General features: G+C 40.6%; 3 protein-coding genes, 2 long non-coding RNA genes and 1 other non-coding gene across 8 annotated transcripts; 4 read left to right on the forward strand and 2 right to left on the reverse strand.

Moving 5' to 3' along the window:
- Positions 1-22,288: 22,288 nt before the first annotated feature.
- On the forward strand, positions 22,289-58,182 carry LOC124601532 (phosphatidylglycerophosphatase and protein-tyrosine phosphatase 1). Its single transcript, XM_047136253.1, has 4 exons — positions 22,289-22,743; positions 22,829-22,909; positions 22,995-23,186; positions 57,920-58,182. The coding sequence occupies exons 1-4, from the start codon at positions 22,606-22,608 to the stop codon at positions 58,040-58,042; spliced, it is 534 nt and encodes a 177-aa protein (XP_046992209.1). The 5' UTR covers positions 22,289-22,605; the 3' UTR covers positions 58,043-58,182.
- On the reverse strand, positions 33,657-86,381 carry LOC124601548. Its single transcript, XR_006978578.1, has 2 exons — positions 86,254-86,381; positions 33,657-33,752 (listed from the first exon to the last, which is right to left on the reverse strand). It is a non-coding gene; the product is annotated as an uncharacterized LOC124601548 (long non-coding RNA).
- Positions 46,546-46,618, forward strand: Trnaa-cgc. The gene has a single exon. It is a non-coding gene; the product is annotated as a tRNA-Ala (tRNA).
- Positions 86,382-86,818: 437 nt separating the features above from the next.
- On the forward strand, positions 86,819-110,900 carry LOC124601516 (39S ribosomal protein L11, mitochondrial). Its single transcript, XM_047136252.1, has 3 exons — positions 86,819-87,038; positions 102,602-102,791; positions 110,559-110,900. The coding sequence occupies exons 1-3, from the start codon at positions 86,904-86,906 to the stop codon at positions 110,822-110,824; spliced, it is 591 nt and encodes a 196-aa protein (XP_046992208.1). The 5' UTR covers positions 86,819-86,903; the 3' UTR covers positions 110,825-110,900.
- A 12,373-nt stretch (positions 110,901-123,273) lies between these two features.
- Positions 123,274-131,428, forward strand: LOC124601559. Its single transcript, XR_006978579.1, has 3 exons — positions 123,274-125,583; positions 127,250-127,439; positions 131,184-131,428. It is a non-coding gene; the product is annotated as an uncharacterized LOC124601559 (long non-coding RNA).
- Positions 131,429-174,405: 42,977 nt separating this feature from the next.
- Positions 174,406-249,522, reverse strand: LOC124601570 (ribosomal RNA processing protein 36 homolog). Of its 3 annotated transcripts, XM_047136254.1 has the most exons (8): positions 249,263-249,522; positions 225,462-225,540; positions 216,036-216,181; positions 215,631-215,739; positions 212,197-212,325; positions 196,572-196,689; positions 196,080-196,251; positions 174,406-176,581 (listed from the first exon to the last, which is right to left on the reverse strand). In XM_047136254.1, the coding sequence occupies exons 1-7, from the start codon at positions 249,358-249,360 to the stop codon at positions 196,106-196,108; spliced, it is 825 nt and encodes a 274-aa protein (XP_046992210.1). In that variant the 5' UTR covers positions 249,361-249,522; the 3' UTR covers positions 174,406-176,581; positions 196,080-196,105. The 3 variants fall into 3 exon arrangements, with proteins under 3 accessions (XP_046992210.1, XP_046992211.1, XP_046992212.1); XM_047136255.1 differs by lacking the exon at positions 225,462-225,540 and having other exon boundaries at positions 249,263-249,513; XM_047136256.1 differs by lacking the exons at positions 225,462-225,540; positions 249,263-249,522 and adding an exon at positions 224,299-224,604.
- Positions 249,523-288,358: the final 38,836 nt, after the last annotated feature.

Below are 288,358 nucleotides of genomic sequence, written 5' to 3' on the forward strand. Positions count from 1 at the left end.
GTATACTTGTTTTTGTTCTTGTTTCATAACATTTAGATCTGGTGTGATGGTGTTCATATTGTGTGTCAAATTATCAATTTTGGTATTCATATTTTGTTTCACAACACTGAAATTGGCGTTAATTGTGTTTCATATCACTGAGATTCGTGTTCATATTGTCAAATATCATTTTTATTTTAGATAGTAACTTCCATAGTAGTGCTTCAGTTGTACTACTATGATTGCCGTCAGCTGTACTTTCTAAGTTAATATTTGTGTTGTGAACAAGTGGTGTTCATAACTTGTTGTCAAAATTTGTATTGAAATCGTTCATTCATGAGTGGTATGTCACTCTGGGAGATGCATGATATTGTCTCATCAATTGTAAACATTGTATTGTCAAGGTTATTCTGCTGTGGAGCGTCACTATCATTTGTCACACCTGTGACACTCATCTCTGATGTACCGGTACTTAAACTTTCTGGAGTAGACATGCATGGCATCTGAACTTCAATTGTTCAATCACGCACTTCTACGCCATCTTGGCTGATTGCATTTTTGATATCGCTATCAACAATGGCCATATATTTTCCGGCCATGAATATGTGAAAAATAAAATTTTCACAAAAATGTTAAAATTTCATAGGCTAATTATTACACTTGATAAATGTAATTTGTGTAATGTCAAAGCCCTTTTTATGTCTATTATGATGTGCAAACTATTGTATTGCTATTCTTTATGTTTCTTTCTGATAATATGTCTCACACTGAAAAATTCCTGTAAACTTCTCACGAATAAAATTCAAGGGAGGGAATAATGAGGAAAAGGTTTCTACCTACATCAAAAGAGGCACTACCAAGCATAACCATGAAAGCAACTTGCGTAGCCATCCTACCTATGCTGCGACGTACAAAACAGCTTATGAGACCTGGGTCCAATTCTTATTCCTTTCAAAAATTTTCTCCTCAATTTGGCCTTTTTGCATTACTTGCTCCCTGTTGTGAGTCATGCAAACAGAAAATACAATTAGTTTTATGACCAATATCAATGTCTTAGAAATTTCTTACTATAACAATAACTAACTAACCTTACTCACAACCGGTACCCTGAAGTCCTGGCACACAGGTTGCCAGTTGTGTTGTAATAATGAAAAAGAATAAATAAATAAATATTACTAAATATTATTGAATATTCATGTGAAAAAAAAATTTTAAATTGATATAACATGATTGTGTTATTAAAAATGTTCTGTACGATATCGGGCTTCGTCTCTTACTTCTTCAATTGTAGCTGCAGGTGGCAGACTCCAATTACACCGACACTTGTCATAATTAAGAAAATCCTCCTTATTTGGCTTAAATTCACTTTAATAAGAAATACTTAATACTGGTATCAATTTTTTTTCTTTTTTCAAATGTGTGAGATACCAAATACTCGTAGTCCATCATCCACCGCACAGCACTACTTAACAGAGCTTCTACATACAAGAGAGTGTGTATAAAACAAAACCATATAGAAAAATTTGAATGAATATTTTTTCATTTGTCTGCACCTTACCGCACATTCATAATTAATGCCTTTGCGAATGCTTATGATTGACTGTGTTCCAGTTTTTTGTTTTTTTAATAAAACTTAATTTTATGATATCCTGGGGGTCTTTCACCACGTACTTACACAGAGAGAAACTGATCTAAGGCGATATCGGATGAAGAGTTGGCAACATACTTTTTCATGTGAGTTTTGGATATTTGCACTCGGTGTTCTCCCTCACTGTTAGTTTGGATGGAACGATGGGGTGAGGACATGACAGATACTACAGTAATCACAAAATACCACAACCTCTTGTGGTGAAAATTGTGGAGCATTATCGGACACTTTAACATCATGGGCAAGCCTTTGAATGAAAAAAATTTAGACAAAGTTGCAACAGTGTCAGTTGTGAATGTGGAAACACAATGAACGATATACAGAAAATGAGAATATTCGTCAGTGACCCACAGCTAAAAAACATTGAGAAAGGGGCCAGTAAAATCCATATGTATATGATGCCATGCATGTGGTGGCATTGGCCTGGGAGACAACAATGCCCAGGGAGCTGATGCATCTCATACTGTGGGCAGAAGGCAACCAGGCAGGTAATGCCCCATCGAGAATGGGCCAAAACATGTGTCGATGGCCCAACACTTTTGTGCGTGATACACCCCAATGATCTGTGTGAAACAAATGGAGAACCTCCAAATGAAGCACTGAGGGGATCTCTACCCAAGGGGCCTTGTGATCCATGTCTAAAAGCAGAACGCCATCTACAACAGAGAATCATTATTGAAAGAAGTAATAATTATGGAGGGGGTCAGATGCATGAGTAGGTGGTGAATAGGGCCAACCATGTTGTACAATTGCTATGACCTTCCGCAAAATGGGATCTGAAGCTACAGCCTTTGCAATCCATGTGGTAGTTACAGGAAAACAGCAACTGCCTGCTGTTTGGTGACGTCAATGTAGAAACAAAAGAATTCCTCTTGATCAATTCTTGGTCCGGGCTGGCTAGCAGATAGGACAAAACATTGGCATTTGTGTGTTGATTTGTAGGATGGAAATGGGTCCCATAGTTGTAATGCAAAAGGAAAGAAGCCCAATGGTAAATGTGATTTGAATGGTTTGTGATTAGTGACCAGGTAGAATTTGGTACCTTAGGGAAAAAACTTGGAATTTCTTCACAGCATGTACAGTGACCAAAGCTTTCTTTTCTACCTGAAAGTAAATAGTGTGAGCATGAGTTACCATTTTTGAGGCATAAGCAATAGGCTGCCTGGAGCCATTGGGATCTCTGTGAGCCGGTACCATCCCCAACCCATAATGTGAAGCGTCCATTGCAAGGACCAAGTGGAAACTTGTTGATATGTCACTAAGCAGAGTGCAGACTACATCATGGTCTGAAGGGTGGAAAACATAGTTTCACAAGCTGGTGACCAGTGAAACTGAGTTCTTTTGCAAAGCAGTGCATGTAACAGCTGTGCGATTGTCACTGCCCCAGGCAAAAATTTATGGTAGCAGGTGACTTAGCCTAGAAAAACGTGAAGTTCTTTGACTGACGTAGGGCGTGGAAGCTACACAGTAGCAGAAACATATTGATACAGTGGTCTGAGACCTTCACGAGAAACTCAAACCCAAGATAAATGATAGAAGGTTGACATTTTTCTAAATTACACTTCAACCTGGCTGCTTGGAGGGCAGAAAAAATCGAGTATGGATATTTTGTAAATGTTCCTCAGTGGAGGTACTAGAAACAGCAACATCATCCAAATAGCTTGCACAACCCAGCGCAGATGCTGTAAGTTGTTCAAAAAAATTTTGACCAATAGCAGGAGCAGTGGGGATTGCAAAAGGCAGCTGCAAGTATTGGTGCAATCCAAAAGGGGTATTGACAATTAACATACGTTGTGACTCTGTATCTAAAGGGAGTTGTAAATAGGCATCAGACAGGTCAGTTTTTGACAAATATTGCCAACCTAGTAACTTCACCAAGAGTTCATCTAGGTGTGGTACCAGGTATGTATCCATTATAGATTTTGTGTTCACAGAAACTTTAAAATTGTCGCAGATGTGTAACCGGCCTGACAGTTTCTTTACTAGTACTAAGAGAGTAGACTATTCAATTAATGCAGTAGGCTGAACAATGCGGGATTCTGCGAGGCAATCTAATTCATCTTTTACTTGTTCCCTGAGTGCCACCGGAACTGGACAGGCCCAGAAAAAATGAGGGCAAACAAAATGTTTTATGGTAATGTGCACTTGAAAATTGTTTGCAGTGCCCAATCCAGGAGAGAGCAAAGAGGAAAACTCAGAACATAATGCTTCTAACTGTGTGGACAGCTCTTGTTCAGACACTAAATTCACTTCACCTGAAGTAGTAAAACCAAACAACTTAAATGCATCTAATCCAGAGAGATCCTCCATATGTGCATTACCTACAGCAAGAAATGTTAGTGACTGGACTATTGACTTGTAAGTCACTAGGGCAGAGAGTTGGTGGAGAATATAAATATTCTGTTTATTGTTATTTACTAACTTTTGTGACGGGGAGAAACAGAGTGAAGCCCTAGTCCATATAAGTTTGTGGGTTTAACAAGGTTACGGCAGTCGACATAAAAGTTTTCTGGGTTTGGTACCGCGTCATAATGTAAAAGCTATTAGACCCAGAAGAAGGCCGCTGCAATCATGGCCGAAACGTTGGCTTTTCCGTAGTAGCTGTAATTTTTACATTATGACGCGGTACCAAACCCAGAAAACTTTTATGTCGACTGACTCTGGCCGCGGAAACCTACGCAATTATATAAGGCTACGGCAGTTGCTGTACCCACTTTCATGTGCAGAACTTTAGAAAAAACCGTAACACCAATGAAAAGCTTGTTTGATGTAACAGAAACAACCAATAAATGTTAACATCCATATCCACATAAGGATCATTGTGCTGAATTTTTGTATTACAAACAGAAGCAGTGTGACCTTTTTGTTGCAATTATGACAGGTGGCCCTGCCTTTGAACAGTCTGGGCACTCATGGTTAATGAAACAATAAGGGCAGGACAGGAGTGTGGAACACATATGTTGCTATTTACTGGCCAGTTTACTTTGCTGGTGCGGCTGCTGCTGAGAGTAAGGCTGGCCACCTTGACACTGTGACCAAGTGCAGACCACCGTCAGCATGTCTTCCCCAGTGAAGTATCTGAAGTTTGGTATGGAGGAGACTGTTGAGTTGCTGATACCTCACACCATGACTCAGCTCGCAACACCTTGAACAACTGTGCAATAGCTAAAACCTCAATGAGGGATGGTTTTCACACTGCAGGGCACAATCTCGCACCTCATGATCTGGAGCTAAATAAATTATAGCATCTTAATTATCTGATCAGCATACGGCTCATTATGCGTGCTGAACACAAAATGACAATCATGACTTCATCCATGGAGTTCAGCTGCCCATGCTTGATAGGATTGATGTGGTTGCTTCCTACAACAGTAAAACTCAACCCAGGATGCGATAACGATGGTGTGCTTACAATAGTATTTTGGAAGAAGTTCATACATTTGGTCAAGTGTTAAAGAAGACGGATCCTGAAAAGGTGCGAGTTGACACAGTACTTTATACATTCCATCAAAGGAACAAGGCACAACATAAAATAGCATCAGTAATTTCAAAAGCTGAAAAGGGTAATCACAGATGTTTCTTGTACGCATCCCATTCCTCGATAGACTCATTATATGTAGAAAAGGTAAGCAGATAAACCTTGAGGTCCACGGAGGACAAAACAGCAGTCGACACAAACTGAGGAGCATGCCGACTAGGCAAAACAGAAGCCAATTATTGAAGTACCTGAGTTTGATTGCCCAGTGCCTGTGATTGGTGGTGCAATGCTGTTTGACCAACCAATATAAAATGACCTCTGTAACACTATCGGCCGTTGTGAGAATAAATGGAGGACCAACCAGAGTAGAAAGTCACAAGTCTGCCAAGTGATGTATTTGTTTAGGGCACCCCTTGCAGTAGGACAAGAATACAGGCAGTAACATTCAAATTTGCAAACAGTACAGGTGGTTGGCAAGTTTTTCCTTACATTAAGGGTATAATGGGGCCTAGTCCTTTCAAGACACAGTGGCAGTGAAGTAGGCAGGATTCTTGAATGGCATAGGCCATCTGCAAAACTGTTATGGTTTGCGCAGAGATTTTAGATAAAATATGTGTGATAATTTTGGAAGGCATAAGGTTGGGGCTAAGTATATGTTGGAGCTCTAACTGAATAGTGGTATGTAGCATATGCACGTGCAGCTACATGACATGGTTATTGTGAAGGAGAACCTGTAGGACTTTGGTCATTTTTAACACAACTGCAGTGCTGAATAAGTTGTTATCCATCTTTAATAAGGCTCAATCCGTGACATTCTGAGGCTTTTCATCTTGTTGGACTAATCCAGTGGCAACTACCTGAATCTGCAGAGTGTTTGTGAGTATGCTGTTATCTAGGCAGATCAGCTAATTTTCTGGTGGGTAAGAGTGTCATGGGCATTTACAAGCATGTTGCAGGTTGGATGGGTTTTCCACCAGACAGCATGCAAATGATTGAGAGCTCTGAGCACTGCTTTAAGTACTTTTCCTGTAGTATTACACCACACTCACTTCACTCAACATTGTGGAGTGGTATCAGAAATGCTAATAGGTGTTAATGAATATTGGCAATCACGTGGACTAGATTTCATAAGGATCAGTGGGCTTCATTTTGTCCAGAATGCCTTAAAGCATACTCACAGTCTAGCAGTTGTTTGTCTAAGGGCTGCATGTTGAATTATTCTTCCTGGGAAAATGTCAGCCTGCTCTCAGCAAAGGTCACAGCATAGTGGGGTATAGACAGCAGGTTACTTTATCATTTAAATAAAATTCTGGATTTGGGTGGCTGCATATGCAATGGTGGTGTTCCAATGACAGTGGTTAGTAAAGCAAACAATGTACAGTATTCCTTTTTGACATGCAAGACATTAATATCTCACAATGCAATTAGTATTACAGCAGCGAAGGCAACTGGGATGGTATGTACATCAACAGGCAGAGCAGTGACACAACTACAAGGTTTTGAAGTAATGGCAGTAAACTGTTGAGGGGGGGAATAATCCATACACTCTATTGTGACCATGAGAAGAATCATAAGTTGTTACTTGGACAAACTGGTAGGTTCGGTGATGGCTGGCTGACAATGACAGACAGAAGACAGCTTGGAATTGTTGACAAGTGCCAGTTTATTCATTTATCTGTTGGCTGTTATAAGACACTGTATTTTTGCTAACCTTCAGTAGACATGAATAGTGTGTCAGCATTAAAACCTGATTTTCATGAGAACCCACAATCAGTGTAGTAACCTGGAAAGCTTACAGTGTAGGGCCCAATTTTCTGCACCGTAGGCTGGAATGGAAGGAAAAGGGATGCAAAATCAGCATCTGCAGTGTAGCTTGGCTAAAAGTTAATGCTGAAATTTTCATGTTAGGCTTGGGGCAAGGAAGAATTGGGATCAAAATCAACATGTGGGGCATTTTGGCTTGAAAGGTGTTCTGGGGAGAATTGAAAAGTGTGTCCCAGTCAATCCAACACATTTCACACCACATAAGACTGCCTGCTTTTCACTTGTTACAGACAGCCATAAACAGCGGGGTTACGTAGGAGTATGGATTCACGTTATATTAGACGTGCCTGAGTTCAGCAGGAGCGACATGACTTTCAGAAGTGTGGGTGCCCCTTGTGGTGTGCAATGACTCACATGAACAAATATCTTTTAATAATTGTACAGGGACAATTGGTGATGGATGATGTGTACCAAATATTTATGGAATCAACTGAGGGGGCGCCATGGCCGACAGCTTAGCAAAATACTCTTCTTTCCAGACATTATGTGTCAGATTGCAACAAGTTGTGACTTGGTGCAGTAAACTGCTGCAGGCCACATTGGTTCCCCTACTAAGTAAAAATAGGCTTACCATAAGCTCACAGAAAGAGAGCACAATGGATTGTTACCAAACTGCCAACGAGAGTTGGAGCACAGAGTAACTAATCTTCCACTGGTAAACTGGTAACATTAACGCTGTATCAATCGGGCACACCAGAAGAAAGATCTCTCTAAATTGGAGTAATTTTGATAGAGACTAGTTGACCGTGATAAGAAGGTTGCACACTGCTTTAGTAATCTTGGCTGGGAAAGGCAAAATAGTAAGACAGTACTGCCGGGAAGTTTCATTAAAAATTACCTGGCTTGGCAAAAGAAGAATTGAAGAATAGCTCTGGTGGCATTGTGAGAGAGTAAGAATCAGACAGGGTAGAGCAAAAATGAACTGGAGAGCTGCCAACAGCTATCAACCACTAATGTAATTCACATCACAGATCATCAGAACAGATGATTGTGGTTTGGCCTCCTCAGCAGCTTGAAGAAACTGTGCCACCAAAAACACATCTGAACTAGTCTCTATCTGTTGAGAGTGTGATTCAGTCTCCCACAATACCTAATCAATAAGCAGATAATACCAAAGGCCTACTGATAGATCCTATAGCTCTCTATGGTGGGATTTCAGTAACTGGCTAGCATTCGCATTTGCAAGAAGCATGACCATAGTGCTAGAAACTGTGTGAGTTAGGTATGCGTGACATCTAGGCCACTCGGTGGCAGACATCCTGTGCCTCCCTGATTATAACAATAAATCAGAAAGTAGATGTGAGGTGTAATTCCCATATTATACCCACTTAAGTGTCTGTAACACCAACAGTGCAAAATGCAAAAATCGGTCTGCTGACCCCCTAGGTTTTGGTGTGCATAGTCTTCTGCTCTAGCAAGCATATGTAGTAAGATAAGGAGGGAATTCCTGCATTGAGCTGTTGCTTAATCCTTTCTTTGAGATATCAGTGGCCACAGACAATGATCATGTGTATATGTGAATTATGCCTGCTTGAATGTGTATGTTTTCTGCTTTGGAAGGAGGGTTTTTGGCTGGAAGCTTAAATGTACAGCAGTCTTTTTGTTGTACCTCTTATGACTCAACATCTTCACTGTGTGGTGAGATTCAGTCTACCCTTTTCATAATATTGCCAATGTCTGTTCCTTCATAGATGCATCCCTAACTGAAGGAACAGACATTGTAATAAAAAGTGGAATAATTATTACAGGCTAAATGAGCAAAATGGTGATAATACTAACTCTGAAAACTTTAGTCTTATTAACATTGTTGCAGGAATCCAGATAAGATGCAAGCAATGGGGGTGTACACACAGTGACATTTAGAAGTTTCGATTGGTCGTGGAAGCATGCACAGATAGCCAAGATGGTTAAGGTGACCATTTGTGATTAAGCGGGAAATCCAGGTACAAGGCACTGTCTGGCACCAATTTTCCTATGTCTCTATTTTCAACCAGTAGCTCAATGTGTAGTATCAATACTAGGAATAAGAACAATTTACATAAGATGTAAAATCACTTACCTTGGTCCAAAAAAGGGGTGAGACTCAAACCATTTTGCAGGACTACTAACTTACTTAAGAATATGCTGTGATTCACATAGTCAAAGGCTTTTGACAAGTCACAGAATATACTTGTAGCATCTAATTTGTTATCTAATGAATTAAGAACATTCTTATTGTATGATTTAATAGCCTTCTTTATATTGGGACCCTTAAGAAACCCAAACTGTGACTTTTAAAATACATTATTTGCAGTCAGATGCTTAAGAAGATGCTTCCACACAATGTTCGAAAATATTTTTGAAAAAGCCAGTAATAGTGAAATTGGTTGATAGTTTGATGGTGTCTCGCTATCCCCCTTCTTGTAAAGATGACTTCAGCATATTTTAGCCACTCTGGAAATGTTTCACTGACAAGAGATTGATTACACAAATGACTTAAGATAGAATTCAACTCACACGAACACTCTTTGATTAGCTGTTGATATATTTTTCGGGATGTGAGGTCGTGGTCCAAGAACTTTTCTGCTCCTTACGTTTCATCCAGGCTGTGCTGGACTTCCTCAGAGGCGCTGCTCCGCTGAGTCTTGCCGACTGCAGAGCAGCGCCTCTGAGGAAGTCCAGCGCAGCCCGGACGAAACGTAAAGAGCAGAAAAGTCCTTGGACCACAACCTCACATTCCGAAAAGTATATCAACAGCTATGTCATCCGGTCGTGAAAGCCTTCATTCTACACTCTTTGATTAACTTCATTTGTATGTTATCACAACCTCTAGTATACTCTGATTCTAAGGATCCTGGTTCTAGGCGCTACAGTCTGGAGCCGAGCGACCGCTATGGTCGCAGGTTCGAATCCTGCCTCGGGCATGGATGTGTGTGATGTCCTTAGATTAGTTAGGTTTAATTAGTTCTAAGTTCTAGGCGACTGATGACCTCAGAAGTTAAGTCGCATAGTGCTCAGAGCCATTTTCTAAGGATCCCTTGTAGGCTGACTGTGTTTTCCCACTATCCTACCAATAAATTGAAGTCTATCACTTTCCTAACCTCCATCTGAGACTATGTTATCATTCCATTTCATGTCCCTTCACATTGGTATATCCATGTACTTGCCTGAGTTAACTGATTTCGGTTGTGAGTCATTGATGTTATAGGATTCTACTTTTCTGTGTTTTGCAAAGCACACAGTGTCATATTTCTGAGCGTTTAAAAAATGAGTTGCCAATCTTTGTACCTCTTTGTAATCTTATCAAGATGTATCTTGATATTCACACAGAATTTTTGGGATAGTACTCCATTATTGTGTCAGTCAGTATCATTTGAATGATTTTTGTTGAAATTAAGTAGAATGAGTCAGTTTGCAGGATATGTATACATGATTAGTTTTAAAACTGGTGAACATATACAAAATTCAGTACTTCTGCACTTAAAAAATGATTTTTTAATTCTTTTATTTTTCTTTTTTAGGGTACCAAGATTTGAACAGATGAAGTGATTTTAGGTTACATTTAAAACTTGATTCACTATAATATAAACTAAGGTATTCTATCAAAAAGAAATAACTAGTTCTTTTTCACCATGCATTCTTTCAGTCACAGCTGCAATATGGTGTTCTGCCACAGATCTATTCAAATGGCAGAAAAAAACAATTAGATATATTTAAGGATTGGGTCTTACAGAATCCTGAAAAAAAGTTTCTGTAACTCAATACAATGGCATCCTAAAGTCTTTGTGTATATAACTGCTTAATATGTATCAAAGAAAATATACAATCAATGGAAAATCCAGGATGGAATAACTACAGTGCAGAAATGCCAGAGTTGGGGGTCATGTGTGCACGAGCATATTATCTTGTGTGAATGAATGGAGTGTGTTTCTCTTTTTCTGATGAAGTGTGTAGCCAAAAACTTTGTGTAAGTGTCTTATAATCATGCCTGTCTGTAGCTTAACGTGTCACCTTTATGGTAAGTAGCAGTCTGTCTTTTCCTACATTGTTAACAAGGTAGAAAGGATAGATTGCATAGACAAGGCATTGAGTCGTGGACAGGCGCAATGAAAAAGAATCCTAGAAATATTAATTGGATAGGTAAATAAATTTACTCACACATAAAGGCTGTTGTGATTGGCAAGCTTTTGGAGTCAGCGGCTCCTTCTTTAGGCAGAAGGGTTGAAGGGGAAGGAAAAAGGGTACAGAAAAAGGACTGGAGAAGTCTAGGAAAACGGGTAGATTTTGGGAAAGTCACTCTGAACCACGGGTCAGGGGAGACATAACATACAGGATGAGAAGGAAAGTCTGATTGTTTGGGACTGCACTGGACGATATTTGAAAACTCATACACATTCACACTAGCACAAATCACACACAAACATGGCCACAGTCATCTCTGGGGACTAAGGCCTGACTGTAACTGCATCTGATATGAGCAAGTTTAGTTGGGAGAACAGTGTTGCATATATGGGCTATATATAAAAAAGAAATTGTTATTGCAATACATAGATTAAGAAATTTACAGTTTGTGACACTGTCTTCATGATCTGAGATTCAAATATTTACAGTTTGTGACTCATTCTAAGATCTGTGATTCATATATTTTTAGAAAGAGGGTCTTCCATCATACGAGTGTGCTAAATCTAGAAACTCATCTATTGAATACACAGGAATGTTTAGGAGGCATAATTTTAATTTATTTTTTAGTTCTGTAATGGGCAATTTGGAGATTTTATGATGGAAGCAATTCAGTAGTTTTATGCCTGCATAGTGAGGGCTTTTCTCATAAAGTGTTGTTATATGAGAGATATTGCAGGGTCTCTCTCTGTTGTTATGATCATGTATTTCTTTATTAAGCATTTTGTTACTGTTAATTGCCATAATGGTTATCTTAAGTACATACAGGCTATGAACAGCTAGTATTTTAAATTCTTTAGACAAATTTCTGCAGGATTTCCAGGCACATCTCTTACCCATATTTCTAAGTGCCTTCTTCTGTAGGAAAAGTACACTTTTCCTATTACCTGCCAGCCGGTGTGGCCAACCGGTTCTATGCACTTCAGTCAGGAACCGTGTGACCGATATGCTCACAGGTTTGAATCTGGCCTCGGACATGGATGTGTGTGACGTCCTTAGGTTAGTTAGGTTTAAGTAGTTCTAAGTTCTAGGGGCTGATGACCTCAGATGTTAAGTCCCATAGTGTTCAGAGCCATTTTAACCAATCCTATTACCTTTACTGCTGGATCCCCATACCACTAACACATAGCTTAGATGGAATTCAAATAGTGCAAAATACATCTGCTTCAGAGAGGTAATGTTACAAAAAAGTGTCAGTTTTCTTAGGGCACATATGGTAGTAGATAGCTTTTTCCAAATATCATTTACATGATCAGACCAGTTTGACTCTGCATCAAGTGTCAGGCCAAGAAATTTGGTCAATTATTCTTTTTTAATGTATTCATCATCCATTAAAATTTGGGTTTCATGAGTTTTATGCCTCCCAAGATCAAATTCAATATAGGCTGATTTATTTGTTTGTAATTTCAGTTTGTTTTCATTAAAATACTGCTGAGTGATGTCTCCTGCAGTATTGAATTCCACTTCAAGTTGTGAATAGCTTCTATTATATTAACATGGTATCAACTGCATATAAGATAGCTGTAGCATGGTTTGTTATAGAGTGAATATCACTAACATAAATAATAAAAAGAAGTGATCCTGATATTGACCCCCTGTGGAATACCAAAATTAATGTCAGTGATGTTTGATTTGTATGCTCCCTCTGTAGTGCTAATAGACACAAACTGCTTCCTATTTGTCAAGTAGCATCTAATCAGATTATGGGATGTGCCTCAAATACCATAGCTCCACAGTTTTTCCAGCACTATGGTCATATCCACAGAGTTAAAAGTTTTTGTAAGTCTATAAAGAGGTCAGATACATGTTCTTTATTGTCTATTGTTTGAGTGACATCTTCGATTAAGTTGGATGCTGCTGTAATGGTGGATTACCCTTGACAAACCCATACTGCCCCTTAGAAATCACTTTTCTTTGGTTAACAGGAAATTCCAGATTATTATGTATATCACTTTTCTCAAAGATTTTGGATATTCTTGGAAGAACGCAGATGGGTCAAAAGTTTCTACTAGATTTCTGCTTCCTTTTTTAAAAATAGACACAGCTCGAACAGTTTTCAACTGATCTGGAAATATACCATCTTCCATATGAAAGTTGATAATTGTGATAAAAGTGACATAATTTTATGAATACATTTCTTAAGAGTGTCCAGAATAACACCATCTTATCCAACTGCTTCAAGCTCCTCACTATTTTAATTTTTTCTTCTCCACTTGTTGGTGTCAAAAATATACTTTGCATTTGTGATTTTTAAGATGATGGAGCCAACAGAGACAAAGTAATTGCTAAATAGATCTTCTATCTTATTATGATCAGTTTCTTTTGTGTCATTTATCAGCAACTGATTTTCAGTTTGTGGCGACTACCGCACACGTCGATCGCAGCCGACGCGTAAAATTCGTGCCAACCACAGAGATTATTCTCCACAGTTCGCACGGGAGTCACAGAGAAGAGAGCCATCGACTGTGATTCTCATACCTACCTTTTTACTCTTTGTTGTTGATTTGCTTTTATGTATTCTAATACTTGGCAACCTGCTATATGTGATGAAATAAAAAAGAAACTTGAGTTCAGACTCCGTTAGTTTCCAATTTCTAACTGTGTTTGCATGGGTACACACCTACTTACGCAACAAGTTGTATGTTTCACAGATTTACCTATGGGCATCAGCCTTACACCTCTTACCAAAAAAAGGTGGAGCCTGGCGTCCATGTGGCGACTACAGAGCATTGAACGCCAGAACTATTCCGGATCGTTATCCTGTACCTTTGTTAAGTGACTACAATCACGCGCTTCACCGCGCCACAGTCTTTAGTGTGCTAGATTGCACAAAGGCCTATACACAAATTCCTGTAGCGCCAGAAGACGTACCAAAGACCGCCATAATAACACCCTTTGGATTGTTTGAAAGTAATTTCATGACGTTTGGTCTATGAAATACCGCACAGACATGGCAACGTTTTCTGGATTCTGTATTACGAGGATTGCCCTTCTGTTTAGCTTAACTGGATGACGTTCTCATATATTCTGCAAACAATGAACAGCACAAGCAGCATTTAAAAGAAGTGCTCCAACACTTAGAGAAGTTTGGAATTGTGTTAAATACAGTGAAATGCCTGTTTGGCCAACCTGAAGTGGAATTTCTAGGTCATCGCATATCCGCTACAGGTTCAGCACCCTTACCCGGAAAAGTTGAGGCTATTCTACACATGCCCAAGCCTACTACAGTCAAGGAATTAAGAAGATACCTAGGCATGTTAAATTTTTACAGAAGGCATCTACCACGGACAGCTGAACAGCAGGCACCGTTAAACGCATTATTAGCCGGCCCAAAGGTTCGCAGCAATGCAACCATACAATGGAATGAGGAATCTGATGCAGCATTCGAAGTGACACGTCAGAGTCTGGCTCAGGCCGCACTGCTGGCGCACCCTAAACTAGAAGCACCTTTGGCACTGGTGGTGGACACTAGCCAGTTTGGTGTTGGTGCAGCATGGCAACCTCTGGCATACTATTTGCACAAGTTGTCACCAGCACAACAACACTGGAGTCTTACGATAGAGAACTTTTGGCTATATATTTAGCGATTAAACACTTCAGACCACAAGTCAAAGCTTGTGATTTCGCAATTTTTACTGATCATAAGCCCTTGACTTTTGCATTCAACAAGAACAGTGACAAATGCTCTCAAAGGCAGTATTCTCAATTGGAGTTCATAAGCCAATTCACCACAGACTTACGCCACATCTCAGGTTTAACCAACATGGTAGCTGATTGTTTGTCATGAGTATCTAGTATAACACGGCCTGTAACTATGACAGAACTAGCGCAAGCCCAGCAGGAAGATGATGAGCTAAATACCCTGTTGAGTGACGACAACATGGCGTTGAAGTTACAGCTAGTTGCCGTGCCCGGGGAAGACATACGACTACATTGTGATGTACAACATGGTCGATCACGCCCTTACGTTCCAATCACACATTGCAGAAGAGTGTTTGATTGTCTCCACGGCCTATGTCATCCCGGTGTTCAAGCAACTACCACACTGGTGTCCAAAAGATTTGTATGGCCAGGAATAGACCGCGATTGCCGCCACTCCATATAACAACTGATAGAGGACGACAGTTCGAATCAGAATTGTTCGCTCAGTTAGCAAGATTCTGTGGGTACCGCCATCACCGCACCACAGCCTACCATCTGGCAAGCAACGGGATGGTAGAAAGATGGCATCGTACCTTAAAAGCAGCCCTCATGTGCCACGGTACTAAATGGACGAAAGCATTACCCATTGTACTGTTAGGTCTTAGGACGATCTTTAAATCTGATATGGATGCCTCCCTAGAAGAGCTGGTCAATGGCAAAACAATACGTCTGCCCGGAGAGTTCGCTGACGACTCAGGGGAACCGAATGCAGATGACCAGCCAGAATATTTACAAGGATTGCGAGAAACGATCAAGAAAATCAAACCTGTGAAAGCGTCCAGACATGGAGCCCCGGTAACATTTATGCACAACGATTTAAAAACTTGCACGCATGTATTGTTACGCACAGATGGCGTCAAACCACCACTACAACCGCCATACACTGGACCTCATCGAATGATATGCAGAGATGCACACACCCTCGCAGGTATACTTCGAGACACTCCTGTGATGTCAGCATTGCGCAGCGATCAGCACAAGACAACGATGCAGAACCCCACTCCGCTTCCTCCGCAGTCAATAAAGCAGCAGCCTCGATGCACCATGCGTTCTGGCAGACAAGTGCACTTCCCTGCCCGCTACAGAGAGGAACATCCGAGCTCCGCTCTCACCAAGGGGGCTCATGTGGCGACTACCGCACACGTCGATCACAGCCGATGCGTAAAATTCGTGCCAACCACAGAGATTATTCTCCACAGTTCGCACGGGAGTCACAGAGAAGAGAGCCGTCGACTGTGATTCTCATACCTACCTTTTTATTCTTTGTTGTTGATTTGCTTTTATGTATTCTCTTACTTGGCAACCTGCTATATGTGATGAAATAAAAAAGAAACTTGAGTTCAGACTCCATTAGTTTCCGATTTCTAACTGTGTTTGTGTGGGTACACATCTACTTACGCAACAAGTTGTATGTTTCACAGATTTACCTATTTCTCTATTTGCTTGTGACCATGATGTTTTGGAAATATTATTTGAGTTTTGAATGACACTTTCAAAATGTTTCTGCTTTTCACAAATTAGGAGGTCTGCAAGTGATGGATGTCTACATCTACATCTACATGACTACTTTTCAACTCACATTTAAATGTCGGGCATAGAGTTCATCAAACCACTTTCATATCATTTCTCTACTGTTTCACTATTGAACAGTGTGCAGGAAAAATGAACAGTTAAATCTTTCTGTGTGAGCTCTGAACTGTCATATTTTATTACAAAGATCATTTCTCCTTACAGAGGTGAATGTCAACAAAATATTTTCATATTTGGTGAAGAAAGTTGGAAATTGAAATTTTGTGAAAATATCTCACCGCAACAAAGAAAGCCTTTGTTTTAATGATTGCCACTCTAACTTGTGTGTCATATCCATGACACTCTCTCCCCTATTTCATGGTAAAATGAGCTGCTCTTCTTTGAATCTTTTTGGTGTCCTCCGTCATCTTATCTGATAAGAATCCCTTACTGAATAGCAGCACTCTAGGAGATAACACGCAACTTTGGTGTAGGTAGTCACTTTAGTGGATTTGTTGTGTCTTCTCAGGGTTCTGACAATAAAACACAGTCTTTGGTTTGCCATCCCCACAACATTATCTCTGTGGTCATTCCAGTTTAAGTTGCTCATAATTGTTATCCCCACGTGTATAGTTAAATTGACAGCCTTTAGATTTGTGTGATTTCTCATGTACAGGTGTTTAATGGATTCTTTTCAGCAGTCATGTAGATGCCCCAATATTACAAAGAAATCCTCCATTTGGACTTATCTGTCAAAGTTCTTTTACTATAGCATTCTGAACTTTCTTTTATAATTGAGGGGTTTTCTCTCTCTCTCTCTCTCTCTCTCTCTCTCTCTCTCTCTCTCTCTCTCTCTCGCCCTCTCTGTCTCTCTCTCTTTTTTTTTTCTCTCAATATGCCAATCGATAAAATTTTGATTTTTTTCTGTTGATTTGTACCATATAGTTCTACATTCCGTGAAAAGGAGAGCTTCCACTTATAGGTTGAGCAGGTTTTATAAACAATTGAAATTTTTGCCATACATAAAACCTGTTTTATTACCACATTATCACATAACAAGCTCATAAAAATCAAAACCTAACCTTATTTACCATAATTTTAATTTTGAAAGATGTGTAACAGACTCATTTTTCAAGCATTTTAAATGCTTCCAAAATGTATGTGAAAGGTCCAAAGACTTAGAGGTTTCAGTTTATTCAACTTCTGTGCACTCTTCCTTTGATATAGAGTGATGCCTTCCCATTGAACCAATAGGAACTGGAGCAATTACAATCTTCAAAACATTGTGAACAGGAAATTAGCACAGTAAAAGAACTTTGACAGATATGTCCAAGTGGAGGATACAATTGTAATCATAAGGCAATTATCTTTCAAATAAAAAAAATATCTAGAACTGTCACAGAGATACAGCATTTTAAAAAAATTTCTGAAATTCGCATCTTCAAAGTGGGGTTCACGGTGTCATCTTTGGAGGCCTGTACCTCGGGGCAGGGATTTATTTGGAGAGAACAAAAAAAGTTCATGTTTCTTACTTACTCCTGAATTTTAACATATGCTAAATTCAATAACTTCAGAGACTGTGAAGGTAACCCTGCTGCCTGAAGTGATACAGATTATGCCATACACAGTTTTTCTTCGAGGGATCTACAGTATAGTATGGCAAAAATGGGAGCTAGCTCAACAGCAGGTTCTGTATAGAATTTGACATAGAATCCATTGGGCCCTGGAACCTAGTTTAATTTGACAATTTTATCTGTTTCTCAATGCCACTGAGACCTCTCTGATCATCTGTCAGACAAAGGAAATACTGAATATGTACGATTCACAAAGAAATATGAGACGATGGAAATAAGATGTACAAATGAAAAATGTTTAGAGAATTTGGAGTCCGGACTGGAGTCTGAAACATGGAATGACATATATTGTGCAGATAATGTTGCATACAAATGGAATAACTTTTATAACACTTTCTTTGCCCATTTCAGTGTAACATGTCCAGTTACTTTCAAAAACAAATATACTCAAAACCGTTTAAGACTTCCTTCAGAAGTAAAACAGCTGAAGAAGAAAATGTTTACTACTTGGAAATTATATAAAGAGTTCCCGGACACATCAACTAGAGATAACTACCAAACATGTGGAAAAGCCTATAAAGCACTGAATGTATGCACAAAGGAAATTATACAGCAAAAAATTGCTACCTCAAATAACATACGCAAATCAGTATGGAACTGTGTAAATGAGAGAATCAGCAGAAAACCAAAGCCTAGTGTCAACAATATTCAACTAATGACTGGTAAAGTAAATATTTCAGATCCATATATGACCAGCAATGTCTTTAATACCCACTTTATAAATTCACGTAACATGTGTGTGACCTCTGACACTGATGACTACAAAACTCCTTACCAGGTACAAAAATCAGTGTTTATGTATGAAACAGATACAACTGAAGTAGAGGGAATCATAAATAAAACGCAAAACAAATTCTCTATGGGACGGGATGAAATCTCCTCCATTATATTAAAACAATGCAAACATTCACTCATACTTGTTCTGGTCCACCTCTTCAATGAAAGTTTGAATAAAAGTGTGTTTCCATTTGAATTAAAATATACAATAGCCAAGCCATTGCACAAAAAACAGTTAGTATCGACATGGTCGAAAACTAACGACCCATCAGCTTAATTCCAATCCTAAGCAAAGTATTAGAAAGGATTATTACACTATGGTTAGAAAACTTTCTTGTCAAAGAAAAAGTGCTATGAGAAACCGAACATGGTTTTAGGAAAGGCTATTCAACATCATCTGCCATATGTGATGTAGTAGATATGATACTTATGAAATTAGATGAAAAAGAAAGGGTGGCACGTTTGTGCCTAAATTTATCACGTGCATTCGACACAGTATCTCATGAACTGCTACTTGAGAAACTGGAAACTTATGGTATCAGAGGAATAGCCAAAAGTCTCCTACAGTCATACGTACAAGTACAATTTGACACGTTCCATATCCTTGTGATTGACTCACTAACTGGATCTACGGAACAAGAAATAAATAAATAAAATAAATAAATAAACAGATATCAGGTCACACAAGTCACACAGAAAGTGGGCAACGTTATTACGAAGACCAGCTCCAGTCCAGCTATAGTAAAGTATGGTGTGTCCCAAGGGTCAGTCCTGGGTCCTTTATTGTTCATACTATATGTTAATGATCTGCCCACAGAACACAACAGCAAAATACTTAACTATGCGAATGACACAACCATTGTTAACTGGGGAACCAACAACAATGATTTGGCCCAAAATTGTTCTGGTGTCTTGTTTGGATTGAAGAATTACTTCCAAAACAATCACTTAAGCTTAAACACCAATAAAACAAATATAATGGAATTTCAAATACACCACAGACAAGATGAAATGCAATGGAGTGTTGTTTCTGATGATTGTTCAGAAATAAAATTGAAAGATAAAATTTCCTTCCTTGGTGTAATGTTACATCAGCGTCTCTCTTGGGAGCATCATATCGATTCCTTATGCCAAAAACTAAGAAAATCAACTTATGCAATGTGGACAATGTCACAATTTCTTAAATATTAGCAAATGAGTATAATCTACTATGCTTTAGTGTATCCATACCTCACATATGGAATTGAAGTATGGCGATGTGCTGCTGCCAAGCATGTAAATAGGGTATTCATCCTTCAAAAAAAGGCAGTTAGGATCATGTGTAAGCTTAGATATAATGAGTCCTGCAAAGCAGTTTTCAAAATTAAAAAACTACTAACACTCCCATCACAATATATTTATAAAACTGTTCAGTTGATGCTAAAATACAAGCAGTACAATCATCTAAATAGAGAAGTGCACATGTACAATACTAGGAGGGATAATGATTATCACCTGGAAAGAAATAATACAAAAAGGGCAGACAAGAGCCCCTATTACATGGGGATCAAATTTTATAACAAACTTCCAAAAAAATTAAAAAGCTTAAGTGGAAGCTGCTTTGAAATTGCTTTGAACGAGTTCCTCAGCAATAAGTGTTTTTATAGTATTAAGGAATTCCTCTCAGAGGAGTAGAATACTTTCATTTGTATACATAGTATTTACATGTACCAAAAAAAGCAACATAATTTTTTATCTGTAGGCCTATTGTATATAATTGTTTCCCACAATGTTATAAGGGGAAATGATCAATATGTAAACTAACCAAAACAAATCCTTGTATTTGTCCATGGAGAATAAATAAATAAATATCTGTTTCACTCAACTTTTCAGTGGTGTAAGTATCAAATTAGGGCAATCCCCATGGGTTTCCTTTGTAAAGCAACATTTGAAAATGGAGTTCAGCATTTCTGCTTTTCCTTTGCCACCCTTATTTTCATTTTCTATCTCATCTATGAGGGCTTGCACACTTAATTTGGTGCCACTAATGGGCTTTACATATGACCCAATTTTTTTGGGTTTTGTGAAACATCATTTATAATATTGTCCTATGGTAGTCATTGAAGACTTCATGCATTGCTCTGTTTATAGGAAAACACACTTTATTTGGCATTTCTCTTTGTAGTACCCTATACATTGTTTGGTAAAGGTTACTTATGGAAACAACTTGCATTTTTTAATATGGGACAGATATAAACATTAGGCTTCACTGCTGGTCAGTTTGTCAACACAACCCTTAAATCCGGCTTTCAGGTTTGTTGGCTAAATCAACTGACAACCAGACTGTTACCTTTCAACCTAACCCAGACCTCGAGCTGTGCTACAGATCAGTCCATCATCACAACCAACATTTCAGGGGTTTGGGTCAAGGGAGGGTGGACATCCAGAACCGCACTTTAACCCTTCGTTTTGTACCTATTATAGAGTAGTCTCCATTTCCTTTTATGTTTATTGACAGTGAATGTGTATCATCACGAGTCCCTCCTGTCATTAAATTTTCTACAAGGTATCTTATGTGTAGCGCATGGGTGACTGCTCCCGTAAATTTTGAACACAATTATTCTACATGCTCCTACCCCATGATAAATGTTTTGTTCCCTTTTGGGATATGACATGACTGCCTCCTTATCCATTTTAATGAAGATGCAAATCTTCCTACTCGTTTCAACTGCCCTTCATACTTCAATAATTATTGTTGCTACAACTGTTTCATTGTCACCAATACCAGTTTCAGGATGGGCATCCCAGTGAGGTCAGGTCTATTTGTTGCCATCAGGTCTAACATATTTCGATCATGAGTTGGTTTCTTAACAGCCTGTTCTAGTTTTCAGAGAAGGCACTGAGAAATGTTTGGTAAGCTGTCTTGTTATGCCCACAAGTTATAAAACAGTAATTATCCCAATTGACTGATGGATGATAAGTCTCCTCCAATGATGACAGTATGACTGGTAAACATATATAGTATTGAACTGATGTCTTCTCTAAAGTTTGCTGTTACATCTGGAGTATAGAGTATTACATAATAGCGCTTAATAACTTTACTCTTTCTGTGTATCTGTATTCAATACAGTCACATCTCTAACTGTGGGTTAAAGATACATTTAAAACTATATAATGCTACACCACGTACATTTCTGCTATTGACTTGTAGGTTGATTTGGGGAAGTGGGTCGAGCAGCTTAGTTCATGGGTCCCATCGGATTAGGGAAGGATGGGAAAGGAAATCACCGTGCCCTTTGAAAGGAACCATCCCGGCATTTACCTGAAGCGATTAAGGGAAATCACGGAAAACCTAAATCGGGATATCCTGATGCGTCCTCCCCAACGGGAGTCCAGTGTGCTGCGCCACTTCGCTCGGTAATTTCTTGTATTTGAAACTGTAGTTCCATTAATTGTTTTGATACCGTTAGCTTGTTGCTTTTATTAGTGTTGTAGTTTACAAATTAATCTTGATAATACACAACAGTCTTACGTTAGACTGTGATACATAATAATAAACACCGTTAAGTTTGACTGGATGTCATAGATAGTACTAGAGTAGATGGACAATTACAAACAACAGTGAAGTTATTTTGTTATCCATGGTTATTTGAAGTCTATAAGCAGTACAATCGGAACAACATTATTTACAGAAAAAGAAAGCAGCAACGATGCCAGCTGAAAGACATTGTTTTTAATAATTCTTTGCTGATTTGGCTCGCTCTCTCAGACAAGTACAAGTGCTTTCCATTCCATAGGAACGTACGCCTCTGAATAGCAACGGCTTGTGTGAAAGTGTGACATGTATACGATATGGGAAAGTGGCGCAAGGAAGATTGGGGAGAAAATAAACGTATGCGAAAGAGAAGCCGTTTACAATGTTCGCCAGATTATCGTTTTATCCTACACTTTTATACAATGTTGCCATGGAGAAATGTACGAAACGGAGATGGTATGACAGAATTGACGAAACTGTGATTTTAGGCGCACTGCCGTTTAAGTGGTTGACGACAAAGGTGGGCAGTCCATGTTGAGTTCATTTTATGACACTTACAAATAACTAAACGAACTGTTCAATCAATATTTTAACTTGTTTTGTAGTTGGTCGAAGAAGAAAACGTCAAAGGAGTAGTCTCAATGAATGAGGATTACGAACTAAGGATACTGTCAAATAATAAGAAGGTAAATCTGGAACGTAGATGTCGTCTACCAAAAGAAATTCGAATTTTCTAAACAATTTATTGAACAGTTCCGTCTTACGTTTCAGGACTGGGACAGGCTAGGAATAAGATTTCTTCAATTGTCAACTACTGACATATTTGAAGCACCATGCCAAGGAAAACTCTCACGAGGTGTGGAATTTATTGAGGAAGTGAAACAAAGTGGCGGCAGCGTTTACGTACACTGTAAAGCAGGACGTACCCGTAGTGCCACTCTTGTTGGTTGCTACCTTATGATGGTAAGTAAACTTAGTACATTTCGTACAATGTATGGTAGGTGTGTAATGCAGAAAACTTTCTTTGTAGTTGCTACAGTAGTATTGCAATAGCTTCCATAATACTCGTGCACTAACATTAGGGTACGCAAATGACAACAGAAAACAACCTTAAGATGAACCAAAGTAAATGGTAGATGTGGGGAAACTCATTAGGTACATGATCTGCCAGATAACCTCCTCCTTCTGTAATAGCACCACATGGCAAATTCTTCTGTTCAAAGGTTTCAATGCTTTGACCATTGCCAGTTATTTTTACAGCCCAAATAGCAAAAATCAACTTTTAGTGTCTCATATTTCCGAAACTAAGTCTTCATTTAATTTAACTATATTCCATTGCCCTAGTTTTACTTTTGTATGCTCATTTTATATCATGCTTTCAAGGCACTGTCCATTCCATTCATCTGATCTTCAGATCCTTTGCGATCTCTGACAGAGTCACAATGTCATTGCAAACTTCAGACTTTTTATTTCTGATTCCTGTATTTTAATTTATATTTTTCTTTTGTTTCCTTTACTGTTTGCAGACTGTACAGATTAAATAACATGAGTGAAAGGCTGCAGCTATGTCTCATACCCATCTCAACCACTTCTTGCATTTCATCCCTGTAGCCTCTTATAGCTGCTTTCTGGTTTCTGCACAACTTCTGCTTAACCTGTTACTCTCTGTATTCTTGCATTTCATCCCTGTAGCCTCTTACAGCTGCTTTCTGGTTTCTGCACAATTTCTGCATAACCTGTTACTCTCTGTATCCCCCCCCCCCTCCCCCCATACCTTCAGAAGTTCAAAGATTGTATTTCAGTTAACATTGTGGAAAGCTTACTTTGTCTACAAATGATGTAAATGTAGGTTTGCTTTATTTAACCTACCTACTGAGATAAGTCGTAGCATTACTATTTCCTCATTTTCTTACATTTCTCTGAAACCCAAATTGATCATTGCCAAGGTTGGCTTCCCATTCTTCTTTGAATAATTCATGTCAATATTTTCCAGTCATGACTTATCAAACTGATAGTTCAGTAATAGTCACATCTGTCTGTACCTCTTTTCTTTGGAATTGGAATTATTCCTTTCTTTTTGAAGCATGAGGATACCGTAAAATTGGGTGAATAGGATCAATTCTGACAGGAAAACATTAAAACAATAGACACTACACAGGATTGCAATAAAATATGGAAACCAGTGTGCCAATCAGCATTATTGCTCTTGAGGAACACATTCACGACATTTTGTGTTGCAATAGTGGCTACCCTGGCTTTTAGAGCACTGTAAACATGTGGGCAATGATTCCCATGATTATGTATATTCCGAAAATTTGGTATACAGTGGTGTGTGGTCGGGAGTTGTGTATTATCAAAATCAGTGCTTTTACCAAGAATTGTGTTTCGAATTCAGGTCCTCCTTTGTTTTTGGTGAGTATTAAATATATTTCTTGATTTCATTTTGTTTCACTCAAACGAACGCACTTTTTTTTTTTAAAAATTGGGTGAACAGGATCAGTATAAAATAACACTATTATCGAGCTTACATTTGGTTATGGGATACTACCTGCTTGTGTTTTGAATGTTTCGTTCTATTTAATTTCCAGACTGATTAAAATGCCCAGAAATTACATTCCTGATCCTCATGGGAAATCCTACACAAAGAGAAGCAAGGATGAATTAGCCCAAGCCATTGCTGCTGTTAAAGGAGGGAGCAGCATTAGGCAAGCTGCTAGAAATGTCAGCATTCCATACACAGTTCTCCACTGACATTTGAGGAATAAGGATGTTTGTCCCAAAGAGGGACAAACTGCACTCTCCGCAGATGAAGAGGTGTTGATTGTGGACAGGCTTGCTATTTGTGCCGAGTGGGGCTTGGTTGACTCTGCGATTGTTTGTCAAAGGATTCTTGGGCCGGAAAGGTAAATTAGTTTGAAAAATCAAAAATAATTTGCCTGGTCATGAATTCACTGTTAGGCTTTTGAAGAGGCACAAATAAAAGTTGAGTCGAAGACTTTGCCATAACATAAATAGAGCACATGCTTCTGTGTCGAGAGGTCGTACTACGGGAATATTTTGATAATTTAGAGAAGAAAATTAAAGATGTTCCCCCAAGTAGTATTGTGTATTTCGATGAAACAAACTTAGCAGATAATCCGGGCCGTGCAAAAGTGATTACGGAAAGAGGATCAAAATATCCTGAGAGAGACATGAATACCTCCAAAGCAGCAATGTCAATTATGCTTGCTGCTGCAGCAAATGGAAAACTGCTGCCTTTGTATGTTGTTTATCACTCAAAGCACTTGTGTGCTTCATGAATGGATGGTGCTCCCAAAGACACCAGATTTTATAGAAGTGATATTATAGGAAGCTAGAAGGCCCCAAAATTTTAATTGGCAACAACCTTTCCACTCATCTTTCAGTGGCTTCGGTCAAGGCTTGTGAAGAGAATGGTGTAAGAATGATTTTTCTTCCCAGAAACTCTACACATCTCACTCAGCCTCTTGACGTGGCAATTTTTGCCCATTGAAGACCAGCTGGCAAAGCATTCTCCAAAAATGAAAGTTGGGTTCCTGTCGTGAGGAGACCACCATTCCAAAAGATATGTTCCTCCAATTACTAAACCAGCTTGTAAGGGCTCTGGAAGTAAATGCCAAAAGAAACATCCAGACTGGTTTTGAGAAATGTGGGATACTGCCATTCAATCCCGAGAGAGTAATTACAGAGTTCCACAGGATGTTGATGGAGCCCTCATAGAATTGCTCCAAGAATTTCGGGGGAGCAATGAAAGGCCTGCAAGACAATGGCAAACCAGGGTTCCAGTGCAGGCTGGGAAAAGTGTGTCAGTACATGATTTTCCTGATGATAAAAGAGTGACGCCTCAGACAAAAGTGACGATGTTTCTGGAGAGTGCAATCAGTGGATCAGAAGTCTTTTCACCTTATGAACTTTATCCTGGTCACTTTGTCATTGTTAGATTTGACACAAAAAAAGGGACACAGGAGGTTCATAGGCACAATTGTCACTGTAACTGAGTCAGCCGTGACTGTTAAGTGCCTTTGAAAAAGGGTTTGGAAAAAGAACACTGTCTTTGCTTTCCTGGGTATAGACAATATATGTGAGGTGACCCCAATACAAGTGGAGAGAAAGATGAGTCACTAACATTCAAAGGAGTCAACCCATCTTTTTTGTGGATCCCATGTTTTTAGAATAAGTTGTAGCATTATTTTAAGTTTTCTACATAAAATGTATTTCTTTTTTTCAATAAAATAATTATAATCGTATGTATACTTCTTTTTTCTATTTCGCAATCGTCTTTTACTTTTTTAAAAAAATAAACAGGGGTCCTAATCATCAGTCTCGTATATCTTTCATGCCAGATGGAATAGTTTTGTCGTCACTGGTTCTCACAAGGATATCAGTAATCCTGAGGGAATGCTGTCTACTTCAGGTGCCTTGCTTTGGCATAGGTATTTCACTGCTCTGTCAAATTCTTATCACAGGATCATGCATCTCACTCAACTTCATCTACTTCCTCTTCCCTTTCTGTAATATCACCTTCGAGTTCATTCTCCTTGTATTGCCCTTCTGTATATTTCTTCCACTTTTTCGCATTCTTTTCTTTGCTTAGTACTGGTTTTTCCATCTGAGCTGGTGATATTCATGCAGATACTTCTCTTTTCCGCAAAAGTGTCTTTAGTTTCCTTATAGGTGGTATCCATTTTTCCCCTAGTTGTACATGCTTCTATAGACTTCATTTGTCTTCTAGCCATTTGTGCTGAGCCATTTTGCACTTTTTGTCAGTCTCATTTTTTAGACATTTTTATTCCCTTTCACCTGCTTCATTTTTAAATTTTATTATTTCATCAATTAAATTCAGTACTTTCTGTGATATCCAAGGATTTCTACAGGGCTTTTCTTTTTCTATTTCATCCTCTGTTGTTTTGGCAATTTCATCTTCCAAAGTTACCCATGCTCCTTCTATTGTATTTCTTTCGCCGTTTTCAGTCAGTCAGTACCTAATGCTCCATTTGAAAATCTCAACAACTTTTGGTTCTTTCAGCGTTATCACCTTAATTTCCTACCCCGTCCCCCTCTTATTATTATTATTATTATTATTATTATTTCTTTCTTGTCTCAGATGTTATGTCTGGTTAAAAATGGAAGGTGACGCGGACCTTGATCAAGTGTGACTTCCTTTTAACTGTATGGTATATGTTACATTGCATTTAAGAACTTTCGGGTAATTGAACAAGTGTCAATAATTACAGGTTTCTGTAGTTGTATGTATAAGTTTGGATGATGCTGTATTGCATTGATGTACTGGTGTATATTGTGTGGTATGACTCCTGTAGTTGATAATATAATTGGTATGATGTCAACTTTATCCTGATGCCACATGTCTTTGACTTCCTCAGCCAGTTGGATGTATTTTTCAATTTTTTTTCCTGTTTTCTGTTGTATATTTGTTGTATTGGGTATGGATATTTCGATTAGTTGTATTAATTTCTTCTTTTTATTGGTGAGTATGATGTCAGGTTTGTTATGTGGTGTTGTTTTATCTGTTATAATGGTTCTGTTCCAGTATAATTTGTATTCATCGTTCTCTAGTACATTTTGTGGTGCATACTTGTATGTGGGAACATGTTGTTTTATAAGTTTATGTTGTAAGGCAAGCTGTTGATGTATTATTTTTGCTACATTGTCATGTCTTCTGGGGTATTCTGTATTTGCTAGTATTGTACATCCGCTTGTGATGTGATCTACTGTTTCTATTTGTTGTTTGCAAAGTCTGCATTTATCTGTTGTGGTATTGGGATCTTTAATAATACGCTTCCTGTAACATCTGGTGTTTATTTTTTGATCCTGTATTGCAATCATGAATCCTTCCGTCTCACTGTATATATTGCCTTTTCTTAGCCATGTGTTGGATGTGTCTTGATCGATGTGTGGCTGTGTTAGATGATACGGGTGCTTGCCATGTAGTGTTTTCTTTTTCCAATTTACTTTCTTCGTATCTGTTGATGTTATGTGATCTAAAGGGTTGTAGAAGTGGTTATGAAATTGCAGTGGTGTAGCCGATGTATTTATATGAATGATAGCTTTGTGTATTTTTCTAGTTTCTGCTCGTTCTATAAAGAATTTTCTTAAATTGTCTACCTGTCCATAATGTAGGTTTTTTATGTCGATAAATCCCCTTCCTCCTTCCTTTCTGCTTAATGTGAATCTTTCAGTTGCTGAATGTATGTGATATATTCTATATTTGTGGCATTGTGATCGTGTAAGTGTATTGAGTGCTTCTAGGCCTGTGTTACTCCATTTCACTACTCCAAATGAGTAGGTCAATATTGGTATAGCATAAGTATTTATAGCTTTTGTCTTGTTTCTTGCTGTCAATTCTGTTTTCGGTATTTTTGTTAGTCTTTGTCTATATTTTTCTTTTAGTTCTCCTTTAATATTTGTATTATCTATTCCTATTTTTTGTCTGTATCCTAGATATTTATAGGCATCTGTTTTTTCCATCGCTTCTATGCAGTCGCTTTGGTTGTCCAATATGTAATCTTCTTGTTTAGTGTGTTTTCCCTTGACTATGCTATTTTTCTAACATTTGTCTGTTCAAAAAGCCATATTTATATCATTGCTGAATACTTCTGTTATCTTTAGTAATTGGTTGAGTTGTTGTTTTGTTGCTGCCAGTAGTTTTAGATCGTCCATGTATAGCAGATGTGTGATTTTGTGTGGGTATGTTCCAGTAATATTGTATCCATAAATCTTTATTGGCTGTGATGTGATATTATTTGAATTTGTTTGGATATTAAGTGTGGTTTTCCAATTTTCCATTACTATGTTTAGGAACTGTATCAATTTAGGATCTACTTTGTATATTTCCAATATTTGTAGTAACCATGAGTGGGGTACACTATCAAAAGCTTTTTGGTAATCAATGTATGCATAGTGTAGCGACCTTTGTTTAGTTTTAGCTTGATATGTCACCTCTGCATCTATTATCAGTTGCTCTTTACATCCTCGTGCTTCTTTGCAACAGCCTTTTTGTTCATTTATAATTTTGTTCTGTATTGTATGTGTCATTAACTTCTGTGTAATGACTGAAGTTAATATTTTGTATATTGTTGGTAGGCATGTTATGGGGCGATATTTTGCTGGGTTTGCTGTGTCTGCTTGATCTTTAGGTTTCAGATAAGTTATTCCATGTGTAAGTGTATCAGGGAATGTGTATGGGTCTGCAATGTAACTGTTAAATAATTTAGTTAGATGTGAATGTGTTGAGGTGAATTTCTTTAGCCAGAAATTTGCTATTTTGTCTTTTCCAGGGGCTTTCCAATTGTGAGTAGAATCAATTGCTTGGGTGACTTCATGTTGCAATTATTATTATTATTATTATTATTATTATTTTTTTTTTTTGTGCAAGGTTGGCATCTACCAGTTTCCCCATTCTTTTGTGAACAATTCGTGTCAATATTTTGCATTCATGAATTATTAAACTGATAGTTTGGTAATAGTCACCACTGTCAGTATCTGCTCTCATTGAATTATTCTTTCTTTTTGAAGTTTGGGGGTATTTCACCAGCCTCAGTGGTCTGAGTCCACATCTGCCCCTGGAAATGTATTACAGTTTAAAATCTTATTCCAGAATCTCTGTCTTACTGTTACAGAACCAATCTGAAACCTTACGGTGTCTCTAGGTCTCTTCCAGGTTAACAATCCTCTTTCATCATTCTTAAACCCAGCATTAGTAATGGTTAACTTATGCACTGTGCAAAATTCTATCAGGTGACTTCCTCCCTCATTTCTGTCTCGCAGTCCACATTCGCCTACTATTTTTTCTTCCCTTCCCTTTTCCTATTACCAAATTCCAGTCTCCCCATCGCAGTTAGTTTCCCTCTCCCTTGACTATTTGAATAATTTCTTTTGTCTCATCATACATTTCTTCAATCTCTTTATCATCTGCAGAGCTAGTTGGCTTATTAACTTTTACTATTGTGATGGGTGTTGGCTTCATGTTTATCTTGGCTGCTCCAGTGGGTTTACTGCAGTGTTCGTAGTAGCTTACCCACAGTCCTGTTTTCTTATTCATTAATAGACCTATTTGTTCATTATCCCTATGTGGTTTTGTATTTATAATCCTGCAATCACCTGACCAGAAATCATGTTCATCCTGCCCCCAAACTACACCATTTCCCACAATGACTAACTCCATCCTACCCATTTCCCTTTTTAAATTATCTAACCTCCCTACACTCATTCACTCCAAGCTCTGACCTATAGAATTCGTTTTTTCATAATGGTGACATTCTCCTGAGTAATCCTCACCTGTGTATCAAGATGAGGGACTATTTTACCTTTGAAATATTTTGCTCAAGAGGATACCATCATTTAACTATAGAGTAGAGCTGCATGCCCTCAGGAAAGGTACTCTCACATGGTACACAGCCGTATCGTAGGGACCTTCAGTGGTGCTGGGCCCTTTAGTGGTGCCAGGCGGGAAGCTTTGTGTATCTCGGTGACACTGAGATACTGTGTAGCTACTGGCAGGGTCACCCAAGCCAAACAAGGCTCCGTGGAGGGGCCTGACAAAGTGTGCCCTACACCTAAGGGAGGGGTGGACTGTTTTCCCAGCAATGGCTGGGTGCGGGTACAGCAACCCAGTGTGTCCAGAGCTGGAGCTGGCAGTGCTGCTAGACCTCTTTTACCATAAACTGTGGGCATACTTCAGAAACCATTGTTAGATGCAGCAGTGGAACATTGTGGATTCGGAGAACAAGGGCCCCTGGTTTCACCTCCTGGACCGTTAGGAAGATCTACACCTCAAAAAAAAAAAAAAAAAACTTAACCTCAAAGTGTGCTATGTACTAGTGCAGTAAAACAGTCTCTAGTGGGCAACCTCTGGGGCTCTGTCTGGGTTGACATTTGTTTTCCTAGTGGCTTGTGAAATTTCTATGCAGCATCCTAAATTTCAATCTCCTCCTGACAGAATGGGTGTACTGTAAAGTGGTACCCAACATTGAGAGCTCAGGTGGTCTGTCCTCCCGGGAAGAAGTCTTAGAATTATGGTAAGAGGGCAGTGCTTTGCCATAACACTTCCATTGTTATACAAGATAGCTGAGGGCACCTTTGACAAAGCGTTCGAGGGTTATTGCTGGGGGGGGGGGGTCCTTAAAGTGTTAAACAACTTTGTAATGGAACACCTCGCGTTGAAACTGCCATGTCGAATGAAGTACCTAATCATCTGGGATACTGAGTCTTAGGTGACTCTCCTGTGGTGGCTGAGTTACAGAATGCCCATAACTTCTAAAAAAAATCACGCAAAAAGTCATTCAAAATCCAAGAAAGTGGCAGCTAAACTGTCAGGTTGGTGAGCCCTCTCCCTTTCCGACAGTGATTTTACTTTAGAGGATATTGATATCCACATGGAGACACTACCTAATGTTCCCCTCGATCTCTTGGGTAAATCACGTCTGCCGAGGAAGGACAAGGTAGCCATCACTAATCAATAACTCCCAAAGGGACTTGTGTGTTGCAGCAGAACTTAACCCTCGAGCAGGCACATCTTTTTTCATAACACGAGCAGGCACGTCGCTCTCTTTGTATGTGTATAGAGAATGGCTGTCTTTATGTCACCAAGGTAAATATGTATGAGCAAAATCACAGTTTAATTAATTAACAGTAAAATGTTTTTGTTGTTGTGGTTGTTGTTGTTGTTGTTGTTGTTGTGGTCTTCAGTCCAGAGACTGATCTGATGCAGCTCTCCACGCTACTCCATCCTGTGCAAGCTTCTTCATCTCCGTGTAACTACTGCAACCTACATACTTCTGAATCTGCTTAGTGTATTCATCTGTTGATCTCCCTCTATGATTTTTAGCTCCAATGCTTCCCTCCAGTATTAAATTGGTGATCCCGTGGTGCCTCAGAATGTGTCCTACCAACCGATCCCTTCTTCTAGTCAAGTTGTGCCACAAATGCCTCTTCTCCCTAATTCTGTTCAGTACCTGCTCATCAGTTATGTGATCTACCCACCTAATCGTACCACTTACATAGTATAAGTTAAAACACTGTTTAATTAATTAAACAATAATGAAATAAACTTTCATTATATTACTCTGTTGCCACAGGCAGATGTGACACCACAGTAACAACCCACTCAAAGCATTAAACAGCGCAGTTGCTTCAGATCCTAGTCAACTGGATATTTGATTGTTAATTATCGTGTAGACAATGGCCTCGTTATAGGATTGTGCTGCTGGCTTGTTATCTGGGTTATTTTTGTGCGTGAATTGTAAATTTTTTCTTGCCTATCTCGCTGTTTATTTTATGTTACTGCAACTCACTTGGGTGTATGACAACACAATTTAGAATTGTCAGCTGAAGCAATAATGAAAGTGTCATCTGAAGCAATAATGAAGGAACAGGTATGGGCTTGCATTTTATACATATGCGTGCCCACTCAAATGTTAACTGGCTACTGGTCAAATTTGGAAGAATTACAACTTGTGGCCCATGACAGACTGTTATGCATCTGCTTACAAGAAACTCATTTTAAAGTCACCGATACCTTACCCTAAGCGGCTACCATCCCGGCAGAAAGGACAATGTTACTGGAGACATGGCTAATGTTGGTGTGGCTGTTTTCATCAATGTCAGATGCCACTCCCCTTTAGTCCCTTTTACCACGGTTGTACAAGCAGTTACAGTGCAAGTTCTCTCGCCAGTTAAAATCACAATGTGTTCATATCTCCCTCCTCGTGATCCACTGGATGCAGATGCGCTGGCAGAACTTTCCCAGACACCCCCTCACCCTTTCCTTGTTGTGGGTGACTTCAGGGAATATTTGTCTTTTGTACTCTGGTCAGGTGGTACACTTTTCTGTAGCTGGAGGATCTTCAGCCATTGACCCTTGTGGATTCTGAATAGTGATGTGGAAATGGATTAAAAATTGCTTGAATAATTGGAAAAATTGATTGGAAAAAATAGTTGAAGATTTTGAAGGTAATTCATGAATCTATGCACAATCTTGGGTGAACTTTAACTGATACCAATATCAGCAGACTTTGAATATCATTACATTCAAGATCAATAAACATAGTTTATATTACATACTGTTGCTTTCAGTAGTGTGTGGTACCAAGTAGTCACCGCAACCATTAAAACTGTCGATCTGTCTATAAGTTCTGAAAAACACGAAACGCAATACTTTTAGTACAAGTAAGCCAAGTTCAATAGGTGCATATTAAGTCTTGAGTCATTACTTTCACATGAATTCCATTGTGTTCAGTCTTGAGTGCGACAGTGTCGGTGCAGGAATGCTCCTCCAGATAGGGTGTTAATTATTCTAGTGTGCACTGATGCTCTTGATGTTTTATCTCAGCGGCGAGTGAAGTGACGAACAGATAGGAGTTGAACTTATAACCGTGTGAATAAATATTCCTTTTCTAATAACTTTTTATAATACTTTTAATGAACAGTTAAAATACACATTTTTAACAGTGCTGGTATGACAGGTCCAAGCATACGTCCATAAGCTACCACTTCCTGAAACAAAAGGGTAAAGATACATGAATTAATAAATTGAAGAGCATATTTCTTACTTTGTTTCATACAGATATTTAGCGATGTATCAAAACAATATCCTGGCCACAAAAAACTCGTTAATTTACTTTTGGTGGTGTGTTTGGTTTATAGCTCTTTCAGTTTACATATAGCTTATATATGAGAAAAGAAAAGAAAGAAAAATAATAGGATTCAATACAATTTGGCTGCTGACTCAGGTTGTGGTTGACCAGAGACCATGTAGATGGATGTTTCAAGAGGCAAATTGGTTGCAATGCAGTCGGCAGGCCGTCTTTGAATGTCATTCAGCAGTCAGGTGCGCAGCTTTGGAAAAATTGAGACACTACCTGACTACGGAAAACATTTGTGCCTTCAGATCTGCAAGAATACAAGTGAGACAAGTAATAATGGAATGGAAGAGGGCCTCCTGGAAGAAATTCATGACTTCCATTGATTGGTCCACTTACACTGCATAAGTTTGGATCTCAATAAGGCAGATTTTAGGCGAGGGCAGTAAACCTCCCCTTATGGCCTTGTTGAGAAGCAGGGTCTTGGTGGACATGCTGAAAGATGTGGCCTAGGTTTTCCCTAAACATTTCTTTACCAACACTGCGTCACCGAGACAATCATCTGCTTTCCAGGTGTGCTGTAAGACTGTGGAGATGAGGCTCCACTTCTTCTCATGTAATGAGGAGGTGTACAATCTTCCATTCTCCATGTGGAATTGGAATCAGCTCCATCAGCGTACCTTACCAAATTCATTATGCCATGCTCTGTAATCTGTATCCTGAAGTCAATTGCATGCTCCTGTATTGTTTCAATCAGATCTGGTTTGATGGACAGTATCCCATGACTTGGAAGGAGGCAATGTTAACTCTGCTATGGTAACCAAAGATCACATTGACCCTAACAGTTATCAGAGTCTAGCACTTACCATTTGTATGGGTAAAACTCCTTGAGTGCATTGTCAGCTACTGCCTCACATTGCATCTCGAATCCAGAGGTCACCTGCGCCGCTCCCAGCGCAGTTTCAGACACTACCATTCTGCACTTGACAACTTAGTTCTACTGGAAACAATGATAGAGGGTTTCTTCTAATTTTTTATTACAAAAAAGTGTGTGACACCACAGGGAGGTGCAACATACTTTGTCAGCTTCAGGAATGGGGACTAAATGGACATCTCCCACTTCTTATCCCATCCTTTCTTGAGGGCCGGTGCTTGAAATATCAAGTTGGTGGTGTCTCGTCTGATAGCTGTGTTCAGGAGAATGTGGTCCCCCCAAGGAGTGAACTGTGAACTGAGTATCGCATAGTTTGCAGTCACTATCAGTGAATCTCCTCTGTAGTCAGAAGCCCTATTAAATGCTCTTTGTTTGTGGGTGACATTGCAGTCTTCTGCTCTTACTCAAATCATATAGTGACAATGAGGCAACTACAGCTGGTCATCAGTGGGCTGGAAGCTTGGACCAGTAAAACTGATTTTAGGTTTTTACCAGAGAAGTCTAGATGTGTCAATTTTTAACTGTGCTCGTTGAAGTTTTAACCAACTGGACCTCTCAGTGGATGACTATATTTAATATTCTAAGGACACCGTGCACTATTTGGGCCTGCTATTCAACTGTAAATTAACCTGGTTACTGCACCTGAAAGACTTGCAGACAAAGGGCTTCAGATAATTCAATATTTAAAAATCCCTTAAAGAAAGGTGTTTGGAGCTAGCATGTCCCACCACCTGCTGTTGTATGGGGCGTTCATCAGATCATGGTTATATTGCAGCAGCTGTGTTTGCGGATTGAGCTGTATTTCCTACCTCAAGATGTTAGATGCTGTCCACCATAAGTAATTCGGATATCAACTGAAGCATATCAAATTAGCCCAGTTGGGAGTCTGTGTAATGATGCTGGTGAACCAACACTGCATTTGGCGGCGGCGCCTCCTGGCTCGACAGCCCCTGAAACTGTGTTGCCCCAGTCATAGGCTAATGTGCAGCAGTCCACCCTAACTTTGAGCAGTTGTTCAAGAATCAGCCCCATGCAGCCAGGCCGTACGCTACATGTGCACTGACTGTGTCAAGGATTTGCACATATGAGACCTCTGAATACATTGCCAGGAGTGGAACAGTCTGCCACCTTGACTTCTTTAGAAGCCCGAAGTTATTTTAAGCTTGACACAGTACAAGAAGACTTGTACTCCACATTATGTTTTTATAGCTCTTATTTTCTTCAATTTTAAATACGTACTACATTTTATTGCTCTTTATAGAGATAGATCTGGCAAGTGAATGCTCTCAGTTGTTCAGCTGTTTTCTCTGATAGGGTTTCCAAAGTGCATCTTCCAGAACACTTTACAAACTATGATGCAAAGTTGTATGGCATTATGATGGCACTGGAGTGAATTTACAAGCATCACAACACAAGGTTTCTCATTTGTTCCCATTTACTCAGTGCGCTACATGTATACCATAGACCAATTGATTCAGCTCATCCAGACTCCTTACTGCAGCTCTTACAGCGTGACAAGGAGGTGATCTTTTGCTGGGTACCTGGACACATTGAAATACAGGGAAACAACATAGCTGACAAAGCAGCCAAAGAATTGTGTTGAGATCATGTTGTCGGTCCATGTGCTGTACCTTTGCATGCTGTCATCTTATTATCTGACAGACGAATCATGTGTCAGTGAGAAGCTAAACGGTTTGGGATGGCAGAAAACAAACCGCAGTCATTCAAATTGACCACACAGGCTTGAAAGACTTCATGCCATGGAAGTGCTGCTCACCAGAATGTGCAAGGAACATAGCCCTTTAACACATGGTTCTCTCCTCAAGCAGGAGGATCCACCACTCTGTGAAGTTTGTAGTGTGCAACTTTCAGTTAAGCATTTTTTGGATGTTTGTTTTGTATATTGATATCAGGGCAGCCCTCAGTTTGGCTGCAGATCTGCTCACCGGTACTGACACCAGTGTTAAATGGGTTTTGAAATATTCTGAACTGTTGGGCCTTATCCCTAACGTTTTGGTGAGAGGAGGCATACTCTTAATATGTTATAACCTACCCCACATGCGGCGACAGCCTTTGCTCCCCCCACCACCACCACCACCCTCCCTTGCATGAGAATGACTTGCTGCTTTTATTGGGAAAAGGAACGGGTGTAGTTTCCCCTTGCTTTCAGACTATCACAGTACCAGATCAGCATGGCCATGTTGGCTGATGTTAGAAGGCCAATCAGTCAGTGATCCAAACTGGTGCCCTTAACAACACATTCGTTTGACCTCTCCACTAATCCCCTCCGTTTTCTTGCACTTTCAGTATGATTATCTGTATTGTTGAGCTACACAGGCCTTCCCACATCAGTAAGGCACATTTCATGAGTTGTATTAAAAGTGGTTGGGAATACAATAGAAATCAAACTTTGAATAATGTAAGCAGTAAAAGAAACATGATGTGTAAAACTGTGATCAATCCAGACAAGAGTTTTTATTGATAATTGATGCATCCTGACTCTGCATAAGACTGATTCACGGCAACAGCCTCCTAATGCCTCATTCCTACCATGCCACTGTTGTACCAGGACTAATGTTAGCAGTGCTGTCACTTTCTGCTATCCTACTTCTGCATCTATACTCCACAAAACCTCCTGATTGTGTGTGGCTGAGGGTACTTCTGGTTCGACCATCTGATCTTTCCTTCCCTTTTCCATTCATGAATGTCTCGTGGGGAGAATAAGTGTTGGTAGATCTCCATATTGGCTTCAAACTCTTAAATTTTCTTGTTGTGGTCATTTCGCGAGATACGTAGGAGGAAGTCATACGTTGTCTGAATCTTCACGGAACATACTCAGTTGGAATTTCCATAGTGAACCATCTGCAATGCACAATGTCTGTCTCGTAGCGTCTGTCACTGGCGTGGGTTGGGCAACTCCATAATACTCTTGTGCTGACTCAGCTCCACTCTTCACTGGGTCTCACAAAACAGTAGATATTAAACCTTATGAGCACATGCATTTCAAAATTGCAAATCCCCAAGATCTGGCGTAAAGCCAAAGTAATAGCACTTTTAAAGTCTGAGAAAGAACCAACAGACCCAAAAAGTTTTCGTCCGGTTTCACTCCTTTGTCATTTGTACAAGGTATTGGAAAGGCTGATCCTAAATCGAATATCAGAGTATATTGATAAAATGCTCATAAAAGAGCAGTCCGGCTTCCGACCGGGAAGGTCTTGCTGTGGACAGATCCTTAATTTGACTCAGCATATTGAGGATGGGTGTGAGAGAGGTGAAATAACAGATGTGGCTTCCAAAACCTCTTAGGATTATTAGTCAGATAAGATTGCAAAATTTTACTTTCAAAGTCATTGAACACTTCTCTCAATGCTTCCATTACACTAATTTTTGCATTGTTCAGCTTTTGTTTGTCAGCAAGGTTTTGACTTCTCTTAAAACTGCAATGAAGGTCTCTTTGTTTACATACCTAGTGACTTTCCATCCTGTAAATCCCTGCTTGGAACATAGTTGTCGAAGGCATGCTAAATGATTCTAGTGAATTTTATGCATTTGTGCTCCACATCCTCTCCCTCAGCACCAAATATTTGGTGACTACTAAGATACTCATCAGTTTGTATCCGGCCACATTTGCTGAGCAAAAATATTTTACTACCTTCCTTAGTATAATAATTTAAAAAAATATAAAATAAAATTATAATATAATATAAACAAGCGGACCTCGGGGAAGATCAGTTTGGATTCCGTAGAAATGTTGGAACACGTGAGGCAATACTAACCTTACGACTTATCTTAGAAGAAAGATTAAGAAAAGGCAAACCTACGTTTCTAGGATATGTAGACTTAGAGATAGCTTTTGACAACGTTAACTGGAATACTCTCTTTCAAATTCTGGAGGTGGCAGGGGTAAAATACAGGGAGCGAAAGGCTATTTACAATTTGTACAGAAACCAGATGGCAGTTATAAGAGTCGAGGGGCATGAAAGGGAAGCAGTGGTTGGGAAAGGAGTGAGGCAGGGTTGTAGCCTGTCCCCGATGTTATTTAATCTGTATATTGAGCAAGCAGTAAAGGAAACAAAAGAAAAATTCGGAGTAGGTATTAAAATTCATGGAGAAGAAGTAAAAACTTTGAGGTTCGCCGATGACATTGTAATTCTGTCAGAGACAGCAAAGGACTTGGAAGAGCAGTTGAACGGAATGGACAGTGTCTTGAAGGGAGGATATAAGATGAACATCAACAAAAGCAAAACGAGGATAATGGAATGTAGTCAAATTAAATCGGGTGATGCTGAGGGGATTAGATTAGGAAATGAGACACTTAAAGTAGTAAAGGAGTTTTGCTATTTAGGGAGTAAAATAACTGATGATGGTCGAAGTAGAGAGGATATAGAATGTAGACTGGCAATGGCAAGGAAATCGTTTCTGAAGAAGAGAAATTTGTTAACATTGAGTATAGATTTAAGTGTCAGGAAGTCGTTTCTGAAAGTATTTGTATGGAGTGTAGCCATGTATGGAAGTGAAACATGGACGATAACCAGTTTGGACAAGAAGAGAATAGAAGCTTTCGAAATGTGGTGCTACAGAAGAATGCTGAAGATAAGGTGGGTAGATCATGTAACTAATGAGGAGGTATTGAATAGGATTGGGGAGAAGAGAAGTTTGTGGCACAACTTGACTAGAAGAAGGGATCGGTTGGTAGGACATGTTTTGAGGCATCAAGGGATCACAAATTTAGCATTGGAGGGCAGTGTGGAGGGTAAAAATCGTAGAGGGAGACCAAGAGATCAATACACTAAGCAGATTCAGAAGGATGTAGGTTGCAGTAGGTACTGGGAGATGAAGAAGCTTGCACAGGATAGAGTAGCATGGAGAGCTGCATCAAACCAGTCTCAGGACTGAAGACCACAACAACAACAACAACAACAACAACAACAACATGTTTCTACGTAAGAACGTACATCATGGAATACATGATAGATCAAGTCTTGGATAGTCAATATTGTCATTGTGTCTATAATTAAAAGTATCAACCTGCAACATCCTTCCCATCCTGGTCAACTTTTAGAGGAAAGACTAGTTGGACGGGATGTGAGATTATGAACCCTTCTCCCCCCTGCGGGCCTGGGGGTTAGAATAGGCCCGAGGTATTCCTGCCTGTCATAAGAGGCAACTAAAAGAAGTCTCACACCTTTCGGCCTTTATGTTATAGTCCCTTGTAGGGTTTGACTTGCATTTTTCAAAATTTTCTTAAAGAGCAAGCCAGTTGGGGAAGGGCACCTTACATGGTGTATCGTGTCCATCGTGCATGGAGATCTTTTTCTCATTGAGGCATTGCAGTCCCGCTCATCCTCCATCTCTTGGGCGAGGACACCTTCCTGGTTGCCTTTTCCTCCACCCACAGTGCAGTGTCATTTTCTGCGCCGACGATGACCATGGAATTCTTTGCACCTTATATCCAGCACAGTAGCCAGTCCGTTATGGTGGGGCCACCATGCGCCCTCTTGGTTGTAGCGCTCTGATTACACAAGGATCGCTCTGATGATGCCTGCACCGTTAACTCCCCACTTATGTCAAGGAGTAGATGCCCGTCACCCTGGGGCAACGGGACTCCCAGCAGTGGCCATCCTGCCAGGTGGCCTTTGCTGCTGCTGGGTGGCGCCCGTGGGACGGCCCCAGGTCGGATTGTGTAGCATCGGGGCGGATGACATTCCATGAAGCGTAGTATGTCATGTCTTGCTGGTGGTCCACTGCCAGCAATCTCTAAGCGGGCAAAGTCTAACTTCAGTGCTAAGAAATATGACCCCAAATCGTTCCCCTCCCTGGCCACACCATGGGAGGAACGCCGGGCTAAGGAGGTAGTGAAGCTTATTCGCCACGGTACCTCATATGTATGAGGGTTGATGGGGAATCTTTCATGTCCATGAAGCCTCAGTTTTTTGTGGCGCAGTTGGAGGAAAAGTTTGGGGAGATGGAGGGCTTGTCCAAAAGGCACTCTGGGTCAGTCATGACAACAGCAACATCCTCTGTCCCGTCACGAGCATCACTCGCTCGTGACAAGTTGGAGGATGTTTCTGTTACCATCGCGCCCCATAAGAGCTTAAATATGGACCAGGGTACTGTATTCCACAGGGACCTTCTTTTGCAGTCTGACGACGAGCTGCACGCCAATTTAGAGCGTCCAGGTGTTAATTTTGTCCGGTGCGCCTTTCGGGGTCTGAGGGATAATCAGATTGCCACTGGTCCCTTCATCGTGGTCTTCGAGGGTGACACATTGCTCGAGAAGGTCAAGGTGATGGTCTACCGCTGTGATGTCAAGCCATATATACCTCCCCCGATGTGGTGCTTTAAGTTCTGAAAGTTCGGCCATATGTCTTCCTGCTGTACTTAAAGATTGTGGACATCCGTCATATCCCAATACTCCATGTGCCCCGCCTCCCATCTGTGTCAACTGTGGAGAGCATCATTCATCTTCCTCGCCAGACTGCAGGATTTTACAGAGAGAGAGAGGAAAATCATGGAATATAAGACACTGGTCTGACTGACCATCATGGAGGCTAAGAGGAAATTAGAGCTTTACACCTGCTTCCTGCATTCCCCTCCAGGATACATAGTTCTTGGCAGTGTGGGCCCCTGCCCCCTGTGGCTATAAGGGATATTACGCGAACTGTAGCGACTATAATTGAGTGACAGGTGGAGTTTGCATTTATGTCCTAAACTCAGTCTGTAGTGAACTTGTGCCCTTTCAAACTCCTTTTGAAGCTGTGGCTGTCAGAATAAGGACGACGCAGGAAATAACTGTCTGCAATGTATATCTTCCTCCAGATGTGCACTATCTCTGAATGTATAAACTTCACTGATTGACCAACTCCCTAAAACTTTCCTACTTTTGGGAGATTTTAACGCCCGTAACCCTTTGTGGGGTGGCACTGTGCTTAATGGCAGAGTCAAAGATGTCGAGAATTTACTGTCTCAGTTCAAGCTCTGCCTCTTAAATACTGGGGCCGCCACACATTTCAGTGTGGCTCATGGTAGTTATTTGGCCATTGATTTATCTATTTGCAGCCCAGGACTTCTCCCATGTATCTACTGCAGAGCACATGATGACCTGTGTGGTAGTGACCACTGCCCCGTCTTCCTGTCACTGCCCCGGCATCAGGCCCACAGATGCCTGCCCAGATGGACTTTAAACAAGGCAGACTGGGAAACTTTCACCTCTGCTGTCACCATTGAATCTCCCCCACATGGTAACATCGATGTGATGGTTGAGCAGGTGACTACAACAATCGTTTCTGTGGCAGAAAACAAGGTCCCTCACTCTTTAAGGTGCCCCCGGCAAAAGGCAATCCCTTTTTGGTCACCGGAAGTCGCTGAAGCAATTAAGGAGCATTGGCGAGCTCTACAGCGGCATAAGTGGCACCCTCCCCGGGAGCACTTCATAGCCTTTATGTGGCTTCGTGCCCGCGTTCGCCAACTTATCAAACAACGGGAGCAGGAATGTTGGGAGAGGTATGCCTCGGCCATTGGGTGCCATATGTCACCTTTCCAAGTCTGGGCAAAGATCAAACGTGTTTTCAGGACAACACCCCAACAGGTGTTCCCGGTGTTAACATAAATGCCGTGTTATCTACCAAAGCAAACATGATTGCCAAGCACTTTGCTGAGCACTATGCTCGAGCCTCTGTGTCAGAGAATTACTCCCCTGCCTTCCGCACTCTCAAACAGTGGCTGGAAGGGAAAGTACTCTCATTCACTAGATGCCACAGTGAATCCTGTAACGCCCCATTTACAGAGTGGGAACTCCTCAGTGCCCTTGCACATTCCCTCGACACAGCTTCTGGCCCAGATCAGATCCACAGTCAGATGATTAAACATCTCTCGTCTGACTACAAGCAACATCTCATCATCATCTTCAACCAGATCTGGTGTGATGACATCTTTCCATCGCAATGCCGGGAGAGCACCATCATTCCGGTGCTCAAACCCGGTAAAAGCCCGCTTGATGTGGATAGCTATCGGCCCATCAGCCTCACTAACATTCTTTGTAAGCAGATGGAACATATGGTGTTTCGGTGGCTGGGTTGGGTCCTAGAGTCACTTGGCCTACTGGCTCCATGTCGGGGCGGCTTCAGCCACAGTCGTTCGACCACTGATAGTCTTGTGTCCCTCGAGTCTGCCATCCGAACAGCCTTTTCCAGACGACAACACCTGATTACCATCTTTTTTGATTTACTAAAAGCATATGACACGGCCTGACATCATATCCTTGCCACATTATACGAATGGGGTCTTTGAAGCCCGCTCCTGATTTTTATCCAAAATTTCCTGTCGCTTTATACTCTCCATGTCCAAGTTGGTGCCTCCCATAGTTACCCCCCATATCCAGGAGAATGGCATTCCACAGGGATCTGTATTGAGTGAGTGTATCTCTATTTTTAGTGGCTATTAACAATCTAGCAGCAGCTGTAGGGCCGTCAGCCGCACCTTCTCTGTATGCAGACGACTTCTGCATTTTGTACTGCTCCACCAGTACTGGTGTTGCTGAGCAACGCCTAGAGGGAGGCATCCACAAGACGCAGTCATGGGCTCTAGCCCACGGTTTCCAGCTTTCGGCTGCATAGTCATGTGTTATGCACTTCTGTCGGCATTGTACCGTTCATCCAGAACCAGAACTCTACCTTATTGACGATCCACTCACTGTAGTGGAAACATATCGATTCTTAGGACTGGTTTTCGATGCCCGATTGACTTGGCTTCCTCACCTTCGTCAGCTTAAGCGGAAGTGCTGGCAGCACCTCAATGCCCTCAGTCGCCTGAGCAACACCAACTGGGATGCAGATCACTCTACACTGCTGCAGCTCTACAGAGCCCTTGTTCAATCCTGCCTTGACTATTGGAGCCTGTTTTATTGTTCAGCAGTGCCCTCAGCATTGCACTTACTCGACCCAATGTACCACTGTGGCGGTCACCTAGCGACAGGAGCTTTTAGGATGAGTCCGGTGACCATCATCCTTGTGGAGGAGTCCCTCCATTGCAGGTTAGGTGTGCACAACTGCAGGCCAGTTATGTTACACATGTTTGTAGTTCTCCTGCACTTTCAAATCACCGTCTCCTTTTCCCACCCGTGGTGGTTCATCTCCCGCATTGGCAGCTCAGGTCTGGGCTTCCAATTGCAGTTAGTGTCCGATCCTTTCTTTTCGAACTAGATTCCTTGCCTTTACCACCTATACTCGAGGTCCATTCACGTACGCCTCCATGGTGTACACCTAGGCTGTGGCTTTGCCTGGACCTTTCGTATGGCCCTAAGAACTCAGTTAACCCCGCAGCTCTCTGCTGCCACTTTCTCTCGATTCTTGACATGTACCGAGGCCACGAAATGGTCTACACTGATGGCTCGATGGCTGATGCTCACATCGGCTTCGCGTATGTCCATGGAGGACATACTGAACAGCATTCCCTGCCTGCTGGCTGCAGTGTTTTCACTGACAAACTGGTGGCTATATCTCATGCTCTTGAGCACATCCGTTCATACCCTGCAGAGTCATTTCTTGTGCGTACTGACTCCTTGAGCAGCCTACAAGCCACCATCTTGTGCTACCCTCGTAATCTTTTGGTAGCGACCATCCAGGAGTCCATCTATGCCCTGGAACGGTCCAGTCGTTTGGCCAGGCTGGCCAAACAGGCTAAGCGGAAACTGCTTATGGAGATCGGCTTCCCTGCAACAGCCCTTCGTTCAGTACTATGCCGTAATGTTTTGCAGCTTTGGGAGACAAACTGTGTGCCATTAAGGGGTCTATGAATGTGTGGCTGTTCTCCATGCGAGCTTTTCACAGGGACTCTGTGGTTCTCTGCCAGCTCCGCATTGGTCATGCTGAAGTGACACATGGCTACCTCCTTCGCCAGTGCGGCACCCGGCTGATAGTGGCCCATATCTTGGTGAGCTGTTCTTCAGCTGCCCTGCGACAGACCCTTCAGTTACTGGACTCGTTGCCATCAATTTTAGCTGTCAATGCCTCATCGGCTAATTTAGTGTTACGTTTTATACTTGTTGGTGGGTTTTATCATTCAATATAAGTTTTAATTCATGTCCCTTGTCCCTTTGTGTTCTCCACTCTAACGCTTGTAGAGTGAATGTTTTAATGTGTCGCAGTGTGGCTGGGTTTTCCTTTTTATTCTTGTGGTCGGCCAGCCACGGCCATCTGCCCTCTTGTTTTTACCCTTCTACATGTTTCTTGCTTCTCTCTGTGGTTTTCCTTTCCTGTTTTATCCATAGTTGTGTTGGTTGTCCTTCTGTCATTCTTCTGGTTCTTCCTTTCTCTTGTTTCTTCCTTTCTCCTGTTTCTTCCTTTCTCCTGTTATTACGCTGTACATCTCCTTTCTGTCCTCCCCCCCCCCCCCCCCTCCCCCCCTTGTGTAATTATTTTACTGGGAACAAGGGACTGATGACCTCACAGTTTGGCCCCTTCCACCCTGCCTGCCTCCCCTCCCCCGTTTTAAACCAACCAACCTATGAACCCTTCTGAAGTTCGTAAGGATACAGTTTGTATCTTTCCATCTCTCCCCTCACGAAGATCTTCTGTCCATGTCTTCCTCCACATCTGGTGTTGGCGACCATCCTCCTACAGAAGAAGGACATCACGCAACTGGAGTTTTCCTGAACCTTGTGAGATTATTGGGCTATTATTTTAGATGAGCAAACTAGTTGGTTGCTACCTGTGGTCTTATCAGTAGCAGTATGCAGTGATTGCACAAACACACAATCTACAATAATTCTGGCTTGACTATATCTAAGATCAGTTGTGTATTGCTGTCTTTTGGTCCAAATAACATTTAACACACTGCAGTTGCTGCCCTTAGAAATTACATGCACATTGTGATTTCCCTAACAGTCAGCACTTGAAGGATCTCTGAGCATGGCTTTCCTAATTGTTACTTCACGATGCATTATTTCCTAGCAGTGATGGCACAAAGTCAGTTGTTCGATCTTTTAGTACTTCGGAGACCTGCTAGATGAATGTTACTGCTTTCACAAAGTGCTATGTGATGTGAAAAGCATACTACAGGTGGCATCAGTTCGTGTACATTCACTGGTGCAGTGTCCCTCTTTGGTTGCCTTGTTCACAAAAAGTTTGTCTTAAAATGGGGAACAGTTTGACTGATGAAGAAATTTTGGAGGTGCTTGAAGAACCTGTTTCCAAAATTGACAATGATGGTTTTGAAATTGATGGAAGTATTTCTGAGGCATCTTATAAGCAGGATCCATACAAAGAAGTCAAAAAAAAATTTCAACTTCTGTGTAACTAGCAGTCACTGTGGCCCAAATGGAATGTGTTAAACATTGATGTGGCTTTTCATAATAATTTGTGAAATACTGATAGGATCAAGCATAGGTTTGTCAAAACACATTTAAATTCAGTGTGATAAATAAAAATGAAATAAGGACCATATCTTGAAAGATAGTGATGTAGCCTAATGCACAGGTGTAAAGTTAACTTGTAAATTTCTTAATATTTAAAGAATAAGAAACAAGTCACAAAGATGGCCTTACAATCATGAATGGATTTACTGCAATTATTTAAATAAATTCATTGACGGAGCAGACCAAAGCAAGCAGAGTGACATGTGAAAGTTCCAAAAGCAAACTAATCTCACAGTTCTAATAGTTTGCAATGTTAATAAACGTTCCACAAAAAACTCCTCAATGGATCAAGATAATTCAGTCACCACTATTAGTTCTGCTCTTCCCTTGCATAATACTTTACTGTTCCATGTGGTACCGGGCGAGGTGGCGCAGTGGTTAGCACACTGGACTCGCATTCGGGAGGACGACGGTTCAATCCCGTCTCCGGCCATCCTGATTTAGGTTTTCCGTGATTTCCCTAAATCGCTTTAGGCAAATGCCGGGATGGTTCCTTTGAAAGGGCACGGCCGATTTCCTTCCCCATCCTTCCCTCACCCGAGCTTGCGCTCCGTCTCTAATGACCTCGTTGTCGACGGGACGTTAAACACTAATCTCCTCCTCCTCCTTGTATGTGGTTACATAGAAACTGCACGGATTTACAGAGCAAAGTTATCACAGGTGGCGTGACAAATGCCCAATCTTACTAAGTTTATGGACCAAGACCACCTGTCCAAGGACCACAAGGCGTGCTCTTCTTGCATATTCCAGAACTTGGTCACATGACCAACTACTGCAGTCAAGATCTACTTTTCTAGGGCCACCTTATCAAAAATATACACTTTTACATTGCTCTGTATACATTACACATATTTAATAAACATATTCATAAATGTACATATGTTTACATCTTGTGCCATGTCCAAATATCTATGTTTTGCCCTTTAAAGTGTGTGTGTGTGTGTGTGTGTGTGTGTGTGTTTTTTGAGAGTGAGTCACAGAACCTAGTCAAGTGCATGTCAGTATTCTACCCACCACTATGGCTCTACATGATCCAAACCACATTTCTTAATTCTTACATAACTTAAATTCTTTTTCCATAAGTTGTTACATCATAGTCCCTACTGCAATGTCATTATGTTGAAGCTAATTGGTAGTGTGCATGCTGGAATTGTTTGTTTTTGTGCAACTGAATTAAATGCTATAAATAATTTAACAACTCAGTAGCATGCGTATCACAAACTATGCTTGTTCATTGTGTACTTGAAGTCATGACCTATCTGCTGGTGTGTCTTATGTATTAATATCATGTCTCCAAATATTTATTACTTAGTTATAAATAAATAAACAAACATGTGTGCTCTACTAACTTCTAAACACAATGGTGTACAAATATGGTGCCAATTTTATTGATTTCTAGAGCTTCCGCTGATTTCTGTTATGTATGTATTTTCTCTGTAGCCCAACTATAGGCAGTTTTGGACTTATTTTAGTGAATATTCGAGTATTTCAATCACCAGACCATCATGATGATCATTCCCCTCTCGCATCGGTCCCCTTCTGCCATGCCTGGTAACGTTGGGATTTTCCCAGTGTCGCACACTATTTGCACACTAGCTATCCTTCGGCTGCCTCATTCTTGCTGCAGTGTCATCCAACCTTCCTTACTCATCTTGCCCGGCCACACACACACCGCAACAACCTGGTTCTATGCTGCCATCCCAATACTGCGCTAAGCTGCCTGGCCAAGTCACTCATATTGTCACAACTTGTCCTTGGTGATGAGCAGCATGGAAGTTTTTGAGCAAGGTCAGGTACTCTTTCTTTCACATGTTCTAGAAATTTTCTACCACCTTCTGCTGTTGTTGAAACTCTTTGAACAAATACTTTGTAACTGGTGGTTAGTGCTGTGGGTTGCTCACTTCCCAGGAAACAAGTTGTTGTCTGTGGCTCATATTCCTCTTCAATCCTTGTGTGACTGGTCTAGAAGTTAGTGTTGCTTCTACGCTGATTGGGAGTGGGCTGAGATCTCTTTCGCCCAACAGCAACCATCCAAAAACCTTCCTCAGGCAGAGTTTGACAGATCTTACCATTTGATAGCAAAATCCTTCCCAGCAAGGTGTGTATGGGGCAATGAATTTCCATGTTGTAGGTTGCTGGGCAAGGTACTAGTGCGTTTTGTATGCCATGACAGCTTGCCAGAACTCATTCAGCTTTGTGAGTGCAGAATGGAAGGTATTAGTGCTGTCACTGTGAATTGTGCGTGCTACTCCTTGCCTTCCCACAAACCTGTGTGAAGAGTCTGTCAGTTGATGTATCTGAGTTTAGTTCCAGGTGCAGGATGCATCTACATACACATTTATACTCCGCAAGCCACCCAACGGTGTGTGGCGGAGGGCACCTTACGTACCACTGTCATTACCTCCCTTTCCTGTTCCAGTCGCGTATGGTTCGCGGGAAGAACGACTGTCTGAAAGCCACCGTGCGCGCTCTAATCGCTCTAATTTTACATTCGTGATCTCCTCGGGAGGTATAAGTAGGGGGAAGCAATATATTCGATACCTCATCCAGAAACGCACCCTCTCGAAACCTGGCGATGCAGAGCGCCTCTCTTGCAGAGTCTGCCACTTGAGTTTGTTAAACATCTCCGTAACGCTATCACGGTTACCAAATAACCCTGTGATGAAACGCGCCGCTCTTCTTTGGATCTTCTCTATCTCCTCCGTCAAACCGATCTGGTACGGATCCCACACTGATGAGCAATACTCAAGTATAGGTCGAACGAGTGTTTTGTAAGCCACCTCCTTTGTTGATGGACTACATTTTCTAAGGACTCTCCCAATGAATCTCAACCTGGTACCCACCTTACCAACAATTAATTTTATATGATCATTCCACTTCAAATCGTTCCGCACGGATACTCCCAGATATTTTACAGAAGTAACTGCTACCAGTGTTTGTTCCGCTATCATATAATCATACAATAAAGGATCCTTCTTTCTATGTATTCGCAGCACATTACATTTGTCTATGTTAAGGGTTAGTTGCCACTCCCTGCACCAAGTGCCTATCCGCTGCAGATCTTCCTGCATTTCGCTACAATTTTCTAATGCTGCAACTTCTCTGTATACTACAGCATCATCCGCGAAAAGCCGCATGGAACTTCCGACACTATCTACTAAGTCATTTATATATATTGTGAAAAGCAATGGTCTCATAACACTCCCCTGTGGCACGCCAGAGGTTACTTTAACGTCTGTAGATGTCTCTCCATTGATAACAACATGCTGTGTTCTGTTTGCTAAAAACTCTTCAATCCAGCCACACAGCTGGTCTGATATTCCGTAGGCTCTTACTTTGTTTATCAGGCGACAGTGCGGAACTGTATCGAACGCCTTCTGGAAGTCAAGAAAAATAGCATCTACCTGGGAGCCTGTATCTAATATTTTCTGGATCTCATAAACAAATAAAGCGAGTTGAGTCTCACACGATCGCTGTTTCCGGAATCCACGTTGATTCCTACATAGTAGATTCTAGGTTTCCAAAAACGACATGATACTCAAGCAAAAAACATGTTCTAAAATTCTACAACAGATCGACATCAGAGATATAGGTCTATAGTTTTGCGCATCTTCTCGACGACCCTTCTTGAAGACTGGGACTACCTGTGCTCTTTTCCAATCATTTGGAACCTTCCGTTCCTCTAGAGACTTGCGGTACACGGCTGTTAGAAGGGGGGCAAGTTCTTTCGCGTACTCCGGGTAGAATGGAATTGGTATCCCGTCAGGTCCAGTGGACTTTCCTCTGTTGAGTAATTTCGTTTACTTTACTATTCCTTGGACACTTATTTCGATGTCAGCCATTTTTTTCATTCGTGCGAGGATTTAGAGAAGGAACTGCAGTGCGGTCTTCCTCTGCGAAACAGCTTTGGAAAAAGGTGTTTAGTATTTCAGCTTTACGCATGTCATCCTCTGTTTCAATGCCATCATCATCCCGGAGCGTCTGGATATGCTGTTTCGAGCCACTTACTGATTTAACGTAAGACCAGAACTTCCAAGGATTTTCTGTCAAGTCGGTACATAGAATTTTACTTTCGAATTCACTGAACGCTTCACGCATAGCCCTCCTTACGCTAACTTTGACATTGTTTAGCTTCTGTTTGTCTGAGAGGTTTTGGCTGCGTTTAAACTTGGAGTGAAGCTCTCTTTGCTTTCGCAGTAGTTTCCTAACTTTGTTGTTGTACCACGGTGGGTTTTTCCCGTCCCTCACAGTTTTACTCGGCACGTACCTGTCTAAAAGGCATTTTACGATTGCCTTGAACTTTTTCCATAAACACTCAACATTGTCAGTGTCGGATCAGAAATTTTCGTTTTGATCTGTTAGGTAGTCTGAAATCTGCCTTCTATTACTCTTGCTAAACAGATAAACCTTCCTCCCTTTTTTTATATTCCTATTAACTTCCATATTCAAGGATGCTGCAACGGCCTTATGATCACTGATTCCCTGTTCTGCACATACAGAGTCGAAAAGTTCGGGTCTGTTTGTTATCAGTAGGTCCAAGATGTTATCTCCACGAGTCAGTTCTCTGTTTAATTGCTCGAGGTAATTTTCGGATAGTGCACTCAGTATAATGTCACTCGATGCATATTGTTGCATGTGTGAATAGAGCATGTATGCTTTGTTCTTAATATGTCTTGTCTGGTAGATAACGGGCCAGCAAGGAAATGGTTTCAGTGATGAGACCTGTTCAGCTGGTAATGAAGCCTTGCTTTGTTTGTCGAACAAAGTGAACCTTCACTATCTTGCAAGGTAGACAGCGGTGTAGAACATGTTTTGCCTGTCGAGCTATAGGAATCCATAAATCTATTCTCAGTTCAAGTAATACCATGTGTACACTCAAAGGTGGTGCAGGCAAATGAGGCTGCTGGATTAGCAGATGGGTGAAATGATGCTGTCCATTGAGTGAAATGGGGCTATCCATCAAGAAGATTTCAATGGTGTTGGTCTCTGCATAATTCTGCGAACAGGCAGATTTCTGCGAGACAAATAAAACCATTATCCAAGAACAGGTTGAAATGAGCTATCTTAGAATTTTGTGTCAGAGGCAAGTTGTTGCACAGAATGTGCAGTTTGGCTGTGCAGTACTGTTGTTGAACGATCTGAATCCAGTATGGATTTGCTTTGTGTTGGTCTGATGCTGTCAGTTGTCTCTGTGTCCTCCTTTCTTTTGTTAACTTCTGTTTGAAGCGAAGTATCCATTCTGTGGTTCACAGCGGTTTGTAGTAGTTCCTATGCTGAGTAGCTGTTAAAATAGGGAGTGTTGTTTTTACCATGAGCATGTGGTCTGTTAATTTCTTCTTTTGTGGTAACGAATGGTCTTTTGTCTATATAAATTATGGCCATTGTGTTTGGTTCTTTGTTAACCAGTAGGCCCTTGAAACCATATACCACCATGCTGAAGTTCATCTGCTATAGTATCTCTGGAAAGTATAGCAGCTGAATTTTCCTCACCATGGCAGTGTCTCCACTGTGATGGATTCATTAATCTTTATGATTCCATAGAACTGTTTGACACAGGAACGGTCATGGCCTATACATCCTAAGGCTACAGTTGAATCAGTCCACAGTGTTATACGACTTGCATTGTAGTTTGTGGCATTACAGAAATAATAAAATGGGCTTGAACCAAAATGTATTGCTAGAAGTTCCAGCCATGGAAGAGTTATCCATCTGATCCATTTTTGCTTCAAACTAAATGTACTGTTATCATGTTGGAAGTGATGCATTGTACATAAAGGACTGCTCCATAGGCCTCTTTTGATTTGTCGATTTGTCACTGACTTCTAAGTCAGTGTTTTCAGAAATACCAGCCCATTGAGCTTATGTATGTGCATACATTATAGCAAAATTGATGCCCAGATTTCCCAGCATTTGCCTATATCCAGAGATAAGAGCTTGTCCCATTCACTTCCTCTTGACTAAATTCTCAGGAAAATTATTTTCATTGAGGGATACCAATAACAGATCTAGTGGGTTATAGAATCTGTCAGTGCTTTAACGTACTTCTTGCTTAAGCTTTCCTCACAAGAGACAAAGTATGCCAGATGGGTGTCCATTGTAGTTGCTGCACATCCTGAAATGACCTGCTTCATTTCATGGAACAGGCTCCTCATTGTGATTTGTGGGCAGCTCTCTCCAGTGGCAGTTCTCAGCTGCACATGGTGTGCAAATCGCAGAATTTTTTATGAAAATGTACACATATAAACTAGCTGTGTTAACAATTATAGAAGTCAACAAAGAATAGCAGAGAAAATCATGAAGAATATTCTGGATTCATCTTTGGTTCAACAGTAAATTGCTGGTAGAGAAACACAAAAAAAAACTCTTTACACTGATTTGAGAAACATGCTATACAAGTTATTTGTTAACTCAGTTGAATCTCCCTCTCTCTTTTTTTCTATTGAATACAGCTAAAATGCAGTGTCTAAAATCAGTTTGCATAATATCCATACTGTTGATGTTGTATTGACTGTAATCGCTCTGAAGTAACATACTTTATCACATAGGTTTCAATATTGGAATTTGTTGTGTAATTTCATTTGAATGGAAGAATAGATTTTTTGTAGCTGCTCACCATCACTGAAAAACATATTCATATTTACCAGCAAGATACAAACATGAGACAGTCCATAAAATCGAGACACAGGTATAAATATTTTACACAGAGTTTCATAAGAGGAAAAACTCCTAGGGCTTCACTTGTGTTTTTCTGACATAAACTGGTGGTCATGTCAAGATTTCCAGCTACAAGGAAAACATTCCAGTTGTTTCCTATGCAACAAGAATTGTTACAAATACATTATTTATGATAGATGACATCAGCTGTTGCATATAATATGTCTATTAAATTAATAAGAAAGGCCCATGATCTTTTGTAAAATGAAGAGTGAAACAAAGAAATTGTAAGTAGCTGGACATAAACCTGCTAGTTTTCTCTTTATACGACACTGTCAACTAAGTTATGGCTTCAACACGGCAGCAGTGCCAAGTTACACGGTGTATGCTGTGTAAAGGCTGTTTCTACGAATGGCATTATTTGATGTTTAAGTATGACAGATTATACAAAAAGGGATGCGCTTTTGATAGATCATCATTGTGCTATAGCATTGAAACAGTATACTTCCGTAGTGCACAAATTATAACAGTAAAAGTATCAAATATGGGAAGCCTCTAATGATCAGTATGTAATTTTGTGTTATTTTATTACAACTAGTCGTACTTCAACAACATGGTTTTGGAGATCCTCAAAATGCTGGTGTCCTGAAACGGCTTATGTTCATATCACATATTCTATAATGAAAAAACACCAAATATGAAATTTAGCTCCATACAATATGGCGTCTCCTAAGCTCTGTTTGTGACATAAAACCGATACTGCATCTCATCAGCCATGATCCTCTCCATGAGACAAAAATCTGACATGTCAGCTAATTCATTTCACACATCGCAGTGTAGTGGAAGATGGAATCCATGCTGTGACGTCACCAGCTCCTCATCCATGCATATTTTAATGGCCCATGAGAGGCTGGCTTGAGTGGCAGGATTTTCTGTGATGATATCAATGACATTGCTGTGAACAACACTGAACATGTCAGTTCATTTTAGTTTACTCCGTACCTCTGTATGTGCCTTGTGATGACAGGGTGTTGTGATGTCCTTAGGTTAGCTAGGTTTAAGTAGTTCTAAGTACTAGAGGACTGATGACCGTAGATGTTAAGTCCCATAGTGCTCAGAGCCACCTCTGTATGCATAGTGTTTACATCAACTTCTGATTGCCATATTTCAATAATTTGGCTTGAATTTGTGGCCCACTTAGCTACTGGTAGGCTGATGTGTCTCGTGAGTGCTGTAAGGTTGTAATACAAATTAATCACCACACTGCCATCTGCAGCACTTCCACCTGTTTGTTTCGCTTTGAGAATCACCAATCTTTTGACAAAATTTGATGCAGTATCTTTCCTCAACACATTCAGTCATCATTGGAGAATTGGTAATCCGATGAACACGTTGTGTAGCACCTCACTCACCAACTGACAGGCAGCAACTGACTCGCTGGAAGGCGGGGACAAAATTCACGCATACGCATAAAGGTCCCTTCCTTCACTGTGTACAGTGGTGCCGCACTGTTGTCTCCATTTTGCATGGAAAAATCGAAGGTTGGATACTTTTTAGACAGACCTTGTATATAGGTTGAGGCTTGCATAGAAGATAACAGCATCCATGCTATTTATTTAAATATCGATATTTAAATAAATAAATAGCATGTAAAAATTGGATGGTTGCTGTTATCTTCTAGGTAAGAGTCAACCTATATTTTGTACACAGCCACGGGCTCAAAATGTCAATTTTTGACAAAATAGCATTAAAACAATTTATTTGTTTTCTATCACCTCAAATGTATGGTTTATACTGTATTTACTAAAATTTTCTCATTTTATTTGATACATTATGACTTGTCATTTATTCATACAGTTATAAAACATTCACGAGTTGCATATTTTGTTTGTAAATGGCAAATTAAAACAATACTATTCCATATTAATAAAATGTTCTCCTGTTCAATAGGAGTGATACTATAGATGTATTCATAATCACATCTCAAACTTTATCACATTTGTTGATGAAAAATCTGCTCACCAAGTGGCAGCAGGGGAACACACCTACAAAAGGATTTAACGATTACAAGCTTTCAGAGCCAGTGGCTCCTTTGTCTGGCAGAGGAGTTGAAGGGGGAGGAAGAGGGGCGAAGGAAAAGACTGGAGAGGTTTAGGGAAAGGGGTACAGTTCAGAAAAGTCATCCAGAACCCTGGGTCAGGGGAGACTTACCGGACATGATGAGAAGGATAGACTGATTGTTGGAGACTGCACCGGACAAGATTTGAAAACCTGAGAGCTTAAAGGTGGAAAACAGGGTAATGTGCAAAACAGAGATTACTACTCAAACATCATACATGACTTAACAAGAGAGGAAAGCTAAGTGCATTGTTCATTACAGAGGTGGGAGGGGGACAGTGAAAAATAGATGAGTCAGAAAATAAAAGATGTAAGAAACTGAAATGGAGTGAAGAAAGGAGTAGTTAATGTGAATAAATGCTGAGATGGAAGGAATTAAATGAAGGTCAGGTGGGTGGTGAAAACTAAGGACATGTTGTAGTGCTAGTTCCCACCTGCGGAGTTCTGAGAAACTGGTGTCTGGGGAAGAATCCTGGTGGCACATGTGGTGAAACAGGCATGGAGATCATGAATAATTGGTTATTTTCATTGTTATATTTTTCACATGAGTGGTAGATTTTTAGAGTCTTTAGGAGTTTGTTGTGCAGCTTTACCTTCATGTGGTAGGTTCCTTTTTAACAGTTACTATTGTTTGTAGGTATAATGTGTAAGTTATCTTGCTTTCTTGTGCAGTGATTGTAAATGAATTATTTTGTTCCTATATTCCCCACAAATTTCAGGTTTTCTGAAAAACAGCAATATTTTCAAAATCTACATGCAGGGTAATAGCAGTATGTTTAATATGTTAAACAAAGGCTTGCGTGAATCTCTAATACTCTTTTCAGTAATGATTCAAATAGTTCTAAAGTACTCAGTGTTGCATGAGAATTACTCTAGAATATTATATTTTAGATTTGAATGAAAATATCTATTTGAAACTGTTTAGCCCAATTCCACCATCCCCTCTCACACCCAACTACAAGTTATTATTTTAGACATGTTTCATATGCAGCAGAAAACAATTTAATTATCACAAGTCTCAGTAAAACTATATTTGTATTAAAGCACGTGGGTGCTTGGATTTTGTGTATTTGTGCCAATTTCTTACCACAGCCTGTAATTAGCTGTGAACAAGTACTTTATAGGGCCCAGGGAGATGCCGATGACTTGAGACAGGGCAACAAGACAGTTGTACGAGTGTGCAGTAATTGGCCTAGCTGTGTGTATTAACAAAACTGCAATGTAATTGAGAATCTGATTTAGTAAAATTATGCAGGCATAAACAACTGCTACGGCTCTTCCTGTAGCTGAAAGCTTTGTAGCTAATGGACCACAGAGGTCTAGCTCAGTCTGTTTCTTTTACAAAATCTGAACATGACCTGAGCTGGCCTTGTTTCACATTTTACTTGGTCTTTGAGTCTTACAAGGAAAATTCACAATTGCACCCTCTCAGATTTAGTGGTAAGATCGCACAGTGGATAGCCCGTCAAAAACTAAACACACGTCAAGCATGACAACAGGAAGAAGGTGTACTGAACTGTGAAAAAAAGCAAAATAGAAACTGTGAACAGAAGTGAAATAAACAGCAGCCTGAAATAGCAGCAGTATCGTGGGTAAGTGTCATGGTGTTGGACTACCATGTGGGCAAGCTGGGTTCAAAACTCCTTCGTGCCATGTATACATTTTTGTTTCACAAAACTATGAATGTCTGTCCAGTCATTGAAATGTTTGTTCTCTTTCTGTAGTCTTGTCTATCGTCATACTATACGTTGGTTATAGAGTAGGAGTCATTTGGTAAGAGTATGTTACTGTTGCAAGTAAATCTGATGAATTGTGAGAGCAGGCGAAATACCACGTAGATGTCTCACAGAAATGAAAACAACAAATAAACGGGTACGAACTATGTGACAACAAAGGTCAAGAATCAAGACTTCCATAGTGGAATGCAACTTCAAAAATGTTAAAAATCATATTTTTTTACCGAGCACAAAGAAATTGTACGATTGTGAAACTGTTGCGTTCATTTCTTGCAGCGTACATGACAAACTATTATGTGTTTTCATAATTTCCGTGAGAATGATCGCATTCACATTGATATGAATACCTATATTGGGCAAGGAGGCATGTCTCTTACTCACTTACCGGTCGCACAAAGTAGGTGCATACATAGAAGATTACTATTGTATGAAATGTGTAGTGCCACTAATGCTGGGTATGACTTGCCGTCTTGTCATCAACTTTTGCGGTCCCATTCAAAAGCCACTTCCTTTCGGCTGGTAATAGAGTAATTGTGCAGAATCAACTGTTATTATAGGTCCCTACCGTACACCTCGCTGTTGCAAATGGTTGCTACCATCATGACATAGACACAGATTTGAGTAAAGTGAGCAGTAGGGGAAAAAAAGAGCACTGGGAAGATTTGAACACAGCTTGTCCATTTGGCAGTCCAACACCGTAACCACTTTACCACAATGCCAGTGCACTTTGTGACTGTTCTGTAATGCGCTTCTTGTTCTTAGACCATTCACTGTTTCTATTTTGCTTCCTGTTTTTGTGCTCGATCTGCGTTCAGTTTTTGACTGGCTATCCACTGGGCCCTCTTACCACTAAATCTAAGGGGATGGGATGGGGAGTTTCGCTTATTAAGTTACTTCATTTTAATTTGTTAGAAGCTCTGAAAACCTCTCATGAAGGTTGCTTGCATGATTCATGTACTTTTACATAACTTTAATCACTGTGTTCCATTGTTAGTATTTATGCTTTTGTAGTGTACTTTTAATTGTGAGAAATGTGTTGAAGTAAACAATACGTATCCTCCAGTTTCACACAATTATGTCACCTCTGGGATAATTTTTAAATGTTGTAGCTATATAGATGCAATGTTAAGGCTTAATAATCTGTCAGCTCAAATCAAATATGTGTGCTTATCAATAAGGGAACTTATATGATCTGTAAACTGATCGATGAAATTTCTTGCTTTAAGAAAAATAAATGGACTCCAGAAGATGCTGTGAAACATATGAAGAGGAAAAGGCCTCATATTCTGTTGCACACTAAACAGTGGGATGCTCTCAAGATGTACCATAAAAATAATGTAAAATGTTAACAGATCAATGTACTAGAATTTTATGAAAATCAGTCCACTTTTAAAAGGTGTTCTGATAATGTTATTAGCTGTTGAACTTTGTAAGATGTGTTGAAAGAGATTTTTTAATGAATGACGGAATAAAATGTTTTGCATGTAAATAATGAATTTTCCATGGTGAATTTTATGACCTGTTTTTCTGAGTGTAGACTGCACCTGTCAGCACTTTGCTAATTTTGATATGCAGAGTAGCATTTGTTACTGCACTCTAATCTTTATTTATTTATTTATTTATTTTTTCAAACTGCATTTGACATTTTATTTTAGTGTAATGCTAACAGCAAAAACTCAGCTAAAATTTAAAGATGTCTATACTGCCATTCTACTTCGCCTCCTGGAGAAACAAAGTAGCCTATTCGGTAAATTCTTCTTCCACTTCCTTGTCTGAAAGTGGCCAGTTGTATATGTTGAGGGTTTCCAAAGATACATATCTTTTGGTCCATCTGTCTTTGTGCTATTTTCCTTTTTGACACTGGCATTTTCATACCAGTATTGAATACACAAATCTTCTGCAAGTTTGAGAAAACTTCCAGCAACTGCAAGTGCATGCAGCAGGATGAAAAAATTGTTTCCACTAATTTGCAGAAGCTACTTCTGGAAGTTGACGAAACTTATGGAAGTAGACTTGCTAGTAGTGTTGCCATGTCAAAGAACTTGCAGAAGCAGCTTCTGGAAGTGACTTGTAGAAGTTGACTTGCTAGTGAACATATGCCTTACGATGTCACACATGAGTGTTAAAGAACCGCATTGTGTGTCACCTGTTTCACCTGCAACTTAGCCTACATAATTGTTCCATTTCATATACCTAAAATGCTCAAATGCATTTGAGATTTGGATGTGGAGGAGAATGGAGAGAATAAGCTGGATGGAAAGAGTGAGTAATGAAAGAGTATTGGAAAGGGTTGGTGAGAGAAGATGTCTGCTGAAGGTTGTAAGAGAAAGGAAAAAGAACTGGTTGGGACATTCATTGAGAAGGGAGTGCTTGCTAGTAGATGCTTTGGAAGGATTGGTTTGTGGGAGAAGACTGAGAGGAAGAAGGAGATACAAGATGATAGACGACCTGAAGAGGATGGCAGAAGACCGGACAGCCTGGAGAACTACCAAGTGAAAACCTGCCTTTAGGCAGAACACTGATGATGATGATGATGATGATGATGATCATATACCTACAAGTTGTTACACCCTAGTATTTGTATGAGTTGAGAGATGACATTGTAGACATAGGCTACTATATTTATTTTTATGAAGTACAAGGTTTTCACATTTCTGAACATTAAAAAGTAAGTTGCCATACTTTGCACCACTTTGAAATCTTATTAAGAGATCTAACCAGTGGTGAATACATAAGGGAGGGTGTGCAGGACATGCACCCCCACTTCCCCCCCCCCCCCCTTTTGCGGGGCCACCCGACCCGCATTGCCACCCGCGCCGCTCCCCCAGTCAACTTGCACGCTACTCATTCATTTTTTTGGTCAGTCGACTTGACTGAATTGAGTTATCAAGTAGTTGTACTTTCCTATGTAGCACGCGCATCCGTGTCATCGTATTTTATACGTTTCTGTCTGGCACATAGATAGCTAACATGTACCTACAAGAAAAGTCGCAGCTATTCTAGTGATCTCGGTACATTATTCTGTTTGTCATTTCTTCGAGAAAAGTCGCGAATATTCTATGGTTTTCTTGTACAAACAACCTTCTTCAATACGTAGCATTATAAATACGGACTATTCACCGCATAGGAAGCTAGTTTACATTCAGAAGCAGAAATATTAAGACTGAAGAAGGAATAAGTAAAAAGTCCTAGTTGTAGCAAGTACAACTTTCTTAAACTTTGTATGTGACTTGATTATTTTTTATTACAGTAAAAGTAAAGGTAGCTCAAGATATCTTTAGCGCCCCCTCCTTGAGGTTTTTTTTGCATCCACTGCTGAATCTGACTGAATATTTGTGCAGCCTTTTTCAGACAGCTGCACCACCTGCAAAAATTCTGAGCTAACTGTTAATACGAGGATGATTTGATAAGTCTGGTAGAGAAAAGTGTTTGTTTCATAAAAAAACTCACCTTACTTCTTGACATAGTCTCCTTGAGGGATATATACTTGGTCCAGTGATCTTCCAGCTCTTTCATTTCGTTGGAAAAATAGATTCTGTCAAACTCTCCAAAATACTCATTGACTGCAACTACCATTGCCTTATTTGATGAAAATTTCTTCCCAGAAAAGCCAAAATTTCACATAAGGGAATGGGAAGAAGTCACTTGGGGCGAAGTGTGGTGAATAGGATGAATGAGGAGCCAATTGCAAGCCCAATTCATGCACTGTCACCATTGTTATCACGGGTGTGTGGGATGATGCATTAACTCGGTTAAAGAACACTTTTTTGCATGTCAACCTTCCCCCCCCCCCCCCCCCCCCCCTCTTTTTATTCCCCTCCCCAGCCTACGCAAGTTTCAAATAATCCAACAATGAAGCTTAACAGGGTCCATACTTTGCAATATTCCAAGTAATGTATGAGGATTATTCATTATTTATTGGGAATGGGAATCCAGAAAAAATAGTGGTTATCGCCTTACCAGCTGACAAAATGGTCTTTGCCTTCTTCAACACACTTTCATCAGCCTGTGTCCATTGTTTTGATTGCCATTTTGACACTCGTGTGTAACGATGGATCTAAGTTTCATCAACAGTCACAAATGAGAACAAGAAGTCTTGCACATTGCAATTAAACATCACTGAACATTGTGTTAAAATGTTGTGCCATTTGCGATTTTGGTTGACTGTGAGCAACTGTAGCATCCATCTCGCACACAGTTTCTTTGTAGCCAATTCTCCATGCACGATATTATGCACTTACTCAGTTGAAATACCTATAATGTCAGTGACCTAAAAATTTTGTATTTGGCAGTCTTGCATTACCATATCACGTAGTTTGTCAGTGGTTTCCTTTGTGGTGACCTCAATTGGACACCTGGAGTGCACCTTATTTTATGCTCGCCTTACCTTGTTTAAAATCATTAATCCAAAAGTAAATGGTCTTCTGTGATGGTGCTGCGTCTGCATGAACTTCAGTCCAACCCTTCAAATAAAAATGTTTAATAGCAGCGCGAAACTCTGTTTTCTCCATTTTCAGTTGTTGTCAGCACACTGATAATCTAGACAGCTGTCAACAGTGAGCTGTATGCTGTACATTGTTGGAATTCTTTACACGACTCCTGCAGTGTACATTTATTGCATGAACTGATACGAAATGATGTATCGGTGGATATATCAGTGCAACTGATCTGGATTCCAGAACATTTTTCTAGACATTATTGATGAAGCTCAGTGTTGTCTCCTCCAATGCCCACTTTCAGTATCTGTCCAGTGTTAGAAGCTACTGAGTGTTGGTTAGACCGTCAGTGAGAGAACACCGCAAGTTCCTACTGCTAATAAGGTGAGTATACCATGTGTTTATTATATATTTTTACGAGCTTCAAACAGGAGCAACTTCTTTTCAGTTACCCTTGTAGTTACTAGTATATTTTTCGTAATTTCTTGCGTGTTTGACTGCAAGCAACCTTTCATTTTAAAAACAGTGTAGTGTACAGTACCACCGTTGCTATCGTCTGTTGTATCAACCCTCGTATCGTACAGGCTTTCATTTGTTTTGCTTAGAACAGCTCAGTGTCGGTTAGACCGTCAGTGAGAGAGCACTGGGAGTACCTGCTGCTAATAAGGTGAGTACACCATTTGTTTATTACATACCTTTACGAGTTTGAAACAGGAGCGAGTTCAGAAATGGATAGGCACTGTGATTGCTGTGTAAAGATGCAAGCTGAATTTGTGACCCTTCCCTCACAGCTCCAGGTAGTATTGGCTTCCGTCACACAGCTTGAGGCTGCTGTCAAGGGGCATCACTGTCGGGGGTCGCACATGGGGATGCGAGGGACGTCAAACATGACCCACGTGTCCCCCAATCGATCCACTGCTGTGGCCGTCCCATGTACTGCCTGCACTGTGGTTGACCCCTCACCTGTGGTCGAGTGGGAGATCATTCCAAAGTCTGGCAGGCAGTGAAAGGCTTTCTGTGGGGCCGATCATAGGACCTCCCTGGTTCGTTTGACGAACAGGTTTTGGGCGTTATCTGTGGTTGATGAAGTCTCTGAGCCAGATGCAGTTGTCCACCCTGTTCCAGAGGAAGCTTCTCGGGCCACAAGGTCTGGGCATTCACAGAGGTTTGCTGGTAGTTGGGAGCTCCAACATTAGGTGTGTAATGGGGCCCCTTAGGAACTTGGCTGCCAAAGAGGGGAAGGAAGCCAGTGTGCACTCCGTGTGCATACTGGGGGGAGTCATTCTGGATGTGGAAAGGGTGCTTCCAGACGCCATGAAGAGAACAGGTTGCAGCCAACTGCAGGTGGTAGCCCATGTCGGTACCAATGACGTGTGTCGCTTTGGATCGGAGGAGATTTTCTCTCGTTTTGGGTAGTTAGCGGAATTGGTAAAGACTGCCAGTATTGCTTCCGAGATTAAGTCGGAGAATACCATCTGCAGCATCGTCAATAGAACTGACTGTGGTCCTCTGGTGCAGAGCCAAGTGGAGGGTCTGAATCAGAGGCTCAGGTGGTTCTGTGACCTTGTAGGCTGCAAATTCCTTGACTCGCGCCATCAGGTGGTGGGTTTCTGGTTTCTGCTTAATAGGTCAGGAGTCCACTACACACAGGAAGCAGCTACACGGGTAGCGGGGGCTGTGTGGAAGGGCCTGGGCGGTTTTTTAAGTTAGAGGGTCTCAAGAAGCCACAGAAATGGCGTCTGTCTAAAAGAAGGCAGGTAAAACACAGTAAGGTAGTTGTAGAAACGATCGGTATTATAGTTATAAATTATCGTAGCTGTGTTGGGAAAGAACCAGAGCTCCAAGCCGTAATAGAAAGCACTGAAGCTCAAACAGTTATAGGTAGAGAAATCTGGCTAAGGCCAGAAATAAGTTCAGCCGAAATTTTTTTAAACAATCAAACAATGTTCAGAAAGTATAGATTAAATACAGTTCGTGGTGGAGTATTTATTGCTGTCAGAAGTAGTTTGCCTTGTGGTGAAATTGAAGTAGTTCTTGCGAAATACACTCCTGGAAATTGAAATAAGAACACCGTGAATTCATTGTCGCAGGAAGAGGAAACTTTATTGACACATTCCTGGGGTCAGATACATCACATGATCACACTGACAGAACCACAGGCACATAGACACAGGCAACAGAGCATGCACAATGTCGGCACTAGTACAGTGTATATCCACCTTTCGCAGCAATGCAGGCTGCTATTCTCCCATGGAGACGATCGTAGAGATGCTGGATGTAGTCCTGTGGAACGGCTTGCCATGCCATTTCCACCTGGCGCCTCAGTTGGACCAGCGTTCGTGCTGGACGTGCAGACCGCGTGAGACGACGCTTCATCCAGTCCCAAACATGCTCAATGGGGGACAGATCCGGAGATCTTGCTGCCCAGGGTAGTTGACTTACACCTTCTAGAGCACGTTGGGTGGCACGGGATACATGCGGACGTGCATTGTCCTGTTGGAACAGCAAGTTCCCTTGCCGGTCTAGGAATGGTAGAACGATGGGTTCGATGACGGTTTGGATGTACCGTGCACTATTCAGTGTCCCCTCGATGATCACCAGTGGTGTACGGCCAGTGTAGGAGATCGCTCCCCACACCATGATGCCGGGTGTTGGCCCTGTGTGCCTCGGTCGTATGCAGTCCTGATTGTGGCGCTCACCTGCACGGCGCCAAACACGCATACGACCATCATTGGCACCAAGGCAGAAGCGACTCTCATCGCTGAAGACGACACGTCTCCATTCGTCCCTCCATTCACGCCTGTCGCGACACCACTGGAGGCGGGCTGCACGATGTTGGGGCGTGAGCGGAAGACGGCCTAACGGTGTGCGGGACCGTAGCCCAGCTTCATGGAGACGGTTGCGAATGGTCCTCGCCGATACCCCAGGAGCAACAGTGTCCCTAATTTGCTGGGAAGTGGCGGTGCGGTCCCCTACGGCACTGCGTAGGATCCTACGGTCTTGGCGTGCATCCGTGCGTCGCTGCGGTCCGGTCCCAGGTTGACGGGCACGTGCACCTTCCGCCGACCACTGGCGACAACATCGATGTACTGTGGAGACCTCACGCCCCACGTGTTGAGCAATTCGGCGGTACGTCCACCCCGCCTCCCGCATGCCCACTATACGCCCTCGCTCAAAGTCCGTCAACTGCACATACGGTTCACGTCCACGCTGTCGCGGCATGCTACCAGTGTTAAAGACAGCGATGGAGCTCCGAATGCCACGGCAAACTGGCTGACACTGACGGCGGCGGTGCACAAATGCTGCGCAGCTAGCGCCATTCGACGGCCAACACCGCGGTTCCTGGTGTGTCTGCTGTGCCGTGCGTGTGATCATTGCTTGTACAGCCCTCTCACAGTGTCCGGAGCAAGTATGGTGGGTCTGACACACCGGTGTCAATGTGTTCTTTTTCCCATTTCCAGGAGTGTAGTATGGGTAGAGGTTATACCTGACAATCGGACTAAAGTATTAATTGGATCACTTTACCAACCCCCCCCCCCCTTTCCCCTTCTCGATTCAGAAGATATAGTTGCTGAACAGTTTGAAGCAAACTTGAGTGTCGTTTCAAATAGGTACCCCACTTATAGTCGCTGGTGACTTTAATCTACCTTCGATAAGCTGGAATAATTATACGTTCAAAGCTGGAGGCAGGCATGAAACATCATCCGAAATTGTACTGAATGCTTTCTCAGAAAATTATTTAGAACAATTAGTTCATGAGCCTACATGAATGGTTGTGAACGCATACTTGACCTCTTAGCAACAAATAATCCTGGAGAAATAGGGAGTATCATGACGAATACTGGGATTAGCCACCACAAGGCATGTGCTCAAACTACATTTAAAAAAAAAAAAAATCTGATAAAAATTCTCTTAACGCCTTTTTAAGATAGTATCGACGGCAATTGACAGATATATACCACATAAATTAATAAGTGATGGTACTGATCCCTCATGGTACACAAGACGGGTCAGATCGCTGTTGCAGAAGCAACGAACAGGGTGTATACGCCCCGGGAGATTCGGGAAAAGCCCGGGAATTTTTTCATCCGGGGAAAACCCGGAATTTTTCAGGATTCCGGGAATCTTTCATTGTTTTAGTTTTCAGTTAAATTTTTGAAATTTTGACTGGTTAGAACCGATACTCTAACAGAGGATATTACTGTATCCCGCTGCTGCAGAATAATGGTTCAACAATAAAACATAAACGAGAGAAAAAAACGAAAATAACTTATATTGCAAAGGAAATGCACCATATACAACGACACACAGTGCTCATGCAAGTGTCTACCAACATCAAAATGTGTTAAAGGGTTTAGGAAGACTATGCAAAGCTTCATAACAACAAAGTGCCTCCGATGAGCGTGAAGTCACAACTGTTTACATTAGATTCGTTTTAGAGTTACGAGCGGGCTCGTGCGCATGGGCAATTGAGTCGCGTTTGAGTTGATTCTCCCGCTTCTGGCTACAGGAATGTGGCTGTTGGCTGTCCAAGCACACGCAGCAAGCAGCTAGATGCCACCGGGAAAAGGGGGCGCCAAATTCATATTCTTGAGGAAAAGAACTTGTTTCACAAAGCGCCTAGCGTCCAGCGCACGTTTGTCTATCGATTATTCACATGCGTTTGAAACGCTTCCATGTTGGCTTTTGAACATTTTTAACACATTTTAAGTTGATTTCTGAATGAATCATAAGTTGATTTTTGATTGCATGATGTGTCTATCAGGAGAATCCTCATCGCATCTAGAAATAAACTTTCCGCAGATAAAAGGGGACGGGGCTACACGAGCTGAGCGGAGTAAAGCCGAACGGATGAATGCCAATCACTGTCTGATTATGTCGTTGATTAGGTTTGCGAATGATCAGCGTTGTTATAATTACTAGCGGAATCTATAGATTCAGACTACCAGAATGGAAATAAACCACTGATAGGAATAACAGGTGAGAAAGATTACGTATTATCTTCTCGGTGTATCCAAGAAAGTGAAATTTTGACAGAAAATTATTGGCCAGATCACTGTATTAGTAGGGATCAGTTGTACAGTACCCGGCTAGCAGCCGCTTAAGTTCTATTTTGGAGTAACGCGGTAAACGTGTTGTACGAAAGCATAATAGCGCCTAACCGGAAAATAATCGTGGGATAACTAAACCTGTGATTCTGGCAGGGTTAGTGAAGTTAATCGGCGAACACATTTTGACAATGGCAGGAATAGCTACAGAATTGATTATGTCAAGACTGTTTGTTAGAACGAGGAAGGAGAAGAAATGGGGACATCACACAAATTATGGAAGAATAAGACGATTCCAAATTTATATAAAAATTTCTTAATACTACTTTTCGATCTCATGCTTGAGAAACTGATGCGTATGAATGAAATGTGAAACTATTTCCTAACATAAAGCTTTTTGCTTGTAGTAGGTCTAATAGGCATTTGATATTGGTACTTTGTGAATTATATTCTGTCTTGTTATGAAAATGGCCATTTGTGCCAAAACAGTCTCGTTTATTTGGTGTGTGTTACAAAATTGCTGCAATATTAGAAAGGCCTATTTTGACAAAATAGACATAATCAGATGGAGAAACCACACCAGTCTTGGGTATTATTCGTGTTAACAGCTTTTTCAGTATTAGATGATGACATTTCGACTTTTCATGTATCAAAACGTTTGACGGACTTTGATGAGGCAATAGATTCTTTCTCAGAAAGGAAAGCACGCCATGTAAATTTTTAGCAAGATTAGAGAGAAAAAAAAATGGTGGAACCTAAGGATTGAAGAAATGTGTAATATCTTGCTTATCTCCTGTCTTTATTGGTTTTATGTATCCTATATTTAATTTTATATCACACAAAACAGCAAGTTATAAGCTAAAAGGCAATAAAGAGTGCAAATTTTCTGAAGAATTCTTGTTCTTCCGATCACAAATAATCCCATCCGCTATTGGCTCTGAGCACTATGGGACTCAACTTCTGAGGTTCAAATGGCTCTGAGCACTATGGGACTTAACTACTGAGGTCATCAGTCCCCTAGAACTTAGAACTACTTAAACCTAACTAACCTAAGGAAATCACACACATCCATGCGCGAGACAGGATTCGAACCTGCGACAGTAGCGGTCGCGCGGTTCCAGACTGTAGCGCCTAGAACCGCTCGGCCGGCCCATCCGCTATTAATTGCGAGTTTTTTAAAAGAGGTGCAGGCTGTCAAACTGGCCGCCCGGGAGCAGGAGAGGCACCACAGAACATTTAAATTTCCACTCTCCTGATTATGGTTTGATGGCATCCATTATAAAATATACGTTTCAATTCCACAGAGCGAAATACAGGGTCGTGCGGTAGAAGAATGCTTCATAAAGAGGCGTGGCACTGCACTTTGTCACACTTAAGACCAAATAATACATCTTAACGTTTCCTCTAACAAATGTGTTTTATGTTTCAGAGTTTTCAGAAAGATATGCGCTACAAGATGAACATATTTTTCAAAATTCGATTTTTTAAGTATTGACGCGGTTCGCAAAGGACTGATGCACAGAGCAGTCTGAGTTATAGTGGGTAGCCTCCACGTGACCCGTGTTTACATTTAGTGATTTTGCTGTTTCCCCCTCGATTACTTTCACGTCAAATGAAAACGAAACGGATATCTGTGGCCGTGAGCAATCGAAGTGAATTAAAATGCATTCACATAATTACATAAGGCTAAAATATGTCATTAGTTTCAGGTTTTATTTTATTTCCACTTATCTGACAGTCAAGCATTAATCGTCTTGCGGAACAATGAGGCTATTTTTGTCTGTTTGCTAAAGAAATTTGACTTTTATAAACTTTTTCCGCACAGGCAGTCAATGTATTTGAAACGAAATGTTTAATTCCACAGTACTGGCTAGTTTCAACTTGTTGTTGTTGTTGTTGTTGTTGTTGTTGTGGTGGTGGTGGTGGTGGTGGTGGTGGTGGTGGTGGTGGTGGTCTTCAGTCCTGAGACTGGTTTGATACAGCTCTCCATGCTACTCTATCCTGTGTAAGCCTCTTCATCTCCCAGTACCTACTGCAGCCTGCATCCTTCTGAATCTGCTTAGTGTATTCATCTCTTGGTCTCCCTCTACGATTTTTACCCTCCACGCTGCCCTCCAGTACTAAATTGGTGATCCCTTGATGCCTCAGAACATGTCCTAACAACCGATCCCTTCTTCTACTCAAGTTGTGCCACAAACTCCTCTCCAATTCTGTTCAATACCTCCTCATTAGTTATGTGATCTAACCATCTAATCTTCAGCATTCTTCTGTAGCACCCTATTTCGAAAGCTTCTATTCTCTTCTTGTCTAAACTATTTATCGTCCATGTTTCACTTCCATACATGGCTACACTCCATACAAATACTTTCAGAAACGACTTCCTGACTCTTAAATCAATACTCGATGTTAACAAATTTCTCTTCTTCAGAAACGTTTTCCTTGCCATTGCCAGTCTACATTTTATATCCTCTCTATTTCGACCATCATCAGTTATTTTGCTCCCCAAATAGCAAAACTCCTTTACCACTGTAAGTGTCTCATTTCCTAATCTAATTCCCTCAGCATCACCCAACTTAATTCGACTACATTCCATTATCCTCGTTTTGCTTTTGTTGATGTTCATCTTATATCCTCCCTTCAAGACACTGTCCATTCCTTTCAACTGGTCTTCCAAGTCCTTTGCTGTCCCTGATAGAATTACAGTGTCATCGGTGAACCTCGAAGTTTTTATTCTTCTCCATGGATTTTAATACCTACTCCGAACTTTTCCTTTGTTTCCTTTACTGCTTGCTCAATATACAGATGGAATAGCATCGGGGAGAGGCTACAACCCTGTCTCACTCCCTTCCCAATCACTGCCTCCCTTTCATGTCCCTCGACTCTAATAACTGCCATCTGGTTACTGTACAAATTGTAAATTGTAAATAGCCTTTCGCTCCCTTTTTTTTACCCCTGCCACCTTCAGAATTTGAAAGAGAGTATTCCAGTCAACATTGTCTACAAATGCTAAAACGTAGGTTTGCCTTTCCTTAATCTTTTTTCTAAGATAGGTCGTAGGGTCGGTTTCAACTGTTCCCTACATTTCAAGTGCATGTTTTCATTTTCTAGCACATATGGCATGTGCCATAATAAAGAATCAAACATGATATGATACAGTACTGGTACTCCAAGAAAATTTACATCCCGAAAACCACACTGAAAAGCTTAATATCAGGTCGAGGTCTACTACATTGGGAATCTGGACATGCGAATGTGCACTTTAAGTATGCACTTTAAATGTGCACATTTTAGTATTGTTCACGAAATTCCGACGCTCTTGGAGTACCCTCTGATATCTTGTTTCTTGTATGACATAATGTATGATCTTTTAATATTTTACACGTACGTACATACGGGTTTCCTACGTCATAATAGCTGCGCAAGCGCAGTGTCGCCTGTTACTGCGCTCTGTGGCGACTGCTGAAACGAACCTATTTCTAAACAGGTCGCGGGAAAATATTGCGAATGGTGGTTTGAAAAGCGTTACTTTCAAAGTAAATATCCTTTTACATAAACTGAACTATGTGCGAGAATGTACCATGAATTTATTAAATAACAGAGCGTTTGACTCTCATTAAAAAATCAACTATTTGATGACGAGCCATTTAGAAGAATTTCGAACCCTGAAGATCAGACATTTATGCCATTATTAAAAATTTTACTGGCACATTTGTGTTATACAACTGAAGTGTAACACGCGCAAAACATATCAACATTATATGCAAAACCTTAGCTTCTCTTGCAGCTTATTAACTTTAGAGACCAATATTATATGTGAAAGCTTTGCTTTTATTGTAGCAACGCCATGCATATTAATTTAAGCTATTAGCTTTCCCTGTTTGTGTGTTCGTGCTACTTAACAACGATGTTGCTGTTGGCTGACTACATCACGTGTCCTAGGCTCTCAATATCCGCTGCCATCGGCTGGCGAGATCACGTGGCATGAGCTGTAAATGCGCATCACAATCTCAATTTCAATGATTCGGAAAGTAACATGCGGTGTTTGGTGGAGTTCCAATGTATACTTTCGTAATACGAAAATACGCAGTGTACATGTTGCTGCACATCAAAGATATTTCCAAAACGTGTCTTTTTCCCTGAGTTTCGTTTTCTAAAGTGCCAGGAAATTCTATGCCTGTGTATAGAACTATAACCATTCAAAGGATTGATAAGGGAAAATATACTGTCACTTAACACGGAAAACACGGGAGAAAGTATATTTTTAACCGGAACATCCGGGAATTGTTTTTCCTTGTCCGCGTTTACACCCTGAACGAAAAAGCTTGCCAAATTTAAAAGTGCAAAATCCCGAAGATTGGCAAAGTTTTGCAAAATTCAGAATATAGCACCTGCTTCAATGCGAAATGCTTTTGATAATTTCCACAACGAAACACTGTCTCGGAATCTGGCAGAAAGTCCAGAGAGATTCTGGTCATATATAAAGCACACCAGTGGCAAGACGCAATCAAGAACTTCGCTGCACGATAGCCGGTTAAATCACTGATGACAGTGCCACCAAAGCAGAGTTATTAAACGCGGTTTTCCGAAACTCCTTCACCAAAGAAGGCGAAGTAAATATTCCCGAATTCGAATCAAGTACGGCTGTGTAGATGAGAAACATTGAAGTAGATAACCTCGGTGTAGCAAAGCAGCTTAAATCAATAAAGGCAAGACTTCCGGTCGAGATGGTATACCAGTGAGGTTCCTTTCAGAGTATGCAGATGCTATGGCTCAATATTTAGTAATTATATGCATCCGCTCCCTCACAGAAAGTTCCGTAGCTAGAGACTGGAAAGTTGCTCACGTCACACCAATACCCAAAAAGGGAAATCCGCTGAATTACAGGCCCATATCACGAATGTCGATTTGCAGTAAGGTTTTGGAACATATACTGTATTTGAACATTATGAAGTACCTCGAAGAAATAGATGTACTGACACATAGTCAGCACGGATTCAGAAAATATCGTTCTTGTGGAACACAACTAGCTCTTTATCCTCATGAAGTAATGAGTGCTATCGACAGGGGATGTCAAATTGACTCCATATTTTTAGATATTCAGAAGGCTTTTGACACCGTTCCTCACAAGCATCTTCTAACCAAACTGTGTACCTATGGAATATCACCTTAGTTGCGCAACTGTATTCGTGATTTCCTGTCAGAAAGTTCACAGTTTGTAGTGATAGAAAGTCATCAATTAAAACAGAAGTAATATCCAGCGTTCTCCAAGGAAGTGTTATAGGCCCTATATTGTGCCTGATCTATATTAAGGATATAGGAGGCAATCTGAATAGCCCTCTTAAATTATTTGCAGATGATGGTGTCATTTACCGCCTTGTAAATTCATCAGATGACCAATTGACCCTGAAGGCTGTAAATTCAACCAAATACTTAGGGATTACAATTACAAACAACCTAAATTGTAACAATCACATAGTATTGTGGGTAGAGCAAACCAAAGACTGTGATTCATTGGCAGAACACTTAGAAGGTGCTACAGATCTACTAAAGAAATTGCTTACACTACACTTGTTCGCCCTATTCTGGAGTATTGCTGTGCGGTGTGGGATCCATATCAGGTGGGATGGATGACATCGAAAAAGTACAAAAAACGGCAGCTTTTTGTATTATCGCGAAATAGGTGAGATAGTGCCTCAGACATGATATGTGAGTTGGAGTGACTATCATTAAAAGAAAGGCATTGTTTGTTGCGACGGGATCTTCTCATGAAATTTCTATCACCAGTTTTGTCCTCTGATTGCGAAAACATTCTGTTGGCACCCATCTACATAGGGAGATATGATCATCATGATAAAATAAGAGAAATCAGGGCTCGCACAGAAAAATTTAAGTGCTAGTTTTTCCCGTGCGCCATTCGAAAGTGGAACGGTAGAGAGACAGCTTGAAGGTGGTTCATTGAATCCTCTGCCAGGCACTTAATTGTGAATAGCAGAGTAATCACGTAGATGTAGGTGTACTTGCTGTGATGTGAAGGCAAATGCAGGCAAACTGCTATCCCCCTCCCCGCACTGAACACAGCCATCAACAATGAGTCACCTATAATAAAGAATTTACTTTCTGCCTTATTATAATGCTTCTTTCTGTCTTTTTTGTACGTTACGCTGGACCACTTATATTTGTTTGGTTCATCCGTATCTTCAGTTTCTTTTTCCTTCGTAATGGCGGCTGAATTTTTTCGTGGTTTGTCAGTCGTATCATTCCGTGTATTTGCTGATGTAGGTCCATTTAATACTGGAGTTTTTTCACATACACAGCGTTTTTCATGTTTCAATGGACTAGTTTCCTGCTTTAGCAATGTCAGTTCTGCTTTCAGAGCATCAATGGCACTTTAAAGAACACGAATAATTTCATCTTTAGAATTTAGTGTGGATGTCAATCACGCATTTTTGTCACTTACACAGACGATACAAATCCACTGAATATCGTCATTTATAAATTTCAGATAAGTGTTTGCGCGCTTCTCATGTAACCAAAAGTTGCACTTATTGCACCAAAATCCTTTGACTACATGATTTTTACACTTTCTGTACGAAGAACCATTTAATTTCAAGCGATTGTGGAGCGTCCTATCACCACACAATCCATCCTACCGGCGCCATCCTTCCTCTGTTAGTCACTTGCGTAACATTTGCATCTGCAACAATTTAGGTTTCAATATGAAGTGCAAAACTGATCAAAAAAGTCCCATTTGAGGCATTTTTGTCATAATTTTAGTGCTTAAAATTCATTGTGTGCCCTTAGACTTAACGCTATGCTGCACTACGTTTTCTGGTCATAGTTGCATCTACTTATTTGCCAATTCATACACTAAGCAGAAAAGACTGTAGGAACTGTTGTTACAGTCAGCTTTTCATGAGGAAAAAATTAGTAACTGAATTTTTTTAAATACTTGCAGTTTGCCTTACTAGCTAAAATTTTGACAGTGGATTTCTTTAGCTGTATTTTCTCTATTTGAAAAATTTTGGGGTAGGTTCTGATATGGACTGGACCATTCCTTTGTGAGGATAAAACAATATATTTATGTTAGCTAGATAATATATATGTTTAGAGAGGATCGGACTAGTTGTTCAGTATTTTCACAATTTTCCTTTGCGTGAATAGCGTCTGATCAAATGAAAATTCATGGCCACTTACAAACTTCTCATAATGCTTGTTGCTTGATGTCACAGTCAATTCAGTATAAAATTTCATTCAGAGAACACAGTATTAGCTTGAAGTATGAATATTTCATTTATAAATGTGAAACATATATTGTAGTAACAGATGTGGTAAATGACGATCATTTCAGTCATAAATGTGAAACATATATTGTAGTAACAGATGTGGTAAATGACAAATAAGTGATGTAAAGCCTACAAGAGTTGGAGAGTAAATCTGCACCAACAAAACGCAGAACTCTAGTCATGTCTATCGTAGCATTACAATAATATTTCATCAAGATTTGTGTACTGGCAATCATTGTAAGTGTCGTTTAAAATATCAGAGTACATCAAAACGTAAGTAATATTATAAGCTGTGATTGCCCTATACATAGGCATGTCTCCAAGCTGTCTGAATTCACAACACACAATTTGATTGAGTGAGTGAAGTTATTGTATCACTCACCTTTCTAGTAGGCAAGTTTGTTCTAACATAATGCTAATACTGTTCCGTATCCCATTATGGTGATAAGTGGTTTACTATGCAGAGTTCTTTTCATTTTGAATGTGTGTGTGTTTATGTGTGAGTGTTATGCTGATCGTGTGGACATTTCACTAAATTAAACAATTGGCATGACGCTTAGTATTGTGAAAATGTAAATCAACATGTATCATCCCTTCCCTTATCTCATCCATGGTTTTTAGTAAACAAAGTAAACTCAGCATGGTGCAGAATATCTTTGAGATGTGAAGATAGTAAGAGCTGTCTATTTTATAGAACAGAATGAAGTACAAATAAACAGCAATATGAGCCTGGAAATTGAAAATTTTGAGATAAGAATCTCACAGCTAGGGATCTAGTTCAAATCACACACTTGATGCATAAAGAAGTGCACCTCCAAGAAGGTTGGCATTAAGTTCTATATGAAAATACAAAATTGCTTATACTCATTTGCATTTTGATACCATTCTTTCATAATGACTGACTTTGTTCACAAGTCTTAGTTACATGTTGGTATGGCTTCAGCTGAAGATTATTTCATAACCCAAATAATTTTCTATACTTAGAATAAGCTAGCCCATAAGCATCTCGATGAGGAATCTAAAATCTCAAATGCTCCAATATACAGGGTGATTACAATTCAACTTTCAAATCATTGTAGAAATAACACCACCGGTCAGAATGATGTCAAAGGGCAACGAAATATTATCAGAGAAGGGGGAAAACGTATGACAGAAGAAAAATAAATAGTTACAGAAAATCCGCAGCTTGTGGTCGTGCGGTAGCGTTCTCTCCTCGGTTCGATTCCCGGCGGAGTCAGGGATTTTCTCTGCCTCATGATGGCTGGGTGTTGTGTGATGTACTTAGGTTAGTTAGGTTTAAGTAGTTCTAAGTTCTAGGGGACTGATGACTATAGATGTTAAGTCCCATAGTGCTCAGAGCCATTTGAACCATTAGTTACAGAATGTAGCAGTAGCTGGAAGCATCATAATTTAATAGTGGCCAACTACAAGTGACAAATGAATCGTAGAACAATGACTAAGGTGTACGTTGATATTAAACAAACTGTACTACTCAGTGTACATGGGGTTACAGGTGTGATGCTGTTAGTTACGTAAGCCCATCCACCATGGCAATGTCATATCACACTGGATGGGCAAAATCGGTTTTTAATTGTCCTGAGGACAAAAACTGCATAAAAAGCATCGCTCATATCGGTTGTTAATTGGCCTGATGCCAAAAACTGCGTATAAAGCATCACTTAATTTCCATGTGACTGGCACAAAACATGTTCAATATGCTGTCCACCATTTTCTGCAACAAGTTGAAATCGAGACACAGCATGTTGTGTAAAGTCAGTGGATGGCGGAATACCACTGTGGGAAGGTAGGAAGGATAGTGGGCAGCACAGTTCTCATTTCAGGGCACAATGAGAGGTAGTCAAAACGCAAGTAGAGAATGTAATTCAGTTGCTCGAGTCCTGGGTGGTACTGATTTATGAGGGAATGCTACTCTGTGTCTGGGCTTTGAGATTTTGGGAGGTGGTGGGAGATTGGAAAAATAAAGCACAGGAGATTTGTTTTTGCCCAAGGTTGGGAGAATAATTACGGTCTGTGAAGACTTCAGTGAGACCTTTGATATACTTTGAGAGGGCACACACATTACTGTAGATGTGATGACCATGGGTGGCTAGGCTATGTGGAAGGCACTTCTTGGTATGGAATGGGTGGCAGTTGTTGAAGTGGAGGTATTGCTGTTGGTTAGTAGGTCTGATATGGACAGATATAGTGATGTAGCCATCTTTGAGGTGGAGGTCAACATCTAGAAAGGTTGCTTGTTGATTTGAGTGAGACCAGGTAAGCAAATGGGGAAGAAGCTGTTGAGGTTCTGGAGGAATGTGGGTAGGGTGTCCTCATACTCAATCCAGACCTTAAAGATGTCATCAATGACTCTGCACCATGTATGGCTATTAGGATTCTGGATGTTTAAGGAGGATTCCTCTAGATGGGCCATGAAGAGGCTGGCATAGGATGGTGCCATGCAGGTGCCCATTGCCCTACCCCAGATTTGTTTGTAGGTAATGCCTTCGAAGAAGAAGTAATTGTGTTGAGGATATGGTTGGACATGGTGACTAGGAAGAAGGTTGTTGGTTTGAAATCCGTTGGGTGTTGGGAAAGGTAGTGTTCAACAGCAATAAGACCATGGGCAGCACTACACAGCCCTTATTCGTCCATCGCACCCAGTCTTTTTACTTCTCTCCTTTTTCACGATCCCCCCCTCCCCCACTTCTCCCCTGCACTCTGTCTAACCTCCGGACTACACCTAGCTGACCTACCCTCTCCCCACCTTGTGTCTGTGCACTCCCCAGCAGCACTTCACTGCCCTCCACCCCTCTGCCTCCTCCTCGCTGCAGCCTCCTCCTTACCCCCACCCAGTTGCCACTCCCACAGTGTGTGTGTGTGGGGGGGGGGGGGGGGGGGTCTATTTTCGACAAAGGCCTTGTTGGCTGAAAGCTTAGTTGTGACAGTCGTTTTGTTGTTCCTATCTGTGACTTAGCACCTCCGCTATCTGGTGAGTAGCAACTTTCCTTTATATATTATTGTTACATCCCATCCTGGATTGTCGATTTTATTATTATTGACAGGATCTGCCACTATATAGAAAAGCAGTGTAGTTGCTAGAGTTGGATTCAAATATTATCTGGTTAACATTAGAAATTACATGAAGACTAGTCATGTAATTTGCATATTTGCAATTATGCAACAGCAGGATGGTACGTTTCTCTCTCTAGAACTTTATTAAAATGTCTGGAATCTAACACAAGCCTTAGCCCTCCATTTTGTTTTCATATTGCGAATGGGTTATTATACTGACAGCAACTCCTCCCTGTAAGTCCCCAACTTCCCATCTTTTGTAATCCCTATTCTATTGCTTTCCTTCTTCACATTGTTATTCCGTATGGTTTAATAAAAATGGTTCATGAGGTCTTAGCTTAAATTTACATTGGTAATTCTTTACTCTCCCTGTCCTCTAACTGAAAATATCACATTATCCCCACAAAAATTTCCTCTAACCCTCATTTTGACTCTCATTAAGTTTCTCGTCTTTTTCAAATAAATTACGATGATATTCCAAATCTTCCCTCTCCTTTAAACTATCTTTCTCTTTTTCAATGTATCCTTCATAATCTAAATATTTTACCCCTATGATTTCATTACTGATATTCCCACTTATAGTGATTAATTTGGTTTGAAAAGAAGTACCACCTCTGGTTCTATGAAACTTTTCTCTTTAGTTGTCCAACAAAACCCTGCTTTAGCCTTTACTGTTCATTTCATCCCCAAAACAATTGTGGCATTCAGATCAGGTATCACAAGGCATCCCTGGATAAATGGTATGTTATTAATTCTAAATGCTGTAGTGTTTGCTTATTCACAACTTTACAATATCTCCTTATTGCTCATATAATCTTAATCCCCACCACTGGCAATTCAACAAAATCTGGACTGTGCTTTATTCTCTCTTTTTACTTTTTAGACACACCAAAAATTGGATTTCTAGTAACAGTTAAACAATTACCTTCCCACTCCACCATTTCGAGATGAATATGTGGACTTCGCTGTATCTCACTATCATCTCTATTTTATTCCTCATACATGAGATCCCTCTCAATTTCTTTGAACCCCATTTCCTTTACTTCATCTTTCTGTACATGTTTTCTACTTTTGGTTGCATGGTACTCAGGATGTATTAGTATCTTCTAAGTTATCTGAATTGTTTTTCTTCTCTTTCTACCATTCTGGATGCAAACTTTCACATACTCTTTCCAGTGTATCTTTTATTCTGTCATTTGACTTTCGTGACTATAATGATCTCAAGTTGTTACTTATGGAGTTTCCACAGTCCTCTTCATTCGGACGACAGTTTACTGCTCTACTGTAGTCAACTTTTAAAAATCACTGTCATGTGCCTTTCTATCACAGCTCTGGCCTGTCTGGGTATAGTTATTATTACTTTCCTGTGCTAACTGTTATTAACTTCTACATATAACATACCATTTAATTATCTATATAAATCTCTCTCACATCCTGTTTTTTCCTCCATGCCATCTATAACATCTTCACTGGCCTCATTACTGGTAATTTTTGTCTTCATCCCTAATATCATCACAATCACGTAATACATCTTCTTAACTCACTACTTTACTACTAACATATAAAATAAATTCTTCCCCTCCAGGTACATCATTATAATGTTCAACAGCATTAACATTGGAAACAGGAAAATCTTTGTCTGCATCTGCTATATCATTAGTCATTAACTAATATAAAGCAAACTCATCGCCACTTTTCTTCCCTCCCACTAAAATTTCAATTCTTGATACAATGTAAAGAGTTGCTAGAGATTTGCATGGCCGGCCGCGGTGGTCTCGCGGTTCTAGGCGCGTTGTCCGGAACCGCGCGACTGCTACGGTCACAGGTTCGAATCCTGCCTCGGGCATGGATGTGTGTGTTGTCTTTAGGTTAGTTAGGTTTAAGTAGTTCTAAGTTCTAGGGGACTGATGACCACAGATGTTAAGTCCCATAGTGCTCAGAGCCATTTGAACCATTTAGATTTGCATGTGGTGCTATTTCCACACTATGAGTAAGCTTCTTCTGATCATTTTCGCATATATCTGTACCCATAGCATTCCAAAACTTGCAATTGAAATGTAATCTACTAATTCCATATCTATTCCTGCTTTTGTTTTGTTTCCAGTGTGGTTCAACATTTCTTCTCTCCTCAAAGTTCCCTTCAATGTCCGTGTTATAATTATTATCCTGATATCTGTTTCTACTTGGCCCAAACTGACATACTCCCAATACGACGACCCTTAGTTTAATAGATTATTATCTATATTTTCGCATCTATTGTGTCTAAATGGTCTATTGTCCCTTTCCCAAGCTTTGTTTCTTCTGTCATGTAATATATTATCATTTCTATTTCTATTATTCCACTGTGATTCTCTTCTCTCCCCTGCTTCATGAAAATTACTTTTTCTGAAATTTCCCGCTTAACTCCTCCCATAATTACCAGTGGTGTTATAATTTTGATCCCCCACCCCCCTCGTAGTTATGATTATCACTAAATCCATTTCATTGAAAGTTGTATCTTTCATTTCATTCAAATGCTCTGTCCAAGTTATTTTCCTGGTAATCTCCTCTTTAATGCATTTGTTTGAGTAAGCTCATAACCCAGTTTCTCTAAATGTATTAATTTTCTTTGATGCTTTCCAGATAAATCTTCCATATTGCCCTGTCCGCCTCTACAAGCAGCTCCATTTAAGAAGTCGCTTTTAATCCTAGTTTGTTATGTTTCTGACCAAAATTTATTCAAAAGCTTTCCCAAAATAACTAAAAGTCATAGCTACATTAGAATGCTGATTAGCTCAAGAGAGTGCTTCCCCACCCACAACTTTTTTACAAGCATAGCTCTCAATAAGTTACTCATGCCACTTATGAAGTGTTTGTGTGTTTAATGGTACTCAGCCATATGTCATTATAAAATATGGCTGAGAACTGGATGACCACTGCCCTAAGCTCAATCACACATCAGTCTGAGGAGGAGGATGAAATTGCCAGCTTTTGCAAGAGAACTACGAAGCAAATGAGAAAATTGCCAGAATAGTATAACATCAAATTATTTAAGGAAATGCAGTTCCTAAAGGGCTATAAATGGAATTTTTTATTGGCCAAAAGGTAACAGGAAGTACAGGCCACTCAGGGCAGTTTGTTGCTACTGAGGAAATACTGGGTAGAGTAGGAGTGCTATCAATGTCTTAAGCCCTCACCATGTACTATGACACCACAATGAAGGACTGTAAATGAAATTAAATTGTAATGGTGTTCCTTATTGCATATATTTTTTATCTTAAGTAATAATGATCCATACATAATTAAATGGTGTTATGCTTTACCTACATGTGTTCTGCAAGTCCAGTCCACAGGGTGTCACAAACAGATGGAACAAATTTGGCAATTGTGAATACCGGGACATGATAGAGATACTGGAGAATCAGATATAAATACGCAATTGCAAAGAAATGCAGTGTGATTCCTAATTTCAGTTTTGATTAAAATTATTCGTAGATTACAGTGTCTTTCTTGCTGCATTATTAACTGTATTTGGAAGAAATATGAATTGATCTGGTGAAGCTCTGAAAGGCTTCTAGGGTCTCCTTCAACAACAATTTCTTTCAGCACTGTCGTTCAGAAACCAAACTGACATCTTTTCATTATCGAGTCACCAAGCAAAACACGACTCTTTTTACCTTTTTTATGGTGTCTAAATTTCACACAAACAGCATTAACTCAGACACAAGTCGTGCAGCTGCCAAAACTTTCATTTGCACAATCAAACCATTCACAAAAACACGAAACTCAAGTGGCGTCGAATCTAAAGACATATACAAAACTATTTCACACAATGAGTGGCACAACCCGATGTCAGTACACACTGGCCATCATATCACGACAACATAATTTTTTTTTTTTTTTTTTTTTTTTTTTTTTTTGACTTGCAGTCCGGGGTGATACATCACCGGTCTATTGCGGTCTAACTGTGTTGGTGAGGCAGTAAATTTCCACAGGGCAGTGACTCCGTCACTGCAATTCACTTTGGAGGTGTGGCGGTGGGACTTGTAGTCCCGTACCACCCTCTGACGGTGATAGTACTACATGAGTCAGGCAGAAGAATTTTGCCTAACATGGGCAGGTGAAGGTGTGCCGTACGCCAGGGCAGGGGTGATGATCACGACAACAGTGAGTCATAGTGTATTTATACTGTCCGCTCATCAGTGTGGGATGCGTACCAGGTCGGGTTGGCAGAGAACATCCAAAGAAGAACGGCTTCTTTCGTCACAGGGTTATTTGGTAAGCGTAATAGCACTACAGAGATGTTTAGCAGATTCTCCAAGAGAGGCGCTCTGCATTGCGGTGTAACTTGCTGTCCAGGTTTCTGGATGAGGTATCGAATATATTGCCTCCCCCAACTTATACCTCCCAAGGAGATCACGAATGCAAAATTAGAGAGATTCGAGCGCGCAAGCAGGCTTTCCGGCAGTCGTTCTTCCCGCAAACCATACGCGACTGGAACAGGAAAGGGAGATAATGCAGTGGCACATAATGTGCCCTCCGCCACATCACACGAATTCAATTCTTTTAACCCACTACCGAACAGTGAGAGAGAAGTTGAGTTAGAAAGGCCAGTTCACACTGGCAATTACACTACCGTCACGTCAAGTCTGATCTCAACACGCAAGAATGTTCTGAACACTTTTAAAACTATAACAAATGACAAGAAATAACGAAGACATAGAATAACAACGGTTGTTAACTACGAAAACCACAAACTAACAAAAGCTTGGTGAAATGAAGTTTGGAGGATGAAAGAGTGGCTGTGAATCATAAGGAAATGAACTTCTGGGGTTACATGCTCAACAACAGATGACATCAACCTCCAAAACTTTGTGCTTGACAAACTTTGACAATGCAAGATGGCGGCAATCGACGAAAGTAATTCGTGCCGAAAGTGCAAAACATTATTGAAAACTACCGAAATGATAGTGACTTGTGGACTGTTGTGTCGAAAACAATTTCACATTGATGGTGTCGGCCTAAGTAGCAGCGAAGTGCGCGTTGTGAAAAGTTCAAAGGACAGAATCATGTTCTGTTGTGAAACATGTCAGCTCACACTACAGATCGAAACAACAAAAGAAGTACTGCCTACAACGGATCTAGAAACTACACAGTGGTCAAATGGACATGGCGAAACGAAAATTGCAGAGGTATGTGACGATTCCAAACCAATTTATAAATATGCAAATACATATAAATCGATCGTTCCACAGAAGCTATCCTGCAAACCAGCCAAACGCAAACATTAAGTCCTATCCTTGAGGCAAAAAGACGGAACAGTGTGTAAATTTAATTGAATCAGTGGGAACAATATTAAAACTAGTGAACATACTCATAAAAGACAATCCTGATGTAAAAGAAAAACTCGATAAAATGCAGTATGCTAAAAATCCTGGGTTGGGAAAAGATGAATCAAACTCTGCTTATAACCCAGGAATATCCAGCGAAAATAAACAAAACAAGCAGTCCATGTCTTCAGAAAAGGAACAAATTGCAGAGGGACTCGGTGAACCCGTGACAAATGATGTAATTTGTAGTTTAGAAAAGCACACATTGCTATTAGCCTCTACTGCAATACACAGCCGAAAATTACACAACAAACACTGCCTATGGAAAATGAAGTTACTCGGGAAACACTGAGTGAACCCTAGAAACTCACGGAGCATCAGCGAAATAATGCAAGAAAAAGCAAATAATAAAAACATTGTGGGAAACACAGAGAAGTATCCAGTAAACTAACATTCTTGTGATATCCAGACTGATTGGCAACAAGTTCGTCACAAAAAAGGAAAGAAAGTACTCTGGTACGGTTACATGACCCAAACAATCCACCCATGACAATCTCGAAATACCCATTCTTCATATATCTTCTACACCACCAGCTAGAAATTTCAATGTTAGAAACAGGCAGATAAGCATAATAGGCACTGGCGAAAAACAAGAAGAACTGTACGGAGGAAACAAAGGCTTGGTTTCACCTGAGCAAAGTTAGAAACAGCACAACAACTGAAAATGTAATCAGTTCCTATGCAAAACCTTCCCTGAGTTCAATAAGTTTGAAGTAGAAAAAATAGCTGCAAAAGGTCTAAAGAGCATTTTCAAAAATTGGTGTTGACTTCGAGCTAAAGGAAAAAGTAATAGAAATTTCTATATGGCCTAAGTGTGTAGTATTGCGGTGTATTTTTTTTTTTTTTTTTTTTTTTTTTTTTTTTTTTTTTTTTTTTTTTTTTTCTCTCTCTCTTTCTTCTTCGGAGAACGTTCAAGGCAGCAGTACGATAGAGTCTACTATTGCAACTGCAGGTCAATAAAACTGGAATCAAAATAATGTGCTCATAGTTTAAGCTAGTGTAAATGTTCAATGTCTACAAACAAAATATGATCTGTTACCTGTATTTATAGAAGATGCAAAGCCAGATGTGATATGTGAGCACTGGCTTGACAAAGAAGAGAGTGAAAATTACAGATGCATTGAATACCTAGAGATGGTGAGCTCATGGTATCGAGAAACTACCACTCATGGATGTGTGTCTGTGTATGCCAATAAAAAATCTCAACAGTAGGAGTGGGGACCTGAGAAATTACTGCTCAGATATGGATTTTTTACGTCACAAAAGAGAGGGCATTCTTGAATTTAGTAAATAGTTATGTTCTCTTTATAGCAACTTCCAACTTGAGGTGATGCCTGCCTCAACACCATTATTACAAAGACAGATACCTGAAGTTACAAAATACCAGTAGTTGATGCAATGGTAGCAGACAACAGTGCATTAGTCATGAAACTACAAACAAACTCTGGGTAACCAACAGACAAATACGTGGCAATCGAATTACGTGTTTCACAGATGAATAGTGCTAAAAGAAAAACTAGACACTTTCAATGCCTCACTGTCCAGCATAAACTGGCAACAATTAATTACAGAAGCAATACCCAATGATGCCTTAAATCTTCTTTTCCAGACACTAAGAACCAAATTTGATGAGATGTTCCTGCTGATACCAAAGAAAAGTCACACAGGTAAAGCACAAGGAAAACAGAAAATAGTTAATGCAAAAACACGCTACACATCTGAGCTAGCCAATCTAAAAAACATTGTTATAATTTGGAATGACTGCCAAAGCAGCCACAGATCCAAACAGTAAACAATTGTTACACAGCAATTAGTTAGAGGCCAAGAGATTTTACAGAAAAAAAGTGGAAGAAACTAAAAGGAGGGGGAATGATAGATTCATAAGAGAAGCCCATAATCTGTGCAAAGCAGACTGGACTCTAGTATATGAACATAGGAAGAAGCCTACTTCCTCGGTCCTGATGACTTCAATGACTACTTTACCAAAGTTATAGAAAACACTGTTGCTGAAATCCCAGACTCGGTTACAGTTCCTGCTGTTTACTTACAAAATAAAACTCACTATAAATTTGAAACATGAAAAAAAGTACATGCAAATGACATAGTGAAAATAGTAAAATTCTACAAAACTTCGGAGAGTCAAGATATCGATGGGATGTCCCGTACTGTCCTAAAGAATATTATTGGAGAAATAACTCAGCCATTAGCAACAGCTATAAACAAGTGCCAATCTGCAGGAGTTTTTCCACATTTCTTGAAACTTGCAAGGATGGTACCAGTTTACAAAAAAGGAAACCCAGATAATGAGTGAACTTTGAGGCCAATATCAATCATTCCTACACTAGCAAAAGTGATGGAATCCATTATTAAAGATCAGATCCTAACTTATTTTGTAGAAAACAATGCACAACACAGGTTCTGGAAGGGAAAGACCTGTACCACTGCAGCATTAGGCTTATTAAGAAAGGTAATGCAGGCATTTGAGGAGAGTGAGTTTCTGGCACTCACACTGTGCGATATAAGCAAAGCTTTTGACTTCATTCCCCACAAGATTTTGCTCAAAAAACTAAAATGCTATGGTGTGGGAGGTAAAGCCCTAGCTACACTTCAGTCTTTCTTGGAGAACAGAAGGCAAATTGTTTCAATCCCAGGAGCAACATCCCAGGAACAGAAGGCAGAACACGGCATGCCACAAGGTTCAGTCATAGCCCCTACTCCTCTTCCTCATTTTTGTAAATCATCTAAGTGAAGTTGATGAGACACTGCAATTTCCGGATGACACCACTCTTATTGCCAAAGGGGAAAATTCTTCCCAGGCAGTCAAAATGTGATGTACATTTCGAAAACGCTAAAAAATGGTTCATCGCCATCAAGATGAAAGTAAATGAAGAAAAAACCTATCGTATGGTATGCAGCCTTGAAAAAACACATACTCTGACGATGTAGAATCTGTGAAAATGTTAGGCTTTACCATAGACCACTAACTCTCATGGAATGGACACACTGTGCATGTATGCAAGAAGCTCTCTCGTGTAATATGCCTCCTACGGAGAATTAAAAACGTCATTACAGACCAATTTCTGATAACTGTCTACTATGCTTTGTTCCACAGCCACATTCTGTATGGGTTGCAGCTATGGGATTGTTCGGCAGGCTGCAAGGATGTGCTGCTACTCGAAAAGAAGGCAATAAGAATTATTACATCGAGCAGCAGCCAGGAACGCTGCAGAACATTGTTCAGAACATCGGGAATAATGACTGTTTATAGCCACTATGTATTATTATGCCTCATATACATAAGGGAAAACCTAGACACCTACAGCATGAGGCATAACATAAGTTTAGATGTTATTCTGTCATTCATTATATTGTAAATCACTTGATTGTAACTTTGACGCAGTCTGTCCAGCCATGGCTGGTGAATGACGAAGACCTGGTAATAAATGGATGCCATAACGTGATCAATGGTCATTGTGAATGTCACCATTTGAAAAGAATTGTAGAATTTTTGGATGTGCTGTGACGTGACGGCCATTGTGAACTGTTCTTTATGAACTGTGATAGAAAAAGTTGGATAAATTTTATTAATGGCTAAAGTGAACTTCATTAATCACGAAGTATAACTTGGCATCTGGCTACCAGGAATTCTGGAGAGTGGGTTGAGCGGTTAGGGTATGCTGCCGCGTGAGGTGTGATGCAGATGGTAGGGGGATTCCACTTCCATGTACTGTAAGTACGCTGTGCAGGCAACAGAAATCTGTGATTCTTCTACAAGCTCCTGATAACTAGTTTCCTTTACGGAACTGTACCTAGTAGAAGATAAACACCATGATGGGCCAGCAACCGGATTCTTACACCTATTCGAAAAATTTACAATGAAAATAGCGCAACAAAACACAGACAGCGACAGCATAGCTCAGCAACAAGGTACGCGAAAATGCAGTCAACAGCGGCTAACGATATGTCGCACATTTGGCAACAAAGTATCCTGACTGCTACAAGTCTGAACTAGGTAGTATGCATGCCAGGTTATAGTGCTCATATAGTATGTCCTTGATCAGCTTTGTGTGGTAAGGTGCTAGGAAGTGAGATAATGTTTCTGGTCACTGATACTTGCTGACGAAAACACGCAAATATAAACACATCAAACTATATTTATAAGAGAATAAGTAGAGGCTCTTCATATTATCTATTGCGTTTTTCCTCATTTGACTAATAACATTGTAAACAAACATAACTTATTTTTCTTCATTAGAGTGGAGAAGTGATCACGGCAGATTTACGATTTATCGCGAAAACTAAGCACAGTAATGAAGACTAAGAAGGGATAAAAGCACAGGATCCACTATTACCATTCGAGTGAGCGCGGCGAGAACAGCTCAGCTTCCGATATTAGCAGGTGACGACAGCAGCAAAACTTTCTTTCCGAGGAACATGACCTGAATCAATCGCAGAAACTGTGTTTGGTGGTCCGTTTTCTGCATGTGTGAATGCCGCCATTTGTAATACTTAAGTAAATAATTGCGCTGCGTGTTGTTTTAACTTGACGGAAAGTGTGATTTTGTCGCAAAGGACGTGGTGACTAAATGCTTTTTGATACTAGGTAATTTATGTTGGCATCGTGTTGTCACAAATTGTAGTGTATGCACAGAGGTCTAGAATGTCTTTAATCGTAAGGAAAATAAATATATCGTACAATTGAGACGAGTAGGGTTGCTTTGTAAGGGAGAAATTGGCTTAAGTCGAAATGAAGATATTTTCTAAAATTCCGTGGTAAGTGAATGTCGACAGTGAGGGTATCGTGAGCAGTGAAATTAATTATAAGGTAATTATTTTCTTCTTGTACCAATGTTCTTGTAGATTATTTTGTGTGTGAATTTCATTTTCATTATCGAAAGTATTTCCGTTCGATTTTGCCCGAGGATATCGAAACGTCGTACAAATGTCTAATGTTTGTAAATAATGTAGACGAAGAGCAGTAGACTTCAGTGAACAGTTCAAAATGTCGAAAGCTGCTGGTAGGCTGAAGAGCTTGCGTAAAGCCGTTGACAAGGTGCAACATGGAAATAAAATTCGAACCAATATCCCAGCAGGAATGGCAGTTGCCGGTCCTCCGTTAGGACCAATGCTTGGGCAGGTAAAAACGATTTTGAATTAGTATATTGTGACCGCAATCATTTTCCGTACAACAGCCTTTGATGCATAGCGTACGTCGTTCATCAAAATGTTTAATGTCAGAAGCAACTTGAATTTTGTGTTTGTCCTGATCATCTCTCATCATTCGGGAAGTGGTGAGAAATGGAAAGATTGGGAACTTGTGCAGGCGCTGATGACCACGATGTAGAGCGCCTCATAAACCAACATCACCATCAACTTGAATTTTGTTAGATATTGCTCATTGTAGTACCGCCGGTAGCAGCAGCATCTATGTTTCGATAGTATTTTACCATGATACTACACACCTCATAGTCACACATATTCAACCAAAATATGAAAATGGTTTTACAGATAATAAAAAAAAAAAACAAATACACAAAACAGATCATTTTCCGAAAGTTTGAAGTACTAGTTTTAGACAGATAAGCACTAATACCCATAGTCGAAAAACACAAAATCTTGTTAGCCCATGAAAAAGTGTATCAGTTGTTGTTGTTGTTGTTGTTGTTGTTGTCTTCAGTCCTGAGACTGGTTTGATGCAGCTCTCCATGCTACTCTATCATGTGCAAGCTTCTTCATCTCCCAGTACCTACTACAACCTACATCCTTCTGAATCTGCTTAGTGTATTGATCTCTTGGTCTCCCTCTACGATTTTTACCCTCCACACTGCCCTCCAATGCTAAATTTGTGATCCCTTGATGCCTCAAAACATGTCCTACCAACCGATCCCTTCTTCTAGGCAAGTTGTGCCACAAACTTCTCGTCTCCCCAATCCTATTCAATACCTCCTCATTAGTTACATGATCTACCCACCTTATCTTCAGCATTCTTCTGTAGCACCACATTTCGAAAGCTTCTATTCTCTTCTTGTCCAAACTGGTTATCGTCCATGTTTCATTTCCATACATGGCTACACTCCATACAAATACTTTCAGAAACGACTTCCTGACACTTAAATCTATACTCGATGTTAACAAATTTCTCTTCTTCAGAAACGATTTCCTTGCCATTGCCAGTCTACATTTTATATCCTCTCTACTTCGACCATCATCAGTTATTTTACTCCCTAAATAGCAAAACTCCTTTACTACTTTAAGTGTCTCATTTCCTAATCTAATTCCCTCAGCATCACCCGATTTAATTTGACTACATTCCATTATCCTCGTTTTGCTTTTGTTGATGTTCATCTTATATCCTCCTTTCAAGACACTGTCCATTCCATTCAACTGCTCTTCCAAGTCCTTTCCTGTCTCTGACAGAATTACAATGTCATCGGCGAACCTCAAAGTTTTTACTTCTTCTCCATGAATTTTAATACCTACTCCGAATTTTTCTTTTGTTTCCTTTACTGCTTGCTCAATATACAGTTTGAATAACATCGGGGACAGGCTACAACCCTGTCTCACTCCTTTCCCAACCACTGCTTCCCTTTCATGCCCCTCGACTCTTATAACTGCCATCTGGTTTCTGTACAAATTGTAAATAGCCTTTCACTCCCTGTATTTTACCCCTGCCACCTTCAGAATTTGAAAGAGAGCATTCCAGTTAACGTTGTCAAAAGCTTTCTCTAAGTCTACAAATGCTAGAAACGTAGGTTTGCATTTTCTTAATCTTTCTTCTAAGATAAGTCGTAAGGTTAGTATTGCCTCACGTGTTCCAGTATCAGTAATAATCTATAATTCATAACCGGTGTAGTATAGGTTTGTATGAAAATGACATTTTCATACAGTTGTGCTCTAATAGCGCACAAGCAGCAAACACTACTTTTCGTTCAAATTACTTTTATCATCATCATCATTTTTTTTCTTTTTTTACTCCCTTTGTGCTCCAAAGCAGAAGCTCTGTTCCATAGGTTTTTCAAACTGAAAACGAAATAAATGGTGTTTTCAGATACGCACAAAAATGTGTGTGTAGGCCTGTTATTTTGAATGGAATACTTTTATTTTGTGAATGTTCAGTACCTTGCTCCAAAATATTCTTTAAAGATATATGGACATAATTTTGTTCTATAAGGTTTTAATTAATTTTTATTTTTGGATAGTTGAGTCTGGAAGTTAACATAATATCAACATCTATATTAATCTCATCAGTTAAATGAAGTTGGTTTCCTTTTACATGAGACTGTCAGCTTAATACCAAGAGAAAAAGTGATTAAAAATCCATACACACAAACATACAATACTTAAATTTCTTAAGTTCAAATTAATTTGTGGTCACGTAAGTACAAATATTTGCGAACAATACTGCTAACACAGACTCAATTAGCGTCTGGACTGTTGTTTTTTGCTGTAATATACAGTAAAGCGATCGTGGTTTGAAGTGCCACACAAGGAATGTGTTGTTAATCGTATGCATGCATGTAACAGAAGGCATCAGGATCTCTAGTATTAGAAAGAGGAAACTGGATGTGGAAGTAAAGAACAACCATGATTCAGTGTTTGTCAGCTATGTAAGGATATACAAAAGAATGTTTGGCAGAATAATTGAACAGGCAAAACAAATGGCAAACAATAAATACACATCAGATGCCACAAATAAACAGAAGCTGTCTGGCAAATTGCCAAGACTGGAATAACATTAGAAATAACAGGGAAGTGATTACAATTCAGACATATATGCGAAGAATACAACAGGTATTTTATAAATTCTAACAAAACTGATGATCTCCCTCCTTCACACCCAAATCCCAATATAATGCGACACAGATCAGGAGAATTCAAATTTATTCATTTATCCTGCTGTGATTTGGCTAATATTATCAAATCCCTAAAAAATCTCAATCTTTTGACGGGGATGAAATTCCAAGAAAAATAATATAGACAGGATGTGATTATATTGCATCCTCAATTCTGTCACAACCCCAACTCTGTCACATAATAAATAAATAAATTGTTCGATGAGGACTGCTTTCCAGACAGGCTGAAGTATTCGTAAGTTCTACCTATCCATAAAAATGGCAGACAAGAGAAGATAGGAAATTTTTGTCCAATATCAATACCACAAATTATTTCTAAAATATTTGAGCAAATAGTGTGTAACCAATTAGAAAAATAGGGTCGACCGAAGTGTCCGATGCCACCTGTTGGCTTTGACCCGTGACGTCACAATGGCGCAGAATTTAGTTTGTGAGAGTGGCGTGTTCGTAGGTGTCGTTTTGATGTGATCGTTGGTGCTCTGTGGTGGTGTGTTAGGTGATGCTTTTGGTTTAGTTTGTGAGTGTGGCGTCGTGTGTGAATTTTGGTAAATTGCTTTTTTTATGTCTTTGGTAGGTATGGATATGACAGACAGGGTCAACAGTTTTCGGTTGTCGGCTATGATGGGGGACAGTGTGTTGTCTCTAATAAAATTTCTTCAACTATTCGGATTTTTGGATGAAGTCGTGAAGTGTTCAATATGTCGTGAAGAAATGAGGCTTACTTAGAGCTCCAGTGTCTTGGACCAGGGACGGCTGGTATGTGGAGATGTCGTAAGGATAACAGGTCAAGGGAAGTGTTCGATCCCAACGTGTGGCTGTGTTGGTTAGGTTAGGTTAGTGTTTTTTAACGTCCCGTCGACAACGAGGTCATTAGAGACGGAGCACAAGCTCGGGTTAGGGAAGGATGGGAAAGGAAATCGGCCGTGCCCTTTCAAAGGAACCATCCCGGCATTTGCCTGAAACGCTTTGGGGAAATCACGGAAAACCTAAATCAGGATGGCTGGAGACGGGATTGAACCGTCGTCCTCCCGAATGCGAGTCCAGTGTGCTAACCACTGCGCCACATCGCTCGGTGGCTATGTTGGTATTGGTATCGGGAGATGTTTTTGAGCTATATAGGTCAAGGGAAGTGTCCGATTCCAGATGATATTGTGTTTAGTGGTATTTGGGGAGTTTTGTGATGTCGGTTTTTTTCGTCATTTTGGGTGGTTTTGTATGGGGGTGGGTGTCTGAATTTGTTTATATTTAGTTTGTCCCCACCCAAAACCCCTTATTTCCCGCGCTTGTCCCGTTAGTGTCATTAGGCTTTTTGTGGAACATGTGTGTGTTTGTTTTTCGATGTATTTTCGTCCTCATAATGTGTACGTAACGACTTTATATGCGCCTTATTGGAATCGTGGTTTATGGTCGTTTCTGCCTATTTGTGACGTCATGGGTCAAAGCAGACTGGCGGGATCGGATGCTTCCATATTTCCGAAAAAAAAAAAAAAAAAAAAAAAAAAAAAAAAATTATTTTTAATATTCAGTATTGATTTAGGCAGGACCAAAGCATTGTGCATATCACTATTAATGAACTAATCACTAAAATAACCAAATGCCTCAGTAACAAGGACAGTGTGTCCAGTATCTTCTGTGACATAAGTAAGACATTTAATATGGTAAACCATAAGCAGGTGTTCCTCATATTAGCTTCTGTGGCTTCCATGACGAATCTTTAAGTTGGTTCACATCTTATCTCAAAATAGGGAAACAGAGGGTAGTGAAACATCATAAGGCTGAGAAATCTTGCTCAGTTTGGAAGGAAATTCAAGCAGTTGTACCCCAGGGATCTGTACTAGGCCCGTTACTACACTCCTGGAAATGGAAAAAAGAACACATTGACACCGGTGTGTCAGACCCACCATACTTGCTCCGGACACTGCGAGAGGGCTGTACAAGCAATGATCACACGCACGGCACAGCGGACACACCAGGAACCGCGGTGTTGCCCGTCGAATGGCGCTAGCTGCGCAGCATTTGTGCACCGCCGCTGTCGGTGTCAGCCAGTTTGCCGTGGCATACGGAGCTCCATCGCAGTCTTTAACAATGGTAGCATGCCGCGACAGAGTGGACGTGAACCGTATGTGCAGTTCACGGACTTTGAGCGAGGGCGTATAGTGGGCATGCGGGAGGCCGGGTGGACGTACCGCCGAATTGCTCAACACGTGGGGCGTGAGGTCTCCACAGTACATCGATGTTGTCGCCAGTGGTCGGCGAAAGGTGCACGTGCCCGTCGACCTGGGACCGGACTGCAGCGACGCACGGATGCACGCCAAGACCGTAGGATCCTACGCAGTGCCGTAGGGGACCGCACCGCCACTTCCCAGCAAATTAGGGACACTGTTGCTCCTGGGGTATCGGCGAGGACCATTCGCAACCGTCTCCATGAAGCTGGGCTACGGTCCCGCACACCGTTAGGCCGTCTTCCGCTCACGCCCCAACATCGTGCAGCCCGCCTCCAGTGGTGTCGCGACAGGCGTGAATGGAGGGACGAATGGAGACGTGTCGTCTTCAGCAATGAGAGTCGCTTCTGCCTTGGTGCCAATGATGGTCGTATGCGTGTTTGGCGCCGTGCAGGTGAGCGCCACAATCAGGACTGCATACGACCGAGGCACACAGGGCCAACACCCGGCATCATGGTGTGGGGAGCGATCTCCTACACTGGCCACACACCACTGGTGATCGTCGAGGGGACACTGAATAGTGCACGGTACATCCAAACCGTCATCGAACCCATCGTTCTACCATTCCTAGACCGGCAAGGGAGCTTGCTGTTCCAACAGGACAATGCACGTCCGCATGTATCCCGTGCCACCCAACGTGCTCTAGAAGGTGTAAGTCAACTACCCTGGCAAGCAAGATCTCCGGATCTGTCCCCCATTGAGCATGTTTGGGACGGACTGGATGAAGCGTCGTCTCACGCGGTCTGCACGTCCAGCACGAACGCTGGTCCAACTGAGGCGCCAGGTGGAAATGGCATGGCAAGCCGTTCCACAGGACTACATCCAGCATCTCTACGATCGTCTCCATGGGAGAATAGCAGCCTGCATTGCTGCGAAAGGTGGATATACACTGTACTAGTGCCGACATTGTGCATGCTCTGTTGCCTGTGTCTATGTGCCTGTGGGTCTGTCAGTGTGATCATGTGATGTATCTGACCCCAGGAATGTGTCAATAAAGTTTCCCCTTCCTGGGACAATGAATTCACGGTGTTCTTATTTCAATTTCCAGGAGTGTATTTCTGTATTATATAAATGACATGCCAGGTAAGGTAACTTCAGATAAGATCCTGTATGCAGACGACTCAACAGCAGTGGTCTGCTGTAAAAACACTGAAGAATTAGCACAGAAAACAAAACAAACCCTTAAAGGGCTCGGAAATTGGATAGGTGTAGACCACATCATTTCAGGCAGGCTAAGAAAAAAATCTTAACTTCATAGTCTTGGATGTTATTGAATTCAGAATATGATAAAATTAAGGGCTAAGTAAGGAATATATATATATATATATATACACACACACACTCCTGGAAATGGAAAAAAGAACACATTGACACCGGTGTGTCAGACCCACCATACTTGCTCCGGACACTGCGAGAAGGCTGTACAAGCAATGATCACACGCACGGCACAGCGGACACACCAGGAACCGCGGTGTTGGCCGTCGAATGGCGCTAGCTGCACAGCATTTGTGCACCGCCGCCGTCAGCCAGTTTGCCGTGGCATACGGAGCTCCATCGCAGTCTTTAACACTGGTAGCATGCCGCGACAGCGTGGACGTGAACCGTATGTGCAGTTGACGGACTTTGAGCGAGGGCGTATAGTGGGCATGCGGGAGGCCGGGTGGACGTACCGCCGAATTGCTCAACACGTGGGGCGTGAGGTCTCCACAATACATCGATGTTGTCGCCAGTGGTCGGCGGAAGGTGCACGTGCCCGTCGACCTGGGACCGGACCGCAGCGACGCACGGATGCACGCCAAGACCGTAGGATCCTACGCAGTGCCGTAGGGGACTGCACCGCCACTTCCCAGCAAATTAAGGACACTGTTGCTCCTGGGGTATCGGCGAGGACCATTCGCAACCGTCTCCATGAAGCTGGGCTACAGTCCCGCACACCGTTAGGCCGTCTTCCGCTCACGCCCCAACATCGTGCAGCCCGCCTCCAGTGGTGTCACGACAGGTGTGAATGGAGGGACGAATGGAGACGTGTCGTCTTCAGCGATGAGAGACACTTCTGCCTTGGTGCCAATGATGGTCGTATGCGTGTTTGGCGCCGTGCAGGTGAGCGCCACAATCAGGACTGCATACGACCGAGGCACACAGGGCCAACACCCGGCATCATGGTGTGGGGAGCGATCTCCTACACTGGCCGTACACCACTGGTGATTGTTGAGAGGACACTGAATAGTGCATGGTACATCCAAACTGTCATCGAACCCATCGTTCTACCATTCCTAGACCAGCAAGGGAACTTGCTGTTCCAACAGTACAATGCACGTCCTCATGTATCCCGTGCCACCCAACGTGCTCTAGAAGGTGTAAGTCAACTACCCTGGCCAGCAAGATCTCCGGATCTGTCCCCCATTGAGCATGTTTGGGACTGGATGAAGCGTCGTCTCACGCGGTCTGCACGTCCAGCACGAACGCTGGTCCAACTGAGGCGCCAGGTGGAAATGGCATGGCAAGCCGTTCCACAGGACTACATCCAGCATCTCTACGATCGTCTCCATGGGAGAATAGCAGCCTGCATTGCTGCGAAAGGTGGATATACACTGTACTAGTGCCGACATTGTGCATGCTCTGTTGCCTGTGTCTATGTGCCTGTGGTTCTGTCAGTGTGATCATGTTATGTATCTGACCCCAGGAATGTGTCAATAAAGTTTCCCCTTCCTGGGACAATGAATTCACGGTGTTCTTATTTCAATTTCCAGGAGTGTATATACTCCAAAAAATTTCTTCTCTATGATACAGCCCTCCGAAGATAACACTGTGCGTACCATTTTGAAAATGCAAAATTTTGGGAAAAAATTTAAAATTCTGTATCTCTGGAACAGTTCTAGACATTTTATTGTTTTTTTTTATTTGAAAGATAATTGCTTTATGATTACAAAGAAATCCTCCATTTGGACTTACCTTCCAAAGTTCTTTTACTATAGTGTTCTGAACTTTTATATTTTTTTCAGAAATACCAATCCATAAAACTTTGATTTTGTTTTATAAACAATTGAAATTTTTTCCATGCATAAAACATGTTTTATTATCACATAACAAGCTCATAAAAATCAAAACTATCCTTATTTAACATAATTTTAGTTTTGAAAGATGACTAAGATACTCATTTTTCAAGCATTTTAAGTGGTTCAAAAATGTATGTGAAAGGTCTAAATACTTAAAGGTTTCAATTTATACAACAACTGTGCACTCAATTTTGTACTGAAATTAGCCAGTCAATGAACTAAAAATGTGTTCCACTGCTTCAGTATCTTCCTTTGATATAGAGTGATCACTTCCTGTTGAACCAATAGGAACTGGAGCACTTATAATCGTCAAATCATTGTGAACAGGAAGTGATCACTGATAGCGTTGTTGCTGTGTTTCAGCTGGAAACATGTGTCCAGAAGCTGGTCCATGTGGTAGCATAAAATTCACCACAATTTTGTTTAATCAGCAAAATCACTGTGAAGTACTAAACATAGTTCTTCAGCCTGTACACACCCTTTCACTTCTGCAATGTGTTGTTGTGTCAATTTCTTCAGATGCTGGTATGTTACTGCTTTCACTGACCATTTACGAAGTTCATCAATGAAACTGTCAGAGGCAACAGTTTTCTTAATTAGTTTATTTTCCTCCCATGTCACATATGTAATTTCTGCAGAAATATCTGCTATGTCCTCCGGGCCAAGTGTCTGTAAAGACAGTCCTCCCTTTCCAGGGCAGTTACCACAAGTCTCTCGCTTTACGTCACAGACTACTAATGACTTCACACACCCAACCAAGGTGTCATATGCAACAAGCTCCAGTAAGTTCAAATTTCATGCAGTACATACGTAAACAGGCATCTCTAGGTGTTTATGGAACTACCCACTTAGGTCGTAGGGCATAAAATTTCGATCTTCCAGTATTTGAAGTTGTTCTTATAAATTGCAAAAATTTTCTTTAATACTGCAAGTCATGTGCCTCTTCACTTTCACAATTTTTTGACCTTCAATTGTTACAGTGTCTTTTCTGTGGGCACTCTGATGAGAACAGCCTCATTTATCTTCCAGATAAAATGACTGCACTGTTTGAACTTGAGTTGCTTCTATAGGATGACTATAATAGGGATCTGGTTTTCCAAGACCCCTTTTACAGACCTCGCATTTCTTGATTTGTCTGCCGTGTACTTTGATACTGATGGAATGTGGATAAAAATTGTTGTCTTTGGAAATGTCTGTGGAATAATAGTACAAACTTGCATATTTTCACTGTATTATGAACAGTATTCAACAGCTGAATTGATATTTATCAACAATTCCTGGCAAGAGTGCTTTGGTTCATTTTCTTCTGAAGATGGAATTTCGACTTTGAACAGTGTGGTCAATTTTGCTGTAGTGTATTCACCCATAGCTTTAGTAATCTCTCTGTGCTTTCTTGATGCATAAAGCTTTTGACTCAACTTCACTGACCACGGTTTCTTAACAGGACTAACACCTACCTCTGTAGTTGACTGAATCAGGGTACTTAATTCTTCCTCTGTTGATGCAAAATCTGCATCACCTGCATCATGGGAAGCTTCACCTTGTTCAGATACTATCATTGTTGTTATTCTGTCAAAACATTTAGAACACAAGAAGTCGTCAGTGGAAACATCTTCACTTTGAAACAAAGTCTCCAAATGCAAACACTTATTGCCAACCTGAACAAAGTCTGCTTTTATATATATATATATATATATATATATAAAAATCAAAGATGAGGTGACTTACCGAACGAAAGTGCTGGCAGGTCGATAGACACACAAACAAACACAAACATACACACAAAATTCAAGCTTTCGCAACAAACTGTTGCCCCATCAGGAAAGAGGGAAGGAGAGGGGAAGACGAAAGGAAGTGAGTTTTAAGGGAGAGGGTAAGGAGTCATTCCAATCCCGGGAGCGGAAAGACTTACCTTAGGGGAAAAAGGACAGGTATACACTCGCACACACGCACATATCCATCCACACATCTGGAGATATATATATATATATATATATATATATATATATATATATATATATATATATATATATATATATATATGACTCTTGTACGGATATGCAGATAGTCAGCAGACTTAACTCTCCTATGGCCCCAGTCAGAAGACATTTCAAACAGTCCTTTTCACAAAACACACTGCAACTGTGTCAATTGGCAAATTCCTCACAAATACACACTCGGTGGATGGTCTCAGATTTCTTAGAAGCCTCTTCAGTAAACAACTTAGCACTGAATAGCTACAATACAAATACCCGCAATGAACAACCACGACAAAGAAACTGACTAGAAACTACAATAAAGTGTAAGAAATATCTGCAACAATGAAAGAGGAAAGAAATAAATGCAACAAAGAAAGTATAAGAAATAACTGCAACAAAGGCATTAGAAATAACCATTATAACAAAGAAATTAGTAAAAAACAACTTCACTAGAGACATAAATTACCCTTGAGAGTTAAGAAAATGTTTTTTTTTTTTTTAATAAAACCCGTCCAACTTGAAAGTGGAAGCTCTCCTTTACAGAGAATATAGTACTACATGGTACTAATCAACAGGAAAAAATCTAACTTTTCTGGATTGGCATTTTTGAAAAAAAAATTTTTTCTGTAAATTATAAAAAAAATTCAAAAGAAGACAGTAAAAGAACTTTGACAGATATGTTCAAACAGAGGATACCATTGTAATCATAAAGCAATTATCTTTAAAATAAGAAAACTCTAATATCTATAACTGTTACAGAGATACAGCATTTTAAAATTTTTCCAAAATTCACATCTTCAAAATGTTGTTTGCACTGTCGTCTTTGGAGGCCTGTATCTCGGGGCAGTAATTTTTTTTTTGGGGGGGGGGGGGGGGGAGGAATGTTTCTTACTTACTCCAGAATTTTAATATATGCTAAATTCAATAACAACTGAGACTGTGGAGGTAACCCCCTGCCTGAAGTGATACAGATCATACCAATAAATAATAATGCTATGAAACTAAACCTAACAAAAACACAAATTGTACACTTCAGAACCAAACTGTTGTATATATAACACAGTTAAGTTATGAAAGCAGAGAACTGATCACTGCAGAATCTGTTAAATTTCTTGGAGTGACCATAAACAGAATCTTGGCATGGATTGATCATGTGGATTGCTTATTGATCGATTAAATAGTTTTGTTTATGCAATGATGATTCTAAATAAAGGAACTGACTTAGCTGTTGGAAAATTTCTGTATCATGCATATTTTACATTATTTGTAAGATATGGCATAATTTTTTGGGGTGTTGAAAAAGGAAGCCACCTCTGAATGTCCAAGCTACAGGAAAAAATTATCAGAGCTATGACTGGAACAAACAATAGACAATCATGTAAACCTGTATTTCCAAGCCTTGATTTATTGACAATTCCTTCTATGTTTATATATGAAACACTTCTCTTTGAGCTAAAAAACCCACGTCTTTTTGAAGGAAATTTCTTTACACATGCTTATGAAACAAGGCACAAACAAGATTACTTATTACCTTGACACAGACTAACATTATTTGAAAATACTCCAATTTATGTGGTTTTGAAGCTTAGCAATAAAATGTATTCAGAGCTCAAGGACTGCAAGCTAGAATCCACAGGTGCAAACGTTGAAAAATATTCAAAACACAAATGTTACTACAGTGCTGATGATTTTATAAATGAGGAAGGCAAGTAGGAGATATTACATTTGTGAGGTCAGATGTGCACTCATATGAAACCAGAAACAGGAACTTATTAGACATTCCTTGAATGTGTTTGAGTGAAGTCCAAAATAATTTTGTACATGCTGGCGAAACATTTTTGAACACTGTATCACATGGCACAAGGGAACTGCATGAAAATAAATTTAAAACTGTGGTTGAGACATGGCTGAAAGAGAAAGCATTCTATAGTACAAGTGAATTCATACATAATGAAAAAAATATGATGCTCTTTTATTTAATGAAAAATATGATGCTCTTTTTTATAACAAAAAATGATGCTCTTTTATTATAAATGTGATTCTGAACTAACAAAATAGTAACTTATGATGTACAACATAATTTGTCTGTGCAACCAGTGTAACAAAACTAATTATGGATGAGTTCAAGATGTGCAATATTTATTTAATAATATCTATATACATTAACCTTTTGTATAATCATTTGTATAACCATCTTGAGAACTATTTATCTAATTTTTGAATAATTTATGCAACCAACTGTATAATTATGTAACAAATGATGATGCCTTATACAACACAACAGTTGTTTACAGGCAAAGGAATTCAGTTCAGTTCAATGCAATTCTGTTTTTTCTACATTATGTTCTATGTGTACACTTATGTTCTCTTTTAATGGAGGTATATGTTCTTTTCATATGTGCCTATACTTATAAACTATGTATCTATATTTCTAGATGTATACAAATAAAGTTAGTCCTTTTATGGAAGTAAGTGCTCTTAGATATATCCATATTTATAAACTAGAGAAACAAACATGAAAGATACGTAAAAAGAAATATTTTAAACCACTGTGTAAAATTTTAAGAATCAGGAAGAAATGTAACATACATCTTTTTATGTTGTAATGTGCTTCTGGGAGCATCCATATGCTTTCTTTTAATGTATCTTGTTTTAAGGCATACTTAGGTAGGCATAGAATTATTGATTGATGAGTCACCAGTGTTTCAATCAATTTCAATTGTGGTTTTTTATTTATTTGTTGTGTGTGGTTCTGCCATTTTAGATCATCTTGGGACCAAACTTCTAGAAACCTGGTGCTATTTATGGTTTCAAGTATTTTGCCTAACAGTCCTATGGTTGCAGTTAGAGGCTGTTGATTCTGCACTGTTTGGATATATAGTGTTTGTTTTATGTGTGTTTATTATTAAGTTGTTCATTGTGAACCATTCTAATATATGTGAAGTGCTCTTTTTTATTTAATTGTGGTTCAGTAATTGATAAAGTTACTGTGGGCTGTTTCTTGCTGCTCCTGGAAATTACAGCTGTTTATGATTTAAATAGAAAACCAGTAACACATTTCCTGTCCTTTGTGTCCCGTGTCCTGTATTCATCGCCATATCATGTGACATTTTGATTCTCTTCTTAGAAAATTGAAGATTAAGTCCTTTTCAAGTGTGAAATGCATACCATTGTGATCTTGATATAATTTGTTGAGAAATGAAATATTTCTTTCAAGTATCTCTTCCATAAGTTGCTGTGACTTACCAAACGGGGAAGCGCTGGTAGATAGACACAATAAAAAACACACAAACACACACACAAATATCAAGCTTTCGCAACCCACGGTTGCCTCATCAGGAAAAAGGGAAGGAGAGGGAAAGGCGAAAGGATGTGGGTTTTATGGGAGAGAAGAAGAAGGGTTTATGGTAAAAGTGTTTCCACTGTAGGAAGGAGAGTAGGTTTTTGATCAGTCCAGTATGTTTGAGTTTTGGGGTGAAGCTGAGTGTGAAGCCCTTGGAATGCAGTAAAACTTCTGTTGGATAAAGGATCTGCTGGATATATTAATAATGGTGTTCTGGATTTGTTTGCCCTTTACGGAATATTAGGAGGGGTATGGTAGATAGAACAGGCCAGCAAAGGCAAGGTCTTCTACTACTGTTGGAAGTTGTAAGAGGATTAGGGAGATGTGTAGGAAATTGGAAATGTATAACAGAAATATCTTACAAAGGGAGAAGAGGTAGCTCAAGGATGCCTGTGCCATGGAAATTTGTTTTCATTGTGCTATGTTTGTGCTTGACAATAAATGGCAGAATCTGAACATCCAATGTCTTTGTGAAAGGAGAGTTGGCATCCATATATGGGATTTTTGTAGTCTGGCTATTATGGAGGATTCCATGAATTAGGCAGCATTTCTGGATTTTTGCGATACATAGCGGTACCACGAAGTAATGTTGCTACATGGATCCATTAGGAATGGAATCTAGCTGTAGGACAAGAAAAGAAATATGCAGGGTGAGTCAGGAGGAAAGGTACATGGTTTGAGGGGTGACAGTATTAGTGATTCGGAACAAAAAAATTTATGTGGACTATCCCGGATGGTTTTGCAGAGAGAACACATTTAATGTACACTGTTGTTTGTTTTCGGTATTACTCAAACATTGACATTCTTTACAGCATACCACAGTAGTGTAGAGGAAGTTGGGGCGAACAATTTAATACAGGGCACTTGTATCTATCAAGTCGTGAAACTACCTCAACCTGGCCTACATAAACCATCTATGCTAGAGGCCTGAGCATTGCGCGAGATTGTCAACTTTCTCACACTCTCTTCGCGCAATCTATTACCCCCTAGAGAACAAATGGACAGCATATTGTTTAGGAAACTTATGCAGTTTAATTTTGTACTGCGACCCGTTTTCACTGGAGGATGCGCTTTTCGAGTTATTCGAGGAAAACGTAAACAAGTGATATTAAATGTGTTGCATCTGAGAAACTATTCAGAATAGGGCATTTGTCCAGGTGAAGTTTTTGTTCGGAATTACTAATACTATCACCTCTTAAAGCAAGTACCTTTCCTCCTGACTCATCCTGTATGTGGCACTGGGGAATGATCACAAATTAAAATGAAAACCATGCAGGAGCAACATGGATACTTATAGCTGAAGGCTGCAAAGTGTGGAAAAGTCTAACAAGGCCTCTATTTAACAGTGGATGTCAAATGACTGATGATGATGATGGAAGCTAAAGTAAACTAACATTATTTTAAGCTTTGGACACTACAGATGTTTGTTATTAAGCTTTTACCAAGATTGCCTTAAATTATTGGTTAAAAATCTTCTTCAGAGTAATACATGTGGTGCACTATTTAGCATAAGCTGCTCACACTCTGAAATTCCTTTGTTTGACACCTTAAATTTTTTCCTGCCTGACATTATTGCTGATGTTTTTTGTAAAGTTGAAATAATTAACAAATAAAAAAGAAACAGTTAATAATAAAAGACTATTTGCTGAATAAGCTTGATGGTTAGAAGTTCTTATTAAAACACTGAAGTGTTATTTATGATATGTACAATTAAATCTATGTAATATTTAACCATATGTATGAATGTAAGTAAAGAAATAATAAATAACCCACATTTCCTTGTCACATGCTTCCTCCCCCCTCCCCCTCAGAATTCTCATTCAAAATCTGATAAAGAAAAATTTGTGGGTGGTTCTTTTGAAAATAATTCATCAGATTTCCTTTCCTATCCAACCTTGAAATCAATTTCCAGTCACCTTGTTGTCAACAGTACATAAAACCCTAATATTCTTTTCCTCCATCTTTTCATGGCAGTCTTAAGTAGTGTTTTATTCCAATGATTACTTCATAATTATTAATACCACTACACCCACTGCCAATACTGCAGGTTAATGAACAGTGTTGTGCAGGGTTAAGATGTTCATTGGTTGGATCCTCTTAGGCACATTAAGTTTATAACTGTTCTGATACTGAAAAGAACTAATTTTTTTATCTGCAACCATAAGAGAAATGACCTCTTGAGACTATTATGGCTCATTTTGTGTTTTACATTACAAAACTGATATTCTGTTGTTCTTTTGTCTTCAGCATGGAATCAATATTGCAGCTTTTTGCAAGGATTTCAATGAAAGAACAAAGGATTTAAAAGAGGGAATACCTCTTCCATGTAGAATTACAGTTAATGCTGATAGGAGTTATCAGCTTATTATGCATAAGCCACCTGCTACATTTTTCCTAAAACAAGCTGCTGGTATACAAAGGGGTGCTATGGAACCAGGTACGAAGGTTTGGCAGTATTTGTGTTTGTTTAGATTGTACACCATTGCTAACTGTACTAGGATACATTGAGTGAATTAAATGACAAATATCAATCTTTCCTCATTGCCAACATGAAAATTTTTAAAATGTTTGTTATGTATAACAATCATAGTTTTATAGTTAGTAGTCAGTATTTATATGTTACATCTATGATTGCATATTTTAAATTGAGAGTCTCTAGACACATGCTTTCAAATTTTGTTGCTAGTTGTTGTTGTCACATTTCTTTTCATCTCAGTTTTGCATTATTCATAACCAGAATATACTGCTGAATGATGAATGATAGTACAAAAATCAAAGTTTCAGGATAGAAGCAACAAACAAAAAAATAATTTCAGCCACGCAATTCCAGATGAATTCTGGGTGATGCATTCTCCCTCTTAAGAGACCGAATCTAATACTGTATTGTTAGGTCATGGGGCACTCCATTTTTGTTCCTTTTACAAGTTGTGACTTTCCATTGTGCATTGTAATTTGTGCTGCAGAGAATTTTAAACTGTGACCATGTAGGTCATAGGGTCATTCCATGTCAAGGGGACCAGGGGTCCCCACTTGACCATCTCCAAATCTATCTTTGGTGGCTACATACCAAATTTCAGTTCAGTATCTTCAGTGGTTGAATTCTTAGAGGATTTTAAAGAGAGGCTACTCACCTCCGCATCATGTACCAAGACGGAAATGCGGCAACTTTGCTAGGCTTTCTTAAAAGTCCTAGCAAACATTTGGTCATTTGCTTTAATATACACAGACAAGTTTTCATTCTGAATCACATTGTGGCAAAAATTAGGGATTTAGCCTTACCTAAATATAGATACAAGCCTCTAAAGTGGCTAAAAAATTTGTCGCACTATTCAGAGAGCCACGGTTTGACCGACCGTTGCTAATTTTCATATGAACCAATCACACCAAATCTTCAGAGGGTTATTCATATCTATGATGTCTATGTATCGACCAAATTTAATTAACATTGGATGCCCAGATGAAAAGATATGCATCTGCAAAGTTGGTCAAAATTTTCTAATTGCAAATTTTAGGCTATTTTTGGGGGGCAGTATCTCAGCTGTGTCTTCTTCAATCCTCTTTTTCTTGCTACAGCTGTAAAAAGCATGTTTTAAGCTTTCAAAGAAATATTGTTTAATTTTTGGATCTTTCAGTTTGACGAGTAAGAACACATTTCAAAACTTATTATTTTAGCACTTCGAGAAGACTGAAAAGTCAAATATTTTGCTCATGAAGTCCCATAATTAATTATTTTTATTCAAGTGTATAAGCTAGTTTCAAACAGTTATTTAGCACATGACATGAAAACAAGTATAGCACAAAACACAGCAAAACTGCAGAACAAAAATACTAAAGATTCAGTTCCATGTTTGGTTAAGCACTTCTACAATTTTGTCAATGACAGATTGTGGATAACTGTATTGTCTTCCTGGTGATGATGCTGATGAGGCTTCCAAAGTCATGAAGCTATGTTGCTCAGGAATCCAGCAGGTATCTTTAGCAGTCGACCAGTGGAAGGAACGAGCATGACTGTGTGGGTGCTTAAAGCTGATGACGACATCTTGTTGTTCATGTGAAACTTCACGTTTCCAACACACCAAAAATTGCCATACATACAAGTAACATACTATTCGGGTTGTAAACTTGGGATTTCTTCATCTGCTTCGAAGGCATTAACTGTGAATGCTGTAGAATCATTGGAAACTCTGCTTACTCTGAGAAGATTACAATTAATTGATTTTCTCTTGTTCCAGATACTGTATGTCCCATGGTAAAACTTGTTTCTTGATCTGGGTGGATTTTTTCAATTGCTTCTTTTGGTACATAAAAAAGCTTTACGCCTGGAATACTATCATCACAGAATTTGAATAAATCATATGGAGTCAATATTTGGCAGTAATGCCAAAATACTTTTCAAGCAGGCATAAATTGATGAAATTTTTGAAATTCTTATATTGAACAGCCGAATCATCACTAAAGCAATAAATGTTCTTAATGTTTTCAGTCTTTGCCTTTAAATATGCTATCAAATTTATTTGATAGGCATGGACAGCAATGGTATGACAGAACAGTCGCTGATCATACGAATTCTAATACTCTGACATTCTTTGCCATCAAATTAGACATCAGATGGATGAAATGTGGCCTGACTATTCTCCCAATGGAATCCTTGCACAGTATCCCGAACAATGAATGAATAATTCTCAGCAAAATCTATTAATATAATTAATTCATTTTCTGCAAGATTTCTTTCTAGCTGCTTAAGATATAAACTTTGGTGTTATGACACAAACTGATGGCTTCTTAAACTGGTAATTTTCAAAATAAATGCTTCCATGATATCTTCAACAGTTTTCTGGCAAGTCTCCAATGTGTGTCTGCCAGCATGGACCCATTGCTTGTATTCCATTGTTTCTTCAGGATCATAGTCTTTTTTAAAAGAGTCTTCAAGAAAAGCCTCTAGTTGCATTTTTCCTGGACATTCCTCACATTTTTTTTTTTTAAATTCCAAAGTGCTCACAGCCCCCCCCCCCTCCCCTCCTCCGTCAAATCCTTGTAGTCATCTTGAATGGATGTTGCTGAAGGCAACATTAATTTGACATTTTGATGAATTGCACATACACATACTGAATGTGATCCAGAAGCACCAGCTGTACTACACCATTTCGGCCTGAGCTTACAAAATTTTGAGAAGCTTAGTTCATTTCCATATTGCTTACAATAAGCAATGAACATTTTTTTAAGGTTACAAAGGAGCAGGCATTTCTCCTTGTGAATCTTTCCCCATTTATTCTTACAACACAATTCTTTTTGCCCAGGCATAAACAAGAAGAGTCATCATCTTCAAAGAAAGTGAGGACATTTTGTCTCATTTCATGATTGAGCTTTTTCCCCATTTTCCATCTTCAGTTTCCAAACCTTCTTCATCTTAGCTGAAACAGCAAATTCTTTAGCCATTTTTTCAGTAGTGCAGTTAATTTGGGGCCAGGGTCAAAATTTGAACTTTACTGCTATTACTTGAAGTCCGAAGTGAAGTCCGAAGTTTAATCTTCAGTTGTTCAATTAAGATGTCCATACCTTTACATTTATGACACTCTTCCATTTGTATCTGAGCAATAACTACTTGGCTCACACCAACAGCCATGGCAATTATCTTTGTAATGCTGCCTCGGGCTTTCTGACATTTGCACTTTATGTATCTCATTGAATCCCTTTCGCTGATCTGTTGAAGCTTTTGTAGTGATTCTCCAAGTGATGATAATGAAGTTTTAGCAGTAAAGCCAAACATCGATGACACCCACGTCTTCTGTGGATGGTGATTCTTGCTTATCCTGGTGGGATGATTGTTTTGGGCATTTGATGTCTATATTTGCTACAAATTTTCTGACAGGTTTTAAAAACTTCATTAGTGAGTGACTTTAACCTATCAGACATTGCAGTGTTTACAAGTGTTATTTGTTTATCTTTACCAAATGGGTTGTAGAAATTCTTCTGGAATTGAAATTTTGTTGTCAACAAGGCACTATGGTATGAACAAATTTGGGCATCTTCAGTAAAATCAAGCCCAGGCCTACACTGAAGAAGCTCCTTGTTAATTGGGGACATGTCCTTAACTGATTGTAGTTCCCTTTTGCCATAATAGAATTGTGATGACTCCAGACAATAGTCAGTATTGATTTTATATAAAATATACAAATTAGGCTATTAAAACATATTGTTCTAGTGCTTACCTTCAGCTACAACAATGATTCCTGATTATTGGCTCTGGTTCAAATGGCTCTGAGCACTATGGGACTTAACATTACTGATTATTCAAACACTCAGTACTCAACAGTAAGATTGTACAGTGTCAGCATCAAAGATTACACCGTACAAAAGATTGATACTGAAAATTGCCAATAATGGAAGCAGCAATTGAAAGTGGTGATTCAGCAATGTATATCACTGCTGTGAAGGTAGAGCCTTAAAAAATTACTGCTGCTTTAGAATACCAATGGAAACAGAGTGACAATGCACTGTAGGGTTAAAACTTCTAAAGCAACATAACATTCCGTTATGATCTTCTAGATTTTATAATCTTCAGAGCACTTTCTGAGGTTTTATTATATTTATGTTTTACACTGTAAAATAATGTAAAAACACTTCTTATCAGCATAGTTACTTTCCCTAAGCCACAGGAAAATCTTATACTATTAAAAGACATTACAATTACACTTTTTTTTTATTTACAACTTCAGATCGTATTAATTTTTGTATTTATTAGTAATCCATTTTCCCTACTTTTGATAGGTATTTTTACTCATCAATATACAAGATACAGAAATTAAACAGTATAGCTTTGAAAGCTTAAAGTATGCTGTATCCAGCTGTGGCAAGAAAAAAAGGATTCAAGAAGACACAGTTGAGATATTGCCCCCCCCCCCCCCCCCCCCCCCAAAAAAAAAAAAAAATTACCCTAAAATTTGCAATTAGAAAAATTTGGCTAACTTTGCAGATGCATATCTTTTCATCTGGGCACCCAGTGCCAATTAAGTTTGACTGATATATAGACATCATAGGTAGAAATAGCCATCTGAAGTTTTGGCCTGATTGGCTCATACGAAACGTAGCAGTGGTTGGGCAAACCATGGCTCTCCAAATAGTGCCACAAATTTTTTTTGTCACTTTAGAGGCTTGTTTCTATATTTAGATATGGCTAAATCTCTAATTTTTGACACGGTGTGATTCAGCATAAGAAATTGTCTATGGGTATTAAAGCAAATGACCAAATGTTTGCTAGAACTTTTAAAAAAGCCTAGCAAATTTGGCACATTTGCACCTTGGTACATGATGCGGAGGCGAGTGCCTCTCTTTAAAATCCCCTAAGAATTCAACTGCTGAAGATACTGGTCTGAAATTTGGTATATAACCATCAAAGACCATGTAGAACCTTCACACCAAATTTCATTAGATTTGGAGACGGTTGAGTGGGGACATTTTTTAATATTGGTCCCTCTGATGTGGAATGACCCCATACTAATTTTCATGCCTTTTAATCCTATGTGCCATATCTTACATCAGAACTGCCAAAATGTCTCATTTCGGTAATTTTTTGCTGTACCTGGTTGTTGTTCACCATCACTATCTTCCAACTAGTTGCCACACAGTTTGTAGTGCCTCTGTCATGCAAGCTATAACCATGAAATTGCTCCTTGTTAGTTTACTGTGCCTCAGTAGCAAAGAACCCTTTGAGTGCGAGGTCGCAAAAGACCAATGATGTTTATGGCATTCAATGGCCCACAATATTGGGTGCTAATGACAACAGGGGAAGGACTGGGGGTATCCAATGAGGAGCACAGCATGAGACTACGGATCGTAGTTGAACTGCTTAGTTGACAAGTAACTCATTACAGTGTTACTGATGTTGATCCAAAGCAGAACAATGGCAAAGATAAACAGAGCAAACGTATTACATCTACAACAACAGTGCCAAAGTTGACGTTTCATCAGAAAGGAATCCAAGGAATTTTGCAGATTAAGAAAGAATTGGCAGAAGAAATATTAACATGTCTGGGAGATGAGTGAGTGGAATGTGTGGTGGTGTCATGCACGACTCTGTGGACAATGTACACGAGGAGTACAGTGACGATAATACATGCCTAACGAGTGAAAGTGAGTTCATCATCTTTGTCGGACAGGGATCCACAAATCAGGTCTCCAGTGAAATGTAGTAAAGTATAATTGTCCGAGAAGCGGGTACTAAACATAATTATGTACGTGGAAGATGATCCTCAGTATAGTAAAAAATTAGTGATGAACAGATTTCAAATAAGCCCACAGCAATATGATCATGTAGTGCATAAGAAAAATTATGGATATTTGAGGGAGGATAAGGCATACTTGTTACAAAAACTAGTGTTTGTGTGTTTCACGGATGCTTTACAGGATGCGCATCATACTGTATGTAACATAGATTACATTGATTTTAAGGGAAGCAATGGAAGGTTACATAATTTCAAACAGTGCTCCAGAATTGGAAGATGTAGGATAACGAAGTTTCATACAAAGCATCAACTTTTCGATACAGCAAACTGCAGAATCGGCCTGAAAATTGGTAGTAGCAGAGATAAATAAACTTATCCCATTGTTGATTAGGAGTTTGTATTCAACTCTGACCAACTGGGATTTGAAGAGGAAATGCATTTGAAAGGAACCTTGGATATTAGGGTACTAAGAGAGTTGTATCAAGATAAACTAACATCAGTGCTTTAACATATTTGTATAAAATTACACTGACTGTTAATCGGGATGGTCGATTGGCTGGAAAGTTATTTATGTGCTGTGAGAAATTAGATGTGCTCTGTCCCCACAATTCTATCTTGTGTGTGTGACTTTCAAGACCAGTATGGAATATTATAGTCCCAGAAAACAACACAACACTTTCAGATGAGCCTTTCTAAAGACTGAACTTGCAACGTCACACTTAAGGAGTTCCCTGTAAGAGGTGCAATATGATGGGCTTAAGAGAACTACAAATATGGTATGAGCACTGCTTTTGGCCAGTAGCTGGTCAAAATAACTTGCTTTTGCTTGATTCCTGGTCTGTGTTTAAAAATCATACTACTTTACAGCAAACTCTCTCTCCTGAGAAGCGTATGACATTGCAGTTCATACTATCTGAAACCACAGGACAAATTCAGCCTCTGGATGTTTGTTTTTTCTGTACTTATAAAGTATAGTATTGCACTATCTGCAACTATGCCTTAAAAGATAGCTAGTTTCATAAGCTCCACGACAGACTGTTTTGTATTTGGTTGCATGTCATCACATTCCATCAGTTCTTATCATCCCGTTAAACCAATATGATTCTATATGTATTCTTTAAGAGTGGATACCTAGCTGAACATCCTGCATGATTTGTAAATCCCAAGTTGTTTTCTTTTGATCTTGATGGTGCGAATGTTTTTGATCACTGTGGTACGCCATTTTTCATTTTGTGTTCATGGTGCAAATTTATTGTTTGTTTTGAACAATTTTTTGTTTGTTGACGATATCCAGTTTGTGGAGCGTAATACATACATCCCATAGAAGGTTGATCTCTGGACCTCTCAGATACATTTCCTCGAGCACATGCTGAGTCATTGGCAGCTAATATTTTTCTTGTCATAATTGTTAACACAACACTTTCAAATGAGCCTTTCTCAAGATTGAACTTACGACCTCACACTTAAGGAGTTCCTTGTAACAGGTTTTCTTGAACAATTGGATTATTTTTCACATTTAGCCTTTCAGCTTAGCTTTCATTTGAGAGTGAGTAAAAAGTAGTGAAAACCAAATTTTTTGAACACTAGACCAGTAAAGTATGTTTACTGTGAGCCCTGTATGCTTGTATTTTGTCCTGAAAAAGGAACTGCTTTTCTAATGTTTAATGCCCCTTCTCACTCCTCTTAGCACATGGCACTAGAATAGTGAATTAACAGTTATGAGAAGTCAGAGACGCTCACAATTACAGTTAGAGTTTTTAGGCAAAATAAAAAAATTCACTTCTACTTGAGTGTGACACATTATTGTTCATAAGAAAATTAGCTCTTGACCATGTCATAAAAATGCATGAAATATTATTAAAGTGTAACTTCCCTGTGAAGTTTAGAAATAGTCCTCATGTTTTCATAAATATTTAGAGGTAAACAGTTCCAACCTTGCATTGCATTTGATCTGCTTAGTTATAAATGGAATTTTGTTTCAGGAAAAGAAATATCAGGAAAAATAACACTAAAGCATTTGTATGAAATAGCAAAAATCAAATCAGAAGATCCTCCTTTGGCATGTTACACTTTAGAACAAATATGTATAATGTTGGTAGGTGTTGCAAGATCATGTGGCATTGAAATAACAAGATATATTGACTCAGTTGAATATGGTGAATTTTTGGAAGAAAGGAGAGAAGTTGTTGAACAACAGAAGAAAGAACTTCAAGAGAAAAAGGAAGCTCGGATGTTAAGAACAGGCTAATCACTCTCTCTTTGTATCTTCCTTTGTTGTGTAGTTGTAAAAAGAAAGTTTACTGTTATTAAAAACAGAAGAGATATGTACAAATATTTCTACTACACCTGTAACTCCTTGATTTTGCAAGCCCAAGAGATATAGAGGTAACATTTTTGTCTAAGTGAGTCTTTATTGAAAATGATTAGGATGGATGAATTGTGACGTATGAAGTTGTGAAATGGTGAATAAGTGGCCAGCACTAACAGCCATAATCACATTAATTTTCAGATGATTTCTTGTCATTGCTAAGAGCAATAAATATAGATTCATGGTCACTACCATGACAACCCATGGAAGTTATTCATTGCTGCACTCAGACATATAACATATAAAAGATATACAACATATAAAATACATATAACATATAAAGTCCTCACCTCAGGTTTAGGTAGACGACTTCCTTCTGCCTGCTCGAGCCAGCATGCAATGGATGGCGTCGGTACAATACCAGCAGTGCTTTGGAGTGTGACTGTTGTGCTTGTGGGCAGACAATTATTTCCTCACAGTGTCTTCGGCTTGAGCTACTAAAAAAAAGGAAGAATGCTCTTACAGACTGGCTTTCTAAAGAGAAACTGAGCAACAAGGGTATCTTATTTAAGTAAATCTGTTACCAGTATAACTAAGGACTGTAATAAAAACGTTGTGTGCTCTCTTTCTCGACACACAATAACTAATTCAGAATAATAGTGATACCTGCTATGATGTTAACCATGGCACTGGTTTTACATTCAGGCAGTGTCAAGGGCTTGACATTAGGTAACCAAACATGAACAAATAAAATAACATACAAATACATGCATAATTATTAAAAGATTCATGATCCAGTGTAAAGCTCAAATTCAGATGGTTACCACTAATATTTATTGCGGTACTATTTGCTTATGGAGTTAATCATGCCTACTTCCATTCTCATTTAACTAGCTAATTCTGTTACATAAAAAACTATTATTATTGTTTTTTGCTTCAATATTCAGTAAAGCAGTTAAGCGAAGTGATCATCTTTTGAAGTAGACTATGAGAAACATTTCATTGCTATTACACACACACACACATAATACTCGGAACACACACACACACACACACACACACACACACACACACACACACACACACACACGCACACACAAATGAACTAGAATGAAAAACATGCTTGAAAATTAACAGCAAAGAACCAGCAGAGGCATAGATTTTCATTTGTAACACTTCCACTGGAATCATTACCTAATAAAGAAAACTGTGACATTCCTTAATCATATGAAGAAGCCTTGTTCTTGTGAGTGATTTAGTTAACATATCAGCCAGCTTCTACTGCATTTGGACTTGTTCCCCTGAGTTTTATCTTTTCTCTAATAAAATGATTTTTTATGTCAGTATGTCTTATTCTTCCACGGCAATCACTTGTTTTGTATACACCAAATACATATTTATTATCACAATGATGTTTAATGGGGTCACTTTCAGGGCATGAAGAAATTTCTTTTTTGACCTCTGTAGCCAGAATGCATCTCGACAAGTTGACGCCAGGGCTACGCATTCAGCTTCAGTAGTTGATAAAGCTACTGCAAGTTGTTTCTCGCTGCCGTAGGTAATAACACCTTGAATTTAAACAGAAAACCAACGACTGTCTGCCCATCCTCTTTGTCATCAGCCCAGGCCTTCACAGACCAAAATTACCCTCCCAACCTTGTACAGAAACAGATTTCCTGTGTCTTGTCCCTCCAGCCACCCACTACCTCCCACAATTGCACTGTCCAGCCACAAAGGAGCACTCCCCTCAAGACTCAGTATTATCCAGCACTGGAGCAACTGAATCACATCGGTGCCACTGTTTCAGCTACCTCTCACCGTGCCCTGAAATGAGGAGTATCGTACCCACTATCTTTCCCATCCATCCCACAGTGGTGTTACACCACCCACTGAACCTATGCAACAGCCTTGTCTACCCCGACTCCCAACCCTTTGCCTGATGGCTCATGTCCCTTTAATAGACTTAGACGCAAGAGATGTCCCATATATCCTCCCAACATTACCAGCACCACCTACACCTACACTGTCAAAGATAGGGCTACCTGTGAAAGCAGTCGTGTAATCTGCAAATGAAGCTGGGGCCACTGTGCTGTGTTCTATGTGGGCATGACAAGCAAAAAGCTGTCTGTCCAGGTGAATGACCAATGACAAACTATTGCCAATGGAAAACTGGACCACCCAGTAGCCCAGCACAATATACTTCACTCCAGTGACTGCTTCACAGCCTGTGCCATCTGGATGCTTCCTACCAACACCAACTTTCTGAAGTGCACAGGTGGGAACTCTCCCTGCAGTATAACCCACATTCCTGTAATGCCCCTGGCCTCAACCTTTGTTAGTCCCTGTCCTCCAACCACCTGTCCCCCTGCCTGCTCCCACGACAGTACCACACAGCCTTCTATTCCACTAATGCACCCACTAGTCTCTCTCTTTCCCCCCCCCCCCCCCTACTTCTTTTCTGTTCTTCTCCCCCCCCACCCCCCCACCCCCCAAAAAAAGAAAAAAAACTTCCCGACTCCACATAGTAGCCTTGTCCTGTCCTGCTCTCCCCTCCATTTTCTTGCTTGCTCCAACAAGCAGCACTGCGCCCTCCCCCACCCCTGCACTGCTATCCCGCCCACTTCCAGCCCCGGGCTCCTCCTTGTCTCCACCACCCATATTGCTTCTCTCATTAGGAGCAGTTGTTCACGATCCGGCCTCAGTGGCCAGAGACAGTGGTCATTTTTGTGAGAGTTGTGCAACTATCCTTTTCCCGATGTTGTCATTATTCCATCCTGGATTTTCCATTGTTTGATTTTTCCCATATTTGATTTTCAGCATGTGAGTGCAATTCTTCTTTAATTGCTTGAAGCCAGTTGTGTGACTGTGTACTTTTTAAAGTTGCTTGTAATGATCCGAATTCTCTGTATCTGTAAAGTTGTAGGTCACATAATCATTCATCTATGTTGTTTCCAGGATTCTTGATGATCTTTTGAGTGTTCAACTTTGCTGTAAATTTTTATTTGCAGCTGATGAATTTTCACCTTCTCAGCTGCTTTCATTGGAACTGTTATGACCGGGTAAAATACATCTTGGTCATCACCTTTCTCATTAGTAATAGGTTCAGATTCAGCTATTTCTGATTCATTTTGCTTAATTTCAGGAGTAATTTCCAGTTTCTGAGGCTTTGTAGTCACTATTATATGGCAATACGCTTTGCTCTGTTCACGACATGCTACCAGTATGTGTAAATGTCTTTTTATCCCATTTATACCTGCTTGCTTTAGGTAGATGAACAAAGGCTTTGCCCCCCCCCCCCCCCCTCCCATATGATTTTGGTAGTTAACCTATATCAGATAATAAGATCTGCCTTTCATATTAATGTTGTGTTATATTTTTCTAATACACTGTTTTGTTCCAGTGTTTAGGGTACTATTGTTTGATGAATTATTCTTGTGGCCTTTAAGAAGTTTACTAGTCCTTGTTTCACATATTCCTTCCCACTGTCTGTGTGTGAGATACAAATTTTGCAAGTAGCTTATTTTTCCACCAACTTCTTGAAATCTCTAATAGTTCTTGGAAAAAAGGAAAAAAGGACGGGTATACACTCGCGCGCGCGCACACACACACATATCCATCCACGTGTCTGTATATGTGTGGATGGATATGTGTGTGTGTGCGAGTGTATACCCGTCCTTTTTTTCCCCCCTAAGGTAAGTCTTTCCGCTCCCGGGATTGGAATGACTCCTTACCCTCTCGCTTAAAACCCACATCCTTTCGTCTTTCCCTCTCCTTCCCTCTTTCCTGATGAGGCAACAGGTTGTTGCGAAAGCTTGAATTTTGTGTGTATGTTTGTGTGTCTGTCGACCTGCCAGCACTTTCATTTGGTAAGTCACATCATCTTTGTTTTTTATATATATATATATATATATGGAAACATTCCATGCGGGAAAAATATATTTAAAAACAAAGATGATGTGACTTACCATACGAAAGCGCTGGCAGGTCGATAGAAACACAAACAAACAAACACATACATACACACACAATTCAAGCTGGTGCTTGGGGTGCCCAAAAATTTTGTGTGTATGTATTTGTTTGTTTGTGTTTCCATCGACCTGCCAGCACTTTCGTATGGTAAGTCACATCATCTTTGTTTTTTTATATGTATAATGGGATGCTACAGTTTGGTACTTATTTTCTGATTGGTGGCTATCAAGACAAATCCAATGATGTGCAACAATAAGGTCAACGAAGGTCAAAAGGGTGGCATTAACACCCATTTACGTTCAAAGTGATGACCATTGGTATCAATGCAGTGCTGCAATCTTCTTATCATGAATTGAGTGGTATTCCTTATCACTTCAGCATTCTCTGTAAATGAGAAGCATATTGAATTGTTCTTCGAAGGAATACATCATTCCCATTCGCTTGATTAGACGATACTAGTCTTACCATTCCTATTAGCGCACAGAATAATATAAAAACTATAAAACAAGTAGCTAAATAAGCCACAACGAACAAAAAAAAAAAAAAAAGACTGCCGCACATAATCAGTGCCCTCTGTTAGTGCTAAAGCCAGAATGTCGCATAGGCGAGAAGTGGTTAGAGGAACGGGACTGCCAGAGGATCCCTCATACCCTGCGGCACACTGTTGCAAGAAAAGAATGATAACTCCATACCAGTGCATGAACAAGATTAGCTAGTTAATGAAGTATATTGTATAAACAGAGAAGAAACAAGAAAACACTACAGTTATGAACAATATGTCATCACCATGCTATAAATTAAATAAGTTTATCAAAAATAAACTTAAATCAGTTTAGACATTCAATAATTATTTTGAGGTCAAAAACAGTTCAGAGCTGGCAAATCAAGGATATACGTATACCAAATAATGCAACATTAGCATCCTCGGATGTAAAAAACCTCTACAATAATATCCCAGTAAAAGAAACTATTGACATTATTAGACGTAATCTCATATTCCATAGCAAGATTAGTACTGTAGAGTGTACAGAACTAACTGAATTTCTAGGATTTGTCTTATTTCATAATTTTTTTTAACCTTCAATGTCAAAATATATAATCAATGAGATGGGCTTGGGATGGGTAATAGTCTAGCTGGTACTTTAGCAGGTATTTTTGTGAACGATTTAGAAAGTAAATTTTTTGCCAAGTTTCCATAGTTACCAGATAAACCCATTTATTACAAATGGTATGTTGACGACATTTTGTTATTGATAGAAGGCAACACCTATGAGGTCAACGCATTTGCCCAAGCAATATGTAGCATGCACCCAAAAATAACTATTACTACTAAAGTTGAAAAAGAGAGCTCCATTAACTTCCGTGAACTTACTATTAGGAAAGATGACGACAAACATAAGTTTTTGACTCACCGATACAAAAAGGACATTTCACTCCATGATTAACTGGCTCCTTCGTCTACACTTGACCGAAAGCGAAATATGTAAAGAACTCAGCATTTTAAAGCAGATTGTGGTAGCTAACTGCTTTGCTGTAAGTGATGTCACATGCCCTTAAAGAAGGCTAAAGAAATGTATAACAAAAAGTGCGCACAAAGACAGAACGAAAACCATTCCTATGAAATTTAATGGCAAAATGTTCCTGCAAATAGAAAAATGTTTTAGGAAATCTGATGCCATATGTGGCTTTCAGGTTAACAACACTCTAAAAACTGTGAGTAAAACATAAACTGAAAATGACATGAGACAAATTTGATGGCTCTGGAGTATATAGGATTGATTGCAGTAACTGACAAATATTATATCTGTGAAATGGGCTGCTCTTTTAACTTAAGGCTTAGAGAACGCTCACAGCCACAGACAAAAACTGCTTTGGGACAGCATTTATCTGAAACTGGTCATTCTATACGGAACACTGAGAATAGTATGCGTATTCTCCACAGAGTGTAAAAAGGCAGTGTAATTCGTTAGAGGAGCTTGAAATTTATAAAGTAAAAAAGAAAGAACCAACAAAACTGTTTAACTGGCAGAGCAATTTTGTGCCCAATGCCTATTTTTCTTTGTTTGACAATGTTCTATTTTAATTACTGAATGCCTCTGTTTCATATAGTTTGTTGAGAGTATCACGTAGTATAGAGTACCTTACATATTTACTTTGTTTTCTTGTTCCTTCTCTGCTTATATAATATACTTCATTAACTAGATAATCTTGTTCATGCACTAGTACAGAGTTTTATCATTCTTTTCTTGCAATGGTTTGCCGCAGGGTATGAGGGATCCTCTGGTGGCCACTTTCCTCTAGCCACTTCACGCCTATGCAGCATTCTGGCATTAGCGCTAACAGAGGGCGCTGATTATGTGCAGCAGTCTGGTCCTCCTCCCCCTCCCCCCCCCCCCAATTGTGGCTTATTTAGCTAGTTGTTTTATAGTTTTTATATTATTCTGTGCACTCTGAAAGCTGTTTATTATTTATATCATTATTTATAATATTGGCACTTGCGCATATGTTAATTATTGTCTCTTAACTTTTCCCCTTTCTAACAATCTAACTTTTGTCGTGTTTTATTTCATCGCTTTTTATTACTATAATGCCTCTTACACCTTATAAGCCCATTACAGACTTTAGTGATTGTATCCCCCTTTATTTTAAGTAGTTCAATTAATCATTGAAGAATATGTGTATGCCTACAGTAGCTATATCTGGTGAACTTGCAACACAAACATTTTGTTCCTATGTACGGCAGTTTGTTTTGAACAGTAGTGCTCCTGACAAGATGACTTTCTCATATGCTGTTATTTATATATATCTGATGATGCTGGCGCTGATTTTGTGTTTAACATTTGATGATGCCACTATGGCTCCAGTACATTAGGACATGTTTATATAAAACAGGTATGCCTCTTCATACTTAAAGTGCACAAATGCACATGTATGTCAGTAGTACTTTTCATTATGGTCTATTTTATTGTTTTAAGCTGTAGGCGATCTGCTAGTGTAGTTATGTTTTTTCCCATATTTTGCTGCAGATCTGAAAATGGTCATTATAGACTGAAACCGGTAGTCTGATGCCAAAAAATTTGTGACCATAGATGCAAAAGAAAGGAAATTTATTCTTTATTCGTGTCACTGTTTTATTCGTGACCATGCTGGTGTTTGGGGACCCTACTCAAATTTATGAAGTACAATCAGCCAGGTCCATACCACATTACTCTAGTCTGGAGGATGCTTCTTGAAGCTGAACAACTTCCTGTGCACATTTACATCCCATTCTAGGATGGATACTTCTCAATTACATTTCCATCCGCAATGTCAGTGCCCATTTACAACCTTTCCTTCGTGAAACCTATAAGGGTCCTTCCGTTTGCAGATCCACCCAACCTAAGGTAGTCGTCTTTTTCCACAGATCCACTTACCCTTAATCCTTCTAACATGTTGCCTTTAAATACACTGCACCATCATTTTTCAATTTCAGTATAGAGCATCTTACCCTGCTTAGCCTCTCAATAATAGATGATGTTACTTATTCTATGTTCGACTCTGGTGTTCATTGTCTTGTGTATAGTCCCACCTACCTCAAGTCTCGTCTTACATTAATATTTACACCTCTTAACAGATCTGTGAAGATATTGCACCTAAATTGTTGCCAATAAAACTGTTCCAACTCTGCTATGTTGTAAGTATAGTCATCTTATTATATGATCAACATATTTAAACTTTTTTTTTTTTTCATTTTATTTTTTTTTTTTTTTTTTTTTCCATCCTTTCCCTATTCTTAATTCAAGAAATGGCTCTGAGTACTATGGGACTTAACATCTGAGGTCATCAGTCCCCTAGAACTTAGAACTACTTAAACCTAACTAACCTAAGTACATCACACACATCCATGCCTGAGGCAGGATTCGAACATGCAACCGTAGCAGTCGCGTGGTTACGGACTGAAGCGCCTAGAACCGCTCGGCCACCACGGTCAGCTTTCATAATCTAATATACATATATTGTTGACCATTTTACTGGTACTTATCTAGATGAATTCTAAGTGATATGTGTAAATATCTCGTAATCCTTATAAGCCATATTATGAAATGTATGTATGTGATTTACTCATCAGATCTCAAGTGTCTTAATTCTTAAACCCATCCTTTAATAAACATAGTTCAGTTTTTCATACTTGTGATTTTATTTACATTCACTTTATGACAAGGGGATTCTGTTTTATTGATTCCATTTCTCCATTCTCAGAATAATTCTTGTGCACATGTTCGTTTGTCAGCTTCTCAGCTGACATGCTATAAGCACTAGGAGGTTCTTTTCCCAGTAACACGTGACGCAACTAACATGCAGCCCAACACTTAACTCTAAATGTGATGGACACAAAATTATGTCTGTGTTGTTGTCATATTGCCCCATGCGAGTCATTTTCCCCAGCTACCCTGTGTAGGGAAAGAACGAACATCACATGGTGAAGAAGAAAAAGAAGATTATTGTAAATCGTCAATGTCCTGAGTCCACATATCTATTGTCATACTTATAATACTACTATAACTCATACCTTCCATAGAAAATGTAAAATGTTCATAAACTCAACCTTTGTTTATAAGACTATAGTAGCAAAGATAGGTAAGTAAGTAAATAAATAAATATCCGTACAAAATCTTTAAAAAAAATTGTAGTTGACACTTATTCATGTGTGTATATCACATCCTAGTGATTTATCGGTTTGTACTGCATTATTTGTTGATTTCCTACAATCGCTTGTGTTTGACAGTTGTGTTACTGACACAATAACAGCGACATTCCATAGCATTAGTAAACTGATCACCTAACTGGTGACAATTGAAGGTGCTTGGCACACTACTTCTCGTGCATTTAATTTTTAACCAATATACTGTATGTATAAACTTAAAATATTACACATAGGTATCAAAATAGTACAACGTTCATTTAATGATAGCTGTAGGAAACTCAGAAGTATCATTCTAAGATTGAAAGAAATGCCTCCCGCAGGTGAGAATATTAAAATACTAATGGTAAACTGCAGAGGCATTCACAACAAAGTGCCAGAGTTTGAAGTGCTCACGAAAAGCAATGAAGCTCACATAATAGTATGTACAGAAAGCTGTTTGAAACATGAAATGGATAGCTTTGAGATTTTAGGGGAAAATTTAAGTGTATATCGAAAGGATAGGCAAATAGAAACCGGAGGTGGTGTATTTGTCATGGTAGACAAGAAACAAATTCATCGAGGTAAAAATTGAAGCTGCATGTAGGATTTTTTGGGCAAGAATCAGTATCAGGGGTGGGCGTAAAAAGAAAATTGGATCCATCTATCGCCCAACACACTCATCTCCTGATGTAATCGAAAACTTAAAAGAAAGCCACAGTTCACTTGTACATAAGTTCCCCAACCATACTGTAATCATCAGAGGAGACTTTAGTTATTCAACAGTTTATTGGGAAAATTACAGTTTTGTTAGTGGCAGACGTGACAAAACATCTTCTCTGAAAACCACCTAGAACACATAGTTAGGATCACCACTCATGATGGAAATTTATTGGATCTAATGAAAATAAATAGACCTGACCTCTTTGAGGATGCACATGTCGAAACTGATATCAATGACCATGACATGTTTGTGGCAACAATGATTACCAAGAGTACAAAGGACAACTAAAACAAGCAGAAAGATATATATTTTTTCAGTAAACTAGATAAAAACTCAGTAGTGTCACATTTCAATGAGGAACATGAAACTTTCAGCACAGGGCAGGAGCATCTAGAGGAACTCTAGCTCAGGTTTAAAAGAATAGTTGACCATGTACAGGATAGATATGTACCCAGTAGAACAGTTCATATTGGTAGGGAACCTCCATGGTATAAAGTCACTGTAGAGAAACTTCTAAAGAAACAGAGATCACTGTATAATAGGCGTAAAACATAGCATAGGCCTATAGATAGAGTTGCTAGATGAAACGCATTTGGCTGTTAAGAGAGCCATGTTATGCCTTCAATGACTACCATAGCAAAATATTGTCAAGTGATCTTTCACAGCACCCAATGAAATTCAATTCGAATGTAAAAGTTGTTAGTGGCACCAGCCCTAGAGAATGAGAGACAGAAACTGAAATTGAGGGTAGCAAAGCAAAAGCTGAAACACTTAATTCCATTTTCAGATGTTCCTTTACAAAGGAAAACCCTGGAGAATTCCCACAATATAATCCTCCATACCATTGAAAAGATGAATGAAATAAGTGTTAGTGGTGTTCGAGAAACAGCTGAAATCGTTAAAACTGAACGAAGCTGCAGACCCCAATGGAATCCCTGTCAGATTCTACCCTGAGTTTGCAGATGAGTTAGCTTCTCCTCTATCATCTGTTGTAGATCCCTCAATCAAAAACTGTGCCCAGTTATTGAAAAAGGCACAAGTCACATCCGTCTACAAGAAGAGTACTAGAAGTGATCCACAAAACTATCATCCAATATCTTTGACATCGATTTGTTGTGGAATCTTAGAATATATTCTGAGCTCAAACATAATTAGGTATCTTGAACAGAATGACCACCTCAGTGCCAACCAGCATGGATTTTGAAAACATCAGTCATGTGGAACTCATCTTGTGCTTTTCTCACATGACGCACTGGAAGCTCTGGATCAAGGCAGCCAGGTAGATACAGTATTCCCTGATTTCCGAAAAGCATTTGACTCTGTACTGCACCTACACTTATTGTCAAAAGTACGATCATATGGGATATCAAGCGAAATTTGTGACTGGACTGAGGACTTTTTGGTAGGTAGGACAAACATGTTATCTTGGATGGAGAGTCATCGCCAGGTGTGAAGTAACTTCAAGTAGACCCCGGGGGAAGTGGATTGGGATCCTTGCTGTTCATATTGTATATTAATGACCTTGCAGACAATGTTAATAGTAAAATCAGGCTTTTGCAGATGATGCAGTTATCTATAATGAAGTACTGTCTGAAAGAGGCTGCATAAATATGCAGTCAGGTGTTGATAAGATTTCAACATGGTTCAGAGTTTGGCAGCTTGCTCCAAATGTTCAGAAATGTAAAATTTTGCATTTCATAAAATGAAAAGCAAAAACAAAAACAAACATATTATCCTATGACTATAATATCTATGAGTCACTGCTGGAATCAGCCAACTCATACAAAAACCGGTGTGTGACACTTTGTAGGGATATGAAATGGAATGGAATGATCACATAGGTTCAGTCACGGATAAAGCAGATGGTAGAATACTGGGATGGTGCAATCAGTCTACAAAGGAGATTGCTTACAAAGCACTCATGTGGCCAGTTCTAGAATATTGCTTAAGTGTGTGGGCTAACAGGGGATGTTGTATGTGTATGGAGAAGGGCAACACAAATGGTCACAGGTTTCTTTAATTCATGGGAGAGTGTCACAGAGATACTGAAGGAACTGAACTGGAAGGCTCTTGAAGATAGGCATAAACTATCCCAAGAAAATCTGTTAACAAAGTTTCAAGAAATTCCCTTAAATGATTGATCTAGGAATATACTGCAATCTCATATGTATTGTTCACATAGGCATTGTGAGGATAAGATTAGAATAATTACTGCATGCACAGAGGCAATCAATCAGTCATTCTTCCTGCACTCCATATGTGAATGGAATGGGAAGAAACCCTAATAACTGATACAATGGGATGTATGTCTACCATGCATCTCACAGTGGTTTGCAGAGTATAGATGTAGATATTGATACAATTCCCCATTTAACATTAACCATGAACGAAAATTGAGATGGAATAAGGAAAGCAAACAGAACTAGTTACCATAGACTTTCAGACTATACTGTAGTTCATTTGATCTGTCAGAAGGATGCCGTAATATCTACAGTAAATTTGTAAATATGGTCAATGCAGCAACGTCAGCCTCCATTCCTTAAAAGAAGGCAATAAAAAATCCAAAATTTTGAGCTGTACCGATGCGGAATGCTCAATGTTCTGTGTAGTTGCTTAATGTAAATTAGGATTTACACAGTGCAAGCAGAACAGCCTGTGGGAAAATTTTTGCAGCTGTAAGAAAGAAGATGCCCTTGCAAAATATTTCCTTCAACTCAAAAAAAAAAAATTCCTAGAAAAATAATATTGTGAAAGGACTGGAAGAAATATTTCTCTCTGAGGTTTGGGCAATGATAATTATAATCAACATTGAACAACTACTGCCAAAATCTATAAACAAATGGCTTAAAGACTTCACAGATATTGCACCAACATCAGCAGAAAAAGAAACATTATAGTTTGGAAAGAGCATTCATGAAGCAGCATAGGCATCTAGTGTATTATTTAAAAAAACTTTTACAATATAAGAATTAGAAATGGCACTTAAATGTTCCACTTACACAGCAAATAAATTACCCTATGATATCCAATTTACAGATAGCACCAAAAAACATTCTGTTACAGATCTTTATTGCAATATGGGCAGAAAGCGAAATTCCTCAAGAATGAACCACACAAATTGTTGTACCTATACTAAAGCCCAGCAAAGATCAACAGTGGATTCATATCGTCCAATTGCAGTATCATCGTACTTAGAAAGACTTTTGAACACCTCAAAGTATGTCACAGAACAGCTTTTGAAAAGAGAGCAGGAGCACTATTGACTATTTACCTATCCTCGGTGGACTGTGAAAAAGCATTCGATGAGAAAGGTTGTCTTACAGCTTCATACTTGGATATATTGGGAACATACGATTCTGTTGACATTTTCTTACTTTTGTAGATGTTAGACCACCTTGGTGTCCTATACATTTGTTTTCAAATTCTTGAAAATTATTTAAATGGTAGAACTGTTTACATCAGAAAGCAAGACAATAGTTTACATGGACCCTACTCAGTGTGGAAAGGCTTATCTCAAGGTAATCCCCTCTTATGTGCCTTATTTGTTGCAGATTTGGAAAACATTGTGGTCCCTCTATTCAAGTGCTAAAATATGCAGATTATGTCTGCATATAGACAGCATCCATCAGCCTAGAAATGTGTTGCTCATGGATGAATAATGCCGCTGATCTACTGTCTGAATGGTTGCTCAATTTGTCACAATCAAAATCTTCTGTAGTTTTGTTTGCACAAAAACACTGAACAAACCCAATGAATACAATAATCCTGGGACCCTTTAGATTGATTGTACCAACATCAGCTAAAGCATTGGGGCTTTTTGTGGATAGCAGATTAACCTGGACAGAACACGTCAAACGTACTGTTACGAAAACAGAAAAAGCTCCGAATGTCTTACATGCTGTAAGTCGCCTGTGGTGGGGAGTCCAGCCAGCCATACTCATCATCCTATACGTGGTCTAATACACTTTGTAATTGACTACAGAAGTTTTCTATTTGGAAATGTGGTACAAAATGTACTAGAAAAACTAAATGCACTTCAGTACCAGGCTATTAGCCAGTGCCTAAGAGCAATGAAGTCATCACCAACTAATGCTCTTTTAACAGAAGCCAAAGAAATGCCTTTTGACATCTGTAGAGTACTACTTGCTAAGAAGCTTCTGCTGCAAAGATCTGTAGTAATTAATCATCTCGTCACAGTTAAAGCTAAGTGGTTGGCAGAGAGAAGATACCCAGCTGAACGCAAATTAACGCCACTGTTAGTAACGGGCTTCCAGTGTCTCAGATTTACGTTCAATTTGATATGGAAGGAATGAATGTTACCAGCATTTAGTAAAAAATATGGAACAACAGCCTGCCAGATAGCTAAATAGCTTTTATGACCACGATTTAGTAGTATTTACACTGCAGAAGTCACAGTGATTAATGAGAGAATTAAGTTTCAAATTGAAAATGGCAACAAAACACTAATTCTCACTGACTCTAGAAATGCTTTGGAGAAATTAGAGCATCAAAGGTGGAAAGCTGATAACAATTGTATCTATGTTCTGGTGGAATTAATAACAAAAGCCAGCAATGAAAATAAATCCGTACATCTAATGCGGGGAAAGGTCTTCACAGGCATTTGGCATAATGAAATAGTAGATGGCCTTGCAAAAGAAAGCATCAAAGAATGGGAACCAGTATTTACCCACTTCCATGTTCTGACTTTCTCCATGTTTCAAAACAGAGGCATACTATCAATGGGAACAGTAGTGACAAACGTCACAGCAGAGGAAGGGCTCTTTGTTCGCTTCAGTCCATAAACCCTGATACAGTCAGAATCTCCCAAGCAGGTATGTAAAATCAGTTACTAGAGTAAGGTTGGGACATGCATGTTTTCCTGCACACGTCTACGAGATTGGCATGATAGGCTCTCCCACATCCCGTGAACATCCAGAAGACAATGGAGATTGCTTCCTCGTTCGCATCCGCTACTCCCTGTTCTGCACTCATTGGTAGCACACTGCACCTCTACAAATCCACCATGGCACTCGGGGGCCACAGCGCAGTGTAAGTGTCCTGGCATTATTTGTATATTTTCCTACCCAGGCAGTCGACCATAGTACTGTCTGGTGTCACTTTTGCATTGACATAGGTTTCACAGCCCTAGCAGTTTCAAAATGTTTTTCAAAAGTTTTTTAAAAAATTTTTAAAATTTTTTTTATGAAATCTTTTGGTTTTTATCCTGCCTCTTGCTATTTCCAGTGCGACACCTGTGGATGGGCTTATGAGACCCCAAAACCGGTTGTGATGATAAAAGAAATTTACAACTGAAGCGGTACTTTCAACCTTGGGATCTAGTTTTTGGTAATACAAATTTTTTCATCTAAAGTTTAACCAGCTTAAAACTGCTCAAAATAACCAGTTTCTGTAATAATCAATTTTTGGTTTTTTATTGCTGTTATTTCCCATAATAAACATACACTGTAAAGAAAGGCTGAAATATTCTAATGAAGGTAAATGTGTACAAGATCTCAATTGATATGTGGTTGAGGCTGTGGCAGAAATCGGCCTCATTATTGTCTTCAGCAAAGATGGCAAAGGTGAAGGATCTGGGTGCAGCAATGGCGAGAGCAAAGACCACAAGTTGATGAATTGGCTGCATCATCACTATAGGGTGTTATCAATTTTTCATCCTGGAGGAACTGTAAAATGGTTCCCAAGTTGATAACATACCAGTAAAATTATAGGTATATCAATCAAATTTACCTTCTCTTCCAAGGAAATCTCCGGATCTTTTCTCCTTATGGTGTTGCAAGTTCATTGTACCTTCTCCCATTTAATATATAATGCAATACATATAATTAATGTACATTTTAATTTATTAATGCTAGTGGATCAATGTAATTCATTGCCACACACTTCATAAGATACCTCCATACTAGGGATGGTGCTATTATGGAATCACATATCTATTGAAAATTATAGCTACTTATGTTTATAGAGAGAAAGAAATTATTATATAATAAGGTATTTAATTACACATAACTAAATATTTTGTATTATATTTGTAGTATATAACATATACAATTATTTAATTAATAATATTTGTACTGTAATATAATCAGTTATTTTAATTATGATAATATAATTATTAAGTTATATTATTTAGATTAGGTAATATCTATATATTTCAATTAACTTAATATAAAAGTAATTTTTTATTATTAGAATATTGTGTTGTCTTGTAAAGCAGGTGGTGGACTTCAGTTTATCAGTAGAATACTGGGGAATTCCAATCAGTCTAGAAAGAAGATTGCTTACAAATCACTCATGCAACCAATTCTAGAATCCTGCTAAAATGTGTGGGACCCGTTCCAGATAGGACTAACAGGGGATATTGATCATATAGAGAGAAGGGCAGCATGAATGGTCAAAGGTTTGTTTAATCCATGGGAGAGTGCCACAGTGATACTGAAGGAACTGAACTGGAAAAATCTTGAAGATACACATAAACTGTCCTGAGAAAGTTTATTAATAAAGTTTCAAGAACCAGCTTCAAATGATTACTCTAGGAATATACTATAACCCCTACATATCGCTCAGTTAGATATTGGGAAGATAAGATTAAAATAATTACAGCACACACACAGGCATTCAAATGATTGTTGCAAATCTAACACACTTGCACGTACACGTATAACATCGAATGAGTCATGTCACACGACAACAGGTACAAGTTTCTACCTGTAGGCATTGTTATTAATATGAGACTGATTGCTTTTCCCATTCTATAATAATCCAATATTTCAAAGCAATTGAAATTTTACAAATGAACACTACTCATTTAAAAAAAATTAATTGAAAACAAAAATTCTAGTACTGCTGCTATGAAAAACTGATATGCCAGTTTTTTTACCTGGTTATTAGCAAAAAGTGAAAAATATCTGTTATAATTGAGACAAAAAATACCGATTATTCAGGACTAAAATATTGTTATTGGTTTTAACTGATATGTTTTTCCCCTCTCTAGGTGGAATTGCTGTGATGTAGTCAGTGACATGAAACTACAATGGCGCGATAATCCGCTTGCTGAGTTTAACTGCTCCCATGAGGCCTGTCAAATGCTATAACATCGGTCATGGACCATAAATGGTCTATGACGTCGGTAACCTCTGAGCATGAAGTGAACTCTTATGTGTCACAACTCGAACTGCACAAGTGTGAGTCATATCTACACTTTTGTAAACACACAATAATTTAATGGTTGATTCTGTTAATAAAGACAGCCACAATGTACAGGGTGATTACAATTAAAAGATAATTCTAATAATAAAATAAAAGCAATTTGGAGCATTGTAAAAAAAGAAACAGGAAGAGATGCAACAAGTAAAGAAGATATAAATAATATCAGATATGAAGGTATCCTAGTAGATAACCCCAAAAGGGTGGCCAAGATTTTTAATAAACACTTCCTATCAGTATCTCAACAGATTGGTTGCAAGCCCGATGTTGATGAAGCTGTAACTCTTTGTCAAGCTGTATATTCTAACACAATTTCAGAAATGCACCTTAATCCTGTCACTGTAGAAGAAATTCAAAAAATCATCATGTCTCTAAAAAGTACGAATTCTGCAGGGGTTGATAATATATCTAGTAATTTATTGAAATATTCTTGTGTGTGGATAAGGGACATTCTCTGTCATATTTTCAATGCTTCCCTTCAGAAAGGTGTTGTTCCCAGTAGACTTAAGTATGCCATTGTGAAGCCCCTGTACAAAAAGGAGGATAAAGCTGAACTAACTAACTATCGACCTATCTCTTTGCTGACAGCTTTCTCCAAAATTCTAGAAAAGCTAATACATGTAAGAATTACTGATCATCTCATGAAGAATGGAGTTCTCAGCAAAAGCCAGTTTGGCTTTCAAAAGGGCTGTTCAACAGAAGACGCAGTCTACGCACTTGCAAATGAAGTTCTAGAAACCCTTAATGAAAAAATGCTAGCACTTGGTGTCTTCTGCGATTTATCCAAAGCGTTTGACTGTGTTGATCACCACATTCTCTTGCAAAAAGCAAAATTAGTAGGAATAAGTGGTGTTGCAGGCAATTGGCTACAGTCGTACCTCCAAGACAGAAAACAAAAAGTTGTGTTGAATAGCTCGGGTGGAGTATGTGACACTTCCTCAGATTCTGAATGGAGTTCCATTACATGTGGAGTGCCCCAGGGCTCAATTCTTGGGCCACTATTATTCCTGATTTTTATAAATGATCTACCATCATGTACAAGCCTGCCGTGTAAATTTACATTATTTGCTGATGATACCACAATTTTTATGAGCAGTAGAACAGACAACAATCTTGAGGAACTCAGTAATCACATACTCTCAGATATGGTTAATTGGTTCAAGGTGAATGGTCTCTCATTAAATTCCAGTAAGACCAGCTTTATTCAATTCTGTACAAAAACAGAAAAAGAGAGAGAGATAAGTGTGACATGTGGTAATCAACCAATAGTCAGAATGGAAACAACAAAATTTCTTGGAGTGCACATTGACAAGAAAATGAACTGGTCTTCACATATTATTGATCTCTGTAAGAGGCTTAGCTCTGCTACCTATGCTTTACGGGTTGTCACTACATGTGTTGAACCTAACACTGCAAAAGTGGCCTATTATGGCTATTTTCATTGTCTCATTGAGTACGGAATTATTTTTTGGGGCAACCAGCCATTAGCAAGGAAAGTGTTCATTGCACAGAAGCGAGCTTTTAGAATTATATGTAGATTGCGTCCAAGAGACTCTTGTAGAAATAGTTTTCGTAATCTTAAAATATACACAACTACATGCCAATATATTTTTTCTCTCATGTGTTTTGTTTGTAAAAATATAGATATATTTCAACCAAATAGTAATTATCATGAGCATAACACACGGAGGAAGAATGACATACACAGTGAACTCAGAAATTTGAGCTTGGCACAAAAGGGTGTCCATTACACTGGAGCAAAACTCTTCAATGCTCTTCCTCCCGAAATAAAGACAAAGATTCATAACAATAGCGAGTTTAAGAAAGCACTAAAAATATTTCTGCTAGAAAAAGCTTTTTACAGTCTAGATGAATTTTTAACTAAATAAATTGTAATATTTTAATATTATATAATACAAGTTGACATAATGCCACTACGAATTTTATTTAACCTGAGATCTGTATCTGTGTGTGCTCTGTATCTGTTTTCTGTAGTGTATTAATAATTCTAAGAAAATATGTATTTTCTTTTTCTATATTGCTGCCCAAAGAATTTACTGTATAAGTTTTTATATAATTATGTACTCAAATTTCTGTATATGCTATAAGATTATCAGACTGTATTTGTAAAAAACTGACTCGTTCCACGTCCTTGTGTATTCAACACAGTTGACCTATGGAACACGAAATAAATCAAATCAAATCAAAATCATATAAACATTCAAAACACTGTAGAAATAACACCACAGGTTAGAATGACGTCAAATTGCAATGAAATATTGTCAGAGAAGGGGGAAAACGTATGCAAAAAAATAAGTAAATAAATAAAATAAAATAAAAAGAAGTATGAAAATTGATCGAAGATGGCACTGCATAAGTCAGAAAATGTAAATGAAAACACCTGTCATGTACACGATCCATTGAAGTTGGTATAAACATGCCAGGTACACCACTTTTCCTCCTTTCGTGTCTCTGACATTCTCCATGACCATCTCAATGCAGGATCATGCTCTGCTTGTAAAGCTGTATTATAAGAACTGTGCACACATCACTCTGCAGAGGATCCAGACATGAAAGGGTCTGAAAAAATGTGTTGGTCTGATGACTGCCCTGGATCTGGAGAAAAGGATTTGGAAATTTGAAAAGACAGGTTCTTTTGGTGTGCAGCCTGGTAGAGGGAGGAAATGAATTGATTCGACGTCAGTGGAAGCAGGGCCACAGCAATGCAGGAGATGAGTGGTGGTGCTCAAACATTTAGTGCATGAAGAATTTCCCGAACACTGGACATACCTGTGAGCACTGTGTGTAAAATCCTATGAAACATCCTTCTTTGCAATCCATTCAAAATTGCCCACGTGTACGAGTTGCTTCCTGTTGACCTGCCAACAAGAGAGACTTTTGCTTTAGAATTCCTTGCTCACATCAAAGCAGACAATGATTGGCTGTGGAAGATTTTGTGGACAGATAAAGCTCACTTCCATCTGATAGGATATATTAATATGCAGAATTATCAAATATGGGCAACGGAAAATCCACACGCTAATCAATCAGTACCTTTTCTTCGTGAAAATGTCACTATGTGGTGCAGGTTTACGGCATCATTTATCATAGGGCCATCTTTTTTTAAAAGAGACAGGAGCCTGCTGTCCTATTACCTGTACTGTCACTGGTAAGCGCTATGAGTGTCTTTTGTGCAACCACACCATTCCAGCTCTCCAACAGCATGGATGGGATCATTTTTATGCAAGATGGCTCACCTCCGCACATAGCAAATCCAGTTAAGCAGCTGCTGAAGCACCATTTCAGAAATGCTAGAATTATCAGCCACCATTTCCCTACAGCCTGGCTGTCCCGATCACCTGCTCTTAATCCGTATGACTTCTGGCTGTGGGGCTATTTGAAAGATGATGTGTTCAGTGTTCCAATTGCAAACTTAGCTACACTGAAGGCAGGCATTGCGCAACACATTCTGAATGTGACCCCAGAAACACTTCGATCAGTTGTAGAACATGCTGTTTCTCGATTTCAACTTGTTGCAGAAAACAGTGGACAGCATATTGAACATGTTTTGTGCCAGTCACACAATCTGATTTGATTTTGATTGATGCTTTTTATGTGGTTTTTGGCCTCAGGACAATTAAAAACTGATGTGAGTGATGCTTTTTATGCGGTTTTTGGCTTCAGGACAATTAATTCTGCACTTATCTTATGTTTCATGTCAGTTGCTGTACAATACCAGTGCTGCAGAGGTCCTGCTGCACAATGCCCTTGAACTGTGAACCAGCTTCTCCCCTGTGGACTTTGATCTGCAGTGTCATTGATGTTGAAAGAGACTTTTTTTCTCCATAGTGGAATAACACACCCAGAGAAGTTGAACTCAATGGATTTCCTATAACATACAATCCAAACTTTTTGTAATTAATTGACTACTTAGGCTTAAAATCGTGGCTAAATGTTTGTACGAGTGTGTGTCTCAAGAAACATGAACAATTTTTGACAATAAAATCTGAACATCACTTGTCTTTTTTTACGATGATTTCTTTGACATTGTGGAGGTCATGTGCGTGCCATACCCTTCACTCTCAGCCCCTTGGAGCAAACAAGTGCACCCAGCTGGTAAAAGGATCAGTACATGGCCTTTACTATCAATAGCATATGAGCGGTATAACTCCAATCTGCACAAACCATAAATAAAAACCTTCTGAAAGTAGGTGCTTCCTATTCACTATCTATCTTAAACCATGAAGATCTTTTGCCAGGCAATGAACATCAAGAATGTGGAATATCTCATTCTGCCAATGACATGCTACATCTCAATGTTACTAAGATTTTAACAGGGTATTTGACTGTTTTCTGGAAATTGTTTTAAGTGATTAGTTATGCCATTTTATGCTTCTAACAAGCATGAGGTTCAAATAATTTGAAAGCCCACTAAAATACTCCATTCAAGTCAAGTGATGCCTTTGACATTGTTGGATGGGTCATGAGGCCCACGAGAAAGACAGGCCATGGTGCATACATCAAGCATGCGATACTGTAGGTCTAACGACTGCCAGCAGCTGTCTCCGGCAGGGAGCCAGTGACTATTTCACGAGTTTAGTAGTTCGTGACTGCTCGTTTAAAGGCATGCAAGTTCTCAGTAGGACATGGTAAAGTTAAGACCTTTAGTGTGTGCCTTTTCAGTTAAATATTGATTCTCCATGGGCGCTGCACAGAACCAAGCATTCGTGAAATGTGGCGGACAAGCCAACTAGTGTGACAACACAAGTTCCATGTGAGGCCCATATTTCTCATGGGCTCTGCTAACTCACTGTAATAATGCTAATTCACAGTGATGTCTTGTTTTGGAATTTGAATTTCAAAAAATGGCTTACAAATGATGTGTAACACCATACTGTACAAATACATCTGTAAAAACTCCTGAAAAGTTTTTTTAGTGTTCCAGAGAATGAAGAGAGATGTAAAATATGGTTGCAATGTATTGGCAAATTGCCTCCACGTTGACACAAGTTCACTTAAGTAAAAATGTGTTGCACTGTGAAGTTTACATTAATTTACCTACGAGATATGCATTTCCACTGTTACAAGGAAGGATAGCGCCATTACATGAAATTAAACTCTTAGAGGAAATTGTCATTTTACCCAGCTTCACAAAAACTATTCAGTAGTTCAGGTTTTAGAGTGGTAGACCCCAAATTTTATAAGACGATAGTCGCAGATTGCTGGTTCGAATCCAAAGAGAAAGAATATTTTAACTTATTTGTCAAACGACTTGACAGTCCTCTCGTATGAAAACAAATAGCAATTACAAAACTTAACCACGCTGATCAGAAACAGAATATTATTGTGTTTTCCTTGCTGTTTACAGGTGATTACATTTGAAATCATTGTTCACACACATCACAAAGATATATTCTAGTTAAAATGGCCACACATTTTTTACTTTATTAAAAACAATGTATTTTTATCTTCATATTGTCCACCTAGGATCCTTATTGTTTAAACTTTTGAAGTTTTATCATCTTACGTAAAGATGGAATTAGTCTGCTTCGAACACTGGTGTTAGTTTACACTCACAAACATCACATATCTTAAGTTTATGTTACCTGCATGTTGTGCGTGCTTTATATCTCTCCGTATAGAAAACCTCATGATCATACACCTCATTGTGCTGTGGAAATATGGTGATATCTTCACTACTAGCAATGCTTTCCAAAAAAAAGTGAATTGTTTGTTCACAAAGTAAATGTATTTATCCTCTGTTGTGCATTTCTCTGTCTATGATTAATGCGAAGCTATATATAATATTTCTTACCATCAAAACAACTATTACAGTCAGTTCTTGGTAATACTAATTTGGTATTTCATATGAAACTTGTAAAATGGATAACCCTACCAGGATTCAGAAACATGACACCATCCTCTGTGGTCAGGTGCGCTATCTGTTGCGCCACTGAGCAAATTGTCTAAGGTAAGCAGTACCTTCTGCTGAGTGCACTAAGACTGGCCAAGAATAATTTTATGGTGCTTTTGGTCATAGTTCATGATCGGCAGTCAACAACCTTGCAACAGTATACTGACCTATTTGTAAAAATTCTTTAGTTTGTGAGTGAGATTAATGGCGTTGCAAGGAATGGGGCAAAGAATGTCCATCGTTGCACTATCGCTGCTCTAAATGGGTGGGGCATTAATGCATCACCTTTCCAAGATTTGCACTATCATTGTTCACAAAATTCCTTTATATTGTTACCTAAAATTGTAATTGTGGTTTCCCTCACTAAATAGCTAAACTGTTTGCAGAAAAAGTATGTAGAAACCTTGCAACTTTGGCTAACACTCCTATTACATCCATACAGTTTCATCTCATTCCTTGTCTGTGATGTCAGCAGAGTTGCAGCCAATAACAGAGCGTTTTCAGTCACGTGACCAAATCTTGATATTTAATGATTTTTTAAGTTTTAATTACACAAAAATTACAGGTATTTTGTGAGAATATTGACCATATATGCTATTTGAATGTTATAATCCATCAGAATAACAACAGTCTGAACCATATTTTTAACAAAGGAAAATAGCTTATTATCATAATAAATAAAGGGTGTATCGAAAAGAATCATCTGATTTAGCACATTTATATTTCTGAAGCTAATAAACATATACAATGAATTTTGTTTTTTGATGAACAGGAAACTCTAAAAGTTCTTCTTCATACCTTTTCGTGGGTGTTCAGTATGCCCCCCCCCCCCCCCCTTGAGATGCGACATATGTCAATGTGGTATTTATATTGTGCCCACACTGCAGCAAGCGTATCTTCAGTTACAGCTTCCACAGCTGCTGTTATGCAATGTCTCAGTTTATTCATTGTTGTTGGTAATGGAAGCACATAAACAGTCTTTTTTTTTATAAACCCCCACAAGAAATAATCACATACACCCAGGTCCTGTGTCCTTGGAGGCCAGTAATGTAAGGCGGAATCATTTGATCCACTGCAATCAATCTATCGTTCAGTAACCCTTTGATTTAAAAATTCCTGCGCTTCCAAATGCCATTGTGGCAGTGACCTGTCATGTTGGTAAATGAAGTCATTTGAATCAGTCTCCAGGTATGGGAAAAGAAAGTTCTCAAGCATATTGAGATATGTGCTACCTGAAACAGTGTTCTCAGTAAAGAAAAATAGACCATACACTTTTTCCCATGAAACTGCATAAAACAAATTAGATTTTGGCGAGTCCCTCTCTTGTTGTACAACTTCATGCGGGTGTTCCGTACCCCATATTATCGCATTATGATGGTAATCCTTTCCATTTAAATGGAATGTTACCTCATCACTAAGCACTTCAGCATAGAAGAAAACTGTCATCCTCCATCTTGCCAAGAACAAAATTACAGAACACCATGCGTTGTTGTTTGTCACCTTCATGAAGAGCTTGCAGGAGCTGAATTTTGTATGGTTTCACATGTAAACGTTGACAAAAACACATGCCAGATGGACATCAGTGGCATGTTGAGCTGTCGAACTGCACAGTGAACGGGTTTCTGCAGACTTCTTGTGAAACCATGGCAGATGCGTTCAATGTCTGTGTCAGACACTTGGGGATGGCCCAGCGATTTGCCTTTACACAAACAACCAGTTTCTCGGAATTGTTCATGCCATCATCTAAAGCTCTGTGCTGAAGGAGGATCCCCACCATACCTAGTACAAAAATCATTCTGAACAGTTACTACTGACCTGTACTGCACAAAACGTAGAACACAAAATGTTTTCTGTTGTCCCAACACCGTTTTTACTACAACTGAAGTGGGCACACACTGTTGCTACCTAGTGGGAACCATGTATAACTCAAGAGTTTGCTCTTTCCAACAGCACATTTTTTGTGCACGTATCTCAAGTAAAATAATAATTATGATTTTTTTAAAAATCGGATGATTCTTTTGATACAACCTGTGTAATAGAAAACTGAGACCACCTTCTGCCTAATGTGCAGTCAGGAGGAGCGGCAGGAGAAGAAAGATGGTAGTAGTGCTGTGAAACCAGCATTTGTTCTTTAAACAAAGTACAACTGAAAAGTGAACACAGAATACTTTTACACTACTGGTATACTCCACATATTTAATGATATTATTTCTGGGTTTGGGAAGCTGTCAGTGTTCTTCTATGATGTTCTATTACAATCCTGAGAACCTGTCAGTAGAGCTTAGCTATCTCCACTTTGTGTTTATTTACAATGGGTACTCAGAGAAGCATATTCACATTATACATTGAACATCATGGGCAGCCAGAAAACCGAGAATTCAACTAGTACTGTCTTCCTGAATTGAATGTGACTTCTGCTCTCCAGCATGAGTGCAAACAATGCTGTGTTCTGCGAAAAATGACCTTAGTCTACTGAGATCAAGAATTTTAATGAACCTGTATCTGTGTTGGGAATCATACAATGGGCAATTGTCTCATACTGTTAAAGACAAATGCAATGAACATAAACGTCACTCCAGACTAGGTCAACTTGAAGAATCTGTGGTAGATGATCACCGTCTAGTACAGTTCGTGGCATCTTACCAACCACCTCCATATTCATGGATTCTATAATTAAAGAAGCAGTCAAAATACTTATAGCAAATGATTTAATCAACAGACATGCATGATACAAGCTTAGCAAAGTGTGGCACTAAGGCATTGGTGGACACAGAAGCAAATACAATGAGATCACACCCGTGGGACCTCCAAACAAGGAAAACTAAATTAAGTATGAACATCTTGCCCACGTGCTTACACTGGGGTCTTTGGCATGATGGCGGGCATTTCTGTGTTGCGCATAGAGGGTTTGCAGCTCGTTACTGTGCTGGGAAAACTTTGAATGGCTCACCTGTATTATTGGCAATTCTCTGTTCTTATTGCTTAACTTTACTAAAAGTTCAGAGTATTTCACAGCATCAGAGTTTATTTCCTCCTCAAACAATTGTAACTTGGTACTTACTTCAATAAGATCTTTGTACATCATGCTTCCAAAGACAATTCTCAGTATGCTGCCACAGAAAACAAATCAAGCTTACTACCTTTAATATTACTATACATTAAATATCCTTGGAAATTGCATATTTCCTTCTTGTATAGCACTTATATTGATGGAATGTAAAACTCTCATAATACAGTAAAAATGCTGTTCTTAGCTTCCAACCCCTTATCCACCATCTGATGCTTGAAATTCTGGATAGGCAGCATGTTGATGGAACTTTGCAGTACTGTTCTCCACATGCCATCACTTTAGTGTTTATTTTCTGGACTTATGCTTCCCCTGATATTTAGGATTAGGGCATTTTGTTTCTCTGAACTCATGAATATTTCTGTTGTATACTCTTCCAAACAGCCTAGGTAATAATAGTATATCTAATACGTCTTTGGCACTACAGCCTAATTTGCTCCGGTAGTTTCAGGGCTGCAATGAGATATGTAAACACGCAGACTATGGCACTGCAGTCGGCAGTCCCTATATAAGCACAACAAGTGTTTGACGCAGTTGTTAGATCAGTTACTGCTGCTACAATGGCAGGTTATCAAGATTTAAATGAGTTTGAAGATGGTGTTATAGTTGGTGCATGAGCAATGGGACATAGCATCTCTGAGGTAGCGATGAAGTGGGGATTTTTCTGTACAACCATTTCACGAGTGTACTGTGACTATTAAGAATCTGGTAAAACATCAAATCTCTGACATTGCTGTGGCTGGAAAAAGATCCTGCAAGAATGGGATCGATGACAACTGAAGAGAATCGTTCAATGTGAGAGAAGTGCAACGTTTCACAAATTCCTGCAGATTTCAGTGGCTGTACCATCAACAAGTGTCAGATGTGAATCATTCAACGAAACATCATTGATATGTGCTTTCAGAGCAGAAGCCCCTCTCATCTACCCTTGATGACTGCACAACACAAAGCTTTACACCTTGCCAGGGACCATCAACACTGACATTGGACTGTTGATGACTGGAAACATGTTGCCTGGTCAGGCAAGTCTCGTTTCAAATTGTAGCAAATGGATGGAAGTGTACGGGTATGGAGACAAACTCACAAATCCTTGGACCCTGCATGTCAACAGGGGACTGTTTAAGCTGGTAGATGCTCTGTAATGGTGTGGGGCATGTGCAGCTGGTGTGATATGGGATTCATGATATTGTCGCAGAAGAAGCTGAGTAGCACGATGGTGTAGTGGTTATGATACTAAACTGTTGCATGGAGGGTTGTGAGTTCAAAACTCACCTGGACTGTACAGTTTTAATTTCTTTATTCGGTTCAAGTACATTCTAGAAATATCCACAAATGTCAAGAATCACTGTACTGGAATGTTCTGTATCTGTATATATACTGTTATATATAAAAACAAAGATGAGGTGACTTACCGAACAAAAGCGCTGGCAGGTCGATAGACACACAAACAAACACAAACATACACACAAAATTCAAGCTTTCGCAACAAACTGTTGCCTCATCAGGAAAGAGGGAAGGAGAGGGGAAGACGAAAGGAAGTGGGTTTTAAGGGAGAGGGTAAGGAGTCATTCCAATCCCGGGAGCGGAAAGACTTACCTTTCCGCTCCCGGGATTGGAATGACTCCTTACCCTCTCCCTTAAAACCCACTTCCTTTCGTCTTCCCCTCTCCTTCCCTCTTTCCTGATGAGGCAACAGTTTGTTGCGAAAGCTTGAATTTTGTGTGTATGTTTGTGTTTGTTTGTGTGTCTATCGACCTGCCAGCGCTTTTGTTCGGTAAGTCACCTCATCTTTGTTTTTATATATAATTTTTCCCACGTGGAATGTTTCCTTCCATTATATATGTATATATACTGTGTGTGTTCTGGCCAGAGGCAGTTCGCTCCACGCTCTTGTATATGCAAGTACTGAATAAACCTTTGTTACGTGAAGTTAGTGTTCGTCATTCGTCTAATTACACCTTCTTCTATGTGAAATTGTTCTGTTGGAGGCGCTAGGTATTGGAACTTGTGATAGCACACATTATCGACGACACAGTGGCTCCCCTCAGGCCATGATAGAGCTGCCATTTATGTGGCAAGAAACCCGAGTTCAGGCCATATTCAACAGATCACAATCTATCGGAGACAGAAGAAGAAGAGGACATTACGATGACAGCAACTGTGTGCCACCACAAGACACATCCTTCCAGGTTCTCTGGTGACGATGGCCAAGACTCAAACAAGCGGCTGAAGGTATATGAGCGTATAGAGCCAAATTTAACAAATGGGATGACACCGTGTGTTTGATTAATGTATTTTTCTAATTGGAGGGCACTGCCAAGCAATGGTATGAGAGCAACGAGTAGAAGTTCACAAGCTGGGAAGTATTCCAGGCAGAACTGTGCAAGTATTTCAGGGACACACAATGACAGAAGTGCAAGGCTGAAGATAAATTAAAGTGCAGGGCACAGCATCCAGGAGAAACTACAGCATCCTACATTCAAGACGTCTTGGAGTTGTGTAAAATAGTGGATCTAGAATGAAGGAGGAAGGTAAGGTTGCACATCTCATGAAGGATGTTGCTGAGGACATGTATCAAGCCCTACTCCTGAGGGAGGTTTTGACTGCAGAGAACTTCATAAAATGGTGCCAGTATATCAAGACAATGCATCAAAAAAGACACAAGAATTTTGAATGGCTTCCAAACATCATATCAATGTCTGTGATGGAGGAACCAACTGATTTCACAAGTGTTCTTCATCAGATAGTGAGAGAGGAAGTTCATAAGGCACATCAAATAGTGAGAGAGGAAATTCAGAAGGCACTTGAATTGCACAGCGAGCAAAAAACCAAGATGCTTCAAGAGGTCATAAGGGAGGAAGTAGAATAGACATTAAACCCAATCTCTCGTCCTTTTCCCTTTAAAATGGTGAAAAAGTTGAGACCCAGGCAGAGTTACATTCCTACAATGCATCCTGAGTAACCTGTTAGGGTACCAAGGAAGACTGACATCTGGAGGACCTAGCATAACCAACCAGTATGTTTCCACTGTGGACAACTGGGACATGTGGTGCGCTATTGTCGAGAAAGGCAGCAGATATTTGATGACGCCCGCACCAGGAGACAGCAGAGACCAATCATAGCCGACGTCAACTCTGGGACAATGAAGATGAACAAGATGTGGGTGAAAGACGACATATGTCACCATCACCGCAAGCTAGCCACTGGAGAGGACGCTCCCCAACACGCTGATCAAGGTCTCCATCGCTGTTTAGAAGCTCCAATCGATTACCTAGCTGCTGCAACCTGGAAAACTAAAGGTGCAACCTTCCTTGGAGGTGAGGCCATCGAAAAGAAAAATCCTCTGCCATTCATCACTACATTCAGTTATTTCAGAGAAGTACCATCGCCAGTTGCAGAAATCCATATTCATCGACAACAAAACATCTCGACTGTTTTAAAGCTTCTCAGGCAATTATAGATTGTGGTTGCTTGAGGATTATGCTAGATGAAATGAGAAACTGCGGACAGGAAGATGCGCATCCGAGTGTGTGGAGACTATGTGTGCTGGATGAAGTGATCATTCCTGCAGTCATCACTAGAAAGGTAACTGTCATGCGTCATGCAATGCATCAACCCATCCATCTTGTAGTGGAATGTAAGAGAAGCGTACCACTGAAGAATAACTTGGTCATCCCAGCCTCTGACATATCATTTAAGAATCGATTCGGTGAACTGTGGATAGTTAACTGTCGCCGAGAACTGCAGATCCTTCCAAGAGGCATGTGCGTGTCAAACGCTGAGCCATTAATTGAAGAACAGCTGAACATCATAGAAACCTCCCATGCCGAGTCTGTGGGCAAAATTACCACTACCACTATGAGACAACATCTTCTAGCTTGACTATCATCAACTCTCACTAAGGAACAACAGAAGAAGCTACTTGCCGCTCTTCAAGAGTTCTCTGAATTCGCCAATCCACAGATGAGCAAATTAGACAAATCGATGGTGAAGCACCAGATTAGCACTGGAGACCATCAACCAATAAGCCATAGGGCATACCATGAGTCAGCAATGGAACGTCGAATAATTTGCGACGAGGTAGAGAAAATGATGAAGAATGACATCATTCAGCCTTCGCAGAGCCCATGGTCAACAACAGTGCTCCTTCAGGAAGAAGGATGGCAGTTGGCACTTTTGTGTTAATTACAGGAAGCTTAATAAGATAACTAAAAAGGATGTTTACCCTCTTCCACGAATTGACGGTACACTAGTTGTCTGAGGGGTGCTAAGTTTTTATCAACCATGGACATGTACTCCAGATACTGGCAAATCGAAGCAGATGAGGCTGATAATGAGAAAACTGCATTCATCACCCCTGAGGGCCTGTATGAGTTTAAGGTAATGCTGTTTGGTTTGTGTAGTGCACCAGCAACGTTTGAACACATTATGGATAATCTTCTACACCACCTGAAGTAGAAAATGTGTCTTTGTTATTTAGATGACATTATAGTGTTCTCAGAAACCTTCGATGAACATAAAAATACTGACGGCCATTCTTAAGTCTTTAACAAGGCCGACTGAAACTTAATCCAAGAAAGTGTCTCCTTGGAGCAAAAGAAATCAAAATACTTTGACATCTTGTGTCAAACGAAGATATGTAGCCAGACCCAGGAAAGGTGATATCTGTAACGGAGTTTCCTATTCCCATAAGTATTACAGATGTGAGAAGCATCCTCGGATTATGTTCTTATTACCGTTGTTTTATCAAAGACTTTTGTATCAAAACCAGGCCACTCCAAGAGTTGTTAAAAGCTGATGCTAAATTTATCTGGGGTGGAGCTCAACAAGATTCTTTCGATGTGCTGTGAAAAGCTCTGACGACTGACCCTCTACATGGTCTACATGATGAGAGAGCACCTACAGAACTACACACAGATGCCAGCAGGTACGGGATTGGTGCTATCCTGGTGCAAATTTTGGATTGAAAAAAGAGATGGTTATAGCCTACGCTTCTAGGACACTTACAAAAACCAAGAGAAACTATTCAACTACAGAAAGAGACTGTCTTGCTGTGATCTGGGCCATGTGCAAATTTTGACAGTATCTCTATGGAAGGCCATTCACAGTTGTTACAGACCATCATTCATTTTGTTGATTGACAGGTCTTAAGGATCCAACAGGACGTCTCGCCAGGTGGGCACTACATTTTCAAGAGTATGATATTACCATAGTGTACAAAAGTGGAAGAAAACACCAAGATGCTGGCTGTCTCTCAAGAAGCCCTGTGCAAGACTATCAAGACATTGATGAAGATAGTGACTGTCTTGCTGCACTCCAGGATCTCTCTGCTGAGCAGAAGAAGGATGCCAAGATATCTCAAATTATGCTTGCCTTAAATCAGTCAGAGGATGTGAAAGGACTATTTAAGGTAGTTAATGGATTATTTTGCAACAAAAACTTTGATCCATTTGGAAAGAGGTTGCTACCAGTGATTCCTAAACACATGCGCTTAGATGTTCTACAGAAATTCCATGACACATTTAGGATTTATTAAGACATATGATAGAATACACAAGAGATTTTTCTGGCCAGGTTTATTTAGGAGTGTCCGTCACTGTGTGCCGCACTGTTGAGAGTACCAAAAGAGAAAGGCAGTTCCTCAGAAACCACCTGGCCCACTCGTACCAATTCCACCAGCCGAAATGCCTTTCCAGCATGTTGGCATTGACCTCCATGGACAATTTCCAATGTCTGCTTGTGGCAGTAGATGGATTTGCACTGATTATCTGACACACTATGCCATTACAAAAGCTGTGAAAACAGCCGAAGCATCCAAGGTAGTAAAATTAATTGTGGAAGATATTGTATTAAAACACAGCAGCCCAAGATTGTTAATTATGGATCAAAGGAAAGTTTTTCAATCGAATCTTGTGACAGAGATAAATGGTCGGTGCAAACATTACTCATCACATGATGACTGCCTACCATCCACAAACTAACGGGCTTACTGAACGCCTTAATAAGACCTTGGCCGACATGCTATCAATGTTTGTCAGTGCTCTACATCTACATCTACATCTACATCCATACTCTGCAAGCCACCTGACGGTGTGTGGCGGAGGGTACCTCGAGTATCTCTATCGGTTCTTCCTTCTATTCCAGTCTCGTATTGTTCGTGGAAAGAAGGATTGTCGGTGTGCTTCTGTCTGGGCTCTAATCTCTCTGATTTTACCCTCATGGTCTCTTCGCGAGATATACGTAGGAGGGAGCAATATACTGCTTGACTCTTCGGTGAACGTATGTTCTCGAAACTTCAACAAAAGCCCGTACCGAGCTACTGAGCGTCTCTCCTGCAGAGTCTTCCACTGGAGTTTATCTATCATCTCCGTAACGCTTTCGCAATTACTAAATGATCCTGTAACGAAGTGCGCTGCTTACCATTGAATCTTCTCTATCTCATCTATCAACCCTATCTGGTACGGATCCCACACTGCTGAGCAGTATTCAAGCAGTGGGCGAACAAGCGTACTGTAACCTACTTCCTTTGTTTTCGGATTGCATTTCCTTAGGATTCTTCCAATGAATCTCAGTCTGGCATCTGCTTTACCGACGATCAACTTTATACGATCATTCCATTTTACATCACTCCTAATGCGTACTCCCAGATAATTCATGGAATCAACTGCTTCCAGCTGCTGACCTGCTATTTTGTAGCCAAATGATAAGGGATCTATCTTTCTGTGTATTCACAGCACATTACACTTGTCTACATTGAGATGCAATTGCCATTCCCTGCACCATGCGTCAATTCGCTGCAGATCCTCCTGCATCTCAGTACAATTTTCCATTGTTACAATCTCTCGATATACCACAGCATCATCCGCAAAAAGCCTCGGTGAACTTCCGATGTCATCCACAAGGTCATTTATGTATATTGTGAATAGCAACGGTCCTATGACACTCCCCTGCGGCACACCTGAAATCACTCTTACTTCGGAAGACTTCTCTCCATTGAGAATGACATGCTGCGTTCTGTTATCTAGTGACTCTTCAATCCAATCACACAATTGGTCTGATAGTCCATATGCTCTTACTTTGTTCATCAAAGTGTTGAGCAGAGCAGCTGGGATGAGGTGCTACCTTTTATGACATTTGCCTACAACACCGGCAAACAAGACACCACAGGATTTACCCCATTTTTCCTGGTGTATGGGCGTGAGGCGACTACGATGATGGACACTATGTTTCCGTTACATCCTGACAACATGGACGATGACTACATTGACCAGGTGTTAACCAGAGCTGAGGAAGCTCTGCAGTTAGCTTGACTCTGCATGCTGCAGGCTCAAGAAAACGATTGCCAAAGGTATGACGCGAGCCACCGCCCTGTTGTCTACTAGCCCTGTTGTCTACTAGCCTGGTGACCTCGTCTGGATCTTCACTCCTGTTCGGAAGGTTGGTATCTCTGACAAGCTCCTCAGGCACTACTTTGGAACTTATAAGGTTGTAAGACAGTTGTCTAATGATACTTATGAAGTTGAAGATTTCGACCCAGACACAAGACGACGAAAGATCAGAGATACGGTCCACGTCCTTTGGATGAAATCCTATAAGGATCCCGCAACCCAGGGTAAATTCAAAGCTCCAGCGACAGGAAACAAGCAGAAAGATGATGAAGTGTGTAGCGGCAGAAGAAGTTCTCACAAGATCACCGCCAGGGCAAGAATCAGTCAACAGGAGTTGGGATATGCAGGACCGATGACTTGTTCCTGGGCTAGGACGACGTAACACTGAGACGCTTTTCTCTTAAGGAGGGAGCAATGTCACAGAAGAAGCTGAGTAACAAGATGGTGTAGTGGTTATGATGCTAAACTGTTGCATGGAGGGCCGTGAGTTCAAAACTCACCTGGACTGTACAATTTTAATTTCTATATTCACTTCGAGCACATTCTAGAAGTATCCACAAATAACAAGAATCACTGTACTGGAATGTTCTGTAGCTGTATATATACTGTATGTGCAAGCACTGAATAAACCTTCGTTAAGTGAAGTGAGTGTTCGTCATTCATCTAATTACACCTTCTTCTAAGTGACAATATGTCTAGATACAACTCTGACAGGTGACACGTATGTAAGCAAACAGCATCCATTCATGTCCATTATGCATTCTGACAGACTTGGGCAATTCCAGCAGGACAATACAACATCCCACATGTCCAGAATTGCTACAGAGTGGTTCCAGGAACACACTTCTGAGTTTAAACACTTCCGCTGGCTACCAAACTCCACAGACATGAACATTATTGAGCATATCTGGGATGCCTTGCACTGTGCTGTTCTCCACCCCCTCATACTCTTACAGATTTATGGACAGCTATGCAGGATTCATGGTGTCATTTCCCTCCAGCACTATTTCAGACATTAGTCGAGCCCATGCCAAACCATGTTGTGACATTTCTGCGTGCTCGTGGGGCCCTACACAACATTAGGCAGGTGTACCAGTTTCTTTGACTCTTCATAGTAGTTCTTGTGTGCTAAACATCAACCATAAGGCTGCACTTTCCAGTTGTAATCCTTTCATTACATTTTACAATCATTAGAGTTTTCCAGTAATTTTTAATTAATTTTGTCCATTCTACATGATACCTATCATTGTAATTTTAAAACTCTTGTGTTGTTGTTGATTGTATCTGCTTGAAACAATATGGCATTGTGCATCTGCCCTGGTGCAAAACACTTGTTTATTTTCTTCCAAATCTTAGTGAACCCACTAACCCATATTGCTTACTATGTTATACTTTTCTGTATGCAGGAAAATGAAAATTTCAGTAGAACTTATCTGTGTAACTGTCAGAAGGCACATATAGGTTGCTTACTGAGGGATGTATTTCTCCTGCCTCACTCATCAGTCCAGTACATTGCTCAAAGATTAAGTATTTTGTTACATTGTCGTTAGTTTTCTCTTCATTACAAACAATATGAAATGTATTGCTTAGACTTCTTGGCTAATAACAGCTGTTCATGGTTTATAGTGTTGGTGTACATGACATTAATCAATACACAGTTTTACCAAACTGATACTTATCTCAAGCTATTAAGAGTTTCCTGTTTTGCTTCCCATTTGTTACCACATAATCATAGTAAGATAGAGCAGTCATACACAAGAAACTGGATAACAGATAATTCAGCCATTCCACTTTTCAAGTGCACCCTCAACTCAAACCAATTGTACAAACTGACCTCTGTTTGAAGTTATCAGGGGACTTCAAAACTATCAGTTACACAAAAAGGTGTGTAGTTAACCAGTAGTAATGTTCTATTAGAATAAACCTGTCAGCTACTAACAGTCTAGTTGCACACCACAGCACATTACTAGACATGCTGATATAGGAAGTTATAAATATAAGTTTTTAACATCTATTCATGTAAGAACCAGTTACAAGTGACTATACAATTTAAAATGGAATCCAAACGAGGGTACAGGTTGCCATTGTTTACAAGCACAAAGTATCTCTAGGGGCGAAACTTATGTTAACAGGCTGCTATTCAAACTAAAACACATACAAACAGAAATGTGCTCTGAGAAATGAGGTCCCCCCCATTTTAAGATTCATGAGTAGATATGGATTAAGGAAATGTCAGTTTAAGTCTGAATTGTTGCCAGAAAACACACAATGGTAAAGAACAGTAATCCAGCCTTTCCATGATACAGGAATACTTAATTTCATTTCATCCATTGTCTTTGCCTGTCTTATTAAAAAGTTAATTGATACAAACAGTCTGTTTCCTAATTTTCAGTCAAATTTCTATGTCTGCACAAAGTATTATAGACAAGGAATAACTTCAACATGCATGTCAGAACCTTTTTCTTTCTGCCTGAGTGTCATGAACTAGAGCCAGTACAAGAAAAACATTCCCACTTTAAAATGTGATTGATCTATACCAAGCAACCACTGATGCTGCACTGCAGGCAGACACAAGAATTACAAATGCAAAGGAAGCTAAAAAGACATCAGTCTTCTGGGTGTTTGTGTTGCTGAGGTAATGCACACAATGAGTAGCAGTGCAGTTATACCATTCAGAGTTGACATACAGCTTACAGAAAGTGAGTCCATCCCCCTGGGAAGAAATTATGTATTTCAAAGCAGATGCCAAAGCTATCAGCATACAGTTATGTGTTAGACTCAAGAAATCATTACTGGTATATTGTGAGAACTCAAAGTGATTGGAGAAGTGCCTAGTGTGAAGCTGCATATGCCAGTAGGCATTGATAATGTGAGCAACACACAAATGGATCCACCAAGGGAAACTACTGTTGCAATGTCACTTAACGAAGGCCCATAAAACGTAATTAAAGTATCTATTAAATAGCAATGTGTGTAGTCTGTAAATTCTATTCCATCAAGTGACTGTGTTGAAAGTCAACTGAGAAATTACTCAGACCAATTGCGAAGAAACTGGTCACCAAATTAAATCAATTACTGTTTGATGAAAAAAAAAAAAAATTCCTCTGTCAAAGATATGATTAAGCAATATATAGAAGAGGATTTCATTGAATTCTCAGATCTATCTCGGACATTGCAAGCAGCAACTATTAAGAAAAAACCTGTCAGCAGATTTTGTTTTGATTACCAGAAGCTGAATGTTGTAACACAGCCAGACATTCATTCATTGCCAAATGTGGTACAATCCTTAGATTATTTTGACTCATGCAAAATCTTGGTTTGTGATTCAACCAGTGTTTATAATCAGTTAACTGCACATCCAGATGGCAGTGCAAAAAGTTCATTTTTTACCCGTATAGGTGCATACAAATACAATTGTCTTCCTTCCAGTTTTCAGACTGTATCAGTGGCGTTTCAGCAATTGATGGATACTGTTCTTCATGAATGTTGTGCTCTCAATACCTTACAAGCAAAGTACCTATGAGACAGAATTACTGCAGGCAAGAGTCCAGTAGAATCTGCAAAACACTACTCTGAGCCCACAAACATGGAGGAAATGTGGTGTCACCGCCAGACACCACACTTGCTAGGTGGTAGTTTTAAATCGGCCGCGGTCCATTAGTACATGTCGGACCCGCGTGTTGCCACTGTGTGATCGCAGACCAAGCGCCACCACAAGGCAGATCTCGAGATACGGGATAGCACTCGCCCCAGTTTGTACGGACGACTTTGCTAGCGACTACACTGACGAAGCCTCGCTCCTTTGCCGAGCAGATAGTTAGAATAGCCTTCAGCTAAGTCCATGGCTACGACCTAGCAAGGCACCATTAGCCTTACATAGCAATTGATACTTATCGTATAAAGCATGTCACATCAAGAACGATGTATACAACAAGGATGGATTAAAGTGAAGTATTCCAAAAGCTACGTACTTTTCTTTATAGCATTCATTACGTATCCTGTTTCAGACCTCACGCCATCCTTCGTGTGTTTATAGCGTGCATTGCGGTCCCCTCAAATCACACTGTGTCGGCACTTCTGTCGACACATCAGGAAATACAGTCATTCTTGGGTTTATCTTATTTTTCCAGAACATTTATCAAAGTGTATGCTCACACAGCACATCAGATGACTCAACAACTTAAAAAGGAGCAGTCTCTGCCAGTAGTTCTGAATATCCTAAACTGATGGATATCCTGAAATATGCACTGACAACAATCCAGACACTAGATTATCCATATTTTGACTAACCCTTCATTCTACCTACTGATTTTGCAATTGGAGAAGTCATATTACAAGAAACTGACAGAAGAACATCTCTCCAAACAAAGCCAAATGTAACTGCTCGAGAGATAGAAAAAAAATTATATGCATTTGGCTTGTGGCATAAACTAGAACCTACATTTGCTAGTCGGACAAGAATTCACTTTTGTTATGGATTATGCAGGACTAGTTCCTAAATCAAAAGGATCCTAGTAGCAGACTGATCTTGTAGTAATGTTTTAGTAGAATGTAAATACTTTAGAAGAAAAGGAGCCCAGACACCAAAAGACAGAAGCATGAAGCCACGACAGGCATACTCCAAAAGCTAGCAAGTTTTCTTTCTTTTTTTTGTGTGTGCCTGTTGATCACCCAATGTTCTACCTTTCAGTGAGTGCTCTCATTTACTCCTAGCAGCAGATTAGCTACCTGGGCCTTATTGTTGAGAAAATTTCAATTAGAGGTAGTTCATCAAACCACAAAACTACACAACACAGATGAATTAAATAGAAAAGTCAGAGGTCGACTCATGGTTGACACAGAAGACATAATTGCAAATGTACAATCAACCATCATGCAGTGACAGACATGGAAACAACATCCAAAATTTGAAGTTGCTGGAATATTCCTATAACATCATAGAGAAAGCAATGTGTATTGTTGTTTATACCAGAGAGCCTACATAACAGATTTTAAGGAATGTCATGACAGTCTACTAGTCCACAGTTCAAAATGAGTGAGTAGCATGAAGTACTGGTGGGCAAACCAATGAGCAGAAGTCAATAGATGTGTCACACATTGCAAATCCTACAATGAGACAATGACAGTAAGGATGATGGGGGATGGGGGAGCTATGAGAGACCAATGAACCTGTGGAATGAATAGGACATGATATTGTAGTTCCTTCACAATAATAAGAGATGGGAACCACAATATAAGCTGCTCAAGGTCATTTTTTCGTAATACCTACTAATGATTCAGAATCTTGACCAGATTGTTCCAACTGTGTAAGTATCTTTGTTAAAGACTGGCTTTTGGAAAGTGGCTCATTGTTGTTGTTGTTGTTGTTGGTTGTGGAGGTGGTTTGATGTGGCTCTCCATCTCCGCTTATCTACTACAACATGCATCCACTTGAACCTGCTTACTGCAGTCAAACTTTGGCCTCCCTCTACAATTTTTACCTCCATTACCAAATGAATTATCCCTTGATGCCTCAGTATGTGCTCTGACAACCAACTGCTTCTTTTAGTCAAGTTGTGCTATAAATTTTGTTTCTTCTCAGTTTGATTCATTATCTCTTTATTAGTTATTGATCTACCCACCACTAATATTTGCAGTCTTCTGTAGCACTGTTTTTTGAAGGCTGCTACTCTCTTCTTTTCTGTATTATTTATCATCCACACTTCACTTCTGTATAATGCTACACTCAAGACAAATACTTACAGAAAATACTTACTAACACTTAAACTTCTGTTCCATGTTAACAAATTTATCTTTTTGGGAAACACTTTTCTTACTACTGTGTCTAGATTTTATATCTTCTCTACTTCAGCTACATACTTTATTTTGCTATCCACATAATAAAATTCATTTATAACTTTCAGTATTCCACTCATTATGTATTTCTCTCAGCACTGCGTGATTTCAATTTCCTTTATTTTCTTACTCTTGTTTTACTTTTATTGACATATTCATCTTATAACCTCTTTTGTTCAACTGATGTTCCAAATCCTTTGCCATCAATGACAGAATTACAGTGTCTTTGCAAGCCTTGAAGTTTTTATTTCTTTTCATTGAACTTTAATTTCCATTCCAAATTTCTCTTAGTTTCTTTACTGCTCATTCAATGTACAAGTTGAATAACCTGGTGGTACACTACAACCCCACTACACTACTTCCCAGCTACTGCTTCCTTTTATGTTCTTCAATTTTAGTAACTACAGTCTGGATCTGTACAAAATGTAGATAACCTTTTGCTTCCCTGTTACCCCCTCAAAATTTCAGAGTGTATTCCAGTCAACATTGTCTAAAATTTACTTTAAATCTACACATGCCATAAATGTAAGTTTGCCATTTTTCAGACTCCATTTCTTAGAAGGCAGACTGAAAAATAGTAAACTTACCCCATATTCCCTGGCCAACAATATCTCCTGACTTGTCTCCAAATGAGAAAGTGTGGGAGATGATGAGGCAAGAAGTGACTCGTGCAACTTGTCAACCAGCAACTCTTACAGAACTATGTGAACAAGTTGAGCAGGTGTGGCATAGTAGATCCCAGTGATCTGTGTGACTGACTGGATGCCAGAGTCAGAGATTGCATTGCTGCCTGTGGAGACTACAACAGGTACTAATAAGGGTGTTTCAGTATGGGTCGATACCTGGTACCTCAGAACTGCTAGTGGTATTTATCTGTAAATGCAATCATTTCATATACTCCATATACACTGTTGCAACAGTAAATATTAAGTCAACTGGAAACCTCTAACAGGATATACTTTTTCCCAGCAGAGTATGTTACGAGGGTCTTGCAGCAGTTCCACCTGCTTTATTTATGTCTTCGTTTATTATCCCTTGTGTCGACGTACTGCTACACTGGCTGAAAAATGGGGTTTGTAATTTGGACACTGTCTACCATAAATAATGTAGCCGACAGGTACACATTTGCATTTCACCATAGTTTATTTTCACTTTGCACAACCTCCCAATAATACACAGTTATATATGTATGGCCACTGCACTATTGTTTAAACTTTCCATAAGCCTCATTAATAGTTTGCAGGCGAACCTCCACATACTGCTACATCTACGAGCAGTAAAAACTTAACCACACTTATTACACTGTTAATTTTATGTGTTGTTATCATTCTAACCAACACAGGTTCCTTGTCTGAAACTCGGCCATGGACTGACTGTCTCGTGACCAAAATTCGGGCTCTTATATATCCTCACAATAATAGTTGTTGAACTTACACATTGTTCAAAGTTAAATTTACAGAAATAACAATTAAAACTTCACTCATTAAATTAGCTGAATACATCAAAAAATTGGTTCTTTATAACAGTTTCTTCTACTACAAGAGTTAGGCCAAATTATTTGTTTAAATGATGAAGTTAACATATATCGTTATGTAAACAATACATTTGAAAAAACTGTTAATTACTTTGGAATTAATTAAGGGTTGGCTTTGCTAACTTGTTTTCGAATAGAGCCAAATAGATCCTTTAAGAATACTATTAGTTGTTCCTCCAAATGTTTATAATTAGTACAGAATTATATTTGTTTATAAGTCAACAATAGAATTTAAGTTACAAAACAATTACTGATTTCACCATATAATGGAAGATACCAACTAGGAATAGTCTAAATAAATTAGAAAATCGATTACATACATAAAACTAAGCACAAAAATAGATATGGTGTTATATTCTTTAAAACTGAGGGCTGATCTTTCTCTTTTATGAAAATGCAGATTGGATTCACTTATGATAATGGTAATTAGTTAAAAATGAAAAAAAGAATTTAAGGAGGCAGATGGCAAAACAAGAGGGGAATTAAAAATATCCCAGCTCGCATCATCACAGTCTGTTAAAAAGTAATGCCTCCGAATTTTCCACTCGAAAGCTCTCAAAGCTTTTACAGTAAAGCAGAAGTTACTACCAGTCTACATCTTTATTCTTCAAGTCTCCATATTTGCAGCCCTCTGCTGCTAGATGACTCCAAATTATAGCATGTAACATGGTGGTGTGCAACTTAACTACATCAATGTATGAGAAACAGCATGCTGTAATTGAGTTTCGAATTCGAAAGGTTTGTCCGCACATGGAGCGCCCTTTCCTTCAGCAGGTCAATGCCAGACCACACGCAAGTGCTGCAGCAATCCAACACCTTGGGTTCACTGTCACTATTCATCCTCCATACAATCCTCACTTGGCCCCATCCAATTTTCATCATTTCCAAAACTTAAAGAACACCTTCGCGGACTTCACTTTTGATGTGGTGCAAGCACAGGTGAAGTTGTGGCTCTGTCAACAAAGTCAAACATTCTACAGAAAGAATATCAATAAACTGGTCATTCATTGTGAGAAATGTGTTTGTCGCCAGAGTGATTATGTTGAGAAATAAATATGTAGACATGATGAATAAAGACAGAATTTTAATAATATTTGTTTTACTTATAAAGCTTTAAGAGTTTTCACATAAGGAAATTGAAGATATTACTTTCAGCATCCCCTTGTAGATCTAATGGGGACAAATAGGCCTGACCTCTTTCAGGATGTCCATATCAAAATTGGTATCAGAGACAATGAGGCAGATGTAGCAACAACAATTACCAAAGGTACGAAGGCAACTAAAATGTAGGAAGATTTACAAGTTCAGTATACTAGACAAAAAAGCAGTAGAGTCATATCTCAGTGAGAAACTTGAAACTATTAAGAGGAACGTTGGGTGAACTTTAAACGAACAGTTGTAATGCACTGAATAAATATGCACCCAGTAGAACAGTTCAGGATGGGAGAGACTGTGAAGAAACAGGTGTAAAACAAAGCAGAGGGGTACACGTAGAGAGATGAATCAAGTACATTTGGCTGTCAAGAGAGCAATATGTGAAGTCTTCAGTGACTACTGCGGCAGAATGTCATGGAAAGATCTTTCATGAAATCCAAAGACATTTTGGTCAGATGTACAGGCTGTTAGTGGCAGTAAAGTCAGTGTTCAGTCATTCGAGGATGAGACAGGAACTGAAGTTGAGGGTTGCAAAGCAAAAGCAGAAATGCTGAACTCCTTTTTCAAATGTTCCTGTAGAAAGGAAATCCCAAGAGTCCTGCCCCAGTTTAATTCTTGTACCATTGAAAAGACAACTGAAATACGGGTTAGTGTAGTGGTGTTGAGAAACCACTGAAATCATTTAAACAGAACAAAGTTCCAGGACCCAATGGAATACCTAACAGATTCTTTACTGACTATGTGGCTGAATCACCTGCTCTTTTAACTAAAATGTCCCATAGATCCCTTGAACAAAACACTGCACTTAGTAGTTGGAAGAATGCTCAGGTTACACCCATCTACAAGAAGGATAGTGGAAGTGATTCATCTGACATCCTTGATAACCATTTGTTGCAGAATTTTAGAATATATTCTAAAGTAAACATAATGTGGTACCTCAAACAGAATGACTTCCTCAATGCCAACCAGCATAGATCATGTGAAATCCGACTTGCACTTTTCTCACAACATACTACAAGCCCTCGATCAAGGCAGTCAGATGGATGTAGAATTTCTTCATTACAGAAACATTTTGACTTGCTGCCATGTTTGCACTTTGTAGTAGGATTTTGGAACATATAATGTGTTTGAACATTATGAATTACCTTGAAGGAAACAATTTATTGACCACCACTCAGCACGAATTCAGGAAATGTTGGTCTTGGGCAACACAACTATCTCTTTATTCTGCTGCTTCTAATCAAATTGTGTGCCTGTGGAGTACTGTCTCAGTTGTATAATGGGATTTATGATTTCGTGTCAGAAAGGTCCCCAAGGAGGTATATAAATGTCACGGTTAAAGCAGGCTTAAACATGGTAATTGGATGTCTCTATAGGCCCCCTAGCTCAGCAACTGTTGTGGCAGAACACTTGAAGGAAAATTCGGAAAATATTTCGAGTAGATTTCCCGAGCATGTTATAGTTTTGGGTGGAGATTTTAATTTACCAGATATAGATTGGGGGACTCAAATGTTTATAATGGGTGGCAGGTACAAAGAATCCAGTGCATTATCTGAAAACTACTTTGAGCAGTTAAACAGAGAACCGACTCGTGGTGATAACATATTAGACCTTCTGGTGACAAACAGACCTGAACTATTTGAAACAGTTAACGCAGAACAGGGAATCAGCGATCATAAAGCAGTTACAGCATCGGTGATTTCAGCTGTACATAGAAATATAAAAAAAGGTAGGAAGATTTTTCTGTTTAGCAAAAGTGACAAAAAGCTGATTTCAGAGTACTCGACAGATGAACACAAAAGCTTTATCTCAAGTACAGATAGTGTTGAGGATCAGTGGACAAAGTTCAAAACCATCATACAATATGTATTAGACGAGTATGTGCCAAGCAAGATTGTAAGAGATGGTACAACAACCGAGTTAGAAAACTGCTACGGAAGCAAAGGGAACTTCACAGCAAACATAAACATAGCCAAGGCCTTGCAGACAACCAAAAATTACACGAAGTGAAATGTGTCAGGAGGGCTATGCGAGAGGCGTTCAACGAATTCGAAAGTAAAGTTCTATGTACTGACTTGGCAGAAAATCCTAAGAAATTTTGGTCTTATGTCAGAGCGGTATGTGGATCAAAACAAAATGTCCAGACACTCTGTGACCAAAATGGTACTGAAACAGAGGATGACAGACTAAAGGCCGAAATACTAAATGTCTTTTTCCAAAGCTGTTTCACAGAGGAAGACTGCACTCTAGTTCCTTCTCTAGATTGTCACACAGATGACAAAATTGTAGATATCGAAATAGATAACAGAGGGACAGAAAAACAATTAAAATCACGCAAAACAGGAAAGGCCGCTGGACCTGATGGGATAACAGTTCGATTTTACGCAGAGTACATGAAGGAACTTGCCCCCCTTCTTGCAGCGGTGTACCGTAGGTCTCTAGAAGAGCGTAGCATTCCAAAAGATTGAAAATGGGCACAGGTCATCCCTGTTTTCAAGAAGGGACGTCGAACAGATGTGCAGAACTATAGACCTATATCTCTAGCGATGATCAGTTGTAGAATTTTGGAACACATATTATGTTCGAGTATAATGACTTTTCTGGAGACCAGAAATCTACTCTGTAGGAATCAGCATCGGTTTCGAAAAAGACGATTGTGTGAAATCCAGCTCGCGCTATTTGTCCATGAGACTCAGAGGGCCGTAGACACGGGTTCCCTGGTAGATGCCGTGTTTCTTGACTTCCACAAGGCATTTGATACAGTTCCCCACAGTCGTTTAACGAACAAAGTAAGAGCATATGGACTGTCAGACCAGTTGTGTGATTGGATTGAGGAGTTCCTAGATGACAGAACGCAGACTGTCATTCTCGATGGAGAGAAGTCTTCCGAAGTAAGAGTGAATTCAGGTGTGTTGCAGGGGAGTGTCTAGGGCCATTGCTATTCACAATATATATAAATGACCTTGTGGATAACATCAGAATTTCACTGAGGCTTTTTGCGGATGGTGCTATAGTATATCGAGAGGTTGTAACAATGGAAAATTGTACTGAAATGCAGGAGGATCTGCAATGAATTGATACATGGTGCAGGGAGGCAATTGAATCTCAATGTAGACAAGTGTAATGTGCTGCGAATAGATAGACAGAAAGATCCTTTATTATTTAGCTACAATACAGCAGGTCAGCAACTGGAAGCAGTTAGTTCCATAAATTATCTGGGAGTAGGCATTAGGAGTGATTTAAAATGACCATATAAAATTAATTGTCGGTAAACCAGAAGCCAGACTGAGATTGATTGGAAGAATCCTAAGGAAATGCAGTCCGAAAACAAAGAAAGGATCCGTACCAGATAGGGATGATAGAAAAGATAGAGAAGATCCAAAGGAGAGCAGTGCGCTTTGTTACAGGATTATTTAGTAATGGCAAAAGCATTACAGAGATGATAGATAAACTCCAGTGGAGGACTCTGCAAGAGAGACGCTCAGTAGCTCGGTACAGGCTTTTGTTGAAGTTTCGAGAACATAAATTCACCGAGGAGTCAAGCAGTATATTGCTCCCTGCTACGTATACCTCGCAAAGAGACCATGAGGATAAAATCAGAGAGATTAGAGCCCACACAGAGGCATACCAACAATCTTTCTTTCCATGAACAATATGACACTGGAATAGAAGGGAGAACTGATAGAGGTACTCAATGTACCCTCCGCCACACACCGTCAGGTGGCTTGCGGAGTATGGATATGGATGTGGATGTAGATTTAGGAGACGATCTGAGCAGCCATCTTTGACTACAGATGATGCTGTCATTTAACATCTAGCAAAGTCATTAGGAAATTAAACACATTTGCAAAATGATTCAGACAAAATATTTGTATTGTGTGAAAAGTGGCAACTGACCCTAAGTAATGCAAAATGTGAAGACATCCACATAAGTATTAAAAGGAAATTGTTAACTTTCAGTTACGTGATAAATAAAATAAATCTAAATGCTGTCAATTTAATTAAATACCTAGAGATAACAATTACAAACAACTTAAAACTGGAATGACCACATAGAAAATATTGTGGGGAAGACAAACCAAAGACTGTGTTTTATTGGCAGAATGCTTAGAAGATGCAACAAATCCACTAAAGAGACTGCCTACAGTGCCTGCTCTCTCATAGAGTATTGCAGTATGTAAATGATCCTTACTAGAGAAGACTGATAAACAACAAGAAAAACGTTCAAAGAAGGGCAGCTCATTTTGTATCATAATGAAATAGGTGAATAGGTGCGGGGGGACTAAAATGTAATATATATACAGGGTTATTACAAATGATTGAAGCGATTTCACAGCTCTACAATAACTTTATTATTTGAGATATTTTCACAATGCTTTGCACACACATACAAAAACTAAAAAAGTTTTTTTAGGCATTCACAAATGTTCGATATGTGCCCCTTTAGTGACTCGGCAGCCGATAATCAAGTTCCTCCCAAACTCGGCGCAGCATGTCCCCATCAATGAGTTAGAAAGCATAGTTGATGCAAGCTCGCAGTTCTGGCACGTTTCTTGGTAGAGGAGGTTTAAACACTGAATCTTTCACATAACCCCACAGAAAGAAATCACATGGGGTTAAGTCGGGAGAGCGTGGAGGCCATGACATGAATTGCTGATCATGATCTCCACCACGACCGATCCATCGGTTTTCCAATCTCCTGTTTAAGAAATGCCGAACATCATGATGGAAATGCGGTGGAGCACCATCCTGTTGAAAGATGAAGTCGGCGCTGTCGGTCTCCAGTTGTGGCATGAGCCAATTTTCCATCATGTCCAGATACACGTGTCCTGTAACGTTTTTTTCGCAGGAGAAAAAGGGGCCGTAAACTTTACACCGTGAGATTGCACAAAACACGTTAACTTTTGGTGAATTGCGAATTTGGTGCACGAATGCGTGAGGATTCTCTACCGCCCAGATTCGCACATTGTGTCTGTTCACTTCACCATTAAGAAAAAATGTTGCTTCATCACTGAAAACAAGTTTCACACTGAAAGCATCCTCTTCCATGAGCTGTTGCAACCGCGCCGAAAATTCAAAGCGTTTGACTTTGTCATCGGGCGTCAGGGCCTGTAGCAATTGTAAACGGTAAGGCTTCTGCTTTAGCCTTTTCCGTAAGATTTTCCAAACCGTCGGCTGTGGTACGTTTACCTCCCTGCTTGCTTTATTCGTCGACTTCCGCGGGCTACACGTGAAACTTGCCCGCACGAGTTAAACCGTTTCTTTGCTCACTGCAGGCCGACCCGTTGATTTCCCCTTACAGAGGCATCCAGAAGCTTTAAACTGCGCATACCATCGCCGAATGGAGTTAGCAGTTGGTGGATCTTTGTTGAACTTTGTCCTGAAGTGTCGTTGCACCGTTATGACTGATGTGAGTGCATTTCAAGCACGACATACGCTTTCTCGGCTCCTGTCGCCATTTTGTCTCACTGCGCTCTCGAGCGCTCTGGCGGCAGAAACCAGAAGTGCGGCTTCAGCCGAACAAAACTTTATGAGTTTTTCTACGTATCTGTAGTGTGTCGTGACCACGTGTCAATGAATGGAGCTACAGTGAATTTATGAAATCGCTTCAATCATTTGTAATAGCCCTGTATATTGGAAACTGAATAAAAATCTGCTGCTTCAATAATTAAAAGGAAAATTTCGAAAGAATGATTGAAAAAAAATTTGGAAGGTACAACTATTCTGATTGAACTTTAACTGGCTCTCATACAAACAGACGTTCAATATTCAATACATATATTCAGCATTTAACATTCGTAAATTTATGTACATCCTTTTCTTGTTACCGCTATTGTGCACGGACTTTGGTATCACAATACTGGTTCCGGATTGCCCCTCCTCTGCTCGCAGATCAGTCCCTGTCACCAGACAGTGTCATATGTGGCTGTCAGGTCAATGAAGACAACTGTTGATTTCAGATGGCCTTGAAAACCTGCTTCAATATGGGTAGGTAGGGCAAGAACTTGATTGGTGCTGCTGTGTCCTTGTCTGAAGCCAGCTTGTTCAAGAGGGGTAGCAGCCTCGACAAATGGTGCTATTCTGGTTAGAAGGACTCGTTCCAAAAGTTTGAATGTACAACTGAGCAGTGCTATAGGGCGGTAGCTTTCAGGGCTGTCTTCAGGCTTGCCAGGTTTGAGAGTGGCTATAACTTTTGACAGTTTGAATTGTCTGGCAAGTTTGTTCTCTTTGAGAATGTAAGTAAAGAGCGAAGTGAGACAGCGTATTCAGTGTGGGCCCATGTTCTTAATAAATTCATTATAGATGTTGTCAGGGCCAGTAGCCTTACTGACTTTCAGTTGCTTGACAGCACTTTCTACTTCCGCTATGGAGAAGGGCCTGGAAAGCAGCTAGTTTCTTGGGGCACTGCGCTTGAGGTTACAGAGTTTACATTTTACTGTTCTGGTATGATTCTTGTCTCTCTTTGCCCTTGTGAGGTCTGCGATCCGGTTGACAATGAGGTCGGGGTTCAATTTAGGTTACGGCTTTTTGAGATGTTGCTTGCCAGTTAGCCCATTCAAGACTCTCCATGCTTTAATACTTGACTTGGCAAAGTTCATTTCTTCTAGTGCTGCTTCCCATTTCTCTCGTCTGTTCTTGTTTAAAGATTGGAGTAGCTGTGAGCCCACTGTTTGATTTCTAGAACTTTGGTATTCTTGACATAAAGCCTCACTTTCTTGGTTCCAGCCAGGCACATATTCCTTTCTGTAACCCCTAGGAATGTTTGACTTAGCAGCTTTGGTAACTAGTCTAACAAATTCATCGTAGTTGTTTGCTGTTGTCTGTAAGTTCTTCGCAGCTAAGTTGGAGTCAAGGTCTTTTGAGAATTCATCCCAGTTAGCTCATTGAAAATTCCATCTGGGTAGAGGCATTGAGTTTACAAGGGGAATTTTTAAACCAATTTCTGTCATAAAAGGGCGGTGTTGGCAGTTTGGGAAGTAGACAGAACAGTACGAGTGGCGGTAAGTGGTTGATTCAGCTGATTTTTGGACACAAATACCAAGTCTGGGTTGTAATCCTTATTCCAGTGTGCAGAGTGGAAGGTTCCCTTTGTAGCACATGTTACGTAGAAAGACAACGCACAGCCTAAGTTTTTCCGGGACCACCCTGTTCCAATTTTATTTAAGTGACAAAGTAGCCAGTGAATTGAAAGAATTGCAACATAATGGTGTAATTGCTCCCATTCAAGCTAGTCAATGGGCAAGTCCTCTCACATTGTTGCCTAAGCCTTTCGGTCACATTCGCATTTGTTTTGATTTCAAGTCTACACTCAACCCACAGATAGTAGTTGACATTAATCAATCACCACACCCTGAGGAACTCATGGACAGGCTTGGTGCAGGACGTTACTAAGACAGATTTGTGTGATGCTGCCTACTTGCAAACTCCATTGGGTGAAGAATCACAGAAAGTGACTGTTCAAGTATTTGCATTTGCCCTTCGACAGTGCTTCCACACCTACCATTTTTCAATGTTACTTGGAACAGCTGACTGCAAAAGGGCCATTTTGTTCAAACTACCTTGGCAATATTGTCGTCTCAGGTCATACACCAGAAGAACACATTGCTAATTTGCGTAATCTTTTTCGAGTGTTGTCAGAAGCAGGACTCGAGTGTCATCTCTAAAAGAGTGACTTTTTTTCAAACCGAACTACAATGCTTTGATTGTGTTATTAACAGTCAGGGTGTGCACCCCCTCCAATCTCATTTGCTTGCAATTCATGGCCTGCCTGTCCCTCACAATGGGTCTGAACTGCAGTCAGTACTAGGCAAGATGACATACTACATTTGGTTCACACTGAATGCCACTCAGATCAGAGCTCCATAGCATCACTTTCGTCGGAAAAGTGTGCCTTTCATGTTGATCAAAGAGTGTCAATGTGTTTCAGAAACTCAAAAATGCCTTGCTCCATGACAGATGTTAAGTACATTTTCACCCTGCCAAGCTAGTAGTTTTGCAAGTCAATGCTTCTTCCTACAAAATCAGCACTGTGCTCTCGCACAGAATTGATGCATGAGACAGATATATTGCTTTTGCCTCAAAGTTGTTAACACAAACTCAGTGCAATTATTCACAAATTGAAAAAGAAGCTCTCACTATTGTGTATGGTGTGACAAAATTCCATTACTATCTGTTTGGTCATAAGTTTATTTAGTGACAGATCACAAGCCTTTGCAGTCCTAGTTTCATCCATCAAAGCCGGTTCCTACAAGCACTGCTCAAAAATTGTAACATTTGGCTTTGTTGCTTTAGCAGAATGAGTACAAAACAGTGTACAGACCTATGACAAAACATGGCACTGCAGATACACTATCTCGCCTTCCAATTCGCCCAGACTCTGATTTTGATGCATCTGCTGCATTTTGTTGCCAAATCGATGCACATGTCTCTGAATTGCTGGAATATTTTCCCTTGCACTACAGAAAAATTGCACAGCCTACGGTATCAGATCTAGATCTCAAGATTTTGTTGCATTACTTTCACACATCTTGGTCTTGTTCATTGAACAGTATCCAGAACTCAGTTGTGCGCCAATATTTTGCACGTCGGCATAACATTTCAGTTCAGGAGGATGGCATTCTAGTCCAAAATGACAGTGGACAATCATGTGCTTATTCCCAAAGGGTTGCAAAAGGATGTGTTCTGACTGCTCCATCAAGGATATTGGGGGATTGTTCGCACTAAACAGTTAGTGCGATGGCACTGTACTTGGCAGGGTACGGACGTCCATATTGAACAGATGATGTCACAGTGTCACGCATGCGCGGAAAACCAGTCTGCTCCACCATATTCTCAGCCTGGCCTAAGACTCATTCCCCATGGCAACAATTGCACACAGACAGGACCATTTTGGAACACTCGTTGGCCGATAGTGGTAGAATCTTCTAGCAAGTTCTCATTTGTGGTACCTATGGCTTCTACATTATGTAGCACCATTCAAGCATTGTCCTCCACATTTTGCATAGAAGGTTTGCCAGAAGTACTTGTGTCAGACAACAAACCACAGTTCACTTTACATGACTTTCAACAGTTTTGTGCATGAAAAGGCACCATCTAGCAAGTGCTCCGTTTCACCCCCAGTCCAACAGAGAAGCAGAATGATTCGGATATGCACTTGTAAACAACAGATGGCCAATCTTTGCACCATCCACACACAGGAACAGGTGCTGCAACTCTTTCTCACATACTATTGCTCCCATCCATGAGACGGACTATCACCAGCGGAACTTCTGCATGGCTGCTGCCATCGGACGCTGCTAAACTTGCTACATCCACCACAGCATCCAGTGCCAGTTATGGTCTGCAAGTATCGCTTTGTTCCATGCGATCTTGTTCTTTTCAGGGTTTACGGCAACTGTGGGTGCTGGGAAAGAGGCGTGATCCAGGAACGCATTGGCTCTTTTATGTACTTGATTGCATGCCCCAATGATTTGCAGTTCCACCACCAGAACCAAACTTACATGTCATTTGCCCCATGATTCTGCCGCTTTTCTTTCCCCAGATTCACAGCGTTACGAGAGCGTGCACCCTTTTTCTGCAACCACCTGCTGGTGCTACCAGGGCAGCCCAGGAGAAGCGAATCAACAATGTGCCCTCACCCCTGCCGTCCCCAATCGCTGTCCTGGTGGACCCGTCATTGACCAAGGACACGCCCTCAGCTTTGGAAGTATGCCCAGGCAGCAGTTTTCCAGAGGATGTTCATTTTGCCTCGCGTGCTACATGGTGGGGTACAGTCAGTAGTATTCCATCCTCCAGTCACGGTTCCCGGCTCATCTCTACATCCAGCATCCTGCCCCAGCCCCCCTCCTTTGTCTTTCTCATCCTCCCAGACGACAATGGTGCAGCACATTGAGGGGGAGAAATGTACTGGCATAACTGTCACCAGCACACCAGTCAGCAAAGATGAAGCGCGAAGATTGATTAGTAGTAGAGGCCAGAGAGACACCCACAAGAAACATGCTGCCAACACCCTCTTGACAGCATGTATTTAGACCACCACCGTTGACCATAGCGCCTCAATCAATCAATCATCCAGTTTGGCGTCTGTCAGTTTGCTTACAGATTGGGTTAATTCGTCACAGGCTACTATAGTATACAGTGAGCAGATTTGTAACTATAGTGAGACTAGTTTACCTCAACCAGAATTGTACTTTACATCTGTCTGCAAGATGACTATTACTGATGAGCTTGTACTACAAGATACGGACTTTTTCAAGTTAAGTATAGTTTCAGTTCATGTAAATAAAGAACTGTATTAAACCACGTGTGTGTTTGTGTTGCAGAAAGAGAATACCAGCCACTCATAACAACATCCTCACCCTTGCTTGCTTGCGGTACAAGACTCTCCACAGACAGTCGGTCTAGACAAGATGAGCCGCACTTTACTTATAAAGCTGTTCAACTGAAACAACAGCAATAGTGCAGCTGCTCTTCCGAAGTATTGACACGTGAAAGGAACATGGAGAGGTCCACTTTCCACACTGTGATTGGAGAATATGACTCAGAAATTTGAATTAAGTGGCGATTTGGGAACTGCTCCTGGGAGAGGACAACGGCTAACTACAATACAAATTGTCGGCAATGTTACTATTGCCATGGCTGACAGTGCTGAACGCAATGTGGGATCTTCAAGCAGTGCATGAGCTGTGTCACAAATACTCAACATTCCATGGTCCACTGTCCAAAAAGTTCTGCAAAAAATTGTAAAATGTTATCTCTAATGCAGTTACACACTGTCTTGGATGCAGATAGTCATCACAATGAGCAGTGTTTGGAATCTGGAATGTAAACATGATATGTAATTATCAAATATTAGCCCCTCATGCGGAAATTACAATGTATTTATTTCAATGTCCTATTCATTATTTCTCTTCCGCATGTCCATACAAATGTTTCCACAAAGTTTCATTGTCCTACGATCACCCGATTTTTCATTATGGTCCTGCCAAGTAGCGTAAGTTTTATTATTGTATATTACAACCCCGAAGGTATCACTCCCAAAGGGATCGCAAAGACAAGATGAGACTAATTAGAGAATGCACATAGGTATTTAAGCAATCTTTCTACACACTATCTAAATGCAAATCGAATGGGAGAAAGCCCTAATAACTAGTACAATGGGACTTACCCTCTGCCACGCCTTTCAAAGTGGTTTGCGGAGTATGGATGTAGATGAACACTATGTGATCAAAAGTATCCACACACCCTCAAGAACATATGTTTTTCATATTAGGTGCATTGTACTGCCACCTACTGCCAGGTACTCCATATCAGAGACCTCAGTAGACATTAGACATCGTGAGAGAGCAGAATGGGGCACTCTGTAGAACTCGTGGACTTCGAACGTGGTCGAGTGATTGGGTGACACTTGTGTCATATGTCTGTACATGAGATTTCCACACTCCTAAACACACCTATGCCCACTGTTTCCGATGTGATAGTGAAGTGGAAACATGAAGGAACAGGTACAGCACAAAAGTGTACAGGCCGACCTTGTCTGTTGACTGACAGAGACCGCCTACATTTGAAGAGGGTCGTAATGTGTAATAGACAGACATGTATCCAGACCATCAAACTGGAATTACCAACTGCATCAGGATCCACTGCAAGTACTATGACAGTTTGGTGAGAGGTGAGAAAACTTGGATTTCATGGTCGAGTGGCTGCTCGTAAGCCACACATCATGCCAATAAATGCCAAGCGATGCCTCACTTCATGTAAGGAGCATAAACATTGCATCACTGAACAGTGGAAAAATGTTGTGTGGAGTGATGAATCAAGGTACACAATGTGGCGATCCGATGGCAGGGTGTGGGTATGGAGAAATGCCTAGTGAACATTATCTGCAAGCGTGTGTGGTGTCAACAGTAAAATTTGGAGGTGGTGGTGTTATGGTGTGGTCGTGTTTTTCATGGAGGGGCTTGCTCCCCTTGTTGTTTTGCGTGGCACTATTACATCAAAGGCCTACATTGATGTTTTGAGCACCTTCTTGCTTCCCACTGTTGAAGAGCAATTCGGTCATGGCGAGTGCATCTTTAAACACGATCGAGCACCTGTTCATAATGCACGGCCTGTGGCAGAGTGGTTACATGACAGTAACATCCCTTGACAGGCCTCACTGACAGACATCGATGCCTCTCCTCAGTGCAGCACTCCGTAAAGAATGGGCTGCCATTCCCCAAGAAACCTTCCAGCAACTGATTGAACATATTCCTGCAAGAGTGAAAGCTGTCATCAAGGCATTACCAATGCAGGGTATATATATATTAGACTTGTTTTATAGATTCATACAGTTGCAGTTTATAATATGTGACATGTTTCAATCTTTCTGGATCATAATCAGATCTATATACTTGCGTCAACAACCCATTGTGTCTGTATATATATACACACACACTCACACAAACACATGACTTCAGTCTCATGCAACACACACACACACACACACACACACACACACACACACACATATATATATATATATATAAACAAAGATGATGTGACTTACCAAATGAAAGTGCTGGCAGGTCGACAGACACACAAACATACACACAAAATTCAAGCTTTCGCAACAAACTGTTGCCTCATCAGGAAAGAAGGAAGGAGAGGGAAAGACGAAAGGATGTGGGTTTTAAGGGAGAGGGTAAGGAGTCATTCCAATCCCGGGACACTATCCAAATTGAACCCTGCCTGGAACAGTTCCATCCTCCGTCACAGCGGGACCCACCTCCTCTTCCTCAAAATCACCCTCTCCAAACCTTCCAGGAATTTCTGACTTCCAGCCTTGCCTCTCAATCCTTCTTAAAAAAACCTTAATCCTACTCCCAACATCACCACTGCTGAAGCCCAGGCTATCCGTGATCTGAAGGCTGACCGGTCCATCGTCATTTTTCCGGCGGACAAGGGTTCCACGACTGTGGTACTTGATCGTTGAGAGTATGTGGCTGAGGGACTGCGTCAGCTTTCAGACAACACCACATACAAAGTTTGCCAAGGTAATCCCATTCCTGATGTCCAGGCGGAGCTTCAAGGAATCCTCAGAACCTTAGGCCCCCTACAAAACCTTTCACCTGACTCCATCAACCTCCTGACCCCACCGACACCCCGCACCCCTACCTTCTACCTTCTTCCTAAAATTCACAAACCCAATCATCCCGGCCGCCCCATTGTAGCTGGTTACCAAGCCCCCACAGAACGTATCTCTGCCTACGTAGATCAACACCTTCAATCCATTACGTGCAGTCTCCCATCCTTCATCAAAGACACCAACCACTTTCTCGAACGCCTGGAATCCTTACCCAATCTGTTACCCCCAGAAACCATCCTTGTAACCATTGATGCCACTTCCTTATACACAAATATCCCGCACGTCCAGGGCCTCGCTGCGATGGAGCACTTCCTTTCACGCTGATCACCTGCCACCCTACCTAAAACCTCTTTCCTCATTACCTTAGCCAGCTTCATCCTGACCCACAACTTCTTCACTTTTGAAGGCCAGACATACCAACAATTAAAGGGAACAGCCATGGGTACCAGGATGGCCCCTTCGTACGCCAACCTATTCATGGGTCGCTTAGAGGAAGCCTTCTTGGTTACCCAGGCCTGCCAACCCAAAGTTTGGTATAGATTTATTGATGACATCTTCATGATCTGGACTCACAGTGAAGAAGAACTCCAGAATTTCCTCTCCAATCTCAACTCCTTTGGTTCCATCAGATTCACCTGGTCCTACTCCAAATCCCATGCCACTTTCCTTGATGTTGACCTCCACCTGTCCAATGGCCAGCTTCACACGTCCGTCCACATCAAACCCACCAACAAGCAACAGTATCTCCATTACGACAGCTGCCACCCATTCCACATCAAACGGTCCCTTCCCTACAGCCTAGGTCTTCGTGGCAAACGAATCTGCTCCAGTCCGGAATCCCTGAAGCATTACACCAACAACCTGACAACAGCTTTTGCATCCCGCAACTACCCTCCCAACCTGGTACAGAAGCAAATAACCAGAGCCACTTCCTCATCCTCTCAAACCCAGAACCTCCCACAGAAGAACCACAAAAGTGCCCCACTTGTGACAGGATACTTTCCGGGACTGGATCAGATTCTGAATGTGGCTCTCCAGCAGGGATACGACTTCCTCAAATCCTGCCCTGAAATGAGATCCATCCTTCATGAAATCCTCCCCACTCCACCAAGAGTGTCTTTCCGCCGTCCACCTAACCTTCGTAACCTCTTAATTCATCCCTATGAAATCCCCAAACCACCTTCCCTACCCTCTGGCTCCTACCCTTGTAACCGCCCCCGGTGTAAAACCTGTCCCATGCACCCTCCCACCACCACCTACTCCAGTCCTGTAACCCGGTAGGTGTACACAATCAAAGGCAGAGCCACGTGTGAAAGCACCCACGTGATCTACCAACTGACCTGCCTACACTGTGACGCATTCTATGTGGGAATGACCAGCAACAAACTGTCCATTCGCATGAATGGACACAGGCAGACAGTGTTTGTTGGTAATGAGGACCACCCTGTGGCTAAACATGCCTTGGTGCACGGCCAGCACATCTTGGCACAGTGTTACACCGTCCGGGTTATCTGGATACTTCCCCCTAACACCAACCTATCCTAACTCCGGAGATGGGAACTTGCTCTTCAATATATCCTCTCTTCCCGTTACCCACCAGGCCTCAATCTCCGCTAATTTCAAGTTGCTGCCACTCATACCTCGCGTGTCATTCAACAGCACCTTTGCCCCTGCACTTCTGCCTCGACTGACATCTCTTCCCAAACTCTTTGTCTTTAAATATGTCTGCTTGTGTCTGTATATGTGTGGATGGATATGTGTGTGTGTGTGCGAGTGTATACCCGTCCTTTTTTCCCCCTAAGGTAAGTCTTTCCGCTCCCGGGATTGGAATGTCTCCTTACCCCCTCCCTTAAAACCCACTTCCTTTCGTCTTCCCCTCTCCTTCCCTCTTTCCTGATGAGGCAACAGTTTGTTGCGAAAGCTTGAATTTTGTGTGTATGTTTGTGTGTCTATCGACCTGCCAGCGCTTTCGTTCGGTAAGTCACCTCATCTTTGTTTTTATATATAATTTTTCCCACGTGGAATGTTTCTTTCTATATATATATATATATATATATATATATATATTTGTGGGTCTTACACAGACACAATGGGTTGTTGACGCAACTATATAGATCTGATTATGATCCAGAGAGATTGAAACATGTCACATATTATAAAATATTCAACTGGGACTGAAAAATAAATGATATAATAGAACCGTTTTAGAAAACATAGTGTCTATTACAAGCATTGTGATATCCCTCTTAGCTCTGTGGCTAATAATCAAGCCAAAACAAGTGACAAACGTCCTTTCTTTCTTTCTTTCTTTCTTCTTTTGCGAGTACGTCACGAAGTATCAAATTTCGACAAAGCAGAATACACATTTTAATTGAACTCAAAAATGTTCATCTAATTTTTGGTATTGTCTTCCACATATATATGGGGTGATTATCTGCTGATTGCTGGCCTAAATAATCAATGGTGTGGACAGGTTCTCTATATAACAATGTTGTGAAAAGGAAAGTTGCCACTCACCATATGGAGGAGATGCTGAGTCGCAGATAGGTACAACAAGAAGACTGTCACAAATACAGCTTTCAGCCCGAAATGCCTTCGTCAAAATTAGACGATGAACAAACACATACACACTCACACAAACACATGACTTCAGTCTCATGCAACACACACACACACACACACACACACACACACACACACTGCAGTCTCAGGCAATTGGTCAAAATTAGACGACGAACAAACACATACACACTCACACAAACACAAGACTTCAGTCTCATGCAACATACACACACACACACACACACACACACACACACACACACACACACACACTGCAGTCTCAGGCAATTGGTCAAAATTAGACGACGAACAAACACATACACACTCACACAAACACATGACTTCAGTCTCATGCAACACACACACACACACACACACACACACACACACACACTGCAGTCTCAGGCAATTGGTCAAAATTAGACGACGAACAAACACATACACACTCACACAAACACATGACTTCAGTCTCATGCAAAACACACACACACACACACACACACACACACACACACACACTGCAGTCTCAGGCAATTGTGGCCTCAGTTGCCCAAGACTGCAATCACATGTGTGAGAGCTGTGTTTGTGTGAGTGTGTATATCTGTGTGTGTTGTCTAATTTCGACAAAGGTCTTGATGGCTGTAAGCTGTATTTGTGACAGTCTTCTTGTTGCGCCTATCTGTGACTCAGCATCTCCTCTATATGGTGAGTGGCAACTTTCCTTTTCACAATATTGTTACAATCCATCCTAGATTTGCCATTGTTTGGTACTCTAAATGATGTAGACAACATCACGCTTGCAATTAACTTCTTCTGCCATTTAATACAGTTATTTCTTTGCACAAAGTGAAATATAAGTTCACATAACATTGAAAATACATGGTACAAATATGGAACAACGGAAACTACAAGCAGGAATATCAACAATGTAGGAAAAGGCAGATTACTACTTCCTGTAAGGACAACACACTAAGTTGCAGACAGGCACAAGCTATTAACATAAGCTATTGACCTCAGTCTTCATCAGAAAAAGATAAATACACACCATTCATTCACACAAGAAAGCACAACCCCAAACAAACATGACCCACCACTCTGGCAGCTTGGGCCAGGAATGCAAAGTGAAAATAGGTTTTTGTTTATATGATAACTTCAAATTTGACAGTGCTAGCTAAGTATAAAACTGACTTACAACTATTCATGGTTTTATACTGCGTGGCCTGGTTAGAAAATGAAATCATGTTATCTATGTTGCAAAAGTCTGCAAAACCTGGTACCGATCTAATTAGCGGAATGTTGTATCACATGATTCCTTTTATGCAACTTGGTCTGCCAAATTACATCATCTTTGAAAACAGAAGTGAAATGTGGAGTTAATAATTGCTTGAATGTTATGTGTAACTAAGTTTGAAATCATACTATTTATTGACACGTAAAAGGCACTAAACACAATGTTGTCTGCTATAGAACCAATGCACACACTGCTAAACACTGTACTTTCCAAAACACCAAAACCATCTTTATCCTGAGACAAAAATGAAATACAAGGGACTAAATGATTTTCGTATGAGTTGTTGCAAATTGTTTTTAGTGAAACAGATACAGTAAAATACACTCCTGGAAATTGAAATAAGAACACCGTGAATTCATTGTCCCAGGAAGGGGAAACTTTATTGACACATTCCTGGGGTCAGATACATCACATGATCACACTGACAGAACCACAGGCACATAGACACAGGCAACAGAGCATGCACAATGTCGGCACTAGTACAGTGTATATCCACCTTTCGCAGCAATGCAGGCTGCTATTCTCCCATGGAGACGATCGTAGAGATGCTGGATGTAGTCCTGTGGAACGGCTTGCCATGCCATTTCCACCTGGCGCCTCAGTTGGACCAGCGTTCGTGCTGGACGTGCAGACCGCGTGAGACGACGCTTCATCCAGTCCCAAACATGCTCAATGGGGGACAGATCCGGAGATCTTGCTGGCCAGGGTAGTTGACTTACACCTTCTAGAGCACATTGGGTGGCACGGGATACATGCGGACGTGCATTGTCCTGTTGGAACAGCAAGTTCCCTTGCCGGTCTAGGAATGGTAGAACGATGGGTTCGATGACGGTTTGGATGTACCGTGCACTATTCAGTGTCCTCTCGACGATCACCAGTGGTGTACGGCCAGTGTAGGAGATCGCTCCCCACACCATGATGCCGGGTGTTGGCCCTGTGTGCCTCGGTCGTATGCAGTCCTGATCGTGGCGCTCACCTGCACGGCGCCAAACACGCATACGACCATCATTGGCACCAAGGCAGAAGCGACTCTCATCGCTGAAGACGACACGTCTCCATTCGTCCCTCCATTCACGCCTGTCGCGACACCACTGGAGGCGGGCTGAACGATGTTGGGGCGTGAGCGGAAGACGGCCTAATGGTGTGCGGAACCGTAGCCCAGCTTCATGGAGACAGTTGTGAATGGTCCTCGCCGATACCCCAGGAGCAACAGTGTCCCTAATTTGCTGGGAAGTGGCGGTGCGGTCCCCTACGGCACTGCGTAGGATCCTACGGTCTTGGCGTGCATCCGTGCGTCGCTGCGGTCCGGTCCCAGGTCGACGGGCACGTGCACCTTCCGCCGACCACTGGCGACAACATCGATGTACTGTGGAGACCTCACGCCCCACGTGTTGAGCAATTCGGCGGTACGTCCACCCGGCCTCCCGCATGCCCACTATACGCCCCCGCTCAAAGTCCGTCAACTGCACATACGGTTCACGTCCACACTGTCGCGGCATGCTACCAGTGTTAAAGACTGCGATGGAGCTCCGTATGCCACGGCAAACTGGCTGACACTGACGGCGGCGGTGCACAAATGCTGCGCAGCTAGTGCCATTCGACGGCCAACACCGCGGTTCCTGGTGTGTCCGCTGTGCCGTGCGTGTGATCATTGCTTGTACAGCCCTCTCGCAGTGTCCGGAGCAAGTATGGTGGGTCTGACACACCGGTGTCGATGTGTTCTTTTTTCCATTTCCAGGAGTGTATATAGCAGCCCTATACAAGGCACAACCACTTTCCCTGATTTAAGTGAGTTTAGGAATCTCCCCCCCAGCCCCCACCAAAAAACACAGAAAATATGCAATTTGGAAAACCTGAACACTAGCTAGAATAAAATACCTGTATGAAGGTTTAGCTGACTTCAAATTTCAATTAGGCCCCTCCTCTCCATCATTGCATCTCATCACATTATAAACAACTTGTGACGAAGCAAGCTGGGATATTTTTACTTCCCCTCTTGTTTTGCCATCTGCCTCCTTAAAATTCATTTTTTTTTTCAATTTTTAACTAACTACCATTAACATACATGAGTATAATCTGCAATTTCATAAAAGAGAGAGGTTGGCCCTCAGTTTTAAAGAATACAACCCCAGGTCTAATTTTGTGCCTAGTTTTATGTATGTAATTGATTTTTCTAATTTATTTTGAGTATTACTAATTAGTATCTTTTGTTATAGGGTGAAATCAATAATTGTTTGGTAACTTAAATACTATTGCTGACTTATAAATAAATATAAATTCTGTAATAATTGTGAACATTTGGGAGATGAAATGCTAGTATTTTTAACGTATCTATCTGGCTCTAGTCAGAAACATGTTAGCAAAACCAACCCTTAATTAATTCCATAGTAATTAACAGTTTTGCCAATAGTATTGTTTGCATAAATATACATGTTAATTTTATGATTTAAACAAATAATTCAGCGTAAGCTTTGTAGTAGAAGAAACTTTTAAAAGGAATAAATTTTTTGACATATTCAGTTAATTTAATGAGTTAAGTCTTAATTGTAATTTCTGTAAATCAAACTTCGAACAATGTGCAGTTTCAGCACCTATTATTATGATGATGATATATAAGGGCCCCATTTTTGGTCACAGGACAGTCAGCCCACGGCCAAGTTTCAGACGAGGAACCTGTGTTGGTTAGAACGACAACAATGCATTAACTTAACAGTTACACAATTAGGCCGCGTGTTAAAACAGTGACAGTGTCTGCTCCATACGTACCTTTCTATTCTTCAAGATCTGTGAACTTTGTGGTTAGGTTTTTACAGCTCGTAGATGTTTTGAAAGTTGAACGATAGTGCACTGGTCATATATTAAATGTGTATATGAGGGTTGTAAAAAGGGAAAGTAAGAGACTGTGAAACATAACTATGCATCTGTCGGCTACCTCATTTAAAGTAGTCTGTGTTTGACTTTCACAGCCCATTTTTCAGGCAGTATGTTGACACCGAGGGCAATTAACAAATGATGAAACAAAGTAGGCAAACCGCTACAACTGACTTCAATTGTAAAGTTGCTTACAGATGGTTCAATTACAGTTAATGTAAAATTGAATTTCCTGTTTTATCTGTGTTTACTTGTAGTGATCTTATTATACCTACCACAGTGCAATTAAATTATGAAAAGGATAGTTGCTAATCACCACATAGCAAAGATACTGAGTCACAGATAGACACAACAAGAAAACTAAGACAATCAGAATTTTGGCCAAAAAGGCCTTAGTCAGGCTTGGAACAGACACACACACACGCACGTACACACACACACACACACACACACACACACACACACACACACACACACACACACACACAAACGACTGCAGTCTCTGGCTGGATTATCCATTGTTGAGCAATGCACTGAAATATTTTTACAAATTGTATTCAATATTTTAATCCGAACTTTTTCAAACAATGTCATACTCTTAAGTTTACCATAAGTATTTTTCAAAAACTAATGGTTCAATTCATAGTGAAATTCTACAGACCTGTGATCATACAAATATAAAGTATGCATGATCTGCTAATTGTATTTTAACCCTTCTTATAAGAAAGCTCAGTAAATGAGGGTTTTCTTTCCTTTCTTTATGCATCTTTCACTGCAAAAATTAAGTTTGCGTAAGCCATTGCTTGAAGTCCAACAATAAGATGTAGCAGGAGCCAAACGAAACATAAATCTTAGAACAGCGAGCTCTTTATAAGCGCACCTGCCAACTCTTCTGGTCTTGAGTATTGACAATGCCAGGTGCTCTGTAATGGAATTTTAAGAAGTGTTCTTCTTGGATGTGGTATACTCAATGTCTGTTCTTGAGAAGATAAATAAAAATATATTGGTCCTCACATTGTCCATCACTAACTTTGTCTTTATCTGCAAATAAATGCCTTAAGTTGCCATAATCCCATTGCTGTATTCAAACATGTTTCAGGTAAGGGTACTTGTGAAAGTCAGAGGGTGCCATGTCGGATGAATAGGGCAGATGTTCCCACAATTTGTACTTGATGTCACACATCCACTGTCAAAGTATATCATCCCAGAAAACACAAGTGCACAACCTTTTGGTACATTAAAATACCTCCATCTCTTTGAATGGAGACATTTTCCTGCACATGGTAGTCCTTTTTTAAAATTTTAAATGAAGACTTTATTTCATTATTAATGAGTAGCTACTCTAACCCCCTCGGCCATTATCAAGCTATGTCACACCAAAGATTACATTATGCTTGCAGCATATCATCATCCACACAGAAATGTTGAAAGAACAACATGTATTGGTTTGCTGATACGAATTCAGCAACACATAAAAATTCAAATCAGTGTAAATAGCTACCATGGTTGTGCAGAATCAAAAGAACAGTTATCAGTACCATTTCATCGTTGTGTCAGACCAAGCAAGAACTTTTCACCTTGCTCTCTTGCACGCAGAACATAAAAGGAGCACTAGAACATAAAAAAAACCACTGACACTAAATCCTAAAGTGTGCAGAGCTGAACATGCAAATAGATATAATTGCTGGAGAGTACATTTGAATTGACTTGTTGAACATATAAAATGAAGTAAATGTTATGAACATAATTCATAAATTAATCCACTCCAAATTTTCCAAAGAAAATAATGTAAAGGATACTTATTTGTCCTTATAAATAGAGGTGGTGTGTCTGCCAAGAACATTATGTCTAAACTGGAGGCAACAGGGGGCAATGACATCAATACATGCCTTCTATTATCCCTATACAAAGTACCTGTCTGGACACCATAAGAATCTGTAGCCACATCTAATCGCGATTTCGTACTGTGCCAGCTATTGTTTCTAACATCCACGCTTTATTTTCCCAATCTCCTACCCAGTATCATCATCATCTTCTTCTTTATGACAACCAGAATATTTTGTGTGTGTGTGTGTGCGCGTGTGTGTGTGCGCACGCGCACGCAGCATACAAGTATATCTACAAGCATTAGATAATGGAATCATAACTTAGCAGATTTCACTGGTAGAGCCATGGTGGGACGTTAAACATAATCACATCACTTTCTTAATAACTTAATCCTGTATTTTTAGGTATATAATGCATAACAATTGCATACAATATAACAACTCAAACAAAATTTGCGAAGCACTCTACTGATAGTAAGGATACATGACTGTTTCAGGTATCACGCTTTATAATCATTTGTCAACATCCATAACAAGTATCTGTGAGGAACATTATTAATAAACCTTTTTACACATACTTAAAAATGGATTTATCAATACAAATTATGAATAGGCAAGTACATATGTTACATAACATGTCGGTACACATATTTTATGTTATATTTGTGCATTATACATGTGATTAATACTATTTTTCAAGCATACATTGCATTTATGCACTCCTGGAAAATGAAAAAGCAACACATTAACGCAAGTGAATAAGACCCGTTATACTTGCACGAAACACTATGATAGGGCAGTGCACGTGATGACCAAATGCGCCACATTGCAGACACACCAGGAACTGCATTACCAGCCGTGGAATATTGTAAGCTTCTCAGCGGTTGTTCACCCACAGAGCCAATGGCAGCCAGTTTGCCACGGTATATGGGCCTCCTTGTGTGTCTTCAACATTGTCAGCATGCCGTGACAGCATGTATATGAACTGTTTATGCAACTGATCGAGTTTGAGTGAGGGAATATAGTGGGCCTGCGGGAGGGCGGATGGACATAGCACAAAATTGGGCAGCACGTGGGGCGAGAGATCTCCACAGTGCATTGATGTTGTAACCAGTGGTCAGCAGAAGGAGCATATACCCGTCGACCTGGGTCCGGACAGTGGCGACACACAGATGCATACCACGACTGTCGCATCTTACGAAGCGCCGTACAGGACAGCACCATCACTTCACAACAAATTAGGGACACTATTGCTCCAGGGGTATCATCGAGAACCATTCGCAACTGGCTCCGTGAAGCAGGGCTACGATCCCACGTGCCGTTAGGGCATCTTCCACTCATGCCCCAGCATCGCTCAGCCTACCTCCAGTGGTATCACGATAGGCATTAAGGGAATGACAAATGGAGACAGGTCATCTTCAGTGATGAGAGTCGCTTCTGCCTTGGTGCCAATGAAAGACTAACGTGTGTGGCGTCATGCAGGGGAGCGCCAAAATCTGGAGTGTGTACAACAGAGGCACACAGGACCAACTCCTGGAATCATGGTGTGGGGAGCCATAGCCTACACTGGCCGTTCTCCACTGGTGATAGTAGAAGGGATATTGAACAGTGAACGGTACATTGAAACCATTATTCAACCGGTCTTGCTACAGTTCGTGCACCAACAAGGTGACATGCTTTTCCCACAGAACAATACACGTCCATGTCTCCCGTGCAACCCAACGTGCTCTTCAAGGTATACCCCAACTGCCCTGGCCAACATGATCCCCAGATCTGTCCCCAATTGAGCATGTTTGGGACTGGATGAAACATCATCTTGCGTGGTCTGCACGATCGGCACAGAATCTGGCCCAGCTGAGGCACCAGGTGGACACTGCATGGCAGGCCATTCCTCAAGACTACATTCAGCACCTCTATGATCACCTTCATGGGAGAATTGTGGCCCGCATTAGTGCAAAAGGATGGTATACACAGTATTAGCACCGACATTGCGTGCACTCTGTTGACTTTTCTTATGTGAGTATGGCTCTGTCTTTGTGATTGTGTGTTGTATATGTTCCCAAGTGTGTGTCAATAAAATTTCCATTTGCTGGCTCAACGGATTCATGGGTGTTCTTTTTTCATTTTCCAGGAGTGTATTTACAGAATTCCTCCCTCGTGTTTACTACCCACTAAATTTGCCTCGTTAAAATCATGCAAATATTCACACGATTATGATTTTATATGTATCGACCTTTATTAGCATGACTTCATAGACTACTTTGAAAATTCATGTAGTGAATTCTTTTCAATTAATTAATAATATTTAGTTATACAAACTGTACCAATCAGGACATGAGTACGGCAGTTTTGATGTATTATGTCCCTTACATATTTTTGCTGATGACCCAATCTCTGAAATTACAAAAATATGATACTACTTTGATTCACATATGTTGACTCAGCTGCTACAATATTTCTTAAACAACAGAGTGTTTCATAAAAATTTCCAAACTTATACTTAAAATGGAGGACAATGCCGCACTTTGTTTGCAATACAAATATCCAGGATCTGAAACAAAGAACAGTATAATCTGAATAAAGTGGAGAAAAAAGGCTTTTTAATAATGATGTGTGATACTTTTTCCTATATAAAATAATTATATAGCACTAAGGAGAGCAAAATTTTTTTAAGTAATAAGGTAGTACATAATTACAACCACAAAACTACTACTTATTTTCACACTATTTGTATTACAGACTCCCCATCTTCAAACAATGGAATACCCAGGTAGGAATATCAACAGAGGGCAAGATAGATGAGGCCTGGCAAGAAGTCGGCATTCCAAAACATCCCAAAGGTGTTCTACAGGATTCCAGTCAGGACTCTGTGCAGGACAGTCCATTACAGGGATGTTATTGTCGTGTAACCATTCCGCCACAGGCTGTGGATTATAAACAGATGCTCAATCATGTTGAAAGATGTAATTGTCATCCCAAAATTGCTCTTCAACAGTGAGAAGCAAAAAGGTGCTTAAAACAACAAGGGGCGCAAGCCCCTTCCATGAAAAACAGGACCACACCATAACATTACCACCTCCGAATTTTATTGTTGGCACTACACACGCTTTCTGATGACATTCACCAGGCATTCGCCATACCCACACCCTGCCATCAGATTGCCACATTGTGCACGGTAATTCGTCACTCCACACAACATTTTTCCACTGTTCAATTGTCCAATGTTTACATTCCTTACACCAAGAGAGGTGTCGTTTGGCATTTACCGGTGTGATGTCTGGCTTATGAGCAGCCGCTCAACCATGAGCATTTACCGGTGTGATGTCTGGCTTATGAGCAGCCGCTCAACCATGAAATCCAAATTTTCTCACCTCCTGCCCAACTGTCATAGTACTTGCAGTGGATCCTGATGCAGTTTGAAATTCCTGTGTGATGGTCTGGATAGATGTCTGTCTATTACACATTAAGACCCTCTTCAAATGTCGGTGGTCTCTGTCAATCAACAGACAAGGTCGGCCTGTACAATTTGGTGCTGTACGTGTTGCTCCACATTTCCACTTCACTATCACATCAGAAACAATGGACCTTGGGATGTTTAGGAGTGTGGAAATCTCGCATACAGATGTATGACACAAGTGACACCCAATCACTTGACCACGTTTGAAGTCCCGAGTTCCATGGAGTGCCCATTCTGCTCTCTCACAATGTCTAATGACTACTGAGGTCACTGAAATGGAGTACCTGGCAGTAGGTGACACCACAATGCACCTAATATGGAAAACGTATGTTTTTCGGGGTGTCTGGATACTTTTGATCACATAGTGTATTGAGTGGGATGCGAGCAGCGACCAGGAGGGGTCTGGGGGAGAGGAATGGGAACAGGAAGGGCAAGGGATAGTAGTGTGTGGGGTGGGGGGGAGTGGAGGAGACAAACATTGTCTGGCAGAGTGTGCAGTGACTAGAATGCCAGCAGGCACAGCATCAGGAGGCAGGAGGTTGTGGGTCAGGGAGGTGGGGAGAAAAGGAGTGAAAAGGGAGAGGAGCAGGGCAAAGATTGGGTGTTGCATTGACAGAGGGTCACAAACAAAGAGCATGGGAGACGAGAAGGGGGAGGAAATGATAGGACAGAGTGGGTGTAAACCATTGACTGGAGGGTGTGGGGGCAGTATATTACTCTAGGTTGAGACTGGGATAATTGCAGGTGTGGAGAATGCATTGTAAGTATAACTCCTGTCTGTGCAGTTCAGAAATGCTGGTGATAGAGGATAGAATCCAGGTGGCTTGGGTAGTGAAGCAGCCACTGAAATCAATCACATTATGTTCAGCTGCATGTCGTACCACAGGGTGGTCTGCTTTGCTCTTGGCCATAGTTTGGCAGAGGCCGTACATCCTGGACAGCTGGTTGGTAGTCATGCCAACATAAAAAGCTGTGCAATGATTGCAGCAAAGCTGGTAAAGGACATGGCTGCTTTCACAGGTGGCCTGGCCACTGATGGGGTGGGATCAACCTGAGACAAGATTGGAATAGGAAGTGCGGGGTGGATGGATTGGGCACGTCTTGCATCTGGGTCTTCCCAAAGAATATGGTCCTTGTGGCAGAGGGTGGTCTATTTTATTTGTTTTAGAGGGCAAAAACAACCACGGTCATATGCTTCCATGTCTTAGCTATAGAACATGAAGACAAAGAGAGGAGTTAAAAATGACTACACGTTAGTCCCAATCGATGGAAGAGAAGACAGCTAAAAACAGGAACATGGAGAAAGGTCTATAAAATATGCCATAGGAACACGGATGTCCTGACCTAAAAATTAAATGGCCTTCGCCACATTGCTATGATGGATAAAAAGTAAAACACGGTTGACAACCCAGGGTCATCTGCTGAAACAGTCAATAACTCAGACAGCGAACACAAAACAAGAACGTAAGATGTTTAAAAAAGGGCACTGTGCCAGGAAATGGTGAACCATCAAAGGCTGAGTGCAATAAGCACAAAGTGGTGGGGGACCACCACTTAACAAATGGCAATGTCTGAAAACACAGTGTCCAACACGCATCCTAGCTAAAATGATCTCCTCATTGTCTGACGACCGAGAGAAGGTCGTCCAAGCTGCTGGGAGAGGCTTAATAACCTGGAGCTTCTCCCCATGAAGGGAGGACCAATCGTGATACCAAAGTGACACCACCTGCTGCCAAACAGCAATAAATAAATCATCTGAGGGATTGTAAGAACTAGCGGGCTGAGGTACGAGGAATGCAGCCTTGGCAGCAGTGTCAGCAATCACGTTTCCTGTCAGACTGATGTTACCAGGAACCCACATAAACATCACAGTGGCTACGTCAAGAGTGAGCAAGTGACAGCTTACCTGGACCTGTTGCACTAAGGGACGGATGGTGTACAGCGTACAGATGACACAATTTAAAAGCCTGTGTCAATGGATATACTGCGTGCCCTGACAGAGGGCGAAGAGCTCTGCTGTAATTACTGAGCAGTGTTCCAGAAGCCAATACAGAGACACGTCGGCACCCGTGACGAAGGCATACCAAACACCACGGTCAGTCTGAGAGCCATTAATGTACAAAAAGCTAGTACCGCGAAGTTCCGTGCGAAGGTCGTGAAACTGAAGGTGATAGACCAAGGCTGCAGTAGTGTCCTTAGGAAATGAATGAAGGCCAAGGTGAAAACGGGCCGCCACACGAAGCCAAGGTGGTGAAGGGTTCACACCCACCGGGAAAGTGGCAGGTAGCGTGAAGTTAAGCTGCCAGAGCAAGAGCCGAAAGCAAACTCCGGGAGGTAACAGAGGGACATGCCCCACACTGGTGACCAAAGGAGTCTTCGAAGGAGGCGGCACAGGACGGGTGGCCATGCATGGCAGACTAATAGCATGCATTTCTGCTGATGAGAAAGTCACAGCAGTAGGACAGCAGTAGTTTGGCAGCTTCTGCATACAAATTCTCAACTGGGCTAGTATAAAAGGTGCCAGTGGCAAATGGATGCGCCATGATGGTGGATAGTACTGAGACAGCGCAAGAGGGACAGATGTGCAGATGTATGAACAAAACACACACAGTCTACTTTCAGACGGACTACGGACTAGTACAAACAGTGGTTCGACCTGTTCCCCAGGAAGTACTACTGAGGACATGTAGGACATTGAGGGACCACATATAGTGGGCTGCCGAGTAAGACATGTGGGAGAACCAAGAAAGTTTCCTAGCGAGCATGAGCCCCAGGAATTTCATAGTCACAATGAACGAAAAAGCAACAGGTCTAACGTATAAAGATGGAGGAAAATGCCAATTGTGTCACCAGAAATTCATACAAACAGTTTTGTCAGTGGAAAAACGAAAGCCGTTGTCGATCGAGACACTGCTGAAGACGCCGCTCAATGAGACAAGTCTGTGGAGAACTGCAGTAGATAGCACAATCACCAACAAAAAGGGAGCCAGAGATGCCTGTCAGCAGACAGGCCATTACAGGGTCAATGGCGATGGCAAAGACGACAACGCTCACAATGAAACGGAGGCACACCGTTTTCCTGGATAAAGGTGTCCAACAAGGCAGAACCTACAGATACCTTGAAAACTTGCCTTTTAAAAATTCTTGAAGGAAATGGGGAAGGAGGTCACAGAAGCCCCACGGGTAGAGAGTATGGAGGATACCAGTCCTCCAGGAGGTGTCGTAGGCTCTCTCTAAATAGAAAAAAAAAAAACACAGCCACAGTCTGGGATTTCTGCAGAAAACCAATCATGACATGGGTGGACAAAGTGAAGAGATGGTCTACTGCAGAACAGTGTGCTCGAAATCCACACGATGAAGCAGTTAGTAAATTGCGAGACTCGAGCCACCGTACCAGTCGGGCATGAATTATATTTTCCATCACCTCGCAAACACAGCTGGTGAGAGATATGGGGCAGTAGATAGAAGGAAGATGTTTGTCCTCACTGGGCTACAGTATGAGTGTGACAGTGGGTTCATGCCAGCCTCTAGCAAAACATGCTCTCTGCCCAGATGCAGTTGTAAGTATGAAGCAGAAAGTGTTTGCCCACAAGAGGAAGGTGCTGCAAAATCTGAATGTGAACATTGTCTGGCCCTGGAATGGAGGATCAGGATGAAGTGAGAGCATGATCTAGCTCCCCCATAGTAAAGGGGCATTGCAGCACTCACGATTCTGAGAAGAGAAGGATATCGCCCGAGCCTCCTGCGCTCCTTTTCAATGGAGGAAGGCAGGGGGATAGTGAGAGGAGCTCGAAATCTCCGCAAAATGATGGCCCAAGATGTTTGAGATAATACCTATGATATCGTCTGCTACTATCAGGCTGGATACTGGGGAATACATCTTGGTCCCAGAGAGTCATCGGAGGTTGGCTTACTCTACAGAAGAGGGAGTGGAACTGTTAAAATAACTATTGCATGAAATCCAGCTAGATTTTTTACTGTCCTGAAGAATGCAATGACACTGTGCACACAACTGTTTATAATGAATGAAGTTTGTCATCATAGGGTAGCAGTTAAAAGTGCAGAGAGCACGTCTCCGTGTGCGAATTGCATCGGGACATGCCTCAGTACGCCAAGGGTCCAGGGCATGGTGTGGTAAAGAGGAAGTGCAAGGAATGGAACGTTCTGCAGCAGTAAGGATAACGTTTATAAGATATTCTACCTGGTCATCATAAGAGAGGAAATGATGTTCGTTGAAGGTTGCCTCCTATCGGCCTTAGTAAGCTGCCATTTGAGTGAGCATATAGGTGGGGTTTGAGTCAGTAAACAGATAGCACACGGGAAATGGTTGCTTGAGTATGTGTCTGAGAGAATGGACCAATTAAGACGATGGGCATGTTGGGCAGTGCAGAAGGATAGGAATGAACAGTTGGACTGTGATAACTTCACAGTCTGCTTTGATCTTGGACAGAAACACCATTCTATAAAAGGTGAGAAAAAGAGTGTGCGTGGGCACTAAGGATCACCCAACAGGTGGCCATGACACCCTGATCAAAGATGTACATATGGTTTTCTGCCTCGGTCAGATCATCGAGCAGCCTGGTGTAAATAACACCACAGCAAGACTCCAGAGTTAAAAGGGTCTCGACATGAACAGGAGAAGTGGCAAACAGTTGTTGTGCTTGAGAATCAGAAGTAGTCTCCAAAAGCAAAGTGACATTGAGTAAATAACACCTTTCTAAATAAGAAATGGATATACTGTAGAAAAGGACTGTCCATCTTCAGTATGTGAAACCACGAGGAACCACAGTGCAAGTGGGAGGATCTTTGAATCGGAAGCTTCATTCCATTTACGTTTGGTAGACGTGGACTGTGAAGATGATGACTGGCTCAGTATGATAAAATCCCCCATGACTGTCAACGTCTCCTAACTGACCCCCCCCCCCCCCACCCGCCATGTGGAACTTACCCGCCTCTCGAACACCTAACAGAGGAACCAATTGGCAATTTGAGAAGGTAGCAGCTCAGGCAATCACCCCTCTCTGGGCCTGGCCTGTAATAGGGGCTATGTATGAACCCTACCTGTTGACCCAGGGCTTGGAATTACGCGTTACCCAGTCACCTGTTATGCATCAGATGCATGGGGTGGCCTTCAGGAGCACACGGGGAGGAAGAAGAAAAAGAGGAGCCTCAAACACCAAAGCAGAGGAATGATAGGAGACAGAAAATGAAGGAAGGAAAAAAGGAACAAAAAACAGTGGAGAGAGTGTTCTGCTTCCAGCTACTGGAAATGCCAAACACTTTCCAAAATACATCCCAGACATGTTCCCCATGGGAGAGGAAAAACAATAGCAATAGGATAGACATACAGCATGGAAGGGAAACGATGCTGCAAAGGCTGGGGCCCTGTGGTAGCTAAGCATGAACCTGGCAAAGAACAGTGAGCCCCCTGGGGGAGGGGGCAAGGGGTTGGGATTGGGAGTGGCATAGGGATGGACTAGGACGTTGTGGAAGTTGGGTGGGTGATAGAACACCAGTTTAGGAAGGGTGGGAAATATCTTGGGTAGGATGTTCCTCATTTCAGGGCACAATGATAGGTAATTAAAGCCCTGGTGAAGGATGTGGTTCAGTTGTTCCAGTCTGGGGTGGTACTGTGCCGTGGATTTGTTTGTGTTCATTCCTTTGAAAGGAGAAATAGTTGTGGGATAGAGTCTGAAGGACACTGGGAAAGGTAGTGTTCAACAGCAGTAAGACCATGGGAATGAAGGATGTTGGTGTATGGGAAGGTAGCATTTCTTTGTCGCCAATCCCTCAAACCAAAACCACCCTAATTCCAACATTTAACCATGTCTCTTCCAGTCCAAACCACCATCCAAACATGATCCCCCTCCCACCTAAGCACCTGCTGGTCATTTTCCAGGAATTTCTTACATTCAACTTAGCCTCCTCATCCTTCACCAGGTACCTTCCTCACAACACCAACCTTTCAGTAAAAGAAATAACAGCCCTACACAACCTCAAAACAAACCATGACCCAAAAGTCGAACACAATCTCCAATCCCTGCTTAAAGCGTTAGGCCCTTCCCATAACCTGCCCCCCCCCCCCTTTCCCCACTCCATTTCCTTGTTCATTCACTCCTATGACACCCTGCACTCTCTCTTTTTACATGCTCCCCAAAATCCACAAACTCAAGAATCCTGGACCACCCCCTCCCATTGTGGCTGGTTATTGTAGCCCCACTGAAAGAATTTTGGCCCTCATTGACCAACACCTCCAACCTCATAAAATTCCAAACCCCTAGTCAGGTTCAGGTTCACTGATGATATCTTCATGATCTGGACTCAAAGCCAAGACACTATCTTCATTCTTTCACAACTCCAACACCTTCTCACCTGGTCCATCTCAACCCAGTGTGCCACCTTCCTAGACATTGACCTCCTCCACTCTGATGGCTCTAACCACCAACAGTACCTGCATTTTGACAGATGCCATCCCTTTCACACCAAAAAACCCCTCCCCAACAGCCTGCTCACCAGAAAGTGGGGTATCTGCAGTGACAAGAACTCCCTTGCTCAATATGGTGATGATCTCAACAAGGTCTCCACAGACAGGCACTATCCCCCAGACCTAGTCCACAAACAAATCTCTCGTACCATTTCCCCTCACACCTTCAACCCTCCCACCACCCCCAAGAACTGACAACAAAGGAGTGCCCCTTTAGCACCTAGTACTACCCCTGACTGGAACAACTGAACGATATTCTTCACCAGGGCTTTAATTACCTATCATAATGCCCTAAAATGAGGGGCATCCTACCTGAGATCCTTCTCACTCCTTCTAAAGTGGTGTTCCATCACCCATTCGACTTCCACAACATCGTGGTCCATCCCTATGCTATGCCCAATCTCAACCCTTTGCCACAAGGATCATACCTCTGTGGAACGCCCAGGCACAAGGCATACCCAATCCACCCACCCAGCACTTCCTATTCCCGTCCTGTCACATGTTTATCCTACCCCATCAGGGGTTGGGCCACCTGTGTTATTTACCAGCTCTGCTGCAATCACTGCACAGCTTTTTATATTCATATGACTACCAATCAGCTGTCCACTAGGATGAACGGCCACTGCCAAACTGTGGCCAAGAGCCACGAAGACTACCCTATGGCACAACATGCAGTTGAACATAATATGCTTGATTTCAATGGCTGCTTCACTACCTGAGCCATCTGGATCCTTCCCTCCACCACCACCTTTTCTGAGTTGCGCAGATAGGAGTTATCTTTACAACACAGTATCTGCTCCCATAACTAACCCAGCCTCAATCTACGGTAACGTGTCATCCCCACACCCTCCACCCAACAGTTTCTACCCCCTGTTCTATTATCACCTCCTCATTCTTGTCTACCACACTCTTTGTTTGCCACCATCTGTCAAAGCACCTGCTCATCTTTCCTCGATCCTCTTCTTTTTCGCTCCTTTTTTTCCCCCACCTCTCTACCCCACAAACTCCTGACTCTGTTCCCGCTGTCATTCTAGTCCCTGCACACACTGCCAGACAGTGTTCATCTCTCCCTGCACTCTGGCTCTTCCCCTTCCCTGCTCCCTCTAGGTTGCTGCTTGTGTCCCACGTGATATTTGCATTCCAGCATGAGCTCCCAGAGCTGGCTGTCATGTGTGCATGAGTGTGCTTGCTTGAGTGTATGAAGGGTGTGTGTTTCTCTTTTGGTGAGGAAGGCTGTGGCTGAAAGCTTTATGTAAATGTCTTTTAATTGTGTCTGTCTACAACTTAACGTGTCTTCTTTACGGCAAGTAGCAACCTATCTTTTCCTACATTGTTGTGATTCCCTATATCTGTATCCATCCTCTGAACTTCCTAAATATATCAGGCTCTTATTCCTGCTTGTAAATATATGCCAACACATTATAACCACTGCCCACTGTAATGTTGGATGCCACCTGGTTGTATTGTGAGTACGTGACAGGGTAACAGAAATATTTAAGCAGTGCAGACTTGGAAGGGGGATCAACCTAGCAAAGACAGAGGTTGCAAATGGGGAAGACCATTGAGATAAGCAAGTTTGACAAAGGGCAGATTATTATTACACAGAGCCTGTGAACGAATATATCAAAAATGACAAGCCTGTGAACGAATATATCAAAAATGACAAAGCTGGTCAAATGTTCACCTGTTCTGCCACGAGCATCTACGGAAAGAGGTAGAAGGACAGTGAAACTACCATTAGGTGCTAAATGATCGGACATACACGGCTCTTAATAGAATGTGAGGTTCAGAGGCTTGTCTGCTCTGTAAAGTACGATAGATGATGATCTGTGGCATCTCTGTCAAAAGAGCAAAAGCTAGTGCATATGCAAGTGTTTTGGAGCACATCATTTACCGTACGCTATTGAATATGGAGCTCCTCAGCAGAGCACCCCTACATGTTCACATGTTGGCCCAACAGCACAGACAATTATGACTGCACTGCGCATGGGACCATCGGAATTCGACTGTCGATCAATGGAAACATGACAGCTCTTTTGGTGAATCACATTTTTGCTACATTTGGTCGCCGGTCATCTCCACAAACACTGTCATCCAAGTGTACGATGGCTCGAAACGTGTAGAGCATCATGGATGCAGGCAATGGCAGACATTCTCCTGCACTTGCATGGAACCTGTGGTAGTAATCAAAGACATGCAGACAGCTGCGAACCACCTGCATCCCTTCATGTTTGATGTCTTCCCTAACGGCAATGTCATCTTTCAGTAGTATAACTGTCCGTATGTCTGAGCCAGAACCATGCTACAGTGGTTTGAGGAGCATTATAGTGAACTTGTTTTGATGTCTCGGTGACTAAATTCACCTGATGTAAATCCTATGAAACCAAGCTGGGTCACTATAGGGCGCCATCACCACATACGCAAATCAGAGGCCTGTTATTTGCACAAATTACATGACTTGTGCATAAATGTCTAATGCCACATACCTCTGGAAACCTACGAGCAAACTGTTGGATCCCTCATATGCAGAGTCAGTGATTTATTTTGTTCCATAGACAGGTGGTGGTGGTTAGTGTTTAACGTCCCGTCGACAACGAGGTCATTAGAGACGGAGCGCAAGCTCGGGTTAGGGAAGGATTGGGAAGGAAATCGGCCGTGCCCTTTCAAAGGAACCATCCCGGCATTTGCCTGAAACGATTTAGGGAAATCACGGAAAACCTAAATCAGGATGGCCGGAGACGGGATTGAACCGTCGTCCTCCCGAATGCGAGTCCAGTGTGCTAACCACTGCGCCACCTCGCTCGGTCCATAGACAGACAAACAAGCTATTAAGCAGGTGGTCATAATGTTTTGGTTCAGCAGTGTATAATGATGAGAGAACAGGACACACTTCTTTTTATGCAGAGATACTGTGTTTGAAATTAAATGACAAGCAATTGTCATTGTCCCAGTACTTCTGAAATTGCCTAAGTCGAGCTTGTGCCTACACTCACGACAGTGAGAATCTTGATGGTAGTATTGTTACAAGCTATCAAGTGCAAACTGTAGTAGGCTACCGTTGGCACTTGCTGAAAATGATACTTCTCTAGAACTGCGGCAACAATGAAGCGTTGCCCTAAAACACAAACAAAACTGCATTATGTGATTTGTTACAGTATAAATGCAAAGCAGGCTTGCAGAACCCAATTTCCCAATTTAACAGCCACAGATCTTCCCTGTATGGATACTTGTGGAATATGTAAATAAAATTCCAATTGATACATAAATGGTCAGTTGACAAATTAGTGTGTGCGATGGAAGTATGACAAAAAATGACATTTTATTTGGGGAGACAGACAGAGAGAGAGAGAGAGAGAGAGAGAGAGAGAGAGAGAGAGAGAGAGAGAAAGCTTAATGAGAGAGGATGCAATCATCTGAATTCATGGATTTTTGTGGTTTTCTCAATGCGATTGTTGTAAGACAAACTTTTGGTTGTCCAGCCAGGCTGACGATTCCATTCTTCTACATGATATTTTAATGTCTTATCAGGTAATTTCTGTTTTGTGTGCTGCAAGCAGACATGTTTGCTACTGAGAGTTGATCTACACTGATACCTTCTTGGCAAGATCCATGGGATTGGCTATGTACTGCAGCAGATGCTCATTTTCTGATACCTTCGTGGCATTCTCTGGAACATTTATCGCTTCAGCATTTTCAACTCCAATGGGCTGTGTAGTTGGAAAGACAATAATAATAATAATTTTAATGCCCGATGCCAAGCCTTCGGCCCAGATGGACATTTGAAAACAGACCTAGCATGCAGTATCAGAGATTCCTTACAAACAAGATAAAAATGAATTATAGAAAACAGACCTCCAGTGGTGAGGCTGAGAACTAATTCATTGTCCAGCATAATTAAGGGAAACTGTAATCTACACGGTAATAATAGAAATAGATGAAAGCTGAAAACCTGACAAATTAGAAGTGACAAACAAGACAACAGATATGCCACAGCACAGAAAACGGTCCTAATATCAGATAAAAAAAAGGAAATAAATGGGGTTACAAGAACAGATAACACGAAGGGCCCAATTGTGAAAAAGAAACCAAATCAAAGAAAATAAGATAGCAAAGATGCCTTACTGACACATAGATCATTAGAGATGACAATATTGGATGGATAAGATTACAGTTCGTGGTTGCTGCCTGTATAAGGAAAACCTAGGCATTTGTATGGTTATAAAACACTTAAGTGAGCATGGATGGTGTGAGATTTAAATTAAGAACTGCCTCAAATAGAAATAAGATTACTTTTTCTCTGCTTATGTACAATAAGTTCACTTTTGATGTCCCAGCACAGGAAGGAAGCATCAAAATAACCAGAATGGTGAGCCAAACACTAGAAACCCTGCTATGAGTCAGCTGGAATATCACTAAATTATCTCACGGATGGCTCTCTCTTCAATGGAAGTGGTTGTTAATTGATGGAACCTAGAAGGTAGTTAAAGAATAGTGTTGCAGAGGATGTTACATTACAGACTCTGTAAGTACTAGGGTTGACCGAAAAATAATGCCTCCATCTTCGTAACTCTTCAACACTTGGCAGCATAGGTATGCGGCAGGTACTGTCTTGTTCCGTAGCCTCTTCTCTACAGCTCCAGTTGGCGGGAGGCCCTAGCATCGAATGGTTGTGTTGTTACAGTGTTAAGTATGGAGCCCTGTGCAGACAGTCGGTCAATGTGATTTAAGCAACGTGCAGTTATTGAATTCTTGACAGCAGAAGGTGTCACCCCAAATGAGATTCATCAGAGAATGAAAGCAGTTTATGGTAGGTGTGTTGGTGTGAGTACTGTGTGTCGTTGGGTGAGTTAGTTTAAAGATGTTGAGGCAGGAACATCTGCCCTGCGTGACAAACAAAGAGTTGGACATCCTGGGACAGCAACCATCGAGTTTCATGAGCAAAATGTGTATAGACTGATTCAGGATGATCGTCGTATCACTCAGAGAGAAATTGCAAGCCCAATCAGCATTTCACTGGAACGTGTGGGTCACATTATTGCTTTGCTTGGCTGTTGGAAGATCTGTGCACAATGGGTACCCCGGATGCTGACTCCTGAAATGAAAGGGCACGGACTTGAAATTTGCCAGGAACTCCTCTTGCGTTACAAGAATGAAGGTGACTCCTTTCTCCACTCAACTGTGACAGGAGACGAAACGTGGGTAACACCATTACGACCCACAGACGAAATGTCAGTCTATGGAATATCAACACAAAGACTCACTCCACAAAAGGAAATTCAAGATGCAGCCTTCAGCTGGAAAAATCGTGGCCACAGTGTTCTGGGACGCAGATGGTGTTATCCATATCAATTTCCTTGATCGTGGAACTACAATAAATTCAGAGCATTAAATCACAACACTGTAAATTCTGAAATGACGGCTAATAGGGTCCGAAAGGAAAAGGGAAATGTTTTCCTGCAGCATGACAATGCCAAACCACACAATTCATGTACCACCACAGCAGAACTTCAGAGACTGAATCTCACCACCGTATGGCATCCTCCATACAGTCCAAATTTAGCACCGTCTGACTTCCGTCTGTTCCCGATAATGAAAGACGATCTGTGGGGACATCATTATGCTTCTGATGAAGATGCTGAAAGAACTGAGAGACCACGGTTGGGGAAACAGTGTGTCTACTTCATCCATGACGACTTCAGAAAACTTTTTCATCTTTGGCAGAAATGTATCCAATTGGCTGGTGGTTAAGTGGAAAAGCGAATATTGGTAATTAAAGATCACATTCTAAGGGCTATTTGTGCCTTTGATTTATTAAAATATTCCCATCCAAACCCAATTAACGAAGGTGGAAACATTACTTTTCATTCAACCCTCATAATAAACAGCAGTTCACAAGTAGTTGCTTCTGAGCTTTACCATTTGGAAAATGTTCATGAATTCCTTGCCAAATATCTTTATTTGTTTCCAGTAATTATTCTTGTTGATAAGTTGCATACTTTCCAACTTGGGCCTAGTTACGCCCCTTCTAGAGTTTCATATCAGCGCACACTCCGCTGCAGAGTGAAAATCTCATTCTGGAAACATCCCCCAGGCTGTGGCTAAGCCATGTCTCTGCTATATACTTTCTTTCAGGAGTGCTAGTTCTGCAAGGTTCGCAGGAGAGCTTCTGTAAAGTTTGGAAGGTAGGAGACGAGGTACTGGCAGAAGTAAAGCTGTGAGGGGCGCGAGTCGTGCTTCGGTAGCTCAGATGGTAGAGCACTTGCCCGCCAAAGGCAAAGGTCCCGAGTTCGAGTCTCGGACGGGCACACAGTTTTAATCTGCCAGGAAGTTTCATATCAGCGCACACTCCGCTGCAGAGTGAAAATCTCATTCTGGAAGAAATTTCATGTTTGTTTTGGTAGCAGGAAACTCTGTTTCGAAAGCTGTTGACAACTCTTAAATAATTGCAGTCACTGGTGTGAAAAAATACAGAGGGAAGTATAAGTACTGATATATCAACATAGATAAGAAAGTTCCGTGTGTTTACGAATTGGCAAAATACCGTCCTCTTTGTGTGCTATCATCTGCCAAACTTTGGTTTTGATGTCTCGAGCGGTTTAGGAGATATGAGAGATGTTGTGAGTATTTCATTCTCGCGGACGTGAGATCGGAAGTGAGCACGTTACAAAGGATCCATTTTCTCAAAATCGGAGGCAGACAGAGACCACCGCCCAAGTCTAAACAAAAATTCAACATGTTAGTTAAATTTCATATGCAGCAACATATGATGTAATATGCACCAAATGCAAAATCATAGCAACCCCTATTTTCCATTGCAAACTTTTCGAATTTTGCATAGCGTCTTACTAAAATGTGTACACCACAATAAGTATGACCATTAGTGAGATGATGGGCATTTCCCCACGAAGCTGACATTTAACGTTACAAGCAAGATAAAAATGAAATATTTTTACTGGGTCGTTTCTGTAAAATCATTTGAGAAAGATTACTGTGTGCACGTGCTTCATTTCCGTCAGCAGCACAGAGCGTGGTCAACCGGGGTGTGCAAATATGTGCGACCCGCGCGACATGTGCGGAATGTGCATGTCGTGCTGATGTTTCATGTCACGTCTCACGTGCTATATGCGTCTCAATTTGCGCTTAGCCTTAGAAGTGTTTATTTTGTAGCAAAATTGAAGTAGATACTTTCTGTGAGTTAGTATGGGTAGAGGTCATTCTTGGCAACCAGAATAAAATAATTGGATCCTTTTACCAACATCCCAACTCAGATGATACAACTGCTTAAAGGTTCATAGAAAACTTGACTCTAATTTCAAACATGTACCAAACTCATACGATTATAGTTGATGGCGACTTCAAATTACCATCAATCTGTTGGCTAAAATACATGCTTAAATCCAGAGGTACACATAAAACATCATCCAAAATTGTGCTAAATGGATTCTCTGAAAATGATTTCAGGCAGTTAGTTCACGAGATGACTCAAATAGTAAACAGTAGTGAAAACAAACGTGCTGCAATACATCCATAGACACCACAGTCTATACACAGTAGGTTAAAGTCACCTTTAACTATATCGCATGATCTGGGAATGTGTGTGTTACAGATTGTAGACTTTCTTTAGAACTGTCACAAAGGAATTGTGTGGCCCATAAAACACCCAACAATTACCTTGGTTCCACCTAGACTGTTATACGTGACCAAACAACTTCACTCTCACACTCAATTTGAGCCTCAATAGAGACAATATTTGTGTCAACTGCAATGGACACTCCCTCAGTGGCACACAAGACCATCGAGTTGCTCGATAACTCAGAACTAGAAAAGAACACTATCAGAAGACTGTACCCGAGGGCACCAGCACCACCACGGCCTACCAAAAATTCACAAGGAGGAGGTTCCATTACGGCCGCTTTCAAATAAGATAAACACGTCAACATACGGCATTGCCAAACATCTGGCACAGCTGTTGAAACCACTTGTAGGGAACTGTCTCCACCATGTGAAAAACTCGGTGGAATTCGTCAAGGTACTGTAAGAAATGCGCTTGACTGAAGAAGATCTGTTAGTCAGCTTCGATGTGATGTCATTATTCACACGGGTGCCACTGGAAGATTCTCTAGCTCTGCTCGAGGGACACTTGGATGAGGACACAGTCAAACTCTTTCGACATGTACTAACCATCACCTACTTCAAATGTGGTGGGAAATTCTACGAGCAAATAGATGGAGTTGCTATGGGTTCCCCCTTAGCACCAAGCGTGCCTAACTTATACATGGAATACTTCGAGGAGGTAGCATTGGACACGGCTCCACTGAAATCGAAAGCATTTTACAGATATCTGGACGACACCTTTGTGGTATGGCCACATGGTAAAGATAAACTACTCGAGTTCCTGCAGCACCTCAACATTATACATGAAAACATCAAGTTTACCATGGAGATAGAGAAAAATGGGAGCCTACCATTCCTGGACATCACTGTTACTAGAAATGCAGGAGGAATGCTGGGACATTCAGTACAAAGGAAGGAAACACATACGGACCTATATCTCAATGCTAGGAGCTGTCACCATCCAGCGTAACGCAGCTCTGTACTTACCACCTTAGCACACAGGGCGAGGTGCATTTGCTACAAGAAGAGCTTACTGCGCAAATTACAGGATCTAAAGGAAACCTTCAGAAGAAACGGCTATATCGAGAAACTAATAGGAAGAGCTTTGAGGGACAGTAAGAAGAGAGGAGGAGAGAGACCAGAAGAGGACGACACAACAGGTTGTGCGTTCCTGCCATATGCAGGACCACCAACAGCGAAGATCGCAAGAATCCTTAAGAAGCACCAAGTTAAGGCGGTCTTTCACGCAACAAAGAAAATCAAGGATATTCTTGGATCGACCAAAGACCCACTACGACTAATGTCACCGGGTATTTAGAGAATTGGATGTGAATGTGGAATGCATAGGGCAGATGCAACGCTGCATTACACAGCACCGTCCGGAACATATAAAAAAACGTGCATCTTGGGCATGTTGACAAGTCAACGAAAAGCATACCTTCAAATTAGAAGAAACAAAGAAGTTACGCGATGCCATCGGATTTTGGGATTTGGTGATAAAAGAAGCAGTAGAGATTCGTCTGCACGTAAATTTAGTTAATCGAGACAGTGGTTACCATCTCAGTGTACAGCTTGGGATTCTGCAATTAGGAAAATTCGGCAAGAACCATCCGGTCCTAAGGGGACCGCAGCCGGCACTGATATGAACAGACAGTGGGAATCGATGCCTGCACGCACGTCCCCCCCACCACCAGTGGCGCCATGCACCCGGTGTGATTCTGCTGGCATGTGATTGGTCGGTGGCCGGAATCTGATAGCGGTCCAGTGGCTACAAAGGTGCGCGACAAACAGCATCCAGACATTTTGCCTTAAGATGATGCACACACAATCCATTGAAACGTTGCAACTAGAAGACAACGCCACTCGACTGATAACCCGTGAAGATTTCATAGCAGAACTAAGCTGGTCCCATGCAAATATAGTGAGATGGGCAGAGAGTAGAGGAGCTCGAGAGAGCCACTTGCTAACCGGTCTATGGCTAACACCATGTTAGATAGCTCCACAAAAATAGTCTAAGATGATGAACTAGTGAGTTCATTTCAGTTAGAACATGTTGTGACTGAAGCGACTGGAGTTACAAACATTTTAATGAAAGTTTGGTGTTTCTACATTACGTAGTTGGAGATTTATGAGAGAGTGAACTTTCTGGTCCTAATAACAATTCTATGTGGCATATTTCGCGCTCTGTACGGAATACTTTGTTGAGCACTTCTTACTAAGAAGACCACTGAAATGACCAAATGTTTAACTCGCGAAGAGTGGAGGATCTGTGACTGTTAGATTATGAAAATTTGTCGGGTCAGACTTGCAAAAATTCTGGCTGCTTGCGAGTGAAAATGTGTTGTACTGACAGTGAATTTTGAAGGATAAAGTTTACCACATTAAATACGGACTTGATAGCCATTTCATGTGTTTCCGTATGAATAAAAAGCAGATTCAATCTAAATTTTAAATGCTTTCTGCAAGTAGAATGCATCCTCCGAATGCCTGATTTTTTAAATATGAACTTTCAGGAACTGACTTTCGAGTTACATGGCCTCTTTGTGACAGGTATTAGGTTTTGGATTCATCAGCACTGCTTTACACTGCCTAGCACGTATCTGCTACTACAGAGTGAAGGGACGTTGGAAGGAAGGAATATCAAGGTAGGTGGATGTTCGATAATTCAGGGAGAGAGAATGCAGACGACCGCACCGCCCCGCCGCATTGTCAACCCATAAAAAGTGTTCAACAATATATAAGCAGTGAATGCTATAGGGAAATATTGGTACTACACAATATGTACAAGAATCAAGAGGCAAGAAACAAGAATGTAAAACCAAGAACAAAATGTTGTTAAGATGGGTATGTAATCTTTAAACCCTACTGTTCATCTCTACACAGAAGAAGCAATTACAGAAATAATAATATAATAGTAATAATGTCATATGGTTCAGTGGCTTGGTTCAAGCCTTTCAATTGGACACCACTTTGGGGATTTGCGTGTCCCTAAGAAAATAAAAAAGTTTCAGGACTGAGATTAAAACTCAAGCTGAACAATCACCAATAATTCATTCACTGATGAAATTGCTATCCTTAATGAAAATGCGGAAGCATTTCGAGATCTGTTGAATGGAATGAACAGTTTACTTAGGACAGAACACGTAAAGAGTAAATGAAGGAAGATGAAAATAATGAGTAGGAGCAAAAACCAGATTAGTGGAAACTTGACCATCAAAATTGGGGACCACAAAGAGACACTATGAAGGAATTGTCCTACCCTTGGAAGCAAAATAACATGACAGATGAAGCAAGGAGGAAGTGAAAAGCACTCTGGCACAGCCGAAGAGAGTATTTCTGGTAAAAGGAAATATTGGCCTTAATTTGTGGAAAAAATTCCAAAAATGCACATTTGGAGCACATCATCATATATAAGTGAATTGTGGGTTGTAAGAACACCAAGAAAGAAGAGACCTGAAGTGCGTAATGAGGTAATCGATACATAATGTGGTGGTTTTCCACTGAACTGGCGAGGAGAGAAGCAAGTGGAAGACATTGGCCAGAAATAGGAACAGGATGACAGGACATGTATTAAGACATCAAAGAATAATTTCCATGGTGCTTGAGGGAGCTATTGAGGGAGAAAACTGTACAGGCCGATGGAGATTAGATTATATTCAACAAATAATACGGCAAGTGCTAATCTGAGATGAAGAGGTTGGCACAGGAGAGGAATTCATGGAGGGCTGCATCAAACCATTTAGAAGACTGGTGATTCCCCCCCCCCCCCCCCCCCCCCACACACACACACACATACATACGTACACTTCTCTGCTCACCCCAAAAAAGAAGGATAAGCAGAAATTTGTAATGGATTTTAACAGACACATTTTGATAAACTGAACTGTTTAAAGAGATCTAGATCACAAATGAACTAAAATATCTACATTAAAAATGTATTTCATTAGCTTACTTAGGACTACAGAAAGAGTATCCAACACAGTCAACAGAGGTAAAAAATATCAACTCAACCAAGTAACAAGTGGAGTAAAACTGAACATGTGGCAAAAAACTATGAATAAGTTGAACTACAGGAAATAGGACAAAAAATAGAATTACATCATGTGAACAGCCATAATCAATGATGCTCAAGAAATAAATTAGATGCACCAATCAGAATCAGTGACATTCTCCAAAAGTATGTTCCGAAAAACTCAAAATGTTCACCATATTGCAGAAAAATGTAAAACAAAAACAAAACAACCATATCTGATAGAAGAAAAATTTGCTATTACACTACAATAAAAAGAAAAGTAATAATGCCCAGTTTTACAAACATGAGAAATCAGTAATCATATTCCAAAAGAATGTAAAGTTAACTTATTTATTTATTTATTTATTTATTTATTTATTTAATAGCTTTAATTATGATTTTTAATTGTGTTTCACAGTGAGCTCACTTAGAAATAGTGAATAAATGAAAGGCACCAAAAATTAGTGTGGGAAAATCCTTACCTGCTGCCAGGTAATGCTTAAGAATTTCAATGTGAAGCATTACTGAGGTCTGGAAGTTTCTTTCGTGCAACATGAGCCGACTTCTTTCTCTGTTTCTCAATATGTTTCTGCAACTTGCCTTTTTTCTTCAGTTCTTCATACTGGTCCACTAACTGGAGTACTCTTCTTTCAGCTGCCAGAAAAAATGCAGTCCAGATTTGAAAAACAAACAAATACTTAATTTTCAACATATTACTGGCAAGAGGCTGGAGATAGAAGGATGGTAAGGACAATATGGATATTAAATCTTAGTACAGGGAAACCAATAGGTGAACTTTTATTATGCTATTTGTTTGTGTTACAATAATTAAAAACTTACAGCTTTGTCAGCAAATGTACTTGATTTGGAAAAATATACCTAACAAGTAATTCAGAGTGAAAATTAAGTAGCTCTTCTTTTGAGCACAAGCTACCACAGAATAATTTTTAGGTTAAAAAATAAAATAAACTCACATTTCTTTTTAAACCATGGCTTTTTACCCTGCTTCAGCATTTCAATCTGTTCTTGTCGTTCCAATTTAAGTTTTTCCAACTTCTCTTTGTGTCGTCGCTCTTCTCTATCTTGATTTTCCTGAAAAATTTGATTGCCAGAGATGTAAAGGCTTACTCTTGAGAAGGAAATCTCTATCTCTGAGCAGTGTGTTACAATGTGCTGCAATGAGCACTGTAAAATAAGCACATCAAGTCACAGTTACAGAGGCCCTACAATATCACCACGACATATCACATTACATATAGGCTTATTTTAAATTAATGACTATAGTATTTGAAGAAATATATCATAATTTACATTTTCGACCATTAAGCAATGGAAAATCTAGGATAGAATAATAACAATATTATGGAAAGGATAGACTGCTACTCACCATAAAGAGGAGATGTTAAGTTGAAGGCAAGCACAAGAAAACGACTGCTATACATTTGAGTTTCGGCCTCAGCAGTCAGAGACAATGGTCAAGTATGTGCGAGTTGTGCTTCTGTGAATGTGTGTGTGTGTTTTCTGCTTTGGAAGAAAGCCTTGTGGTCGAAAGCTCAAGTGTGTAGTAGTCTTTTTGTCGTGTCTGTCTGCAGCTCAACATCTCCTCTAGATGCCCCCATCATATTAACTAGAAATTATAGAATGAATAAACATAACCATTAAGTAACGCGTACAAGTGCTGAGCAGTAGATAGGCATATAAAAATTAACTGTAAGATAGTAAACCGGCTTACGAACTTGAGTTGTTCTTCAGAGCACACTGATACCCACATATACACAGAATTAGTTTGTACATGACAGGTGTATAGCACCTAAGAGGAAGAGGGGTGGAGGAAAAAAGCTACAAGTGGGAGGTGTGCGGTTGAATAGATGAATCACACTGCAACTTTCACTGGATTCTGTGTCTACGATAAGAAAGTGTGTACCTGTGGCAGGACTGCAAGAGCATCTGCTGGGTGGATCCACAAGACATGGACTATACCTGGGTCTCCATCACAGATATGATCCATGTGGCAAGGAGTTGGAAATGTGAGTGCCACAAGTAAGTCGGGTAGCTACAGACTAGCATTTTGTGACAAGGGAAAGAAGTTTGCATGGATATTTCCTAATTTCAGATTCCTGATGGAGCACTAGTGGAGGTCATGGTCAAATTTTTCTAGTACCGATATATGTTGGATAATGAGGAGATTGGCGTATACAAAGGGTTTATAGCTGTGTGTGATTCTATAATCTGATTGATAGAGATAGTGATCAATGGCAGCAAGGCCATGGGCTTGGGCAAAAATCATCACTTTTTCCTCATTGTTTCCCTTTCTTCCTTGTTTACTTCCAACACTGTTTTCCAGAGGTACCATTTCTTTCCCCATAACTACACCCAATTCATAATACATCCCTGCTGCAACCATCTCAACTAAAGGAAGTGTTCATTTCATTTCTTTGGCCAAAATCTCATCCCACAGACTGTTTTTGAAATATAGCTTATCCCATGAACTCCACTCAAATGGCTGGACCATAAAAATTCCTGCCCGTCCAGAAAGACCACACGACTCTCAGATTTCATCATTCCCTATCACTCACAAAAATCTAGTTCAACAGAAACAAACATCCATAACAAAAGCAACCCTCAGCAACCTCTTCTCCTGTCATAACAAATGACTGTTATGCAATCCAAGTTTCCTACACTCCACAGGCCAGTTGAACGCTTTCAGTCTTCTACTAGTCAAACACCACATCAAAAAGCTATCTGATCTACTGTCTTCTTAACTTCTTTGGAATACAAGCACACACTAACAAGAGGAAGCCACGACATTGGGCTCACAGATTTACTTCACACTTTTTGCACCTTTAGTAGGTCATTAAGACAACATAACCTGCAAGTAGTAAGGTGCTCTACTCTGGCAATTCTGAGAAACCTGCAACAGAACTTTTATGTGTTTGTTATGTAACTGATGTACCTATTTGTGGGTGCCGGACGTTAGAGTTCATGGTGGTCAAATGGTTAACATTCGAGCTTCGCTAGACGAACGTGCATGAGGCGATGGTCTGAATTCCATTCAGACCTTCCTTTTAGAAGTACAAGTGTAAATTGTTTAATATTCAAAAAATTTTCACCTACACTATCCATTCTTGCTACATTAGCAAGTACGAGTAGTTCCATGTAACTTACCAGACAGCCTGTATAAGAGATTTTGTAAATCATGACAGGCATACATTTTTAAGAGAACTCTATGCGTTTCTTCATTTACTCTTTGATAGTTAGAAATATGTTTGCTCTAATAATTAAATTTAATTTTAAAAAGTTAAGTAGTCAAATAACATGAAATCCACAAACAACATGAAATTCACAAATACACATGGTTTTTTTAAAAATTTTATTACCTCTCAAGTGTCATATAAATTAAATAATATGACCAGTGATAAAAAAACACAGTTTAAAAATTAAGTTTTAGTGAGAGTCTAAGTGTTGCTTCATACACATTCGTGTTACTACCTCTAACACTAACCACTTAATCACTATGAACTCTAGCATCTGGCGCCTACGCATAGATACATCAGTCACACAACAGATTCATACAACTTCTCTTGTGATTTTTCTAGAATAGTCCGAGTGTGCACCTTACTTCCAGCACATTATGTTTTAATGGCCTACTAAAGATGTACGAAGTTTGAAGTAAATCTGTGATCCCATTGTAAGATATGTGCACCATGAGACACCCTCTTGCCTTTCCCCATTAGCCTTTCACAACACCCCTTTCTCATTAATTTTAAATAGATAACACAGTGAAATGTTGGACTGGAATCTCTCAGATGCCAACTGATTCTATATGCACAGTAGTGCCTTTTAGAACTTTTTTAGTCCTTGCTTCCTGTACTTCATTCTGATAGTTTTACAAAACAATTTACTTCTTTGCATACATTAACCTGGAATCACCTGTTCATCTACATTCTTGAATGTGTGTCTGTACTTCGCCTGTACCTATACTCCAATGAAATAAAAATCTGACAAATGCATACACAAAACCAATGTTTCCTTTCCTACTGATACAATCCTTTTGTTGGAGAACACAGCAGCCAACCACAGTCTTAAACAGATCCTAATCTGATCATACTCTTTGCAGGTAAACACTGCAGCACTGTTGTGATGTAATGCAACCTTCCTCTTTCATTTGCAGGTGGTTCTATTGTTCTGCGGTAGTTGGCGCCAGCAGAGGAGTGTTCCAAAACAGAGTCTACTATGGATGCATGTATAAAACAGTGATGTGTGATTGAATTCCTCACTGCTGAAGAAATTGTGTCGATTGAAATCCACTGATGCTTGATTAAGGTGCATGGAGGTGATACAACAGACCTGAGCAATGTTAGGTGATGGGTATGGTACTTTCAAGGTGGTGAAAAGGATGTGTACAACAAGCCATGACACGGTCGACTCTGCACAGCTGTCATCCCTCGCTATGAAGAGCGTCTTTATCAACTAATCCATGCTGATTGGTAGATAACTACCACAGAAAGCTGAATGTCAACCTTGGAAACAAAGTTGGAACATTTTGGTTATCACAAAGTCTGTGTGGGATGGGTCCTGTGGTTGCTTGCAGTAGGATAAAAAACTCACTGAATGGAAATTTGTCATGATGTGCTGGACCACTACAAAGCTAGAGGTGACAATTTTCGGAATAGCCAAAATCCAAAAGACAGTCCAGGGAATAGCGACATGCGAATTCTCTGTCAAAAGAGGAAACTCAAAACACAGCTGTCTGCAGGCAAAGTGATGTGCACAGTCTTCTGGGATAGACAGGGTGTGGTTCTTTTGGATGTCCAGCAGCCTGGAGAAACTGTCAATTCAGCATGCAACAAGGAGACACTGAATAAGCTGAAAGCTGGAATTTCCATGGTAAGGCCAGAGAAGAAGATCAACTTTCACCTGTAACACGACAATGCCAGGCCCCATACCAATTTTGTGACCATGCAACTCACTGCAAAATTCAGCTGGAATGTTTTACCACATCCAACGTACAGTCCTGATTCAGCACCTTCAGACTTCCATCTCTTTGGGCCTCTGAAAGATGGACTACGCAGTGAACATTTTCAAGACTCAAATGCTGCTGTCAAAGCTGTAAGGGAATGGTTAGCCTCAGCTAGTTCCGATTTTTACAAGCGCAGCATGCAGGCTCTGGTTCACTGTTGGCAAAAGGCATATTGAATTGTGGTGACTGTGTGGAAAAATGACAGTTGTAGCTATAATATTGCTCTATTTAGCTGTGCTGTTGTGATTTATGTATCTCCTGTAGTTTCCATGAATAAAAATAGGAGGATTTACTTTTGGAACGATCCTCATACTTGGCAGAAGATCTCAGCCAACCATCTCTGAAACATCGCTCTACAACCTACAAGCCTAACTTTAAGGATCCTATTCAGAAATTCTAGATTGACTTCCAATTCGTGCTCTCATTCCTTGGCTCATACTATAAACACTATCAAATCAATATTCTTTTTCTCTATAACGACTCATTTTCCATATGCTTTCAAAAATTCTCAACCCTAACCACCTGGATGCCCCATTGTAATTGGTTGTAGTGATCCGATAGACAGGATTTCCATCCTAGTTAACCAATACAACCAACACATTGCTCCCTACTTAACTTTCTATGTAAAGGTCATCAACCATCTCCTCCACTAACCCACAATAGTTCCTAAACCATCACCTACAGATTCTTCCTTGTCACAGTTTATGTCACACTGTCACATCATCCATGTCTACCATCTTGTTGCCACCACTGGACACTAGTTCTACTGATGATTATATAAACAAAGATGATGTGACTTACCAAATGAAAGTGCTGGCAGGTCGACAGACACACAAACGAACACAAACATACACACAAAATTCAAGCTTTTGCAACAAACTGTTGCCTCATCAGGAAAGAGGGAAGGAGAGGGAAAGACGAAATCTTTCCCTCTCCTTCCCTCTTTCCTGATGAGGCAACAGTTTGTTGTGAAAGCTTGAATTTTGTGTGTATGTTTGTGTTCGTTTGTGTGTCTGTCGACCTGCCAGCACTTTCATTTGGTAAGTCACATCATCTTTGTTTTTAGATATATTTTTCCTACGTGGAATGTTTCCCTCTATTATAACTATATATATATATATATATCAATATAATGGAAGGAAACATTCCACGTGGGAAAAATTATATATAAAAACAAAGATGAGGTGACTTACCGAACAAAAACGCTGGCAGGTCGATAGACACACAAACAAACACAAACATACACACAAAATTCAAGCTTTCGCAACAAATTGTTGCCTCATCAGGAAAGAGGGAAGGAGAGGGGAAGACGAAAGGAAGTGGGTTTTAAAGGAGAGGGTAAGGAGTCATTCCAATCCCGGGAGCGGAAAGACTTACCTTAGGGGGAAAAAAGGACAGGTATACACTCGCACACACACACATATCCATCCACACATACAGACACAAGCAGACATATTTAAAGACAAAGAGTTTGGGCAGAGATGTCAGTCGAGGCAGAAGTGTAGAGGCAAAGCAACAAACTGTCCATTCGCATGAATGGACACAGGCAGACAGTGTTTGTTGGTAATGAGGATCACCCTGTGGCTAAACATGCCTTGGTGCACGGCCAGCACATCTTGGCACAGTGTTACACCGTCCGGGTTATCTGGATACTTCCCACCAACACCAACCTATCCGAACTCCGGAGATGGGAACTTGCCCTTCAGTACATCCTCTCTTCTCGTCATCCGCCAGGCCTCAATCTCCGCTAATTTCAAGTTGCCGCCACTCATACCTCACCTGTCTTTCAACAACTTCTTTGCCTCTACACTTCTGCCTCGACTGACATCTCTGCCCAAACTCTTTGTCTTTAAATATGTCTGCTTGTGTCTGTATGTGTGGATGGATATGTGTGTGTGTGCGAGTGTATACCTGTCCTTTTTTCCCCCTAAGGTAAGTCTTTCCGCTCCCGGGATTGGAATGACTCCTTACCCTCTCCTTTAAAACCCACTTCCTTTCGTCTTCCCCTCTCCTTCCCTCTTTCCTGATGAGGCAACAATTTGTTGCGAAAGCTTGAATTTTGTGTGTATGTTTGTGTTTGTTTGTGTGTCTATCGACCTGCCAGCGTTTTTGTTCGGTAAGTCACCTCATCTTTGTTTTTATATATATATATATATATATATATATATAGTGTGTGTGTGTGTGTGTGTGTGTGTGTGTGTGTGTGAGAGAGAGAGAGAGAGAGAGAGAGAGAATCAATTACATTCCCTTTGGGATTTTTGTGTGTTGCATTATTATTTGATCACATTTGAAATAAGCTACTAATGATAAAACATAGATTTGATATGTTCCATTAAGTTTCGGGTGTGCAGCCGCAAGAATTCTCCTTCAAATATTAGAAGAAGATCTAATATTTCGGCCTATAATGTTCAGCCATCTTCAGTGAGCTGCAAAACCGCCGCTCCAGTGCACTGCAGTCTTGCGGCTCAGTCTGAAGGTGGCTGAACATTATACAGCCAAAATATTAGAAGAAAAAGAAGGAGAATTCTTGCGGCTGCACACCTGAAACTTAATGGAACAGTCTTTGCGCCGCCAAAACCTGAAGATTCACATAGATTTGATATGTCTCCATTGTGCTAATGCTTGATAAGTAGACTTTTTTTTTCATTTTTACTTCTTACATTTTACTAACAGTGATTTTAACACAAAAATTTAATTTACCTGCACATAAAGCAATTGTATGAGGAAGGAAAGTATTTCAATTTGCTCCCCAGAAACAGAAATAAATTAATGTGTTGTAGCTGAAGGGGAACAGGAGGAAGCAAAGAGGGTTGTTGTAGCAAGATAAAAATTTAGGTAACATAATAGATAATGAAAAACCTTGAGTGTAATGTACATGACTGTGTGAGAAAAGATCTTTACATGACCCCCTTTTTTTATGGAAAAAAGGGGAGGAGGGGAGAGAACAGTCTGTGGCCTACCTTGACTTCCCCTCCTACAATCACCTCTTTCTCTCACCGCAACATCCTTAGTTATTTGTTGGCTACGTTCAAAGCTCTGTTTGCCCCTACATTTTGGCCTAGTGAGGCTCCTTCTAGTGCCATGAAAGTTAATGCCTGATAAACTGTTGCCACTTTCTTGGTCACTTGCTGACGTAATGCCTGTTGGTTTTTTTCCCAGGATCTTAGGTTTACTTTTTTTTCAAATTTTTTCTGACACTATGCCAACAAAAGAGACTGGCATTGTTGAAGATTCACCCTCCACTGCTGGTGGCCACTGGAAGACTAGGTCTTGGAAGTATGGGATACAGGCAAACTGAAGTCACTTTACAGATGGCTCTGAGCACTATCGGACTTAACATCTGAGGTCATCAGTCCCCTAGAACTTAGAACTACTTAAACCTAACTAGCCTAAGGACATCACACACATCCATGCCCGAGGCAGGATTTGAACCTGCGACCGGAACGGTCGCGTGGTTCCAGTCTGTAGCGCCTAGAACCACTCGGCCACCCTGGCCGGCGAAGTCACTTTACAGAGATGAGATGTCTTCAGAATGGGCAAGGGGAATTTCACATCACATCTGACACCTCAAGGAGGTACTAAATGACCCCACATGAGAAACAACATTGCATGTTCCTGATGTTTTATTGCAAAGAGGATTGAGGCACTGCATAAGAAATAGTTATAAGAAAAAGAAAACATACACGAAAAATGAGAAGGGGAAAACCCAGGCCATTGATCAGGCAGGCAGAAGGGTTGTGAAGATAATGAAAAAGAAAAGACAGAAGTAAGGTGGTGTGCTAACTAGAGAGAACTATTGTAGAATCACAGTGCCCTGAAAAAATTAAAGAAAAGGCATCTTTATGAGGAAAGTCAAAAAGTAATTATACTTCACATGTTCATTCCCATCAATAGAACGGCTTTTTAAAGTGTTACAGAAGGAAATTATAAAGCAGGACAGGCAAATGAGAGACATGCAGTATTCCCAATAAAGATAATAGTAATAATCATATTATAAGAAATAAATAATGAAATATAGACAGGTAAACAGGGTGTCCCAGGCGAAATGGACAATATTCAAGGATACAACAGGAATGCTCATTTGAAGCAAAAAAATTCATATGTATATATTCCCTATTCAGAATAGTTCCCAGAACACATTTAATTTTTTCTTTTTTTTTTATCTTTCTCTAGTGGCGTGCATTTGTATGTCTTACACGTACAACCTCTGACATTTTATTCACGCTCAACCTACCTCACTGCTTTCAACTTCTTTTCTCAGGATCTTTCTGCTATTAAACTAGCCCACTGAATGTGCAGTAGTCCATGGCGTGTTGAGAGTGACGTAGTGAGAGGGAATGAGAGTGTATCAGAGAGAAGCATAGGTTAACTGTGTTAGTACATGCACTGGTTGAAATGCCACACATCTTCATCTTCACTAATGAAGAACACACAGTGTATATGGTTTCTGAGATTGTGGCACTTCTGCTGCTGTCAAAGAATACCACTGGCACTTTCCGATACATCAAATTCATGATTATACATTGATGTTCCCTAATTTCTAGCACATTGCATGAAATAGGTATTTTTACACGTTACCATTTCCCCCTGAACACATAGTTCAACAAACTGTACAGGAACAGCAACAAATTGTTGAAATAGCACAGTGTAGTCCAACTACCAGCACAAGGCAACTTTCTGCGTGTATTGATGTCCCATGACACGTGCAGAAAACTTGCGGGCATTTCACATACAGTGTATGTACAATCTTCACATTGGTGACAATGCCACATTACTAAGTTTGTCACTGGTTAAATGACAATCATCATTCACCGATGAAGCTAAGTTTACAGGGAACTGAGTTAACAACACATGCAATAATCCTCAACGGTCGGAGGAAAATCCACATGCCCCAGTGGAAACCAATTTCCCCTCCACACTTTCCCAGACATGTGAGGGACATCTCAACCATACAACCCTAATAGGTGGATTGGTGATGGCAGCACAATTAACTACAATGGTGTAAGGTCACTAGACCATTAAATTTTTGTTTATGGTGTTGGATGAAATCTGAGGTGTAAAAATGAAAAGTGAATATGTTAGATGAACTGCTTGGTTGCATCATGGTTGCTGTTGACCTCATTAGGGAACGTGCAGAGGCACTGAGACACACAACACAAAACATTCTCCCACGAGTGCAGAAACGCACTAAAGTTGATATTGGGATACTTGAATACTTACTGTGAACTGTACAACAACTGTAACGTAATGTGTAGGAGATGCTTAGAGATGAATGTGTTAAATATACAGATTTTTTAACTGATACTTTGTAAAATGCATGTTGTAATGTTCATTAATTGTTTTACAAGTGTACATCTGTAAACCTGACACGGTATTGAATAATATAGAAAATAAATAGCATTGTGCATTAAATGGATTCTATCTCTGAAACCATTCAGTATAGGGCATATACCCACATGAAGCTTCTCATTTCAAATGATTGTTTCAATCATATCCCTGGATATTCCATTCCTCCCGGGACACCCTAAAGAATAAACATGGAAAGACTAGCATCAATACCAGAAAGTAAAATATAAAATATATAACAACAATGTCATCTTTATCTACATCTCTACTCCACAGAGCCACTTGAAGGTACATATTACAATGGATTCATTTTCTTTACAATTCCATTCTTCACTGGTATGTACGAGGAAACACTGTTAGTACAGATGTGTGACAGCATGAATCTCTCCTTTAAGTTTACCACTGCAATTGTTAGAAAGATATCTGTTGGTGATATTAATTATTTATTCACTTGTTTTGGAATGTGGGCTCTCAGAATTTTCTAGGTACATGTCTCTGATATCGACATGCCTGGCTTATAGTCTTTTTGAATGAAATCTGTAGAGAATTTCTGTGATACCTTAACACTGACGAAACAAACCCCCGGTGAAGCACATAGCTCTTCTTTAAATCTTCTCAATCTTCTCTGTTTATCCTGCGTGATAAGAGTCATGTCCACGGAATACACAAAACATTGTTGAAAGGGGGTTTTCAAAATGACCTCTATGGTGTGCAAATTACACCACCTTACGATTTTTCCAATAAGTCACCTGGCTCCCCCACATCTAGACTTGTGTGGTCATCCTATCTCCAATTACTCCACAGAGATTTTCTTGGATATCTAATTTTTGCAAGCGATCACCGTCACATAGTCAAACAATATTGGGTCTTTTTGTCAATTTACGAGCAATCATTCAGGAATAAATGTAACAATGCAGCAAATCAAATAATGGACATGTTGAGTCATCAAAAGGCACATAAACAAGACTGAAAACCTGTTTGCTTCCAGAAAAATCTTTAAACAAGCTACAGTGCTAGAGTACACACACACACACACACACACACACACATACACACACAAAACTTGTAAAATTACATTGTGCCAGCTGAATACACAATGCTAGGACTGCAGCTCTATGGGTTGCCTAGGATGAGAGGTTGTATTGGGAACAAAGGAGGCAGGGAGTGGGAGGTAGGTTTGGGGAAGGGTGGCTTGACGCCTCAGTGGGAGGCAGCAGCTATACAGGATAATAATGCAAGAGGACAGAGGCAGCAGGTGTACAGGATAGCAATATGACACAAGGGCAATGGTGAGTTCTTGCAGTGCACAATGACAAAGACTTTGGGGAGTGGATTGAGACACATGACAGAACAGAGGAAGAGGATATTGTAGGAAAGAGGGTGTGGGTGCAGGCAGAGATTTAGGGCAGGAGGGTTATGAGAACAAAGAATGTGTTCCAAGGAAAACTGCCATTCTATGTAGTTCAGACAAGCTGGTGTTGGGGGAAGGGGGTGAGGATCCACTGGTTGTGAAGCAGCCATTGACTCCAGCATGTCGTGCTCAGCCACTGAGTGCTCAGCTCATTCAAGTGGACAATTGGTCAATGGTCACGCTTGCATAGAAATTGCAACAGAGCTTGTATATGACATGACTACTTTCTGATCATTTCCAACTCTCACTGCATTTCATAATAGTTTCCTAGGAATTTCACCTCCACATACACAAGTTTGTCATGTGCAACCAACCCCAGATAGCTACGGAGATTATCTGAAAGGTCATTTATATACGTTAAGAACAGTAATAATCCTATCAACATACACTGAAATACCCAAATGCCACTTTTGCTTTTTATGATGCTTTCCTATTATGAAGTACAGAGTTCTGTTTGATAAGAAGTCTTCAATCGAACTGCATATCTGTCTGAATATTCTGTACGTACATATTTTGTTTATAAGGTAACAAAGAACAATTACATCGCAACATTTCTGAAAGTCAACAAGCAAGGCATGAATCTGTATTCTGTTATCGATGACTGTCCCTAATGCAAGAACGAACAGAAAAAATTGGATTGTACATGATTTGTGCTTGTAGAAACCATGATAATTCCCACAGAATAGTTATTCTATCATCAGAAACGTTACCACATGGAAGTGTAAAATATGCTCCATAATTTTACAACATGTGACATCAGCTAGGTAGGTCTATAGTTCTGCAATCATTCTTATATCGGAATGACCTGTGCCTTTTTAGTCACAAATCATGCTTTGTTTTTTTTTCAGACAACTACCGTAAACTGTTGTTAACACTTGCTAGATGTGGGGCTGTTTCTTCTGCTTATCCAATACGGAAACTGACAGACATACCATCAAACATTTCCTCTATCAAACAATCTGAGTTGATTTCAGTTTCATGTTAATTTATTTCTATAGTTGTCATACTATCTTCCATTGTGCTGCCATCATGATCGACAAGAATGTGGACCAATTTTTTGTTCCATTTGCTTATTTTATATTACGTAGGATCAAAACTTGGTTAAGTATTTTACATGAATCTGCAGGTACAACTTGGTTCCATTTACTTATTTCATGTAGGAGCAAAACGTGGTTGGGTATTATAAATGACTCTGAAGGTAAAACCTCGATTTTTATTTCATTCAACATTTCTGACTTACGTTTCCTTATTCTTCTTTTAACTTTGTTCAGCTTCTGTAAGATAGCAAAGATTTCATTTTATTTGTCTCGGCTGTACAACTGTCTAATTTTGTAGTAACTTTCTGATACTCTTCTTGAACTACAATGTGATATTTCCATCACTTACTCTCTTCAAAGGCACAAGCTCCTCTGAGATATGACCTACGATATGCACCAGAGAATGTCCAGGTTCTCCTCTCCAGAGTTGAAAGTTTGCTGCTTACTGCTTGGGTAGTTTCTAATCAATAGCTTATTGAACTTATTAATCATTGCTCATCAATGATTGAAGATTCCTTTCTCCAGTCATGATTGAGAACAATAGATCCAATATGGTTCCTTCACAGGTCGGTTGTCTCATCAACTGCTCAAGATAATTTTCAGAAAATACATTTAGCATGGTGATGTAGGAGTCTTTGTCCCTACATTTTACTAAGCATGTGTGTCTCTCGATAGGCATCTCCTCAATAGACATCTCCTTTAACTACAGTACAATCGGAGAATTTATGTGAAATGTTTTCCATGCTTTCTCTAAGGCATTCCACCACTTTGATATTTGCATGTAATGTATCATTTCTTCCCTGGCTTCACCATAACTATTTTTGTTTATCTTTGTGCGTTTGGATGCGGTTTTCATTGTATTTTTTCAACTAAGTAATCGTTATCGAATTAAGTACACTACTGTCCTCACTGTGCAAAATTCAGATGGATACTAAAGCTCCTGAAGTTTCTGTTTGTCAAGAGAAAGTATGCAGTCTCTATTCTGGATTGAATGGTTGGTGAAGCAATTGATACTTTGTCACAGTATACCGGGTGATTATAATTAAACTTTAAATCCGCTGTGCAAATAAAACCACTGGTTAGAATGACGTCAAACTGCAACGGAATATTATTGGAGGAGGAGGAAAATGTATGGCAACAGAAAAAGAAATAGTTACAAAATGTAACAATAGATAGCACTGTAAGCATGATAATTTAATTGTAGCCGACTACAAATGACAAATGAATTACACACAACAATGCCAAATATGTATGTTAGATGTTAAACAAACTGTACTACTCAGTGTTTCAGTGTACAGGTGTGATACTGTCCGATACATAAGCCCATCCACCATGGCAATATCATGGATGGGAGAAATTGGTTTTTAATTGCCCTGAGGCCAAAAACTGCATAAAAAGCATCACTCACATTGGTTTTTAATTGTCCTGAGGCCAAAACATGCATAAAAATCATCAATCGGATTATTAATTTCTGTGACTGGCGCAAAACATGTTCAATATGCTGTCCACCGTTTTCTGCAACAAGTTGAAACCTGGAAACAGCATGTTCCACAACTGACTGGCGTGTTTCTGAGGTCACGTTCAGAATGTGTTGCACAATGTGTGCCTTGAACGCAGCTAAGTTTGCAATCTGAACACTGAACACAACATCTTTCAGATAGCCCCACAATTAGAAGTCACACAGATTAAGATCAGGTGATCGAGAAGGCCAGGCTGTAGGGAAATGGCGGCTGATAATTCTAGCATTTCCAAAATGGGACTTCAGCAGCTGCTTAACTGGATTTATATTGTGCAGAGGTGCGCCATCTTGCATAAAAATGATCCCATCCACACATCCACACTGTTGGAGAGCTGGAATGACGCGGTTGTGCAAAAGACACTAATAGCACTTACCAGTGACGGTACAGGTAACAGAACCGGAAGCACCTGCCTCTTTTTTTAAAAAAAAAAAAAATGTAGCCCCATGATAAATGATACCGTAAACCTGCACCACAGAGTAACCTTCTCGGGAAAAAGAGGTACTGGTTGATTTGCGTTTGGTTTTTCCATTGCCCATATTCGACAATTCTGTGTATTGACATATCCTGTCAGATGGAAGTGGGCTTCGTCTGTCCACAAAATCTTCCACAGCCAATCATTGTGCATTTCCATGCAAACAAGAAATTCTAAAGGACAGATCTCTCTTGCTGGCAGGTCAACAGGAAGCAACTTGCGCACATGGGTAATTTTGAATGGATAGCAAAGAAGGATGTTTCGTAGGATTTTACACACCCTGTTCATGGGTATGTCCAATGTTCGGGCAATTCTCCTTGCACTACACGTTTGCACACCACCACCTGTCTCCTCCTGCATTGCTGTGGTCACTGCTTCCACTGATGTTGAATCAATTCGTTTCCTCCCTCTACCATGTTGCACACCAAAAGAACCCATCTTTTCAAATTTCCAAATCATTTATTCCAGACCCACAGCAGTAATCGGACCAACACCTTTCTTCAAACCCTTCAGTGTCCGGAATTTCTGTAGAGTGACATGTGCGCAGTCATCAGTCTTGTAATACAGCTTTACAAGCAGAGCATGATCCTGCATTGAGACAGTCATGGCGAACGTTGTGGATGCTAAAGGAGGAAAAGCCATGTACCTGGCATGTTTGTACCAACTTCAATGGGTCAAGTGCATGAAAGGCATTTTCATTTACGTATTCTGACACATACAGGGTCATCTATTGATCAATTTTCACACCATTTCTTTTCTTCTGCCATACATTCATTCCCTGCCCCCCCCCCCCCCCCCCCCCCCGCCGCCATCCCCCATCTCTCCGATAATATTCCATTGCAATTTGACGTCATTCTGGCCAGTGGTGTTATTTCTATAGTGTTTTTAGTTTAACTTTAATTATAATCACCCTACATATTTATTAGTTTCATGTGCAATCAAATTGTATTTTCCACAATGTCTTAACAGTCTGACTGTGTTGTAGCATTTGTAGCAATTTATAGGTTTCGGAAAACAAGAATTTATATTTAGGTAGGTAAGCCTAGCTTAGGATGGAGTATCATTTGTTAAATGTTTCCTCTGACTCACTATTTATTTCCTTTACAATATTTCTTTAGCTTCCAAAATTGTAGCCATCTATTATTGCTTTAAAAATTCTAATTTTTTGTATCACGCTCTCCACAATACAGCATCGTTGCTGATATTCACTGTGTCTATGCATTTCAACCATACTGAGATATTCTACATGTTTCTTGCATTTTATTAGTTTTGTGAAATTTTGTGAAGCTTTTGGTGCTATTTGGAAAGTTCCAGTGCAGGAATTCCGTTTTTACTTTGTACTTGATGAATGAAGATAGGCTATCTTCAGAGTTAGCACTGTAAGAATATCAAAATGGAGTTCAAATTTTGGGAGTGGTTCAGTTGAGGGGTATAAAACAAGAGCGTGGTTGTAAAGTAAGAAAGAAAAATCATGTAACACTTACACCAAAAAATTGTAAGATATCCTAAAAAGCAAGTCACTAGCTGCAACAATCCAAAATTAAGAATGTTGAGAGTTGGTATTGCAAATTGTAACAGCTGCCTACAATATGCAAGCATTTCACATTGAGCCCCACTCAGGAACACTCATACTGGTTACATGTAATCAACACAATGTTGGTCCATACTGAGCAGAAGAGTTACTTTTTTCACACTGTGCAGTTGAGAAAAATATATTGTATGAGACCAGGCAAGTCAGTAATTCTAAGCCTATTTAACTGTTAAAATTAAGAAGTAGTTTTATAAGCACAAACCATTCTTTGTAAAATGTACTTGATCTTCTCCTTCTTGGCAGTATTTGTCTCCTTTTCTAGCTCATTTTTAAGTTGTTCTTTCTCTTTGTCACGAATTTCATTAACAAATGAATACGCATTTTTGAAAGTCTGTAACATTAAAACATAAATGCTGTTTTGATGACAAATCCATAGAATGTAAATTTATATGTAATTTACCAATTGTATCAGGAAACTAATGCTTATAACAAATGCAATTCAATTCATTTGATGACAACTAACATCAAAATATAGTTGCTAAAAAGGAGAATAATTAAGAAATAGAAAATGACAACTGAAAATGACAAATAATAAAAACAGTGTTATGAGGGGCATTGAATAAGCACTGCAACACATTTTTTTCTCAGTCAATTTTAGTTGAAAAAAAAATGCGGAATTTGTTACAGATGTTCATCAGATATTTCCGCTTCACCCCACACAGTTTCATGATGTTCCGACAGGTGGCGGTACTATACACAGTCTTCAAGACAGTATTCGTATTTGATGTGCATTCCACAATTGGACATCTCTGTTGATACTGCTGCCAAGTCTGCATACCCAAGGGGAGCTCACAGAACTTTATTGGACTCCTCTTCCTCCTCCACCCTACAGCCCCGATCTCCTACCTTCCACCTTCCATCAGTTTGGCCCAATGGAAGATGCACTCCATGGGAAGCAGTATATAGATGATGGTAAGGTTATTGATGCAGGATGATGATGGTTCCCACATCAACCAGTGGAGTGGTACAATGCAGGCATACAGTCCTTCCAAGTGTAGTGGTGTAAGGCCACCACGCTGAATGAAGATTACGATGAAAATAGTGTGTTGTTGCCTACAGTGGGGAATAATATGGTGTACTGGAATCCTGAATAAAAGCAATCTGCCTTAAGAAAAAAATGTGTTGCATTACTTATTGAATGCCCATCATAAAAGAAAACTACATCAATGTATGAGCACAGTTTTTCTGCAAATGAGTTGCTTCTGCTGAACAGTGGCATCCCGACTGCATGCTATTTTCATCTTGTATTTTCTTGTTGTAGCTTACAGGCTAAACTGTGGTGGAACAACATGGAAACAAGTGACATATATGCATCCAAGGAGGAGACAGTTTATGCACCTTCAAACAGTCAGTGTTTGCAGTGGTTTTGGGTGTAGTGGTTCTGACTGAGTGTTGTGTGCATTTGGCATATAGTATTTGAGTTGCAGAGAAACAGGATGACACAGAGAATACATTTCAAAGACATTAAATATGGGTAGATCACTGCCCGGCCACAAGTGTGAGTTTTGCTGGGAGCTGAATGTTGCCCATAGTATAATTTCATGGCTATGGAGGAGTTTCCAGGAAGAGAGAACATTCAACAGTGGCATTAGAAAATTTGAGCACGGACTACACCCATGTTGATCATTATCCAAAAACACAATACCAACACAGCATCTTCTCTGGCTAGATACTCTATACACCTCCTGTAAGGCCATATTGATGGATTTGAGAGGTTGATCTGTATTCTTGGCAACATGCTCAGTTGCAATCTTCTCAGAAAGTGATAACACATATCACAGTTGATGTGTTGTCTTGTCAAACATGAATGGGCTCTAAGAGCTTTCTTCGTAGTGGATATGGACCCAGGTTTCATCTGACAGACAATACTTAACACGCATAGCATGCTCCCGGACAAATGATTGTAGTCATAACACGATCCCTAAGGATCACTGCTCACCTCCAGAGAGCACTTGTCCGGTGATGGAAGACATTGTCACGAGCCATTCAGGAAATACTAATCTACAGAATAAGAAGGCATTTAGTAAACTTACTGAATTGGGAGGGCATTCATATTGATTTTCTGTATGGCATCAGCACACAAACATCACTCGGGATAAGTGGTATAAATGACTAGCTCATACTTGACTGTGGCTGGCCAATGATCTAGTCATATTTAATATCCCTATGTTGCCAGAGCATACTTGACTCTGGCTGGCCAATGATCTAGTCATATTTAATATCCCTATGTTGCCAGAGCACTTTTTGTCCACTCGTTATCACAATGCCATTTGTTGTTCACAGAAACGTGAGATCCGTTAACTTACAAACATGAGTATGTAAATAGAAAAGTTTACATCTGGAATTCAGAGACTCTACAGCCATCTGATTCTTGAAACAAGACATTATGTGGAGGACTAAATAAAAATAAGATTCCAACCCAGTTAACTAGAACACCATATTGTCCATGAGGAAAAGCTAAAAATATAGCCCTTAAGAGTAGCTCTGGAGTACAGAAGAAAAGTGTTTCATTTTCTCGCTTACTCATGTTAGTTAAAGGATACATCAGAAGCTGTGGGACTAAGCATCAACATCAATTAAACTAAGGAGATGAGAGTTAACATCAGCTTAAAACATAACCTCTGTGTTACTAGAAATGTAGTTAAAAATACATTTCTAGTTCAAGAGTTCAGTTACAAAAACAAATGGGGAGGCAAGTGTTAAAATTTGAGTACGGCTAGAGAATTTTTTAAATGGTAATATTTTCACAAAAGCTATGATCAAAATATTCAATAGCAATGTTAAATCTCTTTACTAAGAAAGTGAAACATTAATGATAACAAATATAGATATCCTTCATGTCCAAGTCTGATTTCAAATGTACAGCTATTGAAGATTTAGTAATAAAAATAAAGTAAGAAAAATTGTTTGGTGGTAAAAATAACAAAGTGGTAAAAATAACAAAGTGGTAAAAATAACAAAGTGGTAAAAATAACAAAGTGGTAAAAATAACAAAGTGGTAAAAATAACAAAGTACTAAAAACAACAAAGTACTAAAAACAACAAAGTACTAAAAACAACAAAGTACTAAAAACAACAAAGTACTAAAAATAAAAAAGTACTAAAAATAAAAAAGTACTAAAAATAAAAAAGGACTAAAAATAAAAAAGGACTAAAAATAAAAAAGTTGGTGTAGTTGGGACTTTCAGTAAAAATAATGTTGTTGAGGTCATGCTGGGGTGGATTGTAGTTTGAAGGAGAAAGTGTGAAGGACCAAGAAATACGTCACTGTAGAAGAAAAATAAAGGAGGGTAAGAAAACTTAGAAAGATGACTTCACAAAAAACAGGACAACTGGAAATTTTTCATAAATTTTTTATGTTCAAGCAGAACTGACACGAAACATTGTTCTATCATTGCCAGTGCACGAGCCCTGATAGCTCTTCCAATGAAACGTGTGTACCACACATGAGGGGAAAAAATTTTATCATTCTTTACTGGCATGCACTCAAATTTTCTCAGTCTAATTTTGTAGATTAAATTCAGTGATTAGTGGTTTCTTACTCTTGTTCTACAGGACTTTCAGTAAAACTATTGCCAGATTTGCATTTTAGATATAAATATACTAATTTCATTGCATAAGGCAGCATATTCTAACCTCATCATTAAAAGTACCACAAAGTGGATCAAACCTGGGATCCCTTCCCACATTATTTCTCAACTTTTTTGTATTGTGAACTGGTGTCTTGGATGACATTTCACGTGGCCTGCAGACAGAAAAAATGTAATTATCTTGTTCGCATCAGAGTAAATAATAAGTGTATTATTTGATTTGTTCTGAACATCAAACGAAATAAAAAAATAAAAATGTGACATTACGTAACATCACTTTCAGGAATAGCAGTGAGAGACAAAGTAAAATAAAGAAAATAAAAAATATACTAATCACTACAAAAATACCGACAACTGTATAGTCACATACAAATATAAATGACTATCATACATTCATATCGTAAATCTCATCTTTCATATTTTTCATCTTACAACTAACCTTTTAACCCACCTGTTTTTATTAGCTCTTTTGAAGTCAGTTTTAGGGACACGTTTGGCACCAAACACAGCTTCACTGTACACTTTAGCTCCTAGCTCTTCCTTCAGTTTTAGGATTTCTTCAAAACTCATAGATGCAAGTTCCTCTCTGATGGCCAGCTATACAAGTAGTATCTCTGTTACATATTAACAGTCAACATAGTGACATATAACAGAGTAAAAAACTGACATACAGAAATCAATATCATTCTACATTCAAACTTAAAAAACCTAAAAGAAGTTAATTTGAAGACATTGTGGTGGTGGTGGTGGTGGTGGTGGTGATTTATGCTTTGATGGCGATGTTGCTCTGATTGGTTGTTTAGTTGGTTTGGGGTATAAAGGCAGTCCCTTTTTGCTGATGCAAGCAAGGCTCAAGGTACAAAAATACCCAAAGTATGTTTGAGAAAGTTAAAGGGGAAAAAGGAATGGGGAACCACATCTAAAAAGAAAATGAATAGAACAAACAAAAATACGGGGAAAACATACACCACAAAGAAAAATAGAAGAAAGTATTAAAACAATATACCAGATGGTCTGGGGTGGCTGATCACAATAATAAAAGAGGATGAGCCAGCCACTGTGCAACACATTGATTGTCCACCCCAAAAAGACAAGACGGGATGAAAACATGTAAGGAAAAGACGACCACCATGACAAACAAATGCAAAGGAAGTGTGACAGAGTTAAAATGGAGGGAGGGTGGCGACCTCGGAGAGAAGATTAAAAGCCCACCCTTAGATGGTACGATAAAACCCCCCTCATGAATGAAGAGTAAAACTAAATCTGCTGTTGACACAATGTCGCCCAACACCGCAGGTAGGGTGCTAGGAAGGTTAAAAGTCTGCCGCACAGGAGCTAAAAGTGAGCAGTTCAGCAAGATGTGGATGACAGTCATATGTGAGCCACAGTGACACAAAGGTGGGTCCTTGCTACGGAGGAGGTAGCCATGTGTTAGCCATGTATGGCCAATGCAGAGCTGGCAGAGAACCACAGAGTCCCTTCAAGAGGCCCACATGGAGGGCTTATACATGTTCGTAGTCTCCTTAATGGCATGCAGTTAGTTGTGCATACTGAGATTATGCCATTCTGTCGCTAAAAGCTGAAAAACCTTGCGGCATAATAATGATCGAGGTCAGTTACGGGGATGCTGATTACCAGAAGCAGTTTCCATGTAGCCTGTTTGGGCAGCCTGTCAGCAAGTTCATTTCCTGGGATTCCGACATGGCCTAGGGTCCACACAAACATTATGGAACAACTGGACCATTCCAGGGCATAGATGGACTCTTGGATGGTCGGTACCAAAGGATGGCGGGGATAGCACTGGTCAATAACTTGTAGGCTGCTCAAGGAGTCAGTACAGAGAAGAAATGACACGCCAGGGCATGAACGGATGTGCTCAACAGCACAAGAAATGGCTGCTAGCTCTGCAGTGCAAACACTGCAGCCATCTGGCAAAGAGTGCTATTCAATATGTCCTCCATGGACATATGCAAAGACAACGTGACCATCAGCCATCAAGCAATTGGTGTAAACCACTTCATGGTCCCGGTACATGTCAAGAAGAGAGAGGAAGTGACAGCAGAGTGCTGCGGGGTTAACTGAGTCCTTAGGACCATGTGAAAGGTCCAGGCGAAGCTTCGGCCTAGGTGTACACCATGGAGGTGAACATGAATGGTCCACAAGTATAGGTGGTAAGGACTCCACTTCAGACAAAAGAGATCAGACGCGAACCGCAATCTTAAGCCCTGACCTGGGCCTCCGATGCGTGAGATGAACCACCGTGGGTGGGAAAAGGATACAGTAATTCAGATGCTCAGGAGAACTACGAATTGGTGCAACGTAACTGGTGAGCAGTTTTGCACGCCTAACCTTCAATGGACGGACTCGGCCTCCACCAGGGTGCTGGTCACTGAACTCATCCTAAAAGCTCCCATTCCCAATCTAACATCACAGTGGTGCACTGCGTCGAGTAAATGCAACACTGAGGGTGCCACCGAACCATAAACCAGACTCCCATAGTAAAGTTGGGATTGAACAGCAGTGTAGAGCGATCTGCACTCCAGTTGGTGTTGCTCAGGCAGCGGAGGCCATTGAAGTGCTGCCAGCACATCCGCTTAAGCTGACGAAGATGAGGAAGCCAAGTCAATCAGGCATCGAAAACCAGTCCCAAGAATCAATACGTCTCCACTACAGTAAATGGATCGTCATTAAGGTAAAGTTCTGGTTCCGGATGAACAGTATGATGCTGACAGAACTGCATGACACATGACTTCGCAGCAGAAAACTGGAAGCTGTGGGCTACAGCCCATGACTGTGCCTTGTGGATGGCTCCCTGTGGGCACCGCTTACCAACACCAGTACTGGAGGAGCAATACGAAATGCAGAAGTTGTCTGCATACAGGCAGACAGACCGACAGCTGCTGCTATACTGTTAATGGCCATTAAAAATAGAGATACACTCGATACAGAGCTCTGCAGGACCCCATTCTCCTGGATATGGGGGGGAACTATGGGAGGCAACTAACTTGGACATCGAAAGTACGAAGCAACAGGAAATTTTTGATAAAAATTGGGAGGGGGCCCCGGAGACCCCACTCATATAATGTGGCAGAGATATGATGTTACCAGTTCATGTTCTAAGCTTTTCGTGAATCAAGAAAGACGGCAACCATGTATTGGCGTCTGGTAAAAGCTGTTTGGATGGCAGACTTGAGGGAAACTAGATTGTCAGTGGTAGAGCGACTCTGGCAGAAACTGCCCTGGCATGGAGCCAGTAGGCCACGTAACTCCAGGACCCAACACAACCGCCGACTTACCATATGTTCTAACAGCTTACAAAGAATGTTGGTGAGGCTGATGGACCAATAGCTATCCACATCAAGCGGGTATTTGCCAGGTTTGAGCATTGGAGTGATGGTGCTCTCCGCCATTGCAATGCAAAGACGCCATCGCACCAGATCCAAGTGAAGATGACAAGGAGATATCGCTTGTAGTCAGACGAGAGATGTTTGATCATCTGACTGTGGATCTGATCTGGCCCAGGAGCTGTATCGGGGCAATGTGCAAGGATGCTGAGGAACTCCCACTCTGTAAATGAAGCATTATAGGGTTCACTGTGATGTTCAGTGAATGAGAGTGGTTTCCTTTCCATCTGCTGTTGGAGGTTGCGAAATGCTGGGGGCTAATTATCCAATGTGGAGGCTCAAGCATAGTGCTCAGCAAAGTGCTTGGCAATTGCGTTTGCATCGGTAGATAACACGCCATTGACGTTAATGCCAGTGACACCTGCCGGGGTCTGGTACCCACAAACACATATGATGTTCGTCCACACTTGGGAAGGTGATGTTTGGCACCCCACGGTCGAGACGTACCTTTCCCAACGTTCCTGTTTCCGTCTTTTTATAAGATGGTGAACGCGGACATGGACCCATTTAAAAGTTATTAGGTGCTCTAGGGAAGGGTGCCACTTATGTCACTGTAGGATTCGCCGACACTCTTTATGGCCTCTTCCGGCGACCATCAAGGTACTGACTTCCACTGGGGGCACCCTAAAGAACAAGGGATCGTGTTTTCCGCCGCAGAAACGATCGTTCTAGTGACCCGCTCAACTACCAGATCTAAGGCACCATGTGGGGGAGATTCAAAGGTGACAGCAGAGGTGAAAGCTTCCCATTCTGCCTTGTTTAAAACCAATCTTGGTAGATGTCCGGGGGAATGCCACTGCGGGAGTGAAAGGATAATGGGAAAGTGGTCACTACCACACAAGTCATTGTGGGCTCTCCAGTGGATAGATGGAAGAAGTCCTGGTCTGTAGAGGGATAAATCAATGGCCAAGTAAGTGCCATGAGGCACACTGAAATGTGTGGGAGCCCCAGTATTTGAGACGCAGAGGTCGAATTGAGACAGGAAAGTTTCAACATCTCTACCTTGGCCAGTAATCATGGTGTCACCCCACAAGGGGTTATGGGTGTTGAAATTTCCCAAAAATAGGAAAGGTTTAGGGAGTTGATGAATCAGTGCAGCCAATGCGTCTGGAGGAAGATATACGTTGCAGACAGTTATTTCCTGTGTCGACCTTATCCTGACAGCTGCGGCTTCTAGAGGGGTTTGAAGTGGCATAGGTTCACTGCCTACTGAGTTCAGGACATAGACACAAACTCCACCTGATATGCTATTATAGTCGCTACAGTTCTTGTAGTATCCCCTATAGCCACAGAGGGCAGGGGTCCACATTACCAGGAACCAAGTTTCCTGGAGCGCAATGCAGAAAGCAGGTGTAAAGAGCTTAACAGTTCCCATAGCTCAGCCAGGTGGTGGAAAAAACCACAGCAATTCCATTGGAGGATGATGTTATTGTGAGATTGGGAAGGCATGAAGCACACACGGAGGCAGGCTACACCTCAGGGTCACCTGCTGCCACCGATTGAGTATTTGTATCCATTCCTATTGTGGATGAGGCACCAGTGAGATCCCGGTCCTCAGGGGACGCTAAGATCTCTACTTCATCTTCAGGTGCAGAACTGGTAGGGAGTGGTGGTGTTGAGGCCACCGGAGGGCCCTTTTTCTTAGCAGTCTTCTTTGTTTGCTTGCCCTCTCGCTTCTCTTTAGGGGCTCGATGCACAGAGGCACAGGCACAGAGGAAGACCGTGAAGCTCTTCGTCCAGCAGCTTTTGGCTCCATTAGCCACTGGTGAGTGTCCTCTGTGGCATTAGTGGAGAGCTTGGGAAAGAGGATCCCGAGGGACCCCTTCGGCACGAGAGGAGCTGGAGGAGGCTGTTGCTTCTCCGGCTTGGGGGAAGAGGACCAATGTCTCCTGCATTTGGAGGGGCCTTGCTCCTGAAGTAGGTACTTTGGGAGCAACACAAGGAGATTTTCCTCCCACCACTAAGGGAGCAGATGTATTCTGGAGGCCCGGAGGGCCCACTGTTCGTGGCACAGAATGTGGTACGACAGGTACTTGTGACAGTGACGGTAATGTAGCTGCAGCATATGTGGACGTCAACCGAATGGAGTGTAATCGTTCAAATTTACATTTAGTCTCTTGGTACATTAACCAGTCCAGAGTCTTGTACTCCACGATTTTCTGCTCCTTTTGGAGTGCTGTGCAGTCTGGCGAACAGGGGGAATGCTGCTCTCTACAGATGATACAAGTGGGAGGAGGTGCACACGGAATATCTGGATGCAGTGGACGCCCACAGTCACGACGTGGCGCTGGAAATGCAGCGGCGAGACATGTGCCTGAATTTCCGGCACCACATAGGCGAGGGACGTACGGTTTAACGTCACAGCAGTAAACCATCACCTTGACCTTTTCAGGCAATGAATCATCCTCAAAGGCCACGATGAAGGCACCGGTAGCAACCCATTGTAAAGATGCCAGATAAAATGAACACCCAGCCATCCTAGATTGGCACGGAGATCGTCATCCGATTGCAAGAGGAGGTCGTGATGGAAAATAATCCCCTGGACCATATTGAGGCTTTTATGGGGAGTGACGGAAACAGAAATATCACCCAGCCGGCCACAAGCGAGTAATGCCCAGGATTGGGCTGGGGATGCTGTCTGAATCAAGACTGCACCGCTTCTCATCTTGGACAGTGCTGTCACTTCCCCAAACTTGTCTTCAAAATGTTAAACAAAAAATTGAGGCTTCATAGGTATAAAGGAGTCCCCATCCATTCGGCTACAGACTAAATACCGAAGCGAATATGGCTCTCTTCTTTCTGTAGCCCTACATTCCTCCCATGGTGTAGCGAGGGAGGGAAACAATTTAGGGTCATATCTGTCAGCATTCTACTCAATCTTGCCCTTCTTAGAGATTGATAGCGCCTTACGGTCACCAGCAAGAGATGATTTAGTCCGCTTCATTGTGGGTCATCCGGCCTGATGCCACCCACTCGGATCAGGGGCGCTCCCTATGGGTGCCACCCAGCCACAGCAAAGGCAACCTGGCATAATGGCCGTTGCTGGGAGTCCTGATGCCCCAGGAAGACAGGCATCTACTCCTTGGCATACATGGGGAGTTTACAGCTCAGGCATCAGCAGTGCAATCCCTGTGTTGTCGGGGGGCTATTACCAAATTGGTACATGATGGCCCCACCACAACGGACTGGCTACCATGCTGGATATTGGGCGCAGAGAAATCCAATATTGTCATGGGGGTGAAAGAGGACAGGAGAGAACGAAAGAAGATGACATACCCTGGAAAGTGTCCTCGCCCAAATAGTTGAATTGCAGGTGGAGTTGCGAAACCGTGACAAGAGGTTCAGGAGATTGAATCTAAGGACACTATGGATAACTCCTGCACCACATAAGGCGTCCTTCCCCATATGGCCTGCACTACTGTACAATTTGGAAAGTGACATGTCAAACCATAAATTGGGACCTGAACTTATAGGGCCGAAAAGTATGAGACTCCTTTTAGTCACCTCTTACAATAGGCAGGGGGGGGATGTTGCTTTGACAAAATGCTGTCAACGGAGATTTAACTGTTAAGTGCATTACTGTTACCTTCAGAAGAGGTAAGCCCTCTGCATCAAACAGTAAAGCATCTAATCTTCATTGCTTTGTAACCTGCATAATACTGGCCTCTGAAACCAGCTGATGAGCCAGAACTTTGATGCTGTCTCACTGTAACTCAATACGTAGGGCAGTAAGAAGAAAAATGTTTAAACGTGATCAGTAGAAGATTCAGAACACTTGTTTATTGTAAGGAAACCTGCATAAAATTTAAAATGGCAATACTGTTCAAGCATTATATTTAAGTGTAGCTCACAATATACACAATTAAACTTTATTTAACACATTCATCAGAGGTAATTTTGAAATCTGAAGTTCTAGCCCAAAATATTAGCCTTCTCAATGTTGGTTGCAGTTACCGAGCAGCTACCTCAAGACTAGAAGACAAATGAAAGATCGAAAAATCATCCACAAAAAGAGACCATTGGCTGGAGTCCTGACATTACACACTATACCATTAATGGTTACTGCAAAAAGGGCAACGCTTAAGATTCTCCCTGCGTATACCAGTCTGAGAGTGCGTTGCAATTCTACACTTATAATACCCTCTGATGGTTTGCATTATACTGGGGAGAATATCCTGGAAGCCCCATCCATGTAGCTGTTTGATGATATTGTATAGAGGCCTATATCATGTCGTATCATAAGATTTATTATAATCGAAAAACATTCCTGTCAAGTGCTGCCTATGCAAAGGCTTTTTTGTGTTGCTGCCTCCAGTAGTATTAGATTATCAAGCGTGGAGCATTATCTATGGAAACCACAAAGTAGGAAGCCAAGAAGTTTCAGAATCAAAGTGTCTGTCCTAAGTGGCTGTTAATTATTTGTTCCAATGTCTTTCCTATGTAACTGACATCTTTTACACTCTAATAACTACTTGAGTTGACATGGTCCTTTCCAATCTTTTGGGGAGGAATTAGGAATGCACTCCGCCTGGAAATAGGGTGTTAGTAGATTCTATTAAAAGGAATAAGGAGGTAGGTTTTGGATTCCACATTTAAATGCTGAAACATGTAGTGCACATTCTCTGACCTGTCACTGTATTACAAGCCGAAGATAGTGGATGCTGCCCAGGAGCGGAAAGAAAAGAGAGGGGCTGTGGCACTCCGATGTTATTAAACCCAAAGTTCAACCACACACTCACTGGTAATTCCCATCTGCATTGGAATGCGACATCCTGACTGGCATTGTATGTTATTTGTTGGAAGTATGAGGCATGTTCAGAAAGTAAGTGTACTAGATTTTTATGTATATTTTTAGGAAAACTATACTTGGGAAAAGAGGAGGAGGAGGAGGAGGAGGAGGAGGAGGAGGAGGAGGATTGACATTCTGTCATCCAGTCTGCTGGTAATATGCAATGTGCACACAGATTTGGCAGTACTAAAGCTTCCACTGTACACATTTCACCCTTTATTATGGTTACAGGAGAAAAAGGAGGTGGCATTAATGGAAAACAACACATTGCTAGAAAAAAGTGGACGTGCAACACAAAGAGGGGGGGAGGAACAGAAGGATAACTCAAGCCACTAATTACATTTAGTCCTTTTGTTGCCCTTCTCATGGCCCTTAACAAGATGTCCACTGAATTTAACATTATCTCCAGTTTCAGCTGTGATGAATAATTTTTTAATAAAGCAAGTTTAACAATTTGGCCAAACACGTAAAGTACAGTTCTACATAGTTAACTTTGAATAATCTGTTTACTGCAAACTTACTGTTGATCATCTTGTGCTGCTACTGTCATATAGTGTGGTGTGCTCTGTGACTTAGAAGGCTGATCCCTTATGTTTAGTTTCTTCCACTATTTCGCATTTGCGAATGTACTGTATTTGTTCGATTTGCAGTTTGAAAATTCAATTCCATTCTGGCTGCCTGGTCCACTGCACTGCCCCTCCCCTTGGCAATGGGTATTGTCCCACCTATTGTCGGTATGTACCTCTAGTTCTCTCAAAATCAGTTTTTAATTTTAACAGTTCACCCAGTTTATCCTTCTCTGCACAATTCTTCACTGGAGATTGTCTGAACATAGCAGCCGCCTGTAAGTCTTCATTGGTAAAGGACAGTAGCAAATACCAAACACTCATCTATAATGTCATACAATATGCCTATTGTCAGTAAGATATAAACATTTCTTCACTCAAAGCAATTGTATTGAAACACTACTTATTAAACTGAAACTTGCCCTTATTCACATTATAAGTACACATGTATACACACTTTCCAATACATGCATCGCTGTTAGCCGTCAGGCAGTAACAATAAATTATATTATATGACCATTATTCTGACGACCATGCACCAACAAACTCTGAACCCAATATCACCAACAGACACAAGTGGTTTTCATTATTCTGCTTAATATCTCATAAACATACCACATCAGTAGACACATAGCCTCAACAACAGCTTGGCACTCTGGCCCAGGGGGGAAACTTATATAGGGACTTCCCGCAACACTACTATAGTTTGCTGCCAGGTCACTTTGAGCACTGCAAGTTTATCAATCCGTTCATTTTGTAGTAAACAGAAGCTGGTTGAATTGTATTGTAAATATATATTCTGCAATAGGTAATACTGGGTAAATGATTCCATATTTGTTTTGTTTCAAATCAAACAGAATCATATTTGTTTTTGTTTCATATCAAACAGAATTTACCTTTGTTGTATGGTGTTCTGTGGACTCATGCATACTAATTCCTGCTGACAAGTCTGCGTGTGAATCATTCAATTTAAATGCATTGCAGTTTTATTGCTTGTATTGTACTTTATCTTCATTTGCATATGTTTTCCATTACTTTCATTTAATGAGAACTCCATGTTAGTAGCTTTTGACAGAATTGATATTCATATTACATCTTGACACGGAATGAGTATGTACCTCTGTTTTGAAAAATGTTGTTTCTTGCCACTGAGTACGCTTTGTAGCCTTAGCGACTTGAGCATTCTTCTTGCAAATCCTAAAAAAGGTAACAGTAGCTGTAAACAACATTTTCGCAGAAATGAAGGTACTGTATAAATTTAGTAGTTCTCCGTTAAATGCAAGAAAGTACAACAAAGGGATGAAAACAAAAATAAAATGGGCAATAAACCTGCAACACATTTAAATAAAATAGTTCACACAAGGATTCATAAGCAGGATCCAGTACCAGACTTTTCTACCTCAGAAAAAAAATCTGAGAAGGTACTGGGATTCTTTTTGCAATGAATACACTAACAGCCCGAAATGAAAAGGAGATACTGTGTGCAAGTAAAATAAGTGTGCTGATGTACTAGACAATTTTAAGGCTTACGGGCTTCGTATTAAAGTTAGACTTTCCTTTGGTAAAAACTCTTTGCAAGTAGTCTAAAATATTAGGTATCGTCTGACATTAGTTCATTTTATGAAAGACTACAGCTGTAGCACAGTGGCTGATGGGACTAGCTCTTTCAATTGAAGGTGTATGACTTCTGACCAATATTCACTTGTTCCCGGTCACTACCAACCTTAGCTTCCAATAATGTGTGGGAAGAGTATCTTTATTGGGCAACTACAAATTTAAAATATTTCAAATTTGATTACATAAAATGTTTCTGTGATCTCTAACTCTGTGTTACGTCAGCTTTTGTTTACGAGCTTGTAGATGCACTGAACACTTCGCCATTTGCTAACTATGACTGACCAGGTTAGGTGTGCTGAGAAAGCTGTTAGCACTGACTGAGTGACCTGAAACAGCTACTCCCATCAATCACTGTGCCATAACTCTGCATAAAGTGAACATGTAGGCCTAGTACTATAAGTAGTCCATTTGTTTCATTTAGTTCTGACAAATAAATGAATAGAGTTTAAAGAAGCAAAGAATAGAAAAAGAGAAGTATGTTTGAGGTTATAATTGTTTGTATGAAGTCAAGTCATGAAGTGTGTCTTTTACTTTTTTTTTACACTACATTGCATGTATCAATGGATTTACCAAGGCACATTTAAACCTTTAACTGGAGAAGCTGACTGGGCTATAAGTGAAGAAGAAAAGTTCGCAGCTTGTTAGGTCTATGATGAAAGTGCATTAAATGTTACAAACAAAAGGTTAATAAAACCACAACCATTAGTAGAAAAGGCTTTGAAAGCAATATTTCTTCGTTTAATATAAAAGTTCACAGGTGTTTAATTGAGAACAACACTTAAAAGCATATCAATGATATAGTACATGGAAAATGATATAGCCGTAGAGCTGAAAATATCAACGCACGCAGGTTTCAATAACGAACAAACAAGAGAACATATTGTCATATTTTTTGATGAAACAAGGCCAGACGTAGTACTTCCTGTGATGTTATTAGGTACAGTGACAGACAGCAAGTTACAATGGATCATTCCCATGACTGGCAGAGAGGCTGAAAAACTCCCTTGCTCATGGAATTTCAATAAAGGTCATAATCTGTAACATTGTCCCTAGAGGTCATTATAGACCTCTAGTTCTGAATCAAGTGGAAGATTTGAATGAAGGCTTTGAAGGTTCTTTTACTGTGACTTCTCAGGCTTATTCCATAGTGTTGAGAAGTGTGGGTTCCCCCAAAATGGGGCAGTGGTTAACTACATATCAGGTGCTACTCCCCAGGTAGCTAAGGGTTTATGGGGTGAACAAGTAGTGTATTTAGATTAGGGGACTCTCCATCCTGTCTAGATAATTATACCTCAAGGATACCAAGAGTATTAGTGTAGGACCTAAAAGAAGCCCCCCAACCCAGATGAGACTATCAAAATCCTTGTCATCAAATGTTGAAACATTCATAATGAAGTATGAAATTGACTACAGTGACAATATTATGTGAATGAAAGTTGTTACTCACCATATAGTGGAAACACTGAGTCACAGAGAGGCACAACAAAAAGACTTTCACTCTTAAAGCTTTCGGCCAATGGCCTTCATCAACAATAGATAGATACACACACACACACACACACACACACACACACACACACACACACACACACACAAATGACTGCAGTCTCAGGCAACTGAAACCACACTGCGAGCAGCAGCACCAGTGCATGATGGTAAGGAGGAGGCTGGTGTGGGGAGCGAGAGGGACAGTATGGTGGGTATGGTGGACAATGAAATGCTGCAGGCTAGGCGTAGGGCAGGGGAGAGGTGGGGAGGGGGGGAGTTGGTTGGTTGGTTGGTTGGTTTAAAAGGGAGGGGGGGAGAGGAGAGACTAAACTGTGAGGTCATCGATCCCTTGTTCCCAGGAGAACAATTACCCAAGGGAAAAAAGAAAACAAAGAAGACGTACAGCACAATAACAGGAGAAAGAAAGAACCAGAAGAACGACAGAAGAACGACAAACACTACAATGGACAAAACAGGACAAGAAAACCAGAGAGACACACAAGAAACTGAGAGAGGAGATTAAAAATAAGAAATCGGATTAACATGGCTGGCTGATGACAACAATAAAAAAGAAGCCAGCCACTATGCAACACATTAAAACCTCCATCCTAAAAGCCCTAGGGTAGAAGACACAGAGGGACAAAGGACATGCGTTAAAACTCATATCAAATAATAAAACCCACCCTCACAAATAAAATATAAAACTAAAGCTGCTGTTGAGGCACTGTTGCCAACACTGAAGATAGGGTGCTGAGAAAGTTAAAAGTCTGCCACAGAGCAGCTAAAAGTGGTCAGTGCAGCAAGAGGTGGACAACTGTCATTTGGGAGCCACAGCGACACAAAGGTGGGTCCTTGTGACGGAGGAGGTAACCATGTGTGAGTCACGTATGGCCAATGCGGAGTCGACAAAGGACAACTGATTAACTGATTCCGTGTGAGAAGGACGCAGAGAAGACTTCCACATATTCACAGTCTCCTTAATGACATGCAATTAGTTGCACATACTGTCATGCCACTCCATCTCCCAAAGCCGAAAAACCTTGCGGTGTAAGACGGAATGCATGTCAGTTTCAGAGATGCCTCTCCAGGAGCAGTTTCTGCCTAGCCTGTTGAGCCAGCCTGTCAGCAAGTTCGTTGCCTGGGATCCCAACATATCCTGGTGTCCACACAAACACCACTGAATGACTGGACCATTCCGGGGCAGAGACGGACTCCTGGATGTTCGCTACCAAAGGATGGTGAGGGTACCACTGGCCGATAGCTTGTAAGCTGCTCAGGGAGTCAGAACAGAGAATAAACGACTCACCAGAACAGGAACGGATGTACTGAATTGAACGAGATATGGCCACAAGCTCTGCAGTGAATACACTGTAGCCATCGGGCAAGGAATGCTGTTCAATATGGCCTCAGTGGACACAAGCGAAGCCAACATTACTATCAGTCATCAAACCATCGGTGTAAACAACTTCAGAGCCCCGGAACACGTCAAGAAACGAGAGGAAGTGATAGCGGAGAGCAGCAGGGTCAATGGAGTCCTTAGAGCCATGCAAAAGATCCTGCCAAAGTTTTGGTCGAGGTGTACACCATGGAGGTTGTCGTGAATTGACCTCAAGTAGAGGTGGTAAAGGGAAGGACTCCAGTTTGGAGAGAATGCATCGCACGCGATGCATTCTCGGGTAATGTGTCACCCTCAAAGGCCAAAATGAAGGCACCGGTGGCAACCTCATTATCCTTTGGACCCCCATGGATGCACCAGGCAAAATGAACTCCTAGTCACTCTAAGTTGGCGCACAGCTTGTCGTCAGATTGCAAAATAAGGTCCCTGTGGAATATAATACCCTGGACCATATTTAAGCTCTTACGAGGCTTGATGGTAACGGAAACATCCCCCAGCTTGTTACAAGTGAGTAATGCCTGTGACTGGGCAGAGGACGCCATTTTTAACAAGACTGACCCTGACCGCATTTTGAACAAGCCCTCCAACTCCCCAAACTTGTCCTCTAAATGCTCTACAAAAAATGAGGCTTCATCGAGACAAAGTAGTCCCCATCAGCTCTCGTACATATGAGGTACCAGTGCGAATAAGGTTCGTTGTCATCCTTAGCCTGGCATTCCTCCCATGTTGTGGCCAGGGAGGGGTACGATTTAGAATCATACTTCCTTGTATTTAACTGAGACTTGAAACACTTGAGAGACTGCTGGAATTTGATCACCAGCAAGTGATGACGTGATACGCTTCATCTAGCGCCATCTGCCCTGATGCCACCCACTCCGACCACAGGCTCTCCCCTTGGGCACCACCCAGCCGCAACAAAGACCACCTGGTAGGATGGCCACTGCCAGCAGTCCTAATGCCCCAGGGTGACGGGCATCTACTTCTTGGCATACCTGGGGAGTTAACAGCACAGGCATCAGCAAAGCGATCCCTGGGTGTTACAGGGGGCTACAACCAACAGGGTACATGGCAGCCCCACCACACCAGACTGGCTACCATGCTGGATATGAGGCACAAAGAATTCCACGGTCTTCGTAGGCGCAGAAAACGACACTGCATATTGAGTGGAGGAAAATGCACCCTGGAAGGCTTCCTCGCTCAAGAGATGGAGGATGAGTGGGACTGCAATACCGCGACGAGAAAGTGGGCTTAACATCTCAATACACGACAGACATGATGCACCATCTAAGATGCCTTTCCTCAACTGGCTCGCTCTTCGAGAAAATTTTGAAAAATGGAGGTCTACAGGGGACCATCACATAAAGGCCGAAAGGTGTGAGGCTCCTTTTAGTCACCTCTTACAACAGGCAGGAATACCTCAGGCCTGTCCTACCCGCGGGCCTGCAGAAGTGATGTTGAGGGGGTGGGGGGGGTGAGTAGTGGAAAAGGAAAGGGTATTAGAGAAAATTTAAAAACTGGGTGTGGCGGTGGAATAATGGCTGTGTAGGGCTGGAATGGGAGCAGGGAAGTGGCTGTATGGCTGAGGACAGTGACTAACGAAGGTTGAGGCTGAGATGGTTACTGGAACGTAGGACATAAGATGAATTGCAGGGAAAGTTCCCACCGGCACAATTCAGAAAAGCTAGTGTTGGTGGAAAGGATCCATATGGCACTCACTGTGAAGCAATCATTGAAATGAAGGATATCCCATTTAGCAGCATGTTCAGCAACAGGGTGGTCCACTTGTTTCTTGGCCACAGTTTGTCGGTGGCCATTCCTGTGTACAGACATCTTGTTGGTTGTCATGCCTACATAGAATGCAGCACAGTAGTTGGAGCTTAGCTTGTAGACCACATGACTGGTTTCACAGGTAGCCCTGCCATTGATGGGATAGGTGATGTTAGTGACCAGAATGGAGTAGGTGGTGGTGGGAGGATGTATGGGACAGGTCTTGCATCTAGGTCTATTACAATTTTCCTTTGTTTGATTTTTGTCTGACAGCTTTTCTTCAGTCCTAACCCAGTGCTGTACTCTTTTGTTACTATTTTCTTTTGCATCACTATACTCAAGTCCATAAATCTAGCCACCCAAGGTTGGACAGAGACACAAAAGAGACATTAGAAACAGAAGAGAGTAATACAAGAAAGCAGATTACAGTAGCTGGCCGACCACAAGAATAAAAAGGAGAAGCCAGCCACTCTGCAACACATTAAAACTTCCACCCTAAAAGCATTAGGGTGGAGGACACAAAGGGACAAAGGACATGTGCTAAAACCTATATAGAAGTATAAAACCCACTCTCACGGATAAAACTTAAAATTAAAGCTGCTGCTGAGGCATCGTCGCCCAACATCGAAAGTAGGGAGCTGGGAAAGTTAAAAGTCCACCAAAGAGTGGCTATAATTGGGCAGTCCAGCAAGAGGTGGACGACTGTCGTTTGGGAGTCACAGCGACACAGAGGTGGGTCCTCGCGACAGAGTAGGTGACCATGCGTTAGCCATGTATCGCCAATGCGGAGCCGGCAGAGGACAACTGGTTCCCTGCGAGAAGACCGCATGGAAGACTTCCACACATTCATCGTCTCCTTAATGATACATAGGTTGTGCATACTGTTATGCCATTCCGTCTCCCAAAGCCTGAAACACGCGTGGTGTAAGACAGAACACAGATCAGCTTCGAAGACGCCCAACTCCAGAAGCGGTTCCCCGTCGCCTGTTTGACCAGCCTGTCGGCAAGTTCATTGCCTGGTATTCCGACATGTTCAGGGATCCAGACAAACACCACTGTACCACGGGACCATTCCAGGGCATAGATGGACTCCTGGATGGACGCTAGCAGAGGATGGTGAGGGTAGCACTGGTCGATAGCTTGTAGGCTGCTCAATGAGTCAGTACACAGCAGAAATGACGCGCCAGGGCATGAGCGAATGTGCTCAAGAGCACGAGATATGGCCACCAGCTCTGCAGTGAAAACGCTGCAGCCCGCTGGCAAGGAGTGCTGTTCAATACATCCTCCATGAACATATGCAAAGCCTACATGACCACCAGTTATTGAGGCTTCGGTGTAAACCACTTCAGAGCCCTGGAACATGTGTAGAATCGAGAGGAAGTGACAGTGGAGAGCTGCAGGGTTAATGAAGTCCTTAGGGCCACGTGAAATGTCCAGACGAAGCTGCAGCCGAGGCGTATACCATGAAGGCGTACGTGATCGGACCACAAGTAGAGGTGGTAAAAGGAAGGACTTAATTTCGGAGAGAAGGGACCACACGCGAACCGCAATCTTTAGCCCTGACCTGGGTTGCCGATACGGGAGACGAACTGCCGTGGGTGGGAAAAGGAGACAGTGATTCAGATGCTCAGGAGAAATACGAATGTGTGCAACGTAACTGGCAAGCAGTTGTGCACATCTGACCTGCAATGGAGGGACCCAAGCCTCCACCAGTGCGCTAGTCACTGGACTCGTCCTAATAGCTCCTGTCACTAGTCGAACCCTGCAGTGATGCACAGGGCCAAGTAAATGCAATGCTGGGACACTGCCGAACCAGAAACCACACTCCCATAGCCAATTCTGGATTGGACAAGGGCTCTGTAGAGACGCAGCAGCACAGAGCAATCTGCACCCCAATTGGTGTTGCTCAGGCAATGGAGGGCACAGAGGTGCTGCCAGCACTTCTGCTTAAGCTGACGAAGATGAGGGAGCCAAGTCAATCGAGAGTCAGAACCAGTCCTAAGAACTGATATGTCTCCACTACATAGAGTGGATCATTATGAAGGTAACGTTCTGGGTCTGGATGAATGGCACAATGCTGACATAAGTGCAAGACACAAGACTTCGCAGCTGAAAACTGGAAGCCGTGGGCTAGAGACCATGACTGCGCCTTGAGGATGGCTCCCTGTAGGCAATGCTCAGCAACACCAGTACTGGAGGAACAATATGAAACACAGAAGTCGTCTGCATATAGACAGACAGCCCGACAGCTGCTGCTAGACTGTTAAGGGCCACTAAAAATAGAGAGACACTCAATACAGAGCCCTGCGGGACTCCACTCTCCTGGATATGGATGGAACTATGGGAGGCACCAACTTGGACATGCAAAGTACGAAACGACAGGAAGTTTTGGATAAAAATTGGGGGCGGGCCCCTGAGACCCCACTCATACAATGTGGCAAGCATATTATGTCACCAGGTCGTGTCGTATGCTTTACGTGTATCAAAAAAGATGGCAAACAGGTGTTGCCCACTGGAAAAGGCTGTTTGGATGGCAGACTCGACGGACACAAGATTATCTGTGGTAGAGCGACCCTGGCGGAAGCCACCCAGACATGAAGCCAGTAGGCCACATGACTCCACGACCCAACCCAACTGCCGACATACCATGAGTTCCAGCAGCTTACAAAGAATGTTAGTGAGGCTGATGGGACGTTAGCTATCCACATCAAGAAGGGGTTTACCAGGTTTGAGCACCGCAATGATAGTGCTCTCCCGCCATTGCGATGGAGAGATGCCATCACACCAGATCCAGTTGAAGACAACGAGTAGATGTTGCTTGTAGTCAGATGAGAGATGTGACTGTGGATCTGATCTGGTCCAGGAACTGTGTCGGGGTAATGTTCAAGGGCACTGACGAGCTCCCACTCTGTAAATGGGGAATTATAGGATTCACTGTGGCATGTAGTGAAAGAGAGGACGTTCCCTTCCAGCTGCCATTTGAGAGTACGAAAGGCTGGGGGTAATTCTCCGACACAGAGGCCGAACGAAATGTTCAGCAATGTGCTCGGCAATCGCGTTTGCATCGGCAGATAAAACGCCATCTATGGTAACACCAGGAACACCTGTTGCAGTCTGGTACCCGAAAAGACGTTTGATCTTTGCCGAGACTTGGGAAGCTGACGTACGGCACCCAATGGTCAAGACGTATCTCTACAACACTCCCGCATCCATCGTTTGATAAGCTGGCTAATGCGGACACGGAGCCGTTTAAAGTCTATGAGGTGCTCCAGGGAAGGGTGCTGCTGTAGAGCTTGCCGATGTTCCTTAATTGCTTCAGTGACTTCCGGCGACCAACAAGGGACTGCCTTAAGCCTCGGGCGCACTAAAGAGCGAGGGATAACGTTTTCTGGCACACAAACAATTGTTGTAGTCACCTGCTCAACCATCACATCAATGTTATCATATGGGGGAGATTCAATGATGACAGCAGAGGTGATAGTTTCCCAGTCCATCTTGTTCAAAGCCCATCTGGGCAGGCATCCATGGCCCGACGCTGGGACAGTGATAGGAAGATGGGGAAGTGGTCACTACCACACACGTCGTCATGGGCTCTCCAGTGGATAGATGGGAGAAGTCCTGGGCTGCAAATTGATAAATGAATGGCCGAGTAACTACCATGAGCCACACCAAAATGTGTGGTGGCCCCAGCATTTAAGAGGCAGAGGTCAAACTGAGACAGTAAAAGTTTTGACATCTCAGCCAGTAAGCACAGTGCCACCCCACAAGAGGTTATGGCCGTTAAAATCTCCAAAAATTAGAAAAGGTTTAGGGAGTTGATCAGTCAGTGCAGCTAATACCTTCAGGGGTACTGCACCATCTGGAAGAAGATATACATTGCAGACAGTTATTTCCTGTGTTGTCCTCATTCTGACAGCCACAGCTTCAAGAGGGGTTTGAAGGGGCACAGTGTCACTACAGGCTGAGTTTAGGACATAAAGGCAAACTCCGCCCGACACTCTATTATAGTCGCTACGGTTCCTGTAATATCCCTTATAGCCGCAGAGGGCAGAGGTCCGCATTGCCAGGAACCACATTTCCTGGAGGGCAAAGCAGATAACAGGTCTAAAGCTTAAAAGTTGCCATAGCTCAGCCAGGTGGTGGAAAAAACCGCCACAATTCCACTGGAGGACGATGTCATTATGACACTAGGAAGGCATGGAACATTCAATGAGGTAGTTTACGCCTCAGGGTCACCTGCTACATCCGACTTATTGCCTGAGCAGTCTATATCCATTGTGTCTGAGGGTCTGGCGAGATCTAGGCCCTCAGCGGGTGCCAAAATCTCCATCCCTTCTTCAGACGCAGAGCTTGTAGGTAGCAGTGGTGTGGGTGTCACCGCAGTTTCCTTGGTAGTTGAGGCTTTCTTTTTGGTTGTCTCTTACTGCTGCTTGGGTTTCCCTGGCCCAGTCTCCGGAACTGAGAATGAGTGCTAAGCCCTATGACCAGCTGCTTTTGGGCTCCTCAGCCACTGGCGGGTGTTATTTTTCCCACTACCAGAAACCTGGGAAGTGAGTGACCCAAGAGACCCCTTCCTAGCGAGAGAAGCCGAATAAGACTTACGCTTCTCTGGCTTATAAGTGGAGACAGATGTCCCTGATGGTTTGGGGGGGGGGGGGGGGGGTGTGCCCCCAAAGAAGTTAGTGTAGGAGCAACAGGAAGGGAAATGCCCCCCAGCATCAAGGGAGCAAGTGTAGTCTTCCAGCTCTGAGAGGTGACTGGGGTTGGTGGAGCTGATGGTGCCAGAACTGCTGTAGCGGTGGCATAAGACGATGTTATCATCGGTCCAGGGTCTTGTACTCCATGATTTTTCCTTTCTTTCTGGAGAATCCCTTAGTCTGGCGAGCGAGGCGAATGGTGCTCTCCGCACCTGACACAGATCGGAGGTGGGGCACATAAGAGTATTGGGATGTGATGGGCATCCACAACTAGACCTGCGATGCCGGAAGTACAGCGGGAAGACATATGGCCGAACTTCCAGCACTTAAAGCACTGCATCGGGAGAGGGATATAGGGCTTTACATCACAGCGGTAGACCATCACCTTGACCTTGTCAGGCAATGTATCACCCTCAAAGGCCAAGATGAAGGCACTGGTGGCAACCTGATTATCCCTCGGACCCCGGTGGCCACGTCAGATGAATTGTACACCTCGTCACTCTAAATTGGCGCACAGCTCATTGTCAGACTGCAAAAGAAGGTCCTGGACCATATTTAAGCTCTTATGGGGCACGATGGTTACAGAAACACCCCCAGCTTGTCACAAGTGAGTAACACCCGTGACTGGTCAGAGGATGCTGTTTTGATCAAGACTGATCCAGATCCCATTTTGGACAAGCCTTCCACCTTCCCAAACTTGTCCTCTAAATGCCCAACAAAAAACTGAGGCTTTGTTGTCATGAAAGATTCCCCATCAGCTCTTGAACATACAAGGTACCGGGGCGAATAAGATCTGCCGCCATCCTTGGCCTGAGTCTGGTGTGGCCAGGGAGGGGAATGATTGGGGTTGTACTTCTGTGCATTGAACTGAATTCATGAATGCTTAGAGACTGCTGGTTTTTCACCACCAGCAAGTAATTATGGACTACACTTCATCGCGTGTCATCCGCCCTTATGCCACACCCACTCCTACCAGGGAACCCCCCCCACGGGTGCCACCCAGCCACAGCAAAGGCCACTTGGCAGGGTGGCCATTGCTGGGAGTCCCAATGTCCCAGAGTGAAGGGCATCTACTCCTCAGCATATGTGGGGAGTTAACAGCGCAGGCATCAGCAGAGCGATCACTGTGTGGTCAGGGGGCTAAAACAGGGTGTATACATGGACAAGGAAAAAAAATTCCCTGATTTTTCCCTGTTGAAAATACATTTTCTCCCTTTTTCCCGTGTTAAGTGACAGTATACTTTTCCTCGGCACTGTAAAACTTATCAATCCTTAGAATGTTTATGGTTTTCTACATAGACATTGAATTTGCCGGCACTTTTCAAAACGAAACCCTGGGGGGGGGGGGGGGGGGGGCGACACATTTTGGAAAGATCTTTGATGTGCAGCAACATGTACTCTCCATTTTTTCGTGTTACTGAGGTACAAATTCGAATTCCACCAAACACAGTATGTTACTTTCCGAAGCAATGAAATCGAGATTACGACGCGTTTTTGTAAGCCAGTCACAGCTCATGTCACGTGATCTCGCCAGCTGATGACACCATAGGACACGTGACGTAGTCAACCAATAGCAAAGATCAATCTTCAGTAGCGCGCATACACAAAAAATAAAAGTTAATGGTTTAAATCAATATACATAGTGTTGCTACAAGAAAAACAAAGCTTTCAAGAATAATATTGGTTTCGAAGATTAATAAGCTGCAAGAGAAGCTAAACTCCCATATATAATGCTGAGCTTCTTGCGCGTGTTACACTTTAAGATACATCACACAATTGTGCCAGTAAAATTTTTAATAACGACGTAAATGTCTGATCTTCTGGGCTCGAAATTCTTCTAGATGGCCGTCCTCAAAGAGTTGATTTTTAAATTAGAGTCAAACGCTCTGTGATTTAAGAAATTCATGGTACATTCTCGCACATAATTCATCTTGCGTAAAAGAAAATTTACTTTGAAAGTAACACTTTTCAAACCACCATGCGCATAATTTTCCCGTGACCCGTTAGAAATAGGTCGTTTCAGCAGTTGCCAGAGAGCACCAGATACCAGGCGTCACTGCGCCTGCGCAGCTACGATGACGCAGGAAGCTCCCATGTTCGTACGTGTATAACAATAAAAGATCTTGCATGATGTCATAAAAGAAACAAGACATCAAAGGATACTTCAAGAGCATCGGAATTTCGTGAACCATACTAAAATGCATAATTCGGCTTAAAGTGCACAATCGTATGTCCAGATTCGGATGTAAATTTTCTGGAGTACCAATACTCTATCATCTCCTGCTTGGTTATTTATATGGTATAATGCCATACGAGCTAGAAGGTGGAAAACGTGCACTTGAAATGCAGCGAACAGTTGAAACCAGCCAACAGTGTGAAATTAAACACTTCGTTTCAAATAAACTGACTGCCTCAGCGCAAAAGATTAATAAAAGCCAAATCTCTTTAGAAAACCGACAAAAATAACTTCATTGTTCTGCAAGGCGATTGATGCTTGACTGTCAGAAAGGAGAAAATAAAACCTGAAACTTCAGTAATCATGCGAACGTATTTTAATTCATTTGGTAGCTCTCAGCCACAGAAATTCGTTTTGTTTTCATTTAATGTGAGAGCAATAAACGAAGAGGAAATAGCAAAATCACTAAACGTAAACACAGGTCACGTGGAGACTACCCACCTCCCCACTACAACTCAGACTGCCCTGTGCATCAGCCTGGATCTACGATGTTTCCGAACCGGGCAATTTAGATCTGTAGCCAGAAGCGGGAGAAGGTACTACTCATACGCGACTGAACTGCGCATGTACAAGAGCCGGCCCGCAACTGCTCAAATGAATCTAATGTAAACAGCTGTCACGTCCCGCTCATCAGAGGCAATTTGTTGTTAGGAAGCACTGCATATTCTTCCTTAAGCCTCTGACACACTGGTTCGCAGACGCTTGTATGTGAACTGTGTTTTGTTGTTGTATATGGCGCATTTCCTTCGCGGCTTAAGTTTTATTTTTGTTCTTTTTTTCTCTCGTTCATATTTTGTTGCTGCAGTATTATTCTGCAGAAGCGGGATACAGTAATATCCTTCGTTAGAATATTGGTTCTTAACAGTCAAAATCACAAAAATTTAACTGGTAACTAAAACAATGAAAAATTCCCGGGTTTTTCCCAGTTTTCTCCCGGACGAAAAAATTCCCGGGTTTTTTCCGGATGTCCCGGGTCGTATACACCCTGTACGACCACGGCCACACCACAACGGACTGGCTGCCATGCTGGATATCAGGTGCAAAGAAGCCCATGATCATCGTCGACGCAGAAAGCAACACTGCATAGTGCTTGGTGGAAAACGCTCCCAGGGCAGCAATGCGACAACGAGAAAGTGTTCTAAAGATGTCAATGCAGGCTGGACACAATGCACCATGTAAGGCGCCCTTCCCCAATTGGCTCGCTCTTCTGGGAAAATTTTGAAGAATGGAGGTCAAACCCTACAGGGGAACATCACATAAGGCCAAAATGTGTGAGACTTCTTCTAATCCCCGGACCCGTAGGGGAATAACCACCCAAGATGCTCCATAGTGGCCAGTTACTGTGCTCCCACTGAGAGACACTCTGCTCTTGTAGACAAGCACCTTAAACCTATTACCCAAAACCTACCCACCTATACAAAAGATAACAACAATTTTCTCCACCAACTCTCCACAGTTCCTGTCCCTTTACCACACAGTGCCCTGCTCGTCACTCTTGATGCCACCTGCCTGTACACTAACATTCCTAATGTCCATGGCCTTACCACTATTGAACACTACCTTTTCCAACACCTGATAGATTCCAAGTCAACAACCTCCTTCCTACTCGCCATGACCATCTATATCCTCACCCACAATAACTTCTCCTTTGAAGGCTTACCTACGAACAAATCCAGGGTACCGCTATGGGCACGCACATGGCACCATTCTTGCCACACTATTGATGGGCCATCTAGAGGAATCCTTCCTAAAAACCCAGAATCCTGCTCCCAATCCCTTACCTCATGGCTCATACCCCTGCAATAGACCTAGATGCAAGACCTGTCCCATACATCCTCCCACCACCACCTACTCCATTCCGGTCACTAACATCACCTATCCCATCAAAGTCAGGGCTACCTGTGAAACCAGTCATGTGGTCTACAAGCTAAGCTGCAACCACTGTGCTGCATTCTATGTATGCATGACAACCAAAAAGCTGTCTGTCCACATGAATGGCTACCAACAAACTATGGCCAAGAAACAAGTGGACCACCCTGTTGCTGGACACGCTGCCAAACATGATATCCTTCATTTCAATGACTGCTTCACAGCCTGTGCCATATGGATCCTTCCCACCAATACCAGCTTTTCTGAACTGGCACAGGTGGGAACTTTCCCTGCAATACATCCTATATTCTCATAACCCTCCCAACCTCAACCTTCGTTAGTCGCTGTTTTCACGCATCCAGCCCCTGTTCCCATTCCAGCACTACAAAGCTGTCATTCCACCACCACATCCAATCTTTTTATTTCTCTCTATTTCAACCCTTTTCCACTACCCCCCCCCCCCCCCCCCGGTCCCATCCACACATCTCCTCTGCCCATCGCTTAACCTGCAGCACCTCCACCATCCCCACCATACAGTGGCTCCCCCTCTCCACCCCAGCCTACTTACCACCACCGAGTCGCCACTCCCATCATGCTCTGGTTCTGCTGGTCGCAGAGTGGTTTCAGTTGCCTGAGACTGCAGTCATGTATGTGAGTTGTGTTTGCATAAGTGTGTGTGTGTGTGTGTGTGTGTGTGTGTGTGTGTGTGTGTGTGTGTGTGTGTGTGTGTTTGTTTGGTTTTGTTTTGCTTTATGGGTGCAAAAAACAACCGGAGTCGTGCATGTCCAAGTCAAAGCTACAGAACACAAAAACAGAGAGGAGTGAAAAAATGACTATATGTCAGCCCCAACTGACATAATAGCAGACAGCTAAAAACAGGCACATGGAAAAAGGGCTCAAAAGGCACCACACAGAAACGGAGTTCCAAAACTAAACATTAAATGGCCTTTGCCATACTGCTTTGGTGGAGAAAAAGTAAAACGCAGTCCACAGCCCGCATGTCATTTGTTAAAACGGCCAATAAATCAAACGGCAAGCCCAAGTGGGATCGTAAACGGTTAAAAAATGCGCATTCCATCAGGAAGTTGCGGACAGTTACAACTTGGGCACAATGTGTACAAATTGGTGGGATAGCGCCACTTAACAAATGACAATGGCTACAAAAGGAAGTGCCCAATATGCAGCCTAGTTAAAATGACCTCCTCCTCGCAGGAGGGCCAAGAGGTGGTTGTCGAAGCTGCTGGGAGAGGCTTAATAAGCCGGAGCTTATTCCTATGAAGGAAGGACCATTGGCCATGCCAAAGGGACACCACCTTCTGACAGCCGGCAACACAGAGATTATCAGAGGGAATATAGGTACTCACAGGCTGAGGTATGAGGACTGCAGCCTTGGCAACAGTACAGCAGCCTCGTTTCCTGGCAGACCGACATGACCAGGAACCCACAGAAACACCACACTGGCTCCAGCAAGAGTGAGCAAGTGACAGTTTTCCTGGACCCGTTGCACTAAGGGATAGGCAGTGTACAGCATACATAGACTTTGAAGGTCTGAGCAGAGGACACAATTGAAAAGGCTGTGTCACCGGGTGTATTCCATGACCTGATACAAGACGAAGAGCTCGGCTGTAAATACTGAGCAGTGTGCCAGAAGCCGATATTGAAAGACATGGGTTCCAATGATGAAGGCACACCCATCCCCATGGTCAGTCGAAGAGCCATCAGTGTGCACAAAGATACTATCGTGAAGTTCCATGCGAAGGTCGTAAAACTGAAGGCGATAGAGCAAGGAGAGCAAGGCTGGAGTAGTGTCCTTAGGAAGCAAATGAAGGCCAAGATTAACATGGGCCGCACCACGAAGCCAAGGTGGTGAAGGGTTCACATCCACTGGGAAAGTTTCAGGTAGTGTGAAGTTAAGCCACCGTAGCAAGTGCTGAAAGCAGACTCCAGGAGGTAACAGAGAAGAGGGACGCACCCCGTACTGACAGTCAAAGGCATCATCATCAGAGAAGGAGGCATAGGATGTGTGGCCACACATGGCAGACAAATGGCATGCACACCTGCTGAGGAGAAAGTCACAGTAGTAGGACAGTGGTAGTTCATCAGCTTCAGTATACAGACTCTCAAAGAGGCTATTGTAAAAGGCACCCATACAAAAATGGACGCCATGATGGTGGATAGCGTTCAAATGGCGTAAGAGGGATGGTGTGCAGACGCATAAACAAAGCACCCATGGTCGAGTTTTGAGTGGACATGGGACTGGTACAAACGGAGGAGGGTGGTTCGATCAGCACCCCAGGCCCCAGGAAGTACCGCCAAGGACACGTAGGACATTGAGGAACCGCACACAGCAGGCTGCTAGGCAAGACACATGGGAGGACCAAGAGTGTTTCCTATTGAGGATGAGCCCCAGGAATTTTGTATTTTCAACAAACGGAAGGGCAACAGGCCCAAGATGTAAAGATGGTCGGAGAAACCACTTGCGTCACCAGAAATTCATAAAATCAGTTTTGTCAGTGGCAAAGTGAAAGCTACTGTTGATGCTCCAGGAGTAAAGACAATCAACACATTGCTGAAGACGCCACTCAGTGAGACAGGTCCGTGGAGAACTGCAGTAGATGGCAAAATGATCAACAAAAAGGGAGCTGGAGATGCCCGGCGGGGAGACAGGCCATTATAGGGTTAATGGCGACAGCAAAGAGGACGACATTCAGGACACAACCCTGATGCACACCGTTTTCCTGAATAAAGGTGTCCAACAAGGTAGAATCCACATGCACCTTGAAAACTTTTAAAAATGCCTGAAGGAAACAGGGCAGGCGGCCACGGAAGCCCCATGAGTAAAGGGTACGGAGGATACCAGTTCTCCAGCAGGTGTCGTAGGCCTTCTCCAAATTGAAAAACATGGCCACAGTCTAGGATATCCACAGAAAACCAGTCAGGATATGGGTGAACAAAGTAACAAGATGGTCAATTGCAGAATGCTGAGCTGTGTCAGTAAAGTGCGAGACTCAGGCCATCATACCAGCAGGACATGAATCATACATCCTGTCACCTTGCAAACGCAGCTGGTAAGAGAGATGGGGCAGTAGCTAGAAGGAAGGTTTCTGTCCTTACCAGGCTTAGGTGTGGGTATGGCGGTGGCTTCATGCCAGCATCTGGGAAATGTGCCCTCTGGCCATACGCAGTTATATGTGGTAATAAGAAAGCGCCTGCCCACAAGAGGAAGGTGGTGCAACATCTGAATGCGGATTGCATCTGGCCCTGGGGAGGAGGATCGGAATGAACTCAGAGCATGATCTAGCTTCCTCATAGTAAAGGCGGCATTGAAGCACTCACGATTTGGAGAAGAGAAAGGTATCGCCCTTGCCTTCTCCACTCGTTTCCAATGGAGGAAGGCAGGGTGATAGTGAGATGAGCTCAAAATTTCCGCAAAATGGTGGCCCAAGGTGTTGGAGATACCAATACGGTCCACAATAACATCGTCAGGCCAGAAATTCGGAATGGATCTTGGTCCCAGAGAGTCATAGGAGGTTGGCCCATATGGCAGGGGAAGGGGTGGAACTGTTAAATGAACTAGTGAATGAAATCCAGCTAGCTCTTTGGTATGCCGAAGAGCACGACGACACTTTGCATGCATCTGTTTATAGTGAATGCAGTTTGCTATCGCAGGATAGCCATTAAAAATGTAGAGAGCACATCTCCGTGTGTGAATTGCATCGCCGCATGCCTTAGTGCACCACAGGAATGGGACACTTCATGGTAAAGAGGAAGTGTGAGGAATGGGAGAACATTCTGCAGCAGTAAGGATAATGTTTGTGAGATATTCCACCTGGTCATCACAAATGGAGAAATCTTGTTCTTTGAAGGTCCCCAGGGAGGAGTAAAGCTGCCATTGGGCATGCACACAGATGTGGTAGGAGTCAACAAACGGATAGCACACAGGAAATGGTCACCTGAGTAGGTGTCAGAAAGAACGGACCACACAATACGATAGGCAAGTTGGCCAGTGCACAAGGATAGGTCCAAATGGGAATAGGTGTGCGAGGAGTCGGAAAGGAAAGTGGGTGCTTCAGAATTAAGGCAGAAGAGGTTAAGTTGGTTAAGAAAGTCAGCCAAGAGGGCAACTCTCTGAAAGGTCCTGGGAGAGCCCCAAAGGGGATGATGCGCATTAAAGACACCGAGTAGCAAAAATGGGGGAGGTCGCTGCCCAATAAGCTGAATGAAGTTTACCCTTGTGACGTCGAATGACAGAGGGGTGTAAATGGTACAAAGGGAAAACATTAAGTGAGGAAGGAAAAGGCAAACTGCAACAGCTTGAGGATGGGTAGTCAGGGAGATGGGTTGACTGTGAATGTCATCCTGTATGAGCAACATGACTCCCCCATGAGATGGGTGGGGGAGGGGGGAGGGGGTGGCGACAGTGAAAGGTCAAAACAGACCGGGAAGAAATGCAAGAGCACAAGGCAGTCATGAGGACGCAATTTTGTTTCCTGAAGGCAGAGTAAAAGTGGACCCTGTGATTGTAAAACCAGCCGTAAATACTCCTTGTTGGATAGAAGGCTGCAAACATTCCACAGGACGAGAGTCACAATGGGGAAAAAATGAAGAGATGTCATCTCTGTGGCTGCCGAGCGCCAGCTTGCAAAGACTTGCTGCTGCAGGGCACAAAGGCAGGAGGATCCTGCTCCATGGAATCCACAGAAGTATCAGCTTTCTTCTGCTGTTGGTGTGCAGAGTCCAATGCAAAAAAATGGTTGGTTGCATGCACCGGTGACATGGAGGCCAGCTGGGCAAAGATATGACGTGGCGACACCGTCAAAGAGGATCTTCTAGTTGGCGAAGGAGAAGACCGTTTGACTTTGGTGGACTTCTACGAGGCTATCAGGTTAGAGGAAGACTCGGGTGTTGTTAGGCTGGAGAGACGGAGAAAGTCTACGCAGGAGTACTCCGTCTGTCCTTTCCGGCCTACCGGTTGTGTAGCTGGTGGCTTCACACCTTGAGGCGAGAATTTGATGGTTTGTTGCACAGCTGGACAGAGGACGGCGATGCTACCTTGACACTGGGTGATTTCACAACCTTAGAGCTGAATTTGAGGTCGCATATCTGTGTGACCAGGTCCTTCCGGAAGCAAGATGTAACACGAACAGAACTATAGGTGCATATGGAAGAACACAGGGTTTGCAACTAGTCAGTAACTTGCGAGCAACTGGGTAAGGCACACTTTCCTTTATCCAGGTCTCGGACAGTCCACTCATCAAGATACACGCGACAATCCCGAAAGGAGGCGGCATGGCCACCATTGCAGTTGATACAGAGGGGAGAAGGAGGTGGACAATCGCCCTCACGTACATCCCTACAACAGGTTACAAATTTGGCTGGGTGTTGACATGACGTTCTAGTGTGGTTGAAACAATGACACTGGTAGCAGCGCATCAGGTTCGGAATGTACAGCTGGACTGTGATAATTTCATAGCCAGCTTTGATCATGGATGGCAGCACCACTCCATCAAAAGCGAGCAAAAGAGTGCGGGTGGGCACTAAGGAGGAATATACCTTTTTCATTACACAATGGATGGCAACGACACCCCGATCAGAGAGGTAAGACTGGATTTCGGCCTCAGTTAGAGCACCGAGCAGCCTGGTGTAGTTTACACTACACGAAGAATTCAAAGGTCTATGGGCCTCGACACAAACAGGGTAGCTGTGGAGAAGTGAGGCAGCAAGCAATTGTTGTGCTTGAGAATCAGGAGTAGTCTCAAAAAGCAAAGTGCCATTCCGTAAATGAGAGCAGGATTTCACAGGGCCAGGAATTGCATTAACACCTTTCTGAATAATAAACAGCTTTACCGTGGCGAAGGACTGTCCGTCTTCAGTATGTGTGACCACAAGGAACTGTGGTGCAGCGGGAAGGCTCTTTGAATCATTAGCCTCATTACATTTACGTTTTGTAGATGTTGATTGACTCTTTATGAGGAAATCCCCCACGATTACCAGCATCTCTGATGGCTCGCTCCTTCCAGCTGCGGCGGCCCTCTTCGCAATGGGGCGCACCTGCCTTAGGTGATAGTTAACACCTCAGGTCACACCTCCTGAACACCTAACAGAGGGGCCAATTGGCAATTTGGGAAAGTTGTAGCTCAGGCCATCACCCCTCCCTGGGCCTGGCCTGTACCAGGGGGTATGTGTCAATCCTACCTGTTGACCCGGGGTCGGGAATTACATGTTACCCAGTCACCTGTTATGCGACAGATGCATGAGCCGGCCTTCAGGAGAGCACAGGGAGGATGGAGAAAAAGAGAAACCTCAAACACCAAAGCGGAGGAATGAGATGAGAAGGGAAACAAAGAAAGGAAAAGGGAGCAAAAAAACAAAGGTGATATTGGTCTTATGTCAGCGACAGACTGCAGAACATTCCCAATAACACCCCAGACATGTTCCCCACGGGAGGGGAGAAAGAATAGCAAGAGGATAGACATCCAGTACGGAACGGAAAAAATGTTGCAAAGCCTGGGGCCCCATGGTAGCCAAGCATGAACCCACCAAAGAGTGGCGAGCCCCTCCAGGGGGGGGCACCGTTTATTTTCGACTGACCTTTGGGGTTTCATACGAGCCTCACAACAAATTTTTGATACCACACCATTCTCATACATTTATCCCATGTAATTCGTTGTCAGACCGAGTGATGGACCACATCGCACAATTGGTGGGAGATGCACTAACTCTGCCCATTTCAATCGCCTGCTAGTTACACGCAGACAAATGCAACAGAAAAATTAGTGATGCAGTATGACCTTCACAGTCTCATTTTTCAACAACACAAGCACCGTGAAGTTACATGCATTTGTTATTTTTGGCCAATCAAGAGCAATAAAAACAAAAATAAAAATTTCAGTTACAGTGAACTGGTAGAGATGTACATGTAAAGGAGGAACTTCAAACAGCTGTTCATGTAGTCCACATCTCTCATGGTGCCTTCAGTCACTACCACAGGTCCTATGGAAGCCCAGGCAAATGTCCCCCATAACATAATACTTCCCCCACTGACGTGCAACTCTGACACGGCACACATTTCATCCAGCCATTTGCTTGGATGTTCACCAACTTGGTGTAGCAAAAAAGATGATTCACACGACCTGGTGAAATGTTTCCATTGACCCAGAGTCTAATCTCGATGATCCTGAGCTAACTGTAATTATAAATAATGATGTCATAAGCATATGAGCAAACAGCAGTCATCTTCTGCAGAGACCATGTTCAATAATCTCCACTGAACGGTGTACTCTAAAATACCTGCCCATGCATCAGAACTGTACATTTTCGTCACATCTGACACATGGAGTTTTTAAGCCTCCACGTTATGAGGCAGGGACCTCCAACATCTTGCTTCCTACTTGCGGTTTCACCATCCTTTAACCACTTTCCACAAACGTTCACAATAGTAGCATGCAAACAACCATGTAGCCTTACAGTTTTCAAGATAGTTGGTCGAGGTGCTGGGCCATACAAATCTGCCATATGTCAAAGTCATTTAGATCAATGGATTTTCCTTCCTTGCAGCTCACATCATCACTAAAATGTTTCTCCATTAATCTCTGTTCCAGCTGCGGACTTTTCTTAGCATGTTATAAGCATGCAGTGCCACAAGGCTGAATTCAATCTCATCGTGTGCAGTCAACACAATACTGCACAATAGGTGTAAAACAAAGCAAGAGGCTGTAAACGGAGAGATGCAAAATAAAACAAATTTAGCTGTCAAAACAGCAATATGTGAAACATTCAATGGGCACTGTAGCTGCATCTTATCGGAACGATCTCTCACAGAAGACAAAGAAATTCTGCTCATATACAAAAGCTGTCAGTGGGATGAAATGTTGTGTCAAGTAAATGAAATTGAGAGTTGAAAAGCAAAAGTAGAAATGCCTATCTTCACTTTAAAATGTTCCTTTACAATGCAAAATTCGAGAATACTGCCCCTCTTTATTCTTCATACAATTGAAAAGATAAATGACATAGACACTCGGGGATATGGTGAAACAGCTAAATTTGGGCAAAGCTCCAGATCTTGAAGGAATTCCAATCAAACTGTATAAAAAACTTGTATCTGTGTTAGCACTTTTCGATCCATCAAACAATAAACTGTGCCCATGGGTTAGAAGGACCCACGTGTAACATCGTCTACAAGAAGAGTAGCAGAAGTGATCCACAAAACCACCATCCAATATAGCTGCTACCCACCTGTTGTAAGATTCTGGGATACAACATAAAGAGAGATATACAGGCATCAGGTAGTGATCCAAGGCACATTTCCATGCTTAATTTCCATGTCCTAATATTTTACAAACAGCTTAGCTTGCTGAGTTATTTTTTAAGATTTTAAAATCAAGTAATGATTGCATCTGAAGACATGTCTAACATTATGAGGTGAAATGTTTTTGGAAGATGTAATATGGACCAAAATAAGAAGAAATTTTCTAGTAAACATAGGCTGCAAAATGCCTACCTAAGAAGTATGAGCAGTTGTTCAGTGAAGAAACGGTTCACAGTAGCAAAGATAGACAAGTGCTCACAGCCCTTGAGCTATGCACTTTAGAGTGCATAAATACTAGACACATTTTTTTTCTTGTTTTGTTCATACTACCACCTCTCAAAATATGTAAAGCAAATATCTTGCAGCAGAAGGGATTTGTTTCACAGTATCAAAGATGAAGACATCTTCATAGCTCTTTAGGTATCCATTTTTGACCCCTTGGTTACTAGAATGTTTTGGATCAAATGAGCGTTCCTATTATCCTCCTGAACAGTGACCATCCTCCTAGAACACCCTGTATACAAGCAACATAGAGTCACAGTGTGGAGGAAATTCCACCACCAAAGGACAAAAAGAATTATCTAATTTCTATTTAAAAATTCACTTCGATTTTTACGGTAACAGGGGCAAAAATAATACTGTACAAAGTCGTAATTGTTACGCAGTCCAATTTTTTCACAGCCACTCTTGCAACTGCCACGAAGAATTTCCCATGACTATAATCTTAAATCTTTGTGACTGCCTTCAAAGACCCCACAAAACTAAAACCAATGCGACCATTTCACACAGACAACTCAAGAAACAGTAAATAATTGTGGCGTCTTTCATATATATTGCACATTTATGAAAATCAGTACTTAGGAATCAATACAACAACTGTCAAGAAATCTATAAAGAATCAACACTGGGAAGGATTTGCCCTGCAAAATTGAACAAATTTAGGATGTAAAACGAATATACTGAAGCTCCAACTAAGTGTATATGTGCAATCAACGCGGTGATGTTAGATGTCTGGCATGCGAATCATGAATATATAATTTTGCTACAACTGCGAAAAATATCATCATGCGTTGGCAATATCATCAGAGCCTACAAAACCTCCATATGTACAGTAAATCATCAAAAGTGTTGAAGGACATTCGATGTCATTTACGTGCATACTATTATATGTCTGAATCCTATAATGTATAAGCATAATGACTGGTCGTATGTTACCAATACACAACTGCACAAAGTGTAATTTATAGAGCAAATAAAATCAAACCCACGATTACTTTACAATTCTGTATCTTAACATGAGACACTAAAATGACCGTTTCGTTACATTTATACAACTGCTGTTATTTGGGTTCTTGGGCGTAAATAAAAACTTTATTCAGCTAACATATCACCTGTTTGTGAACTACATTCTGCCTTTTTTTCTTAAGATTGTGAGCCATCGGATATATATATATATATATATATATATATATATATATATATATATATATATATATATATATATATATATATATGTAGGATATACAAATAAAGCAAATCACCCTTGTATTTTCCTCCTCTGCTTCCTCCATCTCGCCCCAACAGAACTGCAATCAGAACACACTTTACGACAAGTCAACAACAGTCTCACGTTAAACATGCTCTTTTGAGAGTGTATTGTATACAAAACACAGCAGAGCAGAGATATTTTTGCTACACTTCCAAGGAGGTTCGAATACTTGTCTCATAGATATTGTTCTCTATATTATGGAGATCCCCATGGACGTAAAAATCTACCTCCATGGAGATCCCTACCCATAGACCATCATTATATAAGGTCTATGAGCTTCGACCATAGATTAGTATCGACCATAGATTAGTATCTATGGTCGAAGTCTATAGAGTTCACCCAATCTGGATATGATGTGACGTCATTATGACGTATATACGCTTTAGTCGATTAACACACCTATTGACTTTTACGAACGTTCGAGATTCTAAACTGTCGTCAGCTAGTGGTTTGTTTTGACACGTGCGAGTCTGATAACAGCTAAGTGTGGCAGCGTATATGTATTTCGCCAAAATAAAAGATCTGGATATTAATAGAAATATTCCTGACCGTGGCCTTGAAAACACCACAGACAATACGTTTCGTAAAAAAGTGATGTCTTCTTATGTCCCGACCAGATCTGATTGTGTGATTGTTGTGTTAAACGCTTACATCGAAAATAATATTTATTTATTATCAATATTTTAGTATGGTTTCATACAATTGGTCTTGTCAGTACATATTACATTGTAGCAGCATACTCTTGCTGACTTTTTTTTCTTAATTTATATAGCTGAAAGAGAACTCGTGCAAGTTTGTTAGCTAAGTAATTTATATGTCCATCCCAAGATAGTCTCTTATCAACCATAATTCCAAGTAATTTTACACTCGGACCGCAGAGACAGGTACCTTAGTGTCCAGTAATGACTGGTGTGTAGAATGATTGAATTTCGAACTTAAAAAGAAAAATATGAGGCATTGTTGAAGAAAAATCGTCGACCGGAGATGAAATATGAGGGGAAGTGGATTTCTCAATGTAATCTTAACCAAAGGTTAGTGTATTGACGCATCTAAAGATTTTGGCTGCTGAGTGCTTCTTCGCTTTGAGTACGAATAACCGACGCACTTCAGCTGGGTCAGAAGTACATCAATTTCTGCTTGAGATTCACAATAACCACGCAATTGCCCGTCGTCATCGATGCTGAACTCTTTCAGATTTTCTCTCATTAGTCTCTCGAATGCTGAACACATAATTAGAGACGAGCAAACGAAAAACAACGCACAGGACACAAACACAGTACAATACATGATTTAAACGCAAGGAGCGCAAAGCACATTTAAACGAATGGCGCAGAGCACAGCGCTACCCTGTCACAACCTCTCGAAAGTTCACAAAAGTCGAATAGTCGATATACGGTTTCTATCGTTTTCGATGTAGCGTGTATACGTCATAATGACGTCACATCGTATCCAAGTCCGGTGAACTTAGCATCCTCCGAAGTCTATGAGTTGACCCATTCCTTCCACCGATGTTGCCACTTTACCCACGAAGCCGACAGGTTTCGATGAAATTTATGTCTTTTCACTTACTCCAGTGAGTGGAATTGTACATTCTTCTGAGAAACATTCCTTTCTTCCCCGACCTCTTGGATCCAGACAGCCGTTAATTTCTTTCCGTACGATACCTGACGATCTGTTTGGGATAAGTGTTCTCATAAGAACTGAAAATATGTCCAAAAATAATAATCTCCTCTTACTATACCGATTAACAAGACACTTTACCCGGAATCACCTTTTACGACACTAGCCGTAAACGAGCCGTCAAGTAACGTCAACGTCGTACTGGACGTTACATCACGTCATGTAGTCTACACCCAGGTACTGAACGGTGTAAGCGAGATTATGAGATAACATCCGTGACACAAAAAATCTCAGTGTACTATCGGAACTGAGGAACTAACACAGATAAAGTGTATTAGTGGCTAAATTAGACTTCATAATGTTTATTGTTGATCAATATTGTGTGGTAAAGTGCTATGAATTGAAGCATCATTTAAAAATCATCAACTTAGTTTTCATGGATGATTTCGCTTGTCTTTCTCCTTAATTCTGCCTTTTTATGACACGTTTAAAAACTAACTTGTATTCTTCTAAATAACTAAGAAATTCTGGATTGCTGTCAGTTTTTCAGAGTAGAAAAAGTTCCCACTTCCTATTGCAAGACACTCTAATGCCTGATGTAATCCACATTTTAAATCTGTCTGTCCCTCTAGGAACCACTTTCCTTTTTGGACAAGCTATACCAAAATTAACCTTGAAAATGTTCAAAAATGTTTCCATCTTCTCATTGGCAATACGTCTGCAGCTCATGGTCTAGCAGCTAGTGTTGCTACCTCAGGATCATGGGGCACCGTGTTCGATTCCCGGCTAGGTTGGGGATTTTCTGTGCCCCAGGATTGGCTGTATGTGTTGCCCTCATCATTGCATCATCATTTACTAAAAGTGGCCAGATTGGGCTGTGTACAGATTGGAAATATGTACAGGAGCTGATGCGCGCAGTTGAGCCCCCACAAACCAAACATCATCGCCATCATCCTCATCATTGGTAATAAAGGTGTCATATACTTCTCTGCACGATTGTTCAGTTTTTAGATACTTGAAGTGTTCAATATTTCTCTAACTATAACCCCTTTTATGGATAATATTTTGCATACTGTTTGAAATGTGATTTACAGGTATTGTTAGTAATTACGAAAGATGGTCACTGCAACTGTTTGCATGTCCATGTTTACACATACTTGATCCAGGAGAGTGCCACTAGTTTTTGTTACATGTGTTGGAGAGATAACAGTTAGACAGTTATTATTAGGCTGCAATATTTAAGAACTTTTCTCTGTGAGGGCTGTGGCTCAGAAAATCAACATTAAAATCTCCACACAGAACCAGGACTTAGCAGCCTAATAATAAAAGACTATGATTTGATTGACTATTCCTGTAGACCAAAACATAAAGGAGGAGGTGTTGCTATATACAAGAAGAAAATTGGAAGTCTGCAAGATACTGAATACTGTAAATATGTAAACCTTCCAGCTTGCTCTGAAAAATATTTTGAAATTACTGGCGTAATGAGTGAAGAGCTCAGAATTATCTGTGAATACTGGTCCCTAAGTGGTAATATTGCAACATTTCTGAAAAAACTAGAAAATTTATTACTGGAGATTAAAATGAAAGATGTAATGTGTGAAGACTATAACATAGGTATGGGTACAGAATCAAAACCAAACCAAAAACTGATAGAGACATTATTACAGTGTAAGACAGGCAGTAGCAGCCAACCTAGACAGACGCAGCAACAGGAAAGTAACCGCTTTTGTGACATTTACGAGGACCGGCCAGAGTGGTCGTGCGGTTCTAGGCGCTACAGTCTGGAGCCGAGCGACTGCTACAGTCGCAGGTTCGAATACTGCCTCAGGCATGGATGTGTGTGATGTCCTTAGGTTAGTTAGGTTTAATTAGTTCTAAGTTCTAGGCGATTGATGACCTCAGAAGTTAAGTCGCATAGTGCTCAGAGCCATTTGAACATTTACGAGGTCCTATCCAGGAGCGAATTTCATTATATCATCTGTATGCCTTAATAGTTTAGTTTCTTGAGTTTCTGCGTGTAAATTCAATATCTAATAGCCACTGGCGTTTTCATTGGCGTCGGAAAGTAAACCGATTTTGTGACATATTACAAGTACATAATCAGGGACGAATTATTTAGTGTGCTTCAGTAGTTAGGTTTTTGAATATCAGCATACTATTAAACGTCAGGTCTACAGTAGAGTTGCTCAGCACGTGCCGATAGTCCGTTTATCTGCATAGTTTAGTTTTCCACTGTCTTCAGTATGGACAGGGACTACGATTGCTGAGTGCGGATGCGACCCGAGTTGGTGAAACTTCGCTCTCAGCTTCAGGCTGTGATGGTTTCGGTTACACAGCTTGAGGTTGCAGCAGATCAGAACCACTGTTGTGGACCAGTTGTGGGGATCCAACGGACATCCAGCATGTCCGAGTCCTCCAGTCGGTCCTCACCAGTGGCCAACTCAGTTACTGCTCGCACTGAGGCTGATCCCTCACCTGTGGTCGAGTGGGAAGTCGCCTCAGGGTGAAGCAGGCGGCAAAAGACTTCCCAGGCGGTTTGTCTGACAAACAGGTTCCAGGTGCTGTCTGTGGCTAAGACTGTCGCTGAATCTGGCCCCGGTAGCTGACTGGTCAGCGCGACAGACTGTCAATCCTAAGGGACCGGGTTCGATTCCCAGCTGTGTCAGAGATTTTCTCCGCTCAGAGACTGGGTGTTTTGTTGTCCTAATCATCATCATTTCATCCCCATCGACACGCAAGTCGCCGAAGTGGCGTCAAATCAAAAGACTTGCACCAGGCGAGCAGTCTACCCGATGGGAGACCCTCGTACACGACATTCTTATTATTATACTGTCGCTGAGCCAGATGCTGTCGCCTGTCCTGTTTCAGAGTAAACCTCTCTGCCTACAAGATCTTGGCAATTGCAGGGGGTGGGATTATCGGTAGTCGGGAGCTCCACATTATGTGCATTATGGGGCCCCTTGTGGACTTGGCTGACAAGAAGGGTAAGAAAATCAATGTGCACTCCATGCGCATATCGGGTGGAGTCATTTCAGATGTGGAAAGGATCTTCCCGGATGCCATGAAGAGCAGAGAGTGCAGCCAACTGCAGGTGGTTGCTCACGTCAGTCCCAATGATGCGTGTCACTTTGGATCAGAAGAGATTCTCTCTGGTTTTGCGCGGTTAACAGAAATGGTAAAGGCTGCCAGTCTTGCTTGCAAGATGAAAGCAGAGCTAACCATTTGCAGCGTAGTCGACAGGACCGACTGCGGACCTCTGGTACAGAGGTTCAGACGGTTCTGCGACCGTGTGGGCTGCACATTCCTCGACTTGTGTCAAAGGGTGGTTGGGTTTCAGGTTCCACTGAATAGGTCAGGTGTCCACTATACGCAGCAGGCGGGTACACGGGTAGCAGGGGCTGTGTGGCATGGAATGGGCGGTTTTGTAGGTTAGAGGGTCTTGGGAAAACACAAGAAGGGCTTCGGTCAGAAAGGGTGCAGGCTGAACATAGGAAGAAAGTAGATACAGGACCCATTGGTATAACACTTGTAAATTGTCGTAGCTGTGTTGAGAAGGTACCAGAGCTCCAAGCACTAATAGAAAACACTGATGCTTAAATCGTTATAGGCACTGAATCCTGGCTAAAGCCGGATATAAGCTCAGCCGAAATTTTTGCGAATAACCTAATGGTGTTCCGAAAGGATAGGTGAAACATGGTTGACGCTGGCGCGTTTATTGCTGTCAGAAGTAGTTTAACTTGTCGTGAAATTGAAGTAGATATTTCCTGCGAGTTAGTATGGGCAGAGGACGTGGTTGGCAACTGGAATAAAATAATAATTGGACCCTTTCACCAACCTTCCAATTCAGATGGAACAGTTGCTGAAAGGTTCAAAGGAAAATTGAGTTTGATTTTCAAACACGTATCTGACCCATTCGATAATAGTTGGTGGTGACTTTAATTTACCCTCGGTATGTTGGCGAAAATACATGTTCAATTCCTGAGGTATGCATAAAATATCATCTGAAATTGTGCTAAATGCATTCTCTGAAAATTATTTCGAGCAGTTAGTTCATGAGCCCATGTGAATACAAAACGGTTGTGAAAACACACTTGACCTCTTAGCAACAAATAATCTTAAGTTACTAACAAGCATCAAAACCGATTCAGGGATTAGTGAACACATGGAACAGTTGCTGAAAGGTTCAAAGGAAAATTGAGTTTGATTTTCAAACACGTACCTGACCCATTCGATAATAGTTGGTGGTGACTTTAATTTACCCTCGGTATGTTGGCGAAAATACATGTTCAATTCCGGAGGTATGCATAAAATATCATCTGAAATTGTGCTAAATGCATTCTCTGAAAATTATTTCGAGCAGTTAGTTCATGAGCCCATGCGAATACTAAACGGTTGTGAAAACACACTTGACCTCTTAGCAACAAATAATCTTAAGTTAATAACAAGCATCAAAACCGATTCAGGGATTAGTGAACACAGGGTTGTCGTAGCGAGATTGAATATTGTAATCCCCAAATACTCGAAAAATATACCTATTCAAAAAAGCAGATAAAAATTCACTTGATGCCTTCCTAAGAGACAATCTCCACTCATTCCAAATTGTAGACCAGATGTGGCTTAAATTCAAAGAAATAGTATCGGCAGCAATTGAGAGATTTATACCGAATAAATTAACAAACGACGGAGTTGTTCCTCCTTGGGACGCAAAATGGTTAGAACACTGTTGCAGAAACAACGAAACAAACATGCCAAATTTAAACAGACACAAAATCCCCGAGATTGGCGATCTTTTACAGAAGCTCGAAATTTATCGTGGACTTCAATGCGAGATGCTCATAATAGTTTCCACAACTAAACTTTGTCTGGAAACCTGGCAGAAAATCCAAAGAGATTCTGGTCGTATGTGAAGTTGTATGTTTGTGGCAAGAAACAATCAATGCCTTCTCTGCGCGATAGAAATGGAGATACTGTCGAAGACAGTGCTGCCAAAGCAGAGTTACTAATCACAGCCTTCCAAAATGCCATCACAAAAAAAGACGAAGTAAATATTCCAGAACTCGAATCGAGAACAGCTGTCAACTTGAGTAACGTAGAAGTAAATGTCCTCGGAGTAGTGAAGCAACTTAAATCACTTAATAAAACCAAGTCTTTCTGTCCAGACTGTAAACCAATTAGTATGCTGATGCATTAGCTCCATACTTAACAATCACATATAACCGTTTGCTCGGCGAAAGATCCGCGCTCAAAGACTGGAAAGTTGCACAGGTCACACCAATATTCAAGAAAGGTAGTAGGAGTAATCCGCTAAATTACAGGCCCAGATCGCTAACGTCGATATGCAGCAGGATTCTGCAACATATATTGCGTTAGAACATTATGAATTACCTCGAAGAAAACTGTCTACTGACATGCAGTCAACATGGGTTTAGAAAATATCGTTCCTGTGAAACACAACTAGCTCTTTATTCATATGAAGTGTTGAGTGCTATTGAGAAGTGATTTCAGATTGATTCCGTACTTCTGAATTTCCAGAAGGATTTTGACACGGTACCACACAAGCAGCTTTTATTTATTTATTTATTTATTCATCCGTGAAACAATAAATATTGTATGGATGTCGTCAGATTACAACACATGAGCACACATTTACATTTACAATTAAACAGGTTTCTCATATTTTGTGTAGTTTTTATAACTAGTCATACACATATTTATAATTAGGCTACATAATATTTTGGTGATAATGTCATATGTTGCTAATAATCTACATCTATGTTAAATATTCTTTTACAGTATAAAAACTTTTACTTACTAAAAAGGTTTTAAGCTTTTGTCTGAAAGTGAGGGGCTCATTTATTTCTTTAATTTCTTGTAGTAATTTGTTGTACAGTTTTATCCCATTGTAAAATATACTTTTTTGCGTCTTTGCCTTGTTCTTTCTATCTAGATGGATGTGGTGACAAGCTCTTGTTTCATGGTCATGTATTAGGCTATTTGTGTTGTACATGTTAAGATTTTTCTTAATGAACATAATGTTCTGAAAGATATACTCACAAGAAACAGTTAGAATTCCTAGCTTTCTAAATAATTCTAGACAGTGGGCCCTGTTGTTGCTATTTGTTATTATCCTTATGGCTCTTTTTTGTACTTTGAACACAGTTTGTATGTTACTGGCACTTGTTCCCCAAAACATGATCCCATAGCTGAGGACTGAGTGTAGATATCCGTAATATGTTATTTTAAGACAGGTATTATTGCATACCGGTGCAAGGATTCTAAGAGCATAGCATGCTGTGGATAATTTCTTTGCCAAAATGTTGACATGGTTTGTCCATTTCAGTTGGCTGTCTACATTCATCCCTAAGAATTTGGTACTTGTTACACATTCTAATTCATTATTATTAACTTTTATTCTAGTGGCATTGTGTTTTTTGTTCAATTGGAAGTTAATATAGTTAGTTTTCTTTACATTTAGGGTTACTTTATTTTTTAATGACCAGTTGTGGAAATCATTGAGAGCCTCGTTTGCTCTTTCTGACAGTTGTGTTGGATTTTCACCTGTTATTACTATGTTGCTATCATCAGCAAAAAGTATTTTTTCGCCATGTCTGATACTTTGTGGGAAGTCGTTAATGTATATAAGAAACAATATTGGGCCTAATACATTTCCCTGTGGGACGCCTATATTCACATTTTCTGGGTCAGACAGGTGTTTTATAAGGGAATTGTTTGAAACTTGTGATATCTCAACTCGTTGAACTCTGTTTTCCAAGTATGATTTGAACCACTTCTTTGTCACACCTCTTATTCCTATTTGCCCTAATTTATGAAGTAAGATTTTGTGGTCAACTGTATCAAAGGCCTTGGACAAATCTAAAAAGATACCACTTACATTTTCACCTTTGTCCAGTGCTTCTAAAATTGCTTTAGTGAACTGTGCTATAGCACATTGTGTGCCTTTTCTGGGCCTAAAACCAAATTGGTCATTGGAAAGAAGATTATATTTATTCAGGTAATTTAGCAGTCTCTTTTTGACTAGTATTTCTATTATTTTAGAAATGATAGACAGTATAGAGATCGGCCTGCAGTTCTCTACATTTTCCACATCTCCGTTTTTAAGGATAGGTATAACTTTTGCTTGTTTTAGGTACTCCGGAAAGTATCCAGACTCGAAAGATTCATTAATTATGTCTGTTAGTGGGCCCTTTATGGAGTCTATACAATCTTTAATTACGCAGACTGGAATTTCATCAAGTCCTACTGAAGTTTTATTTTTTAGTTGGTGTACTACTAGTGCCACTTCCCTTTCTGTAGTTGGCAAGAGCACCATTGAGTTTGTTGGCTGGTTCTGAGTAGGTAAATCATACGTATCTGGAAATTTCTGCTGTAATTTTTTTGCAATACTACTGAAATATGAGTTTACAAAATCAGCTAATTTTTTAGGGTTACCTACTGGTACATCTTTGTTTTTAATATGTGAATTGAGGTCCTTTTTAGCAGAGTTAGATGTTTCCTGTTTGACGATGTTCCAGGCTGCTTTGCTCTTGTTTTCAGCTTCAAGTAATATTTTGTTGTTTGAAAGTTTTTTTGTGGCTAGCAACACCTTTCTGTAAATTTTCCTGTACTTTTTGTAGGATTGCAGAACTTCTGGGTTAGACTGATTATTTTTTATGGAGTTGAGATATCTAAGAGTTTCTGAGGATTTTTTGATACCTGTAGTCACCCACTGATTTCTCTTTGTAGTTTTAATTTGATAAAGAGTTTTGGGAAACATCTCTTCAAATCTGAGTTTAAAAATTGACATGAACTTGATAAATTTCTGATTTGCGTTGGTTTCTGCATAGACTTCCCTCCAATCTTCATATTCTAGCTGGGATTTAAACTGATGCAGGGCTGATTTGGAAAACATTCTTTTGTATGTACAAAGTTTAGGAGGAGTTTCTACATGAATGTTAGTTTTTAAGATCTGGCAGAGGTGGTCTGCTAGGCCCAGGTTTTGGACAACAATATGACATTTTTTACTATCAATATCTGTAGCTACATGATCTATAGATGGGGAGGATTCTTTCGTTATTCTAGTTGGACAATTAACAAGGGAGGATATTCCATAACAGCTTAGAATATTCACATATATGTTGCTAGCCTTATCAGGCTTCATCATATTAATGTTTAAGTCACCACAGATAATTACATTTGCTTTTGGTCCAGAAACCCTGTCTAAGCTTTGATTCAGTTTTGAGAAGAATATATCAATGTCTCCACTAGGAGAGCGGTACACACAAAATATGACTAATTTTTTTGCTCTGCCAGGTCCTATTATTTCAACAGCGGAAAGTTCGAAATGTTTGTCCTCACCTAGATCTAAAAGATCATATCTTACTTTAAATGACATACCTTTTTTTACATAGATACATGAACCTCCACCATTCATTGAGATTCTGCTATAGTAACATGCAAGGTCAAATGAGGCTAATGCAATGTGTTCAATTTGCTTCCCTTTGCACCAGTGTTCAGTGATACACAAAATTTGGCTATCAAATTTTTCCAATTCTACTTCTAGCTGTTGTGCTTTGTTCTTTATGGCTTGAATGTTTTGGTGAAACACTGTTAGGTATTTGTTTTCACTTATCTTGGTGGCACCTTTCCCTTTAGACCTGATGCTAAAAAATCCTTCAGATGAGCTGGTGGTATGGTTATTCTTCTGTTGATGACAGTGGAGGTGAGTCTGTTGCCGGTTTGACTTGGAAGTTGGTGTATCTGAGGGTATCTGCCTTATGTTAGTCTTGTAACTGAGGCCGGGTACCAAAAATCCTGCAGAGTTGAAAGTTTCCTGGTTCTTGTGCTTCTTCTGTTTGCTTCTGTTACTGATGATGATGGTGAAGCTGGTGAAAAGTCTTTCACTGTTGAAGACTGAGGAGCGGCCAATACTGATGAAAGGTCATTGGCTGTTGGCACATCAGGCGTTTTTTTCTTGTTAATGATGCAGTTGTGTCGTATGTAGCTGCTTCTGCTGAAGCTGCTTTGGAAACTTCTGTCCTAGTTGACTCATTTATCTCAGCTGTTTGTGACGAAAGTGGAGATTCTAGTGCTGGACCTGTTGTCAGTGATTCAGTTTCATTTTCTTGTTGGAAATTTTCAGTTGCTGTGTTTGGTGGTGGAAGTGGTATGGTCGTGCTATTCTTGTCCTTAACTGCCTTCACTGCATTAAGGATTTCTCGACTAATGAATGATTTTCCGAGTTTATTTCTGTGAAGCCCATGCCTTGTAAAATGACTTCTCTCTGTGGATGGTACGTCCACATATGTGGCATTTGGGAGGCTTCGGCAGATTTTCTCAAATTTCCTATTAGTAACTGTGATTTCTTTGTTGACACAGGATTCTTCTATAAGATCATGTCTTTGTGGGATACTGGCAATGAAGAAGTTAACATCTGTAATTTTCTGTAATGTACTTCTTAGAGCTCTTGTGGCGAGTTTGCCCTCGTTCATATAAACATCATTAGCACCTCCACAGTTGCTTCCAAGCTTCAAAGAATGTTCACAGTCTTTTAAAACATCGCGCAAGGGGGCCCCCGGTTTCGTTATTCCACTAACCTTGAATATAGTTTGCATGTTACACAAAATGTCGGCTAAGCCCTTTCCATGACTGTCTGAAAGTATGAAAATATCTTCTTTTTTCTTCTTACCTGTATTGGTAGATATCTTGTTTGCACGATAAGTATGTTCCATGTATTTTATGGTATTTCCTTTCTTGTTATTACAGGACTTCGTAGGCCTACTGAAATGATTTGTGGTCGCTGCATTTGATGAAAATACTTCCTTTCTTTGGCTCTTTTCACATATTTCATATTCATCACACGTTAAAAATTCAAACTTATTTGCTTGTGGGAGACGAAAGTTGTTTCCGTTACGATTAACACGACAAAACGTTTTAGGCCTAATAAAGTTACCGTTTTGTTCGTTTACAACCGTTTCACTACCCTTTGAATGGTCTATCACTTCTTCCAGCTTCTGTACACTATCTATCACTGATTTAAGCTTCTCTACATATAGTTTAGCTAACATAAGATCATATTTTAATGAAGAAGTCGTGCATTCTTCTTCGCATTCCGTTTGTAAACACACGATATGACGATAGTTACAGTGCACATTTGCACAGTCACAGGTCATGTTTTTTTTCCTCTAAGACATTTAAACATTGACGATGGATCCATTTCTGTGACCACGAACATAATTTAACACCATATTTCACCTTCTTACTGCATTTTACATACACAGGATTTAAAAACTCGTAATTTTCCGCGGATCGGTTTATTAGTACGTCTACACGCGCCGCCATCTTATATTGTAGCTTGTAGTGAAATTACGTGCTTATGGAATATCGTATCAATTATGTGACTGGATTTGTGATTTCCTGTCAGAGAGGTCACAGTAGTAGTAATTGACAGAAAGTCATCGAGTAAAACAGAAGTGATTTCCGGCGTTTCCCAAGGTAGTGTTATAGGCCCTTTGCTGTTCCTTATCTATAAAACTATTTGGGAGACAATCTGAGCAGCCCTCTTCGGTTGTTTGCAGATGACGCTGTCGTTTATCGACTCATAAAGTCATCCATCAGAAGATCAAAACAAACTGCAAAACGATTTAGAAAAGATATATGAATGGTGCAAAAAGTGGCAGCTAATCCTAAATAACGAAAAGTGTGAGGTCATCCACGTGAGTCCTAAAAGGAACTCGTTAAACTTCGGTTACACGATAAATCAGTCTAATCTAAAAGCCGTAAATTCATCTAAATAGCTGGGTATTACAATTACGAACAACTTAAATTGGAAGGAACACACAGAAAATGTTTTGGGGAAGGCTAACCAAAGACAGCGTTTTATTGATAGGACATAGAAAATGTAACAGACTTGCTAAGGAGACTGCCTACACTACGCTTGTCCGTCGTCTTTTAGAATATTGCTACGCGGTGTGGGATACTTACCAGATAGGACTGACGGAGTACATCGAGAAAGTTCAAAGATAGGCAGCACGTTTTGTTTATCGCGAAATATGGGAGAGAGTGTCACTACAGTCGTGTCACAGAAAAGATACAGGGTTTGGGCTGGACACCATTAAGAGAAAGGCATTTTTCGTTGCAACGGAATCTTCTCACGAAATTCCAATCACCAACTTCCTCCTCCGAATGCGAAAATATTTTGTTGACATCGACCTACATAGGGAGGAATGATCACCACGATAAAATAAGGGAAATCAGAGCTCATACGGAAAGATATAGGTGTTCATTCTTTCTGTGCGCTATACGAGATTGGAATAATAGAGAATTATGAAGGTGGTTCGATGAACCCTCTGCCAGGCACTTAAATGTGATTTGAGGAGTATCGATGTAGATGTAGATGAAAACAATAATAGATGAACGTACAGGAATGATTGACCAATTAGACCATCATTGACAACATAATCACAAATACTGCAAACAGTAAATGCGAAGCAAAAGTTCTACAGACAGCAATCTTTGACCATCATGGGTTAATAATTCACATCCACATAAATAGGAGCTCGAAAACCGAAGAAATGCAAGATAAGAAAGATGTCAGGTTTATCAATGCACAAAACATGAACATTTTCAAAACAATACTGGGGAACGAAGAATGGAAACAATACAAGTACAAGGTACAAATGAGAAGTATGATACATTTCTTACCACACTAATGCATCACTTTCATGTAATCTTCCCCAACGTAGCCTATTAAAAAAAGCAGGGTTACAGTAAGAAATGGATTACAAAAGAAATAATTGAACTCAGGACTAGAGTGAAGGAACTCAGACAAGCACAGAGTATGGAGACATATAAACAGTATCCGAAGAAGTACAGGCAATTAATAAGAGAGGCAAAAAAGTAAAACAACACGGGATATAATCAACAGTGAAAGATATAGCCAAAAAAGTGTAAAAAAACGATTTTATTAAATCAATGAGAATTGATGACAACATAGTTGCAGATGAGACAAAAACTCCTAATATGCAATCAGCAACTTTATAGATGTTGTACAATATTAAAAAGGGAAAACAAATCATCAGTGGTCGAAGCATGCTAAAACACTTGCCAATCATCCCTCTCAATTTTCCAGGAACCAGTGACAAAAAAAGAACTCATAAAAATAATCCAGAAATTAAATCCGAAAACGTCTGCAGGAGATGATAAACTATCAAATTACTTAATAAAGCATGTCAATGAAGGAATAATCAAACCTCTTCTGGACATTGCAAACTGGACATTTGGAGACGGAGTATTTCCAGAAAAATTAATAGTAAGCAAAGTAGTACCAATATTTAAGAAAGGAGACAAAAAGGATCAAAATAACTACAGACCAGTGTCTGGTTTCTCAGATACTCAGGCATAGTAGGTTGACCACATTCCTGGAGAAACACAGTATTGTGATTCCAGCACAACATGGTTTCCAAAAAGGGAAATATGCAGAAAGCACCATCTCAGTCCTCACAGAATATGTTACAGATGCTGTGGACAAAAGAAACTCTGTGTTTGCTATCTTTCTGGATTTGTCTAAAGCGTGTGATGCAATTACCCATACTACACTTATTGAAAAACTTGAAAGCTATGGTAATACTACTACTACTACTACTAATAATAATAATAGTAATAACAATAATAATAATAATTATTATTATTATTATTTGTCTTTAAGCCATTACAGCAATAGACCAAGTCATACACATAATACAATACAGAACAGAATTGTTATTAACGTTACAGTTTAATATCACAGGTCATGAAATCCTTTATATTGTAGAATGGGTTTACAACTAACCAGTCATAAAGTGTTTGTTTGTATTGTTGCTCTGGTAAATTTTGTATAACTTGTGGAAGTTTGTTAAATAATTTGTGGCCCGTAAGGTCATAACTGTTAACTGCAGATTACAGTTGACAATAAGCTCCAGTGGAGTCAACATATAGACGACATGTAGATGAAGTTTGCTGTAAATTAAGCACTGGAATATTTGTTATGAAACAACTTGCACATTATGTCAACAAGGAGCTCCTATGTACAGTGTACCATGCTCTATTTGAGCCATACCTATGATGTGGAATTACTGTTTGGGGAAATTCCAGCAACAAAAATACAAAAAGAATATTTACATTGCAAAAAAAAGCTGTTTCGGCCATCTTGAACAAGAAACAAAAGCAATCATTCAGAACTGTTTTCCATAGTCTAAAAATACTGACATTTCCATCTCTATACATTTACAAAGCAATAATATCATTAATAAAAGGAAATGCAGTACTAGAAAGAAATGCAGACGTTCATACATATGAAACAAGAAATAAAGGCCAGCTGAGAAGTTTACGACACTGACACAGAGTTACTGAAAAAGAACCTCGATACTCGGGTGTCAAACTCATAAAGTGCCTTCCAAAGAACTCACATGACAATGTGAGCAAAACGGCATTCCAAAAAACTTTTAAAGGATTATTTAATGGAAAAAGAATTTTGTAGTGCAGAAGAATATATGTATCAATGAATGAAAAATGCTGCTATTCCTGTTATAGAGGTACTGTAACTAATTGAACCTATTGTATGTAAATAACTTGAAAACATGAATACTGAGAGAAAAATGTAAATATGAGTATAATGTAGTATGTAACTAATTTCAGAACCTAAAATATGGGTGAAAAGTGTATGCAACATTATTGTAAGGTTTGCCACTTTAATGTATTAAATTGTAATAAATAAGTTAAATATTGCAAGAAAATAGGTTTGTTTTCCCAGTATTGTCTGCCTCTGGTAGCTCAGTGGTAAGCATGACAGATTATCGTGCCTAACGGCCCAGGTTCGATTGCCGGCTGGGTTGGAGATTTCCTCTGCTCACGGACAGGGTGTTTTGTTGTCCATACCATCGTAATTTCATCCCCATCGACACGCAAGTTGTTGAGGTGGCGCTGTCTGTTTGCTTACTCTTCCCATTAATTTATTTACAAATGCATGAGGAGTATCCTACAAAAGTGTAGCCACCGCCCAAAAAATATCATCTAAAATGAAGAAATGTGTTGAAGCATGTGTTGCAGCACATTGTGGTCATTTACAACACCTATTTTGAGAAAATATATATTGTCAGTGCATAATTATGAGTATCAGTATGTTAATAAAGATGTGAATTTTTTTACTTTGAATTTGCATAACTTCTGGCTTACCCTGATTATCACACTATGTTATGCCTATAACATGTAGATTATTTGTGAGAGTGTAGTTGTTGTTGTATTATGCCCTGTGGTAATTTGTTTATATGTTCCTCTTCCTTCTCTCTCGCCAAATAGGCTTCAGAAGGCCCAAAGGTACCAACTGACCACCATATCATCCTCAATTGAAAGGCATCGCTCGATGCAGATATGGAGGGGTGTGTGCTGAGCACACCGCTTTTGCGGCAGTTGTCAGTTTTCGTGATTCAAGTGCTAGCCAAGACCTCCAGTGCTTAACTTCAGTGATCTATGGGAACTAGTGTTACCACTGCAGCAATGTCATTGGCAATTTGCTTATATATTGCGCTGTAATATTTGTTTAACATTTAAAGCCGCTAGAAGAGTGTGTTTGTTGTTAAATGAAGCACTTCATCATTGGTTAACATTGTACTTCGAACAGAGATGTCATTACCTCGAAAAAAAAAATGTGCAAAAAGTGCAACAATTTAACTGAAAATAACAATTAAGGATGAGATTATTTACTTCTTAATCTGCCTGTGGAGGGTGGGTGGGTGGATGGCAGTTGTGGATGATCTCTGTAGGTGCCTCAAATGACGAAATTCGCATGACATGAATAATAATACAATTAATTTGTAAGCCAACCAGTGATTTAGTGACGTATTTATATTGTTATACCAATATGAACATAGAACTAAGAGATCTATGAGCCCAATTGTGAAATGATGTGAATTTGGATATGTGTCTGACCATGCTGTTGACGGGAAGAGTACCTGCATGGTAGAGGAACCCCATTCAGTAATGACATAAAGGAGGATGATATGTGAAATTCAAAGCTTTAAGCCACAACAAGGGAGCATCTTGTTTATAATGTATCCCAACCTGAAAAGCACGTTGACCAACAAAGAAACAAAATGGTTCAAATGGCTCTGACCACTATGGGACTTAACATCTGTGGTCATCAGTCCCCTAGAACTTAGAACTACTTAAACCTAACTAACCTAAGGACATCACACACATCCATGCCCGAGGCAGGATTCGAACCTGCGACCGTAGCAGTCTCGCGGTTCCGGACTGCGCGCCTAGAACCGCTAGACCACCGCGGCCAGCAACAAAGAAACACTCCAAGACGTGACAGAAGGTTAAAAGTTCAACCTAAGGTAAGAAGGTGGTAATGCTGAAATGTTCAAGAACTAATGTAATTTATGAAAAAGTTTCTTCTTGGTAATGCAGTGTTGAGTGCTGTTGATATTGGTTATGTGTTTTCTGGTATGTTGCAGAGTAATCAGTGTGCCATAACCGATGAGTAATTTACCAAAATAATAATAGGAGATGGACATTGATAGAAGAAATAAGGATTTGAAGCAACATTCAAGATCTTGATGATAAGTTGAATCAGGTGTAGCATGTGAGACAGGAAGGTTGTAGGGTAGTATTGTGGGGTGCACATTATTTTATGAAGGTGCAGTATTTAGAGATGAGATGGATGAAGGGAATTATGTGAATTATATTCACATTGCCTGTATCACTTTCTATGGATACCTCAGGGCAACAATACTATTGCATGTCATAACCAATAACTTGCTGAGAGAAACTGACACCAGAAGTTGCAAACTTCAGATTCAGATTCTTTATTCACCATTGACCACCTGAGGTGGAATAGGCAATTTACATGGATATCATATAGCATTTTCCTTGAATAGTACCTTAAAGCTAAATGAGCATTGCAAATGGTGCCCATAGATGATAACATACACCATAATATAAGATAAATACATTCAGCGACATCACATAATGAAATCCTTAAAAATTAATGTCAGTTGATTTTATATTCATAAATTCTGTTATATTGCAAAAAGGATTGATTAGTAACCAGTTTAGTAGCTTCCTCCTGAAGGTGCTTATGTGAGCCGACCGAGAAGAAAATGGAAGTTTATTAAATATTTTTAGACTATTGATTAGATGGGAATTCCCTGTTCTTGTCAGCTTGTGCCTAGGTATGTCTAATTTTGTTTTACCTTTGGTATTATGGTGGTGTATGTTTTCCTTCATTTCAAAATCTGCTGTATTGGTCTTTTGCATACAATGCTGAGGCGTATACATAAAGATTAATAACTGTTAATATTTTCAGCTGAATGAACAGTGGCTGGCAGTGCTCTGAACTACCAGAATTGCTCATTGCCTGCATCACTTTATTCTGAATTATTAGAACTTCAGTGACGTGAAGAGAGTGTCCCCATATCAGCAGTCCATAATCTATATGTGACTGAAAGAGTCCAAAATAAATAACTCTTAAATATTCTTTGGTCACCAGGTTTCTCAGTTTCCACGTCAACTACGTAACTCGAGACAATTTTGTGCAGGTATGGTTGATGTGTGTTTCCCACGTTAACTTAGAGTCTACATGAATTCCTAGAATTTTAACTGCTTTCGCCTCTACCTCTTTTGACAATTTTAGTATAATCTGTTGGTTTTTCTCAGGATTGAAAAGCAGTGTATTTTATGAGAACCAATTTAGTGCTGCTCCAGGCCATCTTGCAGAACTGATATGTTCTCATGCTGAGCAAGCAAAGTTGTGTCATCAGCACAACAAATAACAGTATTGGGGATACAATGGGGTAAATCATTGACTGCAATTATAAAAAAGATGGGCCCAAGGACAGAACCTTGTGGGACTCCTGTCTTAACTTCTAGCAATTGTGAGTCTTTGTCTCTGACAGATGCAAACTGCTTCCTGTTGTTTATGTGTGATTCAATTACTGCCATTGCAGAGCCTTATACACCATAGAATTTGAGTTTAGCAAGTAAAATATCAAGAGAAATGCAGTCAAATGCCTTACTTAAATCACATAAAATAAGTGAGGCTTTATTTTTATCCTTGAAGGTTGTTATTACTTGGTTCACAATTGAAAGAACAGCAGTGGTGGTATTCCTTCCCTTGCAGAAGCCAAATTGACTATTAGAGAGTAAGTTATATGACTCAAAGTAGTAGTCTAGTAGTTGGTTATAAATAAGGGAGTCAAATATTTTCGAGAAAATGGGAACTATTGAAACTGGTTGGTAATTTTTGAGATCATGTTTGTCCCCTTTTTTATACACTGGGATAACTTTCAATATTTTTAGAGTTGTAGGATAGACTCCAAACTCTAGACAGCCATTACACAGAAAGGCCAATGGTTCACTAATTATATGCATTATTTTTTTAATTATGTAATTGGACAACCAAGAGTAGTCCATGCTCTTGGAGTTTGAGAACTTTGCCACTATCTTTGTAATCTCAGTGGGTGTGATTGTCCTCCATTTAAAGGTATTGTTTGCAGGTTTTTGTTCCTTAAGTATATCACTTGTATTAGTGTTTGTTGTTTCAATTTTGTTCCTAATATCACTTACAGAGTCCATGAAAAAACGATTAACTTTATTGGGGTCAAGAGATATGCTATGTTCATCATTCCTGCAATGCTCTTGTGCAACAACATTCCATGCAGTTTTTCACTTATTAGGAGCCCCTTCAATGTATCTTTCGTATGCTGTTCTTTTTGCCATTCTAAGTTTAGTTCTGTAGATTCTCTTACATTCAAGATACGCTTTGTACAATTCATCTTTCTGCTCCGTTCCATATTTAAGAGAATTTTTATAGAAGTGGTACAACACACAACAAACCTACCTCATCTGTCAGAGACTAAAAGTGACATTCGCCTAGTCTACAGTGAACCCTGACCATGAATAAGTGTAACTCCATCTTGGGGCAAGAGTGCAGGACTGCCACTGGTGAATGAAATGTAATAATACTGTACCAATTTTGATATTCCAATCATGGCATCTTCAGGCCTGTATTGCAAAGTTACAAGACAACAGATAAACACATTATAGGAAATCACTCATAATATTACATAAATGAAACAAATGATAGATATCAATGTACGTAAGTAAAAGAAACCAGTAATGAAATAAAATATTCAGTTTATGATGAAAGATTACTACAAACATACAACATGATATGCATACACAAAGGAAGAATATCAGTCACCTAACAGAAATAAGTATAAAACAGTAGTGTCAATGTAATGTAACCAGTAGTCCTACATAGTCATTATCTGCAACTATTTGTGAGTACAAGTGACAAGGATCTTTTTTATGATATTCAATTGTATAGCAAAGCTGTCAGTACTACATAATGTGAATAATTCAATCAAATACACATAGTGCTACAAGCCATCAGAATACAATTAGAGCAAGGGAGTGTAAAACTGTGAACCAGCTTTAAGTAAAGGGAAGCACATTAGGTATTATGGATGCAGATACCTTGTAACCTGTAGGTGAATCCACAGATAAGAAGTAACTCATAAATTCAATGCGACACACTAGCCTAAAGGTAACAGGGGTAACCTGAAACTACATCAGCATGATACCCATATCTGCTCGTTAACAAGCGAATGTCAGTAAAAATGTCAATCAACAGATCTATCTATCTACACTCCTGGAAATGAAAAAAGAACACATTGACACCGGTGTGTCAGACCCACCATACTTGCTCCAGACACTGCGAGAGGGCTGTACAAGCAATGATCACACGCACGGCACAGCGGACACACCAGGAACCGCGGTGTTGGCCGTCGAATGGCGCTAGCTGCGCGGCATTTGTGCACCGCCGCCGTCAGTGTCAGCCAGTTTGCCGTGGCATACGGAGCTCCATCGCAGTCTTTAACACTGGTAGCATGCCGCGACAGCGTGGACGTGAACCGTATGTGCAGTTGACGGACTTTGAGCGAGGGCGTATAGTGGGCATGCGGGAGGCCGGGTGGACGTACCGCCGAATTGCTCAACACGTGGGGCGTGAGGTCTCCACAGTACATCGATGTTGTCGCCAGTGGTCGGCGGAAGGTGCACGTGCCCGTCGACCTGGGACCGGACCGCAGCGACGCACGGATGCACGCCAAGACCGTATGATCCTACGCAGTGCCGTAGGGGACCGCACCGCCACTTCCCAGCAAATTAGGGACACTGTTGCTCCTGGGGTATCGGCGAGGACCATTCGCAACCGTCTCCATGAAGCTGGGCTACGGTCCCGCACACCGTTAGGCCGTCTTCCGCTCACGCCCCAACATCGTGCAGCCCGCCTCCAGTGGTGTCGCGACAGGCGTGAATGGAGGGACGAATGGAGACGTGTCGTCTTCAGCGATGAGAGTCGCTTCTGCCTTGGTGCCAATGATGGTCGTATGCGTGTTTGGAGCCGTGCAGGTGAGCGCCACAATCAGGACTGCATACGACCGAGGCACACAGGGCCAACACCCGGCATTATGGAGTGGGGAGCGATCTCCTACACTGGCCGTACACCACTGGTGATCGTCGAGGGGACACTGAATAGTGCACGGTACATCCAAACCGTCATCGAACCCATCGTTCTACCATTCCTAGACCGGCAAGGGAACTTGCTGTTCCAACAGGACAATGCACGTCCGCATGTATCCCGTGCCACCCAACGTGCTCTAGAAGGTGTAAGTCAACTACCCTGGCCAGCAAGATCTCCGGATCTGTCCCCCATTGAGCATGTTTGGGACTGGATGAAGCGTCGTCTCACGCGGTCTGCACGTCCAGCACGAACGCTGGTCCAACTGAGGCGCCAGGTGGAAATGGCATGGCAAGCCGTTCCACAGGACTACATCCAGCATCTCTACGATCGTCTCCATGGGAGAATAGCAGCCTGCATTGCTGCGAAAGGTGGATATACACTGTACTAGTGCCGACATTGTGCATGCTCTGTTGCCTGTGTCTATGTGCCTGGGGTTCTGTCAGTGTGATCATGTGATGTATCTGACCCCAGGAATGTGTCAATAAAGTTTCCCCTTCCTGGGACAATGAATTCACGGTGTTCTTATTTCAATTTCCAGGAGTGTATATCCGAATCCCGCTCCAGCTACTGCCGGGTCTGGGTGCTGATGAGTCCTCTCCATTTGGCTTGGCCCTCCCACCACTTTTCTTCCTCCACTTGCTGCCAGGTCACACCTCTCCTTTCTACAGATATTCTCACTCCCATTTTCCACCGTGTTCTTTGGCGCCCTCTAGGTCTTTTCCCATCCGTCTTTAGTTCTTCCATAATTTTGGGGAGTCTCTGCCCATGCATCCTCTTAATATGCCCATACCATCTTAATCTCTTTCCTTCAATTTCCTCTCTCATACTTTCTTGTTTGAGGTCCTTTCTAATCTCTACATTCCTTACACTGTCCATTCTTGTTTTTCCCTTAACTGCTCTGAGAAATTTCATTTCCCCTGCTTGCAGTCTGCTCCAGTCCCTTTCTGTCATTGTTCATGTTTCTCCACCATAGCTGACAATAGGGATGTAATAATTCTTATACATAAGGAGTTTTGCTCTTTCTGAAACTTCATTATTCCAAATGAGGTGTTTTATTGTTTGGTAGAAATTGCCTCCCTTCTGTAACCTCCTATTAATTTCGTTAGTTATTCTTCCATCCCTAGATATTTCACTCCCTAAATAAGTAAAACTTTCTACCACTTTGAGGGGTTCTCCATTCAAGGTTGATTCCTTTCTCTCTTCCAAATACCATTACTTCACTCTTATCTTTATTTATTTTTAATCCATACCTTTTCATTATTTCCTTCCATGCATCAAGCTGTAACTGTACATCTACCTCTTTATCACCCCATATTACCATATCATCTGCAAAAATCATCTTTTTGTCTTTTTCTTTTACTATATCTTTAACTACCCTATTCATTCCCTCCATCACAACATTAAAAAGTGCAGGAGATAGAATAATTCCTTGCTTAAGTCCTTGTCTTATTTCAAAGTATTCAGAGTTCCCCAATGGTGTTCTAATTCTACAATTGTGTCCTCTGTACATTGTCTTTATAACATTAATGTATCCATCTTCTATATCTATCTTCTTCATTTCTTCCCAGAGTCTTTCCCTGTCAACTGAGTCATATGCCTTTTCTATGTCCATAAAAACCATTATTACCCTTTTGTTATACTCCCAACTTTTTTCCATCAGTTGACGGATAGAAAATATCAGGTCGATCATGCTTCTTTCTTTCCTAAACCCATGCTGTTCTTCACTCAGCTCCTTTTCTACCTTTTCACTTACTCAATTTAGTAAAATTCTTTCAAAAATCTTCGCTGTATGACTCATAAGGGTTATTCCTCTGTAGTTTTTACAAAGTCTTTTATTGCCTTTCTTGAAGATGGGAACGAGGTCTGCTGTTCTTCAGTCGTCAGGTATAGTACTATTTCTCCACATGCTTGATAGTACTCTGTACAGCCACTGCATTCCAACCGGACCTGCTGCTCTTATCATGTCCACTGATACTTCATCAGGTCCTGGGACTTTCCCCCATTCATCTTCTTCACAGCTTTTTCCATTTCTTCCTGTGTAATTTGTCCTAATTCTGGTTCCCAACTTCTCTCAATTTCTCCATTATTTGTTGTTTCCTCGTGTACCTGCTCCTCAGCGTTTAACAGGTTCTTAAAATGTTTTTTCCAGAGATCTTTTATATTCCCTGGATCTTCAATAATGGTACTGTCCTCTGTTTCCATCTTTACTGGTACTTCAGAAGCCTTCCTTTTATTTTTCATCATTTTATAGAACATTTTCTTATTGCTCTTCACATCTTCAAGTTTTTTTTGTAAACTCTTCCCATGCCTTTTTCTTTGCTGTTTCCACTATTTCTTTGCAGTTCTTCTTTTCCTCTATATATCTTTCATGGTCTTCGTCATTTTTAGTTTTCCACCACTTTCTCTATGCTCCATTTTTTCTTCTAACTGCTTGGATTGTGGTATCATCCCACTTGTCTGTCTTATTTTTTCCTTTCCAGATGTTCTGCCACATACTTTTTGTGCTGCTTCGACTAAAGTGTCTTTGAATAAACTCCATTCTTTTTCCTACACTGCAGAAAACTTCTTTTGGAAATTTTTGTGAGATTAATTCTCTGTACTTCTCAGCACACACACTCTCCTTCAGTTTTCAATCCCGTATCCTCATCACTTTCTTCTGTTTTCTATTTTTCACACACTGATTCATTTTCCATTGTCCCACCAGATGAAAATATGAAATACATGAACCATGGACCTTGCACTTGGTGGGGAGGCTTGTGTGCCTCAGGGATACAGATGGCTGTACCGTAGGTGCAACCACAACGGAGGGGTATCTGTTGAGAGGCCAGACAAACGTGTGGTTCCTGAAGAGGGGCAGCAGCCTTTTCAGTAGTTGCAGGGGCAACAGGCTGGATGATTGACTGATCTGGCCTTGTAACACTAACCAAAACGGCCTTGCCATGCTGGTACTGCAAATGGCTGAAAGCATGGGGAAACTACAGCCGTAATTTTTCCCGAGGGCATGCAGCTTTACTGTAAGATTAGATGATGATGGCGTCCTCTTGGGTAAAATATTCCAGAGGTAAAATAGTCCCCCATTCGGATCTCCGGGTGGGGACTACTCAAGAGGACGTCTTATCAGGAGAAAGAAAACTGGCGTTCCACAGATCGGAGCGTGGAATGTCAGATCACTTAATCGGGCAAGTAGGTTAGAAAATTTAAAAAGGGAAATGGATAGGTTAAAGTTAGATATAGTGGGAATTAGTGAAGTTCGGTGGCAGGAGGAACAAGATTTTTGGTCAGGAGAATACAGGATTACAAATACAAAATCAAATAGGGGTAATGCAGGAGTATGATTAATAATGATTAAAAAAATAGGAGTGCGGGTAAGCTACTACAAACAGCATAGTGAATGCATTATTCTGGCCAAGATAGACACAAAGCCCACACCTAGTACAGTAGTACAAGTTTATATGCCAACTAGCTCTGCAGATGACGAAAAAATTGAAGAAATGTATGATGAAATCAAAGAAATTATTCAGATAGTGAAGGGAGATGAAAATTTAATAGTCATGGGTGACTGGAATTCGAGTATAGGAAAAGGAAGAGAAGGAAACGTAGAAGGTGAATATGGATTTGGGCTAAGAAATGAAAGAGGAAGCCGCCTGGTAGAATTTTGCACAGAGCACAACTTAATCATAGCTAACACTTGGTTCATGAATCATAAAAGAAGGCTGTATACATGGAAGAAGCCTGGAGATACTGACAGGTTTCAGGTAGATTATATAACGGTAAGACAGACATTAAGGAACCAGGTTTTAAATTGTAAGACATTTCCAGGGGCAGATGTGGACTCTGACCACAACCTATTGGTTATGAACGGTAGATTAAAACTGAAGAAACTGCAAAAAAGTGGGAATTTAAGGAGATGGGACCTGGATAAACTGACTAAACCAGAGGTTGTACAGAGTTTCAGGGAGAGCATAAGGGAACAATTGACAGGAATGGGGGAAAGAAATACAGTAGAAGAAGAATGGGTAGCTTTGAGGGATGAAGTAGTGAAGACAGCAGAGGATCAAGTAGGTAAAATGATGAGGGCTAGTAGGAATCCTTGGGTAACAGAAGAAATATTGAATTTAATTGATGAAAGGAGAAAATATAAAAATGCAGTAAATGAAGCAGGCAAAAAGGAATACAAATGTCTCAAAAATGAGATCGACAGGAAGTGCAAAATGGCTAAGCAGGGATGGCTAGAGGACAAATGTAAGGATGTAGAGGCTTATCTCACTAGGGGTAAGATAGATACTGCCTACAGGAACATTAAAGAGACCTTTAGAGAAAAGAGAACCACTTGTATGAATATGAAGAGCTCAGATGGAAACCCAGTTCTAAGCAAAGAAGGGAAAGCAGAAAGGTGGAAGGAGTATATAGAGGGTCTATACAAGGGCGATGTACTTGAGGACAATATTACGGAAATAGAAGAGGATGTAGATGAAGATGAAATGGAAGATATGATACTGTGTGAAGAGTTTGACAGAGCACTGAAAGACCTGCGTCGAAACAAGGCCCCCGGAGTAGACAACATTCCATTAGAACTATTGATAGCCTTGGGAGAGCCAGGCCTGACAAAACTCTACCATCTGGTGAGCGAGATGTATGAGACAGGCAAAATACCATCAGACTTCGAGAAGAATATAATAATTCCAATCCCAAAGAAAGCAGGTGTTGAAAGATGTGAAAATTACCAAACTATCAGTTTAATAAGTCACAGCTGCAAAATACTAACGCGAATTCTTTACAGACAAATAGAAAAGCTGGTAGAAGCGGACCTTGGGGAAGATCAGTTTGGATTCCGTATAAATATTGGGACAGTGAGGCAATACTGACCTTACGACTCACCTTAGAAGAAAGATTAAGGAAAGGCAAACCTATGTTCCTGGCATTTGTAGAAAGCTTTTGACAATGATGACTGGAATTCTCTCTTTCAAATTCTAAAGGTGGCAGGGGTAAAATACAGGGAGCGAAAGGCTATTTACAATTTGTACAGAAACCAGATGGCAGTTATAAGAGTCGAGGGGCATGAAAGGGAAGCAGTGGTTGGGAAGGGAGTGAGACAGGGTTGTAGTCTATCCCCGATGTTATTCAATCTGTATATTGAGCAAGCAATAAAGGAAACAAAAGAAAAATTTGGAGTAGGAATTAAAATCCATGGAGAAGAAATAAAAACTTTGAGGTTTGCTGATGACATTGTAATTCTTTCAGAGCATACACTGTACTGCAGCCAACCTTTGGGCAGCAAAATAATGGCACAGCAGTTAACGACACAAATTGGTGAAGTACCCACACAGTGCAACAAACAAAAATTTCTCCAGGTATTGAATTAAGTCACACCAAGCTACTGGAAAACACCAACCAGTCGTAGTTAAGCCCCAGGCTATTGATCTCTCATGGAGTGGGAGCAAAGCAAAACTACAAACATGTTTCATAAGGTTTGACAAACAAGGTAACATCATGGATGAATTGTATCAGCATGAGTTAGATACAGTGGATAAAGTCAAGGAAGAACAAGTACAAGCAATCATTAAGGTGAAAATATTTAAGATAGACACACAGACATATGTCTGCTTGTGTCTGTATGTGTGGATGGATATGTGCGTGTGTGCTAGTGTATACCTGTCCTTTTTTCCCCCTAAGGTAAGTCTTTCCGCTCCCGGGATTGGAGTGACTCCTTACCCTCTCCCTTAAAACCCACTTCCTTTCGTCTTCCCCTCTCCTTCCCTCTTTCCTGATGAGGCAACAGTTTGTTGCGAAAGCTTGAATTTTGTGTGTATGTTTGTGTTTGTTTGTGTATCTATTGACCTGCCAGCGCTTTTGTTCGGTAAGTCACCTCATCTTTGTTTTTATATATAATTTTTCCCACGTGGAATGTTTCCTTCCATTATATTGATTTCGAAGTAAGTTATATTAAAGGATGTCAAAATGTTATTGCAGATGCCTTGTCCAGGTTACCACAAGGTTTAGAGGAATTTGGTGAATTAACAGAGCAGGATGCAGAACTCAGAACATTATTAAGGCAACAGTCTGATTACCATAAGTTTTGCAAGCAAATGAAAATTATACAACAGCTAGATTGCAGATGGAGTTAAGTCATGCACAACCTTAAGCGAGATGAATGTGGAAAGGTAAGTAAATTGTGTCAGGAGTACAAGGGCGTTTTGTTTCATAGGAAACATGAAAAATCTGATCAACGGGGTGTGTGTATTCCTGAAGATCATACCAACATATTTCTAAGACACACACACATGAAGTACGGGGACATTATGGAGTCGGTAAATGAACTGAAAAAATTGCAACACTTTGTTATTTTCCAAATTTGAGAAGGCGGGTCCTACAGGTATTCAGAAAATGTGCAGCATCTCAACAGTCAAAACAGTCCAAACTGTCAAAATATACTGGGCTGCACCCAATACTCACAAAAAATCCTCTAGATTTAGTATCCCTGTGCATAGTTGGTCCATATCCAAGAAGTAAAGGAGGAATTAGATATGCAGTAGCACTATACAATATTTTCTCGAAACATATCAAAATGTATGCCATCAAAAATGCAACAGCCACAAATATAAGAAAAAGAACCGAGGGAGACTATTTGAGAAGATTAGGTAAACCAAAGGTACTACTAACTGATAATGCTTCATATTTCGTTGGTGTAAGCCTTTTTCACCCAGAAGCAAGCACAGTAGTCTGAGTCTTTAAAGAATTTAACTGGTTTATTAGGACATACACCCCTCACAAACCAGCCTGATGCAAGTTGTCAACAACCTTCCACATTCTTCAACAGATTTCACACCTAATGAATTGGTGTTCCAGGCAAAACAAATGAATGAATGAGTGGGAGTCGCCGATACCAAAGGAACCAACTTCAGAAATGACACTACAAGACAAAATCAAACAAGCCATGGTTACACTAGAAAACAGGCACGAGTATAGAAGAAAAATTTATAACAAGAAACCGAAACGGGGTAACACAATTTCTTGAAGGGCAGCAAGTCCTCTTAAGGACACACCCTAAATCGACAAAATTTCGCAAACTCATTAAGAAGTGGCAATTACTCTACTCAGGACCATATGTAATTTCCAAAATGCCATACCCTGGGATGTACATATTAGCCTATGAGAAAACAGGGAGAGACAAGGGTCTCCACCCTCACAAAGATATAAAAGCCTTTATAGAATGATGAAGAGTGGTAACATTTCTTTTTATCACAAGATAATTGGACATAGTGAACATAATTCTAAGTGTAATTTTTCTTCTGGAGTGTATTTTAAGATAAATTAATGTGTATTGGCATATGTAAGTTCAAATGGCTCTGAGCACTATGGGCCTTAACTTCTGAGGTCATCAGTCCCCTAGAACTTAGAACTACTTAAACCTAACTAACCTAAGGACATCACACACATCCATGCCCGAGGCAGGATTCGAACCTGCGACCATAGCGGTCGCGCGGTTCCAGACTGTAGCACCTAGAACCGCTCGGCCACCCCGGCCATATGTAAGTCTTTTGATTTGCACACATAGGCATAAAAATTAACAGTAATGAGAAGTAATACACAGCTTCATGTGAAGCGAAAGTATAAACAAAATTAGCGTATGGCTCAGTTGTAGCGCACTCAACAATAAGCGCACAACCAAAATAGGAATGCAATATGTACCTAACCTAACTACAAAGTAAATGGAAATACTACACAAATACATCTACTGTCTAAGAATTAAGGAACCTGCTGATATATGTACACAGAAATTTAATTAAATACGAAGCTAAATATAAGAGACGTGTAAGCTAAGGATTTATGACTAAATACCATGAGAAATGTCAAATAATTTTCTTTGCAGGGTATATGATCATTTATTTATTTATTTATGCATTTATTTTACCTGGCAAGATTAGGGCCTTCAGGCCCTCTCTTACACCTAAGCAGGCATACTCAGATTCAACAAATTTCAGTTTCTACAGAACATTAAGGACATATAACATGTTATACAGTATTAATGTTAAAGAAAAAAAATAGAGATTATAAAAGTAGTATAATGATAATTATAACAATCAAAAAATAATTATAACAATCAAGAATAATAATAATAATAATAATAATAATAACAATAGTAATGACTATGTATATGAAAGTAAACATATTTTTCTTTTATGAATGTCAGTCCTAATGCTAGTTGGGAATTTTCTCATTATATTCTTGCAGCTTGTGAGTTATTCTCATCAGGCAGAGACATAAGACCGTAGAATGGGGTGAAAGAGATATAGAAGAGGTAGATAGGTTAGAGGAAGAGAAATAGAATGGTAAAATTCAAAGCTATGATGGAGAGGAGAAAGAAAGAGATGAGAGGGGCACAACAATGGTGGCTATACCGTCCCTAATATGTAAGTCTTGAGTTCCCTCTTGAATGTTGAGTGGTTCTGGATAAGACGCAGATCACAGGGGAGTGCGTTCCATAGTCGTATGGCTGAGATGGAGAATGACACAGAGAAAGATTTTTTGTTATGTAAAGGTACAGCCAAGATGCTAGATGTATCCGATCTGGTATTGCGGTTGTGGAATGATGATAGGTGTTTAATGTGAGAAGATAAGTATTGGGGGCACCAGGGGCCAAGAAATCGATGAAGTAAGCACATCGTGTGGAGATCGCGTGCCTTATGTGGGCGTATCCAACCTAGCTGGGAGTATGAAGGACTGATATGATCATACAACCGTATATTGCATATGTATCTAACGCAAGCATTCATCACTAGCTCGAGGCATCTCGAATTTTCACTATTTGTGCCGTGTTGAACTACATCACAGTAGTAATCTATGAATTTCAATTGAGTATGGAAATATCTGCCGACAGATGCAATGGCCAATGGCCACTGAGCTACATCATGCAGTTAGTTTTAAGTACTTTTCTTTCAATGACCAGTGCAACGTCACGGCGCAGAAAAAGAGAATTACGACGAGAGTAGCAGGTATTAGTCGTACAAACAATGTTGAGCCATGGTGCTGTAGTTGGGTGGGGGGAGGGGGGGGGGGGGGAGAGCAGAATCAACCAAAGTCGAAAGACAGTGTATGACTCTGATCCGATATTCACTTGTTTTGGATGTCTGCCAACCTTTGTTCTAATATAGGTGCTGTGCAATACTGCCTACTGGTATTGTTGTTGTCAATCTGTGTTGCCTTCAGTGTGTTGAGTTTTATGTTGTGGGTAAATACTGTTTATAAAATTGATTCCTAATGCATGATGCTGGTCCTTCTGAGGAGTTATTAACTCCTTCCACTCCTAAATTGGAATGGGAGTAAAATGTTGCGTAGCCAAGCATGTAAAATTGTGCTTAATGCCATAAAGTGCTGAAAAGAAGAAAAAAAGCAGAAGAAATTGTTCTACCCCCTTTCACAGGCAGGGAAGAGAGCTGTTAAGTACACAGGATGAAGTGTGTCTAGTATGAAGAGAATGGTAAAATTTACGAAAACTATTTCTGGCGAGTCTCCAGAAACGCCAAAAAAGAAAAGGTTAGTTTAATTTGGTAGTCTGCTGTTCCACTGTCCTCTATTGGATACTAATTTTTCTTTTCGTGTGTCGTTGATTACACTTCAATGACTTTGTGTATAAGTACTGTATTGTATTTTGATATAATAACTGTACAATGTGATCAAAGTTTTGAAGAGGTGTTCCTTTCTTTCCTTAATAGGAGACATAGTAACATTCAAGAGGAACTGGATGAATTTGACAAGCGTGTCATTCGTGACATGATAAGAGACTTTTATACAATGCAGAAAGTTGTTCCCAGCATAACGAAACTGTTGCCAGTTCTGAGATCCAAGACAGGATGGAACTGGTGTGGTAATTTACTTAGAACAATTTTGAATTCAATGGTTCTCATGTGGAAAACGTCTCAAAACAAGAGGACATTGTTACTCAAACATGAGGACATTGTGGACTGGAGATCTCGTTTTCTTGTACAGATGAAAGCCGTTAGGGAGGCAGGAAGCAAAATTTTCTACCTAGGCGAATTTGGCTTGAAAACAATCTTACTTGCAGCAAATGGTGACAAAGCAAAGATGTGGTTGGTGTGACAGCTTGGGGAAGAGCTTCTAACAGATTAATAGTAGCAACTGTTGGTTCTAAGAATGGTTTTGTGAGGGCAGCTGAGCTCAAGTTCTTTTCCAGAAACAGCCAAGAAGATTACCATGGGCAGATCAACTCTAATAACTTCAAAAAGTGTTTGAAGAAATAATTTTACCCAATCTTCCCCCTAACTCAGTTATTGTGTTAGACAGAAACCAGTTAATGAGAATTTTATGATGTTTTAAAACTTAAGAAATTTATGTTCATAGTATAAGCAATAGATGGAATGTCAGCCATAGGTATAAGCTATCATGTTATGTATAGTGTTGTAACTCAATACTTGTATGAATTTTCATTGGAAACAAACCTCTATATGAAGAAATGAATTTTAAAGACAAGCAATTTATACAATGTTTTGGACGGCTATATGAGTCCTTTAACAAGTGGATGGCAGCTGGAAAAACCTCCCACATACTACGATTCCAAGGTGGAAATGCTTGGATGGCTGAGGAAAAAAACATGGAGTCCATCACAAGCATGAGAAAGGAGGCTCTCTGCTTGTTAATTCAGCTACATAAGCCTGTGGATAAATGCTGTGCTGTCGACATGTTGGCCACAAGCAAAAGTCACAGAGTGATACACTTGCCATCCTATAACTGTGATCTAAATGCATTCAAACTTGTGTGGGCAAAAGTAAAGAGAGTGTTTAAGGAACAAATTGTCACTGGAGACATGTCTGCAGAAAATCTCCTTAAACTTGCAGATGATTCCCTTATGTCAGTCACTGAAGATGACTGAACAGGCTACTGTCAACTGATAAAAGCCTATCTATAAAATGAAACATAAATGTATCATATGATTGTAACATATTATGATAATGTATATGTAATTAATTTGTATATGTGATGTGAATGAAGATAAGTTGAAGCTAACAAACAAACTGTAGTAACAGAAACCAGTTAATGAGAATTTTATGATGTTTTAAAACTTAAGAAATTTATGTTCATAGTATAAGCAATAGATGGAATGTCAGCCATAGGTATAAGCTATCATGTTATGTATAGTGTTGTAACTCAATACTTGTATGAATTTTCATTGGAAACAAACCTCTATATGAAGAAATGAATTTTAAAGACAAGCAATTTATACAATGTTTTGGACGGCTATATGAGTCCTTTAACAAGTGGATGGTCAAGCGTGGTGACATGAACATGGATGTGCAATGAAATAACTTCTGAGTATTGTGGCTCATGATGCTTGGCACATCGACAAGTGAACTATAGTTGTTCAAGCCGGTACTTAACTCATCGATGGATGTTGTTGGACGGGGTTTTCTCCACTGAAAATGCAAGGATGATGGGTATAATGACACCTGGGAAATAAAAATGGAGATCTTCTACCACAGCATTGGATTTTGAACAATAACCGCACTCCCACTGCACCCAGAATGAAGACAAATGACACGGCAATTGTGACACTCAGGTGAAAGTGTGACACTCAGTGTGAAACCAACACTAAGAAAGCAAGTGCGTGCATGTGTGACGGTAGCATCTAGCACATTGACTGTTAGCATCTAGCTCTTAGTTGCCAAAATCGGCCAGTGCACCAGTGCAAAATCCGGCAATGAGAATGAAGCAAACTGAACATTATTGTTAGTGCACTAAATTCAAATATGTAATAGACTATTATATTATGTATATAATCTTTTAATTTCTTGTAGAATTCTAACATACACGAGATAATCCATTCCATTAAATAAAAAAGAAGCCGACAATAAAGGGCATCAACCCCTATATATATAAAAAAAAAAAAAAAATAAAAAAAAAAACACTGTATGTCTCCATACTGTGTCAATGTACAGTGTGGGGGCAATTGTGTAGGTATATGGTGAAAGACCCCAGGATATCATAAAATTAATATTTAATTAAAAACAAAAAAATGAAACACCGATCGACCGGAAGAGGTGGCAAAGATGTTAATTATGAATGCGCAGTAAGGTGCATACAAACAAAAACAACATTCATTAAATTGTATGTTCAGTTTTTTGTTTTTACATTCTCTCTCATATGTAGAGAGCGATGAAGATGTGTCGTTTTAAATATGATGTATTACAAGTTCTATGTATCATATGTGTATTGGATGTGCATTGGACAACAGTGTGAAGTACTTTTTATTTATTGAAGTGAAGTGAAAACCATATAAGGAGGACTTTCTTGATTATGACAAACACCAGTGTCCTCAGAGTCTGCTGCCTGCAACTTCAATTGAAATGTAAGCGAAGTCCGATAGCCAAGAAAAATTTAAATAAGCACAGAACATTTCTAATAATGCAGTCGTATTATATCCTACAGGAATGTGTCTTCATATGCATATCTAATAATATTTAGAAATAATATTTTATTTTTTATTAATACAACACACTGTGCCAGTGCGGAAATGCAACTCACACTCACATGAGCACACATTGTAACGACAGGACATGACTGAATTAATGAAACTGAGGTACCTGGAACACAATGATGTTGAAATACACTATACAATCCCCATTTTATACTTTTCAGTGGACTAACACAAAAGGCATAAAATGCAGGAAAGTGTAAAATAAGGGGACCAGGGAAACAACATGTGAAAATATGCTCTTTATATTGTTCAAAATACAAAATGAAAACAATTTAAATTTTGACTATTAAAAAAAATTGAAAATACATGTTTTTGTTTCTTTTTAACAGCAATTAGCTCCACTTGTCTTAACGCAATATACAAAGCATCAATCAGAAAGGCAGTGGTTGAATGACAGACCAACACAAGCGTCAGTTTCCCTCTTCATTCCGTTCATGTCCAATGATGTAAATGAAACGTGGAAACAAATGTCTTTCATGAATAACATTAAAAAGACACATTTGTCTTCTAATGTGAGACTTCTTATTGATAATCATAAAATTACACTAAATATAACTAATAACACAATATTTATTAAAATGCTTAAGTTGGCAGCCTTCATAAACACAGAACAATAGACATGAAATATACAGTTTGTTGCTGATGAGGAGGTCTCTTGGGTGAGGGACGCCGTGGGCAAAAAAGAAGGTGGAATTTGTCATCCTGTTATGGAGCATCTTGAGAAGAATTATTAACATCTGACATGTCATACAAACCTGGAACTGTGCGCCTAGTACAGACTAATGTATTTCACATGGAAGTAATAACGACTCTTGAAATCCCATTAGAGAGATGGTCATCCTCAAAAGTGGTGTTTATGAACAATATATGATTGTGAAATTATATTAAAGATGTTGTAAGACAGCACAATGAGCAGAAGGAAGATTGCTACTAGAATCACTATTGAGAGATCCTGATTATCATTAAGCTCATGACTCAGCATACTTTCCCAACCATCCAAACACTGCGAACCAATAATAGAGATGACCGTGACCCCAACACATCAACAATGAAAAGTTTGCTTACCATGTTAACGCTATGTTACATGATCAATAGCTTAGCGCACAGTCTGCATCTTTTGCTTCATTCCAAGGATGACTTTGAATGTGAATAGGATGCACTGTTTGCAGAAATCTGAATGAATAACAAAGTTAAAAGTCATGACAACATCAAAGAAAACTTAAAAATGCAGTAAATGTTGTAACATGGAATCATTAATTATGGGAAAGCATTGTATTGACAGAATAAGATTTCTATGGGAACAATTAAAATGAACGTAAAAAGCGAGAAAACATAAAAACGTGGTTTTATTGTAGTAAAATTACGGTGAAATATCCAAAAATATATGTAACAAATGTTAAAACATGCATTTACAAACCTCACACACAGAAACCTGACAGCAATTGTATGTAAATATCCAGGAGTCATGTTAGTATCAAAATCCAACCTGTATTTAAAAAGTTATAAGCATTTTCAACTTTATTTTAGGGCGGTATTTCATGCATTTTAGCAATGATAAATATTATTTTAGCATGTTTATTATTTTGAAAAGATTGTAAAACTGTAAATTCAAGTTATGTAACTTGTTTTAGAAAACAAACCAACTTTTAGTTGTAAACCCGAAAATAACTGTTTTGAAGAATGAATGTATTTATATTTCAGTTACCATAAGATATGTAAGGAGCAGTGGCAGCTGCCCTAGCACGGCTAGTATTGCTGCAGATTTTCTAGGGTCAATGTTACATCATCTTTGTGGTGCAAATAAACAAGTTATCAAGTAAATTTTCATTTCAGCCACATCATTTATTAGATCTGATTAACACAAGTCACTCCTGACACACACAGGGCCTAAGACTTTCTATCAAAGGAGGATAATTGCAACAAAGAGATACACATCTCCATTTGTGAATTTCAAGAAACTGCAAGTTAAGTATCAAGTTGAATGGTCTTGGCAGCTGTAAAGGGTAATCATATTCTAATTTGACTGGAGTCACTGGGATAAGACAGATACATTTAAATTTGGTGAATTGAGCTGGGACATATTGAAAATCATCAAGACAGTCTTGTTTGTCATTTCTAAGTTTCAGGTACCAGTGCATCACAAAACAAACTTCAAAATTTTAAAAAAGAACCCCAAATTGCAAATATGGATACACTGACATCAATGTGGACCAACTGGGGGGGGGGGGGGGGGGGGCGGAGGGGGGAGGCTGGACAAATAAAGTGACGAACCAACTCACTGGAAATAAATTACAAGGGACATCATCGTGAAAAGGAAGTTGAGTATTTTTTGTGCAGTAGTGAAAGACAGTATTTTTAGTCATGTGAATTGTGCATCATAATAATAATGATGATAATAAAAATATTAATTGTTATATTGTTACTATTATCATTATTTTTATTATTATTATTTTGACAGTGTTATGCAAAATCGTTCCAAGGAAAGGCAGAGAAAAGTGGCTACAACATTTTTATGTAATTATTACAATATTTTTGAGTAGATAAAAAGTTTTGCTCTGGACTACTTAATAAACAAACAAAAGAATTATCCAGAAAAAAGGGGGCGATTATAATCAATGGACTGACAAGTGATCTAAGTAACAGTTTAGGTTGTAAAATCAAATCATCAAGAAACAGTTTCACTGGTAAGCCATGAAATAAAAAAGTGAGAATCAAGATTTTATCATCGGACTAAGAAGGGGGTGTCCAGTTTATGTTAGAGGTAGAAATGGAAGGTTTTTTTTAAATAATAATGATTTGTGTACATCATACCTTTACTTGCTAGCGACAAAAATTTACATGCACAGCCATCACATCTCCAGTAGTAACGACCCATATGTACGACAGGGACTGAGCATGCCAGCAGTGCTAAAGTCGGATATATATGTTTAGAGGTTTTCTTAGTAAATAAAACACCACTATATGTGGGCACTTGGTTCACGAGCCCATCTCTCTTCCACTAGCAGCATGAAAGAAAGGTTAATACCAAAAAGAATAATTCAATCACTGAATTTCATCACAGCATTGTTCGTGAGATTTCAGAGATATACCACCAAGAAAGGAAAGAACCAGTATGTCATCAAACAGAAGAGCAAACTCCATTGCTGCAGTTTCTAAGTAAAGTGGAATCGTCAGTAAAGCAACATGGGACATGTTACGGAGATGCATCATATGGAGCAAGAATAATAAACAAAAGTAACTGTGTTACTATTGTAAACAATACGATATGAGACTGTACGTTGTGTCTTGTTTTGAAATATATTGCACAAAAATACTTATTGAAATGTGCTTCTTTGTAATGTTGTCTAATTTTAGCAACTTCACCAATAAATAACATTCAAAGTACACTGCATTTTAAGAACTTCTTTGCGAGAATAAACCAGCACTGATATCGACTCAGAGAAGCAGGCACTGCAGTCCTCAGCACCACATTGTGCCCAGCCTGGCAATCACTGATGGATGGCTCAGCCAGACCAAACATGCATTTGCACACTGTTATGACACACTCAGCAGTGAAAGGGTTAAAGACTCCAGGGTGTATACATTCAATTGTGTACGATACGTCTGGAGAGCACAGAGCCCCAAGTTGATGTGGATCTTACAACCAAAATTTCTATTTCCAGAGCCACATCCATCCTCTAACTATCCTGTGAATCTTTCAAGTTATCATATACTGTCATGCACTCCTTCTTCAATAGGTATTAGGGTTACATGTAGTATGATATTTCAAGTTTAGTTACATAGCAGTTACACTGTGAAGTGCCCAAAAGTCATGCACACGGTGTCCATAATCAAAGTTCCACTTTCAAAAGACTGTAGATAGAGAATCAATGCTTGGGACAATGATTGAACAGCATATTATTGATGCAGGTGGAAACATCACAGAATAAAAACAATTAATGAAAATTTAACCAATAGATGGCACTGTAAGCACCTTACCTTAAAGGGGGTCAGCTACAAATGACAGATGAATCGCAATACGCCACCTGTGGTTTGAGTTGTACATCACACCACATGTACTGTTCAGTGTGCATGACTGCACACGTTTGGTAGTCAACAGTTATGGCACGGTTAGTTGGGTATGCCCATCCACTACGGTAATGTTGTACAACACCAGTTGGAAAAAATTGATTTCGTAACTATCCCGAGACCAAAAACCACAGAAAAAACAAATGACACTGATTTCTAATTGTCATGAGATTGGCATACGACATGTTCAATATGCTGGCCAATGTTTTCTACCACAAGCTGAAATCGAGAGAATGTCTTGTGGGTCATGTTCAGATTGCATTGCGCAAGACATGCCTCCAACTCAATTTTGTCTATAAGTCTGTAATTGGAGCACTGAAGAAATCTTTCACATAACGCCACAGCCAGAACACACACAAATTAAGATCACGCAATTTGGATGGCCAGGCTGAAGTGAAATGATGACTGATACTTCTAGGATTTCCAAAATGCCTCTGCAGCAGCCGCTTCACTGATTGCGCAATGTGCACAGTGTATAATTTTGCAAAAAATTATCTTACCCACACATTCACACTGTTGAACAGCTGGAATGGCATTCATCCACAAATGACTCTCATAGCATCTACCAGTTATACTACAGGTAACAGAATCCGCAGCACTGATCACCTCGAAAAAATACAGCCCTATGACAAACACTGTTGTCAATCCATACCACACAGTCACCTCTGGAGAATGGATTTTCTGTTGCCAATATCCTGCAATTCTGTTTATTGTTAAATTCTTGGAAATGGGCTACTTCTGTCCACAGACTGTTCCAGGGCCATTCATTGTCCACTTCCACATGAGCAAGAAATTCCAAACTGCAAATCTGTCTTCCTGGCAGGTCAGCAGGAAGCAACACCTGAACATAGATGATTTTGCTTAGACGGCAATGCAGGATGTTTTGCAGGATTTTATGCACCATGCTTGCAAGCATGTCCAATGTGTGGGCAATCCTCTGTTGTAATGGGACACCCTTTTCTAACATAACCTATTTCTTTTTTATAGAAGTAGCTGATACCAGGATTAATCCCGAATCCGGTATAGGTGAACATTCACGGCTGTTTCACTGAAAGCATTTCATTTGATTTTGTGTATGATGTATTAAATTTCAGACTAAAATGTATAAAAAGAAATTAATTTGTTACACTCTGTATGGATGGTTAAAATTATTCTTCTTTTAAAAATATTTCAAATTAGAAATTCTGGCATACTTAAAATTCATATTATTAATTGCACAATCAGGCATTAATTATTAAATGTATTTATGGATTCATTTATAAAATAATAATGTGGCTTAGTAAATATTCTTCTTTTGTCAAGGAAGTATGTAAACTCTGTTGCTTTGTAAACTCTTTGGAATATTG

Source organism: Schistocerca americana, chromosome 1 (genome assembly GCF_021461395.2).
Source record: "Schistocerca americana isolate TAMUIC-IGC-003095 chromosome 1, iqSchAmer2.1, whole genome shotgun sequence".
NCBI lineage: Eukaryota > Metazoa > Arthropoda > Insecta > Orthoptera > Acrididae > Schistocerca > Schistocerca americana.

What these genes read in the sequence shown, in the direction of transcription:
- LOC124601532 (XM_047136253.1), top strand. Translation starts at nt 22,606, where the DNA reads ATGTTCGCCAGATTATCGTTTTATCCTACACTTTTATACAATGTTGCC. An exon ending in TACTGTCAAATAATAAGAAG is followed by an intron (nt 22,910 to 22,994) that starts GTAAATCTGGAA and finishes CTTACGTTTCAG; the next exon opens with GACTGGGACAGGCTAGGAAT. An exon ending in TTGGTTGCTACCTTATGATG is followed by an intron (nt 23,187 to 57,919) that starts GTAAGTAAACTT and finishes TCTTGCTTTAAG; the next exon opens with AAAAATAAATGGACTCCAGA.
- LOC124601516 (XM_047136252.1), top strand. Translation starts at nt 86,904, where the DNA reads ATGTCGAAAGCTGCTGGTAGGCTGAAGAGCTTGCGTAAAGCCGTTGAC. An exon ending in TAGGACCAATGCTTGGGCAG is followed by an intron (nt 87,039 to 102,601) that starts GTAAAAACGATT and finishes TTTTGTCTTCAG; the next exon opens with CATGGAATCAATATTGCAGC. An exon ending in AAGGGGTGCTATGGAACCAG is followed by an intron (nt 102,792 to 110,558) that starts GTACGAAGGTTT and finishes ATTTTGTTTCAG; the next exon opens with GAAAAGAAATATCAGGAAAA.
- LOC124601570 (XM_047136254.1), bottom strand. Translation starts at nt 249,360, where the DNA reads ATGTTTAACGTGAGACTGTTGTTGACTTGTCGTAAAGTGTGTTCTGAT. An exon ending in GTGGTACTTTTAATGATGAG is followed by an intron (nt 212,326 to 215,630) that starts GTTAGAATATGC and finishes TTAATGTTACAG; the next exon opens with ACTTTCAAAAATGCGTATTC. An exon ending in GCCATGGTTTAAAAAGAAAT is followed by an intron (nt 196,252 to 196,571) that starts GTGAGTTTATTT and finishes TTTTTCTGGCAG; the next exon opens with CTGAAAGAAGAGTACTCCAG.